General features: G+C 40.3%; 2 protein-coding genes, 1 long non-coding RNA gene and 1 other non-coding gene across 9 annotated transcripts; 2 read left to right on the top strand and 2 right to left on the bottom strand.

Annotated features, from left to right (window-relative positions):
* The first annotated feature begins 84,373 nt into the window (after positions 1-84,373).
* On the top strand, positions 84,374-241,861 carry EML4 (EMAP like 4). 5 transcript variants are annotated; one of them, XM_032352852.1, is made up of 24 exons: positions 84,374-84,683; positions 155,714-155,896; positions 168,680-168,809; positions 170,814-170,987; positions 172,893-173,021; positions 173,721-173,746; positions 173,939-173,971; positions 188,834-188,957; positions 190,210-190,359; positions 191,287-191,356; positions 192,677-192,787; positions 194,737-194,832; positions 198,720-198,854; positions 198,965-199,100; positions 208,116-208,267; positions 210,557-210,682; positions 210,766-210,897; positions 211,605-211,672; positions 224,173-224,261; positions 225,914-226,011; positions 235,370-235,457; positions 236,004-236,102; positions 238,370-238,500; positions 239,118-241,861. In XM_032352852.1, the coding sequence occupies exons 1-24, from the start codon at positions 84,659-84,661 to the stop codon at positions 239,586-239,588; spliced, it is 2,976 nt and encodes a 991-aa protein (XP_032208743.1). In that variant the 5' UTR covers positions 84,374-84,658; the 3' UTR covers positions 239,589-241,861. The 5 variants fall into 5 exon arrangements, with proteins under 5 accessions (XP_032208743.1, XP_032208745.1, XP_032208744.1 ...); XM_032352854.1 differs by lacking the exon at positions 170,814-170,987; XM_032352853.1 differs by lacking the exon at positions 173,939-173,971.
* Positions 139,274-139,382, top strand: LOC116596660. Its single transcript, XR_004288246.1, has one exon. It is a non-coding gene; the product is annotated as a U6 spliceosomal RNA (small nuclear RNA).
* Positions 241,862-256,499: 14,638 nt separating the features above from the next.
* Positions 256,500-277,294, bottom strand: LOC116595967 (cytochrome c oxidase subunit 7A-related protein, mitochondrial). Of its 2 annotated transcripts, none has more exons than XM_032352858.1 (3): positions 277,124-277,294; positions 258,266-258,397; positions 256,500-257,365 (listed from the first exon to the last, which is right to left on the bottom strand). In XM_032352858.1, the coding sequence occupies exons 1-3, from the start codon at positions 277,193-277,195 to the stop codon at positions 257,225-257,227; spliced, it is 345 nt and encodes a 114-aa protein (XP_032208749.1). In that variant the 5' UTR covers positions 277,196-277,294; the 3' UTR covers positions 256,500-257,224. The 2 variants fall into 2 exon arrangements, with proteins under 2 accessions (XP_032208749.1, XP_032208750.1); XM_032352859.1 differs by lacking the exon at positions 277,124-277,294 and adding an exon at positions 268,689-268,726.
* On the bottom strand, positions 259,070-267,649 carry LOC116595968. Its single transcript, XR_004287935.1, has 3 exons — positions 267,474-267,649; positions 260,159-260,165; positions 259,070-259,080 (listed from the first exon to the last, which is right to left on the bottom strand). It is a non-coding gene; the product is annotated as an uncharacterized LOC116595968 (long non-coding RNA).
* Positions 277,295-288,358: the final 11,064 nt, after the last annotated feature.

The raw sequence follows: 288,358 nt of genomic DNA, 5'->3' as shown, positions 1-288,358 counted from the left end.
TAGATGATATTGAGCAAGAAGTGTAGCATAAGTTTCAGAAGACAAACTCTGGTCCTTGACTGCTCGGGTTCAAATCCCAAATGAATCATTTATTAATTGAGTAACTTTGGCAATTTGCTGAATATATGTTTTTGGTTCCTCATCAAAAACTGGGACTCAGGGGTGCCTGGATGGCTCAGTGGGTTAAAGCCTCTGCCTTCGGCTTAGGTCGTGATCTCAGAGTCATGGGATCGAGCCCCACATCGGGCTCTCTGCTCGGCAGGGAGTCTGTTTATCCTTCTGCCTCTGCCTGCCATTCTGTCTGTCTGTGCTCTCTCTCTTTCTCTCTGACAAATAAATAAAATCTTTAAAAATAAATAAATATATATAAATAAATAATTAAATAAATAATTTTTTAGATGGGATTCATGATAATAATATATTCTTCATATAGTTATTGTGAAAGGTGTAAGTAAATATAAAACTATATAAATGTTAATATAATTATTATATTTTCATATGTTTAATGACCATTGTATCTTTTCCTGTGAAATGTCTGTTAATATCCTTTGTGCATTTTTCCATTGTTTGGGTTTTTTTATTTCTAAAAGGTCTTTGTATATATTTAGGAGATTAACCCTCTGTTATATGTCTGGCAAATATTTTTCCCAGTTTTTCCTTGCCTTTGACTTTATTTATGGCATTTTTAAATTTTTCAAGTTTTATGTAGTTAAATATATCAACCTTTGCTTTTATGACTTTTGAACTTTAAGCTGTGCTCCAGAAATCTCACAGTTCTTAAAGTAAGAATGAACGGCGCTAGAACGACTTCCTGTTTTTACTCCCTGCCTTCCCTCCCCTTGCTTTCTCCCTGCCCTATGACTGAGCCAAGGTTATCTCCTAATACCTCCTCAGTGGCTTTTCCACATTCAGTCTCTCCCTCTTCCATCTACAGTCAAGAGTATGTCCAATCAAGGCACAGCCCTGCTCAACAGTGTTCAATAACTCCCCATTACCACATGAGTTAAGAACAAGCTTCTCATTAGAAGAATCTACCAGATGATACCAACTTACGTTGCCAGCTGCCGCTTCCCCTAAATGTCTCCTGCCCTCCAGTCTGACTCCACTTTTCTACATTCCCTTAATAGTCGTCTTCCCCTCCTCCCTGATTTTCATCACACTCTTTCATTTTTGTAAAGCCTCTGCCCGTCTCTGCCTACCAAAATCCTCTTCATCTTTCAAAACTCCTCCCAAACACCCCCTCCCCATAAAGTCTTCTCTGGTCCCCAACAATCAGATGTGAGTTTTTCTTCCCTTCAGTCAAAGGTACCTTCTTTGTTCTTTTCCTGAGATGTGCTTCTCAATCTGTCCTAAATAAGCCAAGAACTCTAGGGGAAACATGAGCTGTAGTTCATTCATCCCTGCATTTGCCCATTTCCTTAACCTTTTGTTGAAATAAACCGTAGACACAAGTAAACAGATTGATGGGGGGCAGGGTGGGACAGTGACAGGGGAGAGTGGGGGATAGCCAAGGAGTTACCGTTCTCTGGCTAAACCACCAGAGATACCCAAGCAGCTGGGCTGGAGGCTGCTGGAGCTGACTTCCCCTGTTAGGTCTCCCCCACTGTGTCAGATGCTAGGTGTTGGTTAATCTTCTTTCAGGTGCAAGTAAAAGGATACCTTTAAACAAAAAGGGGACTTACAGGGTGGAAGTCTCTCTCCTCTCTCTCTCCACCCTCAGCCCCACTGTGTATCAGCTCCATTACTGGAGAGGCTGTCCTCTATGGATGCAGGATGCTGACAACAGCTCTTGTGGTCTATGATACTTGCACATCCTCTCAAATTCAAGTCCAAAGAGAAGGGGTCTCTGCCTCCTTCCTAGCAGCTCCAGCAGAGCTCTCATCACCATTCTCTTTCTTTTAAAGGGTTAGATGTCCACATAGAGCCAATCACTATAACCACAGCAAAGTATTGCCGTGATAGGTAGGGCTTGAACACATCTCTGCTCTGGGAGCCAAGGATTGAGTGGATTCTAGGAGCCCCCCCCCCATGGGATGCATCCTGAAATCACTCCACAGGAGGAAATTGAAATAATGTTACCAAAAGAAGGAAGAACAGATGCTATTGACCAAAACCACCCAGTAACCACCCTGCAGAATGCAGAGCGCTGCTGCCCTCTTGGGAGAGGGGGATGGGCCTGCAGCCTCAACCCTGAGCCCTTTCTCTCCTGCCTGCCACTCTCCCCTGCCCTGTAGGCAATGCGTCTAGCTTCCAAACACAACAAGGCCCTCCAAGGTCTGCGGCTTAGCCGCAGGACCAGTGTGAACAGATCCTAACCAAACCCCAGACCAGGCGATGGCTGGCGTGGTCCAGCCGGCTCCAAGTTATTAGAACCAGGAGTCCCAGCTCCAGTCCCAAGAGTTGTACGACTGTTTATCTTTGTTGGGGAAAAACTGCAGCCAGAGCCATAAATCACTGCCCAGCTGGATGGCTTCGCTGAAATGTTTGTTTAAACAATGAAATCTCCTGACGGACTGAAAGTAGAGGATGGAGAACCCCGTCCTTCTCAGGCCTAGCCTTGCAAGCTGGAGCCTGAGGCCTGTAAGAGGGACTCAAAAATTGGTTCCCTACCCCCCACTCCTCACCCCTCCCACCCCCAATATCAGCACTAAAGAATGAAGGCACAGCCTAGCTAATCTGAAACAGCAGATAATGCAAAAGCCATGTCTATCAATCTTTGAAATGCAATCTCTAGAGTGGTTTGCATTGGACGTGCCTTCCTAATGCAAGTAGCGTTGCTTGGCTAATGTGCGCTAAGAGGCCCTTAAGGGGTGGTCTCTGGGACACAGCAGGGAGCACGGGAGATGTGGCTCTGCCCAGACCACTGGGAGGTGTGGGCAGATGCCTTCTGCTCTCTGGACCTTGGTCTTCTCGCTTGTTACATGACAGAGTTACACTTGGTCTTTACATTTTCTTCCAGCTCTCACTTGCTAAGTAAAGCAACCCTGTGTTTACATTCCCCAAAGAAACACTAGATAAACAGGAGGGGGCGGGGAAGGGAGAGTGGGGTGGGGGGGAAGAGGAAGGTGTCGAACTGGATGGCTCCCTGAAGCCACTTTCAGCTCTGGGGTGCTCCCTTCTTTGCTCTGTGGCCCTTCAGAGAAGGAGAGAAGGTTAAAGCCTCAGACTAGGAGCGTCCTCAGCAGACCCATCATCAGGGCCTGGTGCCCTCTGGAGGTAAAACGGTCATTCATGGGTGTGGGTGACATAGACCAAGTCAGCCTGCAGGACTGGGCCAGTGCCCAAGCAGTACCTAGCTTGTGGAGGGAGGGTGCCCTTCCGGCCTGATGGGGCCTGATGGGGGCAGGGGAGCAGCTTCCTTCACAGCCCCCTCCTATAGAAAGAAGGCAGCAGAGTCCTGAGCCTTTCCAGTCTGGGGCCTGAGACCCTGGTTCTGTGATAAGAGCCGGACAGGTCTGTGATAGACTATGTGAGGTAGGGTATGGGACCATCTGGTCTGGGGCTTGCCAAATATTTTCAAGAACATATTATCTGTCCCATACTGTGGGAGGCTTTGAGATGCCAAGCTGAGTAAGACCAGGGTCTTTGAGGGTTTGTGAGGAAGGATACCAAAGGGACGAGTGGTGGGATTTACAAGGCTCATGGTGGAGATTGGGAAAGAATCGATAAGGGACGTGTTAAAGGTTGAGGGGTGTGGGTGTAAGGGGTAAATAGTGCCTCTAATTGCTGTGGAGTCCATGATGGGATTTTATGATGGGATGTTGTTGGGGGGTCCATAAACTATAAACTGAAAATATGAAGACGTACGCGCCGGTGGGGGTAACAGGGTATGTGAAGGGGTGAGGGAATAGGGTCCATGATGGGTCATTTACAGAACAGCCTTCTTTCCCAGCAGCCCTCATGAGATCAAATTTTTCCTCTTAATGTGGTCTCAGTAACACTTTTTATTTATCATTTACAACACTTACTATCATTGAAAGAACTTCATTGTTTTGCAATTATTTGCTTAATTCCTGTTCTCCCTTACTAGGCTCTGAGAGCCGCAGAAGGGGTAGCCTCATGGGCTCTTCACTTCTGTACCCCGCCTTCCCCCCTACCCCAACACACAGCCCAGGGCTGAATACATAGCAAGTCCTCAGTAAATGTGGTCGGACAAACAACTCTGTGATAGTCAGAGTGGCCAAGTCTTCCCCAAATTCTTCAGGGCAGCTGGATGTCCTCAGAGTAAGTAACAATTTTGTGTCCCGAATCAGATGACTTTGGTTCTGTTTGAAGGGAGGTGTTGTCATCTTGTGGCCAAAAGGGAGAAATACACTGAGAGGAGGCCGCCATCCTTTCCAATTCAGCCCCTGTTTGTAAAGGGCCCGCTGCCAGCAGCCACCCCTCAGCTTGTGGTCCAGCCCCCAGCCACACAGAAATCAGCCCCAGCTTTCCACTCTGCCTGCGGAATGGAGCGAGAAAAGGCTGGGAAATGGAGATCATGAGACCCAGCGCTGGACTGCCCCTTCGTCAGTCCACTGACCCTCCATCAAATCTAAGGGGTGTTCACATCATGGTTACCCAGCCCTATGACTGCTTCCAGCTGGGCTCAGCCCCACTCCTCCCTAACTCTGGACTCAGCCATTCACCCTCGAAAGCAACTAGTCCAGGGAAAGGGGGCACATGCAAACATCCTTGATGAAAATTTGAAATGATAATTTCTCAATCATCTGAGGTTTCACTTGAGACTTCGACCAAAACAGATACAGAAATAGGATGGCTTTGGTGGGGGGGGGGGGTGGATATTTTAATTAGGACTCAGTCGCCATCATGTAGAGCAAAGATGCTGCTTTTTTTTTTTTTTTTTTTTTTTTAAACAGGACTGACCCGCTATGGGCAGTGGTAGGGCTGCTAGTAATACGTCGTTTCTATGACTTCTCCTTGACTTACTCTCTCCCTCCCCTTCCTCTCCTCTGCCCTGCCCTTAAAACCAAACATCCCTTGGCCAACATTATCATGGTGCCCAGAATTTTTTTTTTTAAGACTTTATTTATTTATTTGTCAGAGAGAGAGCGCGCACGTGGGCGAGCGAGTGCATGAGTGGGGGGAGGGGCGGAGGAAGAAGCAAGCGTCGTGGTGAGCAGGGAGCCCGTGAGACTTGATCCCAGGACCCTGAGATCATGACCCGAGCTGAAGGCAGGCACTTTCCTGACTGAGCCACCCAGGCATCCCATGCCCAGACTTTTTTTTTTTTTTTAAGTTTAACATTCAAACCAAGTTTATAAGACAGAGAAAACGGAACTGTACCTGCAACATAAAGGATTAGTTGCTTTACAGTGTGAATGACTGCAGTTTCATTCATTCAACAAATATTTGTTGCACACGTACTTGCACTAAGTCCTACTACAAATACTAGAAGAATGAGATTAACTAGGCAGCTCCCCAAGGGAGCTTAGATTCTAAGGGAACATCCTTTAACTATACAATTTTTACCATGGAGTTCCTCATCCTCAGTAATAAACTGAGGTAATGATTTCCTGTTTGCTACCTCACAAGGCAAGATGCATATGAAATATTAAGAGAGAATTGAACATTAAAAGGATTGGTTCACAGAAACATAGCCACGCTATAAATTGAGTTAATAATCATACTTGTATGTGCTTTGTACTTGTCCTTTTATATTTCCATGGAACATGTTTTGTTTTCCTTACTGCAGTTGGGTGAAGGAACGTGGCAGTGCCCCCCAAAACCATCCCATATGAGCAGGCCAACTGAACACAAACAGTGCATTAACTAAGCAAACCCCAGTGTGTGTCCCTTTGCCACTCCCCTCTGGCCCCTAACTCATTCTGTATGGGAATGCTGAAGCTGTCATGGCCAAGAGTGTTCCCCTAAGGACACTTAGTGCCTCTAGTTCCTCTAAAGACACCCGAGTGTCATTTGTCAGAATGCTGCTCCCCAGTGGACAGCTTGCAAGTAATGAAAGACCTCCTTCTGCTCCCACAGTACCTCCCCCTGCTGGAGCCCGGGGGGCCCTGAGACAGCACTGTTCCAACGCTGCGTTCTCCCCAAGGTGGGGAAAATCTCCCCCACTATGCTTGGTTCTTTGCGTTAATTTTCCAACGGGTGGCCTGGTTCTTTCCATTTCACTACAGACCCCTCTGTTCCATAACTTTAAAATGCTCCCCAAGGGCAAAGTTGAAGGGCATATAATACAACCCACTAATGCCTCAACAATTTTAAAGACTTGAAATTGTACAAAGCACGTTCTCCGGCCAAACTTGAGTTAAACGAGAAATTAATTTTTTTAAAAAAAGATACCTGGAAAACCCCTAAATACAGTCTGTACATTGTCTGATGGGAGTATTAACTAAGTCGTTAGAGCTCTTCTCCACTGTGCCTCATGGAAGTCCTTTGGAGCGTCTGCGCAGCTTACTAATGCTTTTGCCCAGTAGGTGGCAGACTAGGGCCCACAGGACAAATCTGACACTTGGGAAGTTTTGCTCTGGACCGAAAGCTAGGAATGGCTTTTACAATTATAAAGGATTGTGAAGAAGGAATGGGGGGGGGGGGACGAGAACAAGGAGGAAGAGGAGGACGAGCCGGATGAACAGCCGCAACCTAGAATAGTCTAAAATATTTGCCAAGCCCTCCTTTAACCTCCTAAAATAAGCTGAGAAGTGTTTTCTCTCCTATCTTCTGAAAAAGTCTGTCACACATTGGTATTATTTTTTACTTTACCTGGTTCACCAGAAAAGCCTGGAGTTGGAGTATTCTTTGTGGGAAGGTTTTGAATTATAAATGCAATTTCATGTTTTATTTTGTAAGGGCCTATTCAGCCAGAGCAGCCCTACCCCGGCTGAACTGCCATTTTGCTGTAAATGGCAAAATGACCTTGCCCCCCACCCGCCCAGGGGAACTTACTTAAAAAGCAAGTCCGGGAAACCAGTCCCATGTAACAAAGTCCAAGTACAAGGGTGGGTCAGGCCAAGTGGAGGTGTTCAATCAGTGGGGGCACATATTGTCTCCCTAGCTACCAAGGAGTATGGGCCCCCGCCCTTTGGGAGCCTTTTGGCGCCAATCTTAACCAAGGTGTGATAGGCTAAATCAAATGTCTACTAGGGTAAATTGTAATTCAGTTGGTCGCCTAGCATCACTGTGGAGTTTCCTGTGTGTGTTACAATCTCATTGGCCACCTGTGTGTGGCCAGGCCCAACCACATGGCCTTTGCTCTTAATCTGGAAAGCAGGGAGGGGTCGTCCTCTCTGGAGGGGCGGCCCCAACCGGTCTGTTTGACTGTCTGATTCCTGATGCGTGGCGCGAAATAAAGCTTTGCTTGACCTTCGCTTTGTATCAGTCTCGCTCCATTAATCACGGACCCATCATTGGGGCACCCAATTTTGGGTGACCCAACAATTTCTATTCATGTTTTTATCTCTCTGTCAGTTTGATAATTCACCCCTCTCTGTTGAAGTTTCCATCTGCTATCATTTTCCTTCAATTTGGAGGATTTCTTTTAACATTTCACATTGCACATTATGCCAGTGTTGAGTTCTCGCAACCTTGAGGGATTTTTGTTTTGTTTTGTTTTAAGATTTTATTTATTTATTTGACAGAGAGATCACAAGTAGACAGAGAGGCAGGCAGAGACAGAGAGGGGGAAGCAGGTTCCCTGCAGAGCAGAGAGCCCGATGCGGGCTCGATCCCAGGACCCTGGGATCATGATCTGAGCCGAAGGCAGAGGCTTTAACCTACTGAGCCACCCAGGTGCCCCTTTTTGTTTTGTTTTAAAAAAGAAAAAAAATTTTTTTTTAAGAGAAAAAGAACAGGAGCAGGGGAGGCGCAGAGAGGAAAAAAGCAGACCCTCCATGGGCAGGGAGCTGGATATGGAGCTTGATGTCAGAACCCCAATATCATGACCTGAGCCAAAGGCAGATGCTTAATTGATTGAGCCACCCAGGTGCTTTTGTTTTGTTTTGCCTGAAAATGCCTTTATTTTCATTTCACTTGAAGGATTTTGAATGACCTTTTCATTTTGGAGGATATTTTTTTCTGGATAAGGAATTCCAGATAGACATCTTTCTTATAGAACTTGAAAAATATAATTCTTCTCTCTTCTGGCTTTCACTCCTTCTGATGAGAATTCAATGTTCATTCCTACCTTGGTTTCTGTATATCATGTATCTTTTTCTTCTTGCTGCTTTTATGATTTTTCTCTTCATGATTAGATCGTAGCAATGATATGATGTGTCTTGGTGTGGTTTTCTTTGTGTCTACACAGCTTGGGGTTTGGTGAAATTCTTGGATATTTAAATTTTTAGCTTCCATCAAATTTGGACATTTTCCAGGTATTTTTTTCTAATATGTTTCTGCCACATTCACTCTTTTCTCTCTTTCTGGAATTCTAACTACGTATGTATTAGAATCCTGATCTTATCCCACAGGACAGAGTCTCTGGGGGCTTCAGACAGGAAAGTTGCCATGCTTGCCCATTCATAGATATTTTCTTCTGCAATTCCTAACTTATGTGCTGTTGAGTCCATTTAGTGAATTTTTCCCTCTGGGTATTGTATTTTTTGGTTGTAGAAAATTTAATACTTTGGTTCATTTTTAGATTTTCTATTAATCTTCTCATCATATTCATGTTTTCCTTTAAATCCCTGAACATCTTGGGGCACCTGGGTGGTTCAGTGGGTTAAGCCTCTGCCTTTGGCTCAGGTCATGATCTCAGGGTCCTGGGATCCAGCCCTACATCAGGCTCCCTACCCAGCGAGGAGCCTGCTTCCCCCTCTTTCTCTTCCTGCCTCTCTGCCTACTTGTGATCTCTGTCTGTCAAATAAATAAATAAAATCTTTATTTTAAAAAATCCTTGAACAATAAATAAATAAAATCTTTATTTTAAAAAATCCCTGAACAGGGGTGCCTGGGTGGCTCGGTGGGTTAAGCCTCTGCCTTTGGCTCGGTTCAAGATCCCAGGGTCCTGGGATCGAGCCCCGCATCGGGCTCTCTGCTCAGCTGGGAGCCTGCTTCCCCCTCTCTCTCTCTGTCTGCCTCTCTGCCTACTTGTGATCTCTGTCTGTCAAATAAATAAATAAAACCTTTTCAAAAAAAAAAATCTCTGAACATCTTTATAATAGTTCTCTTAATAGTTCTTTGTAATAGTTCTTATAATAGTTCTTTGTATGCTCATTCAATAATCTTTGCCATTTATAGATCTAGTTCTCATCACTGATTTTCTCTTAGATACGGGTAATGTTTTCCTTCCTCTTTGCATGCTAGTAAGTTTTTATTGGATGCGGCTGGACAATGTGAATGTTACATCATTGAGTGGTTGAATTTTGTTCTTTCTTTGAAGATTAATGAGACGGGGGTGGAGCAGATAGTTGACTTACTTAAAGATCATCTAAAAGCTTTCAAGGCTTGTCTTTGTGCTTTGTTACCGTGGGTCTAGAGCGGTATTCTAAATGAAGTATAATTTTCCCCCAGCCCTATCTCCAGCATATTGGCAATGTCTAGAAACATTTTTGGTTGTCACAACCAGGGAAGTGCTACTGGCTTCTAATAGACGCCAGAGATGCCTCTCAATATTATACAGTACACAGGAAAGCCTCCCAAAACAAGAATTATCCTTCCCCAGAATATCAATAGTACCAAGCATGAAAAACCCTGATCTGGATTACCTTTACTCTAGGTCCGTTGTTAACCCAGCGACTAAGATATCTACTGGAAGCCTCAGATAGTCAATGTCTCTCCACACTCCGTTCTGGCTGGCTGGAACTCAAACATCTCCCAACCTGATGTGAGCTCTGGACACTGTTCTGCTTACAGCTTCCTGGTGGTAGTTTTTCCGGTAGTTGGCCCTTGCCTGACTTAGGAGAGACTTTGCCCACACATGCACAGCTTAGTATTTAGCCAAAACTCAAGAGAACTCTATGTGAATGGCTAGCGTTCTCTCTCTGCATAGCTTCCTCCTTGCTAGTACTCTGTCCTACAAGCTCCTGCTGCCTCAACCTCCCGGACCTCTAATCTGGCATTTCAATTCAGTGAGCCCTGCAGTCTGTGTGGGGGTAGCCCTCCCCCATCCCTGTGCTGGGTCTGTAAAGGGTGCCAGGCAGAGAGGCTCGACCCAGGCAGAAAGCCTCAGTGATCAAAGTGTTCTCCATGCATAGCTCCTCTTTCTGCACATGTTGCAGGCCAAGGCACTGACTTCTTTGTACCTGACTATCTTTCAAACGTGTTGGTACAATGAACAGCCTTGACAATTAAAGATAGTGTCTCCCTGTGGAGCAAAGGGCAGGTTTGTGTATTATCCAGCGTTATAAAGATAATGCCTCCCTGCAAGGCAAAGGTCAAGTAAACTTACTGCCCATTAAAAATGATTCTGGTTCCCTAAGCTCAGTGTTCCTCTTCTGTGATGTAACCCACTGCCCTTGCGTGTGTCACCTGGACCTCTTCACATCACCCTGTGAGAACTGAGACTCAAGGAAGTAGTGCAAATGTAGACGCTCTGGCCACTGCTATTGCTGTGACTAATAAAGTCTTCTTTCTTGGACCTCAGAGTCTTGTGTCTTCTGCCAGCATCCATGAAAGAGCCGCAAGCTAACTTGTTAGCTTGTAAGTAGAATTTCAGCCTCCTTCGCAGTTCTTAATATACCTATTATACACTAAGCACTATGATGGGCTCTGATCACAAGTGAACCACACACGAAAAAGTCCTAATCTGCCCTTCTGCAATCTATAGTCTGGAGCAACAAAGATTTTAAAAGACAAGCATACTTTTCAAAAGGCAATAAGCATTTAAAAAATCAGAAAGTTACAAGAGAATGACGGTGGGGGGGGGGTAAATGAAATGATTAAGGGAGGCCTCTCTGAACAAAAGATAATGAAATTGAGACTGAAGGATGAAAGAAACAAGTGGGCATAGGATGAGCAGAAAAAGAGCTTTCCAGGCAGAAGGAACAGCAACCACAAAAGTCTCCCGAAGCAGAGCAGAGTTTGGCACATCTGAAGAAATGAAAGAAAACCAACACAGAGAAAGCATAGTAAGCCATACACATGCGTGGTGGTGTTAGGTGAGGATGGAAAAAAAGTCAGGCTCTGAATCAGAGGTTCTAACCCCTGACTCTGCTTTGGCATCTACTTTAGGAATTTGTAAATTTGTCCATGTCCCAGACCTCATCCCATATGAATTAAGTCAGAATGTGTAAAATGGAGCTCAGCCACTGATCACTTTAAAAATACTCCTGGAGGGGTGCCTGGGTGGCTCAGTGGGTTAAGCCTCTGCCTTGGCTCAGGTCATGATCTCAGGGTCCTGGGATTGAGCCCCACATCAGGCTCTCTGCTCCGTGGAGAGCCTGCTTCCCCCTCCCTCTCTCTACCTGCCTCTCTGCCTACCTGTGATCTCTGTCTGTCAAATAAATAAATAAACTTTTTAAAAATACTCCTAGGTAATTCTAATGTGAGGACAGGGTTGAGGACCACAGATCTGGACCCTGCAGATCTTTGTAGAAGTTTGGGTTTTATTGAGGAATTTGGGTTTGTGTCAAAGAGTAATAAAAAGCCACTGAAGGGATTTAAGCATAGGAAAGACATTTGATTTGAATTATTTTTAAAAAGATCTCTGGCTGCTGTGAGAAGAATAGATTAAAGAAAATCAGTAGTGGGAGCAAGTTGCTAAATGGGGAAGTTACTGAAATTGACCAGGCAAGAGGATAGAGCCTTGGGCTAGGGGATGGCCACGAAAAGAATATTGGAAATACTGGAATCCAGGCCAGGTAAGTAAAATGGGGCCAGAACATGAATGCTGTGCCTCAGGGCCTTTGTAGATGTTGCTCCCTCTGCCTGGAAGATTTTTTCCCTTGTTAACCCTATGTCTCCTCATCATTTAGGCTCAGTCTAAAAAATACTAGGTTGGGATGCCTAGCTGGCTCAGTCAGAAGAGCATGTGACTCCTAATCTCGGGGTAATAAGTTTGAGCCCCACGTTGGGTGCAGAGGTTACTGAAAATAAATAAATAAAATTTAATTTTTTTAATTTTTAAAAATTAAAAAATACCAGTTTAAGGAAATTTTACTTAATCCTACGGGTATTGGAGGAAGGGAAAGGTATTAAAAATCATGAATTAGGATTGCATCCAGATGAGCATAACAAAAAACATGACTTGCAATGGCTTAAACAGAGGTTTATTATATATTTTTAAAGATTTTATTTATTTATTTGACAGAGAGAAATCACAAGTAGGCAGAGAGGCAGGAGGGGGGCCTGGGAAGCAGGTTCCTCGATGAGCACAGAGCCTGATATGGGGCTTGATCCCAGAACTCTGAGTTCATGACCTGAGCCAAAGGCAGAGGCTTAACCCAGTGAGCCACCTAGGCGCCCCTATTATATTTTTTTCATATAAACAAGGAAGTGGCAGCATTTGTTCAGCTACTTGGTGAGGTCAAGAGCTTGGTTTCTCCCGCATGGTTGCAAAGTGGCTGCTGCAGCTCCTTTGTAACCACATTCAAAGCAGTAAGGAGGGAGGTCAAGAGGCACCAACCACAATTATCTCTTTTAACAGGCAATGACAAACTTTCCCAGAAACCACTTCCACTCATTTATCACTGGTTATAACTGTGACTCCCTTACCTGAAGGGAGAGTAGAAAAGAAGGGATTTGGGTTGGGTTTTTTCCCCCCAGATTTTAGCATGCAAGGCAACAAGAACAGTTGAGTTTAGTTCTTGAGCTAAAGAATAATATCCTCAAAGAGGTGTTTTAGGAAGTACAGTTTGGGGACCAAGGAAAAGGGGAAAAGAAAGAACTAGAAATGGAAAGGAGTGAAAAGGTTCTTGCTGTTAGCGAGTGGGATTAAGATCTGGATTAGAATCAAGACAGCAGAAATAATAAAGGGCTTCATGTAAACAGCGTGTTTACTCACAGCTATAGGCATAGGTACATGTGTTTCTGTGCTATCACGTAAATGTTTATTATTTCTGCAAGGATAAAGAAATATATGTAAATAGATGTTCATTTCTGTGTATTACCTTTGCCTTTCTCCGTGTCTATGTATCATTTATTCATTCATTCAACAAATAAGTACTGAGCCTCAACTTTGTACAAAGTCATATACCAGGCACTACAGGGGGACACAAACACGAGTCAAGCACAAGTCAAGTGCCCTCAAGGAGTTTACAGACTAGAAAAGGAGAAACACATGTCCCCATAGCTAAAATGCAAGTCAGTGAAGTGATAAATATCATAAAATTATGAAAGTCCAGACAAGAAAATCATTGCCTTAGCTAGAGAGGTAAGGCGGGGGAGGATGGCATTTGAACTTGGCCTTAAAGAATTAATTGGGGGTGGGAGGAGAAGGAATGTAATGACAACAGAGCACTCTTAGCCAATTGGCTAGAAAGGGCGATGAATAATAAGCCTGAAAGAACTCTGATCTGAAGAATTTGGATTAATTTTGTAGACTACCAAGTACTGTTGATCCTCAAATGACACAGGTTTGAACTGTGCAGGTCCAGTTACTGGTGGATTTTTTTTTTAAGATTTTATTTATTTATTTGACAGAGAGAGATCACAAGTAGGCAGAGAGGCAGGCAGAGAGAGAGGAAGAAGCAGGATCCCCACTGAGCAGAGAGCCCGATGCAGGACTCTATCCCAGGACCCGGAGACCATAACCTGAGCCAAAGGCAGAGGCTTTAACCCACTGAGCCTCCCGGGCGCCCCATCCGGTGGATTTTTTTCTATAAGTACAGTACAGTATGGTAAGTGTATTTTCTCTTCTTCAATTTTCTTAATAACATTTTTTTTCTGTAGCTTATTTTATTGTAAGAATACAATATATATACATATAATAAAACCAAATATGTGTTCATTGACCATTAATGTTAATGGTTAAACTTCCAGTCAACAGTAGGCTATTAGTAAGTTAAGATTTTAGGGAGTCAAAAATAATAGGCAGATTTTCAACTATGCGGGGGCTAGGAGCCCCTGACCACCCCCCAACCCCACCCTGTGGGGTTCAAAAGTCAACTGTATTGAGTGGAGTCCTACCAAGGGTTAAGTACTGTGCCAGATCCTGAATTTCTACCTATGATTATATGTCTATGTTTCCATACATATCTGTTTGTGAACACATAGTGTTTTAGGTATGTACACAGCTGTGTTGCTCTCTGTTCTAATAGCACATTTCTTTGAGCCGACCTTTACACCTAACCCTGTCTACGTGTTTATGTGTGGCCAGCAGATGGCGCCATAAAATCATAATTAGCGAGGACCTTTCTGCTTCTAGCCAAGTGGTATCTCAGACCCCATTAAGCTGTGCATGACGGATCCCAGGCCCTTCTAGGGCCTTTATCTGTTTCCATCATTAGCATTATTCACCATTGTGTTCCCATGTCTACTATGGAATCTGGCAAACTGAAATAATAAATATGTATGGAATGAATTGATGAAATGCTAACATGCTCCATGGAGATACGGGCGATGGGGGGGCGGGGGGGGGGGGAGGGGCGAGGGGAGCCAGGGAAAGCAGGGAAGTACAGAGAAAGTGGTGGGCGTTTCAGGCTCATAGAAGTCACAGAGGGGCCCAGAGGGTGATTCATGATAAAACAGTAAACTCAGCCATTGTTGTCACCCCCAAGACTTCCCCTCATAATGTGGCTTCTGATTCTGATTCTTCCCTTCTGCTTTTTTGAGTGCCCAGTGAGTACTAGGACCTGTGGGAAATACCACCTCTGCTCTAGGCATTCACAATTTAGGAAGATAAAGTTTTTCTTAAAAAAACGCAACAGCCAGGGGCACCCGGCTGGCTCAGTCAATGGAGCCTATTCTTGATTTCAGGATCGTGACTTTAAGCCCCACGTTGAGTGGAGCGCTCACTTAAAAAAACACACCCACCACCAATACAATTGTCTCTGCCTGTTGCTGAGAAAATTCCTTCCCATCGCATGCACGTGAGAAGTGCTCTGTTAAGGAGAGAGCCCCAGAGCCAACTGGGTCTATTCAGAAATCTTTTGACCCAGAGACCTCTGCCCAGTGCCCCTCTGGGCCCCAACACCCCCTCCCAGATTCCTCTCTACCCCGGCTGCTTCAGGAGACTGTCTCTCCCCCAGACCTGGGCTACCCCAAGGGCTTGCCCTTTTCAGGGACTCCTACTCCAGCCATTTCTTGTATCCCTCCTTTGTACCCACATTTGCCCTATGTTCTTGGTACCTGACATGCTTGCACTTTCTCCTGCACCTTTGCTCATGCATGACCTTCCCCACACTGGAAGGTCCTCTGTCCCTATCTCTACACCGCAAATCCCCACTTGCCTTGCAAGGCCCTCCCTAAAGTCAGCTTCCTCCTAAGGCTTTTATACTCTGCCCCAACCTGATGTGGCCTCTCCCTCCTCTCTTGGCAATAGTTATTGTCAGCTTCATTCTCTGAATGCTCTCTTATGTGAATCCCAGTTCCTTTGATTCAGGTCTAAGATCTGTAACGGAAAAGCTGTCTTTGATTCAATTGATACCTAGCAACTGGTTTGACATGTAGCAGGTCTTCAATCAGTGCAGAGGAAGTGAGACAGGTCAAGGTGTTTGCTGTCCTTCAGTGCTATGAAATACAGGACCAAGGAACTGTGAGCTCTAAGAGAAACACAATATGAATGTTCTTTCCACAAGGAGATGAAAGTAACACCGAGTATCTACTAGGTGCCTTCTGGCCCCGACCCCGTGCCCATCAGGCTCCTGGCCTCCTCAGTCCTCAAGGACACACCACTTCAAAAAGATCTCCCCTTCTTCCCTCTGCCATGCCTATCTCCCTTTCCCTTCCTTCCTCGAGGGTTCCATAAAACCCTAGGGCTCCTGCCCACAGAACCCTGGGCAGAAAATAGAAGGCCTTAGGGAAACACCCCCTTCTGAGCACGGAGATGAGGAAGTGATCATCAGAGGTCACTGTCTTGGTCAGTTCCTGTTTCTGGAGCAAAGATGCCAAAATCTGTTCCTTTTTCTTGTGAAAAATTGTAGGGGTTTTGACTTCCAAAATTCCCAGAACCAACACTGTCACAGTGAGCTGTCCGTGTTTCTGTCTGCCTGTGTCTGTATGAAGGGTCTGCCAAGGCTTTCTCAGCCTGCTCCTCATGGATGAGTGTCTGGGGCAGACTTGAAAATGAAACCTCATATCCTACCCCTCCCCGGTTCTGTGCCACCCACCAGGGACTGCCTGAGGAGGGGCAACAGCATTAGGACAGGCCTGCCTCTGGCTCCTGTTTCCTCCCAGGGACTTAAAGGAAGTCCTTCCGCACGCCTTTGTCTGGCTTCTCAGAAGCCCCTGGAGAGGGTGGAAATCTAAGCTGGTCACTTGGAATCAGAAGTGAGGGGGTCGGTTTGGGAAACTCTGTCCCTGCCCTGCTTCCAGGCTTGAAGCCATCCCATTCCGGGGGCAAGTCAAGTCACCATCGTCGCTGCTGCCAGCCTTGGGCCAGGACATCACTTTCTGTGCTCTAGATCTCTGAAAAGGTGGACAGCACCGCTCAGTGTGGAAGCAGAGAAATAAAGAGGGCCAGCGTGGGAAGTATTGGATGGAGATAGGGAAGGGTGGGAGACAGAAACATGTTCCTCTCAACAAAGCCAAGCCCAGAGGCTAAAGCCAGGGTAAGAAAGAGTGAGAGGGCGCCTGGGTGGGATCAGGCATCAGAGGGCTTCCTGCTCCCCGGGGAGCCTGCTTCTCCCACTCCCTCTGGCCCTCCCCCTCTTCACGTGCTCTCTCTCTCTCAAATAAATAAAATCCTTCTGAAAGAAGACTGAGAACGGGCATGAGGATAAAGGTTTGGATCCTCTTATGAGGGTCAAAGTGGTTTGGGGTAAGTAATGCAGTCAGGTCCTCTGGACTAGGCCCACCTGGCAGTTGCAGATCAGAGAGGACAAAATGGGGGGTGGGGGGGCTAGATAGTAGGTTCCCTCTCTCTATACGTGCAGGGAGCAAAGATTAAGCCTTCTATCAGGATCCTTATCTCGACTGCTTTTCCTTTGATCTCTGTTTCTGTCCGTACCTGTGCACCCAATTCCTTCCTCCTTCTCTCATTCAATCATTCACTCACTCATTAAACAAACATTTAAAGTGTCTTTCCTGTAAGGCAAGCACCAAAAAGATAAATAAGATTCACTCAGTCTTCCACCTTGTGGAGCCACTAACTGGGAAGATTTATTAACAAACTGATCGCCGTCCAGTGTGAACGGTGAAACAAGACAGGCAGCGGAGGCAGATTGAGGGAGAAGAATTCACAAAGATATGCGAGCTGAAAGCCCAAGTGGGACTCACCAGCCAGAGAAAGGACGTGTGGATCTTCGTGGAGAGTGTATTAAGTGCACAAGTGGGGGAGGGGGGTGAGTTACCAGTAAGGCGGGAGGGGGGTGGCCAATGCCATTCCTGAGTCAACCAGCCCCTGCTCAAGCCCCTAGGGGCTATCCTCCTAGCAGAGGTTACCTGGACCCCAACCTAAGGTCCTCCATCCAAATCCTCCCCTCCCCCCAATTACGTTTTGGTCCTGTCCAGGGGAAGCACAGGAGATTTTCCAGGCCAGGCTGACCCTAAGACTGACTCCACACTCTGGAACCGTCTGCCCCTCATTACTCGGGCCAATTCAGTACGCAAGCTGTCTCTTCTAACAGGGCACGCCGCCCCGCAACTTCTCACCCTATACCATCCAGCGGCCTGCCTGCTCCCTTCAAGCCAACTGCTGCCTTGCTCCCAGGGCCGGTAGTAAAGAAAGGCCTGCAGAGCAAAGCCACAGAAGGTCAGGGCCTACAACATTGGGAGATACCAGGCCAGGGCCTTCCCAAAGTGTAGGCTGGGACTTGCAGAGGCCTCAAGGCGGCGGAGACCTTTAGCATGTCCCTCAGCAGGGACCCGGGCCGGCTCTGTGTGGTGCGCGCTGCGAGTCACCCCCCAGGCTGGGGGCTCGATGCCTGATTAATATGGGGTGCAGCAGTCCTCCCAGCATGGCCACCCAAGACAATCTGAGTCGGGGACACGTCGAGGGGACAAGAGGCTGGGCCAGCCCCGTGCCCCTTCTCGAGCTCCAGGAGCGCTCCCCGGGGAGAGACCCCCGCCCCGGCCAGGGCTGGGGGCTAGGCTGCCCGCCCCAGCCTCCCGCCTCCCTACCCTCTACCCCCCACCCCCGCCGCCCGCCGGCGCCCCGCAGCGCCTGCGCACGCTCCCTCGGGCGCCCGCCCCGCCCGCCCCTGGCCCGAGCGAGGCGCCGCGGGAGGAATTCCAGCCATTTCCTCTGCGCCGCGCGGTATGTGGCCTGCTCGCTGCCCGACCGCAGCGCGGCCGGGAGGCGGGGGCCGGGCGGCGCGGGCCAGTCACCAGGCGCGTCTGGCAGCTGCCCGGGCCTCGCTGCCTGGCTCGGGATTCCCGGCCAGCCGCCCCTGGTCCCGGGCCACCAAACCGGCCTTTCCGGCAGCCCGGGCCTGCGCTGCGCCCCCCGGCCTCGGCTCCTCCCCGCGCGGCCGCCGCCTCCGCCGCCGCCACCTTCTCCCCTGCCTCGCGCGGCCCCCCTGCCGCCTCCGGTGTCCCTCGCTGCGCCCCCTCCCCGGCCGCCGTCGACCCTTGGGAGTCTCTCAGAATCCGAGTTTGAAACTGAAGTTCGCACTTGCTGCGTCATCTTCAGGCAAGTCCCTTAGACTTTCTAAGCCTCAGTTTTGCCATCTGTGAAATGGTGACCGTAACAATAGCGCACCCTCCTTTGTGCCGCCCTGGGGTTAAATGAGGAAAACGACGTGCTGGATAAGCGTCCACGAGGTTTTGTTTCTCTAGGTATCGCTACTGCCCTTCGCTTTCGTAGATCTTCTTATCCAGCCGGCCGTGGCCTCTTCTCCAGTCTAATTTGCACTCAGGGCCGGCTTCACAGGTAGGCACGGTAGATGGCTGCTCCCTCATATAGGTACAGAATGCCCGAAGGTCCAAAGGTAGACACGTCCTATGGATAATTTGCCCTCTGGGTTCTTGAGAAACGTAAAAGACAGCAATTTACATTTTTTAAAGATTTTTTTAAACTTATTTTTTTGACAGAGATCACAAGTAGGCAGAGAGGCAGGCTGGCGGGAGGGAGGGGCAGGCTCCCCGCTAAGCAGAGAGCCCGTGGGGGGGCTCGATCCCAAGACCCTGAGATCATGTCCCGAGTCAAAGGCAGAGGCTTAACCCACTGAGGCACCCAGGCGCCCCAGCAATTTACATTATTATTATTTTTTTTTTTTTTAATGTAGTCTGAGAGCAGCCAGACACATACTCGTTAGGGAAAGATGAAGATGAGGACCTGGAGGATGGGGCTGCAAACTTGGACTCCGGTTTTGCTGTTCTGGAACTGAGAGGATGGGCCACCACGTGCTCTCTGGGCTCCTCTTTCAAAGTGCAGATCCCCAGAGAGGGAGAACATTCTTTCAGGCTTTAACCCTTTGGAGGAAGAGCGAGGAAACAGCCCCAGCCCCAGGCAACTGAGAGGATGGCGTTCACTTGCCCCACCGCCTACACCTGCCTCACCCAGGCCCACAGCTGCCATAAATAAAACAATAGGTGGTGTTGGAAAGCCCCGGGTTTAGCCAAGCCTGACCACCGCCTGCTCTGCAGACACAGAACAGGAAAGAGCCATTCTGCCTCGGTGTTCCCCCAGACAGCCCCTCGTTCTGATTTTATAACTTTCATTCCAGCCAGAGTCCCAAGGCCAAGAATCAGCCCTCGCAGCAAGATGTGCCCCCTCATTCCCCGCACATGCTGCAGCCCCAGACTACATAAATCCAGGTAGAGACAGATCCAGAAACACAGGTGTTATAAATATCCTACTCCAGCCAGAAGACCAAGCTATCCGGCAGCCTCCTTCCCACCCATCCTTCTGTGAACCTGGCACTTTCAGCTACTGCCTTGCTGCAGGCTGATGTCCCAGGGTGGGAGGGGTGCACATCATCTGTATCTGAAGCCTGTTTCCCCTTTCTGTCTCTAACACCCCTCCCCCGCTCCCCAGCCTAAGAGTTTTTCCCTTTACTCAGGATCTTTTCCCTAACTCCAAAGGTAAGCACTTCCTCTCTCCCGAGGCCAGTCTTCAAGAAAGGCTGACTTCTCTTTCAAGATGGATGAGATGCTGCCTTTGGCTGGAAAGCAACAACCTCAAGCAGATTTTGCAATTTACAGTTTGATTCTAAATTTTCGGTAGCACTTTTTGTTTGTGGGGGAAGAAACAGGCTGGAGGGAGAGTAGGTCTAAAAGAGGGGAAAGAAGAGGCTAGGAGTCTGTGCAACACGGGGATAAAGTCCCACTAGAATAGAGAATTGCTTTCCCCGCAGGCTGGTTCCCAGGAGTTCAGTGGGATGTTCTAAGCTAGTCTCCTGGGTCTGGGACTCTGAGAGATGCAGCGCACCGAAACAGCCTGTTGGGCAGCAAGAGACTCCACTGGGGGGAAAGTTACTAAAGTTCTACCACATAAGGCTAAGGGATTCAGACATACACACAAAAAAATGTCCCCAGGAAACTCAGAGACCCAATGGCTTGGAGAGAGGGTAGAAGGTTTGAAGATGATGCGTGAAACAGACTTTAAATGTCACCGTAAAAAAGAAACTTGAACTAGATAACTCCCCATGTTAATGCATAGTAGGTAATCCTTCTAAAAATGTGGTCACATTCCTCTCCCACTGTGGGAGCACACTCTTCAGTCACTGTTCCAAAGAAGCACTTTGCCAGCTCTAGCGCAACAAATCCTATTTAGAAGGTACTGTCAACTCTCCATGTTAAAGCGGAGGAAGCAGATACCCGGCCAGCACCAGAGAGGTTTGAATCCAGGGATCTGACTCCAGTGTTCATGACTTGAACTTCTGCTGTGGGATAACCAACTCTGATGGTCTCTCTGACCAGAAATGAAGCAGCTCTGCCGCAGTCTTTAACTGCCTTTCACAGTGAGGAAGATGTTCCTGCGACACTCACCCATCCCTAGCAGACCTGAGTGACTGCAGCCTCATTGAACTTGGTGGCTCTCCTGAGTGGCCCAGGCAACCAACTCTAAGACCTTGGTGTATAGAGGAGCAAACTGTCCATACGAGCAGGATTCTAAATGGACTGGATGCAAGTCACCCAGATCAGGGTCAGCCCTGGACCAGCCCTTCCTATGTGATTTCAGGACCACATGGAGGCCCAAGTGGCCTTTTTACTAAAATTCAACCATAAGAGAATCAGATGTGTGCTTAAATTTGTACAGGTTACTGGTATAGTGACAGTTACTGTCACTTTGGGCAGTGGTCCCAAGATATATTTAGTCTGGCTTCCCTAGCATTCTGTTTTTAAGTTGAGTTAATTACCAAACATTTAAAATTGGAAGATTGCACAGAGATATCTAGGTTTTTAAAGCTTTTCTTTCCAATCTGAAGATCTGGTTGCACTAACAAGTGCGCTGTCTTCTACCACGGTCCCAACTGTCCCATCTTGTCTTCCCCTCTATCGCCTGCTCCATTGGCTTTGGAATTTGCTGGTCCTCATCTCCTTCACTGAAGTACAAATATTCACTAAAGAGGTGATTATTGAACCTGCCTAGTCACACACCAGTATGGACATTTCACCATACTTAGAGTGTTAGGGAGATTAATTGTGGTAAACTAAGGTGAAGATAGGAGTGAAAGCGGGGCTCCCTCCAGACAAGGCATCAGGTCATACCAGAGCAGAGCAGAGATTTCTAGGGTCTTAGCGGACCACAAGATGAGAAATTGGTGTTCAAACAGCTGTTATGGATGTGTAACAAAAACATCACCTGTTTCCCAGGAGCTCATCCTTTCTCCTAACTCAGCAAACACCAAGTTTTTATTAGCAACCTGGGCTGCCTTCCCTGATCCTCCTTCTGGAAGTGCCTTGGGTAATGTCCAGAAGCAAACCCTGGAGATGATTAGAGGGCCGCCGATTCAGGCTGTGAGTGAGCCCAAAGGAATGGGTCTGGCTTTTGACCAGGAGAGAGCTAAGCCCAGAAGAGGAGCTGAATGAAGATGAGGACCAAGTGATTAACTGGGGCCTGGGCAGCCAGGGACTGAAGCACGATCTCATTCACCAAGATGGTGAGCAGATGTGTTCTCTGAAACGTGTACCACATGAGGGAAAACCATCTTCCCTCAATTGGGAAGCTCTTCTTGCCAAAGCAATTTATTGTGCAGGCAGAGAGGGGAAGAGGCTTCATATGGAGATGTGGGAATTGATGACATAGCTTTAGGTGGACTGACAGACCTTGAGACTGTCCTGCCCTTCCCCAAATGCCCACCTGGGAGGTTGGCAGCTCCGTGACTATTTGAACTCAGACCTGTTTGGGGGCAGCAGCCCTCGTGACAAGTGTCCACAGAGCCTGGCTGTATGCTCAGGGAGGGGGAGAGTGGTGGATGTGATGAAGTACTTTTAGGACTTTTAGAGAAAAAGGAAGTTCTGGAATCAGATGGAAAAGTCTATCCGATTTCTTTCAAAACCACAAAAACATCACCTGTTTCCCAGGAGCTCATCCTTTCATGGCAGTCAGAATTGTCGTAACTCCTGGGTGCAGCCTTTGGAGAAGGTGAAAAATTACAGAGGGCGGAGGTGATTGCCAGGCTGGGTCAGGGGCACACTCTATTCAGAGATCTTCCCTAGCCTTCCTCCATCATCTGGAGTCCCTGAAATCATTCCTGAACCCTAGCACTCAGTCTTGCCACCATCGTCCACTTTCCATCCAACAGCACTAATCTCATTGCGTCCTTGTACCTGTTTGTGTCAATTCTACAATTTTCCTGGCTCCCAAGTCACCTTGTCTCCAGGCTTCTGATCCCCATGAGGCTCTGTCTTTTCCCTATTCTCTGGCTACCTTCTACCCTCCTTAACTCCTGAAACTCTTCCTCCATGACCTCTAGAGTTCATAATCTGTCTTGGGGCACACGTGTGGCTTAGGCAGCTGCCTTCAGCTGAGGTCATGATCCCAGGAGCCTGGGATTAAGCCCGTGTTGGGCTCCCTGCTCAGCAGGAAGCCTGCTTCTCTCTCTGCTCCTGCCTCCTGCTCTGCTGTCACTCTCTCAAATAAATAAATAAAATCTTAAAAAACAAACCAAAAAAATCGGAACATTACTGTCTTCTCCTGACCCCCAGGGATCATGTTTCAATTTATTCTAGATCCTGGTTCATTGTCACTCTTCCCCTCACTGTCTTAACTATTGGTGATTGCCATATACACGCAGAAGACCCTTCCAACACCCAGGCCACTCAGTCCCTTAACGCCTTTCCTCTAATAATTTTCCCTCCATGATTATGATTATGATTGTTGTGATTACCCACAATTGCAACCCCTCTATCATCTTGGTTTCACACAGCCCACTCACTGACCCCAGCCTTCTGCCCTTCAGCTCATTTCCTTGCCTGATTCCAACCATCTTTGATCCCACCAGAACCTCCACAATCTGTTGAGCCCACTAGCCTTTGCTGTGGTCCACGCCTGTGATGTTCTTACTCCCCTCTTGACCTCGTGTAAATTTCTGATCAGTCTTTTAATTATACCCCCACCCCCTCTTTCTTCTACACACTCTCAATTCTTTGCCTCTTTTCTCTGTCATACTCACCTGGCCTGACGATGGACCCAGTGAAATCCAACTCTGACTACTCCACATCAGCAGCTGAATATGGCTTGAGAAAAACACAGCCACAGAGCTCCATCTCACTTTAAGTCCCTGCTAATGGCACTTCAGTGGGTTCTCAGTGCTGCCCGGTGGTCATACCTATATTTCCCTGATCTGTTCACTCACTTAGGCTCCTAGATGACAGTTCCATCCTTTCTTTTCTCAAACCCTGAACACTTCCTTCCCAACCTCACTCTCAGCTACTAATTGGATTCTTTTTCCAATGGATAAATACAAGCAACCAGAAGAGAACTCTGCAGATTCCCACCATCACATCTCACCTATTCAAGGACATTATTTCAGCAACTCTTTCTTTTCTCTCCTACACCAAACTCTCTCTCACCACTGGACCATTTCCATGAGTACACAAGCATGCCATTGTTTCTCCCAAATCTTAAAAAACAACAAGGTCTTTTAATGGCCATATTTCCCTTGGCAGCCTCTGTTTCATGTGTTTGCTCCCCTATAGAGCAAACTCCTCAAAAAATCCTCTGCACTTGCTGTGTCCAATTCATCTCCTCGAATTTTCTCTTAAACCACCCCCAAATCAGGCTTATAGCCCCACCACTCCCCAAAAATTGTTCTTGTCAAATTTACCATGACTTACATGTCAACTAGATCCAGTGGTCAATTCTCAGTTCTCACTGTTTAATAGCATCTGGTAGAGTTGACCACATTCGTCTTGGTACACTTTCTTCACTGGGCTTCAAGGACACCACACTCTGTTGGTTTTCCTCCTACCTTACTACTCCTACCTTCTTGGCCTCTTTTTCTGGTCCTGCCTCTTTTGTCTGATCTCCTAATGTTGACATACCCAGGGCTCAGACCTCAGTCCTCTTTCTACTCTTACTCATCCACCTCTTTTGTTCTCATAGAAGTATGTGGTTTTAAATACCATCAATACGGCCATGACCCACATTTATGTCTCTAGCCCAGACCTCTTCTCTGAACTCTAAACCCGTATTTCCAACTGTCTGCTCCGTATCTTCAAGCTCAGGATGTCCAAAACGGATCTCATGAGTTGCTTCCCCAAACTTGATCTGCCTGCAGACCTTCCCATCACAATTGATGGCAACTCTCTTGTTTCAGGTGCTCAGACCCAAAAGTGAGTCACTCTGGACTCCTGTCCTCTTATTACATAAACATGAGATCTGACAGGAATTAATTCTGTCTTTGAAGTACATCTGAATCCACATCTCATCTCCATCATTGCTGCCGAACGTCCAAGTCACCATCATTTGTCACCTGTATTACTACTGTAGCCACCTGTCAAGTCTCCCTGCTTTTACTCTCACCTTCAACACAGAAGCCAGACTTACCTCTTTAAAACATACCTTAGATCATAGCACTTCTCTAATCAAAACCGTTCAGTGACACCCTCTCCGTTTCTTTTAGGATAATTCTTCAGTAATTAATTCCCTATTTCTCAGTATTAATTCCCTATTTATCCCAGTGTAAAAATCAAAATCTCTACAATGGCCAGAAGAGTCCTGCATCATCTGTCCAGTCCGCTCACCCCTTCCCTCTCTGTCTTTCTCTCCTGATTCTCTCGTCTTCCCTCATTCTGGGAGTCCAGCCTCCTTGCTGTTCCTGTTCCCTGATGGACGAGGCATGTTTCCACATGGAGGTCTCTGCTCTAGCTCTACCCTCAACCTGAACACTCCTGCCCCAGAAATCTACCTGATGGACATTCTCACTCCTTCAATCTTGGTATCTTACCCTTTCAATGAGTTCCACCCTAACCACCCTTGAATACTGAAATTTGCCCTTTCCCCTATATCCTGACACTCTTGGTCACCCTTAACCTGCACAATCCTGGGGGGGTTTTGGTCCCCGTGGCACTTAATACCTTCTAGCATACTGTGTAATTTACATCTGTTATGTCTATTATCCATCTCCCTCCCCCAAAACACACAGGAATCTTTGTCTGTTTTGTTCACAAATATATCCCAAATGCTCAGAATATGCCTCACACATGGTAGGGAGACTATATATATATATATATATATATATAATGAATGAAAAGAATCCAAACAGAGGGGAATCAGAAATGACTAGCCCAGGAACAAAGAAGAGAATGGAACTAGTGAGAGCAACTGGACCTGACTAGCAACACGTGAGGAATGAGTGAAGTCAGTCAAGTTGCAGTTGAAATGAAAAGCCAAGCTGCATGCTTATAATTACAATAGAGAGAGAGATCTCCCACGTGATAGGGAATAAAGTGACTTTATTTACTTAGCACATGCAGAGTAAATGCAGCCCTGGGCCAATGACACTGACTTAGCCAATTGCCATTCATGGATAGTTGCTTTTTAGCTGCTTTCCCAGCCTTATGTGAGCCCTTTATGCAGTTTGACAGGTGTCAGAAGTAGTAAAGGCAAAAAGAGAGGATCCTGTGATTGAGGTCTTAGGAACAGAAACTCCTCTCTCTTCTTCTGTTCTCCTAAGTCCCTTTGTTGAGGATACTGCAGTATCAGACGTTTCTCAGGCGTTCTCCAGGCCCATTTCACCAGAATTCTACAATCATTGGATGCAGATGGGTTCCCAGTTCTGCCTGTCTGGCCCCCACCGTCCACTGTTAACACAGGCCTTCTGGAGGCCATTCCTTCCTTTCCCTCAGGGATCACAGCCTCGAGGCTGACTGCCAGCATATCCTTTCTCCAGAGATGCCAGTGTTATGCAAGGAGCCTGTGCACTCAGGATAAACCAAGTCAAATGAGGCTTCTAAGGTCCTCCAGACTATTTGGTTACAAACACTGGAATTTCAGCCATGAAATTCCATGGGGCTTGAGGCCAGAGTAGGGTCTGGGGCAGGAGGCTTTCCCTGTCCTAGAGAGATAAAGAATTTCAGAAGCCTTTACAGTCTTGAGACTTCACGTCAAAACATACCTAAAGCACCCCCAAGCATCGCTTAGTTTCCAAAAGACTGTGAGCAGAGGCTCTAGAGGATGTCTCTTGACCAGAGATGACAACAAGACCCCAAGGCACAGGAGATACTCAAACCACAGAGCAGCGCCTCTTGCAAAACAGGGGCACACTCAGCTGCACCTTTTATCACGTAAAATATATGTGCATTGACGGAGGCCACCTGGTGCTAAGAGAGTGGCCAGTAGGCATTGAAATAGGGTAAGCCCGTGTCATTTTCTCCATGGAATTCTTCCATTCTTGAGGAATGCATTCATGTTTGTGTAACCCAAGTACAGTGGGGAACCCTGTGTTGCTCAGGGGAGAGCACAAAAACACAATAGAAGAAACAGCACTCCTGTAGAGAAATGTAATTTAAGGCAGTTAAAATATTTACTCAGTCTCATGAGAATAAGTCAGAGGGGTTAAGTGTATTCTCAGTAGACAGACCAACCTCTCTTTTTTCCATTCAGAGCTGCCCCATTTTTTCCCTCTTCACTCTCCCAAAACTCAACCCACACCCCTCCCACACCCCCTGCACCTTCTTCTTCTCTCTCTCTCTCACACACACACACACACATATACACACACACACACACACAGCTCTTGATGCTTTTGCTCTTTCCCCGCTTCCCTGGATCTTTTCGTTTCTCCATTTCCAACATAAGGGTTTCTGGCTTGCTCAGGCTGCTTCCAAGACTTAACTCTTTCTGGTTATTATTCTGATCAGCACAATGATCATTATTTTGATCATTCCAGCTCAGAGCAGCTGAGCTGGAATCCTAGGCAGTGGTAGGTAAACCCGTACTCTTGTGGATATATTGTGTGATCCTATGCCTCTCCTCCATGTCTCTTTTTGGCCCCCAGGAGGGGGTTCTAACATCCACATCTGTCAGTAATTTATTTCTAGGAGAAAAGAGAATGAAATAGGGAGGAAGGAATAAAAGGAATCACAACATGGCTGGGGAAGGAAAGAGGCAGAGGTTATTTGATCTCTCTATATTTGAATGCTGACCCTGAATAGTATCTAGATTATCAGTGGATTCTGAGACATTCCTGTATTAGCCCAACGCCTAGCAAAAAAGAATGCTGGCCACAGCCAACAAGGGGTTAAGGCACAAAGTTAAAATAGAATTCTCTGAGCTTCTGGACCTGACTTAATTTCAATGTGAAAGCAAGTGCTGGGGAAAGAAAGAAAACATGGAGTTGCATTTTGGATAATTTTTTTTCCCGATTACAGAAGTCATATATGTTTAACGTAGAAAACCAGAAAAATACAAGAAGGGATTAAAAAAAAAAAATTTGTGATCCCACCACCCAGATAGAACAAGTTATAACATGTTATTTCACCTTCCCAATGCTGTTTCAATGCCTAAATATTCTTTTAAATCAAATTATAAAAACAGTGTGATGCTTTTTTGGGAATTGTTTTCTCATATAACAATATATCCTAAATATCTCCCAAAGTCATTAAATATTCTTCAACAGTATGATTTGTTAAAGCTATTTATGTTTTGCGCTATGAAGGGGCTCTGTAGAGTCTGGTGTGCAAGAGCATGTAGGCTGTTCCTGAGTGTGGAATTTTAATTGTGGCAAGGTTATCTTGCACAACCCCTGTTTCCAGGCTTGCTTACAAGCAGGTAAGGATCCCTTTAACATCCTACACCCAAGAGAACCTTGCCCTGGCAGAACTCTTCAAAAGCATTCTGCTGTCCTTGTGTTCCTCAGAGAAAGCCTGGTGTGGGGATCCTTACCTCCACCTGCCAACACTACACCATTCACGAGCAGATGGAGAGAAAACATTGGTCATTCTCTCAGGGAGCTGGCCCAGATCTTTCAGTGCATTTGTGCTAATCCCAAACTGGATAGTATAGAAGAAAAGATGTGATCTCCGCCTTCCAGACACTTGCAGTCTTCTTGGATTGGTAAACATATAATTATGAAGGATTGAGGCAGAGAGCCAAGACTGTGTAGGACTAAAGGCTACCTCTGGTTCCGATCACAAGGGCTTTAGGAGGTGAGGAAAGTATAGGCACAACATGGACTTGGGTGGTTTGAGAAAGCTCCGCAGTGCTGATGAAGCTTGGAGGTGGAGTGGACCAGGAGCCTCCCACACCGAGGGCCACTGGGCCAGAGGCGCAGAGGAGAAGCACAGAAAGCGAGCTGGGGCGTCTGGCTGCCGCTGAGGGAGAAAAGGCCAATCAAACCAGGTAACTCGTGTGGGGCACTTAAACAGAGAGCCAAAAAGCTCTGCAGGCATTTCCCCTTGCACTGCCAGCGTTATACTAAGAAAGGAAACATGAAATCAAACAAATTCACACTGGGTTTTGTTTTTGTTTTTGTTTTTTCTGCTGGTTAGTGGTGGAGATGATTTATAAGCAGAACGTCTCAAAGCCTTTAATATCCTGATGTCCGTGGCAGAGTCAAGAGAGGGGAACCGGACTTCCCAAGAGTCTTTAGCCATTGAACTGTTTTTGTCATGGAACATCTCCTCTAGTGTTTCTTGAAGCAAAATTAAGGGCTAGTGAGCCAGACTTTTGAGCTGGAAAGCAACACATAGGGGAAAGACAAAGTTTTGGAAGACCGATCTCTTGGTAGAATATAAGGTGAACAGGAGAACAGAGTCTGGATTCAGACAGTACACTTAGATGGTCGGATCAAAATTCAATGTAAGCAGGGAAGGTTGAAGAATATTGGGGCAAAGAATGGAGAACAAAACATTGCTTGTATGCAAAGTCTTTTGTTGGATTCTGGGGGGATACAGAAGTGTCCATCCCTGGATCTTACAGGAGTTTGAGTATTAATCAGGATTTTGATTACAAGGGACAGAAACCAACTTGGGCCGGCACAAGTAAAAGGGGCGTATTCTTAGAGACGTAGAAATGCTTCACCAAGAACCAGATGCATGTACTGGAAAGCTGGCAAAAAGTTCCCTGTCTGGTCTCAGCTTCTCTGTGTGTCTGCTTCATGTTCTTTATATTCTGTCTCTCTCCTCTTCTCCCTCCTCTTCCCTCCTTTCTCTCCTTTGTGGAAGATAATGGCTTTCCTACCTGAGTTTGCATGTTACACTAACTTTGCATGTAATGGTTCCAGACACATAGGAAACTAACTGTCCATCCCTTCTCCCCAGTTTCAGATTTCCCGTAGAAAGAATCTTGTTGATCCAGCTTGGGACTCACACTCTGACCAGGAGGATTTTAAAATAGAAACATGGGGCACCTGGGTGGTTGAGTCGGTTAAGCGGCTGCCTTCAGCTCAGGTCATGATCTCAGGGTCCTGGGATCGAGTCCCACATTGGGCTTCTTGCTCAGTGGGGATCCTGCTTCTCTCTCTCTGCCTCTGCCTGCCACTCTGCCTGCTTGTGCTCTCTTCTCTCTCTCTCTCTCTCTGACAAATAAATAAATAAAATTTAAAAAATAAAATAAAAGAGAAACATGATTGCAGGAGACTTCCCCAGAGTGGAGAAAATTAGTATAGAGGCCTCTTACCAGGGAAAGGTGTCGCGTGGGGTGGTATTGTGACCTTTACTGGAAGAGTTGAGCTGGAACAGGCTACCGTTGAATGGATGAATGACCGTGAAGCCTTGAAGCAGCTTCATTAAAGAATGCGTGTCCTTGTCCCTTTCCCAAACTCCTTCAGCTCCCAAGTCCTGAAGGTCTATGGATGAGGGAAGCTGGAGACCACAGTAGGTAAGAGCACATGTGCTGGGGTTAAATTGTCTGTATTTTGGATCCTGGCCTTGAGGATTTGAGCAAGTTGTATAACCCGCCTGAGCCTCAGGTTTCTCACCTGTAGAATGGGTATCATGAGAATTAAATACTTGATGTGTGTAAAGTGCTTAGCGTAATACCTTCAATGATGTAAGCAACATAATTTTTTATGAAAACTAACTGGGGCTGAAATGTTGTCAAGAAAACCAAATATCTTTGATAGACTGGGAAAGGAAAGATGAATTGACAAGGCAAGTCGGTCCGCTTCGTTCTCCAGATATTCCCACATGCGTGGCCTCTGGGATGGGGGTTGAGGGGAGAATAATAAGGCACAGAGATCTTGTGGCGCCATTGGGGACTTCAGAGGTCACAAGTCATTTGGGCCAGTCACACTTCCTTTTGTTCCTAGAGATTTAATATTTAACTGCCTATTAAATGATCGTGATTTGGAGGAGAGAAGACAAGAAAAAGAATTGCTTTCAGCTGGCCCTTGTCTTTAAATAACCCGGGTACAACATCTTTTAAACACAAAGGAGACCATGTGTAAAACATTAGTTAAACTCAGATATAAATCTAGTCTTTGACCAGTCCAGAGCTAATCAATATGCTTTCCTACTCTCTTTGAACTTTGAGTTTGCTGGCAACAACAAAAATCCCAAACCCCATCCAAAACCATCGTCCAGACAGCCCCGCTCCTCTGCTCTCCTCCCTCATGTCCCGTCTTGTTGACAGAGCTACTCCCGTTACCACATTCATTCCAGTGGTGATTCAAATTCTTCTGCAGAAATGGACTTGAAAGACAGAAAATTGCTCTTGTAATCAGCAAATAAGGAATCCTGGACAAGGAATACAGAGCCATGAGTATGGATTTACTCTTCGCTTTTACAGATGTATTTTTCTCCATTACTTTCATTGAAAATTAAGATGAACTTATTTAAATAGCAAGGTAAACTGAGATGGAAAATTACCCATAATAAGAATTTCAATGAAAATCTAGACTGGCCTGGTTTTAAGCACATCAAGGACACTTGGTTTAAATTGCAAATTCACATATATTTGAAATGTGTTTGTTTAATGTGTCAGTTTTAGGCACAACTAAACCACTCTGTTCCTTTCCAAAAAATCAAGAATTTGCTTTGGAAAAAAAGTCATGTGGCTTGATGTACAAAGCAGAGGGGGAAGAAAGTAAGTAGTGGGTGAGAAAGACCCACCCAAGGGCTGCAGCCAGCTTCCCTAAGAAGATTCATGACCAGGCCTTAACACCATCCTGCAATTCGTTCCAACAGATTTTACTATAACTCTAAATCATCAGAAGCAACTGCTGCTGTTACCAGAACTGTCTTTGCGTCAACAAGAGGAAAGTTCAGGATATGCAATATAATCCTCTCACTATCTAAGAGAGAAACCAGCCCATTTGTCATAAGAACTGAAAACATCAGCTATGTAGCATACTACACATTCAAGTTTCATACCTCAATATTATATATCCTTTTTTAAAAAAAAAAAAAAAAAAGGTAGGGGGAGAGGAGCCCACACAGGGGTGCTTGGAAACATCAATGATAAAATGCCTTCAGTTGGTTAACTATAACATACAAAAGTCATTCAACCTATGGGGCGCCTGGGTGGCTCAGTGGATTAAAGCCTCTGCCTTTGGCTCGGGTCATAATCTCAGGGTCCTGGGATCGAGTCCCACATTGAGCTCTCTGCTCGGCGGCGGGCCTGCTCCACCCCGCCACCTCTGCCTGCCTCTCTGCCTACTTGTGATCTCTGTCTGTCAAATAAATAAATAAAATCTTAAAAAAAAAAAAAGCCGGGGCGCCTGGGTGGCTCAGTGGGTTAATGCCTCTGCCTTCAGCTCAGGTCATGATCTTAGGGTCCCGGGATCTAGCCCCGCATCGGGCTCTCTGCTCAGCGGGGAGCCTGCTTCCCCCTCTCTCTCTGCCTGCCTCTCTGCTTCCTTGTGATTTGTCTGTCAAATAAATAAATAAAATCTTTAAAAAAAAAAAAAAGCCATTCTATCTATTGCAAATCCTCTCAGAAAAAGGTAAGAAAATTCAATCAACAACATTTTGAAAATCTTCTGAGATATTCACAACAAATGCATCCTTGCTCTCACCAGATGTATAAACATTTATACATCTGGGGGGGTTTCATAACTGCGAGCATGTCATCAAACGCAGTGCTAATACTTTGTTCCTCCCTTTGACTTGAATGACCTCTTCCCATTAGGATCATTATTGCTTCATACTAGGGATGTACTAGGGATGAGAGGACTTTGAAAGGTCATTCGTCTTGCAACCCAACTAGTAGCATGGCATGACGAGGGAGACGTTGGTTAGAAATGCAGAATCTTGAGTTCATCCCTGTCTTACTGACTCAGAATCTGCAATTTTAAAAAGATTTTATTTATTTATTTGACACCGAGAATGATCACAAGTAGGCAGAGAGACAAGCAGAGGGAGAGGGGGAAGCAGGCTCCCTGCTGAGTAGAGCTCTATCCCAGGGGTCTCTATCCCCAAGACCATGACCTGAGGGGAAAGCAGAGGCTTAACCCACTGAGCCTCCCAGGTGCCCCCAGAATCTGCATTTTGACAGGACCACCAGGTGTTGAAGGTCGAAATAGGTTACTGTAGATCATGCCCCTGCCTCTGAGCAAACTGGGAACAGTGGACAGACTGGTCTCATTCAGCCGATTTCAAGTCTTTATAGTTCATCCTATTTGAGTTATTGAGAGGAAAGGGGAAATATACTTATTTAGGGAAGTCTTGCATAGCATAACAAAGCAACTTTTTCAATACATTCAAGTGTCTATTCTTGGAAGCCCTGCAGATGAAGTCAAAGAAAAGAGAAGCAAAAACAGATTGGGTTCAAGAAACAACCTCTAATAAAGAAGGGTATTTCAGAAGCTGAGTCTCTGTAAGGGATGGGAGAAGCAACTTCATCAAACCACCAGTTCCAAAACTATCTCTGCACTACGGGTGATTTATAGCCCTGAACGTTTAAAGGCTTGAGTCTCTTGCTGTATTTCATTTCAGATTAGTAATTTTTATCTAGTACTTCCTTACAGCTTAAGATGAAGGCTCTGTAACTACTAAAACGAGTCTATCTGGTGATTTGTATGCTTGTTCTGTAGCTATCCTGTAGGTTTCAGATTTGTAGCTGGCTAGAATCCGGAAAACAAAAAACTGTGTGGGTAAATGGTAGTCCAACCCCTAAGCCAAAGGCTGAAGACTAAGGGTAGTTATACATGTGTTCCAAACAGCTTCACATTAGTCACCTGGATCACTTATTTTTTAAAAAGCTTTCTTGAGGTGTAAATATTGTATAATAAGTTGCACATACTTATTTTTTTTAAGTTGCACATACTTAAAGTGTGTAATTGGGTAAATTTTGATATATGTTATATACCTATCACCACAATCAAGCTAATCACCCCTAAAATTCTTGTGTCCGTTGATAATCCCTCCCTTTATCCAGCAACAACTTACTTTCTTGCCACTGTCCCTGAGTTTGCATTTTCTAGAATTTTACAGAAATGGAACCCTACCTTTTTTTTTGTCTGCCTTCTTTCATGCAGTGTAATTATTGTGAGATCCGTCCATGTTGTTGCATGTTTTAAAAGCAAGACCTTTTTATTGCTGAGAGATATTCCATTGTACGGGCATGCTACATTTTGTCTAACCATTCACCCCGAAGGATGTTTGTGTTGTTTCCAGTTTTAAATAATTATGGATGGCACTGCTATAAACTTTACTGTACAGGTGCGAATATATAAGTTTTAACTTCCCCAGGTTAATGCCTAGAAGTAGGTGTGGCAAGCATACATTTAACTACATTTAAAATAAGCTGCCGAACTGTTTCTCAAAGTGGTTGTACCCTTGTTCACTGCTTGTTCACTAGAAATGTCTAAGAATTCCAGTTGTTCCACATCCTCTCCTGCATTTGATACTGTCAGCATTTTTTATTTTTGGCATTCTAATAGATATGTAATGGTATCTCCATTATGGTATTAGTTTTCACTTCCCTGATGACTACTGATGTTGAGAATATTTTCATGTGTGTATTTGTCAGCTGTATTTCTTCTTTGGGGGACTCTGAAATCTTTTCCTTACTTTTTTTAACAAGACTTCACACTCAGTGTGGATCTTGAACTCATGACCCTGAGATTAAGTCACATGCTCTACTGACTGAGCCAGCCATACTCCTCCTCTTTTTTTAATAATACATTTTGTTTTGTTTATTTAATTGTTGGGTTTTAAGAGTTCTTTATATATTTTGTATACAAGTCCTTTGTTAGATATATAACTGACAAATGTTTTCTCCCAATCCTTTTGTTCCCTTAGCAATGTCTTTCAAAGAGAAGTTCTTAATTTTGATGAAGTCAAATTTATTAATTTTGTTTTGTGGATTCTGCTTTTTGTGATATATCTGAGAAATCTTTACCTAACCAAAAGGTCACAAAGATTTTGTGCCATATTTTTTTCCAGAAGTTTTATAATTTCAATTTTATATTAGGCCCATGATCCACCTTGAATTAATTTTTATATGTGATACAAGGTTTGGAATGATGTTTACTTTTTTGCATATGGATATCCAATAGCTGCCATGCCATTTATTGAAAAGACTGGTCTTTCTATTTAGTTGCTTTTGCACCTCTTTTGAAAGTCAATAGGCCATATATTTATGGATGTATTCTAAATTCTCTACTCTTTTTTTTTGTACATTCCATAGAATTTTCTAGATAGATAATTATCTTATCTGATAATAAAGACAGTTTACTACTTCTTGTCCAATCTGGATTCCTTTTTTTTTTTTTCCTTGTCTTATTACACTAGCTAGAAGCAGTACAATGTTAAATAGAAGTAAGGATAGTAGACAAGCCTGCTTTGTTCCTGGTTTTAGAGGAAAAGCAGTCAGTCTTTCCCATTAAGTATGATGTTAACTTTATGTTTTTCCTAGATGCTCTTTCTCAAGTTGAGAAGTTCCCTACTTTGCTGAGAGTTGCTTTTTAAAAAATCAGAAATGGGGGCGCCTGGGTGGCTCAGTGGGTTAAGCCTCTGCCTTTGGCTCAGGTCATGATCTCAGGGTCCTGGGATCAAGCCCCGCATCGGACTCTCTGCTCTGCAGGGAGCCTGCTTCCCCCTCTCTCTCTGCATGCCTCTCTGCCTACTTGTGATCTCTGTCTGTCAAATAAATAAAATCTTTAATCAGAAATGGATCTTAGATTCTGTCAAATCCTTTTTCTGGTTCTACTGAGATAGTCATATGGTTTTTCTTTTAATTATATGCAACTGTAAGATATTTGTATATTAATATGGTAAATTAAATTGATTTAAAAGTATCAAACCATCCTTGCATTCCTGAGGTAAATCCCCCCCTTGATTTTTATCTTTTCTGTCTTTTATATATTTTTAGATTCTACTTGCTAAAAATTGCTTAAGAATTTTTGCATCTATACTAATGAGGAATTTTGGTTTCTAGTTTTCGGGTGATATTATTGTCTGGTTTTGGTGTCAAAGTAATGCTGGTCTCATAGAATGAGTTGAGATATATTCCCTCCTTTTCAATTTACTTCAAGTGTTTGTATATAAAATCAGTATTATTTCTTCCTTAAATATTTGATAGTAGGGGCACCTGGGTGGATCAATGGGTTAAGCCTCTGTCTTCAGCTCGGGTCATGATCCCAGGGTCCTGGGATTGAGTCATGCATCAGGCTCTCTGCTCCCCGTCCCCCTGCCTGCCTCTCTGCCTACTTGTGATCTCTGTCAAATAAATAAATAAAATATTTTAAAAATATATTTGATAGTATTCACCATCTGGGACTGAACTTTTCTCTGTGGAGAGATTTTTATCCACTAATTCTACTTAGCTGACAGATACAAGAACTATCCCAGTTATCTTTTTCTTTATGAATACACTGTAGTAATTTGCATTTACCAAAGAATTTTCCATCTTCTCCAAGTTGATAAAAATTATTGGCATAAAGTTGTTCTTAATATTTTTATAATGCTTTTAATATCCGTAGAATCTGTAATGACATCACCTGTCTCATTCCTGATACTAGTAATTTATATCCTTTCTCCTCTTCCTGATGAATCTGGCCACAGCTCTGTCAATTTGATGATCTTCCCAAAGAAAAAGCTTTCAGTTTCATTGATTTTTCTCTGTTTTTGTTTTCTATTTTGCTGACTTCTTCATACTTATTGCTTACATTTTTCTGCTTAGTTTGGGTTTGATTTGTTCTTTTTCTTGTTGCTTAAGGTAGAATCTAAGATCATTAGTTTGAGACCTTCCTTCTTTTCTAATATAAGTGTTTGGTTTGTTAAATTTCCCTGTAAATTTATGTCTTGGCTGAATCCTAACAAATTTTGATATGTTGTGTTTCCATTTAGTTCCAAATATCTCCTAATTTGCCTTTTGATTTCTTCTTTGACTCATGGATTACTTATGGATATTTCCCAGATATTTTTTTGTTATTACTCTCTAGATTAATTCCATTGTGGCCAAAGACCATACTTTGTCTCATTTCAATATTTTTTAAATTCTTAAAGCTTATCTTGGGGCACCTGGGTGGCTCAGTGAGTTAAAGCCTCTGCCTTCGGCTCAGGTCATGATCCCAGGGTCCTGGGATCGAGCCCCGCATCGGGCTCTCTGTTCAGCAGGGAGCCTGCTTCCCTTCCTCTCTCTCTGCCTGCCTCTCTACCTACTTGTGATCTCTGTCTGTCAAATAAATAAATAAATAAAAATCTTTAAAAAATAAAAAATAAAAAAATAAAATTCTTAAAGCTTATCTTATAGCCTAGGATATGGTCTATCTTGGAAAATTTTCTGTGAGCACTTGACAAAAATGTGCATTCTGATGTTGTTGAGTGGAATGTTCTTAGAATATCAAGTAAGTCAAATTGGTTGATAGTATTGTTCAAGTCTCTCATATCCTTATTGTTTTTCTGTGTACTTGTTTTATCAACTATTGAGACAGGGTATTAAAACCTTTAATTATAACTGTGGATTTGTTTCTTTCTCCTCTACACTTATAAATATATCACTGCCAAGTCCACATATGATACCAGTTAATTCAGAATCCCTGGGGGGAGTGTGTTTCAGGCATCAGTATTTTTTTCAAATCTCTGAATGATTCCAATGTGCCACCAACTTTGAGAACCCACTGCCTATGCAGTCCACATTATGGATTCAACAGATTCTCAAATGCATTGTCTTATTTAAAACCTTTGAGGTACGCATTATTCATTCCCATTTTGAAAATAAAATTAAGCTGGGGCAGCTGAGTAGCTGAGTCCGTTAAGCCTCCGACTCTTGATTTCTGCTCAGGTCCTGATCTCTCAGTCGTGGGATGGAGGCCTGCATCAAGCTCGGTCCTAAGCCTGGAGACTACTCGGGATTCTCTTTCTCCTCTTCCTTTGCCCCACCCTCATGGTCACACTCCCTCACGCATGTGTGCGCTTACTTTCTCTTTCTCTCTCTCAAAAAAAAAACCCAAAAAACAAAAACAGGAAACAAAAAAAAATTAAATTAAGTCTTGGATACTTGTCGAAGATGACACAGTTGATCAGAGAGCCTAGCTGAGATTTAAACCCAGGTTTCCTAACTCAAAGTTGATTGCTTTGAGCTACTTGTGTTTTTTCTGTGAGTTATGTTTATTGACTTGAATTCTATCTGTATTTCTATTCTGTCCCTCTAATACAATCTTCTGGGTTGTGGGCAGGAGCCATGTCTAAGCCAAAGCTTGTAATTCACTGGACCTACCACAGTGTCTGTACTCTGGAAATGATTCTAAGGTTTTTCTTTTTCCTCTTGAAATATCTAAGTATCTGGGGTCATCTGACCACAAAGTAGTCATCAATCTGCATTTTTCATGGTCCATCCAGAACCTAAGGTTTAAATCAGGCTGTAATTAACCCTGACATATGGGCTCTTCTCCAAAAACCTTCTCAGGCTGCAGATTATCAGCCTGCTTCACTCCATTAATACATGACATTGGCTGCCAGGTTTTGCCCAAAGTCACCCATACGAGTTTGAGGCAAGATTGTAAGGGCAGGTTGGGGTGGATGCATCTCTTACGTGTAAAGGCTATTTGTTCGAGTGCTTCCAAGTGCTGGTACACTATGATTAATTATGTTGGCCAAGAATTAATATTTAAAATCAGGAATGATTTGAATCATTCCTCCAGGTGACTTGCTCAGCTGCCCCCAGAGAAAGGATCAATCAAAAAAAAAAAAGACCATTAATGTTTTAGAGACAAAGTGCATTCCAGAGAGATAAAGAGAAAGACTAATGAGATAGACAAAGACTAAAGCAGTTCCGTGTGCTTTCTCTCTCTTGTTCATAGGTACGTCAGCTTCAATATAGACTAATGAATCAATATCAGTTAGTTCCTTCTCATAAATATTCAACTATGCAAATCCTTTCCCCCCCACCTGCCTTCTTGGACCTTTGTTCTATTTCTGTTATCTTAGGTCCCCTTACCTGACTTCTGTCGTTATCACTAAGTCACATTCTGAGTTCAAGACTTGGTAGTTGCTAATATGACTTCTTCTATGTTCTGAATGTTTTCACAGTTGTTGCCCCAAGCAAAAGACAACCACAACAAGTGAGGGAACTTGGGGATTTTTTTTAAAGGATCATTTGTTACCCAGTCTACAACACTAAAGGTATTTAAAAAGAAAACTTAACTTGTTTTTTCCACCACTTTCTCTTCTCGCAAATTTCTTTCCAGTCTTTATTCATATAGAGAACCTCATGATTCATATAATTCCTGTGTCCTACTTTCTTATCTAACGTCACTTAAACACTTTTCATTGTCCTTGTATAGTTTTCCTAATTTTCATTTTTTTGTGGCTGCATGCTTTCCCATAGATACACCACAATTTGTTCAACCATTCTCCTGCTACCGTGCCTCAAGTTTTTTTTCCAGTTTTCACCATTGTAAGTGATAACCCAGTATCTAAGTACATATAAAGATTTCCTCTCTTCTTCTTTTGATTGATTTCCTTTGTAGAAGTTTCTAGGGTTGCTATTGCTATGTGGAAAGGTTTGAATGATTTTAAAAGGTGATGGGTTCTTAAAAAGACAGTACCACCAGGTTCATAGCCCATGCCATGTCTTGATTTATAAAATTAATTATAACATGGAAGCACCAAGATACTTCCTAAAGTATCATTTACTTCAGTCTTATCCCACAGAGTGGTGCAACTAATAGAAGATGAATGTATCTACATTAGCTTATTCCTTACTCCACTGAAGCCTACTAAAAATAAATAAATAAATAAAAATAAATAAATTCTTCCCACATCTTAAGTGATGACCTTGGCAATAAGTCCTAAGAAACTCCACAACAAAACCATGGGGCAAATCAAAGATGCACCTCCCATGATAAACCCTAGAAATGAAATTTAGACATACAGTGTGTGTGGCAGGAGGGCCGTGGGGAGGGGATGCAGGTCAGATATGATTGGAACGCCAGTGTCCCAGTTGTCCCCTGCACACTGGTCTCGGGGAGCTGGGTCAAGGCAGCCAAGTTGAAAGCCAAACACAGACAGCAGCTGTTGAGAATGTAAAGTTTCTGGCCAGAGTGGGTAGGGAGCTGGGTGTGGTTGCCCAAAGGCCAATTTCCACCCCACCCTACAGGCCCAGGGACGGCAGGAGAGGAGACAACTTCCCATGCTGCATTCCAGTCCTCCTCTCTGGGCTTAGTGGGAACATCTCTGAGAATGCTGGAGAGTGACTGCCAACTGCCTGTTGCACCACACACCTCCCGCAACATCATCACCCCTGGAAGACACCGAGGTTCTGAGAATGCCACGTCCAGAGAGCCAGGATACAGGACTGACCTGCAACTACCACACAGTCCCAGCTGTAGCCCTGGCATCAAGTACAGGTAAATCCCACGGACAGACCAACGGAAACTTAAGGGAGCGTCTGATCTTTCCTACATTGCACAAGGAAGGGCTGAGCTGCACTGGCCACACCATCCCCTTCAACTGTTTCCCAGAATGTTTGCTGGGAACCCCTGCAGGCTGCATCTTGGAGCAGAGAATCTTTGTGATGCATTTCAACATCACTTTCCTTGGAAACCCTGACTGTTCCACTCTCCAGAAATAATCCATCAGATTTTTCTCTTTGTTGAAGTCATACTGTGAAAACTCCCATAATCAAATTCCCCATTTAGGACCCTTGCTGATATTATGTAACAAGGAGTCACAAAGTCAAGGGAAAAACAGTGGGTCAAACACTGACATCTTTTTTTTCCTCTTTTACCTTTTTTTTTTTTTTTTAAGATTTTATTTATTTGGGAGAGAGAGAGAGAGCATGAGCAGGGGACGGGGCAGAGAGCGAGGGAGAAGCAGACTCCCAGCCCTGAGCAGGGAGTCTGATGCAGGGTTCAGTCCCAGGACTCCAGGATCGTGACCTGAGCAGAAGGCAGCCACCCAACCAACTGAGCCACCTCTTTTAACTTTATAATCATGAAAAATTTCAAATGCACACAAAGCAAGAGAGAATGGAATAGTAAACCACCATGTCCCCACCGCCCAGTCTCCAAATATGCCAGTCTTTTTTTTTAAGATTTTATTTATTTATTTGACACAGAGACACATCAAGAAAGGGAACAGAAGCAGGAGGAGTGGGAGAGGGAGAAGCAGGCCTCCTGCTGAGCAGGGAGCCTGATGCAGGCGTTAATGCCAGAACCCTGGAATCACGACCTGATCCCAAGGCAGACGCTTAAGGACTGAGCCACCCAGGGGCCCCCAAATGTGCCAGTCTTGCTTTATCCGTCACCCCGCTCCCCTCCTATACCCCCACAAATATGCATATTTTTCTTTTTTTTTAAACAGGAATTTTTAAAAGTTCCAGATGCAACATCATAAATACTTCAGCATACATCTCTAACCAACAAGAACTTTGTTTTGTTTTGTTTTTAATTTTATTTATTAATTTTTTTAAATTTTTTTTTTAATTTTTATAAGATTTCATTTATTTATTTGACAGAGATCACAAGTAGGCAGAGAGGCAGGCAGAGAGAGAGGAGGAAGCAGGCTCCCCGCCGAGCAGAGAGCCCGATGCGGGACTCGATCCCAGGACCCTGAGATCATGACCCGAGCCGAAGGCAGCGGCCTAACCCACTGAGCCACCCAGGCGCCCCTTTATTTATTAATTTGACAGAGAGAGAGAGACAGGGAGAGAGGGAACACAGCAGGCGTAGTGGGAAAGGGAGAAGGAGGCTTCCAGTGGAGCCCACATGAGCCTCAATCCCAGGATTCTGGCTGGGATCATGACCTGAGCGGAAGGCAGACACTTAATGACTGAGCCACCCAGGCACCCAGGACTTTGTTTTTTGACATCACCTCTGCACAAGTATTTATTTAGGAAGTATTGATATGTGTTAGGCATTGAGTATTTGGTGCAAGATATTACAGTAAGATTCTTTACAGTTTGTTTTGTGAAATCTCAGCTCAGCAGAGAAACACCTTGGAAATTCACAAGCTCCCCAGGAGAAAGAAATGTCTTGGCCTGGAGAACATTACTATTTGCATTTTACTCATGAAGAAAACTGCTCAGCCAACTCAGGGTAAGCTATGGAGAGGCTGCAGTCCAGGAGATGGCAAAGCTTGGAACAAGAGGCTTGTCAGAGCCTGACTTGCTCCATCCCTCCTGGATATTCAGGGTGTTAGAAGGGCATTGCTTCCTCATCTGAAAACTGGTTTGTTGTTTTTTCTTTAACCACCTGACACCTACCACTTGAATTTACATTGTCAAGATAGAAACACCCAGGCTTCTTGAAAAGGAACATCTTAAAAAAGAACAGAAGAGTTCCGACAAATCCACTTGACTTATCAGGCGTGTATGCGTCAAGAGCACAGGGAAAATGTCGCTTCACGCAAAAGCAATCTCAGTATAAGTATTTCCGCTTACCATATGCTGTTCCTTCAAGATTCTGCACCTAATCTGTATATCTCTATTCAGGAGAGTTAGGCAGGGTAGCTACATTGGGTTGGCTTACCTCAGTAAAGATGGAGACTGCCTAAGCCTAGCCTTGGGAGGAGTCTTTGACTCAAGGACAAACTGATAAACCCACACTCAGTCACGAAGAAGATCCCACACTGGCTTTGGGCTTCTGCCTGCCACCAGGCATCCTAACTGAAGTCTCCTATAATTGAAACCCCAGGTCAGCCAGCATAGGAAAGCAGCGCGCTGCTGAATTTTCTGTTGTTAATGCCCTCCTCCAGCTCACATCACTTGATGCCATTTGCTGCCACAGCATCTGTCTCAGACTCTGATTGTCCCAGATTGTCCCTCTCCGGATCCAGGCAACTATGGCTGGAGATCGGAAGAAGTCATACAAAGGAGCTGCGGGGAGCTGTAGTTGTGGGTGAGGGCTGTGCACAGGGAATGGGATAAATTTTGTAACCCGAGCCAGCACTGTACATAATGCCCACTAGAAACTGAGCTGTTCTCACATGGTTTGATAAATGTTCCCTCCATCTGGACCACCCTTCAGAAGCCTGAAGTATGTGACTCGCCTGAAGGTGACTATGCCACCTTCACTTTTTTCAGGTCTCTGCACAATCCCCATTATCAGAGAGGCCTTCCCTACCACCTAGATGCGATAACACACGTCTGCTGCCACTAGCAACCCCTTTATTCTGCTTTGTTTTTCCTCATCACAATGTGACACATATTTAATTTTTCGTCTGGTTTGGTCACTACTCTACCCCTCCACTTAGAACAGTGCCAGGTATAAACCAAGGGCTCAACACATTTATGCTTAATGAGCAATCTCCTCAAGAACAAGAAGGTCTTGTCTTCTTCTTCTCCTCCTCCTCCTCCCCCCTCTTTCTCTTTCTTCTACCCTCTTCACCACTCCCTCCTCCTCCTTCATTTTTGGTAGTAACCTCTACACCCAAGATGGAGCTCAAACTCCCGACCCTGAGATCAAGAGCTGCATGCTCCCCGGACCAAGCCCCAGGTGCCCCCAATCTCATCCCCTACTACTACCACATCCAACTCACCTGAGCAGGCACTGATTATGGACACTCTTTTGCTGAAGAGGAGCTCCATAGGAAATCCATGGAGAGATACAGATGAGCTTTACAGAATTAATACCCTGAAAACCTAGCTGTTCTAATAGGAATGTCTAATTCCTAAATCTGTATTCTCTGTGACTATCTTCTGTAGAGCTTGCAACCACCAACTCATACTTTGTTCTTGCCCTTTGGGGTCCACGTGAAGCTTTCCAATGGCTTGACTCTAACAAACTTTCAAGCATGTATGCTTTAAGGATAATATAGCCCTCTCAGAGCAACGCCACTGAAAGGTGTTCCTTCAACAACAGAAGGATTTATTACTTTCTTCCCCCACAGAAAAACCACAATAATATTTCCAACTTGACTATAGCAGCGAGTTCCAAGTTTCATTAAAGAACTGGCCAGATGCTTCCTCCTAGCTTGTGTGGGAAGAAGTTAAGATAAAGAGCATTTGAAACTCTACCTCGGCACACCTGCCTCATACCTTATTCCCTTCTGATAGGTCTTCTTCCTGCTGTCCCCAGGTCGGAGATATAGACCTGCCTCCCCAGGCACCTGGGGCTCCGGAAGCCCCCTGACCCTTCTCCATCTGGTATTAATAACAGATGGCTCTTATTGAATTACACACCTGCTATAAACCAGACAATACACCTTACAAATTGTCTCAAATCCTTAACCCCCAGAGTGGAAAAGAGCTGTAACCCAAGTGCTGTCTGGACAGCCCCTATAACCTTGACTTTTTCTTTTTCTGCCTTTGTTACCAAGAATCACTTTCTTCCAGTGTATTTGCAGAAAGGGAGTTGGTCTCTCAGCATCAAAGCCGGTCCAGGCTACAGCCTGTTCCTCTGCTCTCACCTGCTCCTAAATTCCACATTTGGCCAAGGTCTCTATTTGCTCTAGTGTGGGTCCTAGCCTCTCCTCTGAGGCTGCCATGCTCCTTCAATGTGACCCTGACAGTGGCCTCAGGGGTGTAGTAGACAGATCGTGGCCCCCCAAGAATGCCCATATCCTGGATCCTGGGGATGTGTTGCCTTACATGGCAAAGGACTTTGCCGATGTGATTAAGTGAAGGACCTTGAGATGGGGAGATTATCTTGGGGAACATGGTGTAATCACAAGAGTCCTTACAAGGGAAAGAGGGAGGCAGGAGAGTAAAAGTCAGAAAAGGAGAGATGGTGAGGGAAGAAGAAGTCAGAGGGATGCAGGCATTCTTTAGGAGCTTAAAGGGGTAAGAAAACAGATTCCAGCCTAGAGTCTCCAAAAGGAACACAGACTGCCAACACCTTGGTTTTAGGCCTTCTGACCTCCGGACAGGTAAGATGATAAATCCGCGGTGGTTTAAAGCCACTATGTTTGTGGTAATTTGTTACACCCGCAACAGAAAATAATTCAAGGGGCAATGCAGGGAAACCGCACTTGGCTTTGTTGTCTTATATACACATGTATAAACCACTACACTGCAAGTCTGGGGATAAGTACAAGGTGGGGAAGGTGAATATTAAACATGATTGTTCCCAGAGCCCAACTGAACCCTTCACAGGGTCCCTTCAATCATCTCCCATTTCCTAGCACTGCTCACCAGTCCAAGGCCCACCCTCTTTTTCTTTTTCTCCGTAAGCCCACTGTTCCCTTCTCCATGGTGAAATTCATTGACTCAGCAAAAATTTACTGAATACCTACCATGTCCCAGGCACTGTTCTAGATGCTGGGAATAGAACTGTGAACACAACAGAAAATAACACAAGCTATCACAGGGCTTACGTTTTAATGCAACCCTCCTTTCATGATATTCCCACCCAACAAGGTTCACGCAACCCTTAGCCTCTACCCCAAATATGATCATCTGTAAGATACAAATAACCCACAACAATATATTTCTCAACATCTGAGTTACTGCCATGTAGTTAGTTGATTCCCAGAATAATCCCTGGTACACTTCATTTCCCAGTTCTTGTTCTCTTCCAGGTCCCTCGGCCAACACAAAGTCAAGGTACCTCTCCTTATTCTTTCTGTGGTCTTCTGATCTCCTGCAAGGAACTCTTAGATCACACAAACACACAACCCAAAGACAAATCATCAGTCTCAGTCTAAAGCCGTGTTATGGAGGCTGCCTTCCTAAAGGTAACATATGTTGCCCAATTAAATAAAGACATGGCTTTACTTTTGTTGTACAGAGCAGCTCCAACTCCCCCCTTCTTGGCCTCCACCTGTAGACTGTGCCTACCTGTGCACCAGAAACACCACCTGTTACTGTGCCTTTCTAAAAGGAAAGACCTTCAATTGTTACCATCACCCCCTGCTTCCCAGAGAACCCGTAGAAGCTTGATAGATGGGCTTATCTGATACACTGAACCATGTGAAATTCCTACCCAGGGCTTCCTCTCCTAACAGATTCCACTAGGAAGCGAATCTGTGCCCTGTGGTCCCCATTCATAGCAAACCCTGGAGAGTTAATGAGACTTTTCTTCTTTTAGTTCTAGAAGGAACCCCCAAGGCTAAGTACATTTTAATCACTTAAAATGATCCTCCCCTCCTCTCTTATAGTCTTTTTTTAAACAAGTAATACACAGGCACCATCAGGCAAATACTTTTGATTAAAGCAATTTTCTGGGCATTAAGAATTGCAGAAGGAAAGATTGTCAGATACTGATTCCCATTAAGCTTACCACCATTAGCTTCATAATGCTGGCTGTGGAATAATTATTGCTATTTAAATAATAATACATTGATTATGTGTTTACTTGGTGCCAGGGACTTTAGTAAGTTGCATTAGCTTGTTAGTCCACACCAGTGAGTCACCTCACCTGTCCACAATTCCCAGGTGAGAAAATGGAGGTCAGGAAGGGTGAAGAAAGTCACACAACCAGCTGGTGACCAAGCCAGGGCTCCCACACAGGCTTTCTGCTGCCCAGACCCTGACCACTATAGGATACTTCTGCACCATGCTTTAATAACTGGGAGGCTATCCAGGGTGGTACCTTCCCATTACAGTGGAAAACTTCCAAGTGAAGATAATAAAGGAGGAAAGGAAAGACAGGTTTCATGAGCCAATACGATCACCCTGAGAATTAAAGATAGATAAGAAGAAACCTTAAGCCAGGAACAAGAAATGCTTTGTAAATTACAACCCACTGAGCAATGGTTAGTTGGAAAACTTGTGGTTTAGAGTCAACCGTGGTGTCGGGACTGGTGGCAGCATTTGTTTTGAAAGTGTCAAGGACTGCCACCTCCATTTAGATGCCTTTAATAAATGAGAGTCTAAAATACTCTAAAGAGAATCCCAGCAGAGATCAGAAGCCAAAAATCCTTGGCTTCCAAATAACGGGGGCTGCCTCTTCCCAAGTTACCATGCACAGAAGCAAAACTTGGCGGAGTCTGAAACAGAGGATTTTGGTCTAGTTCCTACCATTGCTTCCACAGAAGGAAAAAAAGCAAACCACTGGGTTCTATCCACTGCAACTCCTAAGGACCCAGATCTTACCAGGTGCTACTCGGAAGAGGATCCCACCCTGCCCTCTGCCCAGGGAAATCGGCCTTTTGGGAGACAGCTTTTAAAGGCTTAAGTGCAGGGTGGGATTCTTCGACCCCTACTTATTTTCTGCAGAGTTCTGTTTCTTGGGGAACTTTCCCCACATACAATCGCACTGCTACTCTGACACCATTTTCATTGAGTAATTCATGGTGATGTCACGCCAGCCAGGCACTAGGGGAAGCCCTGCTTTTATGGGTTGGCTCTTAATTTAGGAATTTTTATTTTCTGACTTCCCTCCCTTTTTTGCTGGACTCCACCACTTTTGAGCAGGATGCCTGAGTGGTGAAGTGTTGCCTGCTTTTGAGAAAAGGAATTCCTGCTTGTTGAGAGGCGAATGATTGAGTGAAGGCAAAATGTGCGTCCTGTAATAGTACATTTTAATTGGAGAGTTGGCAAGAGAGGAAGGATGTGTGGGCCCGCTGTGGGCTCTGGGCTCATGATGGGGTTCACTGGGCTGAGCCCAGAAGGTGGGCTGGGGATTCACAACCGCTCCCTGGTGCCATCATCCTGTGGACCTGGGGAGCCAGCCGGCTTCCCCTGGCACCTGGGCAACCACGTCTAACCCCCATCCCCGCCTCCCTTCCTCACCTCCCTGCTGTTCCGTGCAGCGAGCCGAGCCGGCAAAGGCACCGGCTAGCTTGGCAAACCTCGCCTGTAAAAACCTAATCCAAACAGCATGTCCGCTGAGCTCAGCGGGGTGACTCATGCGCAGTGATGTGTGAGGCCAGCGAGCAGAGATTAGGATCTGGCCCGCCCGCCAGCCTACCCTGCACTTCCTTTGATCAACTCTGATGGTTTTTAATTCTGCAGAAGCAGCTTCCTGCCAGCGGCAAACACTTCTTGATGGAGGCTGGAGTTGTGTCGCTGCTGACCTACATGTCAGCGGAGAGGCGAGGCCGGTGTGTGTATGTGATAGCGCAGGGACACCCTGGGCTCACAGCACCCCCATCGCCCCCCCACCCCGGGAGCCCAGAGGGGAGCCTCTCTCTCAAAGATGCCCAGGGCGACATCAGACGCTGGCTCCTTAGCCAGCACGCGCGTGAGGAGCCGGGGCTCTTCAACCTGATGCTGGCATTGGTTAAGTCACCCGGTAGTGAAGGAAAGTGGGACTCTCTCTAGGGGATTTTTTTTTTCTTTTATGTAAACTGGGGCATCTCTAAGGACAGTGTCTGGCACAAAATGGAGCACTCTCTGGGTTCTTCAAAAGTTCTTTTTTTCACATCTGTTTTGCTCGACATGGAACACATTTGAAGTATATTACTCTCTTGAACTTTTTTTGTCCCCAGCTTGAGTGGAATGGGTTTGCCTCTGGACTTCCAGATCCCCTCAATGACCGATGCCCAGCAGAGCACCTGAAGCCAGGGTCTCATTCTCTCTCGTGCCCAATCTTGCTCTCTCCTTTCTCTCTCTTTTCTCAGAAATTACATGAGTGATTCTCTACCTTGGCTACCTTGGTGGTTAGCCACTCCCTAGGGAGTGGGAGGGGGGGTTAAAAAAAACCCTATGCCCCAGTTCCACCCCAGAATAAGTCACTCAAGAGTCTCTTGAGGGTAGGACCAGACATCAGTCATGTCTAAAGCTCTCCATTGCGCAGGCTAACTTGGGAATCATTGAAATTTTAGGGTCTCGTGGCATCAACCACCACAAGCCCTAAGAATGGTTCTTATCTCCCCATCTGTCCTCCCTACCACCATTCAGTTTGAGGGCCTTCTGGAGTCTGGTGTGTACTTTGACCACGTTAAGGTAAAATGGTATCTGGTTATGCACAATATTGGATGTAATTTTGAATTATGTGTATACCATAACTGATTCCAAATAATCTTTGCCCCATAGATTCTTCTCATTTAATACAAGCATTCGTGTAATTCTTTTAAAGAGATGTTATCTGGTTGGGATAACTAGTCTGCATATTAAGAATTTCTTCATCTAATTAAATGTACCTACCATCCCACTGAGACTTAGAACAGAGAATGAACGTGGGAACTGAAACGCAGAATAGCCGAGTCTCACAGGAAAGAAACAGGGGATGGTTCAGCACACACCAGCAATGATCAACCCAGTTCGAATTTCCGGGAGGCAGGTTTAGTATGTGCTGGTGACAGGCTGTGAGTAGGGCTTCCAGATAAAATAAGGACCTTTAGTTAAATTTGAATTTCGATAAGTGACAGATAATGCAATACTAGGGACATACTTATACTTAAAAAATCATTTGTTGTTTATCTGAAAATCAAATTTAACTGGGAGTCCTCCATTTTGTTTGCAAACTGGGAAATCCTAGTTGAGGATGGCAGGTTCCTAAAGAGGAGACTCTGGGGCCTTTGAGGGAGTGGTAGGTCTTACCTGGGTGGCTACTACCCTCCAGGAGGCATAGGGAAAGCATGCAGACACATGGGGCTCTCCCAATGACTGGGGATTGCTACTGGCATCTAGTGGGTGTGAACCAGGGTGCCAAACATCCTGCAGTAGGCAGAATAGTTCCAACGGACGATTGTCCCATCTAAAACGCCAATGGCACCCAGACCAGTGCCACCTATTTCACCATTTTACTAAGAACTGACCCTATCACCTTCACATAGTTGCTCCCTAGAAAGCAGTGCACTGGCCACTCAGAGAAGTTCAGAGAGTGCCCCCCAGGAAAGACCCAACCAAACAAAGTCCCAGGTACTTGTCCCAAAGCCTCTTTGAGTCCAACCCAAACATAAAGTGGGTCAAGGAAATGAATCCAGGCCTTCAAAGCTTACAATAAGTGCTGCCTCCTTCAGGAAGTCTTCCTTGACCGCTCCAGTCTTCACTGATCTGTCTCCTCAACCCCTAAAACCTTTATTCTTCTAATTTAGTACTTGAACATATTTTTGTAGTGTTTTTTTCTGTTCTGGCCTGTGAGTTAGTCTCTCTAACTAGCCTGGGGACATCAGAAAAGTGAGGTCAAATTCTGGTGACTTCGATCATGTTACTGATTTGTTGGTTGGCTTTGTTGTTTATTATACTTTGCTTCTTTTAAAAACTCTGATGTAGCTGCAATTAAATGTACAAAAAAGTGAGGCAATTAAATGAAAGATAAAAAGGAAGACAAGAAACCACACAGAGGAAAGAGAAGAGCAGGAACCGGAGATAAAAATAATTTTGTAAATGGATATTAAATTTAAGTCTGGGCTCCCTGACAGTCCAAGCAAAAAGGGAAACAAAATTGGTTACATCACTCTTATTGCCTGATAAAAAGGAAGCAATATCCGCTCACGAGGAAATGTAATGTCTTTCCTCATGCTAAAAGCTAAGTGAAATTTATCAGACTCTGAGAAACATAATGAATAATGTCTTCACTTGAATTTTCAGAAAATACAAAAAATGTGGGGTTTTTTTTCCCCTTATCTCTTATGTTTCCTTTGTAAGAAATTTGGGACTATACTAATGAACCTTGGCTAGTGACGGTGTTTTTATAAGGAGCTAAGCTACTATAGTCTAAATGTACTCATTTCCAGTGGTCTGATTAATAAAGGGGCACTGAGAAGTTTTCAACTGCCCGGAGCTTTTATAAAGCCTTTATGTGTGGCTCCCCTATGTAGCTTCTGACAGCCTTAAGGAAAAGGTGGGGATGCTGTAGAAATTAGGCTTATGGTCGGTGATAGAGGAAAGATGGCTGGGAACAGCTACTTTTTACTTCCCACGTGACCTTCCTCCAGGCGAGCTAGAATCAGACTGTTGGAATTACCCACCCTGCCTAGAAGGTACTTCCCAGCCACAACCCCAGGAAAAGGATAAAGGAAAACAGTGTGTCACAAGGGCCCACCCCCGGGTAGGATCCTGGGAATGGCTTGAGACCTTGCCTGACCACGTGTATCATCCTTTAATGAGTGCTTCATTTGGGGATTAGTTTACTGCTCTTTAAAGCCAAGGAACAAATAATTTAGATGACTCAAAAACGAGTTTCCTTTTTTTGGTTTTATTTGGTGTTGGTTTTTTTTTTTTTTTTTTTACCAACTCCCTCAATGGGTGGAAGATTAAAACAAACAAAAAATAAACCATAGATTAAACTCCACCCCACCATCCCCCTAGCTGCACAACATCAGGGAGAGGAAACTGTGGCCTGGGGCTTTGAAGGCTTGCTGATTAACACACATGTCCCCCCCTCCCTACCACCGGCCCCATCTCAGACGCACCAGTCCTTGTGCTTGGTGGCTAACGGTGACAAAAGCAAGATGAATCACCATATATCAAGATCCGTAGATTATCGAAAGACGAGGTAGCAGGTCTGGGATGAGAGATCAAAGCCAATCAAAGCCAAAGCTAAAACTCTCTGACCTAGGTTTTGGTCTTTTGTTTTTAGATAGTGGCAGCTTCGATTTGCTTCCCACTGGCCCAAAAAGGTTGGCTGGAGCAGGCAGAGCTAATCCAGGTGCAGGTGGAGGGGCTGCTTGAGCCATCAGCAAGCCTCCCGGCTGCTCCGTCCCCTCTACCCACTGTAGGCTGGGGAGGGAGAGAGGTAGTCAGGGAGAAGTCTTTCCCTCCTTCCTTGAGAGGAGGTCAACTCTTTGTGCTGGCCTTGCTTCCTAAAGGGCTTGTTCTCAGGCCAGTGGATACTATCCTGCCCTTAGTGCTAGAAGGTGTGTGCTGGACTCATTTCCAACTCTCTGGTTGGCCAGCAGTGTTGATCCAGGCACCCCCTCCATTTGGGATTAGAGGAAGGGGGGTTAACTGGGGTCATTTTTGGCTCCCCAGCATCTGAACTCCTCTCCAAAGCTTAGGACACTTACCTCCTCATGAATCTTAGTACCCTAAGAAAGAGCCCCAAAGGCCAGATGCTTTCTTCTCTAGTATCCTTTGGACATGGACACACAGTGGGACTTGGCCAACCAGGTGCTCCTGCTTCAGATGGAATCAGAAGTGAACCTGCACCGGGACGTCCAGGTGGCTCAGTCGGTTAACTATCTGCCTTCAGCTCAGGTCATGATCCCAGGATCCAAATATCCAGCCCTGTGGCAGGCTCCCTGCCACCTCCCCACCAACCTCCACTCATGGACAACCTCTCCCTCTCTCAAATAAATAAATAAAAATCTTAAAAAGAAGAAGTAGTAGTTGTTGTTGTTACTGGTACCAACAAACAGGGATAGGGAAGAATCCCTTCTGGGGGATGCTGCAGGGTAACAGAAGTGTCCAGGCTCCCAGGGCAGTGGTGCCCATGGTGGTGTCCGGTGTCCAGGGCTGAGGGTGGTGGCAGCACTGGGCGGCAGCTGCCTTGGTATCCTCATGGTATCCTGTGACTGTGCCTATGGCCTGAGGTGTGATCCTGAGTTCCTGGGCCCTGTGTCTTCTGAGGCTGTTTCTCCAGCCTTCTCCGTGATTCCGTGAGCTACTCGATAGCCTTTCAACAAATTCCGCTTCCACTTAGATCAGTCAGAGTTGGTTTCTGTTGCTTGCAACTGAGAACCCTAACTCCATCCAACTACAACTGGTTTCAGTCAATCGTTTGCAGATGCTTTTTTTTTTTTTTTCCTTCACTGCCTGCATTCTTCATGTCTTTGCCCTCCTGGCAATTCCACAAGTAATCCAGAAAAGGAGGAATAAGCATGCAGAGAATTTGACCGCAGCTGGGAAGTGAGCCAAGAGAACTCTGAAGAGCGTGAATATTAGATCTCTCATTTTGTCAGGTGGGGTGGATGCGGGATTAAGGAGACAGAAGGCTGTGGGCTGTCCATCATATTTTATTTTTCAACCCAATTCGGTTTTACAGTGATTAACCATGGCACTTAAAAATCCCATGAGGGTATGGACAAAGCCTGTCTTGTTTTCCCTAGTACCCAGTTCATACTGGATACTTAGTAAATAGTGGCAAAGGGGTGATGATGGAAGTCTCAGGAAGAGAATTCAGGGAAGGGAAGCTTAATATATCCTTGATGCCTCTTTAAAAAAAGAATTGTCTCAGCTCTGTGGGAGCTGAAGATTAAGGCCTGTGTGTCGAGCCAACACTGCAGATATGTGATTGTGTTGATTGAAGAGCAGGAGCCTGGAGCTTCAGCCATCAGACTGTCAAAGACAGAGACAACACACTCCCAGGAAGGCTGAGCCTGACTTGGGTCTGGACCAGATAGAATGCCTGTCTGTTTCTTCTTTGGAAGGGAGCCCCAAGAGTGTGCCTGCAAAGCTGAACTAAGATGGTTCTCCGAAAAGCATTTTGAATCAATTTCAAATGTGTTGACAGTACATGGTTGAAACCCCAGAACTGGGTTGGGGGTGGGTAGAGTTAGTTTGAATCTAGAAAACCAAGGTCAGGTTTCTGTGTGAGCTACCTTAACTGTGTAAGACCCTCGGTCTCTCTGTTGTAGTAAGCTGGTTTTAAGTGACCTTGGCATTTGGATTTGGGTCCACGGGACGCATTTGCTACAAATTAACTGACGTTGATTCTAATTCTTGTCTGTGGCATTAACCAATGAAACCTTACCTCAGGTAAGTCTCTTAACTAACTTAGTCTAAGCTTTCATTTCCCAATTTCAAAGTCCCTGGTTTTAAAATAGAGGGTTTGGACCATCTCATTCACCCATTTCCTATCTAAAATATGACCTTTCTCTTATTTTCCCTAAGGACAAGAATCATGTGTTCTTCTTCAATTTGCCCTTCCGTTCAAGCACAGATCTGGACACGGCAGGCACAGACAGCCTGCAGTATGGCTGTGTTCCAGAAAGGCCTAGGCCAAGACTGCTCTAAGAACTTTCTCAAGCCAGGACCTAGGGCCAGCGGTGATAAAGTTAGAAGAGGAAAAGCACTGGCATCCTTTGATCTATAACTGGTTACAGAACCTTCTAAACCGCTCATAGCGCTCAGGTTGGCTCTGAAGCTGGACACCCACCCCACGTGGAGCCCAGGCTCATCTTTGCGTTCACGTTGAACAGTAGAAGACTGCAAAAGTCAATGCTTCCAATACAGTCTGGGACTGGTGGAGGACAGAACTATGAAATATCATACACATGTGTATATCTGTTAAAGCTGGGTTCTAGAACTTGGTTTTAACATGCGGAATCCGGGGTGACTCTGTCTGCCCGGCAAGGGTGCTGCAGTGTTTTCCATCCTGGTCTTAGAATGGTTAAGTCAGCAGGGACAGCAGACAGGATGGTCATCTTACTTCTTCTGTTCCCTTCCAGGGAACACGCAAGCGAACTGCTGGGGGGAAACAGAGAAGGGGGCAGGAAAACAAGTAGGTCCCAGCATGGGGGTAGCAGGGAGGAGAGAGAACAGCAACAGACATGGGAGCTCAGCTGCCAGCAAAGATCTGAGGCGCTACATTGCTCCGAGGAGGGGAGGCAAGCCTTCCCGAATCCAGGCGCCCCAACATGATTGTGAAAGCCGCACCCATGGGCCCACAGACAGCCAACACTGCTGTAGAACCAGTGAGACACCTTGGGAAGCTGCTCAGGTTTCTGGAGACATCTCTGTAAAAGGTGTGCCCTTTGTCCCTGGTGGATGCTTGGAACCCCAGTGGGAGGCGATCCCCGAGCTGCCAACAGAGCTGAAAATTCTTTCTTTTTTTTTTTTTTTTAAAGGCAAAGTTAATTTCAGAAATTTTGTTCTCAATTTTGTTCTAGGGCTCCGAGCCAATTCCTTCTTTCCCAGTGGCGGCCGGCCGGCAGGGCAGACTGAGCAGGCGCAAAGAGCTTTGATGTCAACAGAGGTAGGCAGGGCAGGCCCCAGTGGAAAACTGTGAAGTCAGCAGAGTTATCTCCGGCACTCCGCCCTTCCCCCTTGCTTCCCCTTTCTCCACCCATTTCCCCCCTCAGCTTCCAGCTTCTCATTTCCCAGGGGACCCTGGAACATATGAAAACCCACCCCTCCAAAGATAGGAGGGGGCCAGCTCACGGCTCCAGCTATCAAATTCTGCCTCCCCCCCCCACCCCCCGCGTCTAAAACAAACAAAGGCGCGCATTCCATACATTTCCTAAGGAAGGAGAGTGAATACAGAAACCTTGTCCTTTGTGCTCTCCTGGTGAAACCCCAAGAGCCTGGGGCCTCAAGTTTGAAGCTGTCTTCGTGCCTCCTGGGACTTTAAAAGGAATCAGAAGTGCCTCAAACCAATACATCTGCTTGGTTTATGGCTCAAATGTAAACCACAAATTATAAAATGATAAATCGCTGTTCGAATCTCTTCCAGGAAAGACTATGTTGTCAAGATTAAGTTACAGCCTCATGGCCGTATGAGTGAGTCTCGCTGCTGACTAACTCTCTCACTCATTTTCCTGCTGGAAATGTTTTTTTTCTTCTTGAACTTTCACTGTTTCTGAACACTTTAAACAAAGAAAATGACCAAAGGCAGGAAAAACATCAGGGACTTCTCAACCCATGGAGCCTTTTACAGGCTTTATTATGTAACGGCTGCTTTCGTTTTGTGAGCACCAAAGGAAGTTGAGGAAATCTCTTTCTTCTTGAGCGCTTAACTGCCAGAGAACGGTGAGACATGGCTTCACGTGGGCAGTGACCCTCACTTCAGACTCTCGTCGGAATGTGGAGTGTGCGGTAAATCAAAGCCGCCTTAAGGAATCTGGGCCTTAAAGTATCTGTTCCGTGATTTGAGCAGGATTGCAACATGAGTTACTGTATTTCGTCCCCATGAAAATCAATTCTTTAGAATTCTCTCACAGGGCCTGGTCTAGCGACAGAGGAGTGTGACAAGTAACGAGGCCCCATGCAGGCTTTCCCATAAGGATGCTCCTCTCCGCCAGAGCTTTGGCAGGCCAAAGGAGGAGCCATGAGGTCCTTGATTGAGAGACCCTCACGTGCCTGGCTGTGGGTCTGTCACCCTGACCTCATTTTGAGGACCTGAGGCTGCAAGAAGCAACCCAGCCATCGTGTTTCTCCAGCACAGTGCTTTGGTGATACAAACCTGACCTGGTTTCTCCAAGGCCACTCAAGGCCTGAGGACCATCAGACCATGAGTCAGAATCAGGGCAACCTTTCCTCCTAAGTTCCTTCTGATTTATTTTATACCTCAGCCCCTTCAGTCTCTTTCTTGGGGTTCCCAGGCCTTTGCGTGGCAGCTCTTGTCTCTCTCTTCCTTGGGGTCCCCAGGTCCTCATGGCGGTTTTCACTTTCTGACACGATTCCGCAGTATCGCCCACACCAGTGCCTCCAGGCCCCACCCTGGAGCTCCTCTTGTCTGCTTTTCCTGAAGTCGGTCTGCTGTCATTACTCCTGCTTTTTCTGGGACACTTCAAGTTGTGGAGAGAGGTTTTATTTGTGTATGTGTGTGTTTTTTTTTTTTTTCATTTTTTTTCCCCTGTGATTATAGCTCTTTCTTCCAATTTTGACTAGTCTGGCGTCTCTCTGATTATAGCTCATTAGGACTCCTGAAGCTAGAAGGCACTTTTTGGGTTTTTTTTTCAGGCTGCCTTGTTTTTATTTTTTTAAGTAACATGCATTACAACTTATTTTTGCAGGGCAGTATAAAGATGAACGCAGTAATAGTCATGAGCCCCACAGTCCAGACTACTCCCAACAGCATTAAAAATAATAAACACAGAAGTCGTGAATGTGTGGGAAGAAAATAAAAACAATTTTTAAAAATTGTAAAAAGAAGAATAAAAACTTCCCATTCTGCCTGAGTCCCTCCCCCAAATATAACCACTTTTACTATTTTTTGTTTATTCTTTTTTTTTTTTTAAGATTTTATTTATTTATTTGACAGACAGAGATCACAGGCAGGCAGAGAGGCAAGCAGAGAGAGAGGAGGAAGCAGGCTCCCCGCTGAGCAGAGAGCCCGATGCGGGGCTTGATCCCAGGACCCCGGGACCACGACCCGAGCCGAAGGCAGAGGCTTTAACCCACTGAGCCACCCAGGCGCCCCAATTTTTTGTTTATTCTTGGTACTACGCATTGATTTATGTCCTTTAACAAAATTTTATGTAAAAGCGGTCTTACTATACTTATTCTGCATTTTGCTTTTTTCACCCAAAAAGCTACCTTAGAGATCTTTCCACATGTGCACTGCAGATTTACTCCCTTCTTTTAATGTCTGCAGAGTCTTTGCAAGAAGAGAATGTGACTTCCAAATAAGCGGCACTCAGCGTAGTTCCTGCCCCCTTTCTGTCCCTTTACTCCTTCTACTCCCTGAGGACTAACGAGCTTGGAAGTACAACTTAGACATGCTGGGTTCAGCTCTGCCCTTTCCGCTTAGCACCAAGCTGCCTGTAGGGAGTGTGCCTTCTGCTGCCGCAGAAGTAGGCAGAACTGGGTGAACAGATGCTTGGTTCGGGTTTCAGTGGTGTGAAATGTGTCTCTCATTTAATGTGAGATTGTGCGTGGTACCACATCCAACTTTGTCCCTTATTGGCATTATTAGGCCTTCGTCTGCCAGTCCTTAGTTTTATTTCTCAATTTATTCAGAGCTAGAGCAGGGAAGAGGGCTGCCATTTATTGGGCCAACCTAGGATCCCCAAATATTGTTCCGTATATAGATATATCAAAATGTACTTGATCAGTTTTCTAATGACGAATGTTTAGGTCATACCAGTCGATGGCTTAAACAGACATCGGTGACATCTTTATGCATATACCTGGGTGTACTTTTTGCAAGCACATCGATGGGCAAATTCCTTATACTACAAGTGCTAGGTCAATGGCATGTGCCTTTGTGTCCCAAATAAAGATGGGAGAAAAGGCCTCCCTGGAAAGGAGGTACCAAGATAATAAACTAATAATCATAATGTAATAATTAACACGGAGTTGTTTCTTGTTGTGTGCCAGATTCTGTGCTAAGCACTTTGTATATGCTAATGTTTTTGATCTTTGTAACGACCTTTATGACATAGTGACAATTATTCATTCCATTTTACAGTTGAAGATCCAGAGATCAAAACTGTTCGATAATTCGCCCAAAGTCACAAAACTGGTAAGCAGTGGAGATGGAGTCCATGTCCTTGTTTGGGTGATTGCAGAGCCTGTACCTCTGACCACCTGACTAAAGGTGTTCCCCATGGCATAGAGTGGGTGGTAGCCTGGGCAAGCCCTTGCACATGGGTGAGGACCATTGGTTCAGGGCTCAGCTCACACATGTATACATATATGGTAGAGTGACCGAGAGTACAGAATCTGCAGCCAGACTCTGTGGGTTCAAATCCCAGCTTGGCGTCTTACCAGCTGTGTGATAAGTACCTAGCTTTCCTCATCTGGAAAATGAAGATTTTTTTTTTTTTTGGAGATTTTTAAGAGAATTAAGTTATTTAATATCTGTCAAGCACTGAGAACACAGCCTGGTACAGAGTAAGGCCTTATTAATTGAGGGTATTTTTGTTTCTGTTTTTTAAATTTTTATTTATTATTCAAATTTAAATTTAATTAATTCACATATAAGGTATTATTGGTTTCAGAGGTAGAGGTCAGTGATTCATCAGTCTTTTTTTTTTTTTGAGATTTATTTATTTATTTATTTGACAGAGAAATCACAAGTAGGCAGAGAGAGGGGGAAGCAGGCTCCCTGCCAAGCAGAGAGCCTGAAGCAGGGCTCGATCCCAGGACCCTAAGACCAGGGCCTGAGCCGAAGGCAGAGGCTTAACCCACTAAGCCACCCAGGCACCCCAATTCATATAATTGAATATATATATATATTTTTTCAATATAATACCCGGTGTTCATCACATCATGTGCCCTTCTTAATGTCCATCACCATGTTACTGTATTCCCCACCCCCTCAGCAACCCTCAGTTTGTTTCCTATGATTAAGAGTTTCTGATGGTTTGTCTCCCTCTCTGATTTCATCTTGTTTTATTTCTTCCTCTCTTCCCTTATGATCCTCTGCTTTGTTTCTTATATTCCACATATGAGTGAGATCACATGACAAATGTCTTTCTCTGATTGACTTATTTCATTTATACCTTCTAATCCCATCCACATCATTGCAAATGGCAAGATTTAAATTTTGGCTGAGTAATATTCCATTTTTTTTTAAAGATTTTATTTATTTATTTGACAGAGAGAGAGAGAGAGAGAAAGATCACAAGTAGGCAGAGAGGCAGGCAGAGAGAGGGGGAAGCAGGCTCACTGCTGAGCAGAGAGCCCGCTGTGGGGCTTGATCCCAGGCCCCTGAGATCATGACCGAAGGCAGAGGCTTAACCCACTGAGCCACCCAGGCGCCCCTAATATTCCATTATATATATATATATATATATATATATATATATATATATATATATCACATCTTCTTTATCCATTCATCTGTTGATGGACATTTGGGCTTTTTCCATAGTTTGGGTATTATGGACATTGCTGCTATAAACGTTGGGGTACATATTGTTAAGTAAAATAAGTTCATTTATTTTACAATTAGTTTTTACTTCCAAAAGCAGTATATGAATTCACATTTGTGTTACACTAAATAAGTCAAATAAAATACAAGTAAATATATAATAAAAAGTGAAAGTCCCCCTTCTCCTTAATCATCTGCCTCCACCTGACCCCTTTCAGTCCTACTTCTCTCTTTAGGGGTTCATGGTTAGTGTCTATGCTTCCAGACTTTGTTTTATTTTGTTTTTCATATGTATTTATCTTTATATGTATATAGTTTTATTTGTGTGCCTATGCTATTGGAAGAGTAATTTGCCATAGTGATTGATAAATGGACACTGGAACAAGACCATCTGAATTCAAATCCCAGCTCATTTACCTACCAGCAGGGTGACCTTAGACAAATTACATAACCTCTCTGGGACTCAGTTATTTCATAATCTCCACAATGGGGAAAAAGCCAGTACCTTCCTTATATGGAGATGAGATGAATTAATATATACAAAGATTTTTGGAAAAGATTTACTATCTATTTTAGAGAGAGTGTGTGTGCACAGGGGGAGGGGCAAAGGGAGAGGGAGGGAAAGTCTGAGATAGACATTGTGCTGAGCACAGAGCCCAATGGGGGGGCTCTATCTCATGACCCTGAGATCACAACCTGGGCCAAATCTAAGAGTCATACACTTCACTGACTGAACCACCCAGACGCCCTATATATACAAAGCTTTTAAAGCAATGCCTGATGCATAGAAAATCCTCAAGAAGTGCTAGATCCCTTAATTATTCCTACGTATGGTGTATGGGGACTTCTCTCTCCCCTGACGATACGTCTTAGGGATTATTCCACAGCAGGATACACAGATATACCTCATTTTAAAATTGGTTAAATGTCTCCTGGTACAACCACAATGTAGTGTGTTTAGATTTGTTCTAACTTGAATTGTTTCTAGCATGCAGCCTTTTCTCATCTTACAGAGTCCTGGAGCCAATCAACACTAGCTTCGCCAGCCATCAGTATATTTTACTTCTTCTACTTTAAGAAATATGTACAGTGCTTACTAACTAACTGTTACACAATGCCTTCATCACCTTCAAAATGTTAACTCATTTAACACTCATTGTGACGCTTCTGAAGTAGGGTTACTTAATCCCCATACTACAGATTGGGAAATTGAGGCACAGAGAGGTTAAGTACTTTACCCAAGACTGCAGGGCTAGGAAAAGAAGGGCTAGGATTCCAAGTCACGCAGTCTGGCTCCCAAGTTCATAATCTTGACCTCTCTGTCCACATTCTGCACCTCTCTTCTTGGTTCTAAAATCTGCAGCATCACTCCAGGAAGACCCTGAGCCTCATCTTGTCACATTTTCATCCATATCGTGAATGGGAATCCAGCCTCTTTGGAATATACTTACGAACGTACAAGTACTCTGAAAGAGCAACCTGATTGCTACATCAGTGAGATTCCTTAAACTACTAAGAGCCAGCCTTACTAAGGACTGTTTGGACTATGGGCAGCCAGCCATTGAGAAACCCTTCAAGTGATGATACCAGCACCCGCCTTCAGAGGCCCCATGTCTGGGCTCTCGACTCCCCCTCTCTGTGCCATGCTGGCCCACTGAGCAAACTCACAATGCAGGTCAGCAGACAGCCTTAAAATAAACAAATATGTTTGTGTTGTGCCCAGTTATGGAACAGTGTGTATCCAATTGGGAAGTGCAAAACTCATGCAAATAATCTTTTCTTTTTCCAATTCCTGCTGCACACGAGTCTTTCACAACTGACTTGACCAACTCAAATTCCTAAAATGCTGAGGTTCAGAAAGTCCAATCAAAAGTTTTCTAGTAAAAAATGAAACCCTGCCTTCTCTGTCCTCCATCTCTACCCCATGCCTACCCTCAAGCTACTTTAGCTTTTAGACATGTGGCTACTCAATGCCTTTTTCCTTAAAGATATGGGTGAGATATTTCTTTTGGAGTATGTTCAGACAATCTGGAAAACCCATGCTTGATATTAGCTACAGGAAGAATATTAAAAAAAAAAAAAAACACAGACAAGGAACAAGAAATAAAATTAGGGCAGACAATGGGCCTGCCCTTTTTAGAAATCAAGATTTTCCAAATGGTTTTTTTTTTAAATTTTGACTTTGTTAAGGAAAAAATAGGTAGATGTACACTCAAAATTTAATATTCTAAAAAGAACTTATTATATTTGTTTATCTATTAAAGATTTTATTTATTTATTTGACAGAGAGACAGGGATCACAAGTAGGCAGAGAGGCCAGCAGACGGAGAGGAAGGGAATCAGGCTCTTTGCTGAACAGAGAGCCTGATGTGGGGCTCCATCCCAGGACCCTGGGATCATGACCTGAGCCAAAGGCAGAGGCTTTAACCCACTGAGCCACCCAGGTGCCCCAAAAGAACTTATTTTATTTTATTTTATTTTATTTTTTGACAGAGATCACAAGTAGATGGAGAGGCAGAGAGAGAGAGAGAGAGAGAAAAGCAGGCTCCCTGCTGAGCAGAGAGCCCCATGCGGGACTCGATCCCAGGACCCTGAGATCATGACCTGAGCCGAAGGCAGCGGCTTAACCCACTGAGCCACCCAGGCGCCCAAAAACTTATTTTAATGATAACAGTTTAAGTTTTCATTTCAAAAGTTATTTATTGCTCATTCTAACATACTAAAGCCTACATTTACCTTTTATAAATAAACTTCTTTCTCTGGGTCTGTCCTTATAGAAAGAAGGTACTTCAGGCCAGTTTTCTACCCATCCCAGTGCTTAAGTTTGGCTCTAGGAGCTTTCTGTTCTGTTCCAGCTATGACATGTTGAAAGTAGACCTGACAATTGCAGACAGCTTGCTATAGTCTTTGCGCCTTGGCTGTGGCTGTAGCCCACACTGTTTTAGGAAGTAGGGTAGAAGATAGAATGAGAATGGTGGGGGGGAGCTCTAATGGGAATAGGAAACAGGGTCTTCTCAGGGACTCTTTTCTACTCCTTTACTCTTCACACCATACAAGGGAACAGAATGTCTCTATCACCCATCCCTAATTCAGTTCCTTTCACAGGGAGGTACTTGAACCTCAAGATGGGACCATGGCTTTATCTTACCCTTAATTACAATGCAAAAAGCTGGAGATTGAATGCAAGAAACTGTATCCTGGCAGAACTGCTAAGACCAAAGACAGAAATGTATTGAAAAAGAAGTGACCCATTTTCATTAATTATTAAAAATATCAAACCACATCCAAAGAGATCAATCACCATGCCCTTCTATACCAGTATCATTTAGTGGAAACTGCTCTAACCCCTAGTCCCTACTAAAGAAAAAGTTAGGTCCAACAGTCTTGTTTTATACTATGTGATCCAGCTTTCTGTTCTCACTGGTGATTGGATAAGAGGTGGGCAACTGATTCAAGGAGCATCCATCCACAGATTGGCTAGATTCCCTTGACCCATAGCCAGGTATGAAAAGAGATGCTGGGCAAATCAGAGTCCCTTTTTCCTAGAGGAGGCATGTAAACAAAGAGAGACATTAGTAGTTAGTAGCAGGGCAGAAAGGAGTTTGGCTGTCCTATATTTCTAATGATGAAAGGCTGTGAACGCTTAGGGATTTCTGTGGGTGAGGTCTGTGCTGCCCACCCCACCAAATTGAGAACTAGCTTCTACCACTGGTTTCCCCGAAGCCAGCCCATTCTGGTTCCTGATTTTAGGTTACTGAAAACTTGCATTATCTTATCATGTATTTTTCTTAACATGCTTGAGCTAACTGGAATGAGTGCCTGATACTTGTAGCCAAAAAAAAGCCAAACTAAAAAACTATAAAAAAGGCGGGCAAACAGAGCCAAAATAAAGGGGATGGAAGAATCAGGAAGGCCTAAACCAGAAACAACAGGAGTAGGTGACTTTGTTAAGGCTCTTGAGGTTATAAATAATATTATTGAAACTAACTCAAGTTGATGAAAGAAGGGGGGGGGGAAGGAATTCCTGTATTTGTGTGAAGGATACTGAAGGGCAGCTAAAATTTCTAAAAACTAGTGTCATTCCTCAAAATGTTAATCCATAAGACTGTTGCCATATGAGCCAGTAGTTCCACGTCTATGAAAAGGGATGTGTGCACAAAAATGTGTACACCAGTGTTCCCAGCAGCATTATTCAGAATAGGCAATGAGTGGAAACAACTCAAATGCCCACCCACTGATGAATCCATACAATAGAATATTATTTAGTCATAAAAAGAAATGGAACTTGACACATGCTACAACATGGATGAGCCTTGAATAAGTGAAAGGAGCTTGACACAAAAGGCCATATCCCGTATGATTCCATTTATGTTCAATGGTTAGAATAGGCAAATCCATAGAGACAGAAAGTAACGTAGTAGTTGCTAGGCACTGTGTGGAGTGGGAAATGGAGTGACTGCTAATAGGCCTGGAGTTTCTTTTCTTTTCTTTTCTTCTTTTCTTTTTTTTTAAGATTTTATTTTTAAGTGATCTCTATGCCCAACATGGGACTCGAACCCATGACCCTAAGATTAAAAGTCGACTGCTTCACCAACTGAGCCAGCCAGGTGGCCCTGGAGTTTCTTTCTTTTCTTTTTTTTTTTTTTTTAAAGATTTTATTTATTTATTTGAGAGAGAGACAGTGAGAGAGAGCATGACTGAGGAGAAGGTCAGAGGGAGAAGCAGACTCCCCATAGAGCTGGGAGCCCGATGTGGGACTCCATCCCAGGACTCCAGGATCATGACCTGAGCTGAAGGCAGTCGTCCTACCAACTGAGCCACCCAGGCGTCCTGGCCCTCGAGTTTCTTTTGCAGGGATAAAAATGCTATGGAATTAGATAGTGATGATAGTTGCACTACTCTGACTATACTAAAAAACCACTCAATTGCATAGTTTAAAAGGCTTAATTTTATGGGATGTGAATTAAAGCTCAATAAAACTGTTATTACAAAAATTACGTATGTACCAAATAGAACAAAGCAAAACAAAAAAAGGAGCGTCACAAAGTAGAAAGCCAGAAACCATACAATTCTCTCTCTCTCTCCCTTTCACTGTCATCTCTGCTTCCATATGAGCACCTGCTTCATTCTTGTCTCTCTACAAATTGGTTTTCTTAGCTTTTTCATGGATATAGCGGACAGACTATGAACTCTATAGTTCAAAACTTGTGTGTTGTGACAGAGACTAACTAGATGATCACATATCCATTTTCTCTTCTTTCTAGGCATAAGACTGGACTACATTCCCCAGTATTCTTTGCAGTTAGCTGAGGTCATATGATGAGTTACAGCCTTTAGAATGTGGGCAGAAGGAATGCATGTGATTTTCAGGCCCTACCAACAGAAAAACCTACTCTGCACCCCTTGATCCTCTCCCTCTTCCTTTGACTACAGCCTTAGAGAATAGTTGAACCACTAGATGGAAGGAGCCTCTGTACTTGATAAAATTGTGGAGCATAGCATTTCCCCATCTCCATCAACCCACATTGAACTGTGATATTATAGAGAAATAAACTAAAGCTACTGAAATCTGGGCATGGGTTGCTGTAGTAGTTTACTTCTTCTGAGTCTCTATGTCCTCTGGATAAGAGGCTATCCCAGATTGACTGGCTCTCAACTTCAATTTGAAATCTCTGAGTAAGAAAATTGTATTGGCTTGGGCGCCTGGGTGGCTCAGTGGGTTGAGCCGCTGCCTTCGGCTCGGGTCATGGTCTCAGGGTCCTGGGATCGAGTTCCGCATCGGCCTCTCTGCTCAGCAGGAGGCCTGCTTCCTCCTCTCTCTCTCTGCCTGCCTCTCTGACTACTTGTAATCTCTCTCTGTCAAATAAATAGATAGATCTTTAAAAAAAAAAAAAAAGAAAAGAAAATTGTATTGGCTTGATGTGAGTCAGGTGATCTCCTAGTTCAATCAACTGAAGCTAGAGCATGAGGTCACAGCACATAAATATAGTCCCCAGGGGGCCTATTCGTGGAAGTGAGCAGCCCTTCTTAGAGAAAAGATGCCTGTTGTCATAGTTAAGTAGGAGGGGTTGGTATGACCCATGGAGACGAAGATGCAATGCCTAGAGTGGCCTTTTCGTTTCTCTCCCCAACACATTCAGAGATAGAGACATGGAGATAAATACAGATACAGATCTAGATAATATAGATATATTCTGGTTCCTAATTTTGAAAGTAAAGTTCCTTTTGGACAATTTGAAAAAATAAAATCAAGTCACCATTTTCTTTTCTCCTATCCTTTCTAGTGTTTCTCTTCCTCCCATCCTGTGAAGCAATACAATATAGTAGCAGAAGGTGGCTAACTCTCTAGATTGAGACTACCTAGGTATAGCCCCGCTTCACCACTTTCTGGTTCTGTGTCTTTGAGCAAATTATTTAACAGCTCTCTCTCTTAATTTCTCCACCTACGTGGTGATATCAATATATCAATGATATGGGATATCATCGATAGCACTTGATGTAAAAAAGTCTCAGGAAGATCAATGAGTTCATATCTGCTTAGTGCTTAGTGTAGTACCTGGTACATAGCGAGAACTGGTTTATTGTTTGTAGTGTGCATTTGAAACTGCATTCCAAATTTTAAAAAAATGTTTCTTGAACTTTCTAAGGTTGGAAGGTGGACTTCAACTTTTTTTTTTTTTTAAGATTTTATTTATTTACTTGACAGAGAGAGATCACAAGTAGGCAGAGAGGCAGGCAGAGAGAGACGGGGGAAGCAGGCTCGCCGCTGAGCAGAGAGCCCTATGTGGGGCTCGATCCCAGGACCCTGGGATCATGACCTGCATTGAAGGCAGAAGCTTTAATCCACTGAGCCACCCAGGTGCCCCTGGACTTTATCTTTAAGTAACAACTGTTTCTATGTTCTTGAGGCCCCAAAGGAGTGGCAATAGTTGTTCTTGGAGACACCCTGAGCCAATGGAGTAATCCAAATGCAGATATTTTAGGTGGAGATGCTGAGGTTTCTGTTGAATAACACAAAAAGCCATGGGGCACCTGGGTAGTGCAGTCAGTTAAGCGTCTAACTTTGTCTCAGGTCATGATCTCAAGGTCCTAGGATTGAGCCTTGAATTGGGCTCCCTGCTCAGCAAGGAGTCTGTTTCTCCCTCTGCAGCTCTCCACCCCTAGCTCATGTGCTCTCTCTCCCTCTCAAATGATAAAATCTTTAACACACACACACACACACACACAGCCATTTCTTACTGGGGGCAGGTATACCTCTGTCTGGATTGTTGCAATGTCTCGTGTCCTCTTTTGATGGTCAGAAATAAGAAGTTGGAGGGGTGCCCAGGTGGCTCAGTCAATTAAGCATCCAACTTTTGATTTCAGCTCAGGTCATGATGTTGGGCTTGTGGAATCAAGCCCCCATCAGGCTCCGTGCGGGACATGCAGTCTGCTTAAGTTTCTCTCTCTCTCTCCCTTCTTCTCTCCCCAGCTTGTGTAATCTCTTAAAAATCAAAAACCTGAAATCTCAAAACTACTATTCTTTTTTCACTAAAATCAAGATACGATATTGAAGTATTCTATCTATGATGTTTTAAAATAAATGACTATGAGAATCTGCTATCAAGAATGTATTTTAGAGTTGCTTCATTGGCTCAGTCAGTAGGGCCTGCAGCTCTTGACCTTGGGGTTGTGACTTTGAGCCCTATGTTGGGTGTAGATAATGCTTTTAAAAAATGTATTTTATTTGGTAACAAAAATGCCAGACAAATTACCAAAGGAACAGAGTATACTCAGTTTTGAAGAAATCTAATAAAGTTTGTCAAAATCAGTCTGCACTCAGTGTGGAGTCTGGTTGTCCCTCTCCCTACCCGCCTCCCCTCAAATAAATAAGTAAATAAAATTTTTTTAAAAATAGGGGCACCTGGGTGGCTCAGTGGGTTGGGCCGCTGCCTTCGGCTCAGGTCATGATCTCGGGGTCCTGGGATCGAGTCCCGCATCGGGTTCTCTGCTCAGCAGGGAGCCTGCTTCCCTCTCTCTCTCTCTCTCTGCCTGCCTCTCTGCCTCCTTGTGATCTCTGCCTGTCAAATAAATAAATAAATAAAATCTTTAAAAAAAAATAATAAAAATTAGGGGGGGGCGCCTGGGTGGCTCAATGGGTTAAGCCTCTGCCTTCAGCTCAGGTCATGATCCCTGGGTCCTGGGATCGAGCCCCGCATCGGGCTCTCTGCTCAGCAGGGAACCTGCTTCCTCCTCTCTCTCTCTCTGCCTGCCTCTCTGCCTACTTGTGACCTCTGTCTGTCAAATAAATAAAATCTTTAAAAAATAATAATAAATTTTATTAAAAGAAATAAGAAATTGGCTTAGTCAGTTAAATGTCAGTGCCCGGGTGGCTCAGTCAGTTAAATGTCTGCCTTCAGCTTATTTCATGATCCCAGGGTCCTGGTATCAAGCCCTGAGTTGGGCTCCAGGCTCAGCAGGGAGTCTGCTTCTCCATGTCCTCCCTACTTGTGCTCTCTGTCTTTGTCTGTCTGTCTGTCTCTGTCAAATAAATAAATAAAATGTTTCAAAAAAGAAAAAAGAAGTGGGGGCCCCAAGACTTGGGTCAAGTGTACCAGGGGAGAGCCCCAACCAGGAGGGTGGGGAAGCTCCAGGCATGGCAAGCTGAGAGCTAAGGGGAGGGACTGCCCAGAGGGAACCCCAGGAAAGGGTTCTACAAGGGAACTTTAGAGGCAGAGATATCCGATATCCACTTTTAAGTTTTCTTTCTTTGCACTGTAATTCCCTTATGTAATCCTCAAGACTTCACAGAGTTTGTTGAAATTGCAGCCTTATGTCAGATGTATCTTGGGTAACAGGAAGAAGGTTTTCACATTTCACGGTAAGGTAGATTGTCGAGTGACAGCCTGCTGGAAAAGCCATTATGAGAAGTCCAGGGGTGATTGGGGGGAGAGTCCTAGAGCACGTGACCAGTGGAAACCAGCAGAGATGGAATATATAAAACTTTCTGGAGATTCTCAGAAATACGTGGAGAGAGGACTGGACTTTCTGCAGTCCTACATGATGAAGAGTAAATCAGGATACATGAAGAGAAGCCAATCTAATAAGGTTGGAAAAAATAGAAAAAAAAAATATATATATAACAAATGTGTATTGTGTGTATGCATGTATGTGTACTATCTATCTATATAGTATACTATATATCTATATATCTACACTGGGTTTATAATACATACTTTTTCACTTTTTATCATGAGGCTTTCTTAGTATCCTTAAATATTATTCAAGTAAATAATAAGTATATAATGAATAATGGCCTCTTAGTACCTTTCCATGCTTTATTTAACTAATTCCAATTACTGGATTTTTTTTTTTTAGTTTTTCACTTTTGTAAATAGCACTTCAGTGAACATTCTTATGTAGTCTTTTTGCATATTAAAAAAATTAATTCTGTGGCACCTGAGTGCTCAGTTGGTTAAGTGTCTGACTGTTGATCTCAGCTCAGGTCTTGATCTCAGGGTTGTGAGTTCAAGTTCCGCATTGGGCTCCATGCTAGGAGTTGAGCCTACTTAAAAAATATACAAATATTTCTTACAATAAGTTCTCAGAACTGTATTTTCTGTGGTAAGTGGTATGAATGATTTTAGGCTTTTGATAGAGACTGACAAATTGCCCACTGGAAACATCATACCCAGAAGGACTCCATAACCATCATGCCCCCAATACCCTCAGAATTATAGGAGTGTCCATTTCACTATATCCTCCTGGGCTAATTTGCACATTCAGGGGATTTGCTGTGCTCATTTAAAGATGCTGAACATGACAGACAAAGACACAAGAAGGCATTCCCTTGTTACCAAGGCATTTCACCAAGAAAATATGTCTCAATTTCCATGTCAGAAGAATTGCCTTTCTTTACCTTCACAATAGTCTTTCTTTCGCAGGGTTGGCTGTGAGGAAACATCAATATTCCTTACAGAGAGAACTCACCGGATTCCTTAAAGGGAGCTTATTCTTCATTCTCCCCTTTCTACTTTGAAGACAATGTGAAATAATCCATCTTCTGGTGACATGATTGAGGGAAAACGCTGTGTCCAGTTCTCTCAAGTCCACCCCTGTAGGTATTCTGGCTCTAGGTAAATGCCTACTAGGTCTCACCTAATATACTTAGAGTGACCAAGACTTTAGATATCATTATGGGGAACACTGGTTGGAAAATGGGACTGGGGCATGGAGATCACTTAAGGACCAGACTGATTTAGATAAATGTTGTCCATGAGAACATGAAGAGTTTCAGGGAGGATCTGATGTCATAGCTTTGAGAGAAGCATCACAAGTGATGTACTCCCACCAACTCTCCTGGCTCTCCCTTCAGTGCACCCCTCAATCCAAGGATAACCATGAGCAGCTCAGAGTTCCCGGCACCCCAGGTGGACAGGAATGGGTAGGGCACCGTCTACGAGGGAACATCTACCCTGTTGGAGACTCTGATCCCAAATAGCGAAGTGTGGGTCAAAGAAGACATCTAAGCAAAAGCTGTTCAATTTCTCTGACTTCATGAATTCATGGACAGTAGCGCTCGGAAGCACACTAGAACTCTGTTCTGCCCTTTAAACACTTGACACCACAACTCCTCCAGTGAGCAGACAGGAAAACTAAGCAAGAAATTTAGTTGTATCTCCTGAATTGTAATCAAATCATAAATGAACCTGGGCTAGTACTCAGAATGCTGTACATTGCCTTTTTTTGGTTTTGTTTTTGTTTTTAAGATTTTATTTATTTGACAGAGAGAGAAATCACAAGTAGGCAGAGAGGCAGGCAAAGAGAGAAGGGGAAGCAGGCTCGCCGCTGAGCAGAGAGCCCAAGGCAGGGCTCAATCCCAGGACCCTGGGATCATGACCCGAGCCGAAGGCAGAGGCTTTATTTAACCCACTGAGCCACCCAGGCACCCCCACTACCTTTTTTTTTTTTTTTTTTTTTAATTATTTATTTGACAGAGAGATCACAAGCAGGCAGAGAGGCAGAGAGAGGAGGAAGAAGGCTCCCGGCTGAGCAGAGAGCCCGATGCAGGGCTCAATCCCAGGACCCTGAGATCATGACTTGAGCTGAAAGCAGAAGCTTAACCCACTGAGCCACCCAGGCGCCCCTGCCTTTTGTTTTTAACAGCACTGTTGCTCACTACCAGAGTAATGCATGTGCATTGTAGCAATAGAAAAAAGTACAAAGAATAAAATAAAAAATCACCCAGAATCCCAGAATTCAGACATTATCACAGTTAACATTCTTGTGGATATTTTTTCACTCTTTTGCCCATAGATGTGTATATATATACCGGTCATCTCTTTTATAATCCTAAGGTCATACAGGATTATTTTGTAATCTCCTCTTTTCTTGTAGCAGGTTGTTTCTTATTTTGCACCACTAAAAAATAAAATTGTGAGGAGACTTCTTGGTAGATACCTCGATACCTGTGATGATTTGCTTTGGGCTCCTTCCTAGAAGTGAAGATGCTGAGTTCAAGGTAAATCACATTTTAGGGTTTTTGGTAAATACTACTAACGTGCTCTCCAGAAATGTTAACCATCTTACACATCTATTAGTGGTATATAAGACTACCTGTTTTCCTGCCTCTTCATCTATGCTGAATAGTATTTTTTTTTTTTTAATTTCCCAATTTAGTTTCTGGCAAATGGTATCTCTTTATTTTAATTTGCACGTGTCAAATATTCTTGCCCTTATACAGAATTATTGGTGATTTGTATTTCTTCCTCCGTGAAATGCCTGCTCCTGTCCTTAGTTTTGCCTCTGTTGCTTGACCTGCAGTTGGGCCAAATTGGTGAGCCTGGTTTTGTGCCAATCCCTGGACGACTGAGACTGGCAACTGCTCCACACTGACAAGAAGATGGCTTCCCCACACCGTTGGCCCTGGGAAGCTCTCTGGGGGCGCTTCCACAGGAATGGCTTCTTGTTTTGGTGTGAGAGTAGCTTACCTTATGCCATGGACTGTGTGTACCTGGGTCACATCTAGCCACACAGGCTGGTGCAAAAATGCTGCCATTTTGAAATGAAAGTTTTAGGTCTGAGGGACTCTCCTATTCATTCATAGACTACCATAGACTCTCATTTTCATTTGTAGACTATCAGATTCATAGATCCTCCCAAAACTTCAGTCTTCCCAGTTTACATGGAGGGGACATGACTATGGAGGCCTAATCTAGAAATGAACATTCAATTATGAGCAGGCTCCAGGGGCATCTGGGTGGCTCAGTCAGTTAAGCGGCTGCCTTTGGCTCAGGTCATGATCTCAGGGATCCTGGGATCGAGCCCCACATTGGGCTCTCTGCTCAGTGGGGAGCCTGCTTCCTCCTCTCTCTCTGCCTGCCTCTCTGCCTACTTGTGATCTCTGTCAAATAATAAATAAATAAAATCTTTAAAAAAAAAAAAAAAGGAGCTGGCTCCAGGGACCCAAGAATGAAGAACCCCTGTGCTGGGAAGACATTAATGATGACCATCACTGGCCTACGCAACTGAAAATGCTCCTCTATTACAGACAATTCATACCTTGGTGAAGCACTCAGTGGGGGCAAAGCCAAGCTTTAGACTAGGAGGAGAATGAGGAAAGATCCCAAAAGCTTCCTGACCACCTGCATGGGGGCCCACATGCACACATACCCATGCATTCTGTGTGCATGCACATGCACATGAAATTACCAAGAAAAGAAATGAAAAGGAATGACATGATCAAAAACAAATAATCCGGGGCGCCTGGGTGGCTCAGTGGGTTAAAGCCTCTGCCTTCAGCTCAGGTCATGATCCCAGAGTCCTGGGATCGAGCCCCACATCAGGATCTCTGCTCAGCAGGGAGCCTGCTTCCTCCTCTCTCTCTGCCTGCGTCTCTGCCTACTTGTAATCTCTGTCTGTCAAATAAATAAATAAAATCTTTAAAAAAAAAAAAAAAAAAAAACAAATAATCCACTTTATGTTTCTCCCTTTCTCCAAAAATAATTTCCGACTGCCTAAAGGCAAATTAATACAGTAACACTCATACAGCTTACTCCTCTGATGGACCTACAATAGGCACTCAAAGGCTACCTCCCTAAAGCCTGCAGGCAAAAAGGAAACTGCTTCTTAAGTACATTGCAAAGCCTTTATGGGCTTTAATTGTGCCCATGAAGGACCATAAACTAGGGGTGGGAAATCTCCAGGCCTTTAATCTTCTTAATATAGCCCAAGTGTTTCATTGTGCTTAAATACCATTTAGACTTCTTACACTTCTGGTTACAATTTTTTATTTTTTTATTATTCTCTTATTTGTTAATATTTTATTTTTTGTACGTAATCTCTACACCCAACATAGGGCTTGAACTTACAACCCCTAGATCAAGAGTTGAATGATCACTGACTGAGCCAGCCAAGCACCCCTGCAATTTATTTTTTAAACTTCTATTTTTATTTATTTACTTATTTACTTACTTATTTATTGAGAATGAGTGAGAGAGAGAGCAGTGGGGGAGAGGCAAAGGGACAGGGGGAGAGGAGACTCTTAAGCAGGCTCTACTCCCAGTGCAGAGCCTGAAGGGGAATTCGATCCCACAACTCTGAGGTCATGATCTGAGCAGAAATCAGGAGGTGGGTGCTCAACTGACTGAACCACCCAGGTGCCCTTATTTTTTTTTTTAATACCTGTTCTTTACTCATAGACTTCTGACATCTGGAGAGAGAAAACTTTAAAATAAAATAAATCTTACATTTTATGTTTATTGTTATTTAGAGGCCATTTTACCTGTAGGTATTTACAAGATTTCTTTATAATGTTTTGATACTATATTTGGTCATTTGGTTACTAGATTTAAATTTTGGTGTTTTCAGAGATCATAAGGTAGTGAGTGTCTAAAAATGTGCAATTGCTGTATCATCTGATCGTATACCTGAAATTAAGTTTCTAGTTAATCAGGCTTAGTTTTATCAGGTCATCGGCAACAGCTTGCTGAGAGTCTACTGTGGTATGAAAATAAATATGGATGAATAATATTGGACTTACCTCTGAGTAGGACATACATTAGTCTAAGAAATATTATTTTCTGAGGATAGTAAGAAATGAACATGGGTGAGGAATTGTTATCTAAGGAATGGTCATTCTATTAGCTTACAGTACAAACAGAGTGAATAGTGGAGTAAGGGGGATAGTAGTGTGGGGTGGGGAGGAAGCATCTAGTAGGTAACTACCGCAAAGTCTAGGAAATCAAGTCCTCCAGCTGAAGGAGGAAGGAGGAGAGAAGACTTAGTAAGGTACCCCAAACTCTAGAAATGTGCCCCATTACCATTCTTCAGCTCAAGTTAATCTTCTGCTTCTGCTCTTCTTTGTTCACTCAACAGATATTTATTGAGCACTTTCCATATGCCAGGCGCTTTTTCTAGGAGCTGGAAATAGCAACAGTGAAAAAGACAGACAAAATCCTGCCAAACTTCTTTAAACGATGACCTGTGTTTTCTTCTTCTGCATTCACAACACCCTTTTAGTCTTCACTCCCCGTTACGACCTGATATCCTCTCCCACCATCATGATAAAACAGTTCTCTAAAGACCAGTGGCCTTTTAATCACTGTATATAGTGCCCCTTTCTCAGTTCTCCTCTTCCTTGGACACTAGTATTTAATATCACCTGATTTTCATCATTTTCCAAAGTCTTGGCTCCTTTGCATTCTGTGATCTGGCACTAGGTTGTTTTTGTTTTTGGTTTTGATCCTTTTTTTTTTTTAAATTTTTAAAAAATTTTTTATTCATGAGAGACAGAGAGAGAAGCAGGCTGCCTACGGAGGTGGGAGCTTGAACTCAGGACTCGATCCCAGCACCCTGGGATCAGGACCTGAGCCAAAGGAAGACACTTAACCAGCTGAGCCACCCAGGTGCACCACTATGGCACTAATTTGAATTTGCTTCCTACAACTGTTACTGCTTCTTCCCTGGCTCATTCTCTTGCCTCCTGAGTAAATATTGGTGGTCCCTCAAGTCCTACACTCTGCTTATTTTTTTTCTCTCTCTCTCAAATCTTTTCCCTTGATGACTTCTCATGGCTTACATCTTTGACTCTATTTAGAAATACCCTAAATTTATCTTCCCGGCCCCAGCCCTCTCCTAAACTGTAGTCCCACATTTCAAACTGTGTGCTGGAGGCTTCCATCTAGGCATCTGAGCATGATGCTAGCATAATCCGTTTAAAAGTGTTTGTGCCACTCAGTGTTCTCAACCGCTAACAACAGAAACCCACTCTGGCTAAGTCACACAGAAAATGAATTCACTGGGAGGATATCAGGTGGCTCACTGGGTAGACAGGGAAGCCAGAGGACCAAGCATGGAAAACGGGCAGGAACCCAGGCAGTCTAGGGCACAGAAGGCACAGCCAAATTCACCCCACAGGAGGAGTCTGTTGAGGACGCTGCCCTGGAGCTGGCTGTCCCCGCATCTCCCCCCCCCCCCCCCACCACTGTCAGCGCTGGACTTCAATTCTCAACCTAACTTCCAGTGTGGTACCTAACTGCTGGTTTTTGTGTTATCCCCCCCACCCCTCCAATTTAAAAAGCTGAGCTGGAGCTTCCAATTGGTCTAAGTCATGACAAAATGACCTCTAATTCCCTTCAGCTTCCCACAGAAGGAAAGGAATTCTGATGCAAGCCATATGGCAACTAATCACCATATTTTATTTTATGTAATCACCTCATTTCTTGAAGTTGCCCTTTGCATTTAATGCTGACATCATTTTCTCTATCACTAGGAACTGCACCTCAGAACTCTCCTTTACCCTTTCCTCTCCCTTAGCTTTTGAGGCAGTCATCCAGGTCTGTGAGGGTTTTGTTTACTGTTCATTCATGTGTTGTTTCCCTTCACACTCTTTTCTTCTTTGACCTTTCTGCAGAGACACCCCCCCACCCCCACCAGCAGCTCTGCAATAGCTTCCTAATTGCATTCCCCACTTTCAGTGCCTCCTCTAGGTTATCCATCCACAAGTTAATTTTTCTGTGACAACATTTTGATCATATCGCTTGCTGCTAAAACTACCTTGTTGATAGATGTCTCAGCCTGGCGTTCAAGGATCTCTAAACGAGAATCCCAAAGAGACTAAGAGGCAAACTGGTGCACTGAAAAGAACTTGACCCTCAGCTGCAGACAGACATGGGTTCAAACCCTGATTTCCCCACACTCTAATTGTATACTTCTGAGGCTCATTTTTTTGGTCTGAAAAGTGGGGGGTAATAAAATATATCTCTGAGGGCATTTGTAAGTCAGCTCTTTGAAAGTCAGAACAGTGTTGCTATAATATGCATTTCCATTGCAACATCAACTTACAGATGCTTATAATGGACAATATTCAATTACAAACCTGTCTGATTCAAAACCTTGAATAAGGTGGTCATTAATGTGGTTTTAACACAGGCCGGTTGGGATCAGCATTCTACATGTTTTGGGGGCTGGCAATCTAACCATCATTTAAAGCATTGTTCCTGATTTCAAACAACTGACTTACAAATGACCTTTTGAAAATATTTTATTTGCAAGTAGAGAGCTTCCTGTGTTATTAATTTTGAGAGTTGAATTTCCCTGATTGGCTGCTTTCCACCATAACATTGCTATTTTAAAGTATTTTCCAGCAGAATTTCAATTTTATGAGAGGCTGCTATGAATTCCTTGTGGGGAAAAAGTGTATAGTTATGGTGGACAGATAAAAATTATTAGTTATCATGTCTAAGATTTGCCCAACGTCCAGTAAATGTGGTGAAGCTGTAGCACATAGAAAGACATTTTGAAGCTGGTTCCACAATCTCCAGCCCCACCTCATGGCATAAATCCTAGGTTGGCATTAGAAAAACTTAATTCCTCAGTCCATGCTGGGTCTCTTCTTTGCGTATCATGAGTGGCACCAACAGAACTATCAACATTAGCTTGTGTCCACATTCATTCATCCCTCATGCATCTACCCAGCAACTCCCCCTAAGTGAGGCATGTTTGGTGATCCCCACAGGATAGATTCATTCACACAAGCTCTTGCCAAGAATTTACAAGACTGTTAATTGCTTGATTCTTTTCTGAGGTCAGTAAGTCTGGAAAGTCTTAGGTGAAAGATAACAATCATGCCAAACTTGGGAGAACAATTATTTAATAAGCATGATATTTTAAACCAGTCTCTACAGATACAATTTGTGGGTGAGAGTGTGCAACTTATTTTTTTTGGTTTTTATATCATTAATGGTTTTAAAAAATTAAAATAAATTTATGATATTAAAATAATATAAAAGCAAAATTCCCTGTACCTCTCTCTACCCTTGTCTTCCCCCTCTCAGTTTTACTGGGGAATTACTTTTTTTTCTTTTTTTTTTAAAGATTTTATTTATTTATTTGACAGAGAGAAATCACAAGTAGATGGAGAGGCAGGCAGAGAGAGAGAGAGGGAAGCAGGCTCCCTGCCGAGCAGAGAGCCCGATGCAGGACTCGATCCCAGGACCCTGAGATCATGACCCGAGCCGAAGGCAGCGGCTTAACCCACTGAGCCACCCAGGCGCCCCGGCAATTACTTTTGAACACTTTAGGGTATATCCTCCCATGCTTTGTTTTTTTCTCTTGCAATCACTTTAGTTAGACCTAGGCATTCTTTATGGTTAGAAGCTAGAACAACCCTACCATTTAGCATCTTACAGATTTTGGAGCTCTTTCATACACTCCTTATGTTAAACATGTAATTAAAAAAAAGAATCCCCCCCCATAAAAAAAACCCATTTCAGTTTTGTTCTCTCACACATAAGCTCATGTGGACAATCTAAAAAATTCCATTAATATAGGGTTTAGTCTTTAAAAAACATTAAGGCAACAAAATAAAAGGAGTGGAAAGCCCAACATACCTAAGAAAATCTAAAAACAAACAAAACAAAAAACACTTCATTATTCTTGACTGACACTTTTTTCCTCCCGAAAGTTGTTTTATTGCAAACCCATAAATACAACACCAATATGAAATCACTTAAGTAACTGATCTTCTCTAACCACTAAAAGGATGTCTTTTTGCCTTGGCATCAAACAACTATGAAATAATGTTGCAAGAGTATAGCGGTAGGGCGGAAAATCTGGGCTGGGACTTTTGACAATTTAAGGAACCAAGTAGAATCTTCTTCTCCTTGGGAATGTGACTTTTGGTCAAGAACAGACAGGTAAAAACAGCACCACTTAAACACCTCAGTTTTAACATTTATTACTTTGTAAAAATCTTTTTTTTCTGTTCCTTTTCTCCACTTGACATCAGAAAAAGTTTTAAATGTCATGAAATTGATTTGGCTGTATATGGAGATACGGCATACAAAAGCAAAGGGAAATGAAAAACCCAGAGGACACAGAAAACCCTAAATAAACCCTCAAGTTTGGTCTCGGGGATTTACAGATCATGAGAAACGTCATCCCAACCCCCACGCAATGTGACTCATTGAAGAGCTGATGGATGCCTACCAACGATACAACATATTCTTGATGGACCCAGACAGAAAAAGTAGAGAAGCCAGAAACAGTTTATAGTTACCTTGAAGGGTCATCTAGCTAATGAGAGTAAAACAAAGAAATCAGTGTAAGAATTTTTTATTTTCCTTCAAAACTCAGGTCAAGGCTTTGACAATAGATGTTGTGTGTCTTTAAAACTATTCTGAAACTGGGACGCCTGGGTGGCTCAGTCAGTTTAGTGTCTGACTTTGGCTCAGGTCTTGATCTGGCCCAGTGCATAATCCCAGGATCCTGGGATCTAGTCCTGCATCAGGCTCCTTGTTCAGCGGGGAGCCGCCTGCTTCTCCCACTGCCCGCCATTCCCCCTGCTTGTGCTCTCTCTCTCTCTCTGACAAATAAATAAATAAAATCTTGGGGGGGTGGATAAAAAGCATTCTGAAACTTGTCCCACCATAAACCATTTCAACATTTAGGGGAAGGTAACGATGCACAGAGTCAAGATTCTACGTTTAAAGAGAATGTTTTAAGCTTGTATTATTTGATATAGCTATACTTAGCCTTTTGCAATATTTGAACTCTTGGAAAATGTGTGTATTTTACATTTACCTGAATTAAATTGCACTTAAGGGGCTCAAGGTGAGGTCTAGGGGGAGTTCTGTACTGAAGATAATCTAAAGATAAATCCTTGAAGAATCTAAATAACTACCTAGTAATTGGTAATTGTATAGTACATTTGGACTTTTGTGTTTGATGATAACGTACAGTTATGTTTTCATTTTGAGTGATTAATGTTCAATTTTCCACTTTATTATGGCATTATTAAACAGTTTGTCAGATCTAATTTGATAAATATAAAGCAGAAAAATTAATACTGGCTGCTTTAAAATAGGAGGATACTGGTTGTTGAATAATGTATTCAGATTGACTTGTTTTCAGAGTTCTTCTATGTTTGTCCAATATTAAAGATTTTTTTTTTAATTTGTCAGAGAGAGAGAGAGAGCGTGAACACAGGCAGACAGAATGGCAGGCAGAGGCAGAGGGAGAAGCAGACTCCCTGCCGAGCAAGGGGCCCGATGTGGGACTCGATCCCAGGACGCCGGGATCATGACCTGAGCCGAAGGCAGCTGCTTAACCAACTGAGCCACCCAGGCGTCCCTGTTTGTCCAATATTAACAAATATTTATTGACCAGCTTCTCTGTAATAAACATTGAGTATACAATGGTTTAAGCAAACACAGGCACCATATAAGCCCACTTATAATAGTAATAACTGCTAATACTTACTGAGTACTTAGAACATAATGGGCCCTGTTCTAAGGGGTTTACGTTTACTATCTCATTGCATCCTCGCAGTAACTCTCAGAAGTAGAAATGGTATCATCTTCATTTTACAGAGGAAGAAACTGAGGCACAGAGACAGTGTTACAGAGCCACTAAGTGGTAGCACTGGGGTTTGAATCTAAGCAGTATGATCTGAGAGTCTGCAGTCTTAACCACTGGGATGTACTACCTCTCCCACATTCTAAAAGACCTCCCTGTTGTATACAATACAATAGGTGAGACACATTGAAAAATTATTCAATAATCATTTATTATTTATAATTAATTAATTAATCAATAATTTATTTTCAAGAAAATAAAAAAATTAGAACTCTGATAAGAGCTATGAAGACAAGTATGGCAGGAACTATTTGGCTACTTGTCACTAAAATGTTTCTCTTTTCCTTCTGGTTACAAAGTTTGGCTGTACTTCCTAACCTCCCTTGCAGTTGAGTGCAGTTTTGTAACTAAAATGTGGCCCATGGATTATGGATAAAAGTGATGGGTACACTTCTATGTCTGAAACATAACAGCTTCCTAATTGGTCCTCTGTGTTCTCCCACTACTACCCCTATTTGCTAGCTGAAAAGAGTGGAATTCAAGATAGAAGCTGGGATTCTTGAATGACTTCATGGAGCCAAGTCCCTTGATGATCTGCATTGGAATCTGATAGAAGCGAAAACATTTTATTATACTAAGCTAACTGAAATTTGGGGACTGTTTGTGATAGCATCTAGCTTGTCTTGACTAACACTAAAAAAGAAACCTTTAAGTCGAATGCTGCTCTAAGGAAAAAAGAAATAAAACATGTAATCTTAAATTCATAGTGGGTTAGAGATGGTGTGAAAACAAATATTGGAGGTTGAATTACTCCAGATACTTGCCATGGCATGGCAAAAGATTTGCTAGAACTGTTGCTTATGCAACCTGGAAGGTAGTACACTACGTGCCTAGTAAGCCTATCACTCTAGAGGAAGTTTTTGAAAAGAGTATAATAATATGTGTTGGCTACTATTTGCTAACCTTAGTAAAGCATTGCAGGAAAGAGAAAAACTCAAGAAAGAATTGAATGCTTTGGAAACAGAAATAAAAGAGAATTAGAGAAGTCTAGAAATTTGGAAGCTAAAAGATTAGAAAGCTGACTACTTCTAGATAGGAAACAAAATATTAAATACCTTTGAGTAATGAAGATCCATTTAGATCCAGACTACAACGATCTGACTAAGAGCGTGGTCTTCTCATCCAAATCTAATGGCTTGAATTAGTCCCCTATTAAATTCAGGGAGAGAAAGGAAATGGAGAAGGAAAGCAAAGACAAAAATCATGCATAAGAATTATGTGTAGGAAAGAAGTATATGTGTGGTTATTGGCACATACTGCTGACTCGAAGCAAATGGATCAGAAACCTACCAAGTTTTTGAGGGAATCATGTTCTCAAAGAAATTCTTTGATTATTTGAGTTGGAAATAACCTTTGATCTCATATTTGTACCAGTAAGGAGTGAGCTGAACAGGCTATAAGGAAGGTATATTTCTCAACAAGCTCTCATAGACTAGCAAAGCCAGGGGCAATGGAGTACAACGGACGAGGAAATTCCTTGGAAGGAAGATTAAGATTTAAGCAAAGAACTTTCCTTGCCTTTCATAATGCTTATCCCAGCATTCTGGTTATAGAAACATTGTGCTTACCCAGGATTCCAGAATTGCTGTGGAAGAATAATTGCTATATTACTCCTGCTAGTTGTCCTTTTTCTGCACCAGCATTTATTTCATTTTTCCTGTCTTTGCCCTTTTCATATACATACATATATATATATATATACACGCATATGTATATATATATATATATATATATATATATATATGATTTTTGATTGTCCTCACTACTCAGGATGAACATAGGGGTTACTTGAGAAAAAAAAAAGTAAGTGAGAGATACCTAAGAGGCTCAGTGGGTTAAGCATTCAACTCTTGATTTTGGGTCAGATCTTGTTGTCATGGGATTGAGCCATGTGCCATGGGATCGAGCCCAAGCTGGGCATGGAGCCTGCTTAATATTCTCTCTCTGTCCCTCTTCCCACTTGAGCATGCTCTCTTTCTCTCTCTTTCTTTAAAAAAGTAACTGAAACAGAAGCAGATTAATCATGAAGTTAATGAAACTTCCTAGAGTTTCTTCCAAGACTCTTCTAGAGCCTCTTCCAAGACTAGAAAACTGTATCTTTCCACTTTAATCTCCCCTTTGTCACATTTCCCCTTATGTCAGGTGGTGTTGGAGTGGCTTTGGATATTTTAGGTATCTAGCTAACAGAAAGCTGAGTTGGGGATACATTTAATTTCAGGCTTAATGAGATACTTAGGAGTTACAGTCACATTTAATGAACTATTGCTGGCTGTCTTTGTCTAATAATAAATTCCAGGAAAATTCCTATGGGCCACTGAACTGACTCACCCAGCATCCTCTCATGAAAGTGGTAGGATTAGGGCTCACAATATACTATGAACATATGGGTAGCACTGAAAAATTGTGTGGTCTTATGGGAGAAATAAAGTTTGAAACATAAAAAGCCAGAATCTAGACTAGGAAAAATTCTTCTAATCATTATACATATGATACATATTTGGTTGTCAATGATGTCAAACAAAATAGAAGTTCTATCCAGAATATACTCAGTAATTCAGTATGTATAATTTAAAATTCACCATACATTTTCTTGTCTTTTTTTTTTAATGGGAATCATGTGAAATAGAATTAATCAGAATTACTGCAGCAGCACTACGAATAGCTGTACTACTATGTGCAAAGTGGTTCTTTTATGCATTCCAACTATATTCCACTAATAAAGACAAATTTGATCAAATGCTAGAGGAAAAACTAAGTTATCTTTTTATCCTCTCTATTAAAAAGTTATTTAAAAACCACTGTCATGGGGCACCGGGTTGGCTCAGGCGGTTGGGCAACTGCCTTCACCTCAGGTCATGATCCCTGAGTCCTGGGATCGAGTCCTACATCAGGTTCCCTGCTCAGTGGGGAGCCTGCCTCTCCCTCACCCCCCTGCTTGTGTGTGCGCTCTCTCTCTCTCAAATAAATAAAATATTTTTTAAAAATGACAAAAATTAAAACTACTCTCATATTCATAACACTGACCTTATAGGCTTGATGTAACATTAGAATGGAGTTAGGATAAAACACCTGGATATTAAAACCTGTCATATAGCAGGATCCCGGTAAAATATTATCTATTAAAAAAAAAAGAATCAAGGGTGCCTGGGTGGCTCAGTGGTTTAAGCTGCTGCCCTCAGTTCGGGTCATGATCTCAGGGTCCTGGAATCGAGTCCCACTTCGGGCTCTCTGCTCGGCGGGGAGCCTGCTTCCCTCTCACTCTCTCTGCCTGCCTCTCTGCCTACCTGTGATCTCTGTCAAATAAATAAATAAAATCTTAAAAAAAAAAAAAAAGAAAAAAGAATCATTGTCATATGAAGAAGTAATCAAAGAGTATACAACCAAGAAATTTAGTAAAAAAAGTATTGAAGTTATGTTGGGCAGTTAATTGAATGTTGTATTTCTTGATTTTGTAACATTTGCAGTATTTGCAGTTTTCTTTAAAATGTGTAATCTGGGGGCGGCCGGGTGGCTCAGTGGGTAAAAGCCTCTGCCTTCAGGTCAGTTCATGATCCCAGTTTCCTGGGATCGAGCCCCACATCAGGCTCTCTGCTCAGCGGTGAGCCTGCTTCCCCTTCTCTCTCTCTCTGCCTGCCACTCTGCCTACTTGTGATCTCTCTCTGTTAAATCAATGAATAAAATCTTTAACAAAAAAAAGTGTGTAATCTGTTGTGATTTCTGTGTCTAAATAAATACTCCATTTAACCTAATCTTCAGAAGATTTCCACAAATAGAAAAATTTCAGGCCCCTCAAAGTGTGGATCCTTCTCTGAATTAAAAAATATATATACACATGTATGTAAATACATATATATATATATATATGTATTGTAGTATATCAATGGAAGTTCTTATTCTTTTAATTGACCTAAAGTAGAGAGTGCTGTATGCAGACACAGAAGAGCAGCTGTCAGAATTAAGGCCTTCTCAAACATTAAGTGGTTAGACTTTATAGAAACTTACAGATATAAAAATGTCCATAGTAAGGGAAACTTGGGGTAAATAAGTTTGAAACAGGAGGAAAATTTGGACACCATTTAGTCTGTAACCTCAATTTATCTTGGCTGCCTTACAGCTTGTCTCCACATGGTATGCTATTCAGAAGACACACAGGTCTGATATCCAAAAAAGATATGAAAAGTAATTTAGATTTTTACGGGAGATTTCTAAAGAGGCACTGGGGGAGGGGGGGAGAATTTTATTGCAAGACAGCAACGAAATGTTTTACAATCCTTTTAACTATGTAATTCTAAGTCCCTTTCATTATGATAGTTGCTAACCTCCTATTTCTCTTCTCCCTTCTCCAGTCTGTTCCTTTCTCCCGCAACTTGTCTAGAATGGCTCTAATTCTTCCATAACTCAGGTCTTAATTATTGCATACATCAATTTAGTCCACGAGCACCTTACAGTTCTCCTCTTAATTACTCTGATTCACACAACCAAGTCCCAAGAAGAACTTCGGAAATCACTGGACACCCCTTTAGGAGGGAGAATAGGGGTAAGTGGGGGAGGGAGGACGAAGATGAAGTTAGTGTTTATATGTAATGTTTTGGTTACAAGTCCCGTCCTTCCATCTGCAAATGGGCAAAGTTGAGTCCCAAATAAGTTTAGTGACTTGACGCTCATCTGCGTAGTCACATGGAATTGGGCTGAGAGCTCAGCCTTACTTCATTAAAACTCTTCGTTATAGCTCACTAATAGGCAATCTAATTATATGCTCTATAAGAGATTGCTTTACATCTCTGGTGGAAAGAACACCAGAGGGAGTAAAGAAGCCTGAGTTCTAGCTCTGCTTCTACCAGGCTCCATGACCTTGGGCAGGTCGGGTCCTTTCTAAGGTTGTGTTCTCCGTGAAGAGGAGGCAAGACGAACTCTTGGGTCTTGCCCAGCACTAACATTCCTTGCTTCCAGTCTGTTTTGAGTTCTGAGGCTATGGCAGTGGTGGCCTTTAGTTAGGAAGACTCACCCCCATATATCCTCTACGAGGGTAGAGGGAGACCCGGGGAAAAGGGAGTCCTCCTCTCACTTGCCTCTGTGTTGCCTCTGTGTGTCCTTGTAGGACACAGGCGGTGACCATCTTCTGTTGGGGGGCGGGGTAGATTCTGGACTTGGGTTCCAATGGGACTCTGCAGGCTCCCTAGGGGCTATGAGAGAGAATCCCTCGACGCTCCTAAGAATCTCAGGCCAGACGCCAAACCTCATCACGACCGGTTGCTCACCAGCTTCAAAAACCAAACCTCCAGGTCCTCGGCCGAACTACTGCGCAAGCGCAGCCACCAGTCCGGCTCGAGGCCGCCGGATCCCGAAGCCCAAGCAAGGTGAGAGGGAAGGGTCGGCAAGCCCCCGCCTCCATGTTGTCACGTGGGAGGCGGAGTCGGAAGCGTGACGGCGTGCGCGGGGGCGGTGCTACCGCTGCGCGCGGGCGCGGGGGCGGGGCGCGGCGCGGCGTTCGCGGCTGCTGCCTGGGAGGGAGGCCGGGCAAGCGGCGGAGCGGCGCGGCTCTGTACCTGACGGGGAAGTGGCCCGGGCGGCTGTGACTGACTGCCCCGGGTCAGACGGACGGTCGGACCACAGAGACAGGGGGTAGGAGCCGAGCCGGGCGATTTCGAGAGCGAGCGCGTCAGGCTCAGCGTCGGCCACTCTGTCGGTCCGCTGAATGAAGTGCCCGCCCCGCTGAGCCCGGAGCCCGGCGCTTTCCCCGCAAGATGGACGGTTTCGCCGGCAGCCTCGGTGAGTACGGCTGGGGAGCCCTCCGTATTCTCCGCGGGGTGGGAGCCTTGTTCTCTCCACATACAGCCCAGGCCCTGCTCTCCACCCTGCCCCTGGGGATGGTAGTAGTTCCACTGCACATGTTCCCCTCGAGGCTGCCGCCCCTCTGCTGGCTCCAGTGGATTCAGAACCCCTCCCCCCATGCCCAGTCCTCGGCAAGACCCTCCCTTCCTCCCAGCGTCCCCTTCAGTGCAGGGCCCTCCTTGCCGCAAAGTGGAAACCCCCTCTCTCAGAGAGGCCCCCCTACTAGCTGGTACATCCCTTTCCATACACGCACGGCTCCCCCCACAGACCTCCCTTCACGGTTGGGGCACCCGTTTCTGAAACCTTGACCCCTTCAGGGCACAACATTCCTCCCCCTTTCCACATACTGAGCTCTCTTTGAGAGTAGGGGCACCCCTTACCCACGCAGGGGGTCTCTTTATAGGGTAGGAACCCCCACTCCCTCTTTAGAAAGAGGGCACCCCCCCCCCGTCTTCACTTTAAATTTGGAGACTTCTTTTAAGTGTATCTCAACGTGTCTGACAACTTCCCTTCTCTCCTTCCACTTCTCTGAACATTTTGCGGTGGTGGAGAGAACTAGAAGCGCCGAAGCATCATTTGCTTAACACAGGAATAGAAGAGGTGTATCTGTGTTGGGGGACCCTCTTTATAAAAGAAGAGCGAAAGCAGAAGTATTCTGTGGCTCTTCGAGCATGCTGGGGAGAAGTAATTCTGCCCAGTGGATCCATTGGAAAGGGGGCCTCTGTCAGGGAAAGAAAGGATTCTCCATTTTTGGAGTATGTTGTCTTTGTGGAATGGAAGAGGTTATTAAGTAGGCTTCAGTATCCTTTCAGTGCTCCTTTTCAGCAGAATAAAAGTAGTGTATTTTGTAACTGGCGAAGGGAACCAGAACAAGAGGCTGGTACTCAGCGCCCTATAATCAGTGTCTGGAATTACTATTCTTTGAGGCTATTGGAATCTGGTTACTCTAAAGATTGAGCTCAACTGTTATGATGGTGAGAGAAACAGTTTCTGCTGTGGCTGATTCTGCAGTTATGGGATAACCTGTTGCTGGATTTGTATTTTCAGTAGTTTACATGGAGGTAGTTGGTATTCAGACACCTTTCTTGGTAATAAATCCCTGGTTGATTAATGTTCACGGATCAGTGCATGATCTGGCCATAGGCCACCCATTATTCAGCCATATTGGGATTAGGTGAATTTTTAAAAATCTGAAGTCAAAAGTTAGTTGAAGAGCAATGGACCCACTGTAGGTATTAAATAGTAAAAACTATAGTTTTGGCTCTGACCCTCTGTGGGAAGAAAAGAAAAACACACATTAGAGAGCTTTGAGAGTGGAAATCCTAAAATAGGAGACAACAGAGTGTTACTCTTTCCTCCCAAGGGCACCTGTTGTCCATTATCTAACCTTTGATGTCTTCTAATTCCTTAGAAAGGTTGTTTCATTCTTGGCTCCTTTTAAAGAGGCATCAGGTTTTTTTTTTTTTTTTTTTTTTTTTTTACTGCTTTTCTTTTTTCTTTTTCTTTTTCTTCTTCTTGCCTCATGCCTGTATTTATTCGCTAATCACAGTGGACTGAAAGACTTGTCCTATATGTTTCCACAAAGAGGTGATCATATATTAGGGCAGAAACTTAGTATATTGGGAGACACGGGACTGAGTTACTACATTGTTGGATCCTCAGCATTTAGGAATGGTGGGAGCACTACTCAAAGTAGAAATCAGCTTTTCTTTCCTGTTGATTCCACGGACTTCTGGAAGGCTTACCAAGGCTTCATTTTCTCTAAGTGTTTTGAGAGAACCTTTAAAACCACCAATTGGTGGGACGTTAGTTTATTTTGAAATAGTAGATACACCTTATTAAATGACTTTGTCCCTTTTTATTCAGTTCACGAGGCGACTGATAGCAATTGAAAGATGAAGATGAATTGCTGAGGGGGGTCCGCTTTTCATAAAGAGTGTTATAGCTGACCCTAACATTCGGGGGTTTTGTTTGTTTGTTTGTATTCATTTGATGGCATCCTTGAGTGGGTAAGACTTTACTTTAGATAAGGTAGGTGTTCATCAGCTGCAAGGGAGATGCCTGTCTCTAAAGAGAGGAACCTGTGTCAGCAGAGAGGGAAAGAAATGGTTCCTGGTAGTATTTCTGGAGCTGCTTCTGATGAAGACAGTTTTCAGCAGGAGCTCTGTGCTTTCTCTTTCTGTCCCCCTTGTAAGAGTAAAACTAGGCCCCATCTTAATCGAAACCTCTAAGGGGTGGGGGAGGGGAAACGCTGGTATATTTTACTGGTAGTCTTTAAACAGCTTTACTTAGCTCTTGCCAGATTGCTTATTTCTGTTCCCTGCAGTTCATTAGTTTTAGAGCTTAAAGTTACACTGATCTTTATTTTGTCATAAGAGAGCTATGGATGTAAAGGCAAGCACTTGTATTCTAGAAGGTGTTTAAAAAACTTTTTTTTTTTTAACGAAGCAAGAATTTAAAATATGTGAAGTTCATCTGGGGTCACAAGTATTGAAAGCATTTATTTATTCTCAAGGAAGTATACATGTGTATCTCCTTTTGTATATCAGGTGGGTTCTTGAAAAAAATGTGAGGAAACTTAATTTATATAAGCAGAAAAGTTAAGTGCTTTATAAACAGAATGATTCTAGAGATGCTGATTAAGGGAATTTTATGCTGGATCATTTTGTAAAGTGGAAAACTTAAAATTCTAACTGTATCCTTGATTAGGGAGTGTTGGATAAGGAAAACACTATGCATTTTATAAGATGTCTAAATTAAAGTTTCGTGTATTGGATTTTGAAATCATTGAGAGCAATGTTAGGTGATTGGTTATGTTCTGTGTGCCACATTGAAATTATATACCTGTTGTATTACTTTTGTTTTACATAAAAACATCTAAAGGATGCTTTTAATCTCTGCCGCTGATTAATTTTAGGCAGGTTGGCTGGCAGGTGCTTGTACTGTGGAATTTCCCTTAGGCATAGTATCTTTTAGTTCACAGATTATGGTAATTTAAAAAGGCAGCGCTTTGGAAACATTTTTAAAAAAAATTTGAGGGAGAGTACCCTAAACAGTCAGTCTTCATAGCCTGCCTTCAGATCGCTGCACACGCGTGCGCCCGCGTGCACACACACACACACACACACACACATTTCATCCTTAGTCTTTTTACCATCTCTTTTTCATAATAAAGGTTTTAACTTTGAGACATTTGTCTTGAAATTAGCCTAGAGGTTAGTCAGTGCTTATACTTTAGAGAAAGCATACAGTTAAGAATATCAGTGTTAACTTCTGCTCCAAAGGTTATTTAAAAAATAAAACTCGAAAATAAAATTTGTAATGAATGAATTGTAGGGTTAGTATCTTATAAGAAACCTAACATTTTGGTCCAGGGTATATGAACAAACAAAATGGAAGTGGTGTACTTCCATTTGGGAAATATTTTAAGAAAATAATATTTCTTAAAAGATTTATTTTAAAAGGTGGGGGTAGGGAAAGAGGGAGAAGATTTTTCAGGTTCACTTCCTGTTGAGTACTAGACTGGTCAGGGTCATTGGGCTTGATTCCACAACCCATGAGATTCTGACTGGAGGTGAATAAAACCAAGAGTTGGACACCTAACCAACTGAGCCACCAGGTGTTCCAAGAAAAGTCTTTTTTTTTTTTTTTTTAAGATTTTATTTATTTGACAGAAAGACAGAGTGAGAGAGGGGGAACATCAGTAGGGGGAGAGAGAGGGAAAGAAGCGGGCTTCCCACTGAGCCCCTAGGGAGCCAGATCCAGGTCTCCATCCCAGGACTCTGGGATCATGAGCAGAGCAAAGGCAGATACTTAAGGACTGAGCCACCAATCCTCCCTGAGAACAGTCTTTTTTTTTTTTTTTTTAAAGAGATTTTATTTACTTATTTTACAGAGATCACAAGTAGGCAGAGAGGTAGGCAGAGAGAGGTGAAGAAGGAGGCTCCCCGCCGAGCAGAGAGCCTGATGGAGGACTTGATTGATCCCAGGACCCTGGGATCATGACCCGAGCCAAAGGCAGAGGCTTTTAACCCACTGAGCCACCCAGGCACCGGAGAACAGTCTTTTTAACATCCCAATATCAGAACTATGATTTCTCATCTCATACTCCTTCTTCTTTCTTTCTTTCTTTCTTAAGATTTATTCATTTGAGAGAGACAGAAAGAGTACAGAGGGAGAGTGAGAAGCTGACTCCCAGCTGAGCAGGAAGCCCCATGTGGGACTCAATCCCAGGACCCTGGGATCGTGGCCTGAGCCGAAGGCGGATACTCAACCATCTAAGCCACCCAGGCGCCCCTCTCATATACTTTCTTAAAGAAACAATGCAGTATATGTTTTTTAAGTATTAATCTAGTCTTAAGCATTCTTTATTCACATGAAAATGTTTCTCATACAGTATTATTTAGGTAATTTTTTCTTTTAATTTATTAGTAGTTTCTTTGAAGGGCTTAAGATAGGTTTCAGTTATACAACCAGACATGAGAAGTAACTCTTATGTGGTTACTACAACATCTATGACATGAATTAGAGTATTTTTTTAGCATGTATATGGATTAGTACCTACTTTGCGACCAGTACTGTGCTTGGTTGTTCTTAAGGGAAGGACAAATATAAGACATGCTTCTTGTCCTTTAGGAATTTACTGTCTGGTTTTAAATAGATATCCAGAGATGTTTAAGCATAAATGAAGTACGAGAAATGGGACTAGTGGAGAGAAACACCATTTAGAACGCTGTGCTATGTATAAAGCATGTAACTTATGAGAGGGAACATTTGGAGATTGCTAAATTTACCTCTGAAGAGCCTGGCTTTTTAAAATAATGAAATAGTTTACTTAGCAAACTTATGTTTAAGTAACATGTGGGAAAAGTACTGTCTTAACTTTATGCATAGGAGTCCATTTCTATAACATGTGAAACTTCAATATTCATAAGAAATTTGGGAAGAACATTTTGATTTTGAAATAGATTCTAAGGCTTTTAATAAGTTTGTAATCTACTTCTTTGACTATTACCTCAGTATGGGAGATTCCAGGTAATTAGTATATTTCTATGTCTGTGTCTTAGCTCTCTCTAAGGCCTTAACCTGCATGTTTCAAGCTATATCTCATTTAATCTTTACACTAATCTTGGGAGAGAAGGAATTATTCTTCTATAGATGAAGAACATAAGGTTAAGAGAGTTTGATTTTTTTTTTTAAGACTTTCTGAATCCAGAGTTTTCTTTCTGCTTTCTTCTTTTTTTGATGGGAGGCCTGATTTGTTAGATTTGTAGCCAGTGAAAAACAATACAAAAGAAGAAAGAAAGAAAAATGATCTTTTCTGTAGCTCATCTGTATGCATGTTAACATGTTGGTATATTTTTTAGTCTTTTTCTGTGCCTAATTTTTTACATAGTTAAAATCATACACTGTAGTTAAAACATTGTATTCTAGTTGTTGTTTTGGATGCCAATCTTTTTTTTTTCCATTTGAACTCAGATTTTGTGATGGTGTTCAGTGTTCTTTTCCGTACCTACTACTGACTCTTCATGATCCATTCATAAACCTAACGTATCTGAATCTGAACTCTTCTCTAAATCAGCTGTTTTTCCTTATTTTCCACTGTCTGTTTCATCCAGCCTTGAAACATCAGAACCATGTTTGATTCCTTCCCATTTTTGCCTATCACTTAAGCATCTCTTCTGGGACTTTTCAGTTCTTGTTACCTTTCTCATCCCTTAATTTCCTTTTCTGCCATTATAGTTCAAATACTTATTATTTCATTTTTGGATTATTGCATACCGTAAGGAATTTCCGCCTAATTTATTTTATATGGGGGTGGGTGTGGCCTTCAGGTTAATATTCCTAAAGTGGCACTTTGAGTATGCCATTCCTTCTTTCAGCTTCATTGACTTGACTGAATTCAAACACCTTAGCCTTGTTTTCAGGGTCCTCCATTATCTCCTTCTACAGTCTTTACAAGTTCTGGCCAAAATGACCTGTTTCTTGTTCCCCAGGTGTTGTTGGCATTTTCTCATCCTTGTGACTATTCTCAGTACCCTTTAAGGCCCAACTCAAGTATTGTTGCCTTTCTAAACACCCTTCCTTATTTGTTCCCTTTCATTCCCAGCCCAAAGTATTGAACTTTTAACCTAAGAGGATTCCTAGGGCACCTATCACAGAATCTTTCTTCTTATAAGGTAGAAATAATTATGACAGGTCTTAAAAATATTATTAGTCTAGGGGCGCCCGGGTGGCTCAGTGGGTTAAGCTGCTGCCTTCGGCTCAGGTCATGATCTCAGGATCCTGGGATCGAGTCCCACATCAGGATCTCTGCTCAGCAGGGAGCCTGCTTCCCTCTCTCTCTCTCTCTGCCTGCCTCTCTGTCTACTGTGACCTCTCTCTGTCAAATAAATAAATAAAATCTTTAAAAAAAAAAATCTTTAAAAAAAAAATATTATTAGTCTTATTTCACCCACCAAATTGTAAACTCATTGAAAGCTGACTCTCTAATGTGTCTTTAAAATCTCACAGCACAACATTGGAGATTTTATGGTCCAGTAAAATTTGGGGACAAAAATAGGAGACCAGTATATAATCAACAACTTATAACCTTCCCTTTCACCATTGAAAAGAAAGAGCTTTGAAGATTAAATAATTACTGTACACAATCTGGGAAGAGTCCTTTAAAAAAATCACTCATAATGTTCTTATTTTTCTCTTTTTACCTGGAATGAGTGAAAACTGTCCCAGACTTTGTTGGGAATGTGGTAAAGAATTCCATGCCAGGTTCTAGGGTAGTGTTTTTCAAATGTCGGCCTTATGCATGACTTATTATTATGAATTTAGAAATTATTTGGGGTCAAGATCAACATAAAAAGGGAAAGAAGGATTATTAAGTTTCAGTGTGCTTCACATGATACTGCTTCAAGAAACTTTTAATTTCAGTTCCATATGTTTGCCTTAGGTTGCAGTGTAAAATCTATTTCTTACTGTGGATTGCAGTCAGGTGAAATACACACTCTTAGTGGCTGATCCCAATCCTTGAGAAACTAGGTGGGAAGGTTGACATCCACAGGAAAAGTGGATGAACAGTCAGAAATAGTTAAATTGTGTGCTCTGTTTTTGAAGGATCTGAATATAATGATTGGAATATAGTTAATAGCAGTACAAATATATTGATAGTTTTAGAATCAGTATAATTTAGGCGAACTCAGTATGTAGAAGTATAGTTTCGTAAAACTGGTAGGGTAGGGTGTATTTTTTACTTTGTGAAAGAATTCACCATGTTGTGTTGTTTTTTTGTTTGTTTGTTTTTGTTTTTACTTTTTAGCTTTCCTGATGAAGCTGTCTTGTGTCTTAACTGGTTCTTCACCTCATTAGCTATTTGAAATCTATCCAGTCTTTAAGGCATGGCTCAGTACATTTGTTTTTTCTGGAAGCTCTGCCTGATTATTCTAGTCTTGTACTCAAACCATTGTATTGTGGTGCTCCTAAAGTAGAGGAGGCTGAGTGCTTATACCTGAGGGATCTGGGAGTATAGCCAAAAGTTGGAGTCTGTTTAACTTAAAAATTCATATGATTATTTTGCAACCATTCTAGTAAGGAATGGTCCAGATAGGAATCATTGATAGATACTGAATCTAGGGATATTTTGATGAGGAACAGGTTGTTAGCATAGTCTTAAATATCTCCCCATATATTGCTCTTTAGTTTCAAAGAGGTAAAAAGAAGAAAGAAAGAAGGAAAGAAAGAAAAGTAACCTCATAAAGTGATGAAATCAGACACCTTGAGTATATGATCAAAATAAATAGCATTAGTGGACATTGTGTGCTTCTGAATGTAATGCCCTGAGAAGAACATATCATTTGTGTAGTACTCCAGCCGGGAATGGGTAACCTGAATCTAGTAATGAGGGAACATTGACTTGGGGAACATCCTATTTTTTTTTTTAAATGGTGGGAAGACTATCTTTTTTTTTTTTTTTTAAATAAATGTTAATGTTATAAAGACACAGGCTGTGGAATATTCCAGATTAGGGGAGAATAGAGAGACATGACAACTACTTGATGTGATCCTAGACTGTATCTTATATTAGAAAGGAAAATGCTATTAGAGGGTAGTATTGGATTATTTGGCAAAATTAGAATATGGATGTAGATTGGATAAAAGTGTTGCATCAGTGTTAAATTTACTGAAGATGATAACTATCCTTAGGTTATGTGAGGGAATATTTTTCTTAGGAAAAACACTGAAGTTTTTAGAGATAAAGGGCCATGGTATATATGTTACTCTCAAATGGTTCAGAAAAAATGATGTAATGTGTACGTGTACATACATATTTGTATGCATATGTACTTAGCTGTGTATATGTATATACATATAGGGAGGAGGAATATACGTACAGGAGGGAGGCTGTACGTATATTCCTCCTCCCTATATGAGGGAGGCTGCTCATGGGCAAGTAAAGCAAATGAGTAAATTGTTAACAATAGGTGAATTTGGTAAAAGCTGTATGGGTATTTTTTTATACTATTCTTGTTCTTACAGCTTTCTGTAAGTTTGAGATTATTTTTAAAAAATCATGAACTTTGCATTAAACTCCATAATGTAGCTTTTTAAAAGTAAAGAAATGGCTCCTCTCTCTGACAATTTCAGGCAAACTCATGGATAAAACTGTAGCTTAAGAATATGTTCCATGTATACCATGTGGTTTCCTTTTATCCCTCGGTCTCAGTTTGAGAAACATGCCTCTGAGCTTGAGCCAGCTGTGGTTCAGATTTAGCCGACAGACATGTTTTGTTTGGCCCTTTTGAGTGTTTTAAAAATTGGGAAATTTTGCATAAAAATCTGGATCTCTGGAATGATCTTTCCCCGGTGGGCTTGCATTCCAGATGATCTATATACTCACTAGGTGTTGTGTGAGATAAGCAGTCTCAGTCCTTACCTTATACCTACCTTGTTTCAGGTATTTATTTGCCTGACCTCTGTAGGCATATGTTTGCAGCCCTTATGTAACCCAAGAGGTAGTGGTGGGGTGTCTGTGTTCTTCGTACTTGTACGATTTGATTTGAGAATTAAGTTGTTGAACTGATTCCCTGTCACCTTCTGCTTTTTTTTTTTTTTTTTTTTAAGATTTTATTTATTTATTTGACAGAGAGAGAGAGAGAGAGATCACAAGTAGGCAGAGAGGCAGGCAGAGAGAGGGGGGGAAGCAGGCTCCTTGCTGAGCAGAGAGCCCAATGCGGGGCTTGATCCCAGGACCCCAAGATCATGACCTGAGCCAAAGGCAGAGCCCCAACCCACTGAGCGACCCAGGCGCCCCTCCCTGTCACCTTCTAATGTTGTAGTGTGTATATCTGATATACACACTATATGATCTCCAACATATGATCTCCAAAATAACCATACTACAACCAAGAAAACAAGGAAATTAATATTGATACCTTATTGCCCATTGAGATTTTGTTAATTGTCTTAATAATGTCTTTGATAGAAAAAAGATCCAGCTCAGAAACAAGTGTTGGATTTAGTTGTCATGTCTCTTAGTCTCCTTCAGTATGGACTAGTTCCCTAGTCTTTCTTTGGGTTTTATGACCTTGATACAAGATTACAGGCCAGTTGTTTTGTAGAATGTCCCTTAATTTGATGTTTCCTCCTGATTCAGTTCATGTATCCTTAGCACAAATGCCACAGAGGTAGTGTGTTTTGTCTCATTGCATCCTCTTCTGTGGTGCATGACTTTATTTTGTCCCAATACTAGTAATGTCCACTTTGATCATTTTTTCTGTTAGTTGCTTTGAAACTTTGTAAATATTTTGTTCCTCATCAGACTTTCAGTTTATTGATTTATTTATATCTTTATGAACTCAAGTATCCTGTTTTTTTCAATGGGCTGTTAGCCATTACTATTTATTTTGATGCTCAAATTGGCCCCATTTTGGCTAGAGGATGCCCATCCATGCTAGCTTCTGCATTCTTTTGTTATATTCCCATCATTCTTTGAGGACTTTCTTGCTTTTTGACACAGTGAAATGATTTGGACATACAGTTCAGCCCATAATACAGGAATATGTATTTTATATAATTTTAAGTAGGGTTCAGATGAGAGTTTGAATTAAGTCATTTTAGGTTAACATTTTTTAATGGTTCTTTACTAGTTTATAACTGCATAATACTTTATCTTACACTTAAAAATGGTGTTAAACCAGGGACTAGATCATTAATGTAAATTAGTTTGAAGACATATTTTTCAGTGGGAAGTTATTCAAGATTATATTCATTACTTTTCTTTTTCTGTGTTTAAACAATCAGCAGTTATCTTGGGGTAAGGTACCGTTAGGTGCTCTGTGTGTTAGGGAGGTTGGGTAAAAGAAAATATTTAAGCAGCAAAATCAACCATGTTTTTTTCCACTTACAAAATTATGCTCATCTTTCCTTCTCAGCAAGTATAAATATAAACTTTAATGCATTGTGTTCCATTATTTGGACATCTGGTTTCCTTAAGCTGTGTACATAGAACATAATTTAACTTATTCTTGATCACCAGTGGTGGTTATTATGAGTGTTGGACACGGTTCTTTTATAACACAGTGATGCCTTCAAGAGCTTTTTGTGTAGGGCTGTTCGCTCCATACACTAAATGACTACGTAATTATAACTGTCTTCCTTGCTGTTGCTTGTCACCTAGCGTCAGTGTGCTTCACCCTTTCCTTTCTCTCTATTTTATCATTTACAAAATCTCACCCATAACATTAGAGTTTATATCTCTTCTTTCATTATTAGACCTTAAATTTGTCCATAATTTCTTTTTTTTCTTTTTCAAATTTAAATTTTTTTGTCCATAATTTCTTTTTTTTCAAATTTAATTTTTTTTTTTTTAAGATTTATTTATTTGAGAGAGAGACAGACAGCACAAGCAGGGGGGTAGGGAGAGGGAGAAGCAGACTCCCCACTGAGCTGGGAGCCTGACCTGGGGCTCAGTCCCAGGACCAGAGATCATGACCAGAGCCAAAGGGAGATGTTTAACCATCTGAGCAACCCAGGTGCCCCTGTCTGTAATTTCTTTTTTTTTTTAATTATAATTTTTTAAAAAAGATTTTATTTATTTATTTGACAGAGAGATCACAAGTGGACAGGGAGGCAGGCAGAGAGAGAGGGGGAAGCAATGTGGGGCTCCATTCCAGGACCCTGGGATCATGACCTGAGGCAAAGGCAGAGGCTTCAACCCACTGAGCTACCCAGGACCCCCCCCCCCCCCCGTAATTTCTTAATATCAGATATTCAGTCAGATATCTTGATTGTCTTGTAAGTGTCACTTTACAGTGGTTTGTTTAAATCAGCATTTAATCAAGATCCAAACATTGCATTTAGTTGCTGTGTCTCTTCTAAGTCTTTTGATACGTGTATTTCCCTTCCCTTTCCTTTTTGCAATTTGTTGAAAAACCAGAGCTTTTGTTCTGTAGAGTTTAATACAAGTGCTAATTGTATCATTTGGTGTTTTTTGAAACATGTTTCTTTGTCTTTTGTATATGCTTTAAATTGGAAGTTTTGGATTTTTGTATATTTTATGTATTTCAGTATGTTGCCATTACTTTTTTTATGCTCATATTTTCCCATCATCATTCTGTGGAAGCATCTTCAGATTGACTCCGGAGTCCTGATTCTAGTGGTCTTTGCTGGCTTCCTTGCTTTCTGATGGACTTAAAAAAAATTTTTTTTAAACACTTCCTGTTGCAGTTTCCGCAGTCAAGCTATTTCTCTAAACCTCATTCCTTGAGGCACGAAATGGTACTCTTAAGCTCTAGAGGGACCCATTGTTACTGGATTGGTTACTGTTTCTAGTCTAGCCTTTCTTTTGATTTCCGATTTTAAATCTGTTGTGGTCTGGGAAGCCAGATGATGACGCTCGTTTGATTTACAAGTAAGGATTGGTTTGACTTTCATAAAAAGAGGAATCCAGAGATCAAGGCCTATCTCTATTTAAATTGTATGGTGTAGCATCTACAGGGACAGGATCATACCTAATAAATATCATTAATGTTAGTGATATGTGAGTAACAGGATACCAGATGTGCCTCAGAGGAAGATAATAGATTTCTGAATGAGGACCTTAATAAGATGTGTGAGTTTTTAGTTCCCAAACTTGATGATATATATATGTTTTAAATTATAGACTGCTGATACTCCTCCTATTTTCTTTTGTTAAGATTATCTTTTGTTTTTTGTTTTTTTGGTTTAAGATAAATCTCTGTACTAGTGAGATGTTAGTATATTATGGAGTCAAATTATGCTGTATTTTTCATATTCCATAAGAATGCCCTTTTTCCTTTTTATTATTTTTTTAAGATTTTATTTATTTAACAGGAGCGAGAGAAGGAGTATAAGCAGGGGAAGTGGCAGAGGAGAGGGAGAAGCAGGCTTCCTGCTGGGCAGGATGTGGGGCTTGATCCCAGGAACTTGGAATCATGAACTGAGCAAGGCAGCTGGATAATGACTGAGCCACCCAGGCACCCCACTTTTTCCTTTCTAAATTTTTTTTCAGAGAATGCACTTTTTCTGCCTTTCCAAAATTGATGACTTCCTAAAGTTGAGATGACTTCCTGTTTTAAAACAAAACTAATTAGTGTTGACATCTTACATTTTTTCCTTAAACTGTCTTTTGCTCTTGCACCCTGGTCTTGAGATGACTACCTTATACTAATCTTTAAGTGACCGTAGAATGCTGATGTTTAAGTGCCACGTCAGAGCAAATGAAAAAATTTGTTTGCAGTTTTCTTTGAGCCATTTGTTCCAGAAAAGTCTCATAACTGAAATCTGTTGATGAGTGAGTTGGAGGTTGGTTTTTTTTGTTTGTTTTTTTTTTAAACTTTGAAGGATATCCTGTTTTCAGTTTAGTTGAGGCATAGCCTTTGATTTTTCTTTGACTGTTTTGAGTACCTCTTGGCATTCGTTTTATTTCTTTAGTCTCCCCAATTATGATTAGTGTGGGTGTGTTTTTGGCATGAACCATTTCTGAAATTTTATGATCTAGTGTTGTGGATTTCTTGAGGTAAATTATTGGGAAACAAAATTTGGGGTAAAGCGAGATGATTGGGAAAGTAATTAACATTTGATTTCTTGAAATTCTTATTTGTGATGAAATTTAATGATTTTATGCACATTGAAACACACACTGTGAAACTCCTTATTTTGGTTCATTAGTATATACTATAGTGGCTAAGGGTATGTACGGGTTAGTGTCTCATACATATAGACCACTTATTTTTTTGTATGTTTGTTTCCTGGTTACAAACACGTTCACTAAGTTCATAGATTTTGATTAGCTTCTTTGGATCACACTTCGGCTAAGTGCATTGGAAAATTGGTGAATGAGACACTTGAAATCCCTGCTCTCATGAAGCTTTTAATTCTATGGGGGATTCAGGAAATACTTACTGAATGCTTGGTATGTGCTCAGCATTCTTCCAGCTATAAACAGAGCCCTTATGGAGCTTCTAATATAGTGTAGGCTTTTAAAATACAAAGTAATAAGAATTGTGATTAAGTATGGGAAGCTTTGGAAACATGGAGGGCTGTCTTAAGCCTCCACCATCCAGCCTTTTTTGGGTTTTTGTTTTTCCAGATGTATGTCTTTGTTCAGGGTGTAAGCAGGAAAATAGAGGTCAGGACACAGTGGCCCTCCCAGCTCTTGGAAACTGCTTACAGGAATGATATTTGTTCCCCACTCCCCCCATATACCTGAGAAAATGACAAACAGGAGAGATAACTTTGGTTGCAATTTTCAGCATATACTGCTGTTTTCAGCTCTGCTCTCCCGGTGTCATCCTAATTTAAGACAGTTGAATTCTATGACTTGTGCATGCTCTGTCACCTGTGAAAGAAGCAGTTTTCTAAGATACTTGCTTTTTCCATATCTTTGCTGGAATGTGAGTCCTGTGATTAAGTGTAAAATCTTCTGTATACTTGCTTTTAGGAAATAGTCTGTGATGGACATTTCAAGAAATTTGGTTCATGTGAATAACTTTTTGAAAGGGGGTAGCAAGGCAAAGGCACTAACATTTATTCAGCTGTGATTTCAGGAACAATGTCAGACACATTACATAAATTAATAACTTTCTAAAGGACCCAAACATCTTAATTTCAGCTTTTAAAAATATCCTCAAAAAAATACCCTCAAGTGTAACTCTTCAGTAGATTGAATAAAATGGAACCTGTTATTAAAACCTTTACTTGAGGATGATGATTATAGTAATATCTGTGACAGTTTTTTGGTGACTGAAATTAATTACAGCTCCCAAAATGAAAATCTAATAATCAGCAAATATTTTTTCAGCAATGCCTACATGCCGGGAATTGTTTTCATACTGGGAATATGTCAGTAAACAAAAGAAACAAAAATCAATACTCTATTGGAGTTTTTATTATAGTGAGGGGAGATAGATGATAAGCAGATTTCATTATTCACTGTAGGATATCAATGACTCCTGTGTAAGCATTGATGTCTGCATTGTCAATTATTATTATTATTTTTTTTTAAAGGTTTTATTTGTTTATTTGACAGAGAGAGATCACAAGCAGGCAGAGAGGCAGGCAGAGAGAGAGAGAAGGGGAAGCAGGCTCCCTGCCAAGCAGAGAGCCCGATGCGGGCCTCGATCCCAGGACCCTGGGATCATGACCCAAGCTGAAGGCAGAGGCTTAACCCACTGAGCCACCCAGGCACCCCTGCATTGTCAATTATAAGCACACTATCCTTTCTTCATGGAATAGATGGTGATATGACCTGTGTGGGGTTTAGTTGTGTCACATAAGCTTAGAGAAAAGTAATCTTGGGAATGTAAAACGGATTGGTAAAATATTGACAACTGTGCTAATGCTACTTTCTTATCCTACATCTTAGTCACTGCATCTGATTTTATGATAGGATTTTGGAATATATATACTTTCTTAGATGTTCATGCTCAGATTCTTAATTTATATTTTTATTTCATCATTCATACTTAAAGATTTTATTTTTTTTTTTTTAGTATTTGAACATGTATTCCTTGCAGTTTTAATATTTTTTCTTGTGGAAGAATTTGATTGTATTTATATAAAATTTTTTTTACCAGGTTAATTACTATACATTTATCTGTTTATCAGCCTAGATTCAGGACTCTTGTTCAATTACTAAGGAGAATTCCCAGGATGCAGCAGAGATCTCCAAACAGCTGTTTGTGGGTGGCAGTGATGGTGGAGACAAACAGTGGGTTGTGTGATCAGCATGAGGTCATGTCTTTCACCTTGTGGCCCTCTTTCTTTCCGGACTTTAATACCTACTTTGGTACTTAGAGCATTTTGAGCTATTTGCTGTGCTCTGAACAGTTGTTTAATAGTAGCACCTATAAGATGATATTAGATGTTTTGTGGATGAAACAAAGGTATGACTCTGTCATGGCAACAACAAAGAAATTTTTTCAGTAGTTTGAAAACCACTGATGTGGTTTTAAGTGTTCTGGCCCACTTTAGGCAATTGTTTTAATGTCTAGAAATGAATGTTTTAGCTTTTGATCTTTTCCTATTCTTTTTTTTTTTTTTTTTTTTTAAAGATTTTATTTATTTATTTGACAGAAATCACAAGTAGAGAGGCAGGCAGAGAGAGAGAGTGAGGGAAGCAGACTCCCTGCTGAGCAGAGAGCCCGATGTGGGACTCGATCCCAGGACCCTGAGATCATGACCTGAGCCGAAGGCAGCGGCTTAACCCACTGAGCCACTCAGGCGCCCATCTTTTCCTATTCTTATTTAACTTCCATATGGCCACCAAATTATTCTTTGAATATATCAACATTTTGTATTTCCCAGCTCAAAACTTTTTATAATTTCCGGTTTCTGGAGATAAACTAATATGGCTTGATATCCAGCCTTCCCCACGATCTGGCTCCAACTTTTCTATGGATCCGTTCAGTGTCCCTTTTTTTGCTGTAGGATATTGACAGATTTACCATATACCCTAAGGAAAATGAGGGAATTTGAAAACCAACAGATAAGATAAAGATACATTCCTGTCAGTTGTATGAGAGAGTGTCTTTAGGCACTTGAGAGTAAGGTTTTAAAAATTGTTCTCTTCCCTTGCTTATTAATAGGTTCCTACCTCTCCTCACTGACATTTTGTGTAACCTTGGATAAGCCAGTCTGCTATTTAATCAAGACTTTATTGGACTCCTTCAAAACTGAGTGTACTCTGTTCCTTTGGGAATTTATATGACATTTTTGTTACCAAATAAAATACATTTTTTAAAAGTAATCTCTACTTTTTAAAAAAAAGTAATCCCCCCAGCGTGGGGCTCAAACTCAAAACCCTGAAATCTAGAGTTGCATGCCCTACGGACTGAGCCAACCAGGTGACTCTAAAACACACTCCGGATAGCAAATTCTCACAGTCATTTTTTTAAAGCATCACAAAATACCCATTATCATATCTTGATTTTAGTGAAAAAGAATAATAGTTTTGTCAGGTTTTTTTTTTAAAGAGATAGAGCAAGCTGGGGGAAGAGGCAGAAGGGGAAAGACAGAGAGGGGGAACTTCAAGTTAGGCCCCACACCCAGCACGGAGGCTGATGGAGGCTTGATCTCATGACCCTGAGATCACAACCTGAGCCAAAACCAAGAGTCAGATGCTTAACTGTCATTCTGGTGGCTTGAGATTTTTTTTTAAATCAGCTTTATTGAACTATGCTTTACTATAATAAAATATGCTAATTTTAAGTGCACAGTAGGCCTTGAAATTTTTATGTAGTTGGGTATCCATTGCAACAGTCGAGATACAGAACATTTCCATTACCCCAGAAAGTTTTCTCATACCTCTTTGCAGTAGTACTTTCTACCCCCAGTTACTGGCAACCACCGATCTACTTTCTATCACTGTATTATCTTTTCTAGAATTTCGTCTATCTGTAACCTTACAATCTGTGGTCTTTGTGCTTTTCACTTAGCAAAATGCTTTTGAGATTCTTCCATGTTGTATGTTTCAGTAATTTGTTCCTTTTTATTGCCAAATAACACTTTATTGTATGAATATATCACCAATTAGTCTATCCATTCACCAGATGATGGGCATTTCATTTGTTACCAGTTTTGGGCTATTACGGATAAAGTTGCTATGAACATTTTAAGTATGTATCTCCCCATTGTCCCTGCAACCACAAATCTCCTTTCCACTAATCTACTTTATGGATTTCCATATATGGTTCTCATTTTTTGAAAATTGAGTTGTCTTTGCAGGTATTTTTGTCCAGACTGTGGTGGAACTTTTATTTACTCAACAGTGTCTTTTGAAGAGTGAAAGGTTTTTATTTGTTGAAATCCAACTTATCAGTTTATTTTCATGAAGTTCAATTTATCATTTTTTTCTTTTTTATAATATATGTGCTTTTTTTTTTTTTTTTTTTGGTCCTATTCCTAAGAAAGTTTTGTTTAATCCAGGGCCACAAAGATTCTAAAAACTCTTTATTTCCTCTACTCATGACACTTCTGACACCAGATGTGTGGGTTCTCCATACCAGGCAATTCTGACATTAATTGCCTGGCATTAGTGCAGATCCTACAGGTTAAGGGTTTAATTCCACAAGATTGCCTCCCATGTCAGATTCCAGTTGCAAGTTTGGGCCTCAAGTACTTTTCATCAGTTATAAATGGATGATTCCCATGTTCCCCTCCTTGGGTTTAGCAGTTTGCTAGAATGATGCACAGAACTCAGGAAAACACTTTACTTAGACCATTATTGTTTTTTTTTTAATAAAGATACAACTCAGAACTATTTAAATGGAAGAGATGCATCAGACAAGGTATGTGGGAAGAGGTGTGGAGCTCCCCTGCCGTCTCTGGGAGTGTCACCCTCCCAACAATTTGATGTACTCATCAATGTGGAAGCTCTTTGAACCCCATCACTTAGAGTTCTTACATAGAATATTTGAATACCATTTAGGTTCATTACATAGGCATGATTGATTAAATCATTGACCAGTGGTGACAGGTCAACCTCCAGGCCTTCTCCCCTCCCAGAGGTTAAGAGGGAGGGGCTGAAAGTTCCAGCTCTCTAATCACCTGGTTGATTCCTCTGGTAATCAGCACCCGTTCTCCAAAGTTACCCCTTCAGGATAAACTCTGGTATGGTTGAAAAGTTCTCTTTTCACCCCTACCACTTAGAAAATTCTAGGAGTTTTAGGAGTTCTGTGCTAGAACTGGAGGCAGAAATCAAACAACAATTTCTTTTTAAGATTTTATATATTTATTTGACAGAGACACAGTGGGAGAGGGAACACAAGCAGGGGAAGTGGGAGAGGGAGAAGCAGGCTTTCCACCAAGCAGGGAGCCGGATGCAGGTTTTGATCGCAGGGCCCTAGGATCATGACCTGAGTGAAGGTAGATGCTTAACAACTGAGCTACCAAGGCTCCCCATAAATAAATATTTCTTAGTCACAGTTTCTTTCCTGTTATTTTCTTCTGGAAGTTTATTGTTTTAGCTTTTATTTTTAAGTCTGTGATCCCTTGAGAATTAATTTTTGCGTATAGAATGAGGTGAGATTTGTACATTGATACTTCTTTGTTCTGGCACCATTTATTGAAAAGATTTACCTTTGTTAATTAATTTGCCTTGGTGCACTTTTTCTGAAAAGCAATAGACCACTTGTGTCGCTCTATTCTGGACTCTGTATTTTGTTCCATAGATTGCTATGTTTATCATTAAGGAAATAACACACTGTCTTGATTACTCTAACTGTATAGCAAAGATTTCAGTAAAATTCTCTTCTACATTTGAAAAACAGGGCAGAGGAAATTAAAGCTTTGTAGACAAAATGATATGTTTCAATGATTATTTGTATTTCAGTTGTTAATATTTTATATTTCTATTTGAGTTTATTTTTTAAAATTACTTTTTTTTTTTTAAGATTTTTTTTATTCATTTATTTGACAGACAGAGATCACAAGTAGGCAGAGAGGCAGGCAGAGAGAGAGGAGGAAGCAGGCTCCCCGCCGAGAAGAGAGCCGGATGTGGGGCTCAATCCCAGGACCCTGAGATCATGACCTGAGCCGAAGGCAGAGGCCTAAACCACTGAGCCACCCAGGCGCCCCTTAAAATTACTTTCAAGAATGTGATCTTTTTTAAAAAAAAAACTTTTTCTTTAAAGATTTTTTTTTTTTTGGGCGGACATTACAAGTAGGCAGAGAGAAAGAGGAGGAAGCAGGCTCCCTGCTGTGAGAGCGGGGGGGGGGGGGGGGTGTGTGTGTGTGTGTGTGTGCCTCTAGGTGGGTGGGGCTCCAACCCAGGACCCTGGAATTTGACCGGAGCTGAAGGCAGAGGCTTTAACCCACTGAGACACCCAGGTGCCCCAAGAATATGATCTCTTTTTTTTTTTTTTTTTTTTTTTAAAGATTTTATTTATTTATTTGACAGAGAGAGATCACAAGTAGGCAGAGAGGCAGGCAGAGAGAGAGAGAGGGAAGCAGGCTCTCTGCTGAGCAGGGAGCCCGATGCGGGACTCGATCCCAGGACCCTGAGATCATGACCTGAGCCGAAGGCAGCGGCTTAACCCACTGAGCCACCCAGGCGCCCAAGAATATGATCTCTTGATTCACTAAGAATCTTAGGAGTTAGAGTAGGTATTAATATCTTTATTTTTATAAATGAGGAAGCTGTAAGATTTAAGAAGGTTAGTTTGAGATCATACAGTTGGTGTGATGAAGCAAGTTTTATGCCTTCAAAAATCCAGTATACCACAGTACTTCCATTTGCTCCTATTCTCTTGAGTATTAGAGAATGAGTGCTTTATGAAAAATTCAGTCATTAAATTTCATTTAATTATAGAGGTATAAGAGAAGAGTTAGTCCATTTTCTTGGTCACCAAAACCACAAGACAGATTAAAAAATCAAAATTGGGCTTCAGGGGCACCTGGGTGGCTCACTTTGGTTAAGTGTCTGCCTTCAGCTCAGGTCATTATCCCTGGGTCCTGGGATTGAGCCCTGCTTCGGGCTCCCCACTTACTTCTCCCTCTGTGTCTTGTGCTCTTTCTCTCTCTCTCTCTCTCTCTGTGTCAAATAAATAAAATCTTTTTTTAAAAATTGGGCTTTATTTTTTTCTGTGGTGTGTTTTATAAATGGAATCAGTATTTGTGGGTTTTTTTTTTTTTTCTTATTTATTTATTTGACAGGGAGTGTGTGCATAAGCCAGGGGAGAGACAGAGAGAGAGGAGAAGCCGACTCCTCACTGAGCAGGGAGCCCAATATGGGGCTCGAATGAGGAATCTGTGATCATGACCTAAGCCGAAGCCAGATGCTTAACCAACTGAAACACCCAAGTACCCTGAAATTCATAGTTTCATTTTAAATTTAGAAATACAGGAAAGGGGGCATCTGGGTGGCTCAGTGGGCTAAGCCTCTGCCTTCAGCTCAAGTCGTGATCTTAGGGTCCTGGGATGGAGCCCTGCGTTGGGCTCTCTGCTTAGCAGGGAGTCTGCTTCCTCTCCACCCCACCTGCCTCTCTGCCTAATTGTGATCTCTCTTTCTCTGTCAAATAAATAAATAAAATCTTAAAAAAGAAATACAGGAAAGAAGCAACAGGATTTGTTAAATGAAAGCTGATAGATTCCTCTTAAAAGAACTCTTCCTGTTAGGAAATGAGTAAGTCATAGGAATGAAAGGTACAGCATAGGGAATATAATCCTAAATAAGTAAGTCAATAAATGGGGTGGGGGGAGAGAAAGAAAGAACTGCTTGGAGAATTGAGATATTCTTGCCAAAATGAGAACAAGAATAGTAAAACTTAAATTTTAGATTATGTGTGAGTTACCTATATTTTCTTCTGTTGTCAAACTTTATTACCTTAAGTCTCTTCCTTCTAGACCCCTACAACCTCAGATCTTAGGGGATTCTTGAAGGAGTACTGGTGAAAGATGTTGACAACTGGGGTTTGGGTGGTAGCCGTGAAAGAAGTGGTAGCATTTGGAATATATTTTGAAGAGCCAATGGGTCTGCTGATGGATGGGTGGTAAAGGATGAAGAGAAGGGATGAATCATGGTTAACTAACTCTTAGTTTTTTAGTGTTGGTGATCATTTGGTGGTAGTGTTTACTTGGTGTGGGAAAATTGGATAAATAAATTGGGAAATAAATATATATTTATATAATTGGGAGGGCTGTACAACAGAGGAAGGGAAATCAGAAGCTATTACAGCCTGTTTTCAAGTTTTGGTTTTTTTTTTTTTTAAAGTTTTGTTTTGTTTTCATAGAAAGTATTATCACATCTCAGACTGGAAAGATAGAGGCAAGGTGAAATTACTTAAGATCCTACCTTCTTAACACAATCATTTTAAGTGTTTTGGTGTGTATGTTTACTCTGTTGCGTGGGAGTTGGCAAACTTTCTGTAAAAGCAACTATTTAACTCTGTTGTAGCATGAAAGCAGCCATGGATAATATAACAAATGGGTGTGCTCCTGTTCCAATAAAACTTTATGGACACTGTACTGAAACTTGAATTTCATTTATTCACATACTGCAGAATGTGCTGCTCTTGATGTTTTCCCCCCAAACATTAAACAATGTAAAAAACCATTCTTAGCTCACAGGTTGTACAAAAAACAGACCGGACTTGGCTGTCCAGCCATCATCTGTTAACCCCTAAACTTATGCATTTGTTTTGTGATTGTAGTCATATGTTGAGTTTTATTATCTACTTTTTCTACTTAATATATGTATAAATGTGCACAATTTGAGTCTTATTTAGGGGCGCCTGGTTGGCTCAGTCGGTTGAGCATCTGCCTTGGGCTCAGGTCCTTGATCCTAGGGTGCTCGGTTTGAGACCCGCATCTCTGCTCAGCAGAGAGCTTGATTCTCCCTCTCCCTCTGCCTGCTGTTCCCCCTGCTTATGCTCTCTCTCTCTCTTTCTCTCTGTCAAATAAATAAATAAAATCTTTTATTGTTTTATTTAAACTTAAATAAAGCTAAAATTATTATATTTGTTGAATATCTGAATAAATCCTGGTAAACCAAGAGTTTACAAAGTGGCTTTCTTTATATTTATTATTTCTTTTTGAGATTTTATTTATTTATTTATTTAAAGATCTTATTTATTTATTTGACAGACAGAGGTCCCAAGTAGGCAGAGAAGCAGACAGAGAGAGAGAGAGGAGGAGGAAGCAGGTTCCCTGCTGCACAGAGAGCCCTATGTGGGGCTTGATCCCAGGACCCTGGGATCATGACCTGAGCCGAAGGCAAAGGCTTTAACCCACTGAGCCACCCAGGCATTCCTTGATTTATTTATTTGACAGACAGAGATCACAGGTAGGCAGAGAGAGAGAGAGAGAGGAGGAAGCAGGCTCCCTGCTGAGCAGAGAGCCTGATGTGGGGCTTGATCCCAGGACCCTGAGATCATGACCTGAGCAGAAGGCAGAGGCTTTAACCCGCTGAACCACCCAGGCGCCCCATATTTATTATTTCTTACAATAACTGTATCCATAATTGAAGGTAGACATATGTAATAATTGGAGTTTTCTCTTCCATTTTTTTATACATGCAGGCTTTGTTCTTTGAAATAAGCCTTTTTCATAAGCAAGGGTCATCCCTGTAGTTCTGGAACCACATTCTCAGAGTTTCTTTACCTTAGCACTAGTTTGAAAAATCCAAAGAAAAGACTTTGGTCCTGCTCACATCCAGTTTTTAATCCCATAACTACTCATTGGGTGTAGGAAGGGCAAGGCCATCATGTAGGAAGGTAACAGTTTTCACTTGGAACCACTGTTTAATATAATATGAGGGGAATTGAGTAGTTTCTCAAATGAGGGGAAAGGGTGGAACACACATGGCCACTTGGGGGAGTTATGAGTTGGACAAGCAATGCCAAATGGAATCTATTTACAGTCATTTAATTTATGGATTTACTGTTGGATCTTTTTATTTACCTATTTGTATCACATTCACTTCTCTTTTCCTTCACTCTAGTTTTCATTGCCACTTGTTTGTTTTATCACCATCTCAAATTGAGTTTTGAAAGTCCCAACTGAGTGTCTCTTTCCCAAGAGTCTAGGTCTTATACCTCAGTGGAAATTACTCTGTTTTCTTAAGAAATCTATGATTGACTTCTGACCACTTCCAGTACTTCTAATACTAATAATGCTTTTAAGGCAAAGATCTTGGTCCTCTCTTGTCACTTTTATAACAACATGAAGGGTAGGACGAGAAATAAGGAAACCTCACATATTAAAATGTAAGTGTATTTTTCTGGAGTAATTGGCTTCTACAAGAATTCAAACGCCTAGAAAGTGGTTGCCGTTGTCTCAGTGTTTTCAAAATAGTTGGTTCCACCATCGTTTTCAGTTTTCTTCAGTCATTATCTGAAGACCCCGAGATTATTTTTATTTATTTATTTATTTGACAGAGAAGAAAGAGGCCACAAGTAGGCAGAGCAGCAGGCAGAGAGAGGGAGAAGCAGGCTCCCCGCCAAGCAGAGAGCCGGATGCGGGGCTTGATCCCAGAACCCTGAGATCATGACCTGAGCCAAAGGCAGAGGCTCAACCCACCAAGCCACCCAGGCACTCTGACCCTGAGGTTCTTGGTACATGTGTAAAAAACACTCAGGATTTTGCTAATCTGGAGAAGTGAGAGGTGAAACACAATGGTAGTAAAATTGCTTAGCAGGCTTCAAGACTGTGGAGAGCATAGCTAAGAAGCTTGGAGAATTGACATGTTTTCCTCTTTGGCTTCATTATCTAAACTTTAGTCTTTTTTTTCTTTTTTCTTTTTTTTTAAGATTTTATTTATTTGACACATACAGATCACAGGCAGGCAGAGAGGGTGGGGTGGGTGGGAAGGGTGGGTGGGAAGCAGGGTCCCTGCTGAGCAGAGAACCTGATGCAGGGCTGGGTCCCAGCACTCTGGGATCATAACCTGAGCCTAAGGCAGAGGCTTTAACCCACTGAGCTACCCAGGCGCCCTAAACTTTAGTCTTCATCATGAGCTACATCACAGCATGCTTCATAATAAATACCACATAATGTGCACATAACTTACTAAAGAAAAAATAAAAGATTTCAGGATGAAGAATAAAAAGAGGAAAAGTATTTTAGAGTTATGTCTGTTGTGTAATTGTTTAGACTGAGAGTGGAAAGATTTCTTAGGAAAGAAATTGCTCTTGCAACTTATTTCTTAAGCCCAAACGTTATCTACTGCTATCGTAAGCACGAAAATGATTCAGTTTCTCAAGTTCTTTCATCTCTGAGATTTCTTAAAGGGTCATTGTTGATATACTTTGTTTTCATTTTTTTCACTTTTGTTATTTGTTAAGAGCCATTATACACATTGTTCTTTTTAATGTGTTTAATGTGTTGATCTTTATTGTCAAATTTTTGTAGAATTTCCCTATTACCATTTTCAAGGCAATTCATGTGCTCATTTTTTTTTTTTTAAAGATTTTATTTATTTATGGGGGGGGGGAGGAGAGAGCGAGCACAGGCAGACGGAATGGCAGGCAGAGGCAGAGGGAGAAGCAGGCTCCCTGCTGAGCAAGGAGCCCGATGTGGGACTCGATCCCAGGACACTGGGATCATGACCTGAGCCAAAGGCAGCCACTTAACCAACTGAGCCACCCAGGTGTCCCTCATGTGCTCATTTTAAATCATATTTATAATGCTTTATTTTTATATCCTCTATAAATGCACCCATAGAGATGGTTATCACAAACTTTTCGAATGTGAATGGTTTATTTGAAACTGGAATATCTTGGGGTGCCTGGGTGGCTCAGTGGGTTAAAGCCTCTGCCTTCAGCTCAGGTCTTGATCCCAGGATCCTGGGATTGAGCCCCACATCGGGCTCTCTGCTCAGCAGGGAGCCTGCTTCCTCCTCTCTCTCTGCCTGCCTCTCTGCCTACTTGTGATCTGTCTGTCAGATAAATAAATAAAATCTTAAAACAAAAAAAAAAACCCTGGAATATCCTGCAGTCTATGAAGAAAATCAAGTCCTTTGAAATGAGATTAGACAAAAATATACGTGTATGTTTTTCACCTCACATTTTTTCAGTCGGATTATTTATATTTTTATTGTTTGTTGAACTTAAGTGCAGTGAATATAAATCCTTTGTCAGCTGCATATACCCTTAATATTTTCCTTCAGGTTGCAGCTTGCCCAGTTGTTTTCTTAAGGATGTCTTTTGGTTAGTAGGAATTTCTAAAATTTTGTTGAAGTCTAATTTATCTTTTGTTTCCTGTGGCTGGTGCTTTTACTTGTACGTTGTTTCAGATTGATTTTTGTATTGGGTATGAGACAAGGATTACAGTTCCTATTTTTCCTTACAAACAATAACAAACAGCACTGTTGGTTTAAGACTTTGCTTTACTTCCCAATTAAGTTTTGAATATTACATAATAAAATAATTAGTTCTCCAAGTAGTTACATGGTTAGGTAGCTCGTTGGTTATTGAAACTGTGCTTCTGAGGTCAGACTTCTAGGTTCATTCCTTTAGGATCCTGCTAACTTAGCCTTGTTTTGTGGCTGCCCTAATTTAGCCAGGTTTTCCTAACCTGCATTAGGTGTTTGGTAGATTTGGTAGATTGTTCTGAAGTAAGAAGGTATAGGATAACTCCGTTGTGCTAATATCTAAAACATTAGAGCAATGTGCCCTATGTGATAATTTACCCATTTAATTTTGTGAAAGACAATACATTATTACATTTTTAAAAGGATACAGTGTTCATAGTAATATGGTGCCTAACAAGTCATGCTCAGTTTTTATGACTTACTAAAATAAACAGAAATACATAAATTGTAGTAAACATTAGGAAGTAATTTTCCAGAGTTTTGCGGAAAGTGAGTAATGTAGATATGACACTATGAAGCCCATTTGTTAGTTTTGTGGGTAAATTATGAGAATTATAAAAATTTAAGACAGGAAGATTTTAAATGTAGTTCTACATATGTTTGTGTCAGTACGTAGTCATATTGCATGGACCCAGCCATTTCTGAGATACTAGCATTGAACATGAGTTATCTTTCAAGAGGCTGAATTTGCAATATATTACTCTGGTAGGATTTGTGCCAGCCTTTGGTTAATCATTATCTTGTTGATTATGTTTGGTTCAAGATGATTCATTTTTCAAAGGGTTTTATTGCAACATTATACATTTACTACAGGAAGCCTGGACGGAAATGGAGCATTAGGTCATTGGAGATTTTTCCCTCCAATCTTTATTGCACCAAGTGTTATTAAAGTTAATTATTTTTCAGTAACTGAATTCTGTGTAGAACCTAGTATTCGATTAACCAAACTTTATAGGAGCAGTTACTCCTTTTTCATGGCAGACAAGTGTATCTTTGAAGATTGTTTAACTCTTGGTGATACTCCATGCCATATGTTGACTACATTTAGATGGAATATTTTCCTTAAGTTGAATATAGTAATTGAGAATTTCAGAATCAAGAGATTTGATACTGAACTCTTTGCTCCTCCCCCCACTCATACTCTTTCTCTCTCAAATAAATAAAATCTCTTTTTTAAAAAAAGAGTAAATTATATCTTTTTAACTTACTAGAAAAATTACCAATGGTGAAGGCAACCCAAAATAGATAAACATAGGCAATAAAATCTCTAGTCCTCTTTGTCAGCAGGTGATAACAGTTCTGTTTGCGAAGATATATTTAAGATCTCAATTTAACCAAATAATGTTTTTAAAAAAGTGAAAAGTCAGGGCGCCTGGGTGGCTTAGTCAGGTAGGCATCCTGCTTTTGATTTTGACTCAGGTCAGGATCTTGGTGTTGTGAGATTGAACCCTGCATTGGGCTCTGTGCTGGGCATGGAGCCTGTTGGGATTCTCTCTCCCTCAGCCCTCCCCAACTCTAAAAGATTTTACAAAGAAATAAAATGAAAAACAAAAAACAAAAACACAAACCCAGTAGACTTTAGAAAGGAAGGTGAGTAGTGTAACCTCAACATAAATTGTAGATCTTTTCAATAAATTAGTAATTTTAAATCTCTTAGATATATACTTTTTGGGGGGCTCCTGGGTGGGTCATCAGTTAAGCATCTGCCTTTGGCTCAGGTCATGATCTCCAGGTCCTGGGATCGAGCCCCAGGTCTAGCTCCCTGCTCAGTGGGGAGTCTGCTTCTTTCTCTCCCACTCTCTCTCTCTCTCAATAAATAAAATCTTTATAAAAAAAATACCTGGGGGGTGCCTGGGTGGCTCAGTGGGTTAAGCCTCTGCCTTCGGCCCAGGTCATGGTCTCAGGGTCCTGGGATCAAGCCCCGCGTCAGGCTCTCTGCTCAACGGAGCCTGCTTCCCTCTCTCTCTCTGCCTACCTCTCTGTGTACTTGTGATCTCTCTCTCAGTCAAATAAACAAATAAATCTTTTAAAAAAAATACTTGGGAAATATATTTTAGTAGTGCATATTTCATCTTAAAAAACAAAGATTTGAAAGTAATCATTTACTGACACTTCAGAAGAAACCAGTGAACACAGAATAGTGACTAAATGTGAGTTAAGCCTAATTAAGTGTATCATTAGCTCTTGACAGAGATTACAGTTCTGGAAATTATACAAGATGTGCCTATCCCCACCCCCAAGCCAGGATTTGTAAAATGGAATTAAAGGAATAATATATGTGCTTATAATTTGAATATATGTAGTTATAATAGGATAGTGGTTAAGACTCTGGGCTCTAGAGTCATAGTGCCTGAGTGTAAATTCTGGCTCCCACAATTAATCGTTTCTGTCCTTGGACAGATTATGTAATGTTCTGTGCCTCATTTGTAAAATGAGGATAGAACTTATATCTAGTTCGTAGGGTGGTTGTGAGGACTAAATAAGGTTATTAGTGATTTTAGTGGAACTATGGAGATCAGTTTTCTGTGGGACAGGTGGTGAGTAGAAAATGAAAATGTCAAAACAGCAACTGTAGCTTATTCCTACCAGAGTTTTCTTCAGGGAGGTAGAGGGGGGTCTGACATAAAATTGAGCATGAATTTTTTGAATTGATAGAAATGTGAATGTGTATATGCTCAGAAGAAGTGAACAGTGGGTAGGTGAGATGTGAGACGAGTAGGACATGTATAATGGACACAAGAACTACATAGCACTGAGAAAGGATGAGTATTTAACCAAAGAAATAGCTGTTTCATGGAGTTTGGAGAAAAGGAGGCAAGGATGCCAGTTTTGAGAGGAGTGGTCTATCTGAAGTCTGCTCTTTCCTTTTTGAAAGAGGATGTGAGGACGCATTCTGAAAGTATGAGAAGTGGTGGAGTTGGAAACTGGAAGAGAATTCTGAAGATCTGAAATAGCTGCTGCGGCTAATGGGAGTGGGAGTTTACTTGGGAAATGGACTCAGATGAGTTTGATGACTGAGGATTTTGTGGTGGCCTCTGTGGTGTGTACCCCCTCTATGTCTCCTCTCTGCAGTGTGCTGGTATTGGGAAGATAAAACTTTAGAGAGAGGGAGAAATGGTGTGAAAGGAACCAGGGACCAAAAATTGAAGGTAATGTAGTGAGAGTGGTTGAAGGGGATGTATTTTGGGTACTGGGCTGGATGGGGAAAGAACTGAAGCCAAGACAAGGCTTATAATTAGGGAAAAGATGGAGGAGCACAATACCAAAGTTTCCATGAGGCTAGAGAGTAAAGTGTGTGGGGGAAAAAAAGTGAAAGAGCTGAAGGTTAAGAACTGGTGGTTGTAGGTCAAAGTAATGAATTTTATTTCAGATGCATAACTGTTCTGGGTGATAAGGGCTAGAGGGGTCACACAGGTAAATTATTTGAGTGAATATTGGAGATAAAGACCATTGTATTTGGATATCTTCTCTTTAAGGAGGAGAGCAGCTTTAGGATGTTCAGATGGATCTGAAAGTCAGGTTGATGATGACCAAAATGGCAAGGAAGATAGTAAAACAGGCATTAAAATTCTGTATAAATTGGGGAGTGACTGGGAAGTTGGTTGATGATAATAATGAAGGTTAGGTAGAGCCTAATTACAAGTAAAAGAGAAAGGTTGTAACAGGAGATTTCTGGAGTAATCATATGTGTGCCATGATAGGAAGAAGATAAATTGCTGGTATCTTCTAGTCTGTTGTATGAGAGTTACAGAGAAAGATGGGTGGAGTGAAGTCCTATTAAGGGCACTGGGGAAGTTTACAAAAGCAGCAGCATCACAAAGGATGTAGTGAAAAGCATTGGAAAGGAGAGTAACCTTTCAGGGGAGAGGATGGGTGAGACAGAAGGAACCACGCTTATGGAGATCTAAGGTCTGTCATTTACTAGTCACATGGTGAATGTGTTAGGGAAACAGTAGTTATCTAAGTGTATTTGTGGAAGCAGGGAAGGAGACTGTTTTCTACGAGATAATGATAACGATTACAGGGAACGTCATTTATGTCAGTCTAAAAAACAATTTGGACAGGGTGTCATTTCTTAATGGTATGAAAAATGGCTGGGTAAATAAAGTTACTAATAACTAAATAAAGTTACTAATAAAGTAACTAATAAATAAAGTTACTAATTTAAAATAGAAATATAGTATTGTGTAGAGATGAATAAGGAGTTTTTGAAGGTCATTACTTATGGCGTTTGCTCTACACTTAGCTAGAAATAGTAATCTTTTGTGAATTCACTGTAAATGCTTATATAGGTAAATGTTAATTTGTGGCTGTCAAATTTAATTTCTTCATTCAGATATGTATTTTACTTATATGAGCGCAAGCGAGAGCAAGCTTGATGGGGGCAGAGGAAGAGGGAGAAGACTTCTTGCTGAACAGGAAGCCCGCCACAGAGCTTGATCTAAGGACCCTGAGGTCATGACATGAGCCTAAGGCAGATGCTTAACCTACTAGGCCCCCAGGCACGCTTCAAATATGTATTCTTATTCTTATTTACTGGTCATCAGGATCAAACAATTTTGATTTGATTTGAAACAAAAAAATTTTTTGTTTGCGTTTTCTCAGATGAAAAGATAGTTTCAGAAATTGTGGCTCTAATTTAGACTCATATTTTCTTTGTAGAGACAATAATGCTCAAGTTCAGCAGGTTGGCTCTAAATATCATAACATTTCTAAATTCATACCTGAAGGATTGTTTTAAATCTTCTTTGGCATTTTTAGTGTTTTTGCAGACACTCATATAATAATATTGACATGCCTTTTGTTGAATCTTTGTTGGAGAAAATAGCATATAAGGCAAAGGACTGAAATTTTCAGTGCTTAGCAGGGAAGTATAGAGGAAGCAGGCAGGAAATGATGGCCCACCCACAAACTACCACTGCATCCTTTAGTCCAGGTCTTTGCCACCTCCCCTATTCTCCATGGATTGCCTGCTGTGTTCTCCTAGGAATGGCTCAGATGAATGAAGTGAATTGAATCCTCTAAATGTTGACTGTAATAGTAACATGGCAGTGGTATAGTGTAAGTCAAGTTTGGAAGACCACAGTCTTTAGAGTTATGACTTGTTTAAAAATTTGAAGTCCATGTAAATTTCCTTTTAAGTGAAGGATACCTGTATTCTAATTTCCATCATTAGAGCAGAATTTCTGAAGATTTTATGATCTGTGCTAATTCAGGTGGTTTTTCTTGACTACATGCTAGCTAGGAATTTTAACTAAAGACATTTCCATCAAAATGTAGAGATTTGGGGCACCTGGTGGCTCAGTTGGTTGCACATCTGACTTTTGATTTCAGGTGTTAGTCTTGGGGTTGTCAATTCAAGCCCTACGTTGGGCTCCATGCTGGGCATGGAGCCTACTTAAAAAAGTGTGGTGATTTAGTTGAATGAAAACAGAATTCTGGTAACTAACATTTATTGAGCACAAGTCTGTATCAGTTTCTGTTCCCAGTCTTTACATGTATTGACTCATTTCATTCTCAGAATAAGGTTTATGAAAGAGTATTATTGTCCCATTTTATAGATGAGGAAACTAAGGCTTGGGTTGAATAGCTTGCTCAAGGCCACACAGCTGGGCTCAGTGTATGTCCATTTGGTTTATGAAGTTGAATTTGTGACTATTAAACCTTTAAGAACTTAAAATTAAGTTATAAGTATGATATAAGTCTTTCCATAAATATCATTTAAAGGGAAATTTATTTTTTTCTTCATAGTCCAGTAGACATAATTTTTCTTTGATAGTCCTTTTTGTTTACCATAGGATCCGAAATGAAAGCATTTTGAATCTGTATTATGTACATTACAGTTTTTCTGAACTTGAATAAATTTGGCTTGTCATCATTAAGCAAACCAAATGTCTTAACATAGCCGTAACTAAAGTGACTATAACACAGTTCACTTGAACATTATGTAGATTTTATTTGTAGTATAAGGAATGGTATCATTTCCTATAGAAACAGTTGTATAGGGTAGCCATAAAGTCTGGAATCACAGATTAATATTGTAAATCATTTTAATCTGTATTTGTTTCCAGAATTTATAGCTACCCTGTATTTTATAAAGGCCTTTTCTACATGTTTTTGTATGACTTTTATTTCCTGGAGCTAAAGAAGGAAAAAAATCAGAAAAGGAATAGGTGCTATACTTTTGTGCTGTGTATATGTATATGATAAGAAGAAGGCCTGGACCCCAGCAGTTTGATAGGGAGAGATTCCCTTGCAACTTTACGATAATAAGAATAATAAAAATAAAATAACATCAGGGCACCTGGGTGGCTCGGTCCTTAAGCATCTGCATTTGGCTCAGGTCATGATCCCAGGATCCTGGGATTGAGCCTTGTGTTAGACTCCATGCTCAGCAGGGATCCTGCTTCTCCTTCTCCCTTTGCTCCTGCTTGTGTTCCCTCTCTAGCTGTCTCTCTCTGTCAATAAATAAATAAAATGTTTAAAAATATATGAAATAACATCACCTAATATTTAGTGCTTCCTACTTATTAGGTGTAGTGCTAAGCACTTTGCATGTGTTTATCCTTTTTAATCCTTGCAACAGTTTTCTATTACTGTCTGTCTTTAAAAAATTTGGAAATTGGAGTTGTAGAGCCATTTAATCACTAGACAAGCTTTGTTACTAGAGGCATAAACGGGTTTTGAATCTAGGTTGGTCGGATTTCAGTGCCTAAGGCTTTAATCTCTAGTCTGCTGTGCTGTGTGGCAGGTATTAGCAAACTTTTTCTGTAAGGGGCCAGACAGTAAATATTTTAGGCTTTGTGGGACACATGGTCTCTGGCAGAATTACTCAACTCTGCTGATTTTATAAAGCAGCCACACAGTACCTAGAAGAATGGGTAGAGCTATGTTCTGATAAAACTTTATTTATGGACACAGCTTTATATAATTTTTGTGGGTCCTTAAGAATTCTTCTTTGAATTTGTTTTTCAGCTATTTAAAATTGTAAAAAATAATTCTTAGTTTGTTGCCCTACAAAAACAGGTGATTGGATTGGATTCAGCTCCTGGGCAGTAGTTTGCTACCCCTGTTCAATGGCTTGCTGTAATTGTTCTTTTCCCCACCGAGGATAACAGAAATGGGAAATTTTTCTAATGATTCTTTACAGTAAATTAGTATTGTTAGGTACGGTTACAAGTTAACAATGAATCTAGGTAAATTTTTTTTTTTTTTAAAGATTTAATTTATTTGACAGAGAGAGATCACAGGTAGGTAGAGAGGCTGGCAGAGAGAGAGAGAGAGGGAAGCAGCCTCCCTGCTGAGCAGAGAGCCCGATATGGGACTCGATCCCAGGACTCTGAGATCATGACCTGAGCCGAAGGCAGCGGCTTAACCCACTGAGCCACCCAGGCGCCCCTAGGTAAATTTTTTTTTGAGCAGATATTCATGAAATGCCAAGATTATGAGAGCCTTTAATATTATAATTCTTCCCATTACCACACCATATGCTATTAGAAATTATAAATATTCAAACAGAATGCTGTTTCATTCTGTAATCATGAAAAAAAATAATCCCTTTGATTGTAGGCCTTTTTTTCTGTGTATTAGGTGCTGAGGTAATTTGATTCCCTGCTAAGGGTGTTGGAAATATAATGAAGGGTTCTCAAAAAAAGGTGATTCACATAGCATTTACAAAATTGGCATCTTAGCTAACAATTTGTCATTTATAAACTTGACCTTGTAGAATGAGTTTAGTGTTGTTTGGCTTATGTGTAACAAAAATACTTCCAGATGTGATCACTGATATATGATTCTGAATTAAAACACTTAATGAAAACTTGCAGTGTTGACAAATCAACACTAACAAAATAAAGATCTGTTTCATACAGTGAAGCTTATCAGCAAATGTTTACATTTTAATATTTTGTGAAGAGAAGAGATACACTAAAACTATAATAATTTGTTTGACCAATACCTATTATAGGTGTCAGTGGTATTGAATTAAACAGTCCTTTTTAGGGACCAAATGGTTGGTGCTGAGTCTGCTTCCCCAGCTTGTCTAATCCCAAATAAGCATTTATTTTTTTAATTTTTTTATTTTTAAAAGATTTTATTTATTTGTTAGGGAGAGAGCGGAAGCACAGGCAGACAAAGTCGCAGGCTAGAGGCAGAGGGAGAAGCAGGCTCCCTGACGAGCAAGGAGCCTGATGTGGGACTCAATCCCAGGACGCTGGGATCATGACCTGAGCCGAAGGCAACCGCTTAACCAACTGAACCACCCAGGCGTCCCCCAAATAAGCATTTAATAAATGTTTGGCATTAAATTCTGTGTGGGGGGCACCTGGATGGCTCAGTGGGTTAAAGCCTCTGCCTTCAGCTCAGGTCATGATCCCAGGATCCTGGGATAGAGCCCCACACCAGGCTCTCTGCTCAGCGGGGAGCCTGCTCCCCCCCCCCCGCCCTCTGCCTACTTGTGATCTGTCAAGTCAATAAATAAAATCTTTATAAATGAATAAATAAATAAATAAATTCTATGTAGTATGCCCTGAATCAGCAGGGATTTCAAATGCAGGAAGCAAAAGATCTGTTAGCACAAAAGGGAAGGTTCTTTTTAGGAATTGTCAAGTTTAGTGAATCAGTCAGATTCTAGACAGAAATGTAGAAATTATTTGTATTAATAATATGTCAGAATCATTTAGTGGTTGGCTATTGCCTGTAGTATGAAATCTGATTTTCTTTAGGGTAGGATTCAAAGCTCTCCATAATTTGGCTCCAGCCAAATTTCTGGCCCCGATTTTCATTCTCCATTGTTAACAGACTGTATAATCAATCTCTATTACTCATTCATTTATTTACAAATATTCTACTTTGGAATGTTCTTTCTCTTTTCTGTCTAGCCAGGCTTTACTTAGATTTCAGGACCTGAATCTATGCTAATGTCTTTTCTTTCAGTGGGACCATGCTTGTCCATCGTGATCTTTTGTCTCTTTAAATTCCTAGCACTTTTTTGCCTGTCGCTCTTTTGATAGCTATTCTTGTCCTTCTTCTTTTTATTTAAAAAAAATGTATTTGCTTTTGTCACCTCAGCTCAGTGGAAAATTCCTTCAGAGTAGAGACCATATCTTGTACTTGTTTTTGATATGTCTTAGAATGTGGGATAAAAGTAAAAACTTCATGAATTCTGTGTTTGTGCATATGGTAATTTTTTCTAAAATGCATTACTTCTCCTTTCTTTTTCCCTTTAGCTTTTATTCTGCAACAATTTCAGATATATAGAAAAGAACTCCTGAATATTCTTTATTCTCATGGTTGTTAATGTTATGCCATGTATGATCTTTTGTTCTTTCTCTACATAGATATTTTTCCTACTGAACCATTTGAAAGGAAGTTGCAAATACATCCCTAAGTACCTCATTGTGCATTTCCTAAAAATAAGGGCATTCACTTACTCACCTATAGTATAGCGATCAAAATTGGGAAATAAACATTACAATATTATTTTTAAATCTGTAGACATTATTAAAATTTCACCAGTTTATTCCATATAGCATTTTTTTCCTGTTCCAATTCAAGATCATGCACTGCATTTAAGTTTATTTATTTATGTTTTTTAAGATTGTATATTCATTTGAGAGACAGAAACAGAGATTGGGGGGCAGGGAGAGAAGGAGAGCACAAGCCAGGGGAAAGGCAGAGGGAGAGGAGAAGCAGATTCTCCACTGAGCAGGGAGCCTGATGTGGGGCTCAATCCCAGGACCTGGAGATCATGAGAGCCAAAGGCAGATGCTTAACCATCTGAGCCACCCAGGCGCCCCTAAGTTTTTGTTTCTTTAGTCTTCTTGCTTTCCTTAATCTTGAACTGAACCATTCCTGAGTCCTCTTTTTTTTTTCTTCCTTTTATGGCATTAACATTTTTGAGGATTTATTTTGTAGGATGTCTGTCAACGTGGCTTTGTCTGATTCTTCATCATGATTAGATTTAGGAAATGTAGTCTTGGCGCATATACTGAGTGATGTGTCCTTAGAGTGCATGATATAAGAAGCACATGGTAGGTGTTTGTTCTGTTATTTGTCATGGTTTCTCTGATCATTTGGGTAAAGTGGTTCTTTTTCTTAACAGAGCCTAAGGGCTTGCCGATGGTGGAGCTGTTTAATATAAGAAACAGTTGAGGGTATTACCTGCGTTAACTTGAGGGATATCAACTTCTGTTTAATTTGGCAAATAATAAAATTTGAATCCTCACAGTGAATTGTAATAGTCACTGGTGGGTTTGAATAGAACAGTGATCAAGACAGGCCTGGGCATTTATCCAAACACATACTAACAATTACTATAAAGTTATAATAATTAAAAAAGTGTGGTGTTGGCAGTTGAATAAACACGGAAATATTTTTAAAAAGAACAGACTCAAATATATAAAGTATTTGGCTTATGATGAAGGTTATATTTTGAACTAATGGGAAGAGCATGGATTAGTTAATGAATTATGTTTGGGAAAAATAGAACCATTATTTATCACATTTAGTTGCAGAAACTTAGGATCTTTTCTAGCTAGTTTGAGCAGAAAGAATTTATTACATGGTACTAAATGACAGAATCACTAAGATGATTTGGGGGGAAAAAAAGAACTGTAGGCTGTACTCCCAGGAATTAAAAAAAAAATAAGGAAAAGAAAAGACAGGCCAAGGTTCAAATTACAAAGCTACCATTTATTAGTTATGTAATCTTTGGCTTAACCTCTTTTTGGTTAATTTATACATCTGCAATATGCAGATAATTTAAATACCATTTTTGTAGGTCAAAATCAGTTGTATATTGGCAGTTTCATATGGTTTTATATAATTCTAAATTTGTGAAGATTAAATAAGGCTACCTGTAGCACTGAATAAATGTTCATACACATTAGCTATATGTTTATTGCTATTTTTCAGTATGGTTATGTGAAAATAATGTAAACACATGATTATTGATCACATTCTAAAAAGAAATAACTATTTTTGAGTTGGGGTATATAACACTTCCTGATAATATCACGTATAATATACATGATTTGTGAAATTTTTATATGAGTAATAGTCACACATAACCAACACTTTAAAAATATATGTAACTAAATATATGTATAAACATACAACCTCGAAATATATAATAATATAAAAATATCAGGTATAAGTAATTTTCACATAAGTAATGTTTAAAATACAATTATCTCAAGGGTGATTGAAATGTATTAGGGTTGTTTGCTTCTGCATGGAAAGATCTTGGACCCTATGCTCTTTGACATTTTGTTCTTTTGAAAAATAGTTGTTTTCTTATTGGTCAGATCTTGTTTACTGTAGCTTCACCTGAATCACTTTTTAATTTATTGCTTTCCATTTTCTCTGAATTGGAAAAACATTACTTTGGTTAGTACACAGTTCTAATCAAGGGCTGGAGGAGCCTTCCTGAAATTAAGTGATTTTTTGAATTTAGTACTTTATGGTTTAAGTTTTGACTATGACAGGTTCTTTTTTGGTCATTTTCTAGTTACTGACTCAGTTCTGATTGGTTGAAGTTGAAAAATGAGTTCTCTCAGTTTGACACAATATATAAAACAAATTGTAAATTCACCTTTGCTTTCCTGATGACTTACTCATTTTCTAGTTATTCTGTGTTTTAGGCAATCATATATTATCTTGTTTGCAGGAGGCTTTTCCCTAACTTAAATGTTGCAATACCAATTTGTAATAGAGAGTCCTTTGGAAATGAGTTTTGACAGCTTCTGAAGTGAGATAGTAGTATGCAAGAGCCTGCTATGTGATGGCAATTCAGATTTTCTGGTTCATCTCTTCAGTGGACAGATAAAAATTAATTTGTTTACCACTTTGGTTTTTGATCCATGTTTGTATTTATTCCATTATTCTTCTCACTTACCTTGGGAGGGAGATCTTATTTTATCTTCTGAATAGAAAGTTTATGATTTAAGAATATAAAGGTTAGTAAATGACAGAGTGGAGATTCAGATATTGAGGTAAACATTCATTTTTATACTTGTTTTGAAGCGTAAGTAGTTTTGTCTCACATCATTTGGAACCAAGGGTTTTTTGAGGTACTGATTTCTATAATAAAAGAACTAAGATTTCTATGTAAGATTTTGTATTTGAATTGTTAAATGTTCTTTTTACAATATATTTGTTTTGGAAGGCTATTTCCTTTCTCTTTTCCCCCCACTTTTTATTATAAAGCTAAAACAGATAACACACACACACACACACAGAGAAATGTATAGCTTAGTAAATTATTATGAAGTGGGCGCCCCTGTAATCTCAATCCAGAACAAGAAATAGAACTTTGTTAGCCACTCCCGAAGCTCCTACATAATGCCTGTCCCAGTCACAGTCTCATCCCTCCAAAATGATCCATCCTGACTTTGTAGCTGAGTAGTTCTTCTTTATCTTCAGGGGATAGGTTTCAAGACTCCCAGTGGATGCCTGAAACCACGAATAGTACCAAACCATGTATATGCTATGTTTTTTTCTTGTATACACATACCTATGATATGTGACTAATAGGCGGGTAGCATGTGTATAGCATGGATATGCTGGTTGAAGGAATGATTCTCATTCCTGGCTGATCCAAGTGAGGCAGTCTGAGATTTCATCAGGCTACTCAGAATGGCACATAATTTAAAACTTATGAATTGTTTATTTCTGGAATTTTCCATTTAATATTTCAGATCGTGGTTGACTGTAGTAACTGAAACTGCAGAAAGCAAAACTGCGGATAAGAGGGAAACTACTGTAATCACTTCCTTTTCCCCCCGCTATGGTTTTATCCCCTAAGTGTCTGTTCCCAGGCACTAGAGTTTAATCTTACTTCTTTTTCTTAATTACTTAAAATACTTCTTTATTATGATATGATTGTAAAAAGAGAAATTACAATAATAAAATATCACTAATATGATATTAAAAGCAGTTATTTGGAAATTCAAGGCTCTCCATAGGTAAAAACACGAAGCAATTTTAGACACTTACACTCACTTTTTATGTGTCTCTTTTCTTTTATACAAATACTGCAAAGCAGAATAGTACTTAACTTTCCTTCAACACCCATTTCTCTCTCTTTTATTTAAGATTTTATTTATTTATTTGACAGAGAGAGAGAGCACAGCAGGGGAAGCAGCAGGCAATGGAAGAGGAAGAGGGAGAAGCAGGCTTGCAGAGCAGGGAGCCTGATGTGGGGCTTGATCCCAGGATCATGGGATCATGACCTGAGCCAAGGCAGACGCTTAATGACTGAGCCACCCAGGCGCCCCACCCATCTTTTTCTCCAAAAGAATGTGTTATATTCCTTTTTGCGATGATTGACATTTGTATAGGGCTATATAATTAATAAAGCAGTTATTCATGATCTCATTAAATCCTCACAACACTCTTGTGATGTAGGTATATTCTTTCCATTTTAGGGCTGATGTAATGAATTGATTGGATCTTGTGAAAGTCTTGTGAGCCTTTTCCAAAATGTTTCTTCATAAGTGTTTGTTTTCTAAACTTCAGTCATTTGAGTACTACCGTCATGATTTTTCCCATTCTCCTGCAAACTGTACTATTTTATTTAATAATTTAGAATGACCTTTTTTACTAATAGGCTATTAGTTTTTAATTTACAGAAAATTGAGTAGTATAAGAGTTCCCATGTTTCCCCTTCACTCCCTCAGAGCTCTTCCCATTATTAACATATCAGTATGATACACTTGTTACAATTAACAGTCAATATTGGCATATCATTACTAACTAAAGTCCATAGTTTATCAGATTTCTTTAGTTTTTATCTAACGTCCTTTTTCTGTTCCAGGATCCCACCCAGTTATCATATGTACTTAGGCTCTTCTTGGCTCTAACAGTTTCTCAGTTTTTTCTTGTTTTTGATGACCTTGACAGTTTTGAAGAGTAGTGGTTAGGTATGTCATAGGTTGTCCCTATTTGGAATTTGTCTGATGTTTTTCATGATTAGACTGAGGTTATGGATTGGGAGAGGAAGACCCAAAGACAAAGTACCATTTTCATAACATCATATGTAGTTACATATACATATATATTGGGTGCACATTATGTATATAGTAGTAACATGATAACTTGATACGTTGTAACTTGATATTGACCCCAGTCACCAGGCTGAAGTAATACTTCTCAGACTTCTCTACTGTGAAATTACTCCTCTCCACCCACACTCCTCTCCATCCTCCACTTGGAAGGAAGTCATTATGCACACTTAAGGAATGGGGAGTTATGCTCTACCTCTTTGAAGGCAGTGTGTCTGCATAATTTACGTGGAATTCTTCACAGGAGATTTATCTGTTCTCCCCCATTACTTAATATATTCAGTCATTTATATCAGTGTGGATTTGTGGGTATTTATCTCATAATTTGGGTTACAATACAATACTACTTAATTTTGTTGCTTAGATTGTTCCACCTTTGGCCATTGGGAGCTCTTTCAGTTGGTTTCTGTGTCCTTTTGACATAGCCCTATCACTTTTTTTGAGAACTTCTTTACTTTCTAGCACTTTAAGATGATCTAGTTTTTAGACAAGTTTATTTTAAAATAAGATTTTATATCATTCAGTAGATAGAAAGTCATGTTAAGGAGAATTCTTAGGTTTATCTTAAAAATCAGTTATGTTTAAATATTGGGACAGTGTTAGGTATTAAAAAACTCAGACTTTCTCCTTGAAGTAATTAAGTAATTAAAAGGAGGCCATGTAAACTTCTGTCTTTCATAACCTAATGTACTTCATACATTAGAGCATGCTGCTTTTTTCATAACTACAGTATAACTTTTTTAGTATTCACTTCAACATTTATTGGGATGTCTATAATGTGCTTGGTGTACCTACCATAGTACATACTGAGGGAGATTGAAAAGTATGAAATAGTGTCTATCATGAAGAGGCTTACAGTCATATTTGGTCAACAGTCTATAAGAACATGAAAAAAAAGTCAGTAATATACCATTGGATATTAAGTACTGCCATGATGGATGTAAGGCTTTTGAGAGTTAAGGAAGGAAAAAGTTCAGTGTTCAATAAAAGTAAGAGCTTCTTCAAGGTGAGACCTGTAGTGGGGTCCTGAAGGTGGGTGAAGTCGTTTCAGACCACAAAGTGAACTGAGTCAGCATTACCTGCAGAACAGTGAGGAAGTTGGCTTTGGTGGAGTCTTGCATCGATATTAACTGGAATAGTTTGAAAGTATCAGAACCAATGGATAAATGTCCTTTGACTTTTGTAATAAAGTTTACAGTCCCTTCTTTATATATGACGTGCATGAAGGTGTTTTAATTTTGACAGGTCTAGCAAATAGGGGTGCCTGGGTGGCTCAGTTGGTTAAGCATCTGCCTTTGGCTCTGAGGTCATGATCCCAGGGTCCTGAGATTGAACCCTGCATCTCAGCATTGGGCTCCCTGCTCAGCAGGGAGCCTGCTTCTCCCACAATGCCACCCCCACCCTACCTGCTTGTGCTCTCTCTCTCGCTATCTCTCTCTCAAATAAATAAAAGTGGTTTTTTTAAAAAAAGATTTTATTTATTTATTTGACAGACAGAGATGACAAGTAGGCAGAGAGACAGGCAGAGAGAGAGAGGAGGAAGCAGGCTCCCTGCTGAGCAGAGAGCCCGACGCGGGGCTCGATCCCAGGACCCTGAGATCATGACCTGAGCCGAAGGCAGAGGCTTTAACCCACTGAGCCACCCAGGCGCCCCAATAAAAGCATTTTTTAAAAATGTGCAAATAAAAATGTTATTAGGTATTTCCAAGTATATATAACCATTCCAAGAAGGTTATATACTTCCTTATTGAAACTATGAAATTTAAGTTACAAATAGATGCTTCAAGTTAATGATGCTTTAGTTAATTTAACTTACTGTCTCCTTTAGTTAATTTATTTAATTTAGTTAATTAATTAACTTACTGTCTCCCTGTTCTCTTGAAACTTGCCTTGCTGTCTTTACTGGAAGAAAAGAATAGTTTGATCATTTTATTAGCATGAAAAAAATTCTAGAAGCATTTTAAAAGAAAAGATGGATGAGGGTGATAATTTAATACTGTCTAAATTTTTAGTTTTATGACAGATGTGAGAATTGGACTTTTAAATTCATATTTTACAATTAGAAAATACTTATCCTTTTCTTTCTTTTTTTTTTTTAAGATTTTATTTATTTATTTGACAGAGAGAGATCACAAGTAGGCAGAGAGGCAGGCAGAGAGAGAGAGGAGGAAGCAGGCTCCCTGCTGAGCAGAGAGCCTGATGCGGGACTCGATCCCAGGACCCTGAGATCATGACCTGAGCCGAAGGCAGCGGCTTAACCCACTGAGCCACCCAGGCGCCCCGTTATCCTTTTCTTTTTAAAAAATTTTATTTATTTATTTAACACAGAGAGAGAAAGAGATCACAGGTAGGCAGAGAGAAAGGCAGAGAGAGGGGGGGAAGAAGGCTTCCCGCTGAGCAGAGAGCCCGATGGGGGCTTGATTCCAGAACCCTGAGATCATGACCTGAGCCGAAGGCAGAGGCTTAACCCACTGAGCCACCCAGGTGCCCCATATTTTCTTAAAACTACTATAAAATTAAGGGTATTGATGACTTTAGATCACCAATTTAAGGTTCTCTCACACAATTATAAGCTGAATATGTAGGATTTTTAATATTCTATGAACATTTATCAGGTGCCTATTTTGTGTATAGTCACAGAACTTTGGTGGGTTTTTGTTTGTTTTTGTTTTTGTTTTTAGATTTTATTTATTTTATTTGACAGAGAGAGAGATCACAAGTAGGCAGAGGCAGGCAGAGACAGAGGGGGAAGCAGGCTCCCCGCTGAGCAGCGGGCCCAATGCGGGGCTTGATCCCAGGACACTGAGATCATGACCTGAGCTGAAGGCAGCGGCTTAATCCACTGAGCCACCCAGGCCCCCCTGTTTTTGTTTTTTTTGCCTACATCAAGTATCGCGTTAAGTGGTAGGTAACACACACAAATTTGTGATCCGTGAATTTTTTCCAAATGAGTCCATGAAAACCAAACTGTAGAGGCTTATAACATTTTCTCTTCTTAGGTTGAGTTCCTTCTCTATTACCTCTTTATTAAAACAGCAACTTAGATGGGAGTCACAGATCATTAACAGAATGTCAAACAGTAGATTCAGTATAAACTAAATAGCAAAAATTATATCTAACACATTTACTCTTCTATAAATATTGTCCAATGTGTAAAAAAAATAATGGTTTAAGAAATGGTCTGCTATTTATTACTTAGTTGAGTTTTTAATATATGGGGTTTATATATTTGAATAGCTAGGCAGAGATATTCTTATTTAGGCTTTTCCTTTATCTTTTTATTCTTGCCTGCTAAGCCTAGAGTATAGATTGGGGGTGGAAGGGCAGTGCAGGGAGAGATAGAATCCCAAGCAAGTTCCAGGCTCAGTAGCCCAGAGCCTGACAAGGGACTCAGTCTCAAAACCCCGAGATCATGACCTGAGCTGAAGCCAAGAGTTGGATGCTTAACTGACTGGTACCCCTAGAGTTCTTTTTTATTTTTCAGTTTATTGAGAATGGATCAGTTTTTAAAAATGAAGGTTTGGACTAAATAGTTACTGTTCAAGATTCCTCATTAATTCTGTTTTTTAAAAAATACCCAAAATTTAGTGGCTTAAAACAACAATCATGTTGTTCTGTCTTGCCAATACTGTGGGTCAGAAATTTGGGTAGAGCTTTAATAAGGCAGTTCTTCTCCATAATGTCACTTGGTGATACTCAACTAGAAGGTCGGACAGTTTTATTTACATGTCTGGTAGATTTCTGGAAGACAGACAGGCTGGGCTTAGCTGGGACTGTCAAACTGAGCACGTATATGTGGCCTCTCCAGCATGTTGGTTTAGAGTGGTTAAATTTCTAAAATGGCAGTTTAGTACTTCTAAAGAAAGAAACCAGAGTCTTCGAATCTGCAAGACTTATTAATATCTAGTCTTGAAAGTTCTGCAACATTTGTTGTTTAAAAGCAAGACATGGAGCCAGACCAGATTCAAAGGAGACAGCTACTCCAGGGCATGAATACTGCAGGGGATGGCATGGGGATGGGGGGGGGTGGGCAACTTCGGAGAATAGCCACACTGTAGGATCTAAAAATCTGTAACTTCACACAGTATATATAAAATTTAATTTTTTAAAACAACAGTATTAAAATCATATAATTTAAGCTGATTTTTCATAAAACTCAGCTACTGTAATATTTTTATTTCCTTATAAAGCTTCCAGAGTACTCTGCAATTTATCTTTTCCTCGAGAATTTTGTCTACCTCAGGTAGTTTTTCTGTTTTATTAAGAAAAAGGTTTACTCTACAGAAAAGATGAAAGAACAGTGAACACCTATGTATCCATCATTTAGATTCTATAATTAACATTTTCCTATAGTTAGGTTATCCCATCTTTATTTATCAATATGTCTTATTTTCTGATGAGTTCAAAAGTAAGTTGCAGGGACTCCTGGGTGGCTCTGTCAGTTAAGCCTCTGCCTTCAGCTCAGGTCATGATCCCAGGACCCTGGGATCAAGCCCCACATTGGGGCTCCCTGCTTAGCAGGGAATCTACTTCTCCTTCTTCCTTTGCCCCTCCCCCCTGCTCATGCTCACTCACTCTCTCTCAAATTAATTAAGTAAAGTTTTTTTTAAAAAACTAAGTTGCAGATAATCAGATACAGATTTAAATTATTTCTCCTTCTGATCCTTTTACTTTGGAGGATAATCAGAAAATATAAAGAATGTCTATTATTGTATCTTCTCTCTGAAAACGTACCTGTTGGGAACTTTTCAACCTGCTTTGTCACATATCCAGCCAAACTTTGGCTATAGTCTAAGATCTTTAGAGGAAAAGAGAAATCTTTTATTTTTTTAATTATAAAGATTTTTTAAAAAATTTATTTATTTGACAGATAGAGATCACAAGTAGGCAGAGAAGCAGGCAGAGAGAGGGGGGAAGAAGGCTCCCCGTTGAGCAGAGAACCTGATGTGGGGCTTGATTCTGGACCCTGGGACCCTGACCTGAGCCGAAGGCAGAAGCCTTAACCCACTGAGCCACCCAGGCACCCCCCCCCCTTTTTAAATTATAAAAACAATCGTCCACAATTCCAGCGTAAGTATAACCGTTAATATGTTTCCTGTTCTTTTTCCATTTCATATATTTTTATACTTGCTAGTATATATAGTTTTCCAAGATTTTTAAAAATATGTGCAGTATTTAGATTATAATAATTAGCTATTAATTAATTGGTTTGTTTTCGGACCACTGTTTTTAGCCATGCCAACTAAGTTGTTTTCCAACTAAGGAAAGCTATTGAACCCAGTGACATGTTATTACTTATGCCTGAAATTGGCCGTATTTAAAGTTTATCCCACCCTGCTAATACAACCTTAAGAGTTGAAATTGATGAAACTGAAGAGAAGTTGGAAGGAATAAAAAACTGACTTTAGTTCTGCATCAGGAATAGATAGAGAAAAAACTGTAGTTTCAGCTTTGATGAAACATTTTTGTCATGTAAATTTTCATTTTTACCACCAGCATTCTGACAGGTATTCTGTGACTTGGGTTGAGTAAATTTCTTATTTATGGTTTACCTGCAATTTTAAGCATATTATAAACCTTTGATATCAAGTACAAGGACTAGATATGTGTATTTACTCTGAATTTTACTCCTGTTTGTTGTGGAACTTCTGTGAACTCTAAGAAGCAATATGCAGTACATTACCACTTGCTAATACAATGTATACTTATGTATGTGGTATTTTTAAATTTTTCTCCTAGCTTTAGCATAATTAGCTAATTAGATAGGCTAGTTCAAACAAATTGAATTCTGTAATTGTAGGGATACAGTCTTACAGAAGATAGTTTTTTGAGTCCTCCTATACTGATACGAGATTCTACTGAACCCATCAAGGCAGTTGAGTGTATTGTTTTATTCGATTTTTTAAAGAAAGCAGTTCTTGATTGTCAAGATTCATTCTTCCTAGAATTAACCTTTTCTTTCTCTCTCTCTCTCTGTGTATGTATGTATGTATGTATGTGTATATATATATATATATATATACACACACATACAAACAAACTTATCTAACCTGCATTCTTCATTTAATACATCGAGTATATTTCATCTTGTTTGGCCCTCTGTGGGAGCAGATGGTTACTATTTTTCATGTAGTAACTATAGATACTTGAAAGCTAACATTTGTCTTTTAGGCTTCACTGTGCTTGAATTAAGTTATTTACATAATACAGACCTAAACAGAGCTTTCTGCTCATGAAAAAAAAAAAGCTCTCTGGGGAGTCTTAAAATATAGTTCTGTATGTTTGGTCGTGTTTGTGTGTGCATATATACATTGTCTTAATTAGCAGTTAGGTATTGCTTGACCTTCATTGTTGGGAATATATACCCAAGTATCAGATCTACCAACAAATATTATGGCCAAATGAAATGAAAAAATGGTCTGGGTTTGATTTGAATTTTGAATATGTAGCGTTACTTTGGGAAAGACATGGGAAATTTTATCTGGGGTCTGTTTATCCCATTTTTTGGAAAATTACTAGAATGTTAGGTTGATCGTGGGATTACTTTATGGGTCTAAGATCTGAAGTGATACAGATTATACCATCTTCTATATAGTGGGCTTCAGGACATCCCATGTATTCTACACTTGAGATTACAAGTAGTAATCTCAAGTAGTAATCCTCCTCATAAATGGTTGAAGAGAATTGGTCTGAAGAGAATAGAAGGCTGGAGGAAAGGAGAATTATATTTGTCCCATCATATTTACTTTGGTGTCAGCCTTTCATACTTGGTTCCTATTCAGACAGCACAGTAAAATTCCATACTAGAAGTACATGGTTGGTTCTTTAAATTTTGGGGATGCTTTATTTGACAGTAAGAATATTTGAGTTTTGGATTTCAATTTATGGAATGGTAATGACTTCTTCTTTTTCTTTTCAAAGTCAATGAAAAAATTTAATAGAGGTATAATACATTTGGGTAATGTTTGTTATATGTATTCCTAAAAATTTACTGAGACATATTTGCCTAGTTTATCAGTGACATCTAAACAGTGATGGCTCTTGACAGTGAGGAACTCACAATAAACTTAGAAGGGTGAATTCTGAAGCTAAGAATAAGTTTAGTTGTAGATCTTGAATTGATTAATTATAGTAGAAACCCCATCTGTTGAAGTGCCCCTTTTCATAAGAAAATAGATGAAAACCTTTTGGGGCACCTGGGTGGCTCAGTCATTAAGCGTCTGCCTTAGGCCCAGGTCATGATCCCAGGGTCCTGGGATTGAGCCCACCCCACATTGGGCTCCCTGCTCTAGTGGGAAACCTGCTTCTCCCTCTCCCGCTCCCCCTTCTTGTGTTCCCTCTCTTGCTGTGTCTCTTTCTGTCAAATAAGTAAATTAAAAAAGAAAAGAAAAGAAATAGATGAATATCTTTTGAAAAGGCCTTCTATAAAAATCTCCAAGTTCTGCAAACCTTTAACCTGTTTTAGTTTTTATATTTGATTTTTCTTTTAACTTTTCACGAATTAAAAAATGATAGATTGCATTTAACATAAAGTTTTTAAAAAAATCATATGTATGTTTATGTGTTTGGGGTTTTGTTTTGCTTTGAAACAGGAGCATTTGAAATTTCTTTGTGGCCAGGGGGAGCTGCTTCAAAATTTCTATATAAGAAGGGCTTAGGGGTGGCAATTTGTGTGTGGTTTGGGGGTGGGTGAGGGATGTTTTGAAGCTATGTTTTGAAGCTGTTTTTCAGTGATCGCAGTATTTTCTCTCATGCGGTATATTATAGGTCATTCAGAGCAGCAAAATTGTCTAAAAATCTTATTAATATATGCATTTGTCACACAGAATTGAAAAAATATCAGTTGTCCATATCAAATATATATAGTTAATTGAAAAAAATTGCTTTTTGGGTATCTTGAATAAAGAGGCTGATTGAGATAAGGAATGGGGAGGATAAAGCCATCCATTAGCTCTACCACTGGCAGAAATATATTTTATCCCTTTACTTATATTGCCACTGCCTTATTTAGGCTACCATTACGTCTGATCTGCACAGTTCTAACCTCTTAGCTATTTCTTAGCTTCTAGTCTGATCTTTCAGCAGTTTCCTTTGCCTTAAGTCCATCCCTCCATTTAGCCACCAGGGTATGAACTACTTAAATTGCCCATTTGATCTGGCCATTTCCCTGCTGCCCTCGAAGGGGTCTTCATAGTGCAATGTGTAAGATGATTTATTGGTGGTGCAGTGCATGAAAAAATACTGGAATTTTTGTATTTACTTTTTAAATAAAATGAAAGAAATTATGTCTTACCAACATTGAATAAAATGATTAAAATGTTCCCTCAGTCTGTCAGTCAGCTATCACCTAAGGTGGATTGGGAGTTCTCAATTTACAGTGGGCCTCTTTCATTCATTCTGCATGTGCTGCATTATATTACCATTAACTGTACCCTGTTAAGTGTGCTTGCTTATTATATTATCTGATTCTCACAAAATAGATAGGTGACTTAACAAAGAATTCTTTGAAGAAACCAGAGTTATGTTAATAAACAAAGGAGAAGAGAAAATGGCACAGCAAATCTTTTATTTTAGGCTCAAGCTCAAACATTACAGGTTTAAAATTAGTGATCTCTTCAGGTCTGATAAGAAATCATCTCCCCAAAATCAAAATTACTTAGAAGACTTGTTTGAAATGTTTGAATCTTTCTCTAAAAATATATATATTATGATTTAAAATATTAACCAAAATCTTTTTAGTTACCAAAACAAAAAAGTTTGTCAAGTCTTAATATTCACCACTCTAGACCTGCCTAAAATTCAAATATTAATAAGCATCTTGGTGATTAAATCCCACTTGGAAAATGAGGCAATATATGGGAATGTGTGAAAGTAATAAAAAATTATAACCACAAGATTAAAATACTTGGTTCACTTGGAAGATGTAAGTAAGTATGCTATTTTCAGTTATTTTCCAGCACACAGACACACAACAGACTAGTGAAAGTATGAAGCAATTGCTGTTATTAGGAAGATATCTAAGGTATTCATTTTTATCCATACTTTTCAAATTTCTATTTTTTACATAGGATTTGTAATGTTCGTAACTAGCACAACAGTATATGTATTTTATATATATATATATATATATAGAGAGAGAGAGAGAGAGGCATGAACTTTACATTTAAAAACCTTTTAGGGGCACCTAGGTGATGTAGTTGGTTGAGCATCTGACTCTTGGTTCCTGCTTGGGCAGTGATCTTAGGTCATGAGAACAAGCGCCCCATCAGAATTTGCGTTCAGCAGAGTCTGATTGTTCCCCCCACCCCCCGTCAAGCTTGTTCTTGTTCTCTCTCTCTCAAAAATAAACTAAATACAGTCTTAAATTAAAAAACAAATGTTTTTTAAAGTCATTTTATTGCCATATAACCCATGTAATCATAATCCAGGTCAAGAGAGCGAACATAGCCAACACCCTAGAAGAGCCCCTTTCCTATGCTCCCAATTATTACCCCTCTCACATCTCCAAAAATAACTGCTATCTTGATTTTTTTTTTTAAAGATTTTTATTTATTTATTTATTTATTTGATAGAGAGAGAAAGATCACAAGTAGGCAGAAGGCAGGCAGAGAGAGGGGAAAGCAGGCTCCCTGCTGAGCAGAGAGCCCGATGTGGGGATCGATCCCAGGACCCTGAGATCATGAGCCGAAGGCAGAGGCTTAACCCACTGAGCCACCCAGGCGCCCCTGCTATCTTGATTTTTGACAATATTGTATAGCTGTATGTGTTTTTGTACTTTATATAAGTAGAATCATAAAGCACATATTCTTTTGTGCCTGGTTTCCTTTGCTCAGTATTGAGATTCACCCATGTTTTATGTAGCATGGTTGATTCAGTGTCATTGCTGAATGATACGTTGTTATATAAATATGCCACAATTTATTTGTTCTCATATTGATGGATTTGGTTTGTTTCTGTCTGACTGTTAAAACTGCTCTGATTCCTGTACATATCTTTTGGTACATGTCTATACATATTTCTGTTGAGTGTAATCTTAATTGGAATTGCTGAGTTGTAGGGAATGTGTTTATCCCACTTTAATAAATAATGACAGGTAGTTTTCCATAGTAGCTGTATAGTATACGGTTCACAAGGAGTTCTAAGATTTCATGTTGTTCAACATCTTTGCCAACTAAGCTATCCAGTGAGTATGTAGTGTATTTATTGTGTTTTCAAATTGCATTTTCTTGATTACTAATAAGATTGAGCACCTTTTCATATATTGGCCAGTTGAATATCCTCTTTTGTAGAAAGTTCCTTTTCAGGTCTTTTACTCATTTTTGTATGTGACTGTCTTTTCCTAATTGATTTATAAGTATTATTTGTATATTCAGCATATGAATTCTTTTATCTGTTATGTTCCAACTACTTTCTCCTACTCCAGCTTGCCTTTTCACTTTTAATGGTATCTTTTTATGAGTACACATTCTCAGTTGTAAGATTGGTCCCACTATTAATCTTTTCCTTTATCAGTAGTGATTTCTGTATTTTGTTAAAGTATCTTCTAAAAGCTTTATGGTTTTGTCTTTCATATTTACATCTGTAGTCCTCCTGGAATTAATTTTTGTATATACTGTGAGGAAAGGGTCAAGTTTCATTTTCCAGCATATATGGAGATCCACTTGACCCAGCGTTATTTACTGGCATGAGTCTTGTTTCCCTGGATCTCTAAAGTACTGCCTTTGGTCTGTATGTGAGTGTGTTTATTTTTTGGATTCTCTTTCCAGTTCCATGGTTCTTAATTGTCTATCTTTGTCTTAATTACTATAGTTTCATAGTAAGTCTCTTGATACCTAGTAGGGCGAGTATGCCTACCTTTTTCCTCTTGTTCAAGAGGGTTTTACTTATTCTTGACTTTTTATTTTTCTGTATAAGTTAGAATAAATGTACCACATTCCATGCAATGAACACATGTATGCATACTCACACACAAAGTATTGGAATTTTTTCCATATTGCATTCAGTCAGGGTGAAAGTGGTTTATTTTCATTGAGTCTTCAATCTGTGAACACAGTATATTTACCTAATTACTTAGGTCCTTAATTTTTCCTAACAACATTTGCTAGTTTTATGTGCAGACATCTTGAACATTGCTTTGTCATTTTTATTACAGGTGTGTGTGTGTGTGTATTATATATATATTATATATATATATATATAATTTAGTGCTCTTATAATGATCTTTTAAAGTCATTTTTTTTCCCTTTTTTTTGCTAGGGTATATTAATATAGTTGATTTTGTGTGCTGGTCTATATCCATCAACCTTGTGCTCTCTATTCTAATCAGCTGTCTATATATTCTGGGGGTTTTTATATACATAATCATATTGTCTGTGAATGATAGTTTTATTTCTTTTTAATCTTTATTTATCTTGTCTTACTGAACTGAGCAGGATTGCAGTATAAAATAAAAGTTGTGAGAATAGATATCCTTGTTTATTTTGTTCCTTATCTGAAAAGGAAAGCTTTCAGTATTTCAACATTGAATATGATGGAGTAGTTTTAAAATTTTTGGTATATGCCTGTTGCACTTACTATGGCTACATAATCCATTAAAAATTTAATGGCATAAAGCAACCATTTATTATGGTCATAGTTCTGTGGATTAGGAATTTAGATAGGTCACACCGTTGGAACACTTGTCTCTGCTCTGTGTTGTCTGAAGCCTTGACTGCAAGATGCAAAGGCGTAGGGAAGGAACCATCTGAAGGCTCATTTACTCGTATGTCTGGTTGTTGATGCTGGCTATTTGCAGGGAGCCCCTTTCCTGTCTGGCTGAATCCTTCCAGGTGGTATACCATATGGGCTAGTATGAGCTGCTTCACAGCATGGTAGCTGGTTTCTCCTAAAGCGAGCATTCCCAAGGCAGAGAAAGCCAGGTAGAAGCTGTATCCTTTTTACAGCCTCATCTCAGAAGTCATAAAAGCATTTCTTTTGCCATATTTGGATTGGAGTAGTTACAGATCCCACCCAGATACAAGAGAAGGGAATGCAGACTCTTCTTTTGGGTGAAAGGAGTATCTGTCAGTCATTGTAAGAACAACATATATATGTTAATGTATGTGTGTGTCTAGCTAGCAAGAGTGAGAGATACAGAAAATATGATCTGTTATAGTGCCTTTTTAAATCGGATAAAGAATGTTCCCTTCTATTTAGTGTTTTTGTTTTGATGGGTATTAAATTTCATGAAATGCTTTCTCTCTGCTGAACTGAATGATTTTACTTTCTCTTAAGTGATAAATTTCTTTGATTTCAATAAATTCAACTTGGTTATGATTTATCTTTCTCATATGTTAATGCTTTTGGTTTGCTTTTTTTTTTTTTTTTTGCATTTTTTAAAAAAGATTTTATTTATTTATTTGATGGACAGAGATGACAAGCAGGCAGAGAGAGGCGGGGAAGCAGGCTCCCTGCTGAGCAGAGAGCCCGATGTGGGGCTCGATCTCAGGACCCTGAGATAATGACCTGAGCCAAAGTCAGAGGCTTAACCCACTGAGCCACCCAGGCGCCCTTTTTTTTTGCATTTAAAAAATTTTTGCATTATTTTTTATTTTTGCATTATTTTTGCATTAACCTACCATATACCTAATATAGTGTTGGGTATATGGTAGAAGCTTGGAAAATAATCTTTTTTTCTGTGTCTCAGTTCCTTATCCAATAATATCAAATCCTTTGAATACAGCATGTTACTGACTTATTAAAAAATATTCCTTATTGTGGAAATAGGAAAGGTTTTCTGAAGATGTAAACATACCTGTCCTCGCCTAGAACTCTGACTAGTCCCTTACTTTCTCTCTGAAGTATGTTTCTATTCTTCATTGTAGATTTGTATCATATCTATCTGCTTGAGGACCATCACTATAGATAAGCAAAGATCTCGAATCAAAAAGTACCATGAGGGACACCTGGGTGACTCAGTCGGTTAAGCCACTGCGTTCAGCTCAGGTCATGATCCCAGGGTTCTGGGATCAAGTCCTGCATCGGGCTCCTTGTCCAGCAAGGAGCCTGCTTCTCTCTCTGCCTCTGCCTGCCACTCTGCCTACTTGTGCTTGCTCGCTTTCTCTCCCTCTCTCTCACAAATAAGTAAATAATCTTTTAAAAAAAATCTTAAAAAATAAAGTACCATGAAATGCTGAATTCTCCCAATTTGGCACTAAATAAAAATTTAAAGTTATCTTCCTTATTTTCTCCTTCTTATTCTCTTTCTGTAACCATGGAGAAATAGAGTCATAAAATTAATGCACCACTGATTATGGAGAAGACTGTCTTTGCCTTACTAATAAAAATTACTTTGTCAGTAAAACTTTCCTATCCTTTGAGAAGATGTACCTTAATATTTAATAGATCTCACTGGATTATTCTTTCAGGTAGTTTATTAATGTACACTTACCTTCAAAATATATAAAAGTTCCCATGCCAACATTTGGTATTGCCAGAATTTATAGTTTTTGTTTATTTAAGGGATATGAAATCATAGCTTGTGATTTTAATTTGTACTTTCTTTAAAAATATATTTATTTTGAGAGAGAGCATGTACACATGAGTGAGGCTGGGGCAGAGGGGCAAGGGCAGAGGAAAGAGAATTCCAAGCAGCATGGAGCCAGCGCAGGACTCTGTCTCACAATCCCAAGAGATCATAATCTGAGTCAAATCAAGAATGGGGCATTTAACCGAGTCACCCAGGTGCCCCTTAACTTGTTTTTTTGTTTTTTTTTTTTTTTAAGATTTTTTATTTATTTATTTGACAGAGAGAGAGAGATCATAAGTAGGCAGAGAGGCAGGCGGGGGGGGGGGCAGGGAAGCAGGTTCCCTGCTGAGCAGAGAGCAGGACGCGGGCCTAGATCCCAGGACCCTGGGATCCTGACCCGAGCCAAAAGCAGAGACTTAACCCACTGAGCCACTCAGGTGCCCTTAACTTGTATTTTTAATTGCTAGTAATGTTGATCCATCCTCCCTCATTCCCTACAAAGAAGCTTGCTTATTCATCATCTTTACATTTTTCAGGTCGACATCTTTTCTTATTGGTATTTATATACTTCTTGTGTGTGTTGCAGTATCTTTTTCCAAGTTGTGCCTTTAAAAATTTTTCCTTTTTGAAGTGGGAAGAACTAAATTGAATTTGTGTCCTTGGAATTTAACATAGTGCCTGACAAAGTGGTCAATCATTCAGTAAAAAGTAGAATGAATAAATATTTTGCAGCAAGCTAAAAATTTGGTGTTTTTAAAGCAATGATGCTACCTACTTTTAAAAATAGACTAAAAGTATCATATACTTAGAGCTTATTTAGATTTTAATACATAGCTTACAATCATATCGTTTGGGTTAATTTTATTATTTAGAAGTTATATTTTTGCCTAATGGTTTATAAGTTTATATAGTTGTCTAGTTTCATTGCTTTAGAAAAATTCTCATCGGTATTTTTTTCAAATTGCTTGTTCCACAGACCGAACTTTCATTTTTCCCCCTCCCATTAAAAATTGACTGACTTCCTTTTTTGGGGTCCCACTATTTTCTGTATAAATCTATCAGGGCAAGTGTTATATTATACTTTATTGTATTTGTTTACATTTCTTGCTCCCCCATTCTTCCATGCTTTTTAGGTTTGGAGACCATCTTATTCAAATGCCAAAACAAATAGCATATAATTAGAAGTTCACTAAATGTTAGAAGTGATTATCAAATAAATAATATATATATGTATTTTAAGATTTTATTTATTTGACACAGAAGGAGATCACAAGTAGGCAGAGAGGCAGGCAGAGAGAGGGGGAAGCAGGCTCCCCGCTCAAGAGAGAGCCTGATGTGGGGCTCGATCCCCAGGACCCTGAGATCACGACCTGAGCCGAAGGCAGAGACCGAACCCACTGAGCCACCCAGGCGCCCCTAAATAATATGTATCTTTGTGTTGTTTTGAATATTTTCTGCTAATTAAAACTTAGTCTTTTTAACTTTCTGTTGATGAAATGGAACTGGGTGAATTAGTGATTAGTGAAATAATGTAACATCTCTTTTATTGACTTTTCAGAGACTTTCAAGTAAATCTTTACTGCTTAGGTACCTGACACTGCAAATCTTACTGATCATTAAGAATTTAAGTAATATAGTACTCGCTTCAGCAGCACATATAATATTAAAATTGGAATAGTACAGAGAAGATTAGCGTGGCCCCTGTGAAGGGTGACATGCAGATTCGTGAAGCATTCCATAAAAGAAGAAAGGGAGAGAGAGAGAGAAAGAAAGAATTTAGGCAGTCTAGGTGTGGGTTTACCAGGCCTTTATTTTTGAATATTACTAATGATTTTAGTAATAGCTGACATTTATAAGACTATTTTGCTATCATTTTTAAATGCTTTTTAATGATTTAGCTAATTCTGTGTGGTTTTCTATGTTAGGTGCTCTTAGTCTCATTTTAAAGATGAAGAGACTGAGGTGTGGAGAAGTTAAGAAATTTGACCAGAGTTGTACAGTTAGTAAATGGTGAAGCCAGTGTTTGAATCCGGTTAGTCTAAATCCAGTTCTATCTATCTATCTATCTATCTATCTATATATTTTTTAAGATTTTAATTTATTTGAGAGAGCACAAGCTAGGGTGGGGGACAAAGGGAGAGGGAGAAACAGATTTCCTGCTGAGCGTGGAGCCCAGTGAGGGTTTCGGTCCCAGGACCCTGAACTTGAGATCATGACCTGAGCCACCCAGGCACCCCCAACTCTATATTCTTAACCATTATTTGCATATTAAATTTAAGTTTTTAGTTACATATGAACTTCATATGCCAAGAACAATATTGTTAATGAAGATTTAGATGGAGAATTGTTTTAAAATAATATTTTATTTATTTATTTGACAGGGAGAGAGAGAGAGAGATCACAAGTAGGCAGAGGCAGGCAGAGACGGGGGGGAACAAGGCTCCCCACTGAGCAGAGAGCCTGATTCGGGGCTCAATCCCAGGACCCTTAGATCATGACCTGAGCTGAAGGCAGAGGCTTAACCACACTGAGCCACTCAGGTGTCCCAGATGGAGAATATTTTTCCTAAAGCAAGACAGATATAGTATTTTCTGCCAAGGGCTGATGATTTATCAGGAGGCATAGGTGGCAGGGGGAAGAGGGAGAAAGAAAATGTGAATGAGTGAGTTCAGGACTAAATACACAAAGAAACACTGAGTTAGTCTGAGTATTCAGGGAGGGAAATCAAGTAGGTTTTGTTTTGTTTTATGAGAGATATAGACATTTTAGCTTATTTACTCATAAGAGGAAAATTCTAGTGAAATAAGGTCTGGAGTCCTGGGTTGAGGCCTTGCAGTGCATAAATATCTAACCTCTTGATTGGGCTAAATCTCTAAAACTATGAGAGCAGTAACAAAAATATTTGGGGTATATTGTTTTTATATATATTTGTTTGGGGTATATTGTGGCAAAGAGGGGAAGAAAGGCAGGGAAAGAGAGCAAGACAGAGAATCTCCAAAGTCAGCTACAAAAGAGGAAAAGGGGATAGTCAGAGAAAGAAGAAACCAAAAGGAGAAATATTTAGGGTAATGAGAGATAACCCGTCTTTTCTCTCATTTCTATCATTTTCAGTCATTGACCAAGATTGTTTCTTCCAGATTCTCTTCCCAGCCCCATGAACCTTCTCAGGTGGGGATTCTGTTCTTCTAAAGCATCCCCAATACTCTGCATGTCACTAAGGTAAAAGAGGTTTCTTTCTCACCCCTTGTTTTATCCTGTCTTCGCTGCTGATTCTACATTGTGTTGACAATAAATCAACCAGTATTTGGAGGGTTACCACTGCTTGTGGTGCTTTACAGGTGTAGAGGGAAATAAAAAAGAAATAGCTTCTCCCATAGAGGACTTTGCAGTCTAGTTAGGAATATAGAATGTAACTTTATTAAAAGATATTAACAATATCCTGTGCTGTGATGTATCAGATGGTGTAAACTTTGCATACTCAGCTCTACATCTCTTTAACCAGCTCTTTCCAGCAAGTGACCTTTTCTACTTTATTAGATTAAAACTGTAGGTATAGAGCAAACATCTGTGCCTGCTTTCATCTTCTTCCCTTCCTTCTTAGATAAAACAGTGGTCCCTTTTTAAGGCTCATTCTTTGGGCTGTATTTTCTTTTTCTTTTTTAAGGTTTTATTTATTTAAGTGGGGCATCTGGGTGGCTCAGTGGGTTAAGCTTCTGACTCTTGATCTCAGCACAGGTCTTGATCTCAGTCATGAGTTCAAACCCTACATTGGATTCCACTTTTTTTTTTTTTCTTTGAAGATTTTATTTATTATTTTGACAGAACAGAAGCAGGCAGAGAGAGAGGGAGGAAGCAGGCTCCCTGCTGAGCAGAGAGCTCGATGCCGGGCTCAATCCCAGGACCCTGAGATCATGACCTGAGCTGAAGGCAGAGGCTTAACCCACTGAGCCACCCAGGCACCCCTGGGCTCCACTTAAAAAAAAAAAAAAAAAAAAGTTCTTTCTTTTCCTTTTTTTAAGATTTTACTTATTTGACACACAGAGAGAGAAAGAGTGACAGAAGGAATACAAGCAGGGGGGAAATGGGAGAGGGAGAAGCAGGCTTCCCGCCAAGCAGAGAGCCTGATTCAGGGCTCCATCCCAAGCCAAAGGCTAAATGGCTGCCAGTAGTGCAGTTGGTGGCTTATAGAGTAGCTCTATTTTCAACTTTATGAGTAACCTCCATACTGTTTTCCAGAGTGGCTGCACCAGCTTGCGTTCCCACCAGCAGTGTAAGAGGGTTCCCCTTTCTCTGCATCCTCACCAACATCTGTCAGTTCCTGACTTGTTAATTTTAGCCATTCTGACTGGTGTGAGGTGGTATCTCATTGTGGTTTTGATTTGTATTTCCCTGATTTCAACTGATGTTGAGCATTTTTTCTTGTGTCTCTGGGCCATTTTTATGTCATCTTTGGAGAAATGTCTGTTCATGTATGACTACCTTCCTGACAGTTTTTATCCTGTATTCTCTGCAGGTTTCTTTTCCTCTGGCTGCACATAAAATACCTTGGCCCTATTTTCTTATCACTCCAAATCTCAATCCTTACAACTCTAGCTAGCAATTATATTCTAATATAGTTCCCAAATGTATACCTTGTAGTTTAGGCCTCTTTTTTTTCTTAAGATTTATTTATTTTAGAAAGAAAGAAAGGGTGAACAGGGCGAGGGGCAAGAGGGGAGAGAGAGAATCCTCAGACTCCACTGAGTGCGGTGCCCATGCAGTGCTTGATCCCAGGATCCTGAGATTACAACCTAAGCCGAAATCAGGAGTTGGTTGCTTAACAGACTAAGCCACCCAAGAACCCCTTAAGACCTCTATCTTAAGACCAGGATCTAGTTATACTTTTGTTACAGCGACCTCAAACTCAGACCCTGAAGTCAAACCTCCAAAACCTGCTCATCATTCTACTTGCTCATTCCCCATCTTGTTGCTTTTACTTTAATCCCTATCTCACGGTTACCTTAAACATTTACTCTTTTGTCCAATAAGAACCATAGAGATCATCCTATTTTTATTTTATATTTTATTTTTTTAAAAAGATTTTATTTATTTATTTGATAGAGATCACAACTAGGCGCAGAGAGAGAGGAGGAAGCAGGCTCCCCGCAGAGCAGAGAGCTCTATGTGGGGCTCGATCCCAGGACCTTGGGATCATGACCCAAGCCGAAGGCAGAGGCTTTAACCCACTGAGCCACACCCAGGTCCCTCTTTATTTTATTTTTTAAAAGATTTTTATTTATTTATTTGAGAGAGAGTGTGTGAGCCAGGTGAGAGGCAGAGAGAATCCCAAGCAGACTCTGTGCTGAGTGTGGAGTCAAACAGGGGGCTTGATCCCAGAACCCTGAAATCATGACCTGAGCCAAAATCAAGAGTCAGCACTCAACTGACTGAACCACCCAGGCACCCAGGATTATCCTATTTTTTAATCTCCCATCTAATCAAGGACCGTATTCCATCAATTCTCTGTCTTTCTTAAATCTGTCCTTTCATTTCTAATTTCTAGTGGGAAGGTTTCTGGTAAAACTTTTATTTGTCTCAGCATCTTGAAAATATTCTTTGTATACTTGAATGAATGAATAGGCTATTGGAAAAGATACTTGACTGTAATAATAAAGAGAGAAGATGATTCTTGAGCATAGAAACTAAACTGAGATTAGAAAGTATTCTTTCTGGCCTCCAATGAGATTTTGATTTGAGAAGAAAGGAAAGCCAAGGTGTATAATCTACAAATTAGTAGTGATCTGCAAGTGGGAGTTGGTGAAAAGAAGCCCCATACACTGTGATGTGTAAGAGGAGCCTTTTAGTTTTGTATTAGAAAGCACTTGGTTACAGAACTTCGTACAGCTCCTCTAATATTAGGAGACTGTGAACTATCTTTTAATTGTGCTACGTGTATTGTAAAGAAGAGTAGTTGACAACTTGGTTATAAAACTAAAGTCTTAGGTTTGTCTGGAGATTGAAGAAAAATGTAACAAAAATTCGGCCACAGAGTCTTTCAGGGGTCTTTGCAAGAATTTGAACTCCTTTCTAGTTTGCGCCAGGCATACCACATTTCTTTTGTATCATTATATTTCTCATTCTGTCTGCTTTTATTCTACCGATGTGATCTGTCCTAAATGTCCTTTGCTTCACACACATTGCACACTCCCTGACCCACTTGACTCCTGTTAATCTTTCACACTGCTCCTATATTTTGATGAATCTGTACCAGTTATTATTTGAAAGAGAAGTACTTTCCCAAGCCTCACTTGAGGAAACACTCCTTTGATGGCTCCCACTTTTTTCCATAAAGGCTTTTTGAAAATGTTAAATCTGGATTATTTTGCTTTGTTTTTCCATCTTTTATAAGCTTTTCTGTTTATCCTTGACTCAGTCTTTGTAGTACAGTTCATAATGTTCAATTTGGTTTAGGTTTTATCCGTTTCACAGTATTTTTTGGGTGTTTGTGTTTATACCAGTCATGTTGTTTCTGTTTTACTTTGGGTTGATTTAAATTTCCTTTTCTCAATTATAAATATATAGCTTAAAACCAACAAATTGAAGAGATAAACCTCCAGTAGCTTAGTTTTGACACTTACCTCCATGAATTTGTTCTTTGATTAGCTTTAGAAGTAATTATCAAAAGAATAAATACATACCGCATTCATTAACTTTCAGTTGGTGTTGCATGATTTTGTAAGACAGAGTAAAGATATTTATAATTTGAATTCCTTTGTACATTTACATTATTCTAAGCCCGAGCAGTTTAAAATTGGAGTATCCAGCCAGTTGATTATTATAGGTTACTTTTTAGTGCACTTGTATTATTTTGCAGTAATTTGGAAAATTAGTGAACTATGAAAAATATTCTCATTGTTAATTCATCTTAGTTAAGTGAAATGGTTATAATGAATCAGCCATGTTTTAACACTTAAGTTTCAAAACACTAAAGTTTCATTGAGAAGTGAAAATTCTTGTAATTTCTTTACAGTTCAAGTGGATTTTATTTTATTCAAAACAAAAAGGAAAAAAGAAAATGTGACTTGCCACTTTGCACACACATTGTTTATTTTATTTCCTAGTAGAGAAAATATTCACTTTGGGGGTTTTAACTCTCTTGTTTATAGAAACTCTTAGTATGTTTTATTTCAGAAGGCAAAAACTGAGTTTTGTATTTGAAGCAATGGTATCTTATCCTTAATTAAAGGAAGATAAGAAAAATAGTTATCTGAGAACAACGAAAGGATTATAGTGAATATTCATGTCGTGTATTAATTCATGTGTTTCTGTCTATGCCTGGAGTTTAACCACTCCCAAAGCAGCCCAAGTTTTTGTTTGTATCTTCACCCCCTTTTGGCTGCATGCTCTCTTCTTCACTGTCTTTGTCTCACTTTATAAAGAAGTAGAAAACTTTTCTCTACTTAAGAGAGCAAAGGGGCAGAAGAGCTATCTTAAGAAGTTTTTATTTGTGCCAACATAGACATGCTTTGTGTTGGGCCATCTGGACCAGGAGGATTTCCTCAGAATGTAAAGTATGTTGTGAGATTTAGAGAGCTGGGATTTGCTCTGGACCTGTCTGGGAAGGCAGCAGAAAACATAGACAGAACTGGGTTATATTGCTTGTAACATAGCGGGCAAGAATGGAAGACAGTTTGCCTGGTCTTGCTTCAGTGTATGTTTCCTCCACACTTAAGAACTTCTGCACTGGTAACGTATCTTTCCTTTCCTGGGAATTCAGACCCGTCTCATAGATTTTACTCATGACAAAAGAAGTATGAGGATTTAGGAATGACTATAGATCAGTTCTCTTTTTTCCTGCCTCCTCTCTTTAAATATATGTGTTAATAGTGGCATAAATACTTGCCTACATAACCTTCATAAAGTATTTAAGACTGAACCCACTGTATAAACAAATATAATCCTATTGTGAGGGCAGAGTAGGCTTTGCTCAACTTGTTCTTTCCCTCCCTCCCCCCACCTCTGGAAAGGATGGCCATTATATTATTCTTGAGGGAAAAAAAATTAAAACAGCAGCTTTTAATGGAAAATAATCCAAAAATGCCTCTCTAAAATAATAGCAAATCATAAATTGTGTAATTAAGCTTGACATTTGCTTCTATGAAGTCTAACCAAAAAATTTCATCAGAAGCAGAATTATCTGTTTTTAATTCTTCATGTTAAATTAAGTAAAAAGTTTGGAGAGGGGAGCCATTTTAATTGTGAATGAATCCTGGTGATACAGTGAAGTAAAGCCCTTCCTTGGGACCAGCTACCATGCTCAGAGTACTGCAGCAAAAATGTTTTTCATTTTTTTACTTAACACAGTTTCTCTTTTAATTTATGCTAATAGATGACTTTTTAGTAAGACTGTATTACAATGAAAAAACCCCACAGTTTTAAAAATGCAAAATAAGTCAACAACATTATTTGTGTTATTTTATTGAAGGCGAACTCTCATTTTCATATAATATTGTTAACTGGAAGTAATTAATATTGTCATTTACTAACAAAATAAATTAGCCAAGCTTTTAATAGTCGAAATGTCTTATTAAAACCTGTTGGAGAGAAAAGTGTGATTTTTGGAAGTAGATTGTGATAAATAGGAAACTTTGTTTCCTGCATAAATAAATCTTCCTAATGGTCGCTGTGTTTTTCTGAATATATTATTTGGTTTATTTCCACAAATAAATTTTAGCTATTGTAGAATCCGTAGTGCTTGATTCTTGACTGTAGTCCTTAAATATTTCTGTCTTTATACAGTAATATTTGAAGACAACAATTCCAATTGAGAACAAAACAAAAAAATAATTTAAGTCATTTAAATCCCTTCTGATAGGGGTGCCTGGGTAGCTCAGTGGGTTAAAGCCTCTGCCTTCTGCTCAGGTCATGATCTCAGGGTTCTGGGATCGAGCCCCACATCCGGCTCTCTGCTCAGCAGGGAGCCTGCTTCTTCCTCTCTCTCTGCCTGCCTCTCTGCCTACTTGTGATCTCTGTCAAATAATAAATAAAAATCTTTAAAAAAAAATCCCTTCTGATACAAATTTACTAACGTAGTATGTCATTTATAATTGTGTTTTGTGTTTTGAAGAAATCATGTTTAAAGACCAGGTCTTTCAAATATATTATATCAATTTTTTTTCTTTTATTAGCATGAGACTATTCTTTTTGAACATCACTATATTCATACTTTTACAAAATGCTTTCATTCACTATGCATAAAAATCTACAAATAACCAAATTTGCATTGAAAATTTACAAAATAGGTTTATATCACAGCCTAAATTAGCTTTGCTTTTTTTTAACTGATAAAATAATTTAAATTCTATTTATACAGAATTTTCTGTATATCTGCAGAAAATCCATCTAAAAGAGTAAGGTAGCAAAAAATCCTCATAAATCCTGCTTCTCAGTGATATACCTATAGTCTCTTATGTACATGTATACCTATGGATATACAGCTCTACACAGAATATACTATAATTGTTTGCCTTGTAATTTTTTTCTCTTCACAGTATGTTGTCACTCTTAGTAAACTTGTTTATGGTTGCAAATATACATCATTCTTTTTAAGAGCTATGTGGTATACCATAGTGCAACCATTTATTTAAACAAAGTTGCCTACTGGTAGTCCTTTAAGCTAGTGCCAAATAATTTTTTAAGTTATTGACAGTGCATGGTATTGTTACTGTTTTCTCATGTTTCTTCATTCTTACTACCTCCTGTAATCTAATCTGCATTATCTTCCTACCCAGTAAGGCCTGCCAATGTCTTAACAGAAGTGCTTTAGCAAAGGAGATCAGAGTTTTGTTCTTTGGAGAGTATTGTGTATTGAAAAGTATACTTTTCTGAAATGGGCTATTTTTCTCCCCAAAGATTTATAGGTAACAGCTAAGAGTCCTACCGTTAGCTCTCAAAGCTATCATAAAAACCATCTGATTTTAGTTGTTTTTAAGACATAAGACCTCATTTTTTCAGAAGGACATGCCTACTTTTTATCTGTTTCGGAGTTTAATTTGCAAAGATTGGTTTTATTGTTTTCTAGAAAATGAAGTGAGGAACCTAACTGTGATATCCTCATCCCCAGAGTTCTTTTCAGAAGAGGAAAAAAAAGAAGAAGAAGAAGAGAAAACCACTTGACTCCCCCTACCCCCCACCAAAGTGTGACACAATATATGTTTTGATTGTTTTTATGACACAGATGTTATATTATCTGTGGATTCCTCCTTGTACTATCCCTTGCCCTATATCATCAGAAGTAACTGTTGTCATGAATTTTGTTTTTATTACTCTGTTGCTTTATAATTTTATTCTAAATGATATAATATTTACTTTCTGTCTGACTTGCTTTTGATACTTACCAGTATATTCCTGAGATTCATACATGATGTTGCACATGGCCATAGTTTACCACTGTAATATGCTGTCGAATGTTTGTATCACAGTTTATTTACCCATTTTATAGTTGATGAACATTTAGGTTTTTCCCAGTTTGTTTCTTATTTGAACTATACTGTTGTAAACATTCTTGAACATGTCTCTTGGTGTATGAGTGCAGGAGCAGGGATTGGGAATACCTGGCTGACAAACTCTTTTGTAAATAAAGTTTTATTGGGACATAGCCATACCCAGTCATTTACATATTCATCTATAGCTGTTTATGTATTTCAGAGGCAGATCTGAGTAGTTCCTGCAGAGGCTGTATGGTCTGCAAAGCCTAGAATGTTTACTCTATAGCTCTGTAGAAAACATTTGCTAGCCCTGCCGTAGGGTAGGATATATACATTGAGGAGTGGAATTGCTGGGTCATAAGATGAGTGTATCTTTAGTTTTATCAGGTGATTCCATAGTTGGGTTTTCCCCTCAAAGTCACTGAAACAGTGTACCTACCTCCTGCCATAATGTATGAGTTCACATTACTCCGTATCCTTGGGAACACTTGATATTGTCATGTTTTCAATATTTTGCCAGTTTGGTGAGTATAGAACAGTATTTAATATGGTTTTAATTTTCTTAAATAAATAACGAGGTGATTGAGCCTCATTTTGTATGTTAATTGGCCATTTGTTCCTTTTCCTTTGAGATGCTTAGTCAAGGTCTTTACTGTAGGATTTTATGTCGTATCGATTTTTAGGAATTATTCAAGATACTAATCTTTTACCAATTACAGATGTTAAAACTATCTTTTTCCAGTTTTTAAATTGCTTTTTCTCTTTACTGTGTCTTAGTAAGCATATGTACTGAATTCTAATGTAGATAAGTATCAGTCTTTACTTCTATGGTAATCCTTTCTGTGTCTCATTTAGGATCCTCCCTTCTACTTCCATGATATGAAGATATTCTCTCTTTCTTTCTGGAGATTTTATAATTTTGCTTTAAATTCTTTAATCTACTTGGATTTGATTTTTGTGTATGGTGGAGATAGAGACTTCAAAATATACTTAATTTTAATGAATTTATAAATTTTAGTTTAACTTGGGAAGTTGAGCAATTATTCCCTCCCCCCCCCCCAGCTAGAACCCTGTTCTCACTTTTCCTCTGGGGCTCCAATGACACTAATATTAGGCTTGAGGCTGCCTTGTTTTTTCCTTTCTGTTTAGATTGTATAAATCATACATAATGTATATGTATGTAATATACATATCTAATAAAACATTTTTTTCAATAATATAAGTCCTAATTTCATAGATTATTTTCTCTTTTTATAAACAATTCAAAAAGCTTGGTTATCCAAGAGTCCATAATATAGGAAATTAGATTGGGAATGAGTGTTGTTATAGACAGGCATACTTAATCCTGACTACAAAGAGGGAAGCAGAAAAGGTAGCAAGAAAGACTAGAAATTTGAAAATGTAGTACTTTCAATTATTTAATTAGAAATATAGTAGTCTCTAGGTCATCATTCTATCATAGTGCTTACAGCACAAAATAATTAATATTCTCAAGGAAGATTGAGTCATCTAAAAGTGGCTAAATTATGACTGTATGCCCTTGTTAGGAAAGCAAGAAAGTATTTTATTTTAGAAAGATTTACACAAAATCATTGGCACTGAAAAGGTGCTAGAATTTATAGGCCTGTCTTATTCTGATGTGATGCTGCATTGCCAACTTTTGGATATTTAGAATAAAATATACTTACCTCTGGAAAAGTAATATATTTAACAGCTCAGAAGCCAAATTAACTAATTCATTATAGTAAAAGCATAATGAACAGTTGTTGTTGTAGTTCTAAATTATAGTATGGAATATTGAAGTTTACTTAGTTACGTATAACTTTGGTTGCAGCTCTAATAAAAGAGACTTAATTATGTCGATAAATAGAGTAAGCTAATGGACCTTCTTTCTCTCTCCATTCACCTCCCTCAACCGCTGACCCCACAGTGAGTTTAACAACCCTTGAGAGTTCATTTGTAGTTCATATTTTATTTTTTTTTAAGATTTTTATTTATTTATTTGATAGACAGAGAGAGATCACAAGTAGGCAGAGAGGCAGGCAGAGAGAGAGGGGGAAGCAGGCTCCCTGCCGAGCAGAGAGCCCAATGTGGGGCTCCATCCCAGGACCCTGAGATCATGACCCAAGCCGAAGGCAGAGGCTTAAACCACTGAGCCACCCAGGCGCCCCTGTAGTTCATATTTTAGCTTTCAAGGCTAGAAACTGTTTTGAGAAGAAGCAAAGACATGAGAGACTACTGTGATACAAGGAAAAAGAGCTAATATGCTTGGATTAGGAAAAGGGAGTGTAAAAAGCTCCCACAGGGGTCCCTAGGTGGCTCAGTAAATGAAGCATACTATTCTGGAGTTCGCTTCAGGTCATGATCTCAGGGTTGGGAGATCAGCCGGCTGCTGGGCATGGCGCCTGCTGAAGATTCTGTCCCCTCCTTCTGCCCTTCCCTCCTCTTCATCTTTTCTCCCCCCACCCCTTTTCTCTCCAAGAAAAAGAAAAGGCCAAAGGCTCCCAGAAAGTAGATATATATTCTGTTTACTGAACAGATATATTTTGTGAACAAGAGTGTAGTGCATTAGAGATTGGGTGAGAAAAAAAAATTTTTCAAAGTAGAACAGCGATAGATTCTAGAGAGTCATCTGAGGGAGGAACTCTAACCCCTTTGCTGTGTGACCAGGAATAACTCGCTTGATTACCCAGAGTCCTAGTTTATTTATCTATAAAATGGCAGGAGGAGTTGTTGGTCTTTAAGATAGTCTTTTCTAGCCTTAGTAATCAATGGATGCAAATTTAAGTTAACTGCCTTATATTCTAGCTTCGTGTTTTGTTTTTTTTTTTTTTTAAGTAAAATTGGAACACTGTATCTGGAGGAAACTTGGTTTAAGAAATCAAGCTTTGAATTTTAACTTAAGATTAAGTAACATATAATACATTTTTATGGTGAATTTCAGATAATATGGAAGTACATGAAAAGAAAAGATTACTTTTTACTCCAATCTTTCTAATCTCACTTTCTTAGAAACAATGCAATCACCGATTTGATGTATACCCTCCTAGAATTTTTTTCTGCATGTACATTATTAACATATTTAAATAGCTTGCTTTTTTTTTTTTAAGAAGTATGTTGGCACATGTGTGTATTTGAATATATTATTCAGTATGTATTGTTTTGCAGTTTGGTTACTTGACTTAAGTTGTCTTGTAGAGCTCTCAGTTTTTAGTTTATATACCTACCTCATTGTTTTTAACTTTCTACGATGTGAATGTATCATAGCTTACTAACCACATCCATGGACTTTAGGTCATTTCCAGTTTTGTGGCAGTAGTAAACAGTGTAGTAAAGAACATCACTATACAAGATAGAAACTCAATGAACCCTCACTGTACGGCTCTACTGTGTATTATCTTATCTAACAACCTCAAGCCTAAGATAAGTACTAATTAGCATGAAGAAATTACACCTGAGGAAACCAGTCACAGAGCTGCCAAGTAGCAAACAGATTTTACGGAAGCCGTTTAACAGCAGGGTTCTTGAATTATTCTTCCATTGCTTTTGCTGGATTCCCAAAGAGATTCTTGCTCCTGAAAAGGTGAAGAGCCAAGATTTTAGATAGGAAGGGGCTATAGAATTTTGGAGTTATAAGGAACTGTGGGGATCAACTGCTGTGTTCCTTTGTGTCTCCACTGCTGCTGACCCTGTAATAGATCATCAGAGGGGGAAGGTTGAGAGTGCAAGAAGGAGCACCGTGATAATGTTTATGCTAATATAGTGGACATACTTGTCTTGGACAAGCTGAGACACACAGACACCCTAACCCTATCCCAGGCCACCATTACCTTTCACATGGGTTACTACAGTAGCCTCCTGCCTGGTCTTATATTTACTCTTACTCTTTTCCAGCCCATTCTCCCACAGAAACAAAAACTACCTTTTCAAAACAAAAACCTGATTATGTCACTTAGTAGTTTAAACTCCTTTAGTACTTTGTGGGGAAAAAAAGGTTTTTGGTCCTCCTGTAATTATTAAAGAATGCAGCATGAAATAGAGTAAAGGGCACTTAAATATAAGTCAAGAGTCATGTGTTTGAGTCTCGGGTATCAGTACTGATTTGGTGACCTTGGGCAAGAAGCTGTTTAACTTCCCAAGCTATTTCCTTAAATATAAAATATAGATAGTGTGAGGAGGGGGATATGGTAATAAGTATGAAAGGTATAGTATAAATGCAGGACATTGTTAATAGTTAACCTTGTATTTATTTTGCCCTTTGAAAAATTGTCCTTGTGTCTTACCACAGTATCTAGCAGGTTGTGGTAGGATTTTTATAAGCTGAACCACCTTTCATGTAACTATCCAAGTTTCATGTAATAAAAACCTCAGTCATTGGAGCACCTGGGTGGCGTAGTTGGTTAAGCATCTGGCTCTTGATTTGAGCTGAGGTCATTATCTCTGGGTCACGAGATTGAGCTTTGCATTGGGCTCCACACTCAGCAGGGAGTCTGCCTCCCCTCTCATTCTGCCCCCTCCACCTTTCCCCTGCTTGTGCTCGCGCTCTCTCTCTCTCTCTCTCTGAAATAAATCGTCTGAAAAAATTTAAAAAGTAAAAAATAGGTTTAGGAAAGTTAAGTGACTTGACCAAAGTAAAAACAGTAACCATGCCAGTAGTAAAATGCAGGGCTATAACCTTGGCATTATAGTCTCATAATCTTTCCAGCAAGCTCTGTTACCTTCCCAAAGTAATTAAGAAGATCATGTGTTTATAAAAATCACATATTTTATTTGTGATTGTAATTTATTTTTTTAAGTTTTTATTTATTTGAGATAGAGCGAGAGAGAGCGAGCACACACAAGGTGGAGGGACAGAGGGAGAGGGAGAAGCAGACTTCCTGCCAAGCACAGAGCCGAATGTGGAGCTCGGTCCCATTATCCCAAGATCATGACCCCAACAGAAGGCAGACTTCCATCTGGCTAAGCCACTCAGACTCCCTTCTGACTGTAATTTAAATATATAACTCATCCTTCAGAAATTGAGAATAGTATAGGATGACATGCCCATATAATTTACTGACTTCATCAGGACTTCTGGGTTATAAGAAATGGTTTGCAAAAAGGTTATATAATTAGCTAGGAGGAGTATTATTAGAGCATCTCTGAGAATTGAAGGTCCAGGACTTCAGAGATTAGAACTCAGTGCAGTCAGAGCTCTATCACTAATGGCTCTAGGTCTTTGTCCTTATAGGTAGCAAACCACGAAGAGAGGTGGGCCACAATTTCCTTTTGGGGAAACTTGGGAGGACTCCATTTGACCTCTCTCATATCTCACAACCACTCCTGTAGGTAATTAGTTTAAACCATATGAAATTGCTGATAGTCATATTTTTTACCAACTAAAGCCATTTTGTATGGTCCAACCTATTAATAGTGTAGAGTGGTAGAGGGGATAACGAGTCATCATTGATGGCCCTAATGGGACTTAAGAAAATGGTGGAGTTCCACAAAAAGAGAAGAGCTGCTGTACTTCCCACTAGAAGGAGGAATATACGAAAGCATTCGGGGCAGACAAAAGTAATAGTGACATAAGAATGCCTTGGTGGCTTGGTTGGTTAAGCATCTGACTCTTGGTTTTGGCTCAGTCATGAGCTCAGAGTCATGAGATTGAGCTCCATGTCAGGTTCTACACTCAGCATGGAGTCAGCTTGGGATTCTTCCTCTCCCTTTGCTCGCCCCATCCCTGCGCCCTTCCCTATACTCTCCCCCTCCCCAAATAAGTAAGTCTTAAAAAAGTAATAATAGTGACATAATACAACACAGCTTACAAAGAGTGTGGCTCAGCTAGACTTTAGCTGGGCTACTATGGAAACAAAAAAGACCTCAAATATTAAAATTTCTAAAGTTCAAAATGGAATTGTTCTTACTTAAGCAACAGAGAGTTTGACAGAATGGTATTTTATGTAAAAAATGCACCCAAAGCTCTCAAATTATAACTTTTTTTAAAGGAACTTATCAAGTAATCAACTTTATTATAATGTACAAATTTACTTGAAACTTTAACAGAAGTGTTAAAACTTCCAGCAGCAATTTTGCATTTGTCCACTTCTTTCAAATCGTAACTTTTGTACTCTTCTGTTGTATCTTAACGTTTATTAGATATCAGATGTGTTCTAGACAGCTACATCATAACCTGCTTAAAGATGAAGTAATTGAAGTTCAGAGAAGTAAAATAATTTGCCTGAGATTATACAACTAGTTGTTAAAGTCTAAATTGAAGATCATTTTTCTTCTATATCAGTACTTCTCAAAGATTGTCATGAAACAATTCTAAAGGCAGAAGAGAGTACATATGTACACTTGAGAGATTTGTAGGCATATATGATCTTAAATGTGAATATTGTTTACTGATCCATAATAAATGGTGATAGCTTTGTTTTTTAAATGCTAAAGTTTTTTTTTTTCCTTTTAATTCTAAGTTAAATTGTCTTTTTAAGAAGATGGAGCACATTATCTCAATATGAGAAAAATGTCACACTGTGTCTTATTGTGTGAATGCCTATTCCAGTTTATGTCACTCTGGTCCAGACCATTCTTATGTAAGAATCTGAATTCCCCTCTGAATTTTCTTGCTTGTAGTGAATTAGCCAACAATTGAAATTTTTATATTTTTAGGTTCTGACTGACCCAACAGTGTATTCTAAAGTTACATAGCTTTGGAAGTGGTTTGTAATTGCTATGTAGCTATGTAATTGCTATGTAGCTAAACTTTATTTAGTCTTTTTGTTGTTGTTGTTGTTACATACCTAAGGCAACTAAATATTAGCTGGGTACTCTACAGAAACAACAATTTTTTTCCCCCCAAGAGGTTGGCACATTAGTGGGTAAGAAAGAACAGCAAGAATATATAGCAGTATTTTGTGACACTTTGGGAGTACAATAATAAAGACTGAAATAAAGAGTGTTTTCTGATCATTGATACTGAAGGTGAATGGCTCCCGATCTGATACATAAAGCAAAACTGAAGTGATTTGTACTCCTTTTTTATTTTCATGATGTGGTGATTAACAAGGATGTTTTGGCTGGGTGCTTGGGTGGTTCAGTTCGTTGAGCGTCTCACTCTTGGGTTCAACCCAGGTCATGACCTCATGGGTCATGAGATCCAGCCCTGATTCGGGCTCCATGTTCAGCAAGGAGTTTGCTCGAAGATTCTCTCCCTTTGCCCTCCTCACCCCCGCTTGCTGGCGCAGGCTTGCTTTCAAATAAATCTTAAAAAAAAAAAAAATGCTTTGGATAGTTTACTGTCTTACAAGTTTTCAGAAGTCTCCAAAGTGATACATTTAGAGAATGTTTTGACGAAAAAACCAGTTAAGGTGATAGTATAATAATAGGGAAAATTTGATCATGGGGAAGATTTTCACAATTTTAATTATGTGTCAGATGTATTAACTTTTACTATTTTTAATTCATTCAAATAGCTGTGAAAATATTTGCAGAAGTTAACCTGTAAAAATGGTGGGTTCCCACTGATTTTTATCTTTTGTAAGACTCACATAAATAGATCTTATTTGTTGTTAAATTCTTTCTTAAACAGTTCATTCTAAAATATCCATATTTTCTTCATTTTGTAGATGATAGTATTTCTGCTGCAAGTACATCTGATGTTCAGGATCGCCTCTCAGCTCTTGAGTTACGAGTTCAGCAACAAGAAGATGAAATCACTGTGCTAAAGGCAGCTTTGGCTGATGTATTGAGGCGTCTTGCAATCTCTGAAGATCATGTAGCCTCAGTGAAAAAATCAGTTCCAAGTAAAGGTAATTGTTAAAGTAGGAAGAATCTTGCTTTTTGCAGCACCTTCTTTGTAGTAATATATAAAACTTGTATATTTTATCAGTGACATTGAAATTGGGAGTATAAACTATATTTCTCTTTTGGATTAACTGACTGTAGTTTTTTGTTTCCTTTTTTTTATTCCCAAGAAATTCTGAAAGTATAGTATTTATTATTTTATTTTATTATTATTATTTTTAAAGATTTTATTTATTTATTTGACAGACAGAGATTACAAGTAAGCAGAGAGGCAGGCAGAGAGAGAGGAGGAAGCAGGCTCCCTGCTGAGCAGAGAGCCCGATGTGGGGCTCGATCCCAGGACGCTGGGATCATGACCTGAGCCGAAGGCAGAGGCTTTAACCCACTGAGCCACCCAGGCGCCCCGAGTATTTATTATTTTAAATGGGAGTTTTTTGGTAATACCACTGATTGTACTTGAAGGCTTTCATAGTATTTGGGTGAATTTAGTATATTCCAATTAGATAACGAATTTACTGAGGGCAGGAACTGAATCTTCTTTTTGTATCTCCCATAGGAATTAACATTGTGTCTTGAATATAGCATGTACTTTTTGAGTCAGTCAGAAATTATAAAAATCATCATAATTTAAGTAGCCTTATTCCAGGCCTTAAGTGGTCATTAGTGAGCGGAATCCTGAGGAACTTAAGCTCTGAGACTCATTACCGATGCCAGTACAATATTAATTTTAACTTAAAGATACTGAGGTTTTTCACAGGTTGAGAGAAGGTCACTAGGATGCTGTTACTCTGAGTTTGGAGCAGATATCCTGTGGCCTTTCCCTTCCTCCAACCACCTAGAAAGAATTTTAAATTCTTTCATGTTACTCAAGCAATTGTTTCTATTATTTCATATTTTTCCTGATTTTTTTTCATAGAGTGGGCGGACATAGGCATAATTCTCTATTTTGGCAGGGCGAAAACTGAGGCTATTTATGAAATCTGTTTCTGAATATGAGTTTGCGGTATATATGGTGTGGAGATAGACACATATAGATAGCTGAATTGCAGGGCTAGTGTTCATGCTAATCTTGGTTAGCAGTAAGAATTTGGGTATATTTAGCTTGTGGATGATAGTTTAAGCCTTAGAAAGAGGATATAAAATGGAACAAGGTTCCTGATTGTTGTGTTGGGAGCAAAGTATTTCAGTGTAGTATTTCAGCAAAGAAAGAGTGATTCATATTGCCAGATGCTACAGAGAGATTGAATAAAACAAAGACTGAGAATTGACCATTGGATTTGGCAGTTGCAAGATTACTAGAAACAACAAGCAATTGCAGTGGAGTGATAGTATTGCAAATCAAATTACAGTATTTTGAGAAGCAGCAGTTGAGAATTGTGGTACTGGGAGTAGCAACTGTAGCCACACTTTCAAAAAATTTGCCTGGGAGGGGAAGATGATAGTAGCTAGAGGAAGTTGCTAATTGGAAGTCAGCTTTAATGTATTTATTTATTTTTTTAAGATGTTATAGACTTGAGCACAAAGATATGCTAAGGACAGAAAGGCAGAAAAGATTTTAGTGGAGGTGTCACTAGGTGGTAGTAATTGATGAGGCTAGTTTCCTGAGAGTTTGAGTAAGTATCCTAGAGTAGGTAAGAAACTACTGGCCTTGGAAGACTACCTCTGCTATAGACTGGAAAGAGATAAAACTGAATGGGGCTACTAAATACTCACGTTGTTAGGGCTGGAACTTTTCATTCTGTATCAGTCTTCTTCAGGAGAAAATGATGCTCTTCAAGAAGGTAAAATTGTTCCTGGGTGGTCAAAAGGATGAGTTGGAATGATGAGAGAATGAAAGACCATAGACATTAAGAAAAAGATGCTGAGTCACCTTGAATGCATTGAGGTGGTTCATTCTGCCTGGCTTTGTGGTTCCCTTTTCTTTAACTTATTTTTAATTTTTACTGTTGAAGTATATCGTTGACATATAATGTTATTAGTTTCAGGTGTACGTTTTCAACAGTATCATGATTTAACAATTCTGGTTGGTTGTGTTTTTTTTTTTTAAAGATTTTATTTCTTTATTTGAGAGAAAGAGAGAGCACAAGCAGGGGGAGCGGCAGGTAGAGGGGAGGCAGGCTCCCTGCTCAGCAGGAAGCCCAATGTGGGACTCCATCCCAGGACCCTGGGATCATGACCTTAGCCTGAAGGCAGATGCTTAACCAAGTAAGCCACCCAGGCATCCCTCAACAATTTCATTTCTACTCAGAGCCACCGTGATAAGTGTTGTCACTGTCACCATACATTATAACATTAGTGACTATATTCCCTGTGCTGTACTTTCAGTAAATGAATGGATAAAGAGGATGTGGTATACATACACAGCATGATTCCCATTCTTAGATCTCCCACGCTCAAAGACACTAGGCCTAAGTAGTTAATAGTGAAGAGTTAGTAAAAGGGGATGGACTTATACAATCTGAAGAGAAACCAGGGGCACCTCTGTGGCTCAGTTGTTGAGTGTCTGCCTTTGGCTCAGGTCGTGATCTCAGGGTCCTGGGATCAAACTGCATCACACTGCCTGCTCCGTGGGAAGTCTCCTCCCTCTCCCACTCCCCCCCGCTTGTGTTCTCTCTCTCGCTGTGTCTTTGTCAAATAAATGAATAAAATCTTAAAAAAAAAAAAATAGTGGAGAGTTAGAGAGGTGGCTGGATTGATCTTCTCCACTAATGGTTATTAAGATAAATGTGTCAGTGATGAGGGATGATAAGTTTGGCAAAAGACTTAATAGAAACCACTTGGGCTAATAATGTTACATTGCAGTCTTTAAATTTTTTTGAGAACCAGCTTTGAGGACTGCCAAGATCAAGCCAGACAAAACTTTATTTGGTTATAGATTGATTTTAATAAAGGATTCTGGAGTTGTTAGAGTAGAATGGGGAGCCAGATCAGTTAATGTATGTGGACTTTACAGGGAGGATAAACTTGGAGTAGGGAAAGAACATGCTTACAATCTATAACTGCTGTTACGTACCCTCAGCTTCTGATTCTGTATAAGCATTTTAATTCTGAAAGAGAAAATGATGCGGTGTTTGGTTATTATCCACAATATTTTTGAAAGCTTATTTTAATAGTTCATATTATTTTTAAAAATTTAAGAATTTATTATGTTTAACAGCATGTTGTAATTTTATGATGAGAAAAATCTAAACATTTTTGTCTGATTTTCTTTTTTTTTTTTTTTTAATTTACCAAGGTATTTCCGTAAAAAAATATTTATAGAGAAATTTAAAGACTGCTTTTATTTTTTTTATTTTTTTTTTTTTTAAAGATTTTTTATTTATTTATTTGACAGACAGATCACAAGTAGACAGAGAGGCAGGTAGAGAGAGAGGAGGAAGCAGGCTCCCTGCTAAGCAGAGAGCCCGATGCGGGACTCGATCCCAGGACCCCGAGATCATGACCTGAGCCGAAGGCAGCGGCTTAACCCACTGAGCCACCCAGGCGCCCCTAAAGACTGCTTTTAAAATAATTTGGTAGGCTGGGGCTTGCGGGTGGCTCAGTCAGTTAAGCATCTGTCTTCAGGCACAGGTCATGATCCCAGGGTCCTGATATCGAGCCCCACATCTGGCTCCCTGCCCCTCTGCCTGTCGCTCCCCCCTGCTTGTGCTCTCCCTGCCAAATAAATGAATAAAATCTTAAATAAATAAATAAATAATTTGGAAGGCGATGGTAGTTTGTATATACACCCATTACTTATCACTTAACCTATTTCAATGTCATAAAATACAAATACAGCTAAATATCTGTAGTTCGTATTCTCTAGGAACATACTTTTTGTATGTTACTCTTTCTGGTGGTTTTTTTTTTTCAGTTGTCCTTAGACTTAGTTCTTTGTCTCTGAAGTGATTTTGGGATCAGTTTTATTTAAGGCTCTTTAGTTGAGATTTACCCAGTTCTGGAGTTACAGAACCACCTGTAGCTGCTACTTTGGAACTCTTTTCCACCACATACTACTAACTCTTAATTCTTTTAAATTATTAATTAGATACAGAGCTTCTTTCCATTGATTCTACTTCATAAGTTTACTATGACAGCTGTTCTTAGAATGTGCCAATATGGTTATATTCTGAAATGGTGTCCACTAGCAATTATTCTTTAAGTTACTTCATTACTTTAGGCACAGTGTTACTTTGAACGCTACTTTAGCGTTACTTTGAAACGCTATCCATATAATAGATTAATGGGAAAGTTGATTATATAATAATTTGGGGAAATATTATTTTAGAGATGAGCATAATTCATTGTGAAGAATTAATTGCTCTAGTTCCCTTTATTGGAGAAATTTCCCTGACCAGTTATATTTTCTGAGATTGATATTTAGAGATCAAGAGAAATACATTTATTTAATATATATTTATATATATATAATATATATATTTAAATTTATATACATTTTAAATATATTTATTTAAGTATAATAAATATATTTAAATTTTTCTAATTTATTATTAGAAATTCTAAATAATTTTATTTTGGAGTTTAAATATAGTACACAGTAGAAATAATTGGAAAAATTATTAGGTGATTCTTCATTATTGATGTTTGTATATAACCTAATAGATCAGCTGTCAGGTTTTTTGGTTTGTTTGTTTGTTTGTTTGTTTGTTTTTTTATTTTTTAATTTTAGAGAGCAGTGTGAGGAGCATAGGGAGAGGGAGAAGCTCAGACTCTTTGCCAAGCATAGAGGCTGACATGGGGCTTGAAACCACAACCCTGGGATCATAGCCTGATCAAGAGTCAGAGGGTTAACTAAGTGACCCACCAAGGTGCCCTGATCAGCTGTCAGTTTTGATATTAAACAGGATTAATATATTAATGATATAAACATTTGGAATAAACGTTTTAAAATAAAACACTTTTTTTTAAAAATGAAATTATTTTGTGGGTATTTTGTATTTTTTTCTTTATTGAAAAGGTAATTTCCAATACTATGGAAAATTTTATGTGAGTTTTTTTAGTCCTCTGTGAAATTAGAATTTATCATACTCACTTTCATGTAAAATACTGACAGGACAATAATCCCTATCATCTTCTTAAGATAGCTACATTTTCTAGAGGATTTTTCTTGAGGAGTAAGGCTAAACCCCCATGGATAATTTTAAGTGTGGGACCTTTTTGGAAAGCTGTGGTTAAAAGCACAGGTCAACTTCCTTATTGATGAAGTCAACTAGTTTTGCAGATGGTAGTGATATGGACAGAGGGCATGATTTCACTTTAGATGTGACTAAAACTAAATGTTAATAGTGTGTATGCTTATGGCTTAATGACATTCTGCTGTGTTACTTCATAGTAGTATTGCCATTCAGTAAATGCCAAAATCAGAAATACACCTAACTAGTCATTTCAGTATTTTTAGTTCTCTTCTTTTAGTTTATCCTCTCCCATGTGCCAGCAGTATTAAAGCTAAGCCCTATTTTTTCTTGAATATGTTATGCTAGATGCTTACCTGAGGTAGAAAGTTTTCCTAACAGTTTTTAGGTAGCCAGTCATTTAATTTTCTCATATACCTTCTTTTCTGTGGAGAATTTTTTCCTTTTGACGGCATGTGTTCATAATATATGCAGCAGTTGCCACTGAGTTCCTGCCAAAAGAAAAAAAAATTACCTGTACTTTGGAACAAACGGGAAGGCCCAGGGAACACTTAGGCAGTATTAACTGCCAGGAAGACAAATTATGTCACAGATGGTGCCTGGGAAACCCATTAAGACCTCTTGGGGTGACCAAATGAATGTAATTTGAGAATACAGTGACATTATGTGAAGACAAGCTGTTAGTACACAATGGTATACAAGCAAAGGAATCAAATTTATCTGAAGGTGGGAATCAGTCATCTTAAACCAGGAAACTGTTGGTAAGCCAAAAGTATCAAGCATTGCAAATGCCACTTGAGAAATGAAAGAACCCTGAGGAAAAATTGAAATGTGGAGGGTGTCAGTTTTCTAAAAGAAAACAATCCTAATTATATAGAATCTGGGATAGCAGATAGGCACTAGTTTTGTATCATTGCCTCTTACTTCAAATAACATTTGGGAGAAGACAGGGTTGTCATAATTTTGCTGTAAATGCTGTTGATAAATAAATTACACTGATCAGGTTGGAAGGTGTGAATTTCCCTTATAGGCCCTTGGGCTAAAATGACTGGTAATTGTAGAGGGAAATGGGAGAGTGTTTTATCATTTGACAACAGATCAGACTTCTGAGATGTTCCATCCTGGGCTCAGACTCCTAACCCTGAGCTCAAGACCTGAGCTGAGATCAAGAGTCAGACGCTTAACCGACTGAGCCACCCAGGAGTCCTCAGCTCAAAACATACTTTTTAAAAAAAATTAGTGGTCATTAGGAATTAAAAGGACTAAAGTGCACCTTCCTGTGAGACAAAAGGAAAGGAGCTTGAGTATGAGGAGAGTGGAAGAGGTCTGCAGTTGGAGCTATGGGCATGTGATAGAGAATCGGAGATAAATATAAGATTTTGAATATCAGCTAGAGTTCTACCTCCATGGACCACCTTTACCCGTCTCCTGATCAAAAATTTTCCCATTATTTATAAAGCTCAAACTAGTTCCTGAAAATATTTCCATTTATTGTCTCTTCTTGGAATTATTTAAAAGTTTTTTGTGTGTCTGTTTTGGTATGTATATTTGATGTTTCTGCTAGATTGTAAACTCTTTGAAGGCAGAACAGTTTCTTACTAACATAGTTTCTTACTATAGTAAGTTTCTTACTATAGTAAGTAAGTTTCTTAACATAGTTTCTTTCTAATTCTTGGGATAACTCGGTAAGTACTTGTTAAATTGAATGTGGGAAGAAGGAAGTTTTAGGGCTGCCTGGGTGGCTCAGATGGTTAAGCGTATGCCTTCTGCTAAGGTCATGATCCCAGAGTGCTGGGATCAAACCCCATGTCTGGCTCTGCTCAGCAGGGAGTTTGCTTCTCCCTCTGCCTCTTCCCCTTCTCTGCTTGTGCTTTCCCTCTTAAATAAGTAAAATTTTAAAAGAAGAAGAAGAAGAAAGTCTTAGAAGCAGGAAATGGTGGTTTAAAAAAAAAAACACAACACGCTTTAGAGAGAGTTACTGGGATAGACGTAGGAACAAGAGGATCTTATGGATGAGGGTAGCCAGGATCTGAGATTTTGAGATTTTGAAGATTTTATTTATTTATTTGCAGGGAGAGGAGCAGGAAAGAATTCCAAGCAGACTCCATGCTGAGCATGGAGCCCTATCTGGGGCTCAGTCTCATAACCCTGAAATCATGACCTGAGCCAAAACTAAGAGTCAGATACTTAACCAGCTGACCCACCGGGTGCCCTTAGATTGTGAGATTTTGAATATGTAGTAGTTTCTAGTGATAACTTTTCTGTGTGAGTCGAGAGCATAGTGAAGTTCAGAAGTATTTAGGAATTGTCAGGCTAAGTTACCAGAAAGGTCATATGCTTGGGTCTGTCATCAGGAATATAAACCATATGATTAGTATCCTCATGTCATAAAAATTATTGTTACCTTTTTAACTGGCATTATGATGATTTGTACTGTGATTAAAACCAAATTAATACCTTCCTGGTTTATAGACTTTTAGCCTAAATTTCTGGGTTGCTGCTCAGAATTAGAAGTACTTTTACTTTTGTGCCTTTGGTTACTAGAGGTTACTGTTGCTTCCAGTCTTGTAGGCTAATCTTTGAGATTACAGCTCAGATTTTACAATACCCAAGCCCTGGAAGAGAGGGTGTGTGTGTGTGTGTGTGTGTGTGTGTAGCTAACGGTGCATTCCAGTCATGGATTTGTGTTTAACTGCAGTAATCATTTTTATGTTCCATTCTTCTGGGTCCTGATTTTCAAAGAATACACTTTAGACCTCTCAGTTGAAAAACAAGCATTCACTCACAGTTTCTTTTTGTTTTTTGCCTCTGCTTTACTTAAGGCATTGCCTCTACCTTAGGAGATCTTTCACTCTTTCATCCAAATACTAAGGGGTCCCAGTACCAAGAGCTACTCAAATCAAACTATAGGATTGAAAGAGATCACGAAAATCTTCTTTTGGCCTTTTCTTGCTATTTTTACTGAAATCTGGGGACCTTGATGATTTAGTACTATTATCTACTTAGAATGTCCTTTCCCCATACTCTCCCTGGTAAATTCCTATCTGTTATCCTGGCACAGCTTGAAATGTCACTCTACATTTGGCAGAATTCTTTCTACTTACTATTCCTTCTGCCTGGACTCAAATTTTCATTTCACTGCCTACTACAGTAGAACCCTGAGTATATTAATAATTTCTCTAATTTCTTCAGCAGTAAAATTGGGATGATAATAGTAAATCCCTGCTAGGATTGTGCTTAAAATCAAAGGATATACTACTTGTAAAGTACCTACGACAGTGCCTAGCATGTAGCAACCATTTGGTTATTAATATTACTCTGTACCATATACTGTATGTCAGTGTCTGTTTCCTTCATCTTTTCACTGTACACAGCACTGTTTCAAGTTCTGGAGATTAAAGAAATAAAAAACACTACCTTGCCCCCAAAGGACCTCAGGTAAACTGAGATGACAGGTCAGTATTACAAAATTATAAGTAATTGGTATTAAAAAGGTAGATTTAGGGTGCTGTGGGAGCACCTAGAATAAAATACTTAAACTGGGTTTGAAAGTTTCTTGCCAAGAGATTACATCAGCACTCACCTACCTTCATGATTTTTCACAGCCACTACTTATCAGTGCCATTTCCCAAATTGTTCCCAGATCTGGACTTCAGCACTTCAGAATTGTCTGTCTACTTACTAGATTCTCTGCTTGTGTGTATATCCTTCAGAATTCGTAAATGTAAAATGTCTCCAAACAGAATTCCTTATTCTTTAAAGTCTTAAACATTTCTTAAAACTGATTCCTCCTCTGCATTCATACTACCAGGCTCTTATTTCAGGTTCCCATCATCTTATGCTTGGACCACTGCCCTGAAATCTGCTCTTCACATAGCCACTAGAGGGTTTTCTCTAAAATGTAAATTGAACTAACTCCTTTTTTAAGCTCAAAACCTTTTAGTGGTCTCTATTCTCTTTAGATAGTCTCCATGATCTGACTGCTGCTTACCTGTGCCATCTGAACTCTGCTCCCTCTTGTTCTACATTCTCACCATACAAAGAGCTTTTTGTCTGCCTCCTCCCTTCCATGCACATACACACCCCACTTAGCTATTACATTCTTTCTGCTTCTTTACACATACTAGAATAAGATCCAAGTATCTTATCACCTACGTTTTACCTGGCTTAACAGTTTGTTGTGCATTTCTTTTAGGGAATCTTTCTTGAGCTCTGTGTTCTTAATCATCTTTACAGAGTTATGTGTCTTAGTACTTCTGTGATATTCTGATTACCACATATTTACATTGCCAGTATGATTCTCTTGCAAGATTTTGAATGCCTTGATGCCAGTAACTGCCTTTTACTCTTTTGTAAAACACTTTGTTTCATCAGGGAGTCAGCTTGGATATTCTCTCTCCCTCCGTCCCTCCCCGTTTGAGCACTCTCACTCTTTTTCTTTCTTTCAAAGAAATAAATCTTGGAGTCAGAGGGAGATCTAAGCAGGAGAAGAAGATACAGCAAGTGAGAGTGAGAAAAAATGGTCAGAGAGCTAAGGAGAAATTCAGGCAAAGGCAGTGTCCTAGAAACTAAGGACATTGTCCTTGACTGAGTGATCAGCAGTATTTGATGCTGAAGGAACGTTGAGCAAGATTAGTACTGGAAAGTAGCCATTGAATTTAGTGACAAAGAACTAAGGTCACCATTTTGGCAAGAAAAATGTCTATGAAATGGTTAGATGATAGCCAGATTGCAGAAGGTTAAGGTGCATTCCTACCAGAAATACACAAGGGTTCCAGTTTCTTCACAACCTTTTTAACATTTGCATTTTTGGGGTTTTTGGTTTTGATGTAATAGCAATAATGTAATGGGCCTACAGCTGTGGTACCATACCCAATGGGTGTGATTGATCTCCTTTTTGAAATGAGGTTTGGGACATTGAAAGAGCATAGAAAGTGGATTGCAGACTCTATGTTTGTTTGTTTGTTTTTACATAATGGTTAATGGGGTTTTTTGGGTGTGTAACAAAAAGTTAAAAAAAAATTGTATTTCACAACCAGCTGTTGATATAGCAAAAGCAGTGCTCAGAGGAAAATCTGTAGCTGTAAATGCCTGTGCTGAAACAGGTCTCAAATCAGAAACCTGACTTTAAAGAAATAGAAAAAGAAAAGTACTAAACCCAAAGCCATGCTAGCAGAGGGAAAGAAAAATAAAGATTAGAGATAAATGAAGTAGAAAACAGATAAACAATAGAGCCAGTGTAACCAAATGTTGGTTTTTTAAAAGATGAACAAACATGACAAGCTTTTACGTCGAATGAAAAAGAAGGTTTAAATACTAAAATCAGAAATGAATGTGGGGACCTTTCAGAAATAAAAGGATTGTAAGAGAGCATTGTGAACAACTTCTATCACATTGTCTTATTGAAAAATGAGCAAAGGACTTGATAATTCTCTAAAGAATTATACAAATAGCCAACAAACTCAGTGAGATTCTCATTAGGGAAATGCAAATCAAAACTACAGTGAAATGGCACTTAACATTATTAACTGAGCACTTTATTATATTAAGTTTAGCTATAATTTTTAAAAAATGCAGGCGACCTAGATGACTCAGTCAAGTAAGTATCTGACTCTTGATTTTGACTCAAGTCATGATCTCAGGGTGGTAAGATAGAGCCCCATTGGAGGCTCCACATTCAGTGGGGCATGTACTTGAGATTCTCTCCCTCTCCTTTTCCCTCTGCTTCCCCTCCCAAGATAAATACCTGTTTTTATAAAATGAATATAGCAAGTGTTGGTAAGGATGTGGTGAAATAAGAATCCGTTAGACATTGCTGGTGGGATTATAAATGAACAGCTGCTATGTTAATGGTTCCTCATTAAGTAATACATAAAATAACCATGTGACCCAGTGGTTCTACTCCTTAGTTCTATACCCAGTAGAATTGAAAACAGGTGTTTGAATGAAAACTTGTAAGCAAATGTTTATGGTAGCACAATTCACATAAGCCTAAAGACTGAAACAATCCAGGTGTCCCTTAATAGATAAACAAGATGTGGTGTATTCATACAGTGGAATATTACTCAGCCATAAAAAGTAATAAAGTACTCATACACATGCTGCCACATGGATGAACCTCGAAAACATTGTGCCAATGTCACAAAAGAGCACATATTGTATGATTCCATGTGTATGAAGTATTCAGAATAGGCAGATATATAGAGGAAATACAAATTAATGGTTGACATGGGCTGAGGGGAAGAAGGAGAGAATGGGGAGTGACTGTTCATTGAATAGAGGGTGTCTGGGGTAATCAGAATGTTCTGCAATCCAGTATGGCTTCACAACATTGTGACTATACTAAATGCCACTGAACTGTGTACCTTTTTAAATGCTTAAAATGGTCATCTTTGTTATAAGCATTTTACCACAATAAAAAAAAAAAAAAAAGCTGTCAATACAACAAGGAGTCACTTGTTTGGCAGACTAGCAGTAAATCTGATGACCGGTGGTATTAGCATAATTTGGAAGTTATTGTACATTCTTATAAATAAAAATTTTCCTGGGAAATTTCAAAAAGTAAATACAATAGGTATCTCCATCTTCCTTTCTTCTGAATTACTTGGTTAGAGATTAGGTCTAGGAATCTCTATATTAAGGAAACATTATAGATTATTGTAATACAGGTTGGCTCCCAGCAGCTTGTTCTTGTCAAAAATGCAGTGTTACACCATCATATATGGTACAGTCTAGGGTGCCAAATACTTTAGGCTTCATACGGAAAACTTTTTTACTCTGTGTGCTTTTATGATGAGAAACAAGGAAACAAAGGTGAGATTAGCCAAATTAGATTTTGTGTGTATGTGAGAAAACAGCCTAGAAATTCAAAACTGTTCTCTATTCTCAAATTTTTAAATGAATTTGCCTTTAGTAGATAAAGCCTGTTTTATCTTGTAACTTTGAATTTTCCTAACCACACCAGCATACCTATCACATATTTATTCCAGTCCTTCTACAATGTAAATTAAGAAAGCAGAGGTTGCTCTATTCATGTATGCTTTATTTAAGTGAAATAACTGTCAGATTTAACATTTATGGTTCTAGAATTTCTTTTTCTTTTCTTTTTTTTTTTTTTTTTTAAGATTTTGTTTATTTGACACAGAGAGAAATTGCAGGTAGGCAGAGAGGCAGACAGAGAGAGAGGGGGAAAGCAGGCTCCCCACTGCACAGAGAGCCCGATGCGGGGCTCGATTCCAGGACCCTGAGATCATGACCTGAGCCAAAGGCAGAGTCTTAACCCACTGAGCCACGCAGGCGCCCCTGTGGTTCTAGAATTTCTAAATAATTTGATTTCAGTAGAGCTGAAATTTCTGAAAATCAGTGATGAAGAAATTTGTGATTTACTTTGCATCATGTGTTTTAAAGCTGTTGTGTGTAGAGGGCAAACCATTTCGCTAGAGAGTAAGTCTAGCTGCAGTGTGGTAATTTAGCATGGCCTTTTTATAGGTCTGTTTTGATAAGATTAAGTTTAGAGACATTAATATTGTATGCTGCATACCAGAGGGAGCACTTTGCTTACTTAGTTCTAAGACTAATGGACTTAATTTTTTAAACTTCCAATTTTTGAGGAGTATTTTAAAGTTTGATGTAAAAATTTTTTCTTAACACTTTTAGGCCCTCCAGGCCTTCGAGAAGCTATTTCTATGTCCTGTATAACCAACGGGAGTGGTGCAAACAGAAAGCCAAGCCACACCAGCTCTGTTGCAATTGCAAGAAAGGAAACTCTTTCATCTGCTGCTAAAAGGTATCCATTTATAATAAGGGAAAGAAAAGCTAACGTAAAATTGTCTGAAAGTGATAATTCATTCTACTTTGGAAAACAAATGAAATAGAGCTGTATGGAATTAAAGTGAGCATGTCCTTTGAGTTCTTTAACTATGAATGTAGATACCCAGCCTATACTCGGTTTACATTCATGTATTTATCAAGTTGTGTGATAAATGTAAATGAAAAATACTAAATGTATTTTTGTTCCTGGTTTTCTTTTGTGTTGATAAACATTTGTTGATGAGATATGAATCACTGTATTTAATTATATAAGCAAATTTTCTGTAGCAAGCAGTGCATTTGTGATACAGCAATTTTTAAAGGAGAAATAGAATCTTTGGTATATAAGTGGGAGGCTGAACACTATTATAACTTTTATTCCTTAACCATGACTATAAAATTACAGTGTAATTCAAAATATTGATATTTTTGAGGTAGAACTACATTTCTCAGCACATACTTTTAAAAACTGAATAATAAATAGGCATTTGGGGCCTAGTCTGAAGTCAAGGTATCAGAACTGAATCAGACTGAATGTCATTTTAAAAATTATATTTTTGGGGCGCCTGGTGACTCAGTAGGTTAAGCGTCTGACTTGGTTTCAACTCAGGTCATCATCTTATGGGACAAGGGATGGAGCCCCTTGTTGGGGGTTCTCCTGAGCTCAGCGGGGAATCTGCTTGAGCTTCTCTCCTTCTGCCCTCTCCCCCCCCATGTATATGTGTGCGCCCTCTCTCTTAATTTAAAAATTATATTTTAGTATTTTTAACTTTTACTGTGTGATAAATTGTATTTACTATGTATGTTTGTTTAAAATGTTCTTAAACATACTTCCTTGTAGATTATGCACCTTATAGTCAAATTATAAAATGTCCTTTGATTAAGAACTGTAGACAGTTGATAGTTTTCTGCCTTTTCAACCATGGAATTCAAATCTTGATTCCATCTGGTTTATAATATTGTCAAAAATGTGCAGTATAAGGACTCTTATCCAGTAATTAGGAATGGCAAACGCTTCATAAATTAAGAGTCAGAAGTGCAGAATCACAAGAATTTATATGTAAATATCTTAAATATTTAACTCCAAATATATTCACATAGATTTGTCAATTTTTTAATGAAAGGCTGAGATTCCCACCCTCTTTCTGATTGTGTGTCTGGTTAGATTCCTTGTTGACTATCTTGCATAAAGTACAGCCATCAATTATTTTTTTGATTACTTTCAATTTTAAGACAAATAAATTTAAAACTCTGGCAGAACAAGAGTTTTTAGAACCCATTTCTTTTTCTTTTTCCTTAACTTTGTTTAATTGTCTCACGTAAAATTTAATGGCATTTTTTTTTTAGTAATTCTATTTTATGGAGTCTCCCAGAGCATTCAACTTAGTTTTCATGGAAATTAAAAGTTCTCTTTTCTACACGTATTTTGTAAGTTTTTTTGGTACTTAATTAATTTACGTAATTAAAATAATCAGTACAACTGGCATAAACAGGTTCTGGGTTGTTGGGAGGATACCTACAATTCCTGGTAAATTTAAAACTCAACTGGCAGGAGGAGAAATACACAGAAGAAATGGGAACCAGAATAATCTACTAAACATAGGGTTTTCTATGTCTTGATATATATATACAGTATGTTTTACAGAGGTAATGGAAAGTGTCACTGATGCTCTGATTTGGGTAAGTTGAAGTCAGTTAAGAGAGCTGCTGTTGTTCCCCAAAATAAACCAAGATGGCAAAATGCATTGGGCCATTTTGGTCCCAAAACAATCTTCATAGGGTATATTGCCTTAAAATTCTTATAAATTCTTTACTGAAGATTTTAATAGCTTCCAGAATTTTCAAAGAAATATTTTCATCATTAAATGAAAACACTGTAAATTGTATTAGTTGTTTGATTTAGTATTTTGAATTCCATCGTTTGAAATATCTTTTTTTTTGTTTAAATATGTGTTGTTCCATGTTATACTTTATTTTACAGTGGTACAGAAAAAAAGAAAGAAAAACCACAAGGACAGAGAGAAAAAAAAGAGGAATCTCATTCTAATGATCAAAGTCCACAAATTCGAGCATCACCTTCTCCCCAGCCCTCTTCACAGCCTCTCCAAATACACAGACAAACTCAAGAAAGCAAGAATTCTGCTCCCACCAAAAGGTTTTAACTGTCCCTGAGTACAGAGCTAGGGAATGGTTGTAATGATACCTAAATTCTGTGACTTGAGAAAAGCTATTCTATCCATGGATTCCAAGAGAAAAGCCTGGTGGCTTCCCCCTCACCACCACTTCTTTGTTACTAAAATCTCTATTTTAGCACTTTGGAAAAGAAATATTTAAGGTCAAAATTTCTCAGTTAAAACTGGAAAAAAGAAAATCTCAGTTACAAACAGTTTGGTGAATGGAAGACTGTTATTAATAACCTACTTTAATACCAGACAACATTTTTATAATAAAATTACCAAAATTTATCTAAGCTATGCATAAATTTATAACCATGGACAGAAAATTGCCATTTGTAATTATCCTCATCATATTTTGGCATCATTACAACCTTGAACTTTTAAGGGCCCTTCACAAATGGCTCTTCATTGTGACTGCATCACAGTTTCAGTTTTGGGTTTTGGGAGGATAAGTTCTTGCTTGAGTAGAGAAATAAATCCATTTCACCGGTCTTTTCTATGCTAAAGGCTTGCTTGAGGGCTTCTCTCTGTGTCTGTAATAATTAATATTTTAAAGCTATGAGAGGGGGAGAAGGGAGAAACATTCTAACATTGTGTGTGAACCTAAATTAGGGATCTAAACCTGCATGCTGGGAGTTCAGTGCTACACCTGTCTTGTAATCAGATATTTAGACCAACTGAAAATGAAATTTTCATTTCATTTATAGCATACCTGCTATAGAAATGCTGATTCAGGCTTTATGGTTAGGTATAGATATATTTTATTCATATACTTCTGCTTGGAAATCTCAGGAAAGTTTAAACCATTCCCAGAACTAACTAGGATTTTAGTAAAATGACAGCCATTCCTCAAAGATTTATAATATATTTTTATTTGCTCAATTTAATGTTCTGCCTCAAATCCCTAATAGAAATTTGGGAAAACAAACATTCTCCATTTGATTGATGCATGTTTAACTTCTAAAAAATGATTTGTCTGTGTGTCTCACGCAGATTCTTACGCTGTCTAAATGGTTTGTAATTTTTTTTGCCTGGTCTCGAGTTTTTCTTGGATATAATTTATTAATGTTATGTAACTTTGGATTGTGTGTGGTTAAAGGTGGCTTTTTTATAATCAATCTCTTTAAGATTCTGATTTGACTTGGTATCTTCTTTGTCCCAGATCTTTTTTTTCAGCTTCTTAAGGTCTCCTGGAAATGCGCTTGCCATTCTAAATTGCTCTTTGGATATACTATTGCAAGAAGTGTTGGAGACTGGATGAGTGGTAGGATAGTTAGCAATGCAGCTGAAAAATTATTTATAAGTCAGTAATTTCATTTGTACATATATGGAATCATTGTTGATAATACAACACTCTTGTGTTAAGTCATGTTTATTTCTGATCATGGGTAGAAATTATCTTTAAAGGATGTTACAAGAGTTTTACCTTTAATCCCACATTTTACTTAGACAGTGTCATTTGTACCATATATAATCTAATTACACAAGAATATAAAAGATGAAAATAGCAGCTTTGTAATAACTCTAAAAAAAGTACAGGTTTTTTCACAATCTCACAGTTTCACAAATTATGAGAAGTATTTTACTCTAGGATTTAAGCATATGTTTTTTTTCTATCAACAAAAAGCACAGATTTATTTTTTAATCAAATAATATTTCTTCTAGTGAATCTTCTGAATAATAGTGAACATTATTAACAGATTTGCTCATTGCCTTAACTCCTTCACTCATCCAGACAGAACCTTTCAACTAATCCTTCCTTCTCTTTTCTGGATTAGCTTTAAGGAAATGTTTTGCTGCTTTTATGTTCTATTTAAGCTGTCAATTACATGTCATTGCTACCCATAGAATTTTTCTCTAAGAAATTAATATGTTTCTTCCAGCATAAAACGACCACCGACAGCTGAAAAGTCACATAATTCATGGGAAAATTCAGATGAGAGTCGTAATAAATTATTGAGAGCAGTTTCAACGTCAAAATTAATATCAAAAGTTATAAAAAATACAGACAAGTAGGTATTATACTTTCTTAGTTATATCTGAAAATTAATAATTCTGTGACTGTCATGCTTGCATGGATAATTATATGCCCGCTTTGGATCATTTTTTTAAAAATCTATATTATAATTTATCCTTTTTTTTGTTCTAAGTCTGTTTTTTCTTTTAAGTGTCCAAAAAAAAAAGAAAGCTATCTTCCTGTTAATGTTCCCCACTCAAATAATAGATCTCTATAATCCCCTAAGATTTCAGTGGTTTTTTGTAAGTTCTGTCTCTGCTTTCATTGTTCAGGTGATCTTACGGAATATTCATTGTTTTCTAAAACAGTATATGTTAGAGGGCGCCTGGGTGGCTCTGTCAGTTAAGCGTCTGCCTTCGGCTCAGGTCATGATCCCAGGTCTCCAAGATCAAGCCCTGCATCGGGCTCCCTACTCAATTGGGAGTGTGTTTCTCCCTCTCCCTCTGCCCTTCCTCCCCACTCAGCGACAGAAAGCTCTGTCGCTTTCTCGATAAATAAAATCTTTTTAAAAAGATATATATATTAATAGTTGAGACCAGTGACAAACTTTTGAAAATACCCATGTCCGAATTTCACTTCTAAAGATTTATCTTGGGTGTGGCCTAGACATTGAAGCTTTTATAATTTCTTGAGGTGATTCTTATGATAAGCAAAATAAAATTATAACATAAATATCTTTGAATTTTTTCTGTAGGCATAAAGATGTCATCATCAACCAAGGTAAATTAAAAATCCTTTAAAAAAAATCTTTTTCTATATCAGTTAAATTTTTGCTAATTTTTAAGCATATTGTCTTGTTTTATTCACTGTACTTTATTAGCTCATAATAATCAAAGAGAAGTTCATTTATTATAGTCATTTAAGAAAATGCCCAGTTTTTATTATAAGATGTGTCATTTTTGTCTCAACCAGCAAAAATGTCAACCCGTGAAAAAAACAACCAAGGTAAGAATAAGCTACACAGTTGGTCGCCTTCTAAGTTAATTTCTTACTGGATCTCTTACTTGGCTTTTCATTATTTATACTATCTGACTTCCTCTTAATATAAGAAATAGGATAATTTGGACCACTGAACCCAGCTATTTTCCTAAAAATCCATTTTATTTCTGTGAGCTCTGAAGATTCATGGTCAGCAGTAGAGATAAATAAGTCATTACGAAGAGGTATAAAATAGTAAAGAGAATTTCCCCCTTTTTAAAAAACAATAAAAGTTGCACTGAGAAAAGCCATTTAAAAGATTGATAAAATTTAACTTAATTTCCTGTCTTGCCAACTTCATTGCAAATAATCACTCGTTTCTTGAAACTAAGACTGAATATATAATGAGTCTAGCAAACCCATTTCCTCTTGGATTTTTCTTTTATATTAATTGTAATTTCTGGCTACTTGCTGTTGTTGGCTTGTTCTGACCAAAAAAGGAGAACAGACTTTATATAATGTGTACTTAATTTAATTGCAAAGTAGGTAAGTTCTATTTCATCAGTTTTACATTCTCCTTGGATTGCTTGCAAATTTAATGGAAGCATGCTGTTCTAAATGAAAGCATGTCCTTTCTGTGCATGCTTTTTATAGCTCATTTCTATGTGTCATAGTTATCTTGATTTTCTGGGTTATTAGATACAGTGTGGTTAAAATTTTTGTTAGAAATTAGCTTGATTGCTATGGATTTTTACTTTTTTAAATTCTATTAAGAAAAATATTTATTTGTAATCTTCTTTGGATCATTTGTTTTTACATAGGAATTTTAAATGAAGTTGATTTTTGCTGTCATTCTTCTATAGTTATGTCAGACCATCTCCCTTTTTTATAGTTAAGCATATAACTTACCTAATGGTTGAAAGGGAAAAATGAAATTTTATTTATAAAGACAATTATTATATATCAAACACTTTTTAAAAATAGAGATAGCGATAAATAGTGGAAAAAGCTGTGGATAGAGAGTCTCTGTCTAGAATTTGGTCCTGACTCTTCTGCATAATAGCCTTGGGACCTAGGCAAAATGACAGTGTCTCTGAGATAGTTTTCTAATCTTAGAATAGTACATATAAAGCTTAGTTCACATGACTGCTGAAGAATGAAATAATGTATATGAAAGCACTTTAAGGTGCCTGGGTGGCTCAGTCAGTTAAGTGTCTGCCTTCAGCTCAGGTCATAATCCCCAGGTCCTGGGATCGAGCCCCACTTTGGGCTCTGTGCTAAGTGGGGAGACTGCTTCTCTCTCTCCCTCTGCCCCTCCCCCTCCACTCATGCTCACTTTCTTTCAAATAAATAAATTTTAAAAATTTTTTAAGATTTTATTTATTTATTTGAGAGAGAGCATAGGCGTGAGGAGGGGCAGAAGGAGAGGGAGAAGCAGGCTCCCCTCTGAGCAGAGAGCCTGACTTGGACCTCAGTTGCAGAACCCAGGGATCATGATCTGCCCAAAGGCAGATGCTTAACCAACTGAGCCACCCAAGTGCCCCATAAATAAAGTCTTTTTTTAAATTATTTTAAGAAAAGCACTTGAAAATAGAGAACACTGTAAAACTGTAAAATGGTGCTATTATTATTACATATTTTGCTAAAGAGCTCAAGTTTTGTAAGATCCTTGTACAGCTGCCTGCCACTTTCTCGTGTTGTGATATGTTCTTTGGAAGGAAAGAGGAACTTAAGATTAGTAGATAGTGTTTTGTGTTGGTGACAGTTTTCAAACTCATTTAGGTAAGCAGACAAAAGTATTTAAGAGGGAAGGATTTTGCTACAGAAGCATCACTAAAGCAGGGGTTTAGCCAATATCTAGGAAGAAGGATTGAATGAAAAGCTGGAAAAGGTTATAGGAAAATAAATTCTGTTAAAAGAATTTTAACTCTGAAAGGTTGTCCCACGTGTTAGAATTTAATAATATCAAGTGTTGCTTGCATGAAGCCTTATTTTTGGAATATGAGTCTATTATTTTTCCAGTTTAACCTGCTATATTCTGTCTGGATATAGACTCTGTCACTAGAGTGTACCCTCATAGAAAATTCTTTTGTGTTTCAGCTTGTGAGGTAGTTGAGACTTGGTAGATGGGTTCTAGATGGTTTAAGAGATGAGATAGGTAGAGTATGGGAGATCAGGAACAATGAGATCTATCTATGAAGAATAGCTTGAGCAACTTGGTAAAATGGGGAACATTTGAGGTGGAGGAGGTGTGTGGAAAAGAGTAAGAATTTCGATTTTTCAGCTTCTATAAGACTTAATCCACTTGTAGAGAAGTGTAGTACACAACATAGTATCAGTGTTTAAACATGTGTTTTGGAGTCCAGAGACCAGTTCCACCATTTACTTAGCTGTGTAACCTTGAGCAGGTTATTTTACCATAAGTCTTCATTTTCTTATTATTGAGACAATCATAAATCCTCACAGAGTTAATATAAAAATTAAAGATAAAATATAGTACCTGGGGGCCACCTGGGTGGCTAAGTGGATTAAAGCCTCTGCCTTTAGCTCAGGTCATGATCCCAGGGTCCTGGGATCGAGCCTCACATCGGGCTGTGCACTCAGCAGGGAGCCCGCTTCCTCCTCTCTCTCTGCCTGCTTCCTCTTCTCTCTCTGCCTGCTTCTCTGCCTACTTGGGATCTTTCTCTGCTAAATAAATAAATAAAATCTTTAAAAAAAAATGTAGTACCTGGGACATAGTACCCAAATAAAATTTAATTATTGATATATGTGAATCTGACAGTAAAATTTTGCACTCAGACGTGTGGAGTAAGATGAAAAGATAACTGTTAAATAGATTATCTTTATTTAATATAAGTTGTAGATATATTTTTAAAGTTTGTATTCGTTTTGCATGGCATATTTTACACCACATTTTCTTATACTCTAGTTATTAATCCAAAATATCATTTTTGGACAATCTTTTAAAAATATGATTTATTAATTTCTTTAGCTCTTTTTTGACAATGACCAGTATGACTTGCTCCAAGCCATCTGCTTTGATTTGGGAAGAAGACTATTTACATTTGTTACATTTAGGTGAGTGGTAGCAGAAAAAGCTTGGCCTGAAGGGCCTGTATCCTTCAGCCACAGCAGAGTACAAGAAGAGCTATAAAACTGCATATTTTGATCAGTACTTAGGTAGAAGGAGAGAACTGTAGTTGAAAGCAAGAGGAGGTGGAGTGAAATGCGTTGTACACAGGACAGTCTGAGGCTAGGTACGGAGGAAAGGACAGCTTATTTCACCAAAAAGAGACTCTTACTGAGTTCAGTCTTTACCTACACTCAGATACTGAAACAGAAATCTCATTTCATCACTTTTCTCCCTAGTTCTTTTGGATTCTTCTCCGACTGCAAGAGAAAGACTTAGCACATCAGGTTAAACTGTGAATAAGTTTTCTTATAGGGTTATTCATTATTAGATGTAGTGGTTACGTTCTAATATAGTACTATTCATTTGAGAAGTTACTGATCAAGTTTTTGGAGCTAACTTTGGGGACTGTAAGCACCTTTTATAAAATTATCTGTTGTAAAAAATAGGTAACTATCTGACAGATTTTATAATAAAATTAGTATACAGTTTATAAACTCATCCTTAGGGTAATCAAGTAGATTACATTTTTTTTAATATGGAAAATAAGTGTCATCTGTCCTCCTTTCTAGAGGAGAACCTGAATGTCTTCAAATTATTGCACGTTACTGGGTTTTTTCCCAAACTTAAATAATCTTAAATCCTTTTTCTCTTGTGGCATCTTGTAGCATTCTTTAGAATTAGTACATAGTTAATTAGTCTGGTCATGTTGAGAGCCTGAATGACTCAGACCGCCACTGCTTAATTGAGGAAAAATCATCAGTCCTCAAATAGCACTCTTACTTCCTTTCACAGTGTTGCCTCATGGCTCTAATCTTAGATGCATTCATGCTTAACTACTAGATCAATGCAAGAACTATAGGTGTGTTTAGATGAGAGAGCAGTAATTATAATATTTTAAAGAATTGAGAAGTGTCTCATGATAGCTGTCTAAAAATGACTGTAGATGAAAAATACTTTAAAAGTCATTAAAAGTCATTTTGAAATACATGCTATGTAAAACATGGAAGTAATTTGGTGTAGCCAAAACAGTTGTTAAAATAATCTGAAAATACTAAACTCGTTTACAAAATTGGAGAAAGGGGAAAAAAACCTGACTAATCTTGTTATTTTGACAGCCGTTATTTTTCTAATGTTTATTATTCTTTATCAGATACACATTTTGAACATTCACTCTTCATAACAAATATTTATTGAGTGCTTATTTTGTCAGGCCCTGCTCTTAAGCACTTGGGGATATAGCAGTGACAGTCTGCACTCTGTGGAACTTATATTCTACATAATAAGAAAAAAATAATATTTAATGTGTCAGGAGGTAATATATATTGAGAAAGAATGAGAAGAGTAGAGAATTGCTATTTTACATAGAGTGGTTAGGGAAGACATTTCTGATAAAGTGACATTGAACCACCTACAGGACATGAGTGAAATATATGGATATCTGGAGAAAAGAACTTCATGAACAGAGAAAACTGAAAGTACACAAGCCGTAAGGTGAGAGCTTTCTTGCTGTGTTAAGGGACAGCAAAGAGGTCATTGATTATAGTGTATATACAATTTTCTATTTGTTAATCATTTCATTTATTAAATACAGATTCATTCTAAGTAACAGAAGCTTCATTAGGCACCTCACTTAGGAAGGGGAAGTAAAGTGTAATGGCAGAAAGAGTCCAAGAATAAGAAGTTGAGACATAGTTAGGGGTGAAATGACCTGCACCACACAAAGTTTAAAGAACCAGAATCCTCAATAACTGAAATTATGAGCATGAGTTAGGAATTTGCCAAAGGAAGTTATAGGGAGAAAAGGTATTGTTCATCTGGGAATAAAGTTTTCCCTATGATTCTGAGACCTTGGACCTCAGTTTCCTCACATACATAAGGCTTAGACTAGATGTCACGAAGAGTCTCTCAATAAATTTTTAAAACCCTTTCCTGCAGCAAATAGAAAATGGAAGACAGCTCTCCATACCTTAACTAACTTGCTTTTAATTTACGTCTTTTGTTCATGCCATGTGTTGTTTTCTGTCCTGTTGGCTTCAGGCATATTTCGTCCAAACCTGATCGCACCTCTGTAAACTGAGCATCATCATATCTGAAAGAACAGCTAGAGTTTGTCTATAAGAATATAAAGGGTAGCAGTGATCTACTGACACTGTCTCTGTTGTGTTACCTACTGGGAGGGAGTATATACCTGCTAAGAGGGTATGCAGTTTGAAACAAACTAAAAAAGCCAAAAGCCTTTAACTGAGCTATAGATAGAATTTATCCCTGTTGTTACTAAGATGGTATCCAAAACTTTGCAGTTCCCAAATTTAGGAAGAAGTATGCTAGCTTTAAGTCTGTTCTAGTGTGAACGGGCAGAAAAGGCAGGAAACTGGGTATTATACTTCCAAAAAATATACTCACTTCAGAAATTTAGATACTGAATCATTTTAAATGTGCAACATAAACATTACTTGTATCCCTACGAGTCTGGGCTTTGTCCATGAATTCTCTGTATTTTAAAATGAAACTGATAGGGTTTCTCTTTGGGAAATTTCCTTTTTTTTTTTTTTTTGCAAGTCCTATGAAGCCGAGATTTCTTATTTCTTGATGTTGTTGTTAGCAGCCTTCTAGATTAAAATATGTTTAAAGGCTGTCCCATTATTTTTTTTTTTTTAATGTAAACAATAGCAACTTTTAAGAATATGTGTTCCTGGGGCACCTGGGTGGCTCAGTGGGTTAAGCCTCTGCTTTCAGCTCAGATCATGATCTCAGGGTCCTGGGATCGAGCCTCACATGGGGCTATCTGCTGAGCAGAGAGCCTGCTTTCCCTTCTCTCTCGCCTGCCTCTCTGCCTACTTGTGATCTCTATCAAGTAAATAAAGAAAATCTTAAAAAAAAAAAAAAAAAGAATATGAGTTCCTGGCATCCTCTTTTTCTTATCTTCAGTTAAAAAAAAAGTCCAGCCTGTCCCCTTTGGACATGGAGAATATGACATTTCATAACAGAACATCCTTATCTTGTGCATATTTATTTTATTCTGGTTAAAGACTTCATCTGTACTGTATTTTCACAAGCCACAGGCATAAGCTTTTTTAAAAATCTAAACTGGAAAAATGCAATTAACCAGAAAAATCTCCATTCCTCAAGCTTGCCAGTTAAATGAGTTAGTATAGTAAAAAATCCACTCTGTCCAGAAATGGCAAGTAGACTCTGTATGTGTTTCTTACTCTGTCATTTGTTACTGTTTTCCTGAAGCACTTAGAAAAGAATTCTGAAACTTGTGATTAGGCTTAGCAGAAAAGAGGTGGTATCAGTGATATATACTAAGGCTGCAGAAAGAACCATAGCAAATCACTTGCCATGTTCCTAAACTATGCAATTGGTTTTCCAAGGAACAGTTTTACCAGAAATATTGTTGATTATTTACTTTAATAAAGCTTTTAATTTTTAAAAGACTGAAATATTTTAATATTTCTAAAAATATGTACAAATAATATAGCAAGCACATGTGTACTAAAGACCCAGATTTATTTAATCTTTACATTTTGCTTTAACTCAGGTTGTTTTTAAATAAAACATAGGGTACCTGGGTAGTGCAGTTGGTTAAGTGTCTGACTTGTAGTTTTGACTCTTAGTTTGGGCTCAAGTTGTGTTCTCAGGGTCCTGAGATTGAACCCTGCATCGGGCTCCACAGCTCCACACCACATCTGCTTGTGATTCTTTCTCCCTCTGCCCCTCCCCCTTGTGCTTGTTCTCTCTCTCAGATAAATCTTTAATTAATTAATTAATTAATTAAACATTAAAAGTAAAGGTGAAGCCTCTCTTTAATTAGAATTTCATATATAGGGTTTTATTGCTCCCTTGTGACCTGCTGGTTCTCTTTCTATTACAGTTAATTGAAAAAGAGGGGTGCCTCTTGGCTCAGTTGGTTAAGCATCCATCTTGATTTCAGCTTAGGTCATAACATCAAGCCCTGTGTCTGGCACTTCACTCAGCGTAGAGTCTGCTTGTCCCTTTTCCTCTGCTCCTCCCCTCACGTGCGCTCTCTTTCTCTCTGAAATAAATAAAATCTTTTAAAAAAGAAAAAGAGCTAGAGGTAGGGCATCTGGGTGGCTCAGTTGATTGAACTTTGGACTCTTGGTTTCGGCTTACCCCTTGATCTCATGGGTCTAGCCCCCCTCCCACCCCCACCCCCCCCCCACCCCACCCCCGCTTTAGGTCCCCACCTTGGCCTCCATGCTCAGTGAGGCATCTGCTTGAAGAGTTGCTCCCTTTGCCCCTCCCACCACTTGTGCTCGTGCTCTCCCTCTCTAAAATAAATAACTCTTAGGGCGCCTGGGTGGCCCAGTGGGTTGGGGCCTCTGCTTTCGGCTCGGGTCATGATCCCAGGGTCCTGGGATTGAGCCCCGAATCATGCTCTCTGCTCAGCAGGAAGCCTGCTTCCTCCTCTCTCTCTCTCTCTCTCTTTGTGATCTATCAAATAAATAAATAAATCTTAAAATAAATAACTCTTTTTTTAAAAAAAGAGCTGGAGTTTGCTCTAGCTGAAGTTTCTCTTTTGAATTTATTTTTAAAAAATTAAATCCAACTTGATATATTCAGGTAAAATTTTAAAAAAACTCTAACTTAGTGCTTAAAATAACTTTTCCTGGGGATATAAGTGAGTTGAGTGATTTGAGGCAGTTTTTAAAATACAACCATAACAGCCATATTTTACTTAATTCAGAAAGGTTTTCAGCAATATCGCAACAAGTCTTTTAGAAGTTATACGTGTCTCATTGTTGGACTAGACTTTGTTCCCATCTTTTCCCAAAGGAAACCTTTTTTAGGATGAGTAAAAATAATCCAGAATGCTTAAGCAAATGCCCATATCTGATTATCTTGAAGTGATTTGATGGCAGAGTTGTAAACAAAATAACAAAGAGAAATTTGATTAAAGGAGATTTAGATTCAGGAAAGTAACTTCAGGTGGGCTTATTACTGTCATTTAAGAGTTGATTAGCAGTTACCTAAGACTTGGTTATAACTCTGTGTAAGCTCCTAAGGGACTAGGTTTACTTCTTTTATACCTTGGTGTTGTGTACCCTCCCCTCCAACCCCCAGCCCTGCCCCTATGTAATTAAGAATTCAGTAAAACTTACCAGCCAGTAGAAGTCTTCCTACAGAACCAAGAAAATTAAGGTAGCATTTTACTACTCGGTCATATTTTTCAGACCTGGGTTCTTGTCCTAGCAAGTAAAACTATGTACTATTTGGCAAGCACCCCAACTAAGAATTTTTTAATCTGCAAGATAGGGTTAGATTATATCCTTCTAAATTTACACCCCCTTTTTTATTTGGGGATCGACATTTTATCTATTTTTATAGCTAGACCTTTGGAAAGGGGTGAAATTTAGACTTTATTGAACAAATCAAGTTACTTATTTGAAGTCCAAAGATTCTTACAGATTACACTGTTTCATTGGATTTTGAAATATTAAATTATTATTACGATATAACTTGATCATTAGGACTTGAAATCTTTTGAGATTTTATTTTTATGAAAAGATTTTAGCCTACCTAAAATGCTCTTTGTCACTTTGTACTACAAAATTAAAGTCAGTATTCTAACCTTCTGTTTAATCTCCTGTTCTTGGGTTCCATGGTTTTGGGGAATGGAACTGGTAAAAGCTCAAACTAAATTAAAATTCTCCAATTTCCTGTTTGATGGAACTAGATAGCATCACACTCCACTACATTATTGTTACATATAAAATTTAAATTCCAATTTTCAGCGAGTTACGAGGGCTCTTTAGTTGTGAAGATTGTAAAATATAAATAAAAGTGGATATCTAAAGTGGAAACTTTTGGGGAGAAAGATGTGTTAAACTTTAAGGATTCTAGACGTTCAGAAGGTTTTCTATAGGCAGTACCCATTATACAAATTAGTATAGTCATAATCCAAAACCCTAAAGCTCTGCTGTTGCCTTTAAAAGCCTTTAGGTTGTTTGTTTGTTTACTCTCCAAAAGGGAGAAAGCTGTGGGGAAAAAAGCACTAGAGGAACTGATCTTACTTAAAGCAGAGTATGCCGGGTACTAACTTCTTTCTCCACTTTACCTTTCTTTGGGGTACGTTTCTTTGGGATACCTGTCTAAGTTGGTAGAGCATGTAGCTCTTGATCTTGGGGTCTGAGTTCAAGGCCCATGTTGGGGATAGAGTTTACTTAAATAAGTAACTTTAGTAACTAGTTATTTATATCTATTGGAATAATTTCAGCAATAGTGCTTTTCTCAGAACACCTTAGACAACTGTCCCAAAAAATTTGGATTAAGGAGTATGAAGGTCATTTTGCAGTTTGGAGCACTTTGCAGGATAGGGCAGCCTAGGGGAGATGCTAAAGTGGAAGATTGAATTAACAAGAGTAGACCAAAGGAGAAGTACCAGCAGTGAGAAGGACAAAGGAAGGAAAGTATTAACATCAAGTGTTTCAAATTTCTGCCTAGGGGCTCAGCCTAGGGTAGCTCAGCCTGTTAAGCATCTGACTCTTGTGGTTCAGGTCCTGGTCATGAGCTCGGTGGGTGGTGGGATCAAGCCATGCTTCGGGCTCAGAGCTCCGCGTGGAGTCTGCTTGAGCTTTTCTCTCCCTCGCCCTCTGCTCTTCTTGTTTGCGCAAGCTCACCTCTCCCTCTCTCTCAAAAAAAAAATGGGGGGAACTGGGTGGCTCAGTGGGTTAAAGCCTCTGTTTTCGGCTCATGTCATGATCTCAGGGTCCTGGTATCGAGCCCCACATCGAGCTCTCTGCTTAGCAGGGAGCCTGCTCCCCTGCCGCCTCTGCCTGCCTCTCTGCCTAATTGCGATCTCTGTCTGTCAAACAAATAAATAAATCTTTAAAAAAAAAAAAAAAGTAAAAGAAAATTAAATATTTCTGCCTAGCATTCACTCTTCCCAAAGATAATAGAACAGAAATATCTTCTTTGCCTTTTGTACTTTCTGATTTTCTACACTTGGGGTACAAAGCACAAGCTTCTATTTGGATTATAAGTAAGCTGTATTGTCTAGTAATTGGACTTTTGAGGACCTTAGTAGTGTCTGAATAGTACTATCCAATAGAAATATGATATATAACACATATGTCATTTAAAATGTTCTAGTAGCCACATTTTAAAAAGTAAAAAGAAACAAGTAAGAGTAAGCTTAATATATTTAGCCCATTATATCCAGAATATCATTTCAGTGTGTGATCAGCACAAAAAAGTCGTTGACGTATTTTCCCTTTTTTTCATACTACGACTTAAAAATCTGTATTGTACAATTATAGCATATCTCAATTCAGACTAGCCACATTCTAAGTGTTCAGAACCAGTGGCTATTGTTTTGAATGCTGCAGATCTAAAACATAGTTTTAGAATAAAAATGTTTCACAAGTTCTAAATCATAAACAATTTTAGAACACAGTCTATAAACTCAGTTGACCTCTCTGAGCCTTGGTTTCCCCTTCTCTAAAAGTAGAGGGTTAGACTAGGTAAACTCTCAAATTTCTAAGAGTTCCAATATTATATGTGTTTAGAGAAACAAACTAATGGTATTTCGGTATTGATTGTAGTATTTTTATCAATAGCATCTCACAGAATTTCTTCTTTTATAGTTAAGCTGTTATTGATTAGATTTATTTAGGGGTACTGGGTGCCTCAGTTGATTAAGTGTCCAACTCTTAATTTTGGCCCAGGTCATGATCTTAGGGCTGTGACCATGCTGGGCATGGAGCCTGCTTGAGATTCTCCTTCTCTCTCCACCCCTCCTCCCCTCCTCCCTCTTTAAAAAAATTTTTTTTTATTGGCATAAACTTGAAAGTGGTAAAGCTGGAGTTCAAACCAAGGTCTGACTTGATCACAAATCTTGTATTCTGTCCACTATACTGTATAGCCTCCCACTCAGTCCAAGGAATTTTCACAGTGCCAAGTAAGAAATAAAACGTTGAGATTAATTACATTTCACTAAAAAGCAGCTTCATTGCTGAATAATGAAAAGCTCTATACGGTGTTTACTAATTATCATGATAGTTTAGTAATTTCTTTTCCTCTGCTTGTTGTTCTGGAGCACCAGAAAAATATAACTGATCTCATAGTCTTCCTTGGTCCCATGGACCATCCCTTCTTGACTTTCGAGGTACTGTAGTTTTACAGTGAGAAAGGCTAGAAGGTAGCGTTGGGGTAAAACATAAATGGACTGTAAAATCCTTTCTAAGGTCAAGAAGTCTGACAGTCTCAAGAGCAAGTTTGCAGTGAGAATATATACTCAACAGTGGTTGAGGAGAAAAGAGACTCTTCTTTGACTGTATTTTGTCTGATTCCCAAGGTAAAGACTGTATTCTTTATTAAAAACAAAACAAAACACAACAGTTCACAGACTGTGGTATGCAGGCCAAAGGTTATGTTTTCACATGGTATTTCCCCCTTTTTTTCCCCACAGGGATTAGATATTTAAGAATCGGGAGATATAACAATAAACTATAGATTTCCCATTTCTCTTTTTTAAAAATGGGAATATCTAGCAACACCAGACCCACATGTTTCATGGACTTAAAGTAGCTACTGCCTCCCTGACGAGCATGGGGTGTGCCAGTGGTCCCAGTCCCAATCAGTCATCCTGTATTCTTTTACTGCTCTCATTTGCATTTTCTGTGTGGGCCAGTAGGTAAGTCAATTTGTGACCCCTGTTTTAAAGTGTACATGATAGGAGCATCTGGATGGCTCAGTCAGTGAAGCACTTGCCTTAGGCTCTGGTCATGTAGGGTCCAGGTCTGCTGAACGGGAAGCCTGCTTCTCCCTCTCCCTTCCCCTTTCTCCTACCCCTCACCATGTGCTCTCTTTCTCTCTCTGCTCTCTCTCTCACTCCCAAGTAAATTCTTTTTTAAAAAAGTGCACATGATAGAAAGAGAATTCTATCTTGCCTATACATACTCTTCTGTGGACAGTCAGTTTAAAGATTATGAAGAGATATTATAGTGTGTTAAATCACATATTGTAAGCAGTTCCTAGACAAGGTCCAGAATGGTACAAATCATTCTCAAAGGGAAGGGAATAAATACTTGTTGAGGACCTCATATTACCCCTTACAGTGTGACGTCTTATTCAGTGAGTCATAATTGCAGGTGGTAAGTAGCTATTGTCATTTTGTGTATTAGGAAACCTAGGCTGGAGTCACACAGCTAATCATTAGTAAAGCTGGAATTTACATCTTGATCAGTCTTTTCCCAAAAGCTCATGTTCTTTCCACTATAATGGATTGCTTCCCTCAATCTCAGGAATTATTCATGGTTCCTAGCTTATGTATTTGGCCCTCAACATATGTACTGCCAGCTTCCAGGGAGAGAAAACATTTTCATCCTGACATGCTTTGCCATTTTTATATTAGAAAAGTTGACAAGCACTAGATAGTTTCTTTAGAAAGCACTAGATAGTTGCTTTTACTTAGTTGCTTGTGCTGCTAAGGGTAAAGAATAATTGACAGAGGAAGCAATATGGTATTCTGAGCTGTCTCTGTTAGGAAAGGAGAACTTTTGTTTTCTTTGATAATGCTGTTCCTAAATCCGTTCCTTTGGCTGGACATCTAATCTCAACTAAGTGGTAGAAACATCTGCTAATAGTTTTATTTTTTTATCCAGAAAACATTTATGACACACGCCTTTGATCAAAGATCCTGCGGGAAATTCCAATGGACAGGATATCTGCCTCTAAGAATTTATATATACATTTTTAAAGATTTTATTTTCAAGTAATCTCTACACCAGTGTGGGGCTCAAATTTACAACCCCAAGATCGAGAGTCACATGTTCTACTATTAAGCCAACCAGGGACCCCAAGAATTTATATTCTTTAAAAAAAAAAAAAAAACTCCGAGGGAAATTTTATAACAAACTGATGATGATAAGAAAGTAAACTATACAAAAAAAGGACAAGAAGATGCCGATAAAGATGATTGCAGAAAAGAAATAGTTGCAGCTGGTAATCATTTAGTTCTCATCAAGTCCAGCAATGGTAAAAATCATCAGGAAGCAGAGCCCACTCTTAGGTTCAGAAGTAATAAAGACCTGTATCATGTGGTGTGAAAACTGTGGCGTGGGAAGTCTTAGCCTGTTCCTAGATCTAACCATGAGGCCAAACACAAGTGAGTAATAATAATAAAAATAACTTGAACTTCTCACCCATAATAAGCACAAATATTTGCATACATTCATCAAGTAATTTATCTTTCCTTCTTCCATGGTTCTCATTATAAAAACTATTGAATTATTATATATTCTTATTCTTGGTAGCTTAGGTCATTATTAGAGGCCCTAGAGTTGTATCAGCCTATGGTTGATCTCCACATTTTCAGTCTCTTTCTGCTGTTTTTTCATATCCTGCCAAACAAGTTCGTAATTGCTGGACACATGCTATCCTTTTGTACTCAGGTCCCTTACCTTCTCCTTCCTGTTTAGGTTTTCTTGTGGCCATTTTACCATCACTGTCACCATCTACTAAACTTAGCTATATGTTGGTCATTGGGACGCTGGGATGGAGAATGGGTGTTGTTTTTTGGTTTTTGTTTTCAAGAGATAGTCTCATCTGTTCAGGGAAGTTTTGTTTTATAAAAGGTACACAATAAATATTGATTTTAGACTTTAGCATCTTTAGTTTTAGATTGTTGCAGATCTTATAAACAACTATTGCTTTACGTAAATAAGAGCTATTTTGGAACCTATACTGCTAATTTAAAAAAAAAAAATTCCTAGCACTGTCTTAAAAACTGTTAGTGTATTGTAATTTAATTAAATTGTTTAGACCCGGGGCACCTGAGTGGTTCAGTCACTTAAGCATCTCCTTTGGCTCAGGTCGTGATCCTAGAGTCCTGGGATCAAGCCCTGCATTGGGCTCTTTGCTTGGCGGGAAGTCTGCTTCTCTGTCTCCCCCTACCCCGGCTGGTGTTTCCTTTCTCACTGTGTCTCTGTCGAATAAATAAATAGAATATTTTAAAAAATAGTTTAGACCCAACCCTGATTGTTGGCACAGTCGTGAAGTGAGGGAAGTTGGTCTTCTTTTCCTTCTAGCTGTACTCACTATATGTGGCAGAGCTCTTGTTCTCTCTCCACATCCTGACTTATGATGCTGTATGACTCCTCTCCTCATGGTGTAGTCTCAGGCTGTGTTTTTTGTATGTCCCATTAAACATCAGTAGGTTGGTGCGTGTGGGTGGCTCAATCGGTTAAACATCTGCCTTCAGCTCAGTTCACGATCCCAACGTTCCAGGATCAAGTCCTGCATTGGGCTCTCTGCTCAGCAGGGAACATGCTTCTCTCTCTGCCCCTACCTGCACTTGTGCTTGCTTGTATGCTTGTTCACTCTCTCTCTCTTTCAAAAAATAAAATCTTTTTAAAAAAAAATCAGTAGATTGATGAAGTATTGTGGTAGACATGATTGTTGTCTGCCCTGATAATCTGTTTCTTATTTTCAACTGTTAGGAAAACTTTCATTAAAATTTTTTTTCCCATTTTCTACCTCAGCTTTCCTGGCCTTCTTGTTTAGTTTAGTTTAGTTTAGTTTAATTGTGAAATAGTTATTCTCATTTAAGGAAATGACCAGTAGTTTTTCCTGCAATGTTTAGACAAGGTCTTTATATAAAAATAATTATGTATAATAAGAATAGAACTATGAACTAGCTATTTTTTGTCTTGTTCTTACTATATCACCATAGTAATCCACTTTTCTATGATTATTCAGAAAATTGACTTAACTTTTGTCTTGTGTTTCAACAGAAGGAGAATATGTTAAAATGTTTATGCGAGGTCGGCCAATTACAATGTTCATTCCTTCTGATGTTGAAAACTATGATGACATCAGAACAGAACTGCCTCCTGAGAAGCTGAAACTGGAGTGGGTGTATCCTTCTCTACTGTGACAGCAACTTTGTTTGCTTTGTCTTTAGTTTAAGAAAAATTCATTTACCTAACCTCTATCACAATTATCTTTATACAAAAAAAATAATAAATGTAATATCACAACCACTTGAGAAAGTAAAGAGATGTTACTTCTCATCTTTCACATATTATATATATTTTGCTCTTAGCAATTTAAAACCACCCAAATTCATATCTTTGGATAGGACAAGCAGTACTGTATGAACATCGTGGCAGCTACTTGTAGTGTGGTAGAGAAGGCATTGGACTGGAATGGGAAGACTAGTGTTTGAGTCTCAGCTCTGCCACCCCCAATGAACCTTACTTCCCATATAAAAAGAGGTTAATAACTCCTACTTTACTGAGCTGTTGTAAGAATTAAATAAGGAAACATCAGTTAAGCATTTTATAACTTGCGAAATAATGTAAATTATTTTATTACAAGCTCAAATTAATATGATTGATGCTAATTCCAGAATTAACTTCTCAGCCAGACTTTGTAAAAAAATGACTATATAAAAGAGCTCCCTTAATTTCACTTAGAAATTTTTCTCTTAGAACCTTTGAGAAACTTCATGAAGCAGAATGGAGCTAGTAGTTTGAACTCTGTTTTCTGCCTCCATGCTCCTCTATACTCTTTCTCCTACCCTTTCATTTATTCCCTCATTTCTGTAGAAATTACCTTGGGAAAACTCACCAATCCTGTAATTCTGTACAACTTTTTAATAAACACTCTGCCTGCTGAACTGTGCCTGGCTGTCTTACTCATTATTTAGGTCAAGCACAAATGTCATTTTCTCAGTGCTTCTTTTGATGCCTCTCCTCACTTTCTCTCCATTTAAATTAGGTGTTCCTTCTATACTTTCTCCTGGGATACTGTTACTTTTCTTTCCACAATTTCTAATGATATTTTTGGTTTTTGTTTTAGTCATCTTTGAGAGAGCATAATCTTCAGGGACACAGGCCTCTGTTTTGTTCAGAACTGTATGTTCAGTCTGTGCCTGACACATGTTAGGAACTCAGTATGTATTTGTCTGGGGAATGAGGAAACTAGGATTTATGCACGTTAAAAACTCGGGATTGCACCTTGGATAGTGGCAGAATTTGAGTTTCCTAGCTCTGATGCATTCCTGTTTTCTTTATACTTTTCTCATGCCCCTTGGTATCCATGAAAAGCTTGTTAGTTTACACCTTAAAAATTGTGTTTATTAAAAACCTTGACTTTTGTGTTTAAGATACGGTTATCGAGGAAAGGACTGTCGTGCTAATGTTTACCTTCTTCCTACCGGAGAAATAGTGTATTTCATAGCATCAGTAGTAGTACTGTTTAATTATGAGGAGAGAACTCAGCGACACTACCTGGGTCACACAGACTGTGTGAAATGGTTGGTATCATTGAACACTTGTCTTTTTTTTCTTTGTCATTTTTGCATTTCTTCTTAATTTTGGTTTTTTCAGAAATGGTTTCTTATGGAGAGCTCAGATGTTAAGGATATTAAAGGCATTCTGTACGATATATTTGAAAAGTGGCATTTTAATATGGGGAAGTTGTAGTGGAACTTTTAAAGCACTTTTGTTTCTTATGATTTAAATTGATACTCTTCTGGAAAGTAATGAGCAATGCATACTAAGAACAAAAAATTTACATTCTCAATGAGCTTATCCCTTGGTTTCAAAATGTATAAAGAGTCTAGATATAGACAGGAAGACATCTTTTTAAAAATTTTGCTGGTCTCATGTTTATCATGAAAAATGGGGGCATATATGCTGCACTATTTTCAGTTTGTTCTTAAGAGTTTCTTGCTCCATATTTGACTTCTAAGAGTTCAGCATTAAGAACTCTTAATTTTAAAAGTTTGGAGGTATTATGTTTACTGTGTTCCTTTGTAGAAAAGTAGAAATGGTGGAAGAACTGTTCAGTCAATAATAATGCGTAAGGATACAGCGAACGGGGAAAATGCTGTCGTTGTAATAGGTTACATTTGTACCGTGCAGTACTGCATCTTCAGTAGGATAAAACCATCTGACCTCATGCACGTGTGCAAGATTAGAAAGGAACTTGAACAGATGAAGACAGTTTAAGTTATCCTGCCACAGATGTAAATTTACTGCTCCGTTAATTTGTCTGTTTTAGTTGACCAAAGGAAGAAAAAGTATGGTCAAAACTTAGGTGGTTGATTTGCTAAAGAAAATCAGATAAGTCACGGTGAGAATTTTAACTGAAAAATGTTTGACAGATGTTGTTACTAAGGCATATTTCAGCTTTTTCACATTTCCCATATTTAAAATTGTTGTTAATAATGCTGTTTTAGCCTTGCTGTACATCCTGACAAAATTAGGATCGCAACTGGACAGATAGCTGGAGTGGATAAAGATGGAAGGGTGAGTTCTGTTCTGCATGCTGTACCAGTGATGTTGCCATTAGAATGGAATTGACTATAATTTTAACCATGGCTTGCTTATTTCATTCTTTTAAATGCTGCTAAGGGATCTCTAGCATAAGAGGGAAAAAAATAGTAGAATGTAAGAACATCCCAAAAAACAAAAGAGAATCATACAACTTAAATATTTCTCTAAAAGGAAATACTCTCCCTAAGGGGACTATTTACTTATAAAATTGGGAGAACTCAGAAGCTTCTTACTTTTTTTTTTTTTTAACTTAGTGTAATTTATCAGTGTTTGCCAAAAGATAGTAAAATTTCACTACATTGATGGACTTGATTTTATGTGTGACTGGAACTGATAACACTTTAAAAATTTCAGTTCCTACTCAATATTATTAAGTTGGTTTACGTAATAAATCCCTTACTTGTAAGGATCAACAGAGAGTATTATCGATGACTGATTAACGTGTGTCTGACTGTACCCATGACATTCTCTGGCTTGAGTTTATTTAAAGAAAAGGAGTTAGAATGGTTATATTGGATGAGTCTGAGGCCCCTTCCGGTTTCAAATTCTATTTAAGAACTGTTTGTTTAGCAATTTATTGGACACTGGTTAGGAAAAAAATGTATTATTTTCCCGGAATTAAGATAATGTTAAAAGCAAAGTATCCAGAGCAAATTTGCCTGGGTTAGAATTCTAACTCTGCCTTTTAATAACTGTATAACTTTGGGGGCGCCTGGGTGGCTCAGTGGGTTAAAGCCTCTGCCTTTGGATCAGGTCATGATCCCAGGGTCCTGAGATCGAGCCCCACATCAGGCTCTCTGCTCAGCAGGGAGCCTGCTTCCCTTCCTCTCTCTTGCCTGCCTCTCTGCCTACTTGTGATCTCTGTCAAATAAATAAAATCTTTAAAAAAAAAAAAAAACCTGTATAATTTTGGGCAAGTTATTCAAATCTCTTTATCTCCATTTCCTAATCTGTTAAATGGTGATTATTATAGTACATATTTCATGGGACTGTGAGGATTAAATGAATTAATACATGTACTTAGAATAGTTTACAGCATAGTAAATACTAAATTATTTTCTGCTACTATTATTATCATTTGTTATTTTCTTATGTTCACAGTATGAGAAGAAAATACCTCCTCAAGATTCTTTGGGGTCATGTCTAATGTAGTAGCTGGTTTATATTAGATGTTTATCCATCCCTACTGCTTTTTAGAGATGGCAGACAGTTTTGTTTGGTAGCAGTATTTATTTGCACCCACTGAATACCAAATAGTCTTGCTGTCTTGTGTTTTTCCCCTTGTCTTTGCAGCCTCTGCAACCCCATGTCAGAGTGTGGGATTCAGTTAGTTTATCCACACTGCAAATTATTGGACTTGGGACCTTTGAGCGGGGAGTAGGATGCCTGGATTTTTCAAAAGCAGTAAGTAACAATTTTTAAAGAAGTAAGCAAGCAGTGCAAAAAGCAGAAAAGAAAATAAGCTCAGTATGTGTGTGTGTTCACAGAAAGTGCTAACTCTGAATTGTTAGCTATTGCTTAGCAGTGGCCAGCATTTTAACCTAGGTACTAAAGTATTTGGTTTAAATGGGATACAGGTTGTTATACTTAATTATACTTTTGTTCTGTCTGAAATAGGATTCCTATAGTAACAGGAAATGGTTAGAGGAATATATATATAGCATGGTATAATTGAAATAAGCAGTAGGATGTGCTTTTGCTTCAGCTTGAATCATGGAAATATATTTTATTTAGAAAATTCAGACATGAAAGTTGGCCAATTCCACACAAATACTGGCTTTTCTTGAGGTCATGTTGGAGCAAATGAAATAATCAGAGCTTTGTGGGGCCATGATCCTGAAGTCCGAGGATCAAGTCCCACATTGGGCTCCCTGCTCGGTCGGGAATCTGTTTCTCGCTCTAACTTTCCCCCTTCTCATGCTCTCTCTCATTCTCTTTCAAATAAATAAATAAAATCTTTTTAAAAAATCAGACCTTTGTACTCAATAAAATCATGAATTATCTTGGCTTTGAATTGTTGACAACTTGAGTTTAAAATTCAGTATCTAGCAGTCCTACCTAAACCTTGAGGCTTTATCCTGAGGGGAAAATGATAGAGGGATATTATCCATTGAAACATTCTATTTATTCTTGAATTATATACAATTGTTATAGAGTATACAGGAGACCTACACTTTAGGATCCATGATTTTAAGTTTCAAATACACTTCTCCAGATTTTATTGGCCCGCACTCATACTTTAGGATATATGTATGTATTCATATTACCTCTTCAGTTCCTAGCTCTTAGCAGGTTTATTATGGATTATGGGAGTTTTGTGGGACATGGAGGCAGAAAGGACATTTTTAGAATGGAAAGATAAATTTGGGTGGACATAGGAACTTCACTAGCTTTGAAGGTACTGAAGGTCGAGAGGTCCTGTGAGACAAGAATTGTGAGACGGGTGATAAATGGACTGAAGGACTTATACTCCCCTTTTCACCCCTAAATTTCTGTAGCAGGAACTGTTGTCATCTTGTTGATATCATTATTATAGTGTTAAGACTATCTTGGATTGTCTCATACTCTTAACTTTTCCTGGTTTAGGTAATTGTTCTAATACAGGCTAAAAGAAAGATAAAAAGAAGAGAGCAAGTCTGTCCTTCATCATTACCTCTTACGTTTCTCCACGGTATTTCTTTCTCCCATATATGTCATTAGGCATATATTGCAAATGCTACTGGAAAACAAATACTTTTTAATATCTACATTTTTTTTTTCTTAAACTGGGAGACTTAAATTATGTGAATGAAAATGGTTTCAGAAAGATAGAAAAGAGAGGCGCCTGAATGGCTCAGTCAGTTAAGTGTTTGACTCTTGATTCAGCTCAGGTCATAATCTCAGGCATTGGGCTCTACATCTGAGTGGTGAATCTGCTTGAGATTGTCTCATCAATCTCACTTGGCCCCTCCCTACCCATGTTCTTTCTCTCAAATAAATAAATAAATAAATCTTTAAAAAAAGAACTTTTTAAAGGATAATAAAATTATTTATCCCATTTATTCATGTTAATGTAAGTCAGCTATATCATGGAAAACTAAATTGCTATCTCTGAATAACAGAAGTAACTAGATAGCAAGTAGAAACTAACCTGGGGAAAAAATTAAAAGTAGAAAATATTTTTTAAGGAGTCTTCATTATATTTCTAAAAAGAATACAGTCAGGAAAGAGTATAATCATTTTCTTTGAAGGAGCTGTGTGTTTAAAGGATTTGGGATTATCTTAATGTTGGCAGTTTTAATAAAACGGTATTTCTTCTTAGAAAGTCAAACTTAACTGAAAATTTTAAATGCCTTTATTTGGCTTTTCTTTAGGATTCAGGTGTTCATTTATGTGTTATCGATGACTCCAATGAGCATATGCTTACTGTATGGGATTGGCAGAAAAAATCAAAAGGAGCAGAAATAAAGGTAAATCAAAAGAAGTTTTAATTATTATTTTTTAGAATACATTATTTGTTTTGCTGATCTTTGGAAGTATATTGCATATCCTTAAGTTGTAAAAGCATACCAACTGACCATATCCATTTGATTTATTGATTGCCATCATTCTAATGATACTAAGAATACCATTCTTAATCTATTTTTTTAAACAACACTTATTTATGGTCTGTAGTTTCTGTGATAGTATCTATAGATCCTGAGGTCAATTTTTAAACTCTTCTTAAGATAAAATAGTCAAGTACCTTCAACCAAATTCCAGTGATATTTCAGACACATTGTGCTACTGAAATGCCAAAGTAGATGGTTATCTCTTCTCAGAATTAACTCTGAATACTCAGCCTAGTTTCCTTAACAAAATTTGTTACTTCATTCAGTCTTTAAAGTTTTAAAACCCTAAGGAAAAAATTCATCCTAGGAATATGACTCACGTAACTAAAAAGCATATGTAACAGTAAGTTTTTTGGTCTTAATTACATGTATGGGGTTATTACATAAAATGCTACAGCATGTATAATTGTTGTAGAATAGGATTGATCCCTTTGTGTGGATCAGTCTATAACTTGTAAGAGAAGAATATAAGCTTAACATTGCAGCTATGTTCATATGGGTAGAAATGGCCTCCCTCTCACAGGCTTTCAGAGAGATTCAGAGTGACAGGATGACTATAAAAAGCCTATGACATATTTGCTGTACTCTTAAATAACATCACATTCCTCTTTAGTTGTGTGCGCGCTCTCTCTCTCTCTCTCTCTCTCTCTCTCAACAATTTTGTTTGGTATAAGCTTCAGGCTTTCAGCTTGTTGGTCAAAAAGAGATTCTTTTAAATAGTGTAAGTTAATTTTTTAAAAGAAACGGTAGGTTGATTATGCTTGAAAAGAATATGACATGTCAGGAAGCCTCAAACCTTGAAAAATACAAATGAGGATGTAGATTGTCTTTCAGCCATAAAAGTAATTTAACATTGAAACATGAGGATGTTATACGGAAGTGAAATGGGTGTGATCCTTTGTAGTAAAGGCTACCAGATGAAGTGTTGTGGTTTTCCTCCTGCTGTTCTGATCTTCCAGGACCTTAAATGTTGGTATTCTTCAGAGTTGTATCCCATGTCCTCCATTGGTATCATGTATGCCCTTACGTCCTTAATTACTGTCTGCTGTGTCCCATATCAATTAACTCTAACCCTGATCTCTGTCCCACACTTAAACTTATATTTTTTGTTGCCTGCTAGGCATCTTTATTTGAATGTCCTATCCTGTAAATCAAAATCAACATTTCCCATTCTGCACTAGTCATCTTCCTTAGCCCTCAACCTGTTTCACCTCCCACTACACTTTACCTACTTGTGAAAGCTAGAAACTTTTTCCCCCTTGCTTGTCACACCGAAGTTCCTTGTATCCCAGATGTCTGTATTAGAGCTCTTTCCAGTGCAGGTGACTGCAAAACAACTTAAAGATGAAGAGAATTTATTGATTCATGGTTAAGGAGAAAAAACACATCTAGAAAAGTTCAGAGGGGAATTTTGTCTCAGGAATGACTTGATTCAGGGACTGCATCACTGATTCTCTTCTCTCTCCTCCTTTTCTTTTGTGTTGACCTTACTCTCTCCCACTGTAGATGAGCTCTATTTTTTGCGTAAGTCACAGAAATTTGGAGAGTTGGTACATAGATAGTTCATTTATATACGTTTAAAATTCAACAAGGCAACTTTAAGACCTATTGACAGGAATTAAAGAAGACATAAATACGTGAAGGAATATATAATAATCATGGATAGAAGAAAATATAAGGATATTACTTCTGCTCAACATAGTCAGAATCCCAGCATGATTTTAACAAAAGTTGACAAGCTGAGTCTGTGTGGAAGCGATAAGAGTAGACAAAAATAACAAGTTTGATGTGTGAAGTAACTGGAACTCTAATACACTGTTGTATGTTGAACACAGAAATCAACACAGCCATTTTTGGAAAATGGCATTGCCTTTTAAAGTTGAACATATACACGTGTATAACCTCTGCCCGCCTATTCCACTCTTAGGTATAAACCCAACAGAAGTATATCCATGTGTTGACCAAAAGACAACTAATCAAAAATAATGGTAGCCCCACAAAACGAAGTTACCCAAATGCCAATCAGTAGGAGAATGGATAAATCAACAATGGGATCTTTACATACAAAGGAATACAGTACAGCAATGAGAATGAACAAATTACAATATATGCACCAATATGAACTGAATCTCACAAATGTAGATAAAATGGGGTCAGATACAAAGGAGTACATTCTGTATGATTCCATTTAAATAAAACAAAGTAATCTATGTTGCTATAAGAAGGATCATAGTTACTTGAGCAGACATAGGGGATAGTGTCTAGAAAAGGTATCTAAGTTTTTAGGTATCTGGTATGTTAGAAATTGTTCTTTTTCTTGTTCTAGATGCTGTACAGAGGTGTGTTCAGTTTGTGAAAATTTTCAAGCTATGTACTTAGGATTTGAGTATTTTTCTGTACATATAATTTGATAAAATTAATGTAATTGATAAAATTGATAAAAATTAATGTAAAATTGATAAAATTAATAAAAATTAAGTAAAATATTCTAGGGTCAAAGTAAATTTTAAAGATGATGTTAATAACAAAACAAAAATTAGTCATCTCTGGAAGAGATTAATTCATTGACATGAAGTTCTTAAAGTTAAAAAATGGACATTAAGGGGGCACCTGGGTAGCTCAGTCAGTAGTGGTTTTCGCTCAGGTGATGATCTCATGGGCCATCATGGGTCTCATGGTCACAGGATGGAGCCCTTGTTGGAGTCTGCTTGAAGAGTCTGTCCACCTACCCCTTCCCCCACCTTTGTATGCACTCATGTGCTTTGTCTCTGTAAAATAAATCTGGGGTGCCTGGGTGGCTCAGCTGGTTAAGCCTTAGGCTCAGGCCAGGATCCTGGAGTGCCAGGATTGAGTCCCGAATAAGGCAGCCTGCTCAGAAGGGAGTCTGCTTCTCCCTCTGACCTGCCCCCTTCTCATGTTCTCTCTCTCTAGCTCTCTCATTCTCTCAAATAAATAAATAAAATCTTTTTTAAAAATAATAAATCTTTCTTAAAAATGGATGTTAATATTCACCCTACAAGTAAACAACAGCTAACAATAAACAGCTGTGCAAGCAAACTGTTAAGTTTGAATAGGTGCTTTTGCCAGAAAACATTTGATAATTCAGTAATTTCAGTGAAAAAATTATATTTGTAATTCCTTTGTGGCTTTCATGCCTTTTTTCTTCTACCGTCTCATTCTAGTTCTTTTAAACTTAACTCCTATCCTTTTTTGTCTTTTTTGAGGAAAGAGCATAAAACATCTTAGTTTTTTGTTTCTCCGTTACTCTATAGGTATCAGTAGTGACCATTCTGCATCTACTTTATAAACCCTCAGCCTGATGATGAATCTCTAAATCAGTAATATTTTCTTGGTCAATAGTAATAGTACCAAGAAAGAGAAGACTTTTTTTTTTCCTGTCAAAATGACTGTTTGTCTTTATGACAGAATGTACATGGCTCTTGCATTTGCTAGTTTTAGTGTACTTTTACCTGAATGTATAAAAAATTAAAAGAATCTTAAACTAATTCGTATGTCTTTTTAGTGCAGTTATTATATATAAATAACATAAAAGATGATACAGTAGTATGAGGACATCAAATTCAAATCATTCAAAAAATCTATTAAAATTTTTCAGGAAAGTTGGTCTTCGAAGAAAAGGTGTTTTCTCAAAATGTTTCCCAGTCTTTGGTTGTCAGTAGCTGTAATTGGTATTTGATGGAGATAAAGATATATATTCATCTAAAGCTTTATTTCTGTATCCACAGACAACAAATGAAGTTGTTTTGGCTGTGGAGTTCCATCCAACAGATGCAAATACCATAATAACCTGTGGTAAATCTCATATCTTTTTCTGGACCTGGAGTGGCAATTCACTAACAAGAAAACAGGGAATTTTTGGGGTAAGGATCAGAATGTTGCAAGTTCATTTTAAAACTTTGATTTTTTTAATTGTTGAGTAAACAAACATTATGCCAAAGGAAAACTGAAAATTCTCTTTGTTTCATTGTAGAAATATGAAAAGCCAAAATTTGTGCAGTGTTTAGCATTCTTGGGGAATGGAGATGTTCTTACTGGAGACTCTGGTGGAGTCATACTTATATGGAGCAAAACTACTGTAGAACCCACCCCCGGGAAAGGGCCTAAAGGTATAGTATTCCCACATCAAAGTCCTCACTTTAAATGCACGTGTCTTGCTGTTGCCTTACTCCTCCCAATGCCTTTTGTTTTTAAGGTTTTTCATGATGATCTATTTTTAAAAATTAAATTCCTTACAGTTATTCACTGAACATATATAACCTACATTTGACTATACCCAGACTTTCCTTTTAGGAGGTTAATACAAAGTAGAGATGATAACAGTTATATGTTAATTTAAGCAGTGTAAAGATGAGGAGAGAAATTGTCCTGATCATTCGTGTTTTGTGAACCCATCACAGAAGAAATGATATGTAAGCTACACCATAATGAATGTACAAGACTTAAAAAAGATATGGAACCTTGATCCCAGTTTAGGGAAATAGTGCAAGTGAAGGCAGAAGGGTGGGTATGAATGTGAGGCATCCAGGATGTGAATCAGTTTGTAGAAGTTAACAGAGACAAGAGCTAGCCAATTTGAAGGAAATTCCATTTTATTTTATTTATTATTTATTTTATTTTATCTTTAAGACTTTATTTATTTTACAGAGAGCACAAGCAGAGCGAGCAGGAGAGGGAGAAGCAGGCTCCCCAGTGAGTAGGGAACCCAATATGGGGTTTGATCCCAGGACCCTGGGATCATGACCTGAGCCAAAGGTAGTCTCTTAACTGACTGAGCCACCCAGGTACCACAGAAAATGTGTTTTTAAAAATTGTAGTGTTTTATAATTCCTACTGTCAGTTTAATATATACTAAGTAATGGATAATTTAAGTAGGGATTAAGATGCAGAGTTTTTTGAGTTATACACAAGAATCCTTTAAACTGGTTGTTGAGCTCACCACAGTAGAAGAGTTAAGAGGCCAGGGGTCCTTAATCCCCCAGTTAGATAACCAAAAAAGACCCTCCAAGGATTACAGAAGTGAAATATAAAAAGAAAAAAGTTAACTCCCTCCCTGAAGAAGGGAGGAGAGTTTCCAGGATTATCAGTGCTGTGGAGAAGTCAAGAATAAAAACCAAGAATCGACCATTAGTAATTTGCAATATCAATAGAACAATAAGGCCCCCAAACATCTAAGTATAGTGCGGCCAGTCTCAAAATGGAGAATTTTGAGAATCCAAGATGAAAATGGAATGGGAAGTAGAGAGTTACTAGTGTCAGTAGTCTCTCTAAAGTTGCCTACAGCCTGAAAGTAAAATGGGAATTGCCGGTAAAGAAGAGGAGGCTAAAGAGAGATGAGAATACCTGGACTGGGCATATGAGGAAGAATTGTCCTTGAAGAAGAGCAAGAGCCTCCATCTTATTCTGAGACTGGAGCCTTAGGAGCTCAGATTCCTTATGTGGGTAAATGGGGAGTAGGGGGAGGGTCTTGCAGGATGACACTGATTTCAGTAAAGGCAACTCTCTTAAAGACTTGAAGTTTTTATTTTTAATGTATTGAAGAAGATTAGTAATGTAATAAAACATCACATAATCAGACTGTTACTTTAGAGTTCTACTTGTTGGAATTGGGATCCTCCTGAAACTTTTGTCTTATCTGTGGATATTGGACTTACAATAAATGAATAATAAAACCAAAACCTTATAAACTTAGAGGTATTATTTTCTAAATAATTAGTTATTAAAACTATCCTTACTGATTCTCAAGCCTGTTTCCAAAGATCTTAACAGCTGATGATTAGTAGTTATTTATAGTATAGTAAAAAAGAATGATAATCCTAGTTACCACATTTGTGGCACATTTCCTACCTTTCTCCTCCCTTTTTCCCAACATAGCAACAGACTAGAGGGTTCAGTCTCCCTTGAGCTGGGTCTGAGAATTTCTGTGAGGACAATGTGCATGTCCATGTTATAAAAATGGAAGAGAGGAGGGAAAAAGAATAAACTCATAGTTTGGTCCCCTTCTTTTTCTTACTATAGCCCATCTTCCCAGTCCTTGTAGTGGACCTTGGCATTTCTTTCTTTACCTCAAATTGGTTGTCCTCAGAAATGTAAATTCCTTTTTTTTTTTTTTTTTAAAGAATTTATTTGAGAGAAAGAGCGCTTATGAGAGACCACAAGCAGGGAGAGTGGCAGAAGGACAGGGACAGGGAGAGGGAAAAGCAGGCTCCCTGCTGAGCAGGGAGGCCAGTGCAGGGGCTCCATCCCAGGACCCTGGGATCATGACTTGAGCCGAAGGCACATACTTAACCAACTGAGCCATCCAGGTGCTGCAGTACATACATATATTTTTAAGTCCCATTTGCACCCAAACGCACAATCCACTTTGCCCTTTGCAATGATAGATGAAAAAATTAAAGGAACGGCACTGAAAATAGCCTTTTTTTCAACCCCGTTTTTCTTTACTGTTTAAGAAAAATAAAGCTGAAATAATATCCAGAGTACCGTGCTTCCTTCAAAGTAGAAGGTTATGAGAGAAGAATTAGAAACCTTGTTCTAAGATCAGTGGACTGGGAACAGAAAGAGATTCTTTATTAGCAGCAACAGGTTGTAGCAGCAGAAAGAAAACTAGCTAAACCAATCAGACTCTTGAGAATCCACAAGAAAAGTGGTGGAGGTTGACAGGGAACCAGCGTGGCGTTCCTGAGACATTCCCTCTGGGGAGTGGCAGAGCAGCACATACATCCTGGTTTCTCTAATTCATTCACCTCACCTTAAACACACTGAAACAACTCCCTTTGTCTCCCTGGAGTCTCTGCATTAAATTAGACTGTGGAAATCACCACAAATAACTTGTGAATAAGGGAATCCTTGTTTCTCTGCTTAGAAAGAAAGCCCTAATTTACGTGTCTGTCTTCCCCAGTAGACTTTCCCGGGACTAACACAATATCTGACATTTGGTACTAGCTGTTTAAAGATTATTTGTTAAACATTTCGTTAAGGGAATGACTTTAATCTTAACTTTGGGTGTTAGCGTAGGAATAAAAGTTGAGTGGTACTGATGAAAACTGTTTTCATGAAAATGTGGAATTTGTAGCCTTGTAGATTTCTTACGATTGTGCAGATTTTTATACTGTTATTTTGGGGATATATTCTACAGCAGTGTTTTCTATATCCATTCAGCTGAATTCCCAAGTTTGGTGGGTAAATTGGATAGAAATTAATTCTTTAGTTGTATTACCAATGATCCTGATCTCAATCACTGGCCATGCATCCTTTAGCTTCTTTTGTCTTGTTTAGGTTCAAAATTCACAAGAAGGATGGCAGTGGATTGAGGATTCTTTTTATTTATTTATTTATTTATTTATTTATTTGATAGTGATCACAAGTAGGCAGAGAGGCAGGCAGAGAGAGTGGAGGAAGCAAGCTCCCCGCTGAGCAGAGAGCCGGATGCGGGGCTCAGTCCCAGGACCCTGAGACCATGACCTGAGCTGAAGGCAGAGGCGTAACCCACTCAGCCACCCAGGTGCCCCTGGATTAAGGATTCTTAAGAAAAAAGAACAGTGATACTATCAACTACCTTTCCCACTCATCTCTATTTTCTTTTTCCTGGACTCATTTGCTCAGTATTAGAAATACGAGGAACAGCATTGTCTACCAAAACAGTGACTTAAATTGTTGACATATTATCCTCCAACACTAAGCAGAATTTGGGTGTAAATGTATCCTTCATTAGCCTTAATGCATGCTGAGATGGGAGGCAGGGAGAGGTCTTTATTTCATTTTTTTGTCTAAAAAACTTGTGGCTTTGCCTTTGTGCCAAGAAAATCTGCATGTGAACATACAGGAAATAGGAAATCTAATCTTTGTGAACTGTTGAGTACATGAAATGGACTGTGTTGTACTCTGCTATGATCCTGTTATGGGCAAACTTCCTAAGAATTTTGTTTCTTTCTGTACATTTCAGTGTTTCCGTTTGATGAATGTAGTGAAATAAATGTATAAGCTTAGATCAGAACACTCAAAGTTTCCATTTTTAAATTCTTGCCCAAAATTACAATAGATTGACCCGTTTTGCATATTCCCTAATATGTATTTCTGCATCCGTGGCTGGAAGCCTTTTCAACCAAAAATACTGTGATAGCATATCTGATAGAGGGACATTTTTGGATGGCAGAAGTATTATTTCATAAGTGATTCATAAAGAATACAGCATAATGATTTGATATATGTATGTTTGCCAAATGATTACCACAAATCTTTAGGATTTACTCTCTTTACCTGAGAAAGATCTCAGGATCTTTCAGTATACAATATAGTATTGTTAATTACAGTCACTGTACTGTACATTATTACATCCCCAGAAGTTGTTTATCTTATAACTGGATATTTCTTCCTTTTGACCATTGTCACCTGTTTCCCCCATCACCACCTCTGACAACCACCAGTCTGTTCTGTTTGTTCATTTTTTTTAGATTTTACTTGTGAGATCATATGGCATTTGTTTTTCTGTGTCTGACGTATTTCACTTAGCATAATACCCTCAAGGTTCATCCATGTTGTTACAAATGACAGGATTTCCTTCTTTTTTTATTCCGTTGTTTATATGTGTGTATTATTACATTTTCTTTATTAGTTCATCTGATGGTCAACACTTAGGTTGTTCCAGCATTTTCTGTTATCCTGTGAGTACAAGGTACTTATTTCTTACCTATATAAGGAAGTTCAGATTTTTCTTTTATGAAGTAATTCATAAGTTTTAAGTGGGGGGATTATAAGTTGAGAATATCACAAGATCATTAAATTTCCATTATTCTTAACTCTGCCAAATTCCTTTAAGGGACTAAGAAACACCATTTTAAATTCAAGGATAATTATTTTTCTTGGTAGGTATTTCAAACATGACTTAAATTGGAATGTCAGAAATATAGGCTTATGAGAAAGAAATCTTTGACCGATGGTTTGTTTTGTTGGTAAATACTATCTAAAGGGAACTTTGTTTAAATTTGAACATGTTTAAATTTGAAACACAGAAATTTTATCTCAATATTAGGTCCTCAGGAAATAAAGGTCATAGGGTAGGAAGTTTGGGAGTAGAAATGTCATGGAGCTGATACTACTAGATATTTTTATTCTTGATGGAGCATTTGTGTCTCAGATTTATTTCCGGCTTTCTAACATTCCATCATTCTAGAAAGATCTTAAGTGTTTAATAAGGTTGTCTTATCTGGAAGTATGGAAGACTGAATTTAAAACAGAAAAACTATTGCACTTTTCTACATTTTCATGGAGTCCATGAAAGTCCACATTTCTGCTTTTTGTAATTTCTTGGTTCCATGGTACTTTCAGACTCTCTTGTTGACTGTGCATTAGAAAGTAAGGCCTTTGCTCCCCTGCCCTGGCCAGCAATACTCTTTAAAAAGTTCATACTTCAGAGTGTCTGGATGGCTCAGTTGGTTAAGCGTCCAACTCTTGATCTCAGCTTAGGTCTTCATCTGAGGGTCATGAGTTTGAGCCCTACACTGGGCTCCACTCTGGGCGTGGAGCCTACCTAAGAGAAAAAGATTCACATCTCTCATATGTCTTTTCTCTCATGATTGATAATTGGCTGTCTGTCGTATTGGACACAGTTGTGGTATTCAGTGTTTAAAGTATTTTTAGGTCATAAATGTTGATGTGACCTGAGGCTGTTGATGTGAATAGCAAGTTTGTTGGAGTTCTGCTCCCAGCTCTGCACATTCGAGCAAGCTCTACTCCAAATCAGGCAAGCACTTTCCTTTCTCCCTACCAAATATACCCATCTCTTAAATATCTGTACCACTAGCTCCCTCACACTGAGTAATTTTTAGATTCTGCTGTAGCATTCTTTTTTCAAGGATACCAAGGCCCTACAAATTTCAGTTAATTTTTTAAATATAATGGTAGCTCAAATAAATATGTAAAAGTGAACAATCTCAGTGACAGCTTTATTGAGATGCAGTTCACAGACCAAAAATTCACCCTTTTAAAATATACAATAAAGTGATTTTTAGTACTTTCACAGAGTTATATACCTATCACTACTGCCTAATTTCTAAACATTTTATCACCCCCAGAATAAACTCTGGGCCCCTTAGCAATCATTTCCCATTTCTCCCTCCCTTCAGCCTCTAGCAACCATTTGTCTACTTTTGATCTCTGTGGAGATCTCTGTTTTGGACATTTCGTGTAAACTGAATCATACAATATATGGTCCTTTGTGACTGGCTTCTTTTATTGGAACCTTAGTGTTTTCAAGGTTCATCCATGTTGTGGCATGTATCAGTATCTCAATTCCTTTTTATGGCTAAATAATATTACATATTATGAACATATCATATTTTGTTATCCATTCTTCCATTGATGAACAATTTTAGAAAGTGATTTTTTTTCAGTTTTATTGAGATAAAACTGGCATATAATTTTGTGTACACTTAAGGTATATAACATAATAATTTGATTTGATGTATGTTTATATTGCAAAATGATGACCACAGTAAGTTTTGTTTATATCCATCACCTCATATAGTTAGATAATTTTTTTCCCAAAGATTTTATTTATTTATTTGACAGAGAGAGATAGAGATCACAAGTAGGCAGACAGGCAGGCTGAGAGAGAAGGGGAAGCAGGCTCTCTGCTGAACAGAGAGCCTGATGCAGGGCTCGATCCCAGGACGCTGAGATCATGACCTGAGCCAAAGGCAGAGACTTAACCCACTGAGCCACTCAGGCACCCCCAGATTTTTCTTTTGATGAAAACTTTTTTAAGACCTACTCTCTTAGCAGCTTAATTTTCAGATTTATAATACAGCATTGTTAACTGTAGTCACCATGCTGTGCGTTTAATTCCAAGAACTTTTTTATCTTATAACTAGAAGTCTGAACCTTTTAACCCTCTTCACCCATTTCTCTCAGTGAGTAAATTTTAAGCCTATAATTTTTTTTTATTATTCCAAGTGATTTAAGATCTACTTATTTACTTCGGCCATTTTTTTTTTTTTTAAGATTTATTTATTTGACAACAAGAGAGGGAACACAGCAGGGGGAGAGGGCGAAGCAGGCTTCCTGCCAAGCAAGGAGACCGATGGAGGGCTCAATCCCAGGACTCTGGGATCATGATCTGAGCCGAAGGCTGATGCTTAGCGACTGAGCCACCCAGGCACCCCACTTTGGCCATATTTAAACAAGGTGCTACCTTCCCATTTTTAACCTAGTAACTGATTCTACAAGGTATTTTCCAAAGAGCTTTTACCCTTGCTCTTCCAGCCTCACTAGCCAGATAAAGAGGTTCACTGAAGTAAGGTATCATGAATACCAAAGAAGGAGTTCTCAGGAAATGAAGTGGTTATAGTTTTTGTACTAAAATCTTACCCTTGCCCTTAAGAAAGAGGGTCTGATGGGTGCCTGGCTGCCTCTGTCAGAGCATGAAACTCCTGATCTCGGGGTCATGCATCTAAGCCCATGTTGGATGTGGAGCCTACTAAATAAATAAATAATATAAAGGAAAAAAGAGTATCTGATTACATATAAAATATACACACATATATACATACATAGCTGACCCTTGAACAAGATGGGTTTGAATTGCATGTGTCTACTCATATGCAGATTTTTTACAGTACTATAAATTTTTTTTTTTTTTAAGATTTTATGTATTTGAGAGAGAAAAAGCACAAGGGCAGGGGATGGGGGGAAGTGGCAGAAGGAGAAGGAGAGGTGAACTCCCTGCTAAGCAGGGAGCCTATTGTGGGGCTCAACCCCAGGACCAAGAGTGAAACTTAGCCAATTTGAGCGATCTGGGTGCCCCTCTTACAATTTTCTTAATAATATTTTCTCTAGGGATGCCTGGGTGGTTCAGTCCATTGAGCAACTGCCTTTGGCTCAGGTCATGATCTTGGAGTCCTGGGATCGAGTCCCACATCTGGGATCGCGTCCCACATCGGGGCTTTTTGGTTTACCACAGAGTCTGCTTCTCCTTCTGCCTGCTGCTCTCCCTTCTTGTGCTTTCTCTCTCTCTCTATGACAAGTAAATAAGTAAAATCTCTAAAAAATAATATTTTATCCTCTAGCTTTATTGGAAGAATATATATTTAATACATACAGCATACAAAATATGTTAATCAACTATTGTTATTATCGGTAAGGCTTCTTGTCAACAGTAGGCTATTAGTAGTAAGTTTAGGGGGAGTCTAAAGCTATACATTTTTGACTGTGCAGGGAGTTGGTACACCTAACCCCTGTATTGTTCAGTGGTCAGTTGTGTGTGTGTGTGTGTGTGTGTGTACGTGTGCATGTGTATGTATTTTGTTTTTTTAATGTCTACGTGGACTTTACTAAAAATATATTTTTATGGGCCTGCCTTGTTCCTTCCTGGGTAAAGTGCTATGGACATATAAGAAACCTGGGCTGTCATTCAGCCATCACATTGGTTCAGCCAGACCAGTTTTTAATACTTCTGTAGTTGATCAAAAGCCACTGTTCTAGGCTACTAGTGCCTATTTCCACCTCCGTACCTTTCCCAGTCCTCCATTTTTTAGCAAACAAAAGGGGCAGTCATTGGCAGAGCAGAGGGCCTCCACATGGACAGTGGTTATTTATTTATTTTTTATATTTTATTTATTTATTTGCCAGAGAGAGAGATAGAGCACAAGCAGGGGGAGAAGCAGGGAGCCTGACTAGGGGCTCAATCCCAGGACCCTGGGATGACCTGAGCCGAAGGCAGATACTTAACTGACTGAGCCACCCAGGTGTCCCAGCAGTGGTTATTAAATGTTAAATATTATGACTATTACCTCAGTAGGAAATGAAGACTTTTTGGAAAGCTTAAGGGAACATTGAAGACTTGTGTCCTCAGCTCTAAAATCAGAAGAGTAATACCTACCCTGCCTACCATGTAGGATGATTATAAGGGATAGTAAGTTCTGAAGCTAATGTATCCTCTGTTGTCTGTGGAATTATATCTTTTTGTAAGAATTATTTTGAAATGTTTTCAGAGTAACTGAATATCAATATAAATGCAAAAGGAGGACCTTTTGATTCTTCAGTCTGTAATTAAAATTTTCTTCCAAAAAGACACTAAAGTGATGGAAAATATCACTGGTGTTTTTTTTTTTCTCTCATCTTATTAGGTGTTTATCAGATCAGCAAGCAAATCAAAGCTCATGATGGCAGTGTATTTACACTTTGTCAAATGAGAAATGGGATGTTATTAACTGGAGGTGGGAAAGACAGAAAAATAATTCTGTGGGATCATGATCTGAATCCTGAAAGAGAAATAGAGGTAAGGATGAAAACGAAACATGAAAATTTTAACATGTTAAGTTTTCTAAGTGCTTGTCTTTCATCCCATAATAAGTTAACACACTTTCCTGGGAAACTGATGCACACTTTTTTTTTTTCTCAAAATTTTTTTGAATTTTTTAATAAACATATAATGTATTATTAGCCCCAGGGGTGCAGGTCTGTGAATCGCCAGGTTTACACACTGCACAGCACTCACCATAGCACATACCCTCCCCAATTTCCATAACCCTATCCGCCTCCCTACCCCCCCCCCCCGCCCCCGCCCCTGCCACCCTCAGTTTGTTTTGTGAGATTAAGAGTCTCTTACGGTTTCTCTCCCTCCCGATCCCATCTTGTTTCATTTATTCTTTTCCTAACTGGTGCACATTTTTATCATTTTATTCTCTCAGAAAAAGAAAAAGAAAGGAAAAAGGACCATTTATTAAACAAAATAATTGGAAAGAATAAATATACATATATATTATATATTGGGCAGACTAAGTAGTTTTTGTTTATTTCTGAGATTATCTTTTACTGATCTAAAAATATAACCATGCAGACTTTAAAATTCAGCAAACATTCATCAGATACAGTATCCACCTCTAAGGTATAAAAAATAACCAGTTTGAGGGACGCCTGGGTGGCTCAGTTGGTTAAGCGGCTGCCTTCGGCTCAGGTCATGATCCCAGCGTCCTGGGATCGAGTCCCACATCGGGCTCCTTGCTTGGCAGGGAGCCTGCTTCTCCCTCTGCCTCTGTCTGCCATTCTGTCCGCCTGTGCTCGCTCTCTCTCCCTCTCTCTCTGACAAATAAATAAATAAAATATTAAAAAAAAAATAACCAGTTTGATTATAAAACTTGAAAATAATCTTTTAAACAGTGGGCTTAATGATAATCACTCTCTGTGTATGTCTGCTTCATATCCTGCAACAAGTGTATCCACAACACCTGACAAGTATTCTGTGCTTGTGGGGAGTTTGCTACTTGCATTGAGGTCTCTGGAAGTAAAATGGTTAATAATAGCATTCTATAGGTCAGTGATTCTCAAAACAAGGGCAAATTTCACAGTTTAGTATTGCTGCTTCTTTTTTTTTTTTTTTTTTTGGTGATTTAAATTTTGAATTTATGCCGTTGTCAACACATAATGTGTTTTCCAGACAAAATCTTTTCTTTTTTTTTTTTTAAGATTTTTTAAATTTATTATTTATTTGTCAGAGAGAGAGCGAGGGAGAGCGAGCACAGGCAGACAGAGTGGAAGGCAGAGTCAGAGGGAGAAGCAGGCTCCCTGCGGAGCAAGGATCCCGATGTGGGACTCGATCCCAGGACGCTGGGATCATGACCTGAGCCGAAGGCAGCTGCTTAACCAACTGAGCCACCCAGGCGTCCCCAGACAAAATCTTTTCTTAAAAAAGAGGGTCCCAACAGTATAGTGCTCTTGGGTTTTATTTCCAAGAAGACAGACAAGAAGTTGAAAGAGTCACTTTATCACAACCTTAGGTTCATAATGAAAATGCCACTTCCTTTACTATTTCTTTTATTCACAGATAACTTTTATATCCTTTGTAATCAAAAGCTGCACCATCTGTTCATCCCCTTTGCCATTTCTAACATCAGTTTGGATTACCTTTGGACTTTAATTATTTGTGCTTTGAGGAGTCGCTTTGGGTCCTCCTTCATAAAGAAGAATTGCATTATTTCAGAGTCATTGCTTGGGCTTATTATCTTATTAATACACTATTCACTGAGGGTATAATGTGTAGTGCATTAAATGAGATTGATCTCCCAAGGAGTCCTATGAAAGATAGTTATAACACTTTGTAATATATTGCTTTTTAGTTAACAAATAAATCTCCCTTGTGTTATTCTTACATTTTTATCCTTACAACAATCAAGAATAGGTAGAGTATATATAATTATTTCCCCATATTATAGATAAATTTGTCTTCAGCTAAATGATGTAACCCAAATAACAACCAGTAAAAAACAAAACCAGACCACATTTTTATGTGGTCTAATAGAACTTTTTCCCCTACACCTAACTGAACTCTTGAAATCATATAAAATATAAATTAAATTGACTAAAGCAAAGAATGTTGATAATGCATTATAACTTCTGTATAATAAAATGTAATTGAGTAAATAAACTTCCTAGTATAATATTACCCTGTGACTTTCAGATTTGGAATTCTGCCATTTATTATCCCATAGTTGCTTATAGCTGTAAATGCAGTCTTCGGGTAGTAATTAATACATGTTATGTGTAGGGTGACTATAAATTTATTTTTTAGGTTCCTGATCATTATGGAACAATCAGAGCTGTAGCAGAAGGAAAGGCAGATCAATTTTTGGTAGGCACATCACGAAATTTCATTTTGCGGGGAACATTTAATGATGGCTTCCAAATAGAAGTACAGGTAAGATGTATGATCTTAACCATTAACTGAATATTTTTTTGATGCCCTCTGTTTCTTATAACAATGGGTCTATTTCATTTCAGGGTCATACAGATGAGCTTTGGGGTCTTGCCACACATCCCTTCAAAGATTTGCTCTTGACATGTGCTCAGGACAGACAGGTGTGCATGTGGAACTCAGTGGAACACAGGCTAGAATGGACCAGGCTCGTAGATGTGAGTAAAGCAAAATGTGATCATAATCCCCCCACGAAAACTGCCTAAACCGGCATTTGGGAGCAGCAAAGGAAAAAGGACTCAGCATTGGTTAAAACCAAGTGTGTAGTTTAGTAAAGTGGATGAGGTAAGGGGAGAATGTTTAGTCACGAAGTGTACATATATCCACTTTGAAGAAGCAAATTAGGGCAAAAGCTCAATTTTTCCGTTTCAGTAGAAAAAAGAAAAGATTTGACCTATTTGTGGAGGATTGTTACAGAAATGTTTGGGCCTCTGGTGGTGTTGCAGTTGGATTCAGTAAGCGCTGCTCACTAACAGACTCTACTATCTTCTTTTGGAGTTGATCTCTTACTGTATTTCCTCCCTACCCGACCCAGGCATCAGCCTTTTCTAGCCCAAAGGTGTATACACGTTCTTTGCAGACTAAAGAACTGTATACATGTTTGTTGTTATTATCCTTATTGTTCCACTGCCTAGCCAAAAGCTGGCTGTCCTTTTCCCTTGCCACTTTGCCAACATACCCCTTCCTGCTCTGAAATTCTTTTTCCTCTCATATCAATGTGATATTTTTCACTGGCTACAAGAAAGTTGATCAGAACTCCATGTTAATATGAAACCAATTATTTTCAAATGTTTTTGCCACTATTCCCATAGATCTAGGGAGACTTTCACATGTACTCCCCAACAGCTGTCTGTCTCTCTTCTAGGAACCAGGACACTGTGCAGATTTTCATCCAAGTGGCACAGTGGTGGCCATAGGAACGCACTCAGGCAGGTAGGGTCTTGAAGGGAAATGTGAGCTGAGTAATCTGAAGTGGTGGGATGTTTAATCTTTATTCAAGAATGTTCTCAATCTGATTTAGAGGACTAATCTTTTTAAGTGGCACACGAATATGCTTGTTGCTCTCATCTGTTATGTAGCCTCATTCATTTGTTCAGTGATTATTTCTTGAGCACCTGCCATTTGTTAGGCCCTACTGTGGGCATTCAGGCTACATCAGCGTGCAGAACAAAAATCCCTGCCCATGGGGAGCCCACATTTTTAGTGTGTGGGTGGAAACAGGATAAAAAATAAATATTCTATCTAAGTTAGAAAATGTTTAAAGCCATGAGGGTGGTGGGGGTGGGACACTGAGCCAGAGGGTTTGGGAGGGTGTGCAGTTGTAAAAGATAAGAGTGATTAGGATAGGCTTCATTCAAAAGGCGATATAGTTCAGCCAACTTGAACCCTCCTTTGTAGAATTTTTTATGGTGTCAGAAAGTTTCTCTCCTCATTTTCTTTTAGGGAACGGAACTGAAACTGAAATAACCCAGTCGAGCTTTTATAAATCATTTTTTCTTTAGCCTTTGTCATCCTTTTCTTTTAATGTTACACAGATAGGTTATAAAGGTATATTTTCTGAAATTGTTACTAATTACTTGTCTTTACAGACCTTATACAGTACCTTTCTAAGGTTATTAAGTAACACATATTTATTATCTGTATTTTTAATAGAGTTCTTTTTATTGCCTCTGATAGGAAATAGACTTCATCCATAAATAATTTATTAAAAAGGCAGAAGGAAAATATGAAGTAAATTTCCAAAAGTTAAACCTGTAGAAAATGTGGAGTGCTGATTTCTGATGAGGTGAAACTATTGTGAACACAATATAAACACTTTTGTTTATATGACAGATATTTCAAATCAGTTCATTTAAATCTTAATTTAGTCATTTGGAGTTTTTTAATAGCAAGTATTTCCTTTTGGTTGTTGGATACAAAAGAACACCTCTAGAAAATCGAAACACTCAAGTTCCTTCTATACAGCATTACAAAATCTAGAATCATGAAGGGATGCCTGGGAGCTCAGTCATTTAAGCATCTACTCTTGAGCTCAGCTCAGGTCTTAATCTCAGGGTTGAGTTCCAGCCCTGTGTTGGACTCCACACTGGATGTGGAGCCTACTTTTTAAAAAAATGATGAAAAAAACAGGTCTCTAGTGATAAACTTTGAAACATGGATGCTATTTGATTGAGTCTAAAATAGAATTTTAGAATTAGACTGCTAGGGAGGGAGAGAGTAATTGGTGAAAACTTGGAAATATTGACAGTGTTACTATCTCAGATTTCTCCAAAATGCACGTTGTTATTAGATTATTACTTCAACTTAGGTGTATGTCAGGTCACTTTGTAGGATTTGAAGGGAATTATTTTCCCTTTTACAAAAAAAGTGTTAAGCACATTAAAAGCAACCTGAACTAAAGTATTAAACTTGTTTCCAGAAAACCACAAATGAGTTCACTTCAGTCTGTTTTTGTGTAGGTGAGCAAATACCACAAATGCTGAGGTTAAGACTAATTATTTTTATTTATCTCATTTATATATATTTATTTATTTATAAATATGTATTATATATTTTTATTTATATAGCTTATTAGTTATTTTTATGTATTTCTTTAAACTTTCATAAGAGTGCAACAAAATATTCATTGATCTCTCCATTGCACAGACAGAAAACCAAGACCCATAGAGCTTACCACTTGTGATTGAGCTAGGATTTGAACTCAGATTCTATATGGTTCCAAAGCTGATTGATTACTTTCCACTACTCCATTAATAGTCTTTGACATGTGCTTATGGTGTTGGTAGCATTACTTAGAAATATTGTAAGGAAAGTTTACCTTTGAAGGTTAAATCACTGCTGACATACTTTAGAAACATTTACTATATATACAAAGGAATGAAACACTGAATAGAGTGCAAGGGCTAGAGGTATTTGGATCATTAAGACACACCGCTTCATTCAGTGAAGCTGTGTGTGTGTGTGTGTGTGTGTGTGTTTGCACGTGTGCATGTAGCTGCAAAGTCATAATGAATAAGCTTAGAATGAAAAGTCACTCACTCAGTTAACAGGACTTAAAGCCAGTCGTTTCCTCTTGGAGTTGTGAGTAGGAAACACCTTATAAGTGAGAGTGATGTGATAACTAAATACAAGGTGATGGACGTTATTTAGAACCGAGGGGAGATGTAGTTATCCATGTTCATTCTATCCATTATTCCTGTCTTTGGTTTCGCATCTGGTTAGATTGTATTGATTCTTGGAGAACTTTCTCATTTATTTTTATTTTTTACATGGGTTTGTGAATACCTGGTTTGTAGTGTCTGAAACTGAAAATTCCTCAGTGTAGCCATTCAGATATATTATCACTGACCCCTCATTGTAAAAAAAAAAGTCACACTTAAGACAAGGAAATTTTTTTTTTTTAAATATAGTGCAACACATGTCCAAATTGTGCATGATCTAGAAAAGGTGACTAGCAAAATGTTTAAAGATCTTTTTATGTCCAAATCTAGAAATGTATTTCTTGGAATCAAGAAGTAAACACAAGTATAAATTGTCACAATGATAAATAAAATTGTCATTTAAAATAATGTATCACTACTATAATTTCTAAGGGAAAGAAACATATAGCCCTAAGTGGACGTAGTTCTTTCTTAACATGCCGATCCTCACATAATAAAAGATTATTTTTAACAGCTTTATTGAGATATATACCAGAAGTTATTCATTTGAAGTATATAATTAAGTAGTTTTTAGTAAGTTCACAAGCTTTATCCCAAGCTAATTTCAGAATATTTTCATTAACACACACAAAAAAACCCTATACGCATTGGTAGTCACTCTTCATTACCCTCACCCATTTCCCCAAACCCTGGGCAACTGGTCTTTCTGTTTCTGTAGATTTGCCTATTCTAGAAATTTCATATAAATAGACTCTTATAATAAGTGATCTTTTGTGACTAGCTTCTTTGACCTAACTTTCATATACACATTTTTGCGAGGACATGTTTTCAACTCTTCCTGAGCATATACCAAGGAGTAGACTTGCTGAGCTCTTAATAATCAAATTGTTTTCCACAATAGCTACATTTTACAACTCCACTAGCAAAGTATAAGGGATCCAATTCCCCCACATGTTCACCAGCACTTGTCATTGTCTGTATTTTGAGTATAGCCATCCTAGTGAATGTGAAATGCTTTTTCATTGTAGTTTTGAGTTGCATTTTTTTGATGGTGAATGATGTTATCTCTTAACACTTGGATAGCCTTTTTAGGAAATGTCTATTCAATCCTATGCCCATCTTTGAACTGGTTTTGTCTTTTTATTGTTGAGTTGTAAGGATTCTTCATGGATTCTGGATGTAGTACCTTATCAGATATGATTTGCACAGTATCACAACCTTGATTATTGTAGCTTTGTGGTAAATTTTGAAATTGGGAAATGTGAGTCCTCCAATCTCCAGCTTTGCCCTTTTTGAGGTTGTTTTGAATATCCAGGATCCTTTAAATTTCCACATGAATTTTAAGATTAGTTTTGGCAGTTTCTATGAAGAAGCCAGCTGGCATTTTGATAGGGTTTTTGTTGTTGTTTTTTTTTTTTTAGTTAAATCAATTTGGGGAATGTCAGTATCTTAACAGTATTAAGTCTTTCAATTTATGAACAGGAAATTTTTTTCCATTTATTCACATCTTCAGTTTCTTTCAAAAATGTTTCTAGTTTTTACATTTTTATTCCAGTTAGTTAACATACAGTGTAATAATTGTTTCAGACATACAATTCAGTGATTCAGCACTTCCGTATAACACTCAGCCTCGTTACAAGTGTATTCCTTAATTCACCCCCCATCTGCCTCCCCCTTTTAAAGCAGTTTGTTCTCTATAGTTTATTGGTTTGACCCCCCTTCTTTTTTCCCTTTGTTCATTTGTTTTGCCTTTTCTTTTTAAAGATTTATTTATTTACTTGAGAGAGAGAGAGTGAGCTCGCACTCACACACACAACCCAGGGGAGAAGCAAAGGAAAGGGAGAAACCCAAGCCACCTCCCCACGTGGGACTGATCCCACAACACCAAAATTATAACCTCAGCAGAGATCAAGAGTCAGAATTTTATTTTTTGAAGATTTTACTTATTTATTTATTTGAGAGAGAGACTATGAGATGGAGGAGGGTCAGAGAGAGAAGCAGACTTTCCACTGAGCAGGGAGCCCGACTTGGGACTTGATCATGGGACTTAATCATGGGACTGTGGGATCATGATCTACGATGAAGGCAGTCTCTTAACCGACTGAGCCACCCAGGAGCCCTGCTGTTTTGTTTCTTAAATTGACATGTGAGCCTGGGTGGCTCAGTGGGTTAAAGCCTCTACCTTTGGCTCAGGTCATGATCCTGGGACCATGGGTCCTGGGATCAAGCCCTGCATCAGGCTCTCTGCTCGGTGGGGAGCCTGCCTGCCTCTGCCTACGTGTGATCTCTGTCTGTCAAATAAATAAATAAAATCTTTAAAAAAAATAAATTGATATGTGAGTTAAATCATATGGTATTTATCTTACCTGATTGACATATTTCACCTAGCATAATACTCCCTAGCTCCACCCATGTTGTTGAAAAACGAGATTTCCATCTTTTTATGGCTAAGTAATATTCCTGTGTGTGTATCATATCTTCTTTACCCATTCATCAATCAGTGGACACTTGGGCTGTTTCCATAATTTGGCTATTGTAGATAATGCTGCTGTAAACATTGGAGTGCATGTGTCCTTTTGAATTAGTATTTTTGTATTCTTTGGGTAAATACCTAGTAATGCAATTGCTGGATCATAGGGTAGTTCTTATTAAATTTTTGAGGAATCTCCATACCATTTTCCAGAGTGTCTGCCCCAGTTTGCAGTTCCAGTAACAGTTTAAAGAATTTCCTTTTCTCCATACTTTACCAACACCTGTTCTTACGTTGTTGATTTTAGCCATTCTGACAGGTGTAAAGTGATAATTCATTATGGTTTTGCTTTGTATTTCCCCAATGATCTGTAATGTTGAGCATCTTTTCATGCATCTGTTGACCATATATAATGTCAGTCTTTGGAAAAATTTATGCCCATTTTTTAAGTGGATTATTCACTTTTTTTTTAAATCAGATATGTCATTTGCAGGTATCTTCTCCATTTCAAAGGCTGTCTTTTAGTTTTGTTGATTGTTTCCTTTGCTGTGCAAAAGCTTTTTATTTTTATCAAGTCCCACTAGTTTATTTTTGCTTTTGTTTCTCTTGGCCTCAGGAGACACATCTAGAAAGAAATTGCTATGGCTTATGTCAGAGGTTACTGCCTGTGTTCTCTAGGATTTTTATGATTTCAGGTCTCATATTTGGGTCTTCAACCCACTTTGAATTAATTTTTGTGTTTGGAGTAAGAAAGTGGTCCAGTTTCTTTCTTCTGCATGCAGCTGTCCAGGTTTCTGTCCATTTGTTGAAGAGACTTACCCATTGGGTAGCCTTTCCTGCTTTGTCAAGGATTAATTGACCATTGTGTTATAGGTTCATTTCTGAGTTTTCTGTTCTATCCCATTAATCTGTATGTCTGATTTTGTGCCAGTATCATACCATTTTGATCACTACTACTTTGTAATTTAACTTGAAGTTGGGAATTATGATGCCTCCAGCTTTCAAGCTGTTTTTACTTTTTAGGGTACAAATTTGCACATCTGTTGAATTTGTACCTAAGTATTTCATTCTCCTGATACCATTTTAAATGAAATTGAGAAAACAGTTTCATTTTCAGAATATTTATTGTTATTGTATATAAATATAACTGCTTCTCCTCTGATCTTGTATCCTGCAACTTTGCTAATAAGCTCATTTCTCCTAATAGTTTTTTAGTGGACTCCTTAGGATTTTCTGTAGGCAGGAAGACTGTGTAATCTACAAATTGTTTTCTTTCCAATCGGAATGATTTTTTTTTTCTTGTCTAATTGTCCTAAGTAGAAGAACGTCAAGTACAGTAGTTAATAGTGGCAAGAGTGGTCATCCTTATCTTATTCTCTATCTTAGAAGGAAAGCCTTTCACTACTAAGTATAATGTTATTTATAGGTTTTTCATAGATGCTGCTTATCATGTTGAAGAATTTTCCTTCTAAGTTTGTTGAGAATTTTTAATCTTGAAAGAGTTTTAGATTTTGTCACATCCAATCCTTTCTTGGTCTATTGAGATAACATTTTTTGTCCTTTATTAATACAGAATAGTGCTGTTTTTAAGATGTTAACCTTGTGTTCTTGAGGTAAATCCTACTTGGTCATGGTATATATGTTTTATATGTTGCCATGTTCAGTTTGTTCATATTTTGTTGAAGATATTTGCACCCCTGGGCCTCCTGGGTGGCTCAGTCCTTCTGCCTTCAACTCAGGTCAGGATCCTGGGATTGAGCCCCATATGAGGCTCCCTGCTCTTCGGGAAGCCTACTTCTCCCTCCCACTCCCCCTGCTTGTGTTCCCTCTCTCGCTGTGTCTCTAATAATAGATTTATAAAATCTATTTAATAAATAATAAAAATAAAATCCCTTAAAAAATGATTTTTTGCATCTATATGCATAAAGGATATTGGTCTATAGTTTTCGTGTGATGCCTTTGCCTGGTGTTGGAATTAGGTAATAAGCATATAAATGGATAAAAGTTAGTACGTACTAGTATTGTTAATCATTAGTTACCAAAATCTTAGATCTAACAAATCAGTAACTATAAATCATTTAATTAATAAATTACACTTAGGCACCATAACCTCACGTGTGATTTTCAAATATAACATTCTCTCGTTTTTTTTAATTGAAATACAATTAACATACAGTGTTACCAGTTTTATGTGTACAACATAATGATTTAATAATTCTGTATATTACTTGGTGCTCATCAAGAGAACTGTACTCTTGATCTTGTTTATCCTTTTTACCCCATCCCTCTGGAAACCACCAGTCCTCTATACCTCTGTATTTAAGAGTCTGTTTATTTGTGTGTGTTTTTTTTTTTTTTTTTTTCTTTGTTTCTTAAATTCTCCATGAGCAAACTCATGGTATTTGTCTGTCTCTGATTGACTTACTTCACTTAGCATTATGTCCTCTGGATCCATCCATGTTGTTGCAAATAGCAAGATCTCTTACTTTTTTTATGGCAGATTAATATTCCATTGTATATTTACCATATCATCTTGTTTTTTAAAAATTAGGCTTCTTGATGGGATTTGAAGTTTTTCATAAAGATATGTGTAAACCTGAACTGCTATGAATTTGAAAGTTTATAATCTCTGAATTGTTAAAAATACATTATGCTTGATTTTTCCAAGACCCCAGTTGATCATCCTTCCCCTTCAAATTTCTTGAAACCAGTTTCCCTAAAGGCACTTAATCTATATAGCAGCCCCAGACCTCAGAGGAACCACAGATATATTTACCATCCCATCAGGATACTAGGTCTATATCATCTCAGAATTCTCTAAGCACCTTACACAAAACTTTACTCTGGTCTTGTCTGGACCCAGTTCTGTTTTCAAGCCAACAGAGTTTTTGCCATTTTATAGGCTGGTAAATGGAGGTTAGACACCTGAAATTAGAGAAATCAGTGGGCCGGAAGTGATGATGAGAATAAAAAGCAAGATTAATGTTGGAAATTGTTTCAAAGAAAGAAATCCATCAAATCAAGTCAGTATATGGAACATACTATATATAATATATATATGGATAGAAAGGGTAGTGGACAGACCGAGAGAGGTGACTTCAAAAAAGATCCCAAAGTTTCTGGTCTGCAGTGATGGTGACAGCTTTGACAAGGAAGCAGGCTGGGGAAGTGAGCCTGGTGAGTGAGTAAAGAATTTAGTTGTTGACATGGAATCATAAAATCCTAGACCTGGAGAGAGTCAAGTGATAAGGCTCAACTCCACAATTTTGATGGTGACGGTCACTTAAGCAAACCAACAGTGTAGCTAAAGTACTATTGACTATAAAATTCTGAGTCTAAGAAATGCTCCTGCTGTTCAAAAGGAGCAGTAATCAAAGACATATTAGCATTAGCTGAGACTTTTCTTTGACATAATTAGAAGAGAAAGCTTCTAATTAGAAAAGAATAGCTTTTTCTCTCTGTAATTTGGTGTTAACTTGGCCCATGGGTACTTCTGAGTTCATTTCCCATTGTGCACAGTGTCTTTGAACTCCATCAGCATGAATCTCCCTGAGTTCTGTCCTGTTACAAGTTCAGTTCTGAGTCACTCTTCAGATGCTGATTGAGTTCCAGCAACTTGTAAAGCACTGAACTAGATGCCGTGGGTAGCACAAAGAAGTTATGAGATTTGGTCCCAACCCTAAGTAGATCGTAACCTAATTAGATACTACGTAAAGGGTAAAGAACGTATCCTATTATAGTGTAATAGTACTTGAGTAAACAGGCACTAATGCTTAAAGATCAACAGAGAAATTACGGTGAGTGTGAGGTAATTACAGTGAGTGTGAGGTCAGAAAATGCTTCACAGGGGAGGGATTGGTCCTGCCTTGAAGTTCTTGGATCTTGAAGAAGCAGTGAAGAGTCAGGAGTTCATATTAAGCAGGAGGAATAGATTGAGCAAATGTGGGAAACTATGAGCTAACTGGATTAGCACATTACTAAATTCTTCTTGATACCTGAACAGAGGAATCCAAACTTGTTAGCCTGGCCTTGAAAAGCTCATTAAAAATCTTTCTGTCACCACTCCAGCTAGAATGATCAAGTTGCCATCCTTCATATATATGCCAACCTTTTTTGTAGTTTCTTGTCTACTGCTCACTACCTGTTTATTTCTTGCCACATTTGATGTGACGAAATCCTAGACCACTCATCTCCTCTGTGATTACTCCCTGCTCCGAGACTTCATAATCCTTATAACTTGTGTAATTCATATTACTTTGAACTGTTTACCACTTTATGAACTCACTCCTTCTCCCCAGTTAGATTATAAATTCTTCTGTCTCCTTGGCTAACTCCTTTTTTCTCTTTGGATCCCTAAATGTTAATGTATCTCAGAGGCCTAGGAAGAGCACTTTCTATGGAATCATACCCTTCTCTTGTGTGATATTAGTGAAAAGCACAAGGGCCAGAAGCTCTCTGAACTAATGACGTGGTTGATAACTGGTCAGATGTTTTGAAATCAGAGCATTGTGATGTTTTTATTTGTAAAATAAGAGGGGTTTACTAGGCTTCTCTTTACCCTGTTTTGACTTTACATTTTTCTGATATAAATTATTCCTGTTCTTATAAGACAATCATAAGGAAGGGGGGAATGGCACAGGGCAAGTGGGAGGGGGTGGTTTACAAACCTGCCGCCCAGAGGACACACTTTATATTATGATGATTATTTTTTAACTCATTATAAAAATCTATATATTCACTTAGGGACTTTAAAATATCATACTTTCCATCTCTAAAATCTTGATTCTTTTCTTGTGACCAAAGAAATCAATATAGTATCTTTTTAGAAAGTCAAGAGAAATGATGGTACTAGGCTTTGGTACTTGACCCACAAGTCAAAGTAATTTAAATATATCACTAAACATTTCCCCTCTGTGTTACTGAGCAATTACATTTAGAAGGATGCATTAGGTCCTTTAGGCCTGGTAATGATCCAGATTATCTTAAAGCAGAAGTTTGGTTCCAATATATATATTCTGGACTGAAATAAGAACATACTTCAACACCATGATGAAACTTAAATATTTATTTCTCGAAAATTCCCTTTGCTAGAGGATTTGTTGTCTTCTACAGACATTTGTTAGAGACAGTGGTCCTGAGCCCAGAAGTCTTTTCTGAAGCTAGAACTTAATTCTTGCAATGGAGAGTGGGAACTTTAAAATTATTACTGGAGTCCCTCTGAAGTTAGGTACTTCTTATAACAAAGTTATTGAATTATTACTAAAAATTCTTGATTAAAATAGGATTAACCTCTAATATATAATTAAAGAACTAGAAAAAGTAGGCAGGTTTTTTTTTTTTTGGAGGGTTTTCTTTTTTATAGCTACCATTTCTTATCAGTCAACAATTCAGAGTTTCAGGTTTCTACATGTTACACCAACAGATATTCTAGGGTTTGTTGTGGGTTTTGTTTTGTTTACTGCTTTTTAAGGGAATTTCCAGAAAGAGAAAATTATTTGTCATTTTCCCAGGAAGATTAAATTGACTTGGAAACAGTTTTAAAACAGTAGTTTGGGGTCAGGGGGAACAGTAGTTGGGGCTCTCCTGATAGAAAATGGTATTTTTTCAAATGCCTAAGATAATAAAGTTTCCATAAATTCATTAAAAACTTGACATCTGATACCTACAGAGTGGCACTGTACCTCGTTGTTCTTTAGGTCTGTCTAATCATTCTGGGTTGGAATATTTTGTACCCTTAATTCTGAAAAGGCAGTTCACTTGGCATCAGCTTTGGTATTTCTTGCCTCAGAGGAGTTTAACAATGTTAGCCATAAAAATTGATTAATAAATTACATTCTCAGAAGAAACGTATAATCTACGGGTACTCTCCAGTTGTAGTAAAGTAATACACCTTGTGAAATGGAAAAATCACTAGACATACAGCATAGAGCTTCTTAGTGCCAGCTTCCTGCTGTTGGTCTTAACTCAGGTATTCACATAGAAGCGCTTTCTCTTACCAGCATAGAACACAGAATTTATGAATTGGCTAGCTACCTAGAAGTTTCAACCCATAGCTCACAAGTTACTAAAATTCATTCATGAATATTTTAAATTAGAGAGGGATTTCACTGGTAGATAGTAAGAGTCAGCATCTTTTAGTCTTTCATCTTCTACCTTGCATGCACTAAGGCATGTTAAGTGACATCGCTAAACTTTTTAAATTCTTTCATGCCCTTTTCTCTCTCCTAAATAGTATTTCTTTTAATCTGAAGGGGAAATGATCTTTTTCCAGGTATTAGTTTTAAAGCTTCAAAATTACAAGAACTGTCATTATGATTTCTTCATTGGCTTATTTTAGTGGTTGATTTTTTTCCCATCTTAAAAACAAAACTTGCTAGTCTTGTCCTGTTCTCTTCACATCAGACAATTCTTCCCTGAGGGTGCCCGGGTGGTTCAGTCGTTAAGCATCTGCCTTCGACTCAGGTCATGATCCCAGAGTCCTGGGATCAAGCCCCGTATCGGGCTCCCTTCTCAGTGGGGAGCCTCCTTCTCCCTCTCCATCTCTCTTGGCTTCTGTTCCCTCTCTCGCTGTGTCTCTCTCTGTCAAATAAATAAAATCTTTTAAAAATAATAATTCTTCCTAAAACTTGGCTTCTGCCATGTTCAAGACTTACCTTACATTTGTTTATTCATTCTCCAAATACTTAACTTAATACCTAACTCTAAAGTCCTCCAAGCAGCTATGTATGCCCTTTATAACCTGCCTTCCTCTCACTTATCCAGTCTCTAGTTGTCTTCAGTTGCCATTCTTTGCTTTATACCTCATATTTTGCCATGCTTTTTCTGAAGCACCATCCTTCCCTTCAAATGCCCTTTATTTTAGAGCAAATGAGCATGGGGTGAGGGGCAGTGGGCAAAGGGAGAGGGAGATAGTGTTAAGCATACTCCACAATGAGCAGGGTACCCAGTGCAGGGCTCCATCTCTTAACCCTGAGATCAGGACCTGAGCCAAAACCAGGAGTCCAAGGCTTAACCCACTGCACCACCCAGGCACCTCTTCAAGTGCTCTTGTAAAAAGATTGGATACGTCATTTATTATGTAGTTAAATTTAACCATTATTTTACCTCTCAAAAGGCTGTTCACATTTTGACTTCTGTAAATGTGAACAAGAAACGACCTTTGAAAGAATTCAGAGCACTTTGTGCATGTGGAGGTATTGGAGAGGCAGAGCGCCCCCTGCTGGTTCCTTTGAAATCACACTAAATAAAGAGCCCTCTGCTTTCCCCTCCGACATTCATACTGTCTATGCTCGTTCCCATCTCCATAGCTGTGCAGCTGTTCCTCCTCCTGCTACTGAACCGCCTATTCCCTCAGTGTTCAGCTCAGCCTATCCTACGTCCTTACTAAAGGTTTTTCTGTGTCTTCTATTGTTCATTTCCCTTTTATAACCGTCTCTATTGTATATGGTCACCATCAGTGAAATTGGCTTTTAATTGTCCTTGGTTTCAATTGACTTATTTCTTTTTCCCCATCTCTGGTTTAATCTTCAAAAACACTGATCCTATCATCTTAACTTTCTGTTTAGATGCTACCTAGCAAAGAAACCCAGTGGGCATTTAGTGATTACTTAAATAGAAATGAGAACACATTGTATTTAGCACCATTTTGCAGAATTTATCCTTCAGTGGATGTTGGAAACGTGATATTTAAAGGCATTATTAGAATTTCATTGAAATTTTCTAAAAGGGAGAAAAAGTCAGCAATCTTTTTTTTTTTTAAGTACTAATATCTGAAGAAAACTTTGATTTTTACTTCTTAACAGGTGGTTTGTTCTGGATGCAGAAACCAGAGATCTAGTTTCTATCCACACAGATGGGAATGAACAGCTCTCCGTGGTGCGCTACTCAGTAGGTAGGCGGATTTACCCCCATCCTGGCACTCACGGCATTTCTCTGTCAGTGCATATTTTCACTTCCACTAAAACGGACTACTTTTTTCTTTACTCTCTAAACTTGTTAACTATTGAATATGTTTCCCCCAAAATCAGATTAAATTCTGTTGCAGGAAACTGCAAAAGATCTTCTAAAGTTAAACAGCATTCTAAATCATCAAGCAAATTTAGAATGAACTGTTACAACTGCATTTGCAGTTGAAAGCAGAATACAGTCAAATCCCACTTTGGGGGAATTACACATACTTGGGATTTTGAATAGGTATTGGGCTGAATGTTACATCTATTTAGCAATCTTTTTTGTATGTAAGAAGATATAAATTATAGTAATATTCAAAATACACACTATTAGAGGCTGTTCAAGTTCTTTAAAATCTAGTTGTATTACTGGCTATGTCATGATTTTGTAAGATAAAATACTCAGCAACTCATAAGAATTTTAAAAATTCAGTTAGCCTTGTTTGAATAATTATACTTTATTCAGAATGTTCATTATGTTTCTATAATATTCCCATTCCCTTTTCCTGTTATTAACATGTTTCCATTCATGTTATTCTTCCATGGAGTTAGTGTAAATGACATTTGCTTATATTTGAAAATATATTCCAGTCCTTTAGATCAGTGTGGGATTCAGAGGCTCTTTTTGATTGCTTCTGAGTTGTTTAAAAGGAAGTGCAGAATACTGTTCTCTGAGTTAAACATGGAAGGAAGAATATTTGCTCAGGCTATAAGCCTGACAAGTTATCTTAAAGCAGAAAAGGTTTTCTGTTTGGCTTGGCTTTTTTAGTGTTGTCTTAGCAAATTGCTACAAATGTAGCAATTAAAATCCAAAGATCAGTTGGACTTTATTGACCGTCTGTTCTGTGGTAAGAACAATAGAAGAGACCATAAAAGAAGAGAACATAGTCCCTTCCCAAGCTGGAGAGTCATGTGTGCTCAGCTGAAATGAGCAGTTGAACACTCAGCTCATGAGTGCTATGTACTTAGACCCATAAGAGCTCGTTAACTTCCCTGGAGCCAGTGTGTAACTAACTAGGAGGAGATGACCCCGGAGTCCCCGACCTTTGAGTATCTCCAAGAAATGACTGGACTAGATGGCCATGTTTTTCAAGTGTGCTTAGTGATGGAAGGATTCATTCATCAAATACCAAATAAGAAAAGACAAATATCATATGATCTCACTGATAGGAGCAATTTGAGAAACAAGACAGAGGATCATAGGGGAAGGAAGGGGAAAATGAAACAAGACGAAACCAGAGAGGGAGACAAACCATAAGAGACTCTTAATTTCAGGAAACATACTGGAGGGGAGGGGAGTGGGAGGGATGGGGTTGCTGGGTGATGGATGCTGGGGAGGGTATGTGCTATGGTGAGTGCTGTGAATTGTGTAAGACTGATGAATCACAGACCTGTACCCCTGAAATAAATAATACATTATATGTTAAGAAATCTTTAAAAAGTAAGTCTTTTTTAGTTTGCCTCAAAAAAAAATGCAAAATAACAGTTAAATTGGTGAGATTTAACATTTGTAAAATATCATTCATTTAGTACAGGTCCAATAAAATAGCTCAGTACATTTCTCTAGTTAACATTTTTTCCTGTCTCATTCTAGATGGCACCCTCCTGGCTGTAGGATCTCATGACAACTTTATTTACCTCTATGTAGTCTCAGAAAATGGAAGAAAGTATAGCAGACATGGAAAGTGCACTGTAAGTATTGAAGTAAAGTAAATTCAGCTGTAAAATTGTTGGAAAATTTTACTTGTGATAAGAAGTTAGACATTGATGTATCCATTGTTTTACTATCCTTAACTGCTTTAAACTTTAATCTCTTTGAAAACAGATTTACTTTAACAGCAGAATATTGCAGTTCCCTGTGTGATTTAGAAGTGTTTCTTCTTTAATGGGAGTTTAATATCTGTCTGTTTCTGACTAGTTTTAAGGCAGTGTCTTAAATCAAAGCTGTTTCCATAGGAAACGCTTAGAATAACACTTTTTGAAAATTGATGAGTCAGAAATGAAGGGGTGTCTCACTTTTAATCCCAGTGTCCCACATTCCTGTCCACCGCCAACACCCTGCAATCTCCTGTATCACCTCTTTTACCACTAAAGTAAAATAATTTATATGGAGATCTGTCTGCATTAAGAGTTAACAGAAGCATATTTCCTTGAATTTGTTCTTTTTTTTTTTTTCCTTCTTGAATTTGTTCTGATTGACTTTGTTATCATTGTAAGGTAAACGATTCAGTTCTGCAGACGTGCTGAGTACACCTTATGGCAAGCATTCTGCTAACTTAAGAAATGTTCTAGACACCAGTAATATATGTAAGATTTATTCCTTGTCCTCAAAAAGTATACATTTTAGGTGAGGCAGGACCAGGAAGGCAGGCAGTATAGCATCGTGGTTAAGAGCACCGACTTGGGATCAGACTACCTGGATTTGAATTCTTATTTCACCAATTCTAAGCTAGTGTGACCTTGGGAAGTTACTTACATCTGTTTCAGTTTTTTCATCTATAAAATGAGGATAAGAGCAGTTTCTGCTTCACTGGATTAAAATAAATTAATGCATATAAAATACTTTGAATAGTGCTTGGCAAATAATAGGTACTCAATATGTGTTGACTATTATTTTTATAAAAAATGAAGTAGCTTGGTGTGTATGTTAGGAAAGGTAGAAAATTACTTGATGAAATAGTGGTTAGTGGCGGCACATATCACAAAATGGTTTTAGGGGGATAAATAAAAGACTTAATTTTTAGAAACATACATAAGTGAAACCCAGGCCATTTACTATTCAAAGAAGAGACTTGTTTATATACTTTGTGCACACACATGTGTACATGCACACATATATTTTGTACCATAGGCTAAAACCAGCCTATAAAATGATCTACAGGCAACATCAAAGTTTTAGAATTTATCCAGAATATTTTTTTGCCTTGATAACCGTTATGAATCATTACCCATTAATTTATTGAAATGTCTTTTAATTGATTATCGTGATATTTGTGATCTAAAATAGTACAGTAATGCTTCATTGTAACCACATGAGCAAATGAAATGTTCCACTGAAAAAAATTTTCAAGTTACTATAGTTTACCCTACCAGGCACCAAGTTTTTCTTAATTTTTCACTCCAACCTTTTAAAAAAAGTTCATATCTTAATAAATAAGAGTATATCAATTAAAGTATAATCTTGTAGAATCACAAAATTTCACAGGTAGCTCTGTAGCACACACTTGGCTCAGCTCTTATTTTACTGATGTAGAGACTGATTTTCAGACAAGATAAAGGCCTTGTCTTTGGTCACATCTTGATGTGGCAAATCCAGGGCTGACCCTCTTCTTTTAGTAGAGCAGACTTTCCAGTGTAATGTTAAATGCCTCCGATTTTTCTGTGTGTATCTCATTGTCTTGTGCTCTTATGGTACAACTGATCCAGAAAGGAAACAGCAGTGAATGTCACTAGATAATGAGAATGACTTTGGAAGTGTTGAGAAATGGCAAGCTTATCAGTTGCATGAGACTTGGCCTTCTCCAATTAAGCAGCTTTTATCTTTAAAGCATTTGAAAGTATTATTTTGAGATATCCTTAGGAACTGTTAAAGTTGATAGTACTGTTGGAGGCTATAATGAAAGGCTCAGCTACTCTGCTTTTCTCATTATCGAATGTTCTGTGCTCTGCTTCCTGCTGTCACTTCTCCTTGCTGTCTGCTTCTACCAGCTGGTCTTACAGTTTCATGTTAACTGCTTTTATCTCTTGTCTGCTAGGGTCTAGGACAGACAGAATGGAGCTAATGCTAGTTTTGCTGCTTACTAGATTGAGATTTTAGGCAAGTTATTTAACTTCTTTGAATCTCAATTTTATTATCTTATAATTGGGCATTATAACAGTTCCTACTATATAGCATTGTTGTGAAGACTGGGAACTACTCTCAGAGTTGCAAATACAAATGCTCTTTCTATTTTATTTCTAGTACTAGTACTAGTCAGTATTTAAGTAACCACCATAGTTTAGAACTTTAGAGAATCTCCCTTTAATAAGTTAACCAAGGAGTTGGAGCCTGTCCCTCTTTGTGGCATCATTTTATGTGCAAATGTCAGTTGAGAAGATGACTGGTACCCAAGAAAACTAAACAAGTGAGGCATGCTTGACGAAGTTACTGTGGGCCAAGGCCTCGCTCACAGTCATAAGCTGAGAAACAAAACAAGATCCATTTTAGAGAAATGGACTCATATCATGCAAGTTCTCCAAAACTGTCTTATAAAATACCAATTTCTAAAAGCTAACTGGTAAGGGACTGAATCTTAGTTTCTTCTGGCCAATCAGGTTTTCTCTCTATAAGCAACCCTCAGGAAACCAACAGAATGCTAGTTTATTCATTTAAAATAAGGTATGTAAATGCCATGGGGACAGAACATGCCCATCCTCCAGCCAGTACTTCCCTTCAGGCAAAAATACGCATGTGAAACCAGAGTATAATCAGGAGGTGGGCAGCCTTGGCACCTACATCCCCAGAAGTCAGTAGCTACCCCTGGAACTGGTCTTCAGGTCCCTCTATCCTAGACATTAGGTGGGTACTGTCCACATTTGCCTCTGTGACTCCTTGGTGACCACCCACCTGAATGACACTTTTTTGGACAGATTCATATGTGCAGTCAGGTTGTAGCCTATCCTTGCTGGCCTTGGACCTATGATGACACTTCTTAACCTTTTTCTGCTCTTACACTATGTTGATTGTAAAGTTAACTCTCGGAGGTTCCTGGGGGACTTCTATTGCAGTTTCTGTAAACACACAAAACTTGCTCTTCCAGTCATTGAATTTACTTGCTCTTATGTAGCAACCTCAGACACCTCAAGTTTATTTACTACACATCATCCCAGGCCTTCTCTTGGAAGAAACCCCAGTGATCTTCCAAGAAGTAATCTCCTCATGAACCTGACCTCTCTGGGCAGGCTGAGGGATGGAGAGGAAGAGAGAATGGAGTCATCCCTCTATACTGTTTGTCTGTGGCAGCCTTTCATTTTCTCTTCTATGACCTCTGTCCTCAGACTTCCCGGGTTTGCCCCTGGGAGCACTGCTTACGGGCTCCCCCTAGGTGCTCTGCACTCCCTCCAGCACACACCCCAAGCTGGCTCTACCAGATCTGTGGCATTTTCTGCCTGGTAATTAGACCATATAATTTAAAATAACCTTTTTTCTTTCTTTTACTTTCCATGAAAACATCCATCTTCTTAGTGTTTAGTACATACTAGAAAAAGTGGTTTGCTTAAACTGTAGGATTCAGGGGTTCATGGCTGTATCACATATTGACTGTAGCAGTTTGATTCAGTTCTTTTTGAGAGCGTGTGCGCACTTGCACGAGCTTGCTCACACGAGCTGCAGTCAGTGGGGGTAGGGCCCGCGGGAGAGGGAATCTCAAGCAGACTCCATGCTGAGCATAGAGTGGGGCTTGATCACGTGACTATGAGATCATGAACCGAGCTGAAACCAGACCCTGACACCTAAGCGACTGAGCCACCCAAGCACCCCTAAGCATTTTGATACTATAACTGCTTCTATAGAAAAGTTTATTTTAAAAAAAAAAAAAAAGGCTTTGGGTTCTGGAGCTCTTTTTAACTTGTCTCCTGCAAAGCCTTAAGGTTGTGAGTGGGGCTAAGCTGGGCTGGTATGGATATGATTTTCTTTGCTTTGCACACTGGGCATTTCTTATAATATTTAATGTGTAAGAAATATCTTACAGCTAAAAAGAATTTGAAGACCACTGGTTGGTTATCTGAAATTCCTTGAGGAATGTGAGTTGAGGATTGTGAAGTTTTACAATCTTGTTGCTTTCCACACAGTTTCTTTATCTCAGCTGTGCTATTTTGAAATGTACTGAAAAAGTCCTTAGTTACTTATAAATTCCTTTTCTTAAAGTGCTACTCTGAAATTACGTTCTGCTCATCTTCAGTGTTAGAGAAATGATTAAAAGATAAGCATGAATTAAATGCTGTGCTCTCTGACCTGGGCTTAAACTCTGGCTCCACCATTTCTTTATGAAGTTAAGAAACCTCTCTCTGTCCCCTGGACTTGTTCTCTGCTAAGTGGGCACCCTCATGCAGGCTGTTGAGAGACCCAGAGTTGACCATGGATACACTGTGCCGAGAATGTTCTCTGCTCAGTATTGGATGCCAGCAACAGCAGCAGCAGCACTGTACTCGGTAACTAGATGAGCCCCGGGCTGTACTTGGGCATGTTTTTCAGCATTGAATATGAATCTGTGAAAGTTCAAGAAGAGTTTTCTAATTATGGATAATTGTGTATTTTCCTTGAAAGAGTTTAAATGTTCTGATTAACCTAAAGTTTCTACTCTACTTGCAGTAGGATTAAGATGATTTTATTCTACACCCGATTGCCAACATACTGGCTTTCTGCTTGACTCGAATTCCTATATTCCTTTTAACACTGCTACTCTGAGATGGTAACATAGGAAATGAAATATATTGGAGTTGCAGTGATGCACTGTTTCAGAGTCTGTTAGGATAGGAAAGAAGTGCTGGTAAAAGTAAGTGTCCTTTTTGCCAGGAGTTTGATTAATTGAAAATATACATCAAAGAAGAAAAAAGTCTAAAACTGTCTGCTTAGAAATATCTAAGAAACTAATCCATAAAACTTACCAGTATTTCAGTAAGGCATTAGGATCATTGTTACTGTAACAGGATATATGCAGTACCTGGTGACTTAAAAAAAATGAGGGGTGTGTTCTCATTTAAGCAGAAGTCATCAGAGACTCAAAATCTTTCTTTATATTCTGTCATTCTCTGGTTATCAGATCCTCGTTCCAGGAGGAAAAGATTAGACTGGGGAAAGGTACTTCTCCTCCTAAGTCCATTCTCTAAAAGTTTCCCTGGAAGCCCCACTCAGTGGTTTCTGGCACCCTAGCTGCAGAAGGGGTTGGGAAATCAGTGTTTCAGCTCCATCCTTCAGGGAAGGGGGCGGAATGTGGCTTGACTTAGACAGCTGTTCAGGACACCGAAGAATAGCTTTCCCTGGGGGAACCCAGCCTGCTCAGTTGGAAGAGAATGCAGCTCTTGACCTCGGGTTGTTGAGTTAGAGCTCCACATGGCCTGTAGAGATTACTTAAATAAAAAAATATATATCTATTTTAAAAAAAAAGAACAGCTTTCCCTTGAACCAGCAAAAGAGCATCAGAAACATGATGGGACGGGGGGGCACCTGGATGGCTCAGTCGGGTAAGTGGTTAAGTGTCTAGAAGTGTCTGCCTTCTGGCTTGGGTCATGATCTGGGGGTCCTGGGATGAGCCCCAAGTGAGGCGCCCTGCTCACCGGGAAACCCACTTCTCTCTCTGCCTCTCCCTCCCCCTGCTTTTGCGCATGCTCTCCCTCTCTTTCTCGAATAAATCAATAAATTTTTTTTAAAAAGAAATGCAGTTGCGGGGGGGGAATATCCTGTTCTCAAAAGCAACAAAAACAAAAAGATGTTTTGAGAATAAATCTAGCAAGTAAAGCACAGGAAATATGGTTGAAAAAAACGAACCGAAAAAATAGAGACATAATGTGTTTTTAGATTAAAAGACTTGATAAAAATATCCGTTCTCTACAAATTCCTCTCCAAATTTGATGCCATCTTACTTAAGTTTTCAGCATTGATAAAGTGGTTCTAAAGTTCTGAAGTTTCTGAAGTTTTCCACATCCCACAAAACTATCAAAACTAGGCAGATAGACTAATTGAACAGAAAAGAGAGTCCAGAAACAGATGTCTGTTTATATGGATATCTAGATAACAAAAGAGGTATTTCAAATCCGTGGAGTACGAATGGACTGTTCTCTACCTGCATTTTCCAGCATCGCAGCTACTAACCAGAACTTTCTGTTCATGAAACTAAGTACAATCCAGTTCCATTTCAAGTACTCAGAAGCCACAGGTGGCTAGTTGCTGCTGCACTGGACTGTGTACATACACAACACTTTAATTACTACAGAAAGTTCTACTGGACAGCACTGCTCTAGATTCTGGGGGGAGTCACCTGAATGCCTCCTTAGGGAAAATGCTAGATCCCTAACTCTAGGCCTTGCTACTTTTTAAAAAACTCTTCATGTAATTTTAATATATAACCAGTGTTACAACTCACTGATTTAGATGATCCTCTCGGTGACAAAGATTTAGCTAAAATATTTCTCATTTTTTTTCAGAGTAGTATTTTTGGGCTTCATCTGTTTACTATGATTACTTAATAATAGTAGTGAAAGTGCTAGCTTAGAGTACTTTACTGTTTCTTTTCAAGGAAGTATAATAGATTTATAGTGTCTAGATTTAACTGTGTCTCGTGCCCTTGGGGTGGAATGTGAGGCTACCTTCCCTCATGCAGTACACGCACCTTCCGTGGCCTGTGAGCTGGGCAGGGCAAGGACTCTCTAGAGTGCTGTCTGGGAAGGTAACATTATAGACCCCAGTTACATTTAATCTTCTCTTTGCTTTTTTTTTTTTTTTTTTTAAGATTTTATTTATTTATTTGTCAGAGAGAGAGAGAGCGAGAGCGAGCACAGGCAGACAGAGTGGAAGGCAGAGTCAGAGGGAGAAGCAGGCTCCCTGCGGAGCAAGGAGCCCGATGTGGGACTCGATCCCAGGACGCTGGGATCATGACCTGAGCCGAAGGCAGCTGCTTAACCAACTGAGCCACCCAGGCGTCCCTTCTCTTTGCTTTTATATTGGAATCCATACCAGGGAAAAAATACTCAGTTCGTTTTTCCAGTAGAAATTGGTAACTTCCCCAAAGTCTTTTCTGTATTGGGTACTTTTTCTTCTCAGGCCCCCCCCCCCTTTTTTTTTTAAAGATTTATTTGTTTGTTTGACAGAAATCACAAGTAGGCAGAGAGGGGTAAGTCTTTTCTGTATTGGGTAGGCAGAGAGAGGGGAAAGCAGGCTCCTGGCTAAGCAGAGAGCCCAATGCGGGGCTCGATCCCAGGACCCTGAGATCATGACCTGAGCCGAAGACAGAGGCTTTCACCCACTGAGCCATCCAGGAGCCCCTCAGGGGCCCTTTTTGAGAATACTTTATACTCATTTACCTTCTAAATATGTGCTGTGTCCAATACAGATGGAACTACATGAATATTATGTGTACAGTGCTTCTGATGCTCCTCTAAATAATGTTATTAAGCCTTTTCACAGAGTCCCAGATGATATTTTTAAATATTTCTATATTAGTATGAATGCTTCTTGGAGGACAGCACTTTGCCTAGTTAATCTGTTAATATCCTTCATGCACATAGCCAGCAGTTTTCTTCTCTGAGAGGCATGGCTTCTAATGCCAGAGCCAGGCATCATGCATACCATGAAAAGGATTTGTGTGAACCTTATCCTCCTGCCAGATTCAGAAAATATCCAGTAACCATATGTGTCCTTCTGGTTTTGAAACTTGATTTCTTGTGAAGTTGGTAGGTCTCCATTTTGCTTAGCAAGTGATTCCCAACTTTTTTTCCAGTATACCTCCTAAACTCGGGATTTTAGGCACTTAACAGTTCTCAAATTCACAGCATTTAAATGTATTTAAATGTGTAAATATATTTGTCATATAGCACTGTGAGGGAGATCATAGCTCCAGAGAGGTATCGTTAGACTTCAGAAGGATAATGGAGTAATCAGAAGACTATGTGAATTGGGGCGCCTGGGTGGCTCAGTGGGTTAAAGCCTCTGCCTTCGGCTCAGGTCATGATCCCAGGGTCTGGGACCGAGCCCTCCATCAGGCTCTCTGCTCGGCAGGGAGCCTGCTTCCCTCTCTCTCTGCCTGTCTCTCTGCCTACTTGTGATCTCTGTCAAATAAATCTTTAAAAAAATTTAAGAATAAAAAAGAATACTATGTGAATCATTAGAAACTGCATCTAATGTACTTTGAGTTTTCTTAATTTAAAAAAATACGTGCAGAAAGCTAGTAGTTCAAAAAGTACAATAGAAAGTAAATATGCTTTACCACAGACTATAGGAAATAAAAGTGCTTTTGAGTCTCATTGTGCCACCATTAAGACTTGTGATTTATCTTAGAAATCCTCAAATGCTTACATAGAAAAGCAACAAAATACAGCATTTAATAGTTTTTTTGTCTTAATTCCCACAGTGTTAGTAAAAATTAGACCAGAAAAAGATCATGTCTCCTGTTTAAGGAATGTTTTAATGAGTCAGATGGTCATATTGGATCCAGCTGTTTGAAAGAGTACATATTGGGTGACTTTTCCCCAGAAATAGTCTTTGGAGATAAGAGTTTTTCTAGGAGACCTCCCCATGCCCATGTATCTGTGCCACATTCCCCAGCTCTGGGGCTCTACCGTGGGTGCTAAGCAGCAGCCCAGGAAAGCTGTGCTCTCTGTGACCAACCTGGAACCCTTACTTCATTCTTGAAAACTAAGTGCTTCTAAAGGGGAGATCAGTGACTTGAAAAAAGGCCCAACGGTAGGTGATCAGTGAAGTGTCCTTTAAGGCACAAACCTGTGAGACTCCTCTTGGAAGTCTGACACAGGTAGTAGGTGCTCGTTGCTGCTGTCTGGTTGGAAAGGCCAGCAAGATACTCCCAAGTTCCAGGTGCTCAGTGTGTCCCACTGTAGTGAGATCCCTTTTTCGTTCCAAAGTTGTTTTGTTTTTGTTAAGATTTTATTTATTTTAGAGAGAGAATGCCAGAGCAAGGGGAGGAACAGAGGGAGAGGGACAAGCAGACTCCACACTGAGCAGAGCCCGACGCAGGGCTTGATCCCATGACTCTGACATTGTGACCTGAGCAAAATCAAGAGTTGGCTGAGCCACCTTTCGCCCCCATTCCGGAGTTCTCCTAGAACTCTTGGTGTATCTCTCGGTATCTTTGCATACCTGCGCCTTCAGTTCCCAGCAAGATAGGGTGAAAAAGAACTAGAGATCTTCTGTGAGCTCAAGTCAGTTCTTAAACGCTATGATGCTCCTCTGTACACATTAGGAATTCCAGATGAATGGCTTCTCAGAAAACCTGTTGGCTACTAAACTCTTGATTGTTCAGAATGCTAAATGCTTTCTAATAGTTGATCTTTTATTTCCTAGGGACATTCCAGCTATATCACACACCTTGACTGGTCCCCAGACAACAAGTATATTATGTCCAACTCAGGAGACTATGAGATACTGTACTGTAAGTACAAATGATTACATCCAGCTGAGACAGGTCTGTCCAGGGCGCAAAGGAACCGGCTGTGCAGAATGTGAATTGTGCAGAGAGTGCGTGCTGGCTCTCTGACTTGACAGTATGTTACTCTGAGCTAAAGAGTGAAAATCTCAAATGTAGTTCACTTCTCCGAGAAAGTAACGAATTAATTTACATATGTAGACATGTAGTCCTAAGAAATTACTCAGGGAGATGGCTACTCTAACCCACTGAGCCACCCAGGTGCCCGGAGATTGCTGCTCTTATATGGCTTTGTATTTAAGTTTTCCTGGAGAGAGGAAAGAGTATATACATGGGCACTTATGCTTTTTAAAGAAAGAACAATTTCAGTGGGGAACAGTTTTATAATTTTATAAACCCTGTTAAAGGGAACACTATTTTTCCTTTTTAAATGCATCTTAGTGTTTTTCAGTGTATGGATTACAAACAAACATAGCTAGTTTGAATCAAGGTACATTTTCAAATACATTTATACAGGCACTATGACTATATTTCCTGTTTCTGAATTTAAAGGGGACATTACACATGGCTGCAAACTAATCAGGAATCGATCTGATTGTAAGGACACGGATTGGACAACCTATACCTGCGTACTAGGCTTTCAAGTCTTTGGTAAGAACATGACACCTGATGAGAAAAGATGGTTTGTGGGTGTTCTTGTACATAGTAATTACTTGCTTAAATTTCTAAATAAAAAAAGAGTCTGTGTGTGTTCTTCAGTGTTATTGCTATTAATGTCAGATTCGAGAAATCGAGTGTATTAGGATCAAACTAATATGAAGTTCTCTGCAAAATCCACCAGACTTTTGGTCCTTAATACAAAAGATACTTGAAATAAGTATACATAATAGCACAGATTGCCTTCCCATTTTTTTCCTCCACGTGAAAACTGAAGTATTTTAATTTGTAAAAGCATTTTTAAAATAGCTTGAGCATAACACATAATTTCACCTTCTTAAAGAGAACAGTACAGTGGTTTTAGAACTGTAGTGTGGCCATCGTCACTGTCTAATTTGAGAACATTTTCATCATCCCAGTAAGAAACCTTCTACCCACAGGCAGTCCCTCCCTACTCCTCCCCACCCCGGTACCCACCAGCCACTAATCTACTTTCTTTCTCTAATAACTTGCTTATTCTGGACTTCCATGTAGAGTGTTTTTAAGACCCATCCACACTGTAGCATGTGTCAGCACTTTCTTTTATGGCTGAGTGAGAGCCCTTGTACGCATATTGTATGCATGCACCACATTTTGTTTATCCGCCTTCAGGTGACGAGACACTTGGGTTGTTTCTGCTTTTCAGTTAATACAAATAATGCTGCTTTGAACAAGTATGTTCAAGATTTTCTATAGACATGTGTTCATTTCCCTTGAAATATACCTAGGAGCGGAATTCCAGAGTCCAGTGGTAACCGTGTGTTTAACCTTATGAAGAACTGCCAGACTGTTTGCCAAAGTGGCTGCTCTATTTACATTCCCACTAGCGTGACTTCCCAGGATTCTGTTTCCCCACTTCCTTGTCAGCAGTTCTTACTCTCTTGCATGTGAATGTCCAGGTGTCCCAGCACCATCTGTCGAAATATAAAGGCATTTTTTGGGAGATGTTATTTAAAGATAAAATTTGGAAATCATTCCTAATCTCATGTTTTAGATATTTCTCAAAATCTTTTCCTGTGACCGTTTTCTAAGCCCTTCTCAATCTGGGGGTACCCTTCTGAAGAAGTTATAAGACAAATGGAAAAGTTAAGATAATAAAGCCTTGTCTGCGAAGTACCAAAAAGAGATGTTCTACTCAGTAGTTAGACTCCTGGATACGAAGGGGACATCAATACCTAAAGCAGTGTTCAGAATATTAATACTTTTCCCTTTAACAACATCTCTGCCTTCTGACAGTTGTGCTCTCTCTTCCAGCCTGATCGTAGATCAGAACAGTTCTTTTCGCGGTGTACATGAGAAAAATAATCCATTATAGGTCCCTGTGCTAAACGCAACTGCTGTAGAGACAGAGGAGAGTACTGGGCTGACAGGAAATTAAAAACTAACTCTAACTCGTCCATATACAATTAATTATTCTGGGTGAAGCTGAGACAGTAGCCAATAGCTAGTAATATTTATTTAAGAGATGTCAGTTAAGAAATGTTTCAATGTGTTTTAGCGAATTTACCAAAAACTAACTTGTTCTCTAGAATAGCACGGAACCACAGGAGGCCAGCATCTCAGCCCTTCTGTATTCCATAATTTCCATCTAGTCTTAATAGTGTTTTGTGCTAATTATGTTGAACGTGATCACCAGTGCCTCATGATTCAGAATAATTAAATTTGTTATGTCTCTGGATATAAATAATAGTTGCATGAAAATTCTGTGGGATAGCATGGGAGAGTAGTGGGTGGCCTGTGCATTTCCATTAAGATAAAGAATTTTGGAGGTCTTCTTTGAAGAGCCTGCCTGCAGAGAACAGCAGAGAAAGAGTGTACATTTCACACGGCTTCCCCAGAGTCTGCTGGGAAGAACTAAAGCTGTACCTTTGTGTTCCTGCACTTTGCTGTACGAGTAAACAGAATTTCCCCTCCGACTAGAAACTTTAAAAAGGAAGAGCTTATTTGCGGAGGGGAGTTAAGCTAAAACTATTTGTTAGCACCACCTGCTGGTTACTAGTGAGTATTTCTGTGTCTTTAAATTTTCCATCTTGAGGCTGTTTTCACTGAATTTTATTAGATTTTTAGGTAAAACTTCATCCTTTGACGCATTGAACCACTAAGAAATTTGTAAGGGAAATGTTAGCAGCTAAGTTGAAGATTCTAAAATTAAATAAACCCCCGTGGCATCGCAGTTGTATTTTAGACTCATTTTTCCATACCCTCGTGTTGCCGTATCAAAGGTGTCTGGCCAGAAGGATCCGATGGGACCGATATCAATGCACTGGTGCGATCCCACAACAGGAAGGTGATCGCTGTTGCTGATGACTTCTGCAAAGTTCATCTGTTCCAGTATCCCTGCTCCAAAGCAAAGGTAAAATCAATTTATTAAAAACGAGTGTTGGAGGGCCTTTTGTTTGGGGATATTTTTGTGTTGCTGGTGAGAAGAGCTGCGCGGTTACTCCTCACTGAGATGCCGAGGGGCCCGGGGCGGGGGGTAGCGCCAGGCCGGTGCTGCTTGTTTACTCCTTCACCATTAAGGTCCAGAAACCGTTAGAGAAGACAGCAGATGTTTTATTATTTTTAGTTTATCAGTAATTTATTGGTAGATATTTAAATGTCTCCTAAACCTACTAAAATATTTTGCTACACATACATCAACATTATGAAGCTCCTGGAGCCATTTCCTAACTCACCTTCCGTCCTCCCGCTCAGTAGATTCTCCCCTACCCGGCTCAGCAGAACGTCGTTAACCTAACAGACTATTTATTACGTTATTTTTGGAAATAATATGGTCTGACTATATGGATGTATGTATGTTACTCTGTTTCTCCCATTGAAATGAGTATTAAAAGGAAATGACTGCTAACCCCATTCCTCAGACGTGCTGACTCTGGCTGGGATCTGAATTACGTCCCTTACCTGGTGGCTTCCATTGCTGTAAACAGGCATGTAAAGAGTGAGTTTAATTTTCCCGTCTCTCTCTTCCAGGCTCCCAGTCACAAGTACAGTGCCCACAGCAGCCATGTCACCAATGTCAGTTTTACTCATAATGACAGTCACCTGATTTCAACTGGTGGAAAAGACATGAGCATCATTCAGTGGAAACTTGTAGAAAAGTTATCTTTGCCTCAAAATGAGATTGTAGCCGATGGTACTCCAACCAAAGCCCCCATGTCTTCCATTGAAAGTGTCCCACAGTCTGATACTCCCACACCACCTCCTTCCCAGCCCTTCAATGAGACGGCTGAAGAAGAAAGAATAAGCAATTCTCCCACACTTCTGGAGAACAGCCTGGAACAGACTGTGGCGCCCAGTGAGGACCACGTCGAGGAGCAGAGTGAAGGGGGCAGTGAAGACCTCGGTGAGCCCGTGTATGAGGAGCCGTCCCCGGAGGGCGGCAAGGAGCGGAGTGAGGCCACTCTTCCCGAGCACCAGCAAGACCCCTCAGGCCTGTCTTAACCGCAGGGCTTCAGTGCGACTCTCTCTGCTCCTGCAGCTGCGTGTGATCTCGGGACAGTTCAGGTAACAGGCCGGGAGTGAGGCACATCACTCTCGCAGCTCTGCGTTTGCCCACGATCTGTTTTCAGTAGTCTCACCTGCCGTCTCTCAAGAGCCGCCGGCGGCCCCGCTGAAGGCTGGCTTTGCTGTGTGTTGAGAATGAACCAAACTTAACAGCAGGAAAGACTGAAACATTGTCTCAGAAATTACCCGCATACGTAAGTGGTATGATGTAAATACTGGAAACAAAGACCGCAGTTGTATGGATCTAAAATAAACCCCTTGTTATCTGAACAAGTTTTCTTCAGGAACAACCAGAGGCATCACAAACACTGTTACTCATCTGCTGGCTCAGACTGTGCTACTTTGTTTTTCCCCGGATGCAGAAAAAATCAGAAGAAAAAAAAAAATGCTCTCTTACTGAGACATTCTCCCACCCCAAATGTCTAGTGGAAATTTTTTACAAAAACTCCAGTATTGCCCCGAGTAGTGGGGTTGCCTTGAGTCCCAGCGCCGTATCCTTCCACGAGCACTAGCTGTCCAGACGCGCCTGCCTCATCTGCCGCCTGGTGCTGCCCTTTTCTGAGTCGTTGCGAGGAACAGTCCCTTCCTTTCTTGTGTGCAAATCTTATCTTAGAACTAAGAAAGCAGTGGTTTGTTAAAGAGCTTTTAATGTATATTAAACCATTAATACTCAGAAATAATGGATTCCTCCAAGGATTCCTTTACTGGCCAAAACATTTTTCAATGTTTGGCATTCAAGTGAATGGAAGAAGAAAAACCGCATGCCTATAAAACTCAACTGTAAGAATTACTTGGCTAATTTTAGCTTAGCCTTCCTCATAATTTGTTCCTTTGATAATAGGAGAAATATAAATACAATAAGTTTGAATTGGTGCTTGAAATTCATCAGTTTAGTTGTAGTTTTTATACAGATTATATTGAGGGGGTAAGACTGAAAATTACAAATTCTTTTCTATGGAAGTATGAATAACAGTCACAGTAATTTTTTATAAATTGCATACTTAACAGACTTGCTATATATGGTAATTTTTCTCTGGTAGAGTTGCTGTAAGCCTTGCAGTTCTGATGTGGCTTCCTCTGCTATTTTGGGCAATGCATGTCTTGTGCATTGGATAGTTTTGTTTTGTTTCTTGTCAAAAGACTGTTTTTTCTTAAGTACATGTTTTCTACTATAATTACCGACAAATATGCATTTCCTATATATTTGTTTATACATTGATTATAAAAAAACTTTGGATTTATTTTTTAACTTGCTGAATTTTTGTTGTTGTTGTTGTTAGATCATGTTTAGAAACTTTGAATGAGTTCAGAAGTCTTAAGTATAAGTATGCAAGTGTTTACGTGATTGTGCCATTCCAAAGTGCATCAGAACTGTCATTCCCTTCTAGTACCTTCTCAGGAGTAATGCAAATCAGGTATCTCATCATCATTTGGTAATTAATATACAAACTCCAGTGAACTCCCAAGGACACTCACATTTATATTCACATGCTGTATGTAAGGGTGCGGGTATGTGTGAAGGGGTGAGTGTAGACACTCTGTGTGTATCTCTATAGGAAGATATACGCCACATTGAAAATACTCAGTGTATATCTCTATGTGTATAGGTATATGTCCATGTATATCTCTTTCCTTTTGTTTACAGTTTTTCAAGGAAAAAAAACCTCAAAGTAGTTCTCTTCAGAAGGAGAGAGAGAGATTCCAAGCAATCCATCTTTTTTCAGTATGTTCTATACATAATTTTCAGAGAGCATCAAAAATATCGGGCCAGCACGTGTTACTCCCTGCGAGAAAAATACTGAGAAGAACAAGTAGTCCTAGAGGAAGAAGCATTTCTTTAAGCACCTGGGCAATACAGCTCTCCGTGACCAGCAGGGAGTTTATTGAGGGACACCGGTCACCTCTGGGGTTGCTGTGTACAATGAGATTTATACTCGGGATACTCTTGGGTGGAAGTTTCACAAGACACTACTAACGCGCAGAAAGCGTCCCAGCTCTCTATTGCTGGCAACTACTGTTTAATGGTCAATTAAATCTGTGATAATGGTTGCAAGTGGGTGGGATTATGAAATTGTAGATGTTTTTAGGAAAACTTGTGAATGAAAATGAATCCAAGTGTTTCATGTGAAGATGTTGAGCCATTTCTATCATGCATTCCTGTCTCATGGCAGAAAATTTTGAAGATTATAAAATAAAATGATCAAAATGTATCAGGTGTCTTGACTCCTCGTTTATACGGCTCGTTTCCATGACTGTCCGTTATCAAAAGACATGGCAGTTAATCAGGTGACGCTGGGGATACCCCTATTCTGGTCAGAACGAGCCCCACCTCATAATGTTAGAGGAAATGACTTCTGATTATGCTTCCACTTACTGGGGGGGTAGCTTCATTTTAATTTATTTCATGTCTACACTTTATCTAATGTTTAACGTGGGGTGATCCTGGTGACCCTGGTTACCTGCCAGCCTCCTGTCGCTGCCTCCCCGCAGGCCGCCTCTGTGAAGTCCTGGCTCGCGGCAGGGCCCTGAGCTCCCTCTCCCTGTGGCGTCTCTCTCCCTGCGCTGCTTCGGGACACAGCCTCTGCGTCACAACCAGAAATTGGCCACTACAAATTTTTCTTTCTGAAAAAACAGGTTGGGAACATTCCATACCTTAGTTTTTAAAAGCATGGAAATGAGGTTTTCTTTGTTACCTGATTCATCGTTGGTAACTAGGAGTGTATGTTCCCAGCCACTCCCAACACACTAGCCCCAGAGAGGCTGCCTTGGGGCAGGAATTAATCTACCAATTCGGAGACAAATGGCCTGACGGGCATCAGAACAAACCCACCGAACTATGTGGTTTTCCCCTCAATACAAAGAAGAGGGAGATCCATAAAGGGGAAATGATGAAATAGATTTTAAACACACCGATGTGTTGGTATAACTTCTAGAAGGAACTGGGGTTCCAGCTTAAAGCCAGGACTGAAATGAAGAGATTGAGTTTACAGACATGTTTTTAGGACAAACGACAGGCTTGACGAGCAGTTAGGTGGGACTTGGGTCAAGAAGAACAGCCAACAGAGGAGCACCTGTGTGGCCAAGCGTGCCCCCACCCCCACCCCGGGCCTTCATGGGGGGCTGGGGGAGTGTTACCCTGTAGGCAAGGACATGGAGATTTAGCAAGTGGCCCATGTTCCTTTACTTAGATAATGGCCATGCCAGGATGTTACGTTTTGTAACATCAAAGCTTGCTTCTGCCACTCATACTAGGGCCCTGAGTGCGCACAGGGGAGAGAGGGAGAGAGAGAATCTCAAGCAGACTTCACCTCAGTGCAGAGCCAACACAGCCCGATCTCAGGACCCTGACATCACGCCTGAGCCAAAATTAAGAGTTGGATGCTTAACCGACAGAGCCACGCAGGTGCCTGGAGAAACACAGCCTTTAGAAACGGAGGAAGGAGGAAAAAATGAGGGTAGATAGAGAATCTGGAAAGGAGATAGGGAAGCAAGAAGGCCCGCGTCCTTCTCCATCTTGGCTCCAGGTGGGGTGGGGGAAGCTGCTGCACATCGGTCCCCAGCACGGAAGCCAGGCCTTGCTGGAAAAGCCTTATCTGCCTGGGCTACAGTCCTCAAGGACCACAGAAAGGTCCAGACCTTTCTACCAAAATATAGATGTGCCCTTTTGTAAAGAGGCACTCTCGGCTGTCCTCACAGGGTCTCAGGTCATGTTAAATGTTCTGTGCTAATTTACCATCTCCAAAGAAAACCTGAATTTCTATTTGACACTCATTAGTAAGTCCCTACAATAACCCTTAAAGCTCTAATATAAAGAAGGCAGAGAAATAATCCCGAACGGAAAAAAAAAAAAAAACTTCAGTGACTCCTCTGGAAATGTCAGCCTGTTTCATTTCTGCGCCCATGGGTGACAGCCTCAGGAGACCGTGGCTTCCTGAACTCAGTCCATTTCTGTGGGGCCAATCCAGAAATCTGGCAGAGAAACTTCCTGGTACCACTTCCATACATGGACATAAATACGAAGAGAGGGGTGACAACAAAGCCCGAGGGCTCGTACCCAGCTGCCGTTCAACGGGAACAGTGTGGACTGCGCTCACTCAGTTCTTCGTTGCAGCAACCCCACCTGTGAGTCTCTCCTCCGAGCGCACAGGCAACTCAGGAACGACGAAGTTGGGTCCCACTCCCAGCAGCTCAGCGGAGACTGGAAGCCACATCCTCCGGCCCACCGAGTCCTCGCGGCTGCCCCGCGCCCCACTGCTGGCGCGCCACAGAGGAATCACTTAATGGTTCCTAATACAAAGAATGAGCTCGGTTAAACGAACCACAAGCACCGAAGAGCAGCGTCAGGAAAAGCTACAAAGCGATTCGACTTGGAAAAGGCGGCGCTGGGCTCTGGACGGAGGCACAAAGCTGAAGGGACCCTCCTCACACACAAGTCCTCTCTCCTGCCTCCCCCAAAACCAGAGCACAGGGCCGAGAAGCTTCCAGGCTCTTACGCCATCCTGTGGCACCTGCTGCCAGCAATGGCCTGCTCTCCTGCCTTCTTTAGCCAACTCAGTCCCTGACGTTCAATTTAAACCTGCTGGCTGGTGTGGAGACGCTGCTCCCTTGTTTTCCAACCTTTGGGCAATTTCCATTACGCTGAAAACGAACGTAGCAGCTTCTTCCTGTCCTTAGCCACGTGCATTCTCCACTCTGTCCTCATTCCCCATCCCACACGTCTCACCACAAGCCTGGAGGCTCTGCCGGCCCCGTGCCCAGCCCGGGGCCTTTGATCGTGCACCTCCTCTCCCTTAGCAATGTGAACACGTGGCCCTGAAAATAGATTTTCCTCGGCAGCCACCCATCCACGGAGATGAATACACAGAATTACGGGGCTGATGGCTAAACATCGCAGCCGGGTTACACAAAACCGGCTCCTCCTGGCAGAGTTTATTTTCACCAGGTCTCACTAAAGGAACAGAAAACAAAGGAGAGTGGGGGCAGAAGAAACGGCCTCAGGGAGGAAAAACAACTTTTTCAGTAAAAAGCAAATCCTTCGAACCTGGTCATCCTGTTTCATTCTTGAGGTTCCCGCAGCCAAGGCCTGTCGGGTCCCACTCCCGGGTCCCAAAGCCGGAGCGCGTCCCGGGAAAGGGCTTTGAGGCTGCCTCTGCACAGCGACGCGCATGCAGCCCCGGCTCGGTGGGGCTGACTTGGAAACCTGGCTGGAAGCGGGGACACTGGAAGCTGGCATTCTCTTACCGTGTCACCTGCAGAACACTAGTTCTGTTTACACAACTGTAAGGCAGGGATCCCAAGAAGGCAGGTCCTCTTCCTTCTGTAGACTTCAGTCTTTCTACAACTATGTCCTGTAATGCCAGCACCTTCCAGCCACTTTTACTTCTGGGGCACGTGTACAGGACTGGGTCCAAAGGAGCCTTCCACACAGCAGCTGTATGTCACCAGGCTGCCTCGTGCATGGAGCTGTGCTGGGCTCCGTGGGGAACCCCAGGAGGAGACAAACACAGCCCTGCCCTCAACGGTGCATGTGACCTAGGAAGGTTGTAAAGACAGGCCCTGTGTGCTTTAGAACTGGTATATGGCAAAGTCAGGTTCCCCGTGAAATTAGAGAACGAACTGCATGCTCTAAGTAGCATATGATCTGAAATGTGAGAAGTAAATATCCTTACTAAAGAATCTTAGATTGGTCATCTACGGAAACCACCCAACCATTGCTTAAATTCTGTAGTAACATCCAAAAGGTTAAAATTTGATGTTTAATAAATAATGATGTAGAACCCCTAGGACAGGATACTAAATACAAAAGAACTATTGACACATGAAAATTTGAGGAAGCATAAGGGCATTCATTATACACAGGGAAAGAAGAGCCAATCTTGAATGCTTACTGTATTTCCATTTATGTAACATTCTTGAAATGACCAAACTATAGACTACAGATTAGTGACTGCCGGGGGGACAGAAGGGGGGAGCTCTGCGGGGATAAAAAGAGTCTGCAGGCATATTGGTGGGGACGGTGATCACACAAATCCATACATGGGATTCAATGCACAGAACGACACACTCACATGAATGTGAGCACGCGCAACAGTGGTGCAGACTGCACAAGGCCGGCAGTGTGGGTCACTGCAGCGAACACTTTCCTCCTCTTGGGGGTATCCATTATCTCAGACCTCACCATCAGGGGAAACTGAGGGAAGGGCTCAACGGACTCTGTACTATGCTGGAAACCTGTGAGTCTACCTATTTCAAAATACAAAGCTTAAAATTATGATGTAGGAACATGAACTTCCCTTTATGCTTTTGAAGGGAACGTGGAAAAGGAAATGGGTCTTAATACAACAGTCTTTTTTCATAAAATTTCCGTCCTCGTGCACGTGAAGTATCCCACCTACGGGTCAAGTAGAACCTTGCTGCTTACCAAACCGCAGCTTCCACAGCCCGCAAGGCCCCCAGCTTTGCAGGTCTGTGGGAGAATTCCAAGTTCCAGGGTGGGCGTGATGCTGGCAGAGATGCTGCCAGAGGTGTGGCTGTAACGCTCAGCATTTGGGACAGCAGGGAAAAGAGCCAACCTGGGAGCCCTGAGGCTTCACCAGCTGGAGTGCCCCTCCGACAACACCCACCAGGGCAAGATGGCCCTTGGGGTTCCACCCTCGTTGGATGGGCCATTTTGCAAGCACACATGGGCACGGGCAGACACACACACACCCCATACCCCCCCACCCCCTTGCTTCTGGCTGGCTTTGCCTCTAACTGGTTTGGAAACTCCCTTTCTTGGAAACCCTCTCCGGAAGCCGCTGCTGCCTGTCCTCCAGCGCTGGGGCTGAAACCATCCCTGTTCGGAAGTAATAAAATGACGAGAGAAAGAATCCCACTCCTCAGCCAGGCCCCGCTGCAGAACAGAGATTAGGTTATCAGACCTGCTCCCAGGAGACTGACAGGCCCCAGCTTCCTTGGCAAAATCCATTTTCACGTGGCCCACTATTTGCTGCCCACGAATACCTCATCGCCGGAATCATTAGCAGGAATGTTTGCCAGGCTTTGACATTTTCATTTAGAAGATGAATTCATTCTGAGCTGAGCCAAGACCCCCTCCTTCCTGGAAGAATGTGTTAAGACTCAGCCCTCGTGGGACCCTGGGAGCACCGAGAAGATCAGTCCTGTTCCCTTGGCGCACTGGGGCAACCCTTCCTTGGGGGCAAGGGAGGAATCTGAAAAAGAAAAAACTAAGCTGGCCCAAGAAAGCCATTTTCTACTGTGGTCTCGGGTAAGTGTAGGTACTCTTGTGCTGCCCCAAGCCCCCCCCCCACCCGCCTTGCCCCCCAGAGGAGCAGAGCAGGGGGAGTCCGGGGAGGTGCACCCCGCCTAGCTCGGGCTCTGCCCCTACCTGCTGGGGAAGGCCCGGCACTCCCACAGCTGGAGCGTGAGCCGCTGAGTCAGCGCCAGCCGGGGAAGGCCGTCCTCTCCAGAGGGCTGGCTGGAGCCGCCACCACAACGAACCGTGTTGGCCCTGGAAGCGAGGAGCAGCGCGACAGATTGTCTGGGAAACCAGGTGAGCCCGCAGATGCTCTGGTAATGAAGCTGCCACCGAGGGCCGCCGCAGCTCAAGTGGTTTCTATGGGAAACCCACACATTAAAATAGAAGAAAGTCCTTTTAAATTAAATTACAGTTATTCATCACCTTTTTTAATTAAGCATTATCAAACTTAAACACAGGGATTTGTCGGGGAGGGGAGTCGGGAAGGCACCGACGCCGCCAGGCCCAGGCGGGAGCTGCGAACGGGGCACAGGCCGGTTCTCGGTAAGGGCTTCGACCTGAGGATCTTCACTCCTCCCTGTCGGGCTCTGTTCTGCGGCGCCCCTTGCGCAGCGCTGGGGACACACACAGGTAGACCCAGGAGGACAGACAGGTTGGCCTCCAAGGACACGGCCACACCCATGCGTCGTGGCGGAGCAGCCCGTGGGGGGAGTGACCCGGACATCATCCTCCCCGGGGTATCCGCCCTCTGCTGACCGCCCCCTCCCCGGCTGCAGTCTTCCTGCGCCCCCCGGCCTCCCCCCTCCTTCCCGCCTCGCAGGGGTGGCAGGCCACGCCGCCCAACACAAGCCACTCTGGTACAGTGAGGCCTTGGAGCTATAGGCCCTGAAAAGCAGCAGATGCAGGGAGAGTTCTGGAAGCCCCCGATCTGCCTCCAGCCCCCCTCCCTGCGAGAGGCTTCAGCCAGGGGAACCTGATCCTCCACACAAGAGAGGAGACCAGAAATGGACGCCACATCCTGACAAACTTTGTCACCAACTGTCGTACCTCCCATCTGTTCTTCTAAAGGCCCCTTCGTCTTCCCTAAAAGTCATTTACTCTCCGCAAGAGGCTTTCGCTCCTCTCCCCTTTCCCTACGAGAGGTACTGAAGCCTGAACTCCAAGCTGCCTCGGGGAGGGACTCACTGCCCCCTGGGCATCTCCCGTGTAGCCAGGAGGTAAACACTTTGTTCTAATCTCTTTTATTTCAGGATTCTCAGCCTCCATGTCCGAAGAATGGAAAAAATTACTTTTCCTCCCGTCTACATCCGCCTGCCTTCCTTTTTTTAAAGCGTGGTTAGGTGGGGCAGCTGGCTGATAGAGTAGGTTAAGCTCTCGATTTCCGCTCAGGTCATGATCTCGGGGGTGTGGGATCGAGCCCCACGTTGGGCTCCATGCTGGGCGAGGATGCTGGGCGAGGAGTCAGCTTAAGATTTTCTCCCTCTGCCCCTGCCCACCTACCCCCGTCACACACTAGCGCGTGTGCTCGCTCTCTCTCGGAAAAAAAAAAAAAAAAAAGATTGTTGTATCTGTATAACTTACAGTACGGAGAACAAACCTCAGTGTATCGGTAGCCATGCACACATATGTACAACCACCCAGATGAAGACCTGGAACATTCATTCCCAGCACTCAGGAGTCAGCCTTGTGACCCCCTCCTCTTCCTGTCAGGACTCCCCGACAAGAGTAACCTCTACTCTGGCCCCTGTCACCATGGATTAGTTTTGCCTGGTTGTGACTTTCACACACACGGAACGATACGGTATGTTGTGTCTGGCTTCTTCCACAGAACGTCATGTCCCCCCTGCTCTTACGCCGCTGTGAGCCATCACGGGCTCCTGCCCTCCCCACCCACTCTGGAGACAGGGACGGTTCCCCCAGTCTGTCTGCTGGAGCACATACACTCCCTAGCGTCGGAGCAGACACTATGCTTTCCGCTGCTCCCGAAGCCGGCTCACTCCCCAATGTCTATCTCCAGACCCAACTGCGTACCAGAATTTTTGTCCAGGGGCCTCACCGACAACCCATTTCTCCCCAGCAAAACATGCCCTGCTGTGTACCCGCAGTCTCGTCCCTTCCATCACCCTGAGTCATCACTGGAATCACACACACAGGCTGTTCGTGACCCGGCCTGAGCTTCCCTCTTCAGTCCTGAGTCCGGCCATTCCTCTCCGCATCTCTTCCCGCACATGTCCAGCTGCACATGCTCTTCCCTCAGGCCAAACTCCTTCCCCACCATGATCTCCTGGAAAGCATCTAGGCGTGCATTATGAATTCAAACAGTGCTCCCTTCCCTCGCCCGCCTGGGCCCTGGCTCTGCCTCTAGATGGTTCTGTCCCACTTTGGTGAGCTCATCATTCTGTGAGCCCTGGAGGCCAGAGACAATGTCCCCTCTCTCTGGTCTCTACTGCCCAACACAGCATCTGGCACAGAGCAATTAGAGAACAGTCTTCTGAGGGTCACTGTGGGTAAAGATGGGACAAGTCCCCAGTCTGACAGGGAAGCAGAGTGCCTATCCTCAACCTCAGATCTGCTCACTGAAAAGCCATGTGGGAAAGGACAAGACACCAGATGGGCCATAAGGTTAAGAACATAAAACTCAGGGACACCTGGGTAGCTCAGTCAGTTAAGCACCTGCCTTCGGCTCAGGTCATGATCCCAAGATCCTGGGATCTAGTCCCAAGTCGGGCTCCCTACTCAGTGGGGAGTCTGCTTCTCCCTCTGCCTGCCCCTCCCCCTGCTTGTGCTCTCGCTCTCTCTCTCTCTAAAAATAAATCTTGAAAACAAAACAAACAAAAACCACATGCACATAAAATTCGTGAGGAGCCAGACACAGCCCAGGGAGCGAGGGACTCAAGAAAGAAAGGAAGCCACAAGACTCCCAGGGCCAGCTCAACAGTGGTGCTGGGGTTGGCTGGCAGCACCAAGAAACCCCAGGCCTGAGCAGCTGTTGGCTACGAAGCCTAAGCCTAAGACACGACTGTCCTCACAAGCAGAGTCGGGCTGTCGCTTCAGTCTTTAATGGCACACCCTCCCCTCCTAAGCCACAAGCCCTCCTGGGCCTGCCCACGCTGGCCCAGGCTGGACAGGCTACCTCACCATTCCTTAACCTTGGCTCCCACGGTCCAGGGACACGTTACAAGCTACAGCCCCCCGCAGGGAAGACTTACCCCAGGCCTCGGCCGCCGCCACGGCCTGCCTCCCCCCGCCCAGTCCTTCCTGATGCTCGCTCAGCAGGTCCTGACTGAAGGAGGGATGGGCAGACACAAAGTCACAAACCGATTTTCCAAATGACCGTTTCTTCAAGAGGACATAATTCCAGAGAAAAGCGAACAGACACCAAGTATAAACAAAGGCTCTTCTGTGTGACTCTACTTTAATTAGAATGACAACTAATTGAAAGCAATTTAATGTTGGTTCATGAAAGGTTAATGGAATTCATGTTTTGGAGATGCCAAATGCAACACAGACTTCACCGGAAACACAAATCTAACCTTTATTCTCTTTAATTATTCGGTCAGAATAATTTCCTGGGAGCAGGTTTAGTCTCTGGATGGCTTTAATTAAGCACCAGTGAACTTTGAAGTTGACATCAACTCATCCAGCTGCAACTCAATTTTCAAATTAATCTGCGGTCTAACACAGAGGTTTTGTGGCCTAAGCAGGGGAGAGCTGGGGGCAAGTAGGAGATGGGCTTGGAGCCTGACAGGTATTAACCAATTCTGGAACTTCCTCCACCTTTCCCCCACCCTCTCCGGCAATTCCATAACCTGAGGAAAGCACCTTGGGCTGAGCTGAGCAACCAAGCAGAGACCCCCCCCCTTCCTTGGCTTTTCCCCCCAGTGCTGGGGACAGCAGACCCCTGTCCAAGGTGCGCCCTGCCCCCCACCTCTGCCTCCTGCCCTCTGCCCACATCTCCCCACTCCAGAGATATGCTGAGACCATTAGGAGCCCTGGCATGGCCCACCTGCGGGGAGGTGCCCTCAGGTATATATGCCCACACTTCAGCCTGGCCCCAGCCTCAACCTCCCTAGTCTGCCTTCCAAAACCCAGCTCCCGGATTCTTTCGGTTGTACCTGATAGCCAGGCCCTGGCCCTTTTCCGCTGCTGACTGGGAGGCGACCCCAGCACTTGCCACAGCCTGGGCATCAGCGGACTTCCACCAGACCGTGATATTTACACTTGGCTGATCTGGCTCATGCTTGTAGGGCAGCATAAAGAAAGGGCCAGGGCCTTGAGGTACACTCAAGTGACTATGACAGAGCTCAAGGTCATGGACAAGGTCATGGGCAAGGAAAGGCATGATGTCCCAGGAGGGCTTTGTCAGAACTTGAGGGGGGAAAAAATTCTCTAAAGAATGCCATTCCCAGACACTCTGCTCGCCCTGTTTCCATTAGTATTTGCAGCAACTCCCTTGGAAATCGGTTCTAACCCATTCCAGACCCTGAGCAAAAGCAGCATCTGCCCAGCCAACACGTCCTGAGGCAGCACGGCACCCCCTGCATCCCGGAACCACACAAAGGTCGGTTCCCGATTCAAGCTCATGCAAGTGACAGCTGACAGTTGCCAATGCCAGAAAAAGCAAATGACCCATCCCACTCCTGTCCGCACCTTGGGAGGTGGCTGAGCCACCCCAGCTGCTCTCGTGTAAGAAGAGCAAGGCTCAGCTGATGCCTTCACAACAGCAGGGGCAACCTATAGCCAAGGTGCCAGAAGCTTCCCAGAACAGAAGCCACAGCCGGGGCAGTCTGTCCCACAGCACCAGACCCCCTCTGACCACACAGAGCACGCAGATTGGAACAGGTGAGGGATAATGGCAGGATTCCTCCATAACAAAAGTGTTTCTTGGTCATATGGTTTATCAACTCTAAGCCACTGAAACAGAGACCCTGAAAAGGGCCTAAAAAATTTTAAGATGTTCCCTTAAATTTAATCACAGTGCTTGGTACAAAGACATCTGACTCATCTTTGGGTCCCTGGCACCTAAGAGCATGTGCGTTTGCACCCTAATGAAACAGCTGGTGGAAGTAGAGGATGAGTAGAAGAAGTCCTTGATAACCCTGGGTCAGAGGAGCCTTGGACAACCAAAGACGGCCAATGACCTTGACAAGAAGAGCACTGAGGACACGATCCCACTTTCCAACCATACCCAACTTGGGCAATTTGGGGGGCTAGATTAAAGTCTGATGCAACCCAGGGGTGCCTGGGTGTCTCAGTCTTTAAGTGTCCACCTTTGGCTCAGGTCATGATCCCCAGGTCCTGGGACTGAGTCCCACATCACGCTCCCTGCTCAGTGGAAAGCCTGCTTCTCCCTTTCCTTCTGCCTGTTGCTCCCCTGCAAAATAAATAAATAATAAATCTTTTTTTAAAAAAAAAAAGGTGATGCAACCCAGAATATGGGCAAAATGTCAAATAAATGTATTAATTGCTGAGAGCGGGTAGTATCCCAATTTCTAAATAATGAATCGTTGCCCCTGGTGTAACCTCTACTAATGAAGGTCAACAGGTCAGAAAATAAGAGGTTTGCACAATCTGCAACTGTAAGAAAAGTCTGGAAGACTTGGGGAATGGAAACCTCAACACCAAACAAGCCCAGGGAGCCTCCCTAGAGCTCCACACACAAAGGGAAGGAAAAGTATACAAATCCAAGTCAGCCGGTGTTTAAAGCCACCACTTCCTTCACCAGGCCCCTGATGGCCTCACATCAGAGCCACACCAGACAAGAGGCTACGCAGCAGAAGGAAAGCTAGTCAGACCCTGAAAGGGAATCTGGGTGACAGACCAGAGGAGGGGGCACTTCTTTGAAAGGAGAAGTACAAAGGAGCTATTTGCAACCTTTCTCGCTCCTGTGCACCTGAAAAGAATTCTGACAATCTACGTGCGCCCCTTTGTATATATAAGCTTACAAGGAAAAATTTTAGATGTTATGTTTAAATAGCTGCAAAGAGTATAGTTTTGGGTGTCTGACAGGTATTGGTGTAAACTACTACATCACTATTATAAACGTATTCAGTGGCACATAAATAGCACTGCAATTAGACACCTCCCTCCAGCTCATTAAAAACACAAATGTCTATGTAACAGAAATTTCTCCTTCAACTTTTACTGATTCTCACTTCACTTTTCCACCTAAACTTTTACCCACCCCCAAATTTTATCTTTTTCTCTAAGATTTTATTTGTCAGAGAGAGCGAGCGAGTGAGCGAGCGCGCACAAGCAGGGAGAGCTGCAGACAGAGCAGGCAGATGGAGAAGCGGCTCCCTGTTGAGCGAGGAACCTGATGTGGGACTCGATCCCAGAACCCTGGGAACATGACCTGAGCTGAAGGTAGATGGTTAACTGACTAAGCCACCCAGGTGCCCCTAGAAAAACAACTGAAACCAGAGAAATGTTACCACTTACCAGAATGGCAAAGATAAAAAGTCTGATAGAGCATTCTGCTGGCAAAAGGGAGGAGGAACCGGCACCCTCACCACAGCTAAGTAGAAATGCACACCAGCACCGTCTCTATCAGTGAGGACCAGCTATCAAAACTAGAAACACACATTCCCTTCGCGTTGTAAGTCTCACTTCTAGAAATTACCCTACAAATACATTCAAGAACATTTAAGATGACATAGGAAGATCATATATTAAAGCAGGGCTTATAAAAGCAAAAAACTTTACGACTAAATACCCATCAAAAGGAGACTAGTTAAATAAATTCTGATGTATTCATAAGGTGGGATAATTCAGAAAAATGAGGCAGAGACTCATTTGACAGGGCGCGTCGACATGACACAGAAGCCAAATCTGGGGTGTACTGAAGTGCAGGAATGAACGTTGACAGAGACGGTGATCATTCCAATGTCAGGAAATCACACTAGAACTCTGGAAGAGGAGAGGAGAGCTCATCTTCACAGGGAAATGTCAACAACGCAGAAAGAAAGAACAGAGAATCACATTTTTACAACTACCTTAGTATTAAATGCTTCAGGCAAGAATCACCAATGACTATGACACTGCGTGTAAACTAACGATGGGATGTTCCCAGTCTCAAATACCACCCCACAGATCACTTATTAATTCCAAAGGGGAAAGGGTATCTTATAAGGGAGAAATCCGGCAGACAACAGCTGAATAAAGCTACCCTACCTTCAAATTGCTAATAACAGGACAATCTGGTATCAAGTTGAGAATACCCCATCATATAAGAATTTCTGACAAATATGTTTAACCTCAATCCAGTCATAAGGAGACAGTAAGACAAATCCAAGTTGAAGGATGTTCTGCAAAACACTGCCCTGAACTCTTCAAACTCTTCAATGAACAACAGTGGGGACTATTCTGGATTTTAAAAAGCTAACGGGACACGGGAATTAAATACAACATTTGATCCTCGAGTGGCTTCTGGACCGAAAACAAAAACAAAAGTCAGTTAGCATGGGGCACCTGGGTGGCTCAGTCGTTAAGCGTCTGCCTTCAGCTCAGGTCGTGATCCCAGGGTCCCGAGCTTAAGCCCTGCATTGAGCTCCTTGCTCAGAGGGAAGCCTGCTTCTCCCTCTCCCACTCCCCCTGCTTGTGTTCCCTCTCTTGCTGTCTCCCTCTCTGTCAAATAAATAAATAAAATCACTGCTGGCAGGAATATAAAATGGTAAAGCTGATTTGGAAAGTCTGGCCAATTCCTCCAGAAATTAAACACAGTCACTACATGACCCAGCAACTCCACTCGCGGGTATATCCTACGTACATACGCGAGAGAAATGAAAACACAGGCCCATTCAAAAACCCGTACACCAATGTCCATTGAAGCATTAATAGCATATTCATAGTAGTCAAAAAGTGGAAATAACCCACATGTCCATCAACCGATGAAAGGATAAACAAAATGTGGCCTATCGATACAATGAAGTCGCATTCAGCCATAAAAAGGAATGAAGCACTGACACATGACAAGTGCTACAACATGGCTGAACCTCAAACTCATTACAGGGAGAAGCCAGTCTCAGACAATCACGTGTCAAATGATTATATTCACAGGAAATGCCCAGAGAAGCCAAATACAGAGAAAGAGAAAATAGATCGGTGGTTGCTAAGGCTGGGAGTGGGGTGGGGGAGGGGAAATGACTTAACAGGACAGAACCTTCTCTTAGGGTAAGGAGAGGTTTTAAAAGTGATTGTGGTGATGGCTGCACAACTCTGTATACAGTAAAAACCACTGAACTATACACTTTAAATAGGTGAATTGTAGGGGCACCTGGGGGGGGCTACGTCAGTTGAATGTCTGACTTTCAAGTTCAGCTTGGGTCAACTCTCAGGGTGGGGAGATCGAGCCCCGAATGGGGGCTCTGCACTCAGCAGGGAGTCTGCTTGAGCTGCTCTGTCCCTCTCCCTCCGCCCTTCCTCGCCCATGCGTACACACTCTCTCCCTAAAATAAATAAATCGTTTAAAAAAAAAAAGATAAAATGAAATAGGTGAGTTCTATGGTGTGTGAATTATATTCCAATTAAGGCTGTCATTTTAAAAAACACAACTATAAAGGACACATTGTTGGGATGCCTAGGGAAATTTAAATACAGAATATATATTACATAGTATTGTTATCAATGTTAAATGGAGTGTGACAACTGTATTACGGTTACAAAGGAAAATGTCCTTATTCTTAAAGGTACTGCCTACAGTTTTTATGGCTGAATTATCATAATTCCATAGCTTAATCTTAATTGATTCAGCGAAGAACAAATGTGCGTTTACAGACATTCATTACATGTGCCTGCACTTGTAAGGGAACAAGAAAACGCAAATCTATTGCTCAGTGAAGGTACACACAGTACACAGGTGTGTACTGTGCTCCTCTTATGATCCTTCTGTAGTCTGAAGTTTTTCAAAATAAAAACTTGGAGGAAATACCAGAGAAGAATAAAGGTTAGATCTGTACAGACAAGTAAGAGCCTGCCAGCCTGTGAGGATGCTGCTGGGTGTTTATTTTACCCTCAGCAAAAGGTCACCGTTCCTTGCTACGGCAAGTCACAGACTACCACTTTATATATAATAAAATCCCACCTTTTCTCAGCATTCATAGAACATACGGATGTGAAGTCTACCAATGTGACAGCACAGGAAATTAATGTCTAAATGAACTGTGTGTTACAGGCACATTTCACTAAGGGGCGAATTGCTTTCTTAAAAGGAACCATATGGTAATCATCAATATGCCATTAGCCTATTACATGACTTTGAGGAACCATTCTGTAAAGATTATCTGGTGTCTAACTAAAAAGAAAGAAATGAGACTCGGGTTTAAGATGCCTCTGGTAGGGGCACCTGGATGGCTCAGTGGGTTAAGCCTCTGCCTTTGGCTCAGATCATGATCTCAGGTCCTGGGATCCAGCCCCACATCGGGCTCTCTGCTCAGCAGGGAGCCTGCTTCCCCTGCTTCTCTGCCTGCCTCTCTGCCTACTTGTGATCTCTCTCTGTCAAATAAAGAAAAATCTTTAAAAAAAAAAAAAAAAAAAAGATGCCTCTGGTATCCTGAAAGTAGTCTGAAAGGTCATTCAAAAGGACTTCAAAATTGAGATTTTTCATTCATGTATTTATTCCACAATCAAAATAAGTCATAATTTAAAGCCATTACATTTTGAAAAGGTAAAGGAGACTTTGTGTCACAGCTGCATTAATAAAACACACCGGTCTAAAGTACAACACTGGTGTCTTCTGTTCCAGAGGTGGAATAAATACAAACAATTACACATAAAATTTCACTAAAGATCTGAGGTGAGGCAAATAACCCTTGGAAACAAACTGTCCAATGAACAGAGTCAGGCTGCAAATAATTTTTAACATTTTACTGCAAGAAGGAAAAACCCCCAAGGTGTCTACTAGCATAAACCTCCATTCCATACTCCTCGCCTTGGTTTCTCTCTTCCTTCCTCAATCACATCCAAATCCAGAAAGGCCTCTGTACCCCATGCTCAAAAACACCACTCTGAGTCCCTAAGGACCTCGGCACAGACTGCTGTCGATGAGCCTGTGTGCAGCCTCCCTCTAGAACCTCCAGGGAAATCAGGAGCCCAAGGAGCAGCAGTATTTCTTTAAGCAATAGTTTTAACTGTCCAATGAGCTCTGACGGATCATGTGCATTTCATAAACCAAAAGACTGCCTTAATATCTTCCTATTTCTCTGGGAAAATGTTAAGTAAACCATTCAAGTAAAAAAGAAAATGTTTACAGAGCAGTGAAAAATGAAAATTCAAAGGGTTTATGCCAAAAAGCAAACCAGTCCTCTGCAGCCTAAAGTCATTTGTTTCTGGGCTGCGAAGCCATGTAGAGCGCAATCAGGCAGTAGATGGTCCCCCCCAGCGTCAGCGCCATGGTGGTCCGGTAAAGCATTTGGTCAGGCAGGCCTCGTTTCAGGTGGATGGGCACACCATCGGATTTCTGGGAAGCAAGAATTATCAAGGACATGGTTAATAATAAAAAGATTTTACAGTTTAGGCTAATAAAGAACAAATGTCTCTACTTTAGAACTAATCCATCAACACACTGCAGTGGAAAAAGCCCTAACCCATTAGAATGCGGACAGAAAGAGCGGGATACGTTTTCTTATAAACGCAGCCACAGCCTGTAAGGCCAAAGCCATTCTCCAAAATGGAGCCTCAGGAACACACATGCAACAAATTCCACGTTTCAAAATAATTTACTGTATCTTGCTCAATTAGGAAAGCAGCATTGGTGGATTTCTTTTAAATGCAAAGGTAATCCACAGTCAAATAACCACAGCCACAAGAAATGTCCTACATTTAGTCTGACCTCTGATCGTTAGTCAGTGATGTCTGAGCACACCGGGTCAATTAATACGCTCTAGTCCATTTTGTATGCAGCTTCTTTCCAGTAAGCTGTTAAACCCTTGTTTAAAAATGCTGAATCCATTATTCTGCAGTCTCCAAACTCCCTCCCCCATAGTAATTCAAGACCCTAGTTGCCCAATCAAGTCTTACTTATTGGATTAAAAAGGGATTCAACTGACCAAAAGTCCCCAAACCGGTCCTGAATCTGCATACATTTCTGAGGCTGCAACAGGAGGAGCCCAGTGCCGCCCCACAGCACCTGAGATGCAGGGTCACTGACCTCTCAGTTATCTGAATGTAGATTATCGTTAATAACATTCTAAAATGCAATTCTGGCTTCTCTCTGTTGATCAGCAAACCCAAGAAAGCCTCCCCTACTTCTAATAGTGCAGTGAATTTTAATATCAAGCAAGCAAAAAATAACTAGAAGAAAACTCATGGCCGAAATAAGAACTTATTCTCTAGTGTCCATTCTAGTGTCTTCTCTCACCTGGAAAAACTTCTGCAGCTCGGGAACTTTGTTTTTCCCAGCATAATCATATACAGGAAAATCAGAACTCAGTTTGGTTGGTGTGGCAAATATGATAGGTGGTGCTTCTGTGGAAACCAAAGGCCTTAATCCCTGTAGGAAAAAGGAAAATCTCAAGTTGAAAGCATGCCTGGGCTTATGAACAACCTTTCAACAAGCAGGCTGTCTGGAATCCTGGAGGTAGTAATTCAACCACACAAGAAGGAAGGAAAGGCTCTCTGAGTCCGCATTACAAGGCCTTTAAGATTTAAAGTCCTTAAACTTTCAACAAAATACCTTAGTTCACTTTCCCACAGCAAACCCCATCGAGAAGAATTCCCTGCCATTAAGATAGGGGTCGGGGAGAAGGGGAAGCAAACAACCACAAAAACCCAATCTGGGCTTCCAGAAATAACTATTATGTCTATCTTCCTATCAAATCAGTAAATCGTTTTAAATCTTAATGAACTTTTGGTTAGATTTCCAAAGAGACCCAGCTGTCTCTTTTCTCCTCTGGGTGAGCTAATGTACTAACATGTTCTCTCTAACTCCAGAGCAGACAGCAGAATGTGTGCGGACACACAGTAAAAAAATCTCTCAATCTGGAGGAGCCTGTAATGGTAAGAGACCTGTCTTTCAGGACCAGAATACAAAACAATTAGAGTAACTGAACCTTTTGGCATTAATAAACCTGTAAGTTAAACAGACACAGTAAAAATAAAGGAAATTTAGTGTTCTCATCTGTGACATGTATCTAAAAGCACTGGGATCTAGCCCTGAAAAGACGGCAGGAGACACTGTGTGCCTAAAGCAGCACACCTGCCGCGGGCACACAGCACACAGTCAGCAATATCCACTCAATGATACTGGGGGTCAACACAAGTCTGCCATTAGCAGCTCCCTGGGCCACACAGACAGGAACACAGGCTTAAAAAGAACCTAAAGGGGGAGATAAATCAAGTACTGTCACAGGCCACAACAAGGATAACCCTTAAAAACATGCCGAGTAAGAGAAGCTAGTCAGAAAGACCCCGATGAGCCCATTCATATGCAAGTCCAGAATAGGAAAATCTACACAGACAGAAAGTAGATCAGCATAGGGCTGGGAGGTGACCAACAGGGGGGTAATAACTGCAGGGTATAGGTTTCTTCTGGAAGTGACAAAAATGCTCTAAAATTAATGTGGTAATGGTTGCACAATATCCATCAATACACTACAAACTACTGAGTTATACCCTTTAAATGACTGAATGTATGGGATGTGAATTGTATCTTGATAAAGCTATTAAAACAAAAAAGAAGTACCTCAGGGGAACTCTGGTTTTCTATCTGATAGAGTAAAGCCACAGTGGCAGGCTTATAGATGGTTCTCCAAAATAACCTGGAGACTAAGAGAGGAGCTAAGAGTTACAAACCAATAAAATTGCATCCTCTTTTATTAAATTCTAAAAGATAGGACCTAAGAGTTATACACCAATAAAATTGCATCCTTTTATATTCTATCTAGAAAAAATAAAATTTAAAGTTAGGAAGCAGAGTTCAAGCTCAGCCTCTTTCATTTTACAGATGAAAGAGAAAATCCTTTGCTCAAATTAACAGAATTGTCAGACCCCTGGTCCTTAATCTCCTCAAAGACATAAAAACTTACTTATAACTGACAAGACCTAGTCTAAAAATCATATATTGAAAGCTTCAATGATACTCCCACCAGGCAAGCATTAAGATCAACGGGGAAACTAAAAGGCATTAAAGCAAACTTGTTCCCGTCCAAGAGAGCAGCACAGAAAGACCCTGAACTCACTTCCTCCAGGAATACACAAAATCTACACCTACACACAGAGAGTAATTCTGCCTGAAGAAGAACTGAAGGCTGACTGAACAGCTTCTGCATAGCAAAGGATAGAGGGACCACACAGAGAACGGCAGGAAACAGAGACACGGTAACAACAGGAACCGCACCTGATGCTAGAACTGCAGTGGGGAGGGACAGCACTGGGAGGCCCCACACAGATTCACACCCAGCGGGGGGGGGGGGGGGGGTAGGGCAAAAAAAATCCCCAATCAGTTTAAAAGGCAAATAGAGGGCGCCTGGGTAGCTCAATTGGCTTAAGCGACTGCCTTTGGCTCAGGTCATAATCCTGGAGTTCCAGGCTGGAGGCCCTGGTAGGGCTCCCTGCTCAGCCAGGAGTCAGCTTCTCCCTCTGACCCTCCTCCCTGTCGTGCTCTCTCACTCTCTTTCTCTCAAGTAAATAAAATCTTAAAAAAGTAAAATAAAATAAAAGGCAAACAGACTATAAGTGAAGAAAACCTCATATACTAATGCTAGAACAACTGCTAAATGGTGGGAGAACTGCTGGAACTCTGTCTCTGGTTAGAAGGTGCTAGCAAGCACCATTGTTCACGTTCCCCCTCTGCCTTGACAGTGCAGATGGGAGCCGGCATGCTAGCCGGCCTGCGGCCCCCAGCCCCGCCCACACCGGCTGCAGCCGGCCGAGGAATCCTCCACCACATGCACCTGCCTCAGCTCCAAACATCCCACCGAGGCTGCCCCAGCACAACACAAATTAGAAGAAACGTTAAGGGGACTTTTAGCCAAAAAGAAAAGGCCGTAGCTAGAAGAAAATTACAAAACAAAAAAATTTCACTGGTAAGAGCAAACATATAATAAAGATAATAAATCAATCACTTATAAAACTAGTATGAAAGTTGAAAGATGAGTAAAATCAATTACCTATAAAATTTGTTGAGAGTCACAAAATAAAGATGTAAATATGACATCATATACATATACATACATGAGAGGATTTAATAGTGATTTTAGAATGTGTTTGAACTTAAGCAACCATAAGCTTAATATAGACTGCTATATCCTTAAGATGCTACATATGAAACTTGAGCTAACCAGAAACCAAAAACTTATAATAAATCCACAAGAAAATAGAAAGGAATCCTAGAAAAACACAAGTCATCAATTACAAGGGAAGAGAGGAGAAAAAAATGACAAAAACCACCAGAAAGCAATTAACAAAATGTCACCTGTACATTACTTTAAATGTAAATCGTCTTTAAAAAAAATGGGGCACTTGAGTGGCTCAGTGAGTTATGCGTTCAACTCTTGATCTCAGCTCAGGTCTTGATCTTATGGTCATGAGTTTGAGGCCCACACTGGGCCCGTGGCTAGGTGTGGACCCTATTTAATAAATTAATTAATTAAGTAAGTAAATGGTCAAAATGCTCCAGTCAAAAGATAAGGGTAATTCAGGCACACCTGGGTGGCTCAGTCATTGGGTGTCTGTCTGCCTTTGGCTCATGTCATGATCCCAGGGTAATGGGATCGGTCCCACATCAGGCTCCTTGTTCAGTGGGTAGCCGGCTTCTCCCTCTGCCTGTGACTCCCCCGTCTGTGCACTCTTGTGCGCTCGCTCTGACAAATAAAAATTTTAAAAATCTTACAAAAAAAAAAAAAAAAAAAGGCAAGGGTGATTCAAAGAATAAAAAACAAGGGTCATCTATATGTTGCCTATTAAGAGGCTCTCTTCAGACCTAAAGACAGGTACAGACTGAAAGTGAAGGGATATAAAGAAAAATATTCCACACAAATGGAAGTAATAAGAAAGTTGGGATAGTAAAAACTTTTATTAGACAAATTGGTCTTTAAAACAAAGACTGTAACAAGAAACAAAGAAGGGCACTATATAAAGGGAATAATCCAACAAGAGGTTACAACAACTATAAATATCTATGCACCCAACACAGGAGCACCTAAATATACAAAGCAAATATTAACAGACACAAAGGGAGAAACTGACAGTAATACAATAATAGTGGGAGGCTTTAACACCCCACTTATATCAATGGATAGAGAATCCAGACATAAAATCAATAAGGTAACAGTGGCTTTAAATAACATCAGACCAGATAGACCTAGATATGTACAGAACAGTCCATCCATGAGCAGCAGAATATATATACTTTTCAAGTGCATCTGGAACATTCTCCAGGACAGATTACATGTTAGGCCACAAAACAAGTCTCAATAAATTTAAGATGCAGCATCTTCTCCATTCACAGCACTATGAACCTAGAACTCAATTACAGCAAAAAAAAAAAAAAAAAAAAAAAAAACTGGAAAAGACCACAAACACATGGGAGGCTAAACAACATGCTCTTAAACAATCCACGGATCAAGGAAGAACTCGAAGAGGAAATTTTATTTTTTTTTTAAGATTTTATTTATTTATTTGACAGAGATCCCAAGTAGGCAGGAGAGGCAGGCAGAGAGAAAGAGAGAGAGGAGAAGCAGGTTCCCCACTGAGCAGAGAGCCTCATGCGAGGCTCTATCCCAAGACCCTGGGATCATGACCTGAGCCAAAGGCAGAGGCTTTAACCACTGAGCCACCCAGGCGCCCCACAAAGAGGAAATTTTAAAGATACACGGAGAAATGAAAATGGAAACAATGGTTCAAAATCTTTGGGATACAGCAAAAGCAGTCCTAAAAGGAAGTTTAAAGTAATACAGGCCTACCTCAAGAAATAAGAACAATGTCATCAACCTTAACACAATCTCAACAACCCTAACTTTATACCCATAGGAACAAGAAAAAAAATGGAGAGCAAAGTTAGTAGAAAGAAGGAAATAACAAAGACTAACAAAATTGCTAAACCTTTAGCAGACTTATTAAGAAAAAAAGAGCTCAAACAAAATCGCAAATTAAAAACAAGTTGCAACTAACACCACAGAAATATAAAGGATTGTAAGAGACTACTATGAAAAGTATATGCCAACAGGTTGAACAACATAGAAGAAATGGATAAATTTCTAGAAACACGCAATCTTCAAAGACTGAATCGGGAAGAAATAGCGAATCTGAGCAGACCAATTACTAGTAGAAAAAGTGCATCTGTAATCAAAAAACTCCCAACAGGGGCGCCTGGGTGGCTCAACTGCGAAGCGTCTTCCTTCGGCATGGGCCATGATCCTGGAGTCCTGGGATAGAGAACCACACCAGGCTCCCTGATCAGCAAGAAGCCTGCTTCTCCCTCTCCCCGTTTGTGTTCCCTCTCTGTCTCTCTGTCAAATAAATAAATAAAATCTTTAAAAAAAAAAAAAAAACCAAAAACTCCCAACAAATAAACATCCAGGTCTACATGACTTCATAGGTAGTACCTCCTATCAAACATTTAAAGAAGAGTTAATACCTGTCATTCTCAAAGGATTCAAAAAACTAGAAGAGGAAGAAATTCTTCCAAATTCATTCTACCAGACCAGCATTACCCTGATACTAAAACCAAATAAAAAAAGAAAATGACAGCTCGGTATCTCTGATGAACACAAATGCAAAAAATACTCAACAATTAGCAATACTCAATTTAGCAAACTGAATTCAACAATACATTAAAAAGATCAAACCAGGGACGCCTGGGTGGCTCAGTTGGTTAAGCAGCTGCCTTCGGCTCAGGTCATGATCCCAGCGTCCTGGGATCGAGTACCGCATCGGGCTCCGTGCTCCGCAGGGAGCCTGCTTCTCCCTCTGACTCTGCCTTCCACTCTGTCTGCCTGTGCTTGCTCGCGCTTGCTCGCGCTTGCTCGCTCTCTGACAAATAAATAAATAAAATCTTAAAAAAAAAAAAATATGTTTAAATTTAAAAAAAAAAAAAAAAAAAGATCAAACCACGATCAAGCGTGACTTATTCCAGGATATGGGTCAATATCCACAAATCAATCAACAGGATATACATTAACAAAATGAGGATAAAAATCACACGATCACCTCAACAAATGAAGAAAAAATATTTCACAAAATTCAACATCCATTTATGATAAAAAGTCTCAACAAAGTGGGTTTAGAAGGAACATACCTCAATATAATAAAGACCATATATGATAAATCCACCAGCTAACATGATACTCAATGGTGAAAAGTGAAAGCTTTTCATCTAAGATCAAAAGTAACAAAACAAGGATGTCCCTTCTCCCCACTCTTACTCAACACAGTAATGGAAGTCCTAGCCACAGCAATCAGACTAAAAAAAAAAGAAATAAAGGGCATCCTCGATAATAAGTAAACTTTAAGTATTTCCAGCCGACATGATACTACATATAAAAAAAACCCTAAAGGGGCGCCTGGGTGGCTCGGTGGGTTAAGTCTCTGCCTTTAGCTCCAGTCATGATCTCAGGGTCCTGGGATCGAGCCCCGCATCGGGCTCTCTGCTCGGCAGGGAGCCTGCTTCTCCCTCTCTCTCTGCCTCTCTGCCTACTCGTGATCTCTGTCTGTCAAATATATAAATAAAATCTTTAAAAAAAAAAAAAACCCTAAAGACTCCACCAAAAAATTATTAGAATACATGAATTCGGTAAAGTCGCAGGATACAAAATATACAAAAACCTGTTGCATTTCGATATACTAATAGTTAAGTAGGAAAAGGAGAAATTCAGAAAACAACTCCATTTACAACTACAAAAAGAACGAAATACCTAAGGAATAAATTTAACCAAGGAGGTGAAAAACCTGTACTCTGAAAACTATTAAGACAATAATGAAAGAAACCGAAGACACAAATAAATGGAAAGATACACCATGCTCATTAACTGGAAGAATTAATAATGTTTTTGGTTTTTTTTTAAGATTTTATTTATTTGGCAGACAGAGATCACAAGTAGGCAGAGAGACAGGCGGTGGGGGGCGGAGCAGGCTCCCCACAGAGCAGAGAGCCCGATGCGGGGCTCCATCCCAGGACTCTGGGATCGTGACCTGAGCCGAAGGCAGAGGATTTAACCCGCTGAGCCACCCAGGCGCCCCAAGAATTAATATTGTTAAAACTTCACTACCCAAAGCAGCCTACAGATCCAATACAATCCCTATCAAATACCAACAGCATTTTTCACAAAATAAGAAAAAATAATCCTAAAATTTGTATGGAATCAAAGGTCCCAAAGAGCCAAAGCAATCTTGAAAAAGAACAAGGCTGAGGGTATCATAATCCCAGATTTCAAGATATACCAAAAACTATAATAATTGAAACAGTACAGTACTAGCACAAAAACAGAGATCAATGGAACAGAGAGCCCAGAAATAAAACCATTATTTTTATGATCAATTAATCTACAACAAAGGAAACAAAAATAGACAATGGGGAAAAGACAATCTCCTCAATAAATGGTGCTGGTAGAACTGGACAACTACACGCAGAAGAATGAAACCGGAAGTGCTGGGTGGCTCAGTCGCTGAGCATCCAACTCTTGGTTTTGGCTCAGATCAGGAACTTGCAGTCGTGGGATCCAGCCCCATATCAGGCTCTGCGTTCAGTGTGGAGTCTCCTCTAGATTTTCTCTCCTTCCCCTCCCACCCACCGCTTTCTCTCTAAATTACTTAATTAATTAAAATAAGACACAAAAATAAAAAAAGAAATGAAACGAAACTCAGGGCACCTGGCTGGCTGAGTCAGCAAAGCGTGTAACTTTTGATCTCAGGGTTCTGAGTTCAAGCCCCATGTTGAGTACAGAGATTACTTTTTAAAAACGTTTTTTTTTTAAAAAGGAGCTTTGGGGGCGCCTGAGTGGCTCAGTGGGTTAATCCTCTGCCTTCAGCTCAGGTTCTGCAGACCCGCATCGGGCTCTCTGCTCAGCAGGGAGCCTGCTTCCCTTCCTCTCTCTCTACCTGCCTACTTGCGATCTTTCTCTCTCTGTGTCAAATAAATAAATAAATCTATAAATAAATAAATAAATAAATAAAAATAAAACAAATGGGAGCTTTGGGCTTTGGACTAGGAGGAGACAAAGGTGGAACTGTCTCGTGTCGTCCTGAATCAGGGTTCATCCAACACCAGCCACCTCCAACATGCCACCTAAGTTTGACCCTAACAAGATCAAAGCTGTACTGTATACTTAAGGAGCACCAGTGGGGACGTTGGTGCCGCATCAGCCCCTGGCCCCTGGCCTCAAAGATTGGCCCCCTGGGTCTGTCTCCAAAAAAGGCTGGTGACATTGCCAAGGCAACTGGTGACTGGAAGGGTCTGGGGATTACAGAGAAAGTGATCATTCAAATTAGGCCCAGAATGAAATAGTACCTTCTGCCTCTGCCCTGATTATCAAAGCCCTCAAGGAAAAGCTAAGAGACAGAAGCAGAAAAACATTAAGCACAGTGGAAATGAGACTTTTGATGAGATTGTCAACATTGCCTGACAGATGTGGCACCAATCTTTAGCCACAGAACCCTCTGGAACCATTAAAGAGATCGTGGGTACTGCCCAGTCTTTGGGCTGCAATGTTGATGGCCACCACCCTCATGACATCATAGATGACATTAATAGTGGTGCAGTGGAACACCCAGCTAGTTAAGAACTAAAAAGGAGGGCGCCTGGGTGGCTCAGTCAGTTGAGGGTTTGCCTTCAACTCGGGTCATGATCCCAGGGTCCTGGGATTGAGCCCTGCATCAGGCTACCTGCTTGGCAGGAACCCTTCTCTCTCCCCCACTACCCCTGCTTGTGTTCCTCTCTCTATGTGTCTCTGTCAAATGAATAAATAAAATCTTAAAAAAAAAAAAAAAGAAAGAAAAAGAAAAAGAAAAAAAAGAAATACAAAGGAAAATACTTCACTAAAGGATTATTTGAAAACAAAAAAAAAACCAAAACCCCACAAAAAATAAATTCCAAATGAATTAAAACCCAAATGTAAGACTTGAATTCATAAACTCCTAAAAACATACATAATCTCTTAGATATCAGCCTTAACAACATTTTTCTGAATCAGTCTCTTCAGCTAAGGAAAACAAAAGCAAAAATAAACAACTGGGACTATAGCAAACTAAAAATCTTTTGCACAGGGGCGCCTGGGTGGCTCAGTGGGTTAAAGCCTCTGCCTTAGGCTCAGGTCATGATCCCAGGGTCCTGGGATAGAGCCCTGCATCAGGTTCTCTGCTTCGCAGGGAACCTGCTTCCTCCTCTCTCTCCCTGTCTCTCTGCCTACTTGTGATCTTTGTCTGTCAAATAACTAAATAAAATCTTAAAAAAAAAAAACAATTAAAATCTTTTGCACAGTGAAGGAAACCAACAAAACAAAAAGGCAACCAACTGACTAGGAGAAGATTATGTGCAAATGATATATCTAATAATAGGTTAATATACAAAATATATAAAGAACTTATACAACTCAATACCAAAAAAAAAAAAAATGTACAAAGGATTTGAACACTTATTTTCCAAAGCAGACTTACAGATGGCCAACAGACACATGAAGAGATGTTCAACATCACTAAGTATCAGGGAAATGCAAATCAAAACCAAGGATAGTTAGTATCAAAAAGTGAAGAAACAGGGGCGCCTGGGTGGCTCAGTGGGTTAAGCCGCTCCCTTCAGCTCAGGTCATGATCTCAGAGTCCTGGGATCGAGCCCCACGTCGGCTCTCTGCTCAGCCGGGAGCCTGCTTCCTCCTCTCTCTCTGCCTGCCTCTCTGCCTGCTTGTGATCTCTTTCTGTCAAATAAATAAATAAGATCTTTAAAAAAAAAAAAAAAGTGAAGAAATAACAAGGGTATAGAGGATAGAGAGAAAAGGCAACTCTCACCCACTGTTCATGGGAATATAAACTGGTGCAACTTGTATGGAGTTTCCTCAAAAAATTTAAAAAATACAAATACCATACAAATCAGTAATTTTAAAAAACAAACACAAACAAACCAGTAATTCTGCTTCTGGGTATTTACCCAAAGAAAACAAAAATATCAATGCAAGAAGATGTGCACCCTTATGTTTATTGCAGAATTATTTACAATAGCCAAGAAATGGAAGCAATATTAAGTGTATATTGATAGATGAATGGATAAAGAAGATGTGGTGTGTGTGTACACACAGACATACACATAATGGAGTAAAACTTAGCCACAAAAATAAGATATTGCCACTGGCAACAACTTGCATGGACCTAGAGGATATTATGCTAAGTGAAATAAGACAGAAAAAACAAATACCATTAATATCTCACTTATGTGTGGAATCTATAAAATAAAACAAAAAATATAAATAGGGCGCCCGGGTGGCTCAGTGGGTTAAAGCCTCTGCTTTCGGCTCAGGTCATGATCCCAAGGTCCTGGGATCAAGTCCTGCATGGGGCTCTCTGCTCAGCGGGGAGCCTGCTTCCCTTCCTCTCTCTGCTTGCTTATGATCTCTGTTTGTCAAATAAATAAAATCTTAAAAAAAAAAAACCTAAAAGAAAAAAAAAACAACAGACCCATAAATACAGAGAACTAGTGGCCCAGAGGGGAGAGGGTGAGAGGATAAGGGAAGGAGATGAAGGAAATTAAAATATACAACTTCCAGTTGTAAAATAAGTAAGTCGGGAGGATAAAAAGTACACCATACAGAATATAGTCAATAATGCTGTAAGGTGACAGATGATTAAGTATACTTAACAGTGGTGAGCATTTTGTAATGAAATAATTATAGATTCAATATGTTATACACCTGAAATATAATAAAATATTGTAAATCAACTATATTTCAATTAACCTCCCCCACAAAATAACATCATTTCTATTTCTATGACACAGTCCAATGAATGGGCATGAACTGTGGACTTTTCTCACTCAGCATATATGACTGAGCACTTAACTCTATACTGAAAATGCATGATGACTAGGACAGACACAATCCCTGCCATTTATGGATATTAATGTTCTGAAATAAAAGCCACTAATTATGTACTCAGACTTTGTTATAAGCCTGACATCCTGTCAAGTATTGGACAAACATCATCTCATTTAATCCTGCCAGCAACCCTACCAAGATGTTACTATACCCATTTTACAGAGGAGAAAACTAGATCAGAGAGGGCAACTTGCCTAAGATCGCATTGCAAAAAGAATGGTGTCTAGTGTCGACAGGCCCCTCTAAAGTCGAGAGCCTTGGGTTTTTAAGTATTCTACTACCTGCCCCTACTACCCTTTCTCAACTGTTGCTTAAAGACAACAAGTGATTTAAAAAGAAGGCTTTGTGAGTAAGCTGCTAGTCTAAATTTAGTATATAATACACTCAGATTCAGAAGGAGTTAGAGATGGGACCGGGAGGCCCTAACTACCAAGATAAGAACATCAGAAAGTACTGCTCTTTGAACTGAAGAATTTAAAACACTCCTTTATTCTGTGAGCTTTGTATTTTCTCCTATAAGGATCATTTCCCTTTGAATGCAAAAATTTTAAAACTTTTTCTACTAAGCAGCTCTGAAAATGGTTTGAAGTCAAATTCTTGTTTTGACAGAACTAATGTGAGAGCATTTTTAGAAAGGATTATACCTAATCGTTCAGTGTTTGTTCACCTATCAAGTAACTGAAAACTATAGCAGTTTTTGAACAGTATCATACGAAGAAAGGAGTATCAACCATCCTCATGGTTTGAAATAACTCCATATTTCCATTTATAATACTGTAAAAGTTTAGGATATGGAATTTTAAAGTTACCAATAATCTAAGTATCTTATCCCATTAACTATTATAAATTGTATATTCTCCTCTAATCTTTTTTTCATATTTTAACATCTTTACAGTCAGGTATAAAATTCTACATTCTAGGGTCACCTGGGTGGCTCAGTCAGTTAAGCATCAGGCTCCCTGCTCAGTGGGGAGGCTGCTTCTCCCTATGCCTGTCACTCCCCTTGCTTATGCTGTCAAATAAATGGATAAAATCTTAAAAAAAAAAAATCTACATTCTGCTTTCATTTATAATAAGCATTTCTTTTCAGGACCCTCCATAATCTTCATAAATAAATTTACTCTTCACATTAACCCTGTAAATGAGGTATTATCATCCCATATTACAGATGATTTTTTTTTTTTTTAAAGACTATTTGAGAGACAGAGAGAGAGAGAGAAAGCATGAGGGGGGACAGTCAGAAGGAGAAGCAGACTCCTCGCTGAGGGGGGAGACTGATGCAGGGTCTCAATCCTGGGACTCTGAGATCATGGCCCAGGGCAAAGGCAGACACTTAACCAACTGGGCCACCCAGGTGCCCCCCACTCAATTACAGACGATTAAAACAAAGCTGAGGGGCGCCTGGGTGGCTCAGTGGGTTAAAACCTCTGCCTTCAGCTCAGGTCATGATCCCAGAGTCCTGGGATCCAGCCCCGCATCGGGCTCTCTGCTTGGCAGGGAGCCTGCTTCCTCCTCTCTCTCTCTTCTGCCTGCCTCTCTGCCCACTTGTAATCTCTGCCTGTCAAATAAATAAATAAAATCTTTAAAAAAAATAAACAAAACAAAGCTGAGATTCCATACAAAAGATGGATTCAAACCCACCCACTTTTATTATGCCATACAATCAATAACTCAGATGTCCTGGCCCCACAAGTAAAAGGAATGGATAGTCACCAATCTGTCATTAAATTTCTTGAGAATTTTTTTTTTAAAGATTTTATTTATTTCTTTGACAGAGAGAGAGTGCGCGTGCGCACAAATACAAGCAGGGGAAGTGGAACAGGGAGAAGCAGGCTTCCCGCCCAACAGGGAGACAGATGCGGGGCTCGACCCCAGGATCCTAGGATCATGACCGGAGCCAAAGTCAGATGGTTAATGACTGAGTGCCCCCCACAGGAACCCCAATTTCCTAAGAATTTTAGAGCAGTCAGTGCTTCCAATATTTCAAGGCAGCTAGACAGGACTGACACTGGGGCTCCCAAGAGTGTATTTACAGGAAGGTATCTAGAGCAAATCCCTTCCCCATGCCCCTTCCAGGGTTGCAGATGTCCCAATATAGAATTACGGGCCTCCCCCATCTCAATAACTGACAGTAGCATCCTTCCAGGTTATCAGGCCCAAATCCTTGGAATCTTTTTTTTTTTTTTTTAAGATTTTATTTATTTATTTGAGAGAGAGAGAGAGCGCACGTGCATGTGCACATGAATGGGGAGAGACAGGAAGAAAATCTCATTCACTGTATGGGAAGCCCTATACGGCTCAATCTCACAACTCTGAGATTATGACCTGAGCCGAAATCAAGAGTCAGATGCTTAAGGACTGAGCCACCCATGTGCCCCAAATCATTTTTTTTATTTAAAGATTTATTTATTTATTTGAGAAAGAGAGATCACAAGCAGGTAGAGAGAGAGAGAAGGAAGCAGGCTCCCGGCTGAGCAGAGAGCCCTATGCGGGGCTTGATCCCAGGACCCTGGGATCATGACCTGAGCCAAAGGCAGCGGCTTAACCCACTGAGCCACCCAGGTGCCCCTAGAATCATTTTTTTTTTTTTTTAAGTTTAAATTCTTTTTTTTTTTTTTAAAGATTTTTATTATTTATTTATTTGACGGAGAGAGATTTGACAAGTAGGCAGAGAGGCAGGCAGAGAGAGAGGAGGAAGCAGGCTCCCTGCCGAGCAGAGAGCCCGATGTGGGACTCGATCCCAGGACCTGAGATCATGACCTGAGCCGAAGGCAGCGGCTTAACCCACTGAGCCACCCAGGTGCCCTAGAATCATTTTTAATACAGCTTACACACCGCAAATCCTTTTGGCTCTACCTTCAAAGCACACTCAGCATCTGACCATTTCTCATCCATCTCCACCAATCCACACTCTGGTCCAAACCCCTGGATTTTTACAAGAGCCTCCCAACTGCTCACCCTCCATTTCCACACCTACTGTCATGCAGCAACCGGTGACTACAGATGTCACTACTGAGCGGAAACCTCTCCAAAAGCCTCCTATCTCACTGAGCAAAACCCAAAGTTCTTACAGGGACTTCCAGGACCATGAGATGCACCCCTCAAACCCCACCACCCTACCACTTACATCATCCCCTTTCTCTACCCCAGTCCCCTAGAGGAGTCCCTTAAACCTCCCAGGCACCAGGCACTGTTCCCTCTACCCAGAATGCTCTTCTCTGGGTATCCACGTGGCTGCACCCTCACCTCCTTCAGGTCTTTGCCCCTGTGTCACCTTCTCAGCAAGACATTCCCAAGACATCCTTTCAAACTGCATGTCCTCCCCCTTAACCTCCTAACAACCTATCACCCATTCCTGGTCTTTTTTTTTTTTTTTTCCTCCACAGCACTTAATAAGCACCTAACATACTGAATTTTACGCTGTTTACTGTGTCTCCCCCTACTGCAATGGAAGCCTCACGAAGGCAGGATTTTGGCATGTTTTGTTCACTGCTCTTACTTCCCAAGACTTAAAAAAGCAAAGAGCACATTTAAATATCTGTTGAACGTATAAATAAACTATAGCTTCACCACAACGTAGACTTAAATATTTCAGAACTAAAGTCATGTAAATCAAATCAGCAGTTGATGGCAGAGCCTCCCACACCTCCCACAAATGAGAAAACCAGTGAATGCTGTTCTTAAAATAGTGGACTGGAGACCAAGTGGAAATCACAGGTTTTGCTTTTTAATATCAAATCTCCGAGCTATTTACACAATCACTACCTCTACAATTAAGAGCCATTCAACAGCAACAACATTTAGCAGTTGAGTTCTTCCCAGTATAATTTAGTTGCTCCAAAAAAAATTTTTTAAGATTTTATTTTTAAGGGGCACCTGGAGGGCTCAGATGGTAAAGTGTCTGCCTTCGGCTCTGGTCATGATTCTGGGGTCCTGGGATCAAGCCCATATTCCGCTCCCCACTCAGTGGGGAGTCTGCTTCTCCTTCTGTCCCTTTCCCCCCACTTGTGTTCTCTCTGAAATAAATAAAATTAAAAAAAAAAAAAGATTTTATTTTTAAGTAACCTCTACACCCAATGCAGGGCTCAAATTCAGAACCCTAAGATCAAAGAGTCGCACGCTTCACCAAATGAGCCAGCCAGGTGCCCCTAGTTGCTCCAAATTTTTTAAAGACAAAAGTCAACTTGATTTCTTTCCCTTCAAAGTTGACTGGCCCAAGTTTCCCTCTTCTTCTACCTTTTAGATTTGAGAAGGAGGAGAGTGGAGAAATAAGAGAAACACAATTTTTAAAAAAATTTTAAATGATAGAATTTTTCAGTGCACTGATCTGAATTCACTCTGATTTAGGACTAGAAACAAGTTTCAGTCTGCAGCAACTCAAGTTCGTTCTTTCTACCTGCCAGCAAGGTATCACCACCTCCATGTTTCCAGGACACATCACACTCCGCAGGTCTAAAATTCACCCAGTTTCTCACAAACCTATCCAGGAGTTCCCTGTTTATCATAAGGAAAGCACCACCATCCTCTCATTACCCAGTCATCCTGGAGTCCTCCTTTCTCACCCCCCACAATCTCCCTCACTGGTCACTAAATCCTTATTCCCCGGACTCCTTTCCCACTTGAAAACCCTGAACTACTGGATGAGTTTAACAGACATCCCTGGTAGCGGTTTCTCCCAGTCATATTATCTTTCCAAGCATAGCTCTGTCATGATACTTGCTCCTCCATCATACACCTTCCACGAAACTGAAGGTGAGAAGTATGCTCTTGTTTCAACCTCTGGACAAGACTCTACCACAACTTTCTCCATCAAGATGCTTTGTAAATTCCTGTTTCTGACTAAAGTAAGCCCTATCATCCTAGACCCTTCGTGATCTATCTCCACCTACCACAGTTAACCTTCTACTCAATGATTCCCCTGCAGCCCCCTCCCCTCCTTCATTCTCAGTTTCCTTTACCTAGAAGGTCATCCTGCCCTCTTAACTAGAATTGTTGAGTCATAAGGTAGAAATGTTTCCCTTTTTAAGAAACTGCCAGACTATTTCTAAAGTGGCTGCACCATTTTACATTCCTACCAGCAATATAGTAGGGTTCCAGTGTCTCCACATTCTCACTAACACCTGTTGTCTATCTTTTGATTTTAGCTGGTGTGAAGTGATATCTCACTGTTGTTTTGATTTGCATTTCCCTAACAAGGGATGTTGAGCCTCTTTTCATGTGTTTATTAGCCTCAATTTACTTTGACATAGGACACAAAAAGATAAGGAAAATGCTTTTCAATCAACCACTGGAAAATACAATTACTTGCCATCAAGTTGATTTATAAATATCTACCTGTATCATTGTTAAGAAACTAGTTTTTCCATATCAGGTTATTTAATGCATATTAGGTTATTTACTTTACATAACACTGGAAGTTGTAAACATCTACATTTTACAGGGTGCTAATGTTTCCAAGAAAGGAAAAACTGAAGTACTCCTAACTGCCAAAGCCAGAACACCTGGTTTGGGGGATGCCTGACACAAGCACTCCGAAATCTACATACAAAACCTACACATCACTTCTTTCAACGCAGAATTAGAAATCTTAAGTAACTAAGAAGATTCTCAAGAGAAATACAATCTTAAGTAACTAAGAAGATTCTCAAGAAAAATACCATTTAAGAGGCACAAGAAATCTGAATGCCCTACCTGTACCAGGATAATCTCTGCTCGGGGAGCCAATTTAATTTCAATATATGTTAGTTTCAGTCAAAAATTTTACTTCCTTGCTAATCGCAAAACCTAGATTTTGCTAAAATTCTATTCAAAAAACATCTACAGGCCGCCTGGGTGGCTTAGTCAATTAAGTGTCTGCCTTCGGCTCAGGTCAGGGGATCAAGTTTGGATCGAGCTCCTTGCTCAGCAGGGAGCCTGTTTCTCCCTTTGCTTGCCTCTCCTCCTGCTTGTGCTCTCTGACAAATATGTAAAAAATAAAAGAACGTCTACAACCACAAACAAATCAGTTGTGATATAGTCACACAATGAAATCCTACACAGCAATAAAAGGAGCTACTAATACATGTAACATGAATAAACCTCAAAAATACTGATGGGGGAAAAAAGGCCCCACACAAAAGAGTACTGTGTGGTTCCATTTACGTGAAATTCAAAAACAGCAAAAACAGTTTATTTATAAGAGTCACAAGAGGAAGGTGGACAGGGATAGGGAAGGGAACTTCCTAGGGTGATGGAATGTTCTATATGTTAAGAGGGGTATGGGTTACTGTGTATGCATTGGTCAAAACTCATTAAACTGAAACATTTATGATCAGTGCACTGAAAAATACGTTTCTTCTACAGAAATAAATATGACAGAAATAGCTATTCCCCTGTAATCCGCAAAAGAAATAAATCACTGTTGACAACTTCTTTAAAGCTCATTACCAACTTCGCTTCAGTGACACCACTCTGGTTTCCCTTCTAACCCTGGTTTGTTCTTTTGATAAATGTTCCTCCTCTACCCTCCCCTTCATGTTTCTGTGGTCTAATCACATTCCCACCTTTCTTCCCTATATGCTCTCTGGGTGATCTCCCCACCACAGCTTCTACTACCAACTATAGCCTGAAGACACCCAAACCTATTAAATTCCATACTCCTAAATCCAACTACTACCTGACATGACATCATCACAAGTTCAACATTCATAAACCTGGACCCTGCCTCCCGAATCCCCAAAACCTGCCCTATCTTAATTCTTTTTAGAGATTTTATTTATTTGACACACAGAGAGAAAGAGCACAAGCAGGGGGAGCAGCAGGCAGAGGGGAAGGGAGAAGCCGTCACCCTACTGAGCAGAGAGCAGGGCTGGATGACTGGATCCCCGGGTCCTGAGATCTTGACCTGAGCTGAAGCCAGACATTCAAATGACTGAGCCACCCAGACACGCTTATTTTAGTTAATATTAACAGCACATCTAATCTTAGACTAAAATCGCTTTTTAAAAAGATTTTATTTGAGGAAGACAGAAAGCCAGAGCATGAGCGGAAAGGGTGGGGTGGAGAGAGGGAGAAGACTCCTCACTGAGCAGGGAACCCGATTCCGGACTCGATCCCAGGACCCCGAGATCACGACCTGAGCTGAAGTCAGACACTTAACCAACTGAGCCACCAAGGCGACCCTGAAATCTCTTTAAACATCATCCCCGCTTGGGCAAGTTACTGTGTCCCCCGGAAGGGAGGAGGTAACAACAGAGCATCCCACCTGGGATCCTTACTATTCGATTCCAGCTTGAATATTTCACCAACTGCATATTTCACCAACCGTTCCCACACTTCTGAGGACAGGAACGAACACGATGGTATCTCGCACTCAACTTCTGAAGAATTAGCTACCTATCACCTGCCAGTACCAAACACCTGCCAAAGACTACTAATGAAGTGACAAGACACTTCATTTAACCTGTACTAAAGCTGCCCTAGATGAAACTAAGCTCACAAAAAATTAAGTAACCTGATAAAGGTCATAAAAATAAAATGGTAAAGCCAGGATGTTAGCTCTAAGAATCTACAACTGAGTCCGAAATTCCCAACCAACAACATGAGTGAAATCAGATTACTTTTTAGACTCAAATAGCTGCAGTCAACGATTTATAGCTGAGAAGCGTTTAAGGTCGTTGCACGTAATTGCCCAAATTCAAATGAACATTTGAAAGATCCCATTAAGTCCCCCAATTCTGATCATATAGCCTCTCCGGCCCCTATGACTTCCCTCGGTGCTGTCATCCCAGCTCTCCAACCTCGTGCTTTGATGCGGCTTTTGGGGCTAAGAAGTGGGGATAACAGTAGAGCACTGCGGAGACCAAAAGCGGCACCTCCTTAAATAGGACAAAGCCGAACTTCAGACTCTTGCCAGGTCACACTCTGGGCCACGCCGACCCCACAAGTCACCCCACGACCCAGAAGCAACGACCTCGGAGGTCACCTTGACCCCAGCTAAGTGCCAGGCCCAACTTCCGCGCCGGACCAGCCCGGCTGGGGAAGCAGCTACAGAATGAGCGGCTCTACGGCCGCTGCAAGCAGACATGGAGAGGGGCCGGGACGTGCGGGGCGAGCCAAACCGAACCGCAGGCAAAAATCCCAGCCGCCTCGGGCCTCACGACTTCCTAGCGCAGAGGCTCGGGCGGTCGCTTCTGTCCGAGACGGCCCGGCGCTACCGGTACCTGCGGGCTATAGGCGTCGGAAGCCCATGTTCCGGTCAACTTCTGCGTGAAGCCACTAAACTTGTAATACATGACGCCCGGTGTCCGGCTTCCCGCAGCCGCTGCCTGCGCGACTGCCCCAGAGAAGGACCCTGTCTTCCCTGCCGTCGCCTGAAGTCTCAGCCCAAGGACCCTGCGCCAGGAGACGGGCTGCCCAGAGAGCGCCTAATTTATAACATGCCCTCTTCAGCCATACCAGGGAGCAAGAAGCCGGAGTGGCAGGACCAAGAAGGCAAAAAAACAGCTCTAGGAGAGCTCAGAAAGCCACTGTAGCGGGGTCTGTAGAAAGCACGAAGTTCCCGCCCCCGCCTCGCGCACATTTTTTGATTCGGGCAATGCCGAGACGCCGCAAGAAATGCGCAAGCTCCCTGCGAATCCGGCCAGAGGCGAAAGGACTTGTCGGGACCTGGTGGGGAGCTCTGGGGCGGGGCCTGGGGCGGGGCCTGGGGCGGAGGTCTGGGGAGGGGCGTGGAGAGCTAGAGTTGAGGGGTCACCCAGTTGGGCCTTGGGTGGAAGACTTCTCTTCATTGAGCAAACTTGCGCAGAGTCTGGTTTCTTTCCTCCCCTCTGTAGGTCGCCTGGTGAAGCGCCTCGCTCTCACTCACTGGGAGTATGGACCCATTGGCCAGGCTTCTCCATCAGCCTGGGAGTGGGGGAGCAAATAAGATGTGGAATCTTCTGCTGAGAGCTTTTTAGTACAGAGGGTTGTTAGCGGTTTCACCCCAGGAATATAAAGATAACTTCTTGGGTTTTGTGCTCGCTCGCTCTCTCTCACGCAAATAAATAAAATCTTTTAAAAATTATAAATATCACATGAACGAATAATCCCATTAGTATTACCCAAAGAAAACAAAAACACTATTTCATAAAGATATGTGTGCACCCCTGTTTATTGCAGCGTTATTTACAATATGCAAGATATGGAAGCAACCTAAGTGTCCATCAATAGACAAATAAGGAAGATGGTGGTGTGTATGTGTGTGTGTAGATAAACAGATATAATGGAATATTACAGAACCATAAAAAAGAATGAGATCTTGGTATTTGTGACCTCATGGACGGACCCAGAAGGTATTATGCTAAGTGAAATAAATCAGACTGAGAGAGACAAATACCACATGATTTCATTCATAAGTGGTATCTAAAAAAAATTGAGGGTTCCTGTGTGGCTCAGTTCGTTAAGCATCTGCCTTCAGCTCAGGTCATGATCTCAGGGTCCTGGGATCAAGCCCCACATCTGGCTCCCTTCTCAGCAGGGAGTCTGCTTCTCCCTCTGCCTGCCTGCTCCCCCTGCTCATGCCTTTCTCTCTCTCTCTTTTTTCTCTCTCTCTCTCAAACAAATGAGTAAAATCTTTTTAAAAATTAAATAAATAAAATCTTAAAAATTGAATAAGCAAACACAAAGCAGAACCAGACCTATAAAGACAGAGAACAAACTGGTGGTTGCCAGAGAGAAGAGGTGGGGGGTGGGGGGGTGGGCTAAATAGGTAAAGAGGAGTGGAAGTTGCAGTTACAGTAATGCATTCCAGTTACAGAATGCGTAAGTCACAGGAATAAAAGGCACAGCATAGGGGCGCCTGGGTGGCTCAGTGGATTAAGCCGCTGCCTTCAGCTCAGGTCATGATCTCGGGGTCCTGGGATCGAGTCCCGCATCGGGCTCTCTGCTCGGCAGGGAGCCTGCTTCCCTCTCTCTCTCTCTCTGCCTGCCTCTCCATCTACTTGTGATTTCTCTCTGTCAAATAAATAAATAAAATCTTTAAAAAAAAAAAAAAAAAAAAAAGGCACAGCATAAGGAATATAGCAATGATATTACAATAGTGATCTTTTGGAACAGACAGTAGCTACACCTGCAGTAAACATAGCATAATACACTAACTTCTTCAATTGTGATGTTGTGCACCTGAAACTAATATAATATTGTGTGTCAACTATACTCAAATAAAAATAATAATAATGAAGGTATTTTTTAAGTACCTTTTTTTTTTTTAGTACAGTACCTCTGTTATGTGCAAGGTACTGTATGAAAGAAGTCAACCAGTTTCCTACCTCCAGGGATGAAGCACAGCTTTTCTTAGTTTTATCATCAAACTAGAGGTTTTCACAAGCATATTATGATGAATTTATGAAAGCAGGTGGAAAACCAATAGATGATACTAACTTTTACATAGTATTTCCCACAAATAAACTCATTTAATCTTTACAACAAGTCTATGGGGCAAGTGCTATTACTATCTTCATCTTTATTATCTTTATCTTCATTACCTTCATCAAAGGCCCAGAAAAGTCCCTTGCCCAGGTCAGCTCCTAGTAGCAGAGCTAGTCATTTGGCTCAAAATCTGTACTCTTAAGCACTACATTATAGAGAAATAGACATAAATTCATTCTGAAGAGGCTGAAGGCTGAGTGTTCCAGATCTAGGGTCCACACCAGCATCCTGACTTTGCCAGGTGTAAGCCCAAGAGCCCCAAGTGTTCAGCATTGCCACTACTCGGAGGAGCAAAGGTTTCAGGCATATTCATATGATCAGCCCAGCCAAAGTCGCTGCTTTTACAAAGCAACATTGCCCTATAATAGAAAAAAAGATACAATATGGATTTGAGTTGCAGTTTCTTCAAGGCTGAGTGATCTGCAACTTGTCATTTCCATTTTCGGAGCTTCATTTGCCTCTTCTGTAAAGTAGGAATCATCATCATCATCTTTCCCTCCCTAGTGTTCTGAGAATCAACAGTTCAGTAATTTATAAAGCTTACACAAATGTTAACTTGCTGATCTTACCTTTTAGTCATTTTACCTTTTTTTTTCCTTTTTTTTAAAATTATTTATTTATTTGACAGCGATCACAAGTAGGCAGAGGCAGGCGGGGGGGGGGGGGGGGGGGGAAGCAGGCTCCCTGCCGAGCAGAGAGCCCAATGTGGGGGTTGGTCCCAGGACCCCAGGATCATGACCTGAGCCGAAGGCAGAGGCTTAACCCACTGAGCCATTGAGGTGCCCTGTCATTTCACTTTTCCATAGCTCTTAATGATATGTAGAAGTCTTTTCTTGATTAAGTTCATCAATCAATCAATTAACAGTTTAATTAATTAACTTTAAAATGCTGAAATCACTCATACCAAGAAAGGGATATAAGCTTGCTAACAGATACTAGGTGAAAGGAAAGGGTTTTCATAGAGTTTAGATTGAAAAGAGGACTTAAATGATTTAGGACAGTTCTTCACTTCCATTCTACTGTCTTCTGGACATATATTGGAAAACGAAAGCAGAGAACATTCCCCAACTTTTAGCAGTACTAAGGTGTACCAGCTTCTTGAAGTATAAAGGTGCCTGTCAACATTGGTTATTTTCCTAAAGTTCCTGCCATCTGATTTTAGATCCTGCAAGACATAAATTAAGAATCCTGAAAATGTTACAACAGCCGGGCTGTTCAGTGGGAGGTAAAATGTCAGTAGCAGAGTGTGGGTTGGGATGTCACATGGAGTGGCTGATCATAGGAAGATTTTGTCTCATTTCTCAAATAAAACCCAGCGCTCTGACAGCCCTGAACCAGCTATTCTCATTCTTATTTGCATATCCCACCCAAAATCAAAGCATGATCTTTCTTTATATCATGATCCCTTCGGGTTGTTCCCTGTCCTCTTCGGAAGGGAAGTGACCACAGTTCCCGGGGCAGAGAAGCTTGTCAATTGCCAAGTGATTGCGAATGAGCGCAAACGCTGGTCTGGCTCTGGGTGAATCAGGCTGCAGGGCCATGTCTCCATTTAGGAGGACCGTGTGCTAATGGGGTCTGGCAGGCGGCAATCTGAGAGCACTCGGAGTGGATGGAAGACCAATATAAATTTTAAATTGCTTTGTACTGAATATAAATAGGAACTGCCTCTATGTGAAATAGTTCTTAATTTTTTTAGTTCTCCAATTTTCCGAGAATTGGCTTTTTAAAAATTGACGTGCGGTTGGTCTGGCCGAGTTAAAGCATGTAGACATTGCAGTCGTTGGGTTCATTGTGGGCTCCTCTCCCTGATTTCTTCCATCCTTCCCTGTGTTCAGAAGGGCTCGTATGTCACCTGGCTTTGGTGTTGCTGGTAGGAAGCAGAAATACAAGTAATGAGCATTCGTTCTGGGCTGCTTTACCATCGGGAGGGTGTCTCCACAATACAGGCCTCCAGGAAGCCCTGCTTTCCCCCACTTTACTGTTTCTTCCTTTACTGCCAAATCTGCAAACTAGAGAACGTTTCTCCCCTGGGGAAACATGTTTGTGCTTGTGGATTTTGCCCATTCTAAGGTAGTTTGCCTGGTGGAAAATGGACTATAATAGTGTCATGTGTTTTTTATTGTGGCTTTTCTCTATCCTCTCTTTGGCAAAAAAGGAAGGCAGAGGAGAAACATTTCCCCAGCATTTAAAACTGCTAGTGATAGCCCCGAAGACAAGCACCCCGCCCCCACCCCCGGTAAAATATTGGAAAATAAAATGGAGAGCTACACACATGTTATGATTTTTCAGAACGATGACACCTGTCGTGCAATTATTTGGTAATTTTCGTGGAGCAGACTAGAAATCTCAGCTGTCATCTCTTAGGCTTTGTGTCCAATAAAGCCCTATCTGGTGTGCAATTTTGTCTTTGAAACCTGAAATCTAGCTTGCATCGATATTATTGAAAAACAATTAAAGCTTTGTTAAGGCGTGGGGTTTTTTCACAGGAGGAGTCGAGGGTCAGGATGGCACATTCCTCACCCGAAGCAAGGGAAATGGCCGCTGAGGTTTGCAGGTGCTGGGACAGCTTTATTGCAGGACAGGCTGACCATACTGACATCAACTCCCTGCTCTGACCTTTTCTCGGTGGTGAATGTCAATATGGCGCCTGAAGCCGCCTCACTTCTGCCCGCCTGCTTTTCCTTATGTGCAAGTCAAAAGCACATCCACAGAGATTATGGATTTAACTCAATTTTGACACATCCCGTTTCATCTCACTGGTGAAGAAAGGCTGAGGTGTGACTCATAATTTATTTTAAAGCATTTTAAATACACTTAATTATGCATAGGAAAAAAGTTGAAATCCAAAACAAGATTCCTGCAACTTTCCATTCACATCATCTATACACATTTAGCGTGGATGAACGTGATGTTGTTCCTGTCCATGCAATGGGAGGATTCGCCTTCTCCAGCGTGGGTCGGAGGGTCGTTCCTAACTACTGGAGAGTCTCACTTTCTGACTCATGCGTGTCTGCAGTGTTGCAATATTTTACAGTGAGCATGCATGACCTTTTGAAGTCCATATAGACACAGACAAACAATATATGAAGCCCCCAAAAGTCATAAATATTAAATTTTTTTAAAGATTTATTAGAGAAAGAGAGAGAGGGAGGGAGGGAGCACTCAAGAGGGAGAGGGAGAAGCAGAACCCCCAATGAGCAGGGAACCCAATGTGGCACTCGATTCTAGGATGCTGGGATCATGACTTACGCTTAAGGCAGATGCTTAACTGACTGAGCCACCCAGGTGCCTCCAAAATTAGAATTTTAAAATGTTTCCGGGCACTCTTACCCCAAACTTCCAATTAATTTAGAATATTCTTTAATCAGTCCTTGCATAGGTGTGAGGAGGCTAGTGAGTGATGCTCTCCAAGTATTAAGCCACAGGAGGGGGTCACTTGAGGACCTTTCTGCCCATTCGGGTTAACACTGTGGTGATTATTCTTCACAGGGCTATTGGAGAAATGATTGAATGACTGAAAGAATGAATGACGGACGAATGAACAAAAGGACAAACATCATCTCCACACATTGCTGTGAGAAACAAGTGACCATCCTGGGTAGTTATTTACAAGAGCACCCTGATGGCCATGGAAACTGGTAATCAAGATTTAAAAAAAAAAAAAAAAAAAAAAGATGAAAACCCTCGGGGAGAAGGCTAATGTTGGGCACCTGGGTGGCTCAGTGGGTTAAGCCTCTGCCTTCAGCTCAGGTCATGGTCTCAGAGTCCTGGGATCGAGTCCTGTATCGGGTTCTTTGCTCAGCAGAGAGCCTGCTTCCCTCTCTCTCTCTGCCTACTTGTGATTTCTCGTTCTCTCTCTCTGTGTCAAATAAATAAATAAAATCTTAAAAAAAAAAAAAAAAAGAAGGCTAATGTTGATGGATCATTTCCTTTTCAGGTAGGAGAACATTTTGTCTTCAGAAAAATCTTTGTGACTCTAACCAATATCAAAACATGGGGTGCTCCATAGCCATTCAAAGTTAATATGTCCAGATCCCAGCTCTACATGAGACTTGTGACCTGAGGCTAGTTCCTTGACCTCTCTGGGCCACAAAATAAAAACGTCAACTTAACAGGGTGATGGCAAGAATTAAATAAGGTTAGAGACACCTGGATGGCTCAGTTGGTTAAGCCCCTGACTCTTAATTTTGGCTCAGGTTATGATCTTAGGGTTGTGAGATCGAGCCTCACGTTAGGTTCCACACTGGGCACAGAGCCTGCTTAAGATTCTCTCTCTCCAATCTCTGTCCCTTCCTTAACTACATAGAAGAATTGAAACTAGGGGTCCTAATAAGTAAGGGTTATTAGCAGAGATCAATTTTATCTGGGTGGCCCATCTGTATGGCAGGGCAAATATCTAATTACCTATCATCTGCTCTTCTTATCACCTTGTGAAGCACATTCTTTTCCTCTGAAGTCCCAGGCCCTTCCCCTTCTTAGCTTAGAATGAAATACAGACCTCATTTTGCCTGTCTTTGGAATTTCCATGTCTGTGTGGATTCCCTGTATGTATGCTATTAAATTCGATTTCCTCTTGTTTAAAAAAAAAAAAAAGATTCTCTCTCTCCCTCTGCCTTTGCCCCTGCCCCTGGCTCTCTCTTGTGCTCAAATAAATAAATAAATAAATTGAAAAAAAGAACTGATAAAATTAGATTATATGTGCTGAAAAAAAAATTAGAAGAAAACATGTAAATATATGGACATCTATATGGAAAATAATATTGAGCAAAACCTATAAAACTGGATCTAGTCACTGACATGAACCAAAAATTAATTTAGCATGACATAAAGCATTAGAATTTTAAGTCCACTGGATTTTGTGTTTGTATAAAGTTAGCTAGGTACAACAAAACTTGTAACCTAAAAATCTTTCCATCTCTTCAAACCATACACTTGTCTTCCTTTTGCTTTTCCCTCTTCCTTTCTCCTTTCCCCAAGAGTGGTAAGTATTAGTTAAGACCACAGGACAACAGACCAGAGCTGTCAGGTAGAACCCAGTATGAAAACAGCCCCCAAGGATGTGGACTCTATCTTCAAAGCTTGAAGGCCTAAGAGACAAGTATCCTATTAAAACAGTAACCAATCTTTTAGCATCAGCGTGAAAGTAAAAAAAATCACATCATTTTCAAATACCCAATCCATGATGTCACCTGCTTCTTCTTCCACGTCAGACTCTTAAACAGTGGAGATCTGGCATTTCTAGAATCTCTGTTACACAGAAACACAAAATCATAAGTCTAACTTCACATCACCTTCTGGAAGGGAGTGGCAGGTACTTGGCTAGAACATCAGACCAGCCTGGGTGTGGATCCCAGCCCTCCCTACTGACAAGTGCAGTTCCTTTGGGAAAGTGACTTGTCTACTCTTGAGTCTCAGAGGTGAAATGAAGGGTTTAAACCACAGGACTGTGTGATCAGTTAGCAAAGGTACCAGTCTGTGTTCACTAGTACCTGGGCACAGCCTGCTTGGTGGTTCTAGATGGCCGACCTGGGGTGGAGAGACAGGGAGGCCAGCCTGGAGGTCTTCTTCTAAGAAATGGTCATGCTTCCAACGATCACCATGGAAAGCTAGGCCATGGAAGAAAAGGGTTGGAGGAAATTATAAATCTAGGAAAAGTGTCTAATGGAAGACAAATCTCCCCCTTGAAAGAAAGGGGACTGGCAAGAGTATGACATTCCCAAAACCCATAACTGAGGAACTCGGGAAGCCCAAATCAAGCACCCTTTGCCCTGGGCCTGAAACCCCAGCCACTACCCTGCCCTCCACTGACTCAGGCCCAGGAGGAGACTTTGCTAAAGCATGGATCCCAACAACCCAAAGATTTCTAGCAAGAGACTTCTGTTGAGGCCTGGCTTTCTAACAGTGAAGAGAGATGGAGGAGACTTTTTTTTTTTTTTTTTTAGCACGTGATTGCATGATGATCACATCTCATTCAACCCCCAGTCTCCAAGGCTACCCTGTCCCCTTCCCCGGCACTTACCCTAACAGCCCATGGCTGCATATGGGAAAATAACTGCATCTATATGCATTTAAATCATGGTAAAGGTAAAACTCAAATCAAGGTATCCGTACTTTCTGCCCCCTCCCAACAGAAGCACTCTGTGAACACACACACACACACACACACACACACACACACACACACACAGCCTTGTTTCAGCACAGATGTCAGGAACACAGAGCCTGTAAATCTGCCCAGGCAGTTCTGTTCTTGAATCATTAAGAACAACCGAGTGGGTGGAGCGAGAACATGAAATTGCTGTGTGCACTCATGGTTTGTTTATGGGGCAATCATTTCTAGACGTGTTTTCTTTTTTTATGAAGAATCTTTTCTATGTTTGCCTTTTAACACCCCACCTTCCTTCCTGTCCCCAGCTCTCCCACACCCACTAAAAAGAAACATTGAGAGCGTTACAAAAATCTCCACGAATCTGAAGAATAGATTACATTAAGTGTCTCTCTAAACCAATTCCTTTTACTCCGTCAAAATAAATGATTTAGTAATACGAATAACACAGGTAACAGTCGAACATGGTACATCATTCAAAAAGCTCATAAACCACCGCTCCCAAATCATAAAAATCACCTTCCTTGTTCCACCATGTGCAATGAGGACCTTGTGAACTCAGCGGTTTTAGTTAGTGGTTTAGGCACCTGCTGCAGGATGTTTCACTTAACGTCACTGTCCCTCAGTTTCTTTATCTATAAAATGGGCATAATATCTGCTTTATGTAGACTAAGTGCCTAGAACATAATACACGCTCAGGAAACTGTAGTTGCTGTTACTGTTGCTAATAATTGCAACAACTGGGCAGACAGGATGGCTTTTGCCAGATCCTATGAACCCTATGAACCCTTTGCTCTGACCCACCCATCCCCCAGCCTTGGCCAGAGCAGACATCCAACAAACGAGGGGCTCCCAGACCTACCATGGCGATAACAACCCCGGTTAGTGCCCAGTCTTCTCAGACCCCCAGCAATTTCTGTTCATCTCTAGACTGACCTGGTGGCTGCCACCCCAACACCCCCCCCACACACACACACCCACTGTGGGTGGGGCCTGTGTGTTTGTTGAACCCTGACACTGTGTTTACCATCTGGGGGGAATCTCACTTCATTTTTTTCCCCCTCTCGTTGTTTTTGGCTTCTTGGCATTGTCCTGCCTGGCACCCACCCCCAGCCATGTTCTCATCACAGCAACAACCCCTTGTTTTCGGTCGCCAGCTTGCTGCTAGAGGCAGCCTGGTGGCGTCAGGTGCTTCAAAAGAGAGAGCGATTGCATTAAATTTTCTCTCGGAAAATGAGCTTGGTTTTTAAAGAACGTTCCACGGAACAGATCTAATAACTTAGCTCTGTAATAATGTAATAATTTCTCCTCTGCCTCTTCTAATTGCAAGGATTCTTTCAGCAACAATGGAGTATTACTGCTTTTCAGTAGGCTGCTGAGAGCATCTGCAGAGGGCCTTCCAACCACAGGAGGGCCTTTCAGGCTTTACACACAACACGAACAGGTCCAGAGAAGACTCCCCAGCCCAGAAATGGCTAAAGGGGAGCAGCAGACCCAAGGCAAGTCCTGGAGAAGGTCTACAAGGCCGCTTGGGTGCCATGGGCCTCTGAATCATTCCCTCCCGGACACGGCCTCATGAGGTCCCTGCCTTTGGATCAAAACGCCTGTCCAGCCAACAACAGTCAATGTCCAGAATGAGGTTTAACCACAGGAATGCTAACCAGCCATCAGCTTGACTTCCTGCAAATTCTGGGAGGGCTGGGGGCTGATCAAATTCAAGAACAGAGAGCGGTGACCACAGACTTTTCCAAGAGAGCTGTAATGCTGCCCGTCAAATGGCACTTAATTTCCGGTGGGTTGTAAAAGTGCCATTTATCCTGCAAGCTTCGGGGCGAGCAGCACGGTAGGATTCTAAGTTAAATGAAGCAAGAATAACTGCTCTCGGTAAGGATTTTGTGCTTCAGAATTAAAAACAAAGCAAAAAAGACCAAACCTACTTTTACACTGATTGCAAATATTGTAGCGAAGAAATCACCTTCCATTAGATTCCCTTGAGAAAGCCATGTGTAACCTGAGCTGCCGGCCACAGGATGCCCACAGCCATTGACCAGCACCTTGTGGGCACAAGGGACTTTTGTCCTTATGACTTCAGGTGACATTTTTGCCACACTGACACTGTCCCTCTGATAAGAGGATGCTCCCTGGGGGAAATGGGTGGATGTTAGGCCAGTTAGGATCTGAGGTGGCTTCTAAGGCAGTTGGAAGGCGGGGGAAGCAGCAGTGGGCCTGACACAGTGAGGTCATTGGCTGAGTTTGCTGCTCATCAAACATTTTTACCCTCTCCTGGGCCTGCAGGCCTATGATTTAGAAAATCCTGGAGAATTTTTCATTTCTAAGAACCACATAAGAAGCAACTTCATGGGGGCGCCTGCGTGGCTTAGTGGGTTAAGCCTCTGCCTTCGGCTCAGGTCATGATCCCTGGGTCCCAGGATCAAGCCTCAAGTCGCGCTCTCTGCTCCTCAGGGAGCTTGCTTCCTTCTCTCTCTCTGTCTGCTTGCCTCTCTGCCTACTTGTGATCTCTGTCTGTCAAATAAATAGATAAAATCTTTAAAAAAAAAAAAAAGAACCAACTTTATGGGGCCATGTAGCTGAGGCATAGAGGCAGAGGGTTCTTTGTGCATGGTGAGATCCAGGTGAGAAGAGATTTAGGGAGAGAAACTATTAAGTGATTCAGTGACTTGTTATCTGATTTACATATAGGATCCAAAAATGCTGTTTAATAAATACTACCCCAGGGGCGCCTCGGTAGCTTAGCCAGTTGAGTGGCCGACTTGGTTTTGGCCCAGGTCATGATGTCAGGGTCGGGAGATGGAGCCCTGCATCAGGCTCTGTGCTCAGCGGGGAGTCTTCTTCAGATTCTTTCGCCCTCTCCCTCCACCCCTCA

The sequence above is a fragment of the Mustela erminea genome, chromosome 7 (genome assembly GCF_009829155.1).
Source record: "Mustela erminea isolate mMusErm1 chromosome 7, mMusErm1.Pri, whole genome shotgun sequence".
NCBI classification, from domain to species: Eukaryota; Metazoa; Chordata; class Mammalia; order Carnivora; family Mustelidae; genus Mustela; species Mustela erminea.
This window is presented reverse-complemented; position numbering and strand designations above follow the sequence as displayed.

What these genes read in the sequence shown, in the direction of transcription:
- EML4 (XM_032352852.1), top strand. Translation starts at nt 84,659, where the DNA reads ATGGACGGTTTCGCCGGCAGCCTCG. An exon ending in CCCCGGGAAAGGGCCTAAAG is followed by an intron (nt 199,101 to 208,115) that starts GTATAGTATTCC and finishes TCATCTTATTAG; the next exon opens with GTGTTTATCAGATCAGCAAG. An exon ending in ATCCCTGCTCCAAAGCAAAG is followed by an intron (nt 238,501 to 239,117) that starts GTAAAATCAATT and finishes TCTCTCTTCCAG; the next exon opens with GCTCCCAGTCACAAGTACAG.
- LOC116595967 (XM_032352858.1), bottom strand. Translation starts at nt 277,195, where the DNA reads ATGTATTACAAGTTTAGTGGCTTCACGCAGAAGTTGACCGGAACATGG. An exon ending in CCGACGCCTATAGCCCGCAG is followed by an intron (nt 258,398 to 277,123) that starts GTACCGGTAGCG and finishes TTTTTCCTACAG; the next exon opens with GGATTAAGGCCTTTGGTTTC. An exon ending in AGCTGCAGAAGTTTTTCCAG is followed by an intron (nt 257,366 to 258,265) that starts GTGAGAGAAGAC and finishes CTTGCTTCCCAG; the next exon opens with AAATCCGATGGTGTGCCCAT.